The 256,609-nt window shown below is 45.9% G+C and overlaps 1 protein-coding gene across 1 annotated transcript; it reads left to right on the top strand.

The window, feature by feature from the left end:
* The first annotated feature begins 108,329 nt into the window (after positions 1-108,329).
* Positions 108,330-254,770, top strand: PPARGC1B (PPARG coactivator 1 beta). Its single transcript, XM_078652969.1, has 12 exons — positions 108,330-108,449; positions 200,844-201,017; positions 215,328-215,537; positions 223,431-223,541; positions 225,710-226,715; positions 230,138-230,168; positions 230,958-231,022; positions 231,698-232,457; positions 243,131-243,200; positions 245,813-245,934; positions 246,969-247,120; positions 248,435-254,770. Exons 1-12 carry the CDS (start codon positions 108,378-108,380, stop codon positions 248,539-248,541), a joined length of 2,880 nt encoding a protein of 959 aa, XP_078509095.1. The 5' UTR covers positions 108,330-108,377; the 3' UTR covers positions 248,542-254,770.
* Positions 254,771-256,609: the final 1,839 nt, after the last annotated feature.

Genomic DNA, 256,609 nt, shown 5'->3' with positions numbered 1-256,609 from the left:
CTATTTTTTCCTAGCGTTCCTCATTCGATTTTTTCTAAATCGTCTTTGATCTTCTTGTAGACTGTATCTAAATTCTTATCCTGCCTCTACTATGACTCCCTGTGGTATTACTAGATTATTCTTATTAGTCTGTCTGTGTAGCTAACTAAGATTGCACAGTTGGCAAAAGGCGTTAAACGAAACTCCCATTCTAGTCAGCAATAGCTCTATGCACTGAGTGCAGTCCTCTGGGATTGTCGGTAATGTCTTTTCAAGTCTTCTAAATGTTTATGCTTTGACAATTACCAACAATCAAAAGGTGAATGACCACCAAGAAAGAATAAGATACTACTTTACTTTTGGTTTGGATAGGAGGACAATCCATACTACTACTGTTGCAGGGACAAATCTGCACAAACAGAACTATGGTCACTAAATAGTGCATTGTTTATCAATTATAATAGGCGCCGGTAGACTTTCCACATACCTCAGTGATATCAGACTTTGAAGAACCCCCAATCTCCTTACTGACTAGATAGTGTGGCAGAGTCATTTAGCTCCCGAATTCATCGATGATTGATCCCCAATGATGATTATCCAACGCAGGGCAAGAGTACGGAGTCAGAGTCCAGAAGTGTCAGAGGCACGGACTCATGCTTGGAAATTGCAAAACCTTTTGACCAAAAACCACAGAGTCTAGTAAAGTTTTAAAGCTTTATTAAAAGTAAAAATATTTATTAAAATCAAGCTTGTCATAAAACATAAACGGTTGATTAAAAATGGGAAAGTGCTTAGTGATTTATTTCACACATTTATTGTGGGCGAGCCGAGCCCTCACCTGGTTTGAACTTTAATTTTTCTTTTTGGTGCTGAATCGTTGGTCACTCTGTCCTAGTGATGATGATTTGTTCTTAGAAGTGAAGCTTCTGTCTGTTATGAGAAAAATGCTGCATGTTAAAAAGCAAGCATTCATCAGTTGTGCCAAAAAGTGCAGCAAGACAACACCCTTCCCTGGAAAAAGGGACATTTTTACTTTAGAGTAGACAGTCACAAATTATTAGATTGGTTTCTGTATTCACATTTCTTCATTCCTAGACAAAATACTAGTGAGTGGTGTATGTCTATGACATCTAACATGCTTAAATGTACTTTGTAGGTGGAACATCTGGTGCTGGGCCCAGCGCGGAGGTGGAGGACAGGTCTGGTGATGAGGCGGTGCAAGTGCCGGACGAAAGTGCTGTGCGGGTTGCCACGGTAGTGGCGGACAGTGGTAAGCTCTTATATTCCTTACTTATTGAGATTGAAGACTGCATAGTGTGCTCTCTGCACGGGTGTAGTATATATGTTCTGCAGTTAAGTTACTATACTGTTACGCAGACTTTCAAATTTAGAACAAAGTTTTTTATCATCCAGGTAGTAGCCTCCTCTAAATTTACTTCAACTCAGCGGTGAATTTTTTTTCGAGAATCCAAATCTGATCTGAGATGAACTTGATGGATGGGATGAACGAAAAGCGAAAGAAGGGTGTAAGTAAGTGTGGAAGGACGAGCAAGTGAAAAGTAATGATGACTGACAAAGAAGAATGATACGTGTTTCATTGGTGCCCGAGGTGGCTGGGAAGGAATATGATGCATGGCTGGGTCAAGGATGAAGCAAGGATGGGTGGAAGGAGAACAGCCTGGGTGGGTGAAACAGAAACTGTATGTGTGCGCAATATATGCTTTGGTTGAAATTCAAATGCAAGTCAAGCACAGATGTATGGCTTGCGGTTTCCCAAATAAAATGAAAATGTTGTTTTCCCGTGAGAAAACGTACGGTTTGTCCAGATGAGAGACATGAAGAAGAATGATTGACATATAGTTTGAATGGATGGATGCCTGGATCATGGTACTATCTGACTCTTAGATAGCATATGTGTATCTAGAGAGAGTAGACGGTCACTGGATGAACTAAGTGTTGCTTTGAAGAGCATGTAATACCGCACCCGCACGTCCGTCCCAGTGTAGGAAAGGCAAGGAAAAGAAGTTGTAATTTTGTCCGAATACTACCATGAATAGTAGCAGCAGTTTGTATTGCAAGCACAGCATATATCCGGCTATTACGATGGCCACTCACTACCTCTGTTAATAAGTTTAGTAGAACTCGGTCATTCATGTGTGGATGTATCCCTGTTCACTTAATAAAAAGCAAAGCACCTAAAGTCATCCCATATGTAAGCAAATACATACCATGTGCAGTGATAGATAATCAGATTATTTATCTTCTTCATTTTCCTTTTCTAGTATTCATTGGCACTGTAGGGTGAAAGTTAAATTAATTAAGCAGTAGCCCTTGTAACAGAGTATTCTCAGTGCCACCCGTAATAGAAAAGTAAGAGCATCACCACCTGCGTGTACTGGACTGGTACAGTAACGCAAGTCTGTCTCACTCATCATGGCGGGCGTCTGTTTTTCTCGGGTGCAAGTTGACTGCGCTGGCATTATGCCGGCTTGCAGAACTTAACGTACCAATTTTGCTAAACAAGAGAGAAGAAGAAGAATAAGACTGGTGTACTGTTGTCATAGTCGACTCTAATGGAGTGAGTCCATAGTGCTCGTAGAATTGATTCCTTAAACTCCCACTAATGTTAGAGCAAGGATGAAGAAGTGGGAGGTTAGATAGATACTGGCCACAATAGTTATGTACTGCGCTTGCAAGTTGCTAGTTCTACTGTGACACAACTTTCTGCTGAATCATTTTGTGTTAATCTTAAAGAGCATTGGTTGCAGACTATGTCTTTCTTTCTTCATATAGATGCTCCTTCCAAACCCACACAGAAGGAGCTGGCTAAAAGGGCCCGGCAACGGAGGCTGGAGGCCACTGTCGCCGAATATCGGCGGCTGGTGGCCCAGGAGGAGGAGGACACGCACAGTACGTCGACAACATCCATGGCGACACGTGCTTCCTCCTCCGTGCTCCCTGGGTCAGCCAGTCAGCGCAGCAGGTCTCCAGCGGCACGTAGCCGGGGTACCGCAGCCACCCGCCACCGCCGAGCAGCAAAGAAATCATCTGCCCCTCACAGCATGTGCAAGGCACGCATGCACCGCCTTTCACTGAGGGTGTCCTACCTCGAGCAGGAGCTTCTCGACACCAAAACCCTGCTCGAGACCCTCCGCAGCAGCCAGCAGTAGGAGGAGACTGTCCTTTGCCCCTTTTTTAAAGACTTCGGGGGGGGGGGGGAATTGGCAGTTGGGTTTTCTATTTTTTGGGACTTAGTTTTCACGGACATTCGTTGGGGTTTGGGAGGGGGGGGGTTGGGTCTTGCGGGAGATTATTTATGTTAGGAATATATAAATATACTGTAAACTTTATTTTAGCATACGTGTTTTTTACTGCTTTTGAGGCTGGTAGGTGGGGGTTTAACAGTAAGTTTGTTTTCCTGAAACTTAAATGGCATCTTGATTCAAGTTGTGTAAGTGCTAGTAATTGCTCAAATGTTTTCAAAACATAAGTGCCTGTCACAGAGTAAGTGAATTCAATAGTCCTAGGACCTTCAGTCTATTGTCTCTCCTAATACTCCATTATACTACCTCCCCCCAAACGCTTATCTTACCTGTAATTTGTGTTTGGAAATAGGGCTAGGCACAGGGCTGGCTGCACGGGAAATGGCGATTAAGTTTGGCAATCCTGGGCGGATGAAATGTCATCATTGGGGTGGTACTTGTGGTGTTACACAGTGGCAGTTGCAGCATCTGAAAAAAAAGAAAATGCAACCTTGTTTGTCCTTACCGTAGCATTAGAACGGTACGATAGAGAATATAGCAGGTGACAGTACACTAGAACAGTGCCACAATGTAGCCGAACAAATGGTAAAGTATTGAAAGTACTTGCGTTGAATTTCTTTGACATTGGCTACTACTACAAGAAATAGTACTGATTGTGAAGGACACAGCAGCGTAATATTAATTTGCCACGTCTAGGAGGAGGATGTTCTTGATGACCAATCAAGTTGATGGCGCACATGAAAATCTGCTTTCATTTGCCAATAGTGACTCAGTGTCAAGCTGAGTAAGAATATATCCTCGGATTCCTTCACCAGCCTGTTGCTATGACCTTATCCTCTCCAGCAAGTGTGTGGAATTATTGCTGTCATTTAGTCACACATCAATCAAAACCACACAGCCCGGGGGAAGAGGGTTAGGGTTTGGAAAATGGATGGGAATGGGGGTTTTTGGGAAAGTTTTGTTGAGAGAAGAAAAAAAAAGCACAGCATGGACAAACAATAATTGAAGATAAACAAATCTTTGGGTACAAAGCTATCCATAAATCTTGTAAGTGACATAAAGGAAGTGCATGCACTACTGCATGCATGGTTACTGAAAAGTAAGTAGTACTTTAGACAACCGTGAATGAAAGAATGCGATGGTACAGGACTGCAGTAATAATTATGCGTTTTCACTTGCCTATCTCTGCACTCAGAGAAACACTTCTTACATTAAATTAGGTTTAAAAAATAGCAGAAGTAAAACCTATAGAATGGCTGTAGGGATGAATTTAGAAGCAGAGATCATAGAAATGCAGAGTCACACTCATAGAAGTTCACAGCAATAACATTACTTAAAAGATAATTAGAAAAGAACGGATACTGTATCTGTATGTTTTTGTAGTTGTCCTGTTGAATTTGGTAAGTTGCATGCATCCAACCATTCCTCTTATTAGCGGGACTCCTCCATTCCATCTGACGCTCCGTCCATCAATGTTGGTGACCAGAAGACACCCTGTCCACTGCCTGCCTGGCGGATGCTGAATTGCGGCTCGCTAATGTGAAGCCTGACTCATCCTTTTTTTCCCATTGCACAGGCTGAAACCCGGCCTGTAATTATTGATGGAAAAACAGGAAGTGATATTAGAACACCACTGACAAATAAATATAAGGTATGTATGCTGTGTAGTGCAAAAAGTCACACTTTGAGATTCCTAATAGACAGTACAATATTTTTGAAAGTGCCTACTCTGTCTGAGTCTCCTTTTGAAGGATAAATAAGTATGGGCAAATTAATTTAGCGGATCCTTCCCCTCAAGCTAGGTGTACTGTAAACTGTGTTTTAGAACAAAATTAGACCTTTCCAGCAGTGCTCCCAGACCCTTACTAAACCCAGTCGCAAAAATGTAGAAGACCCCCAATAAGATCTCCAAAAACGAGGCCTAGTAGAAAATGCTGACAAAACGTACTTGGAAAGTAAAGTAGGCCCAAATCCCCCCTTACCCACCATGGATTGTATTCAAACCACTTGCAAGCAAGCAAAGTATCTATACCCAGGATTGCTCCAAGACTGGCAAACCCCCCACAAACACCAGGAACCCCCACAAACAGCCCCCCGAAAACGGTAGAGTGTGCGAAATCTCAGAAAATGAAAAAACTTTTTCCCCAGGGATTGTCTCCAAAACACTTTCTTTCGGGTATTAGAACTTTCCAGCAATGGCCCCAGAACTGTCAACCTGGGCAAAAACAAGTTTAACCCCCCCAACAAGCCAAAAGGAAAAACCCGGGAAAAGCCACACTTAAAAAACTTTGGGCCAACCTGGAATTCAGTCCAAATGCGCTCTGCAGCTAGGCCCTAACTCCCCTTTTCCACCATGGATTTCCTGAAAAACAAATGCAATCAACATTATACTGTGCCTGCAGTGCTCCCAGACCCCAAAACCCACCCACAACAACCTAAAAGCCCGCCAAACAGCACCCCAAAGACAGGCAAGTGGTCAAAAGCTCAAAATCTTTTTCTGCTCCGATTTTCTCGAAACCACTTTTAGCCGGTATTAGACCTTCCCAGCAATGGCCACAGACCCGTCAACCCAGGCGGAAAGAAGTAAAAGACCCCCAAACAGCCAAAAAGCAAAACTACAAAAATGGGGACTTAGAAATTTTCATGCAAATTTCCAAAATCACTCCACGCGCGCTCTGCAGCTAGGCCCTAACTCCCCTTTGCCACCATGGATTTGCTTCAAACCTCTTGCAATCTAAACTATCCATACCCAGTAGTGCTCCCAGACCCCAAAACCCACCCACAAACACCCGGAACCCCCCAAACAGCACCTCAAAGACAAGCAAGTCAGCAAAAACGCAAAAAAAAATTCACCTCCCATTTTGATCAAACCACTTTTATCCGGTATTAGACATTCCCAGCAATGGCCCCAGACCCCGGCAGCCACCCGCAAAAAATCAGAACACCCCCAAACAGGCAAAAAGCAAAAATGGGCCTACTACCTTCAATTCTGTCCAAATGCGCTCTGCAGCTAGGCCCTAACTCCCCTTTTCCACCATGGATTTCCTGAAAAACAAATGCAATCAACATTAGACTGTGCCAGCAGTGCTCCCAGACCCCAAAACCCACCCACAACAACCTAAAAGCCCGCCAAACAGCACCCCAAAGACAGGCAAGTGGTCAAAAGCGCAAAATCTTTTTCTGCTCCGATGTTCTCGAAACCACTTTTAGCCGGTATTAGACCTTCCCAGCAATGGCCCCAGACCCGTTAACCCAGGCGGAAAGAAGTAGAAGACCCCCAAACAGCCAAAAAGCAAAACTACAAAAATGGGGACTTAAAAATGTTCATGCAAATTTCCAAAATCACTCCACACGCGCTCTGCAGCTAGGCCCTAACTCCCCTTTGCCACCATGGATTTGCTTCAAACCTCTTGCAATCAAAACTATCCATACCCAGCAGTGCTCCCAGACCCCAAAACCCACCCACAAACACCCGGAACCCCCCAAACAGCACCTCAAAGACAAGCAGGTCAGCAAAAACGCAAAAAAAATTCACCTCCCATTTTGTCCAAACCACTTTTATCCGGTATTAGACATTCCCAGCAATGGCCCCAGACCCCTGCAGCCACCCGCAAAAAAGCAGAACACCCCCAAACAGGCAAAAAGCAAAAATGGGCCTACTACCTTCAATTCTGTCCAAATGCGCTCTGCAGCTAGGCCCTAACTCCCCTTTTCCACCATGGATTTCCTGAAAAACAAATGCAATCAACATTAGACTGTGCTAGCAGTGCTCCCAGACCCCAAAACCCACCCACAACAACCTAAAAGCCCGCCAAACAGCACCCCAAAGACAGTCAAGTGGTCAAAAGCGCAAAATCTTTTTCTGCTCCGATTTTCTCGAAACCACTTTTAGCCGGTATTAGACCTTCCCAGCAATGGCCCCAGACCCGTCAACCCAGGCGGAAAGAAGTAGAAGACCCCCAAACAGCCAAAAAGCAAAACTACAAAAATGGGGACTTAGAAATTTTCATGCAAATTTCCAAAATCACTCCACGCGCGCTCTGCAGCTAGGCCCTAACTCCCCTTTGCCACCATGGATTTGCTTCAAACCTCTTGCAATCAAAACTATCCATACCCAGCAGTGCTCCCAGACCCCAAAACCCACCCACAAACACCCGGAACCCCCCGAAACAGCACCTCAAAGACAAGCAAGTCAGCAAAAACGCAAAAAAAAATTCACCTACCATTTTGTCCAAACCACTTTTATCCGGTATTAGACATTCCCAGCAATGGCCCCAGACCCCTGCAGCCACCCTCAAAAAAGCAGAACACCCCCAAACAGGCAAAAAGCAAAAATGGGCCTACTACCTTCAATTCTGTCCAAATGCGCTCTGCAGCTAGGCCCTAACTCCTCTTTTCCACCATGGATTTTCTCAAAAACAAATGCAATCAACATTAGACTGTGCCAGCAGTGCTGCCAGACCCCAAAACCCACCCACAACAACCTAAAAGCCCGCCAAACAGCACCCCAAAGACAGGCAAGTGGTCAAAAGCGCAAAATCTTTTTCTGCTCCGATTTTCTCGAAACCACTTTTAGCCGGTATTAGACCTTCCCAGCAATGGCCCCAGACCCGTCAACTCACCCGCAAAGAAGTAGAACACCCCCACAAGTGCAGAGTCTTTCTTCATTGGGCGTAATCCAGCCATCTGCTTTGAGGGAAATAGGAGTCTGGAGGAGGAGGAGGATAGAGGAGCATGTTCTTGTGAACTGGTGAACATGAGGAATGCAGACTGCTGCACCTTCAAATCAATAAGCAAATAAGTGAAGACAGTTCTGCTGATGGGCTTGTTTTTGTGATTAGGTGATTAAAGTTTTTTTATATAGATTTTGCAAAACAAAGAAAGACAGACACACAGGAATAAAAGTGAATAAGGACGAAAAAGAAAGTTAGTGATTCATTAACTCATTTTCAGGGCTTGGTGTCAGGAAAGAAGAGCTCGTCCTCAAACTCTGCGAATTCATACGGGAGTAGGTCACTTAACAGAGAAGAACTTCCCTCATCTAAGTTGGTGTCCTCCTCGTCTTCTTCCTGCGTGTATTCTCGTATTTTGTAATCTGGTGGTATGAGGTGCTGATTCATATTGATCATTGTTAACCTCTCCACATTTTTGGGCGAGAGGCGGGTCCTTTTGGAAGTTACAATGCCACCAGCAGCACTGAAAACACGTTCAGAAGACACGCTTGCGAGTGGGCAAGACAAGTAATTTATAGCCAGGTTGGTGATCTCTGGCCACACAACTGTTTTCCCATGCCAATACGCCAATGGGTCATGAGAAAGATGGACCTCTGTTGAGTCATTCAGATAGGCCAGCACCATCGACTCAAGGTTCTCCCGGGTTCCTCCACTTTGCTTACTTTTTTCTTGGACCATTTCAGAAGCAAACCCAAGCTGAGTTAGCCAATCCTCTTCATCACCCAATATTACTGTTGTGTCTGGTGCAGATGATACGGTTGCTGGTGTCGACTGAGAGGGAAAATCACTCACTTCTGCCACAGCCACAAATGCAGAAGTGGATTTTTTTAACTGCGGATGGCCTGCTGATGCTGATGTACTGCCTTTTCCTTCAATTTCCTGCCGTTCTCTTTCAAACCGAGTGGCTGACACAGCTAGCCAATGTTTGTACTTTGTAACATCTGCGTCATCAAAAGGAAAGAATACTCTGCCTGCCACTGCCTTTTTGTACCGTGGATCCAGAATAGTAGCACAAATGTAATGCTGTTCTGTCTTGATCATTTCAAAACGATCATCGTCAAGTAGGCGGTGTAATAACTTCTCCGCCAACTCAAATGCTTCTTCCTTTCCATCTTTTTCAAACTTCGAACACACCGCCTTCAGTCGGTGCTCTAGCATGCTCAACAATGGGATAGCTTTTCCCAAATTACAGTCCTTCCTGCTGACTGCACGAGTGAAGACCTCAAAAGGACGAAGCATGTCTGTCAGGCTTTTAACTAGGTACCTGTCAGGTCCTCGGTGTCCTCAGGATCGTACGATGCTATATGGGTTCCACCTCTCAACAACCCCTGGGTCTGAATGCTAACAGACACACAGAAGTGGTAAAGCGAGGGATAACAGGAAGGGCAGGAAGGGAACAGCTGGGAGAGGAAGCTGAAACGAGAACAAGACACTATAAGCCAAGCACACACAGTAGAAACAGTTCACCCTCCTATAGAGCACAATGTAATTCCCCACTCGCTCCAGGTATTCGAACACTTATTACCTGGAGGGCAGAAAAAGATTGGCTTTGCCTGGCAATCAGTTAGGAGAACAGTTATCACAGACCTACAATGCAAGAGACCATAGGTTAGCTTTCTGATCCACTGTATATTTTCTATGAACACTTCAGGGTCATATACACGTACCAATATTGTTAACAACAAGGCTTCAACAGAGGGCAGAATGGTAAATTGCCTGCCAGGCGAAGCTCATCATACCCCTGTTGTAGGAAAGGTCAAAAAAATAGAAGATAATCGTTATCATCCGACAACCACCAAGTACTTGGCTTCCAGGTTAACTTCACCCGAAGATTTTACAGATAGTGGTTCAATCAAGGTACTCCGATTTTAGTGTCACTTGACCATTCATATACATGTGTGTTTAAATAAACAGAGCACTGAATACCTCTTCAGTATAATGTGTATGGACCTGCCGTTCGACAGGGGCTCTTCCCATGCCCGTAAGGTAGATCCGATATGAACAAAAGCAAAACAAAGTATTTTCACTTCAAGTAGCAACAAAACAGTTTATACCCCACTGTTCCCTAGGGTGATTGAAATACTGTCACTGAATTGGAAGCAAGCGCTTAGCAACAAAGAAAAGCAGTCAGAGAAGTGGATCCGGGCAGCTGAACTACCCCAAGGCTAATGCGCTCCAATACTGAAATCCCACTTGGAAAACACCAGAAGAAGTCTCTGAACCGGAGCCTTAATGGAGATGCTAAAGCAAGGCTTCGCCAAGGGCTCCTCACACCTTTAAAGCAATAGCTCTGTAACCAGTGAGCAGACTGCTCTACACGGAACACTCAAAGAATCGGATGCCAACAAGGCAATGTATAACTCAAAGGATACACTGGAACTCGAGGGAAATCGTATCCTACCGTGTCTTCTACAGCAAACAGAATAAACGGCAAGCGCTGTTGTTCCCGGCTCCGTATTGAGGCTTCCGCGTGTGACGTCATCAGTCTGGTGCGTCGCGCTCAACGCAAGGATCATGGGAAGTGTAGTTTCCAACCTGCAGAAAAAACGTCTCAAGGCAGTGTTCAAGACTACCCACCTCCGTGGGTCGTGACAGTACATCCCTCCCCCGAAGAACACTGACAGAGACATGGTTTGAGGGGGAAGCGTTTGTGGAACAGTTTAACATATTTAGGTGCATGAACTCCCGAAGCCGGTTCCCAAGAATTCTCCTCATTGCCATACCCCTTCCAAGCCACCAAATACGGTATATCTTGGAATCCACAATTCCTCTCACCTCGTGTTCTTCTTCGCCATCTATTGCAACAGCTGTAGGAATGATCCGTTTGACAGAGCGTGTGGGTTTGACTAGAGACACCTGAAATGCAGGATGTATCCGCAAAGACGACGGTAGAGCCAACTTAACCACCACAGGATTGACCAGTTTAACCACCTTGTAAGGACCTATGTACTTAGGATTGAAAACACTGTAACGTCGAAAGCGTATATTCTTTGTGGATAGCCATACGTAATCCCCCTTTCTATACACCGGACCAGTTTGTCTGTGCTTGTCCACATAGGCCTTGTACCTCGTTTTGGCTTGTCCTAATTGATCCTTGACCCTCTGCCAGGTCTCATGTATAGTCTGTACTCTTTCCCGTACTTCGGGAACAGGGGAGGCTAACGCAGGATGTTGGAAGGGTGTAAAATTAGGATGAAAACCATAAGTGCTGAAAAAGGGGGCGTGTTTAGTGGACCCATGGACAGCGCTGTTATATGCTATTTCAGCTAGCCATAATCTGTCTACCCAATCCTCATTAGTGACATCCATATAGCATCGCAAATACTGTTTTAAGGTTTGATTAACCCGTTCAGTTTGCCCATCGGTTTGGGGATGGAAACTAGTGGATGTGCTAGATGTGATTCCCAAGGCCTTACACCATGTCCTCCAAAATCTAGCTGTAAATTGACTGCCCCGATCTGATACAATCACCCTAGGTAGTCCATGTAATCTCACAATGTTGGTTAAGATTAAATGAGCTAACAAACAAGCAGAAGGAACCTTCTTGCAGGCGACAAAATGTGCCATCTTTGTTAAGTAATCCACTACTACTAAGATGGCGGTATACCCCTGGTCAACTGGCATGCCCACCACAAAGTCCATGGATATGTGTTCCCAGGGTACAGTAGGAGTCGGAAGAGGCTGTAACAGACCTGATTGTTTAGTATGCAGCATTTTCATTTGGCAACAAACTGAACACTCAGCCACCCAAGTTGCCACGTCTTTCTTTATATTAGGCCACCAGAACTTTGTCTTTGTATTCTTTCTAGAGTCTTGCTGGTGCCGTTATGTCCTGCACACGGTGCGTTGGGACACCACTGGAAAGCCTGCTTCCGTAGAGCCTGGATGGGTAACAGTAACTGTTTCTGTCGCATAGGGAGACCCTGAACCATCTTCCACTCATTGTGTTCATTTAACCATTTCTTCCACTCATCCTTCTGTACATTTCTCAGGACACTACGTAAAAACATCTGTGTACATGTGACGCCTATAACCTTCTCCGGGCTGATAATGGATTCTTCCCTTACTTCGTTTGGTTCGGTCCTGGTGTGCTGTCTGGATAAAGCATCCGCCTTTCTATTATCCTTCCCTGGCCTGAAGGTTACGATGAAGTCGAATTCCGCGAAGTGCATCATCCATCTCATCTGCCTAGGTGTCAAATGGCGAGCCGCGGCCATGTATTGTAGATTGCGGTGATCTGTATAAACAGTTATGACATGTCGAGCCCCCATAAGATGATGCCTCCATTCCAGAAATGCAGTTCTTATCGCCAACAACTCCTTTTCTGCTATTACATAGTTCTGTTCAGCCTGATTCAGAGTACGAGAGAGGTAGGCCACTGGATGCAATTGTCCTGTGTCGGAGTGGCGTTGTGACAGGACTGCACCTACCGCGGAATCGGAGGCGTCAGCTTCCACTATGAAAGGCTTGTTGGGATCTGCATGCACCAACACAGGTGCTGAAACAAAAGCCTTCTTCAACTCTTCGAAGCTTCTTTGTGCCTCCTCCGTCCAGACAAAAGGCACCTTCTTTTTTAATAGTCTTGTCATCGGGCAGGTCAGTGCAGAAAAGTTCCCAATAAACCTGCGATAAAAATTCGCAAACCCAATAAAACACTGGATGTCTCTCACTGTTTTAGGTATGGGCCAGTCTTTCACCGCCAAGATCTTTCTATTGGACATTTCTTGTCCGTTTGGCGTGAGCATCACCCCTAAGAATTCCACAGAGGTAGTGTTAAACTCACACTTGCTGAGTTTGCAATACAGATGATGTTTCAATAAAGTACGCAAGACAGCCTTCACATGTTCGGCATGTTGTTCCGTGGAGGAGGAGTAAACCAGGATGTCGTCTATATATACCACGACAAAGCGCTCCAAATATTCCTTAAGCACATCATCCAAGAAAAACTGGAAGGCGGCAGGCGCGTTACATAGCCCAAAGGGCATTACTAGGTACTCGTAAAGCCCGAAACGGGTCTTGATGGCAGTTTTCCACTCATCCCCTGATCTCATTCTGACTAAGTGGTAGGCTCCCTTAAGATCCAGCCGTGTGAATATCACCGCATCTTTCACCTGCTCCAGCAATACATTGATGAGGGGGAGAGGGTATTTATTCTTTACTGTTATGGCGTTCAAAGCTCTATAGTCCGCACAAGCACGAAGTTCCACATTTGCTTTGGGAATGAAGAACAACGGGGAGACAGCAGGGGATTTAGATTCTCTGATTAATCCAAGTTCTAATAGCTTGTCTAAGTATGATCGGAGATGCAAAGTCTCAGGTTCTGTAAGTGCATAAACCCGCCCGGCTGGTATCTTAGCCCCTGGAATTAAGTCAATCTGGCAATCATAAGGTCGGTGCGGTGGTAATGCTTCCACCTTAGCTTCACTAAATACTTCTGCCAATTCCTGATACTCGGATGGGAGTTCCACATTGTGTTCTACCGCGTAGGCTATATGATGGATACATGCTAGACCAGAGGCAGGACTATGTTTTGCAGGGTAACAGTTCTTTTGACAATACTCCGAGGTGAAGTGTAGTGTCTGTCCTTCCCAATCAACTGCGGGGTTGTGTTTCCGCAACCATGGAAGTCCCAGGATTACCCCATACTGCGGTGCATGTATGATGTTGAAGAACATATTTTCCTGATGTTCCAGGCCCATGGTCATACCGAGATCCCTGGTCTGTAACCTGATAGGACCTGAATCCAGCTTTCTACCATCCACCGCAAACACTGCTTCGGGGGTTTCCTTTTCTTGCAATTCAAGACCTAAGCTGATGGCTTTGGTGTGATCCATAAAACAACCCGTGGCTCCGGAATCCAACATTGCTCTGATCCTCAACGTCTTATCGTGTATTTCCAATCCTATGTCGACATAGAAATGTAAAACCTCCTTTCTCCCATCTCCGTCCAATGAAGGGATGAATAAAGTACTTGAAGGGATCCCTTCGTCCACCTTCAAGCCTTCTCGTTTCCCGACCCCTGTTGTGAAGTCACCACAGACACTTTCTTGTGGTCGTATTTCGGTCTTGTTCTCGAAGGACATTCCCGGATGAAATGCCCCTTCCGGCCACAATATAAGCACAAACCCTTCTTTCTTCGGTATTCCCTTTCTTCCGCGGTTAGGGGAGATCTCACTGCCCCAATTTCCATGGGTTCTGGCTTAGAGGCAGCGGCCCCCTCTGTTACTCTCGGGTGCTCGTAACGTGGTGGTAACTTGTCTTTCCGCCGATTTTCTCCCCTCCTGTCGCTGAGGCGATGATCCAATCTCAAAACCAGGCTAATCATATCCTCACAAGTACTGGGCTGAGGATCAATTTGTGCCAATACGTCTTTCATCTCCTCAGTTAATCCTGTATAAAAAATGGCCTGTCGTTTCTCCTCTGGCCAATCGGTTTCCGCTATAAGCCTTCTAAAGTCATTGAGATACGCTATCAAATCTCTATTTCCCTGTTTTAATCCTAACAGCTCCCTATCCGCCGACAGAGTGGCTGATCTACGGTTGAAGGTTTTCTCAAAGTCCTAACGAAAAGCTTCCCAATCCCTTAATAGGGGGTCATCCCTTTTCACTAGTGGTACTGCCCATTGAGCTGCATCCCCCGCTAAATAAGAAATGAGAAAGGCCACCCTAGCATGGTTTGTGTTGAAAACCTTAGGTTTACATGAAAAATGTAACAACACTTGCGTGAGAAACACTTGGACCTTACTACTATCCCCATGAAATCTTTCTGGAGGGGCCAAGGGTATTGGAGCGGGTACTTCCACCACCAGGGAGGAAGCTGGCTGAGTACCTGCATTAAAAGGATTTCGATTCATCCTATCTACCTGTGCTTGCAATGTAGCAGTCTCCGCTCTGGATGCCTGCAACTCAGACTGTACCAGTGCCAGCGCTGCCATGACATCGTCAGTGCCAGCGCTGCCATGACATCGTCAATGGTGGACATTGTATCGTACGATCGGGAGGACTAAATTCTTGGGCCGTTTATTCTGTCAGGTCCTCGGTGTCCTCAGGATCGTACGATGCTATATGGGTTCCACCTCTCAACAACCCCTGGGTCTGAATGCTAACAGACACACAGAAGTGGTCAAGCGAGGGATAACAGGAAGGGCAGGAAGGGAACAGCTGGGAGAGGAAGCTGAAACGAGAACAAGACACTATGAGCCAAGCACACACAGTAGAAACAGTTCACCCTCCTATAGAGCACAATGTAATTCCCCAATCGCTCCAGGTATTCGAACACTTATTACCTGGAGGGCAGAAAAAGATTGGCTTTGCCTGGCAATCAGTTAGGAGAACAGTTATCACAGACCTACAATGCAAGAGACCATAGGTTAGCTTTCTGATCCACTGTATATTTTCTATGAACACTTCAGGGTCATATACACGTACCAATATTGTTAACAACAGGCTTCAACAGAGGGCAGAATGGTAAATTGCCTGCCAGGCGAAGCTCATCATACCCCTGTTGTAGGAAAGGTCAAAAAAATAGAAGATAATCGTTATCATCCGACAACCACCAAGTACTTGGCTTCCAGGTTAACTTCACCCGAAGATTTTACAGATAGTGGTTCAATCAAGGTACTCCGATTTTAGTGTCACTTGACCATTCATATACATGTGTGTTTAAATAAACAGAGCACTGAATACCTCTTCAGTATAATGTGTATGGACCTGCCGTTCGACAGGGGCTCTTCCCATGCCCGTAAGGTAGATCCGATATGAACAAAAGCAAAACAAAGTATTTTCACTTCAAGTAGCAACAAAACAGTTTATACCCCACTGTTCCCTAGGGTGATTGAAATACTGTCACTGAATTTGAAGCAAGCGCTTAGCAACAAAGAAAAGCAGTCAGAGAAGTGGATCCGGGCAGCTGAACTACCCCAAGGCTAATGCGCTCCAATACTGAAATCCCACTTGGAAAACACCAGAAGAAGTCTCTGAACCGGAGCCTTAATGGAGACGCTAAAGCAAGGCTTCGCCAAGGGCTCCTCACACCTTTAAAGCAATAGCTCCGTAACCAGTGAGCAGACTGCTCTACACGGAACACTCAAAGAATCGGATGCCAACAAGGCAATGTATAACTCAAAGGATACACTGGAACTCGAGGGAAATCGTATCCTACCGTGTCTTCTACAGCAAACAGAATAAACGGCAAGCGCTGTTGTTCCCGGCTCCGTATTGAGGCTTCCGCGTGTGACGTCATCAGTCTGGTGCGTCGCGCTCAACGCAAGGATCATGGGAACTGTAGTTTCCAACCTGCAGAAAAAACGTCTCAAGGCAGTGTTCAAGACTACCCACCTCCGTGGGTCGTGACAGTGCCATTGCTCCACCTGTATCCTCATGTCCATCATAGGTGTACCCAGTTTAAAGAAATACTGATCGACTACCGCATACTGCTCATACAGACGCTCAAGCATGTAGAAGGTTGAGTTCCAACGTGTTGCCACCTCCTGGATGAGTCCTTTCACTGGCAATTTACGTTCATGTTGCAGGCACCTCAGCTGCTTCCTGGCCTTAAAAGAATGGTTGAAATGTGTGCACATTCTTCGGCAGGTGGTCAGTAACTCGGAGACTGGACTTTCTTCACTCAAGAATTTTTTAACAACCAGGTTTATACAGGGCGCCAGACACGACACTCTGAAATAGTTACCCATATCCATGGCCTATACTACATTGGCGCCATTATCCATGGAAACATAACCAATCATGCGTTTTCTTGGGGACAGCCATTCAAAGACCTTTGTGTTAAACTCATGCAAAATGTTTTCTGCTGTATGACTTTTCTCCATGGCAAACATGGCTATTGTTGCATGTTTCCGAGCAGCTTTATAAACTTTGTCCTCGTCAACACCTGCGTTTATCTTTGCTTTAACCCCTGAAAAAGAGACCCAGTGTGCAGTGATGCACATGTAATCAGTGGCTGCACAACTGCTCCACATGTCTGTTGTCAGATGTAAAGTGTGAACAGCACTCTTCTGCAAAGCTGCCCCAATCACCTCCAGCACATGTTCATGTAGTGCTGGAACCGCAACTCTGGCAAAATAGAACCGGCTAGGAACCTTCCATTTAGGGCAGAGCATTGCCACCATTTCAGGAAAACCCACCCCTTCCACAAAAGAAAAAGGGAGAAGGTCCAGCGCTAGCATTTTAGCCAGTTTACTGTTATACAGACGCGCCATTGGGTGGTTGCGTTCATATGGCGCTTCTGAAAACAACATGCTTCTAATGGTGGGCTGGACCATTTTACGGGATGATGATGACTTCTGCGACCCAGTTACGCTCCGTGGTGAACTTTTTCAAGTTGGTGTCTCACTCTCTCCCACACTCTTAGTGTGGCTCATAGATCTGCTGCTGACAGGGGTACTGGGTGTAAGTGAAGAAATGTTTGACGCTTCTTCTTCCTCCTCATCATCAGCAGATGAAACATCAACGGATACAATTTGTTGACTTGCAATTCAGGCATCCTTGATCTCCCTTAGGTGCGCATGCCATTTGACAGTGTGCTGTCTCTCAAGATGACCTCTCTGGCCTCCGGTACCATAGTTGGTACCAAGCTTACCACGACTAACTCGAACCTTACAAATGGTACAAATGGCTATGTTTTCCCTTGTTGTGCTAACACTAAAGAAGTCCCAAACTGCGTTCTTCAAAAGTCTGTGGGGGGTGAAGGAGGAGATACTGGGAATGCTGCTAATGCCAGATGAATTGGAGGATGTGTGTTGCCGAAATTTAGTACGTTGTGCACTTACAGCACCACTAATTGAGGAAATGGAGGTCGAGGTGGATGGAGGTCCCTTCTGGTGAGAAAATATGGAAGCTGTAGGTGGTGGTGTACTAGTTAACTGCATTCGTGGTGGTCCCATTCCCACGTCGCCATCATCATCCTCACGCTCAGCAGGATTTCGGGATAGGGTAAAAATGTCTGTTTGCTGCATGCCCGCTGGGGCTGGAGTGACGTCTATGATGACTGCGTCGTCGTCGTGAGAGTCTTAATCAGCAGGAGTAGTATACGCCACTTCTTGTTCAGCGTCATCATCACACTCCATAACTCTGAGACTTTCGGGGACCTTCCTTTTACGCTTAGCTACCTTTGTCAGATCATGGTGTGCCTCACTCTCAGACGGCCGTGGTGGTTCCCAAGTTTCATCCAAATCATCAGAAGGAAGGGGGCTTAAAGAAGTAGACACCATCCTTGATCTTTTCCTTGCTGGGGATCTGGAAGACAATGAATCATCAGGAGGAGTGGCTTCCTCATGTGATACCTCGGCATGAATGTCGATTTCCTGATGTGCCCCTACTTCGGGAGGAACAATTATTGTGGGCACTTGTGCCGCTCCATGCACCTCTGCTTGCTCCTCTCCTTGCGCCGCCTCTCCTTCCACATGTACTTGGGCTTGTACTTGCACATGTGGTTGTTGTTGCGGCTGTGGTTGTTGAACACTCGTCAGATGAGTTACAACAACCTGTGTTGATTGAGGGATGCTGCTACTTTCTTGCGATGAGCCAACATCACTGGTCGATGGTGATTGAACAACTATACTGGCTGCCTCTGCAGCACTCAAGGGCTTGGACCTAAGTTGGCGTGGTGGTGGTGGCACTGAGCCCAATGGAGCGGATGTGCTGCTCCCAGCTTGGTCCCCAGCAGACCGCGCTGCTGCTGCAGGCGTACTTTTTTTTATCCCAAAAAATGTGGCGGTCGTCACACCAGTCTCCTTGGTAAGTGGCGCCAGTTGCTTCTTCTGCTCCTTACTGGCAACTTTCTTGCTAGAGGAGCTACGGGCAACTTTTTTTGGGGCCATCTTCTTCAGATGTCAGAACAGCAGGCCGCAGTTGCAGAAGTTGCAGAGTTGTCTGTGGCCACATGTGACATTGTGCTGCACACACCGCAGCAGGACTTCTTCCTGGCACTGATGAGGAACGATGAGGCTGATGATTCGTCTTTCTGCACCTAAAAGCAAACGAAGCCAGAGGAACATCAGTTAAATAAATGTTGCATATGTAGCGCTTCAATTAATAGTTTGCAAGTAAGCATTTTTATTATACCCACCCCCCAAAATGGAAAGACCAATAAAATGCACCACTGACAGAGTACCCCTGGGCATAATGGATGAAAGCATGGCAGACTGGGTGCAGACCTATGACACAACAAAGCACACTGCCTGGTTTCAAAATTGCCCCTAGACCCCCACCCACATGGCCAGGCCCTGCCTGGACCAGGCCTTAAAATGGCAAATGTCAACCTGAGGAGTTATTCTGATAAAAATCATAATTTTCAAGGTTTATGCTGCCTGCTGGTGGATTTCTTGTGCGAAATTGCAAACTTTACAATCTCGCAATTGCGAGATTGTCGCTGCCCGCCGCATCTACGTGTTCGCAAGTGTTTACTCCCGCGATGCGTGATCACGGGCCTTTATGACGTACTCGGGTTGCCAAACTCTCGCTGTGCAAGGTGGCAAGCCGCGATGACGTAATCGCGGTCGACAACTCCTGCGGGATCCCGCAGCAAGATCCAAAATGGCCCCCACCCACATGGCCATGCCCCATCAACACCCCCAAAAATCGAAAAACACACAAAAATCACCACAATCCAATGCCATCCATGCCCTCCATGATGTTTACATTCAAGACACCCCACAGAAAGACTAGGCCCATGCACCACTGAGCGAGTACCCCTGGGCAAAAGGCCCCAACAGCCCAAAAAATCGAAACACACACAAAAATCACCACAATCCAATGGCATCCATGCCCTCCATGGTGTTTACATTAAAGAGACCACACAGAAAGACTAGGCCCATGCACCACTGAGTGAGTGAGTACCCCTGGGCATAATGGATGAAAGCAAGGCACATTGGATGCAGGCCTATGGCACAAAGCATACTGCCTGGATTCAAAATGGCCCCTTCACCCCCACCACATGGCCCTGGACCAGGCCTCAAAATGGCCCCCACCCACATGGCCATGCCCCATCAACACCCCCAAAATCGAAAAACACACAAAAATCACCACAATCCAATGCCATCCATGCCCTCCATGATGTTTACATTCAAGACACCCCACAGAAAGACTAGGCCCATGCACCACTGAGTGAGTACCCCTGGGCAAAAGGCCCCAACAGCCAAAAAAATCCAAAAGCACACAAAAATCACCACAATCCAATGCCATCCATGCCCTCCATGATGTTTACATTAAAGTGACCACACAGAAAGACTAGGCCCATGCACCACTGAGTGAGTGAGTACCCCTGGGCAAAAGGCACCAACAACACCCCCAAAAATCGAAAAACACACAAAAATCAGCACACTCCAATGCCATCCATGCCCTAAATGATGTTGAAATTCAACAAAACAGTTGCATCATGCACCCATAACTAACCCTGGTCATACTGGATACTGTGGCTACCCACAATATATTTTATTTAATGTTCTGAAAAAGTTCCAAAATTGTAGTTGCAGCAACTGTAATGCCCCAAACAAACAACATCAACTTACTTGTGAAATTTCTAATCCAAAAGTGATCCAAAGAAAGTCAAAAAGGCCTCAAATCCAAATATCCAGCAGCATCCACAAAAAGTAATCCTTCCAGGTCAAGATCCGAATCAAAGTGACCAGCACATGAAGAAAGCACTGGGAGGAGCCTGCTGGACAGGAACAGGAAGTTGGAGACTGTGGGGCACTTCCTTCCTCCCACCCCCCCCAAAATGGACTCCTTGCAAAACAAAAGTGCAGGCAAATGTCAACCTGAGGAGTTATTCTGATAAAAATCATAATTTTCAAGGTTTATGCTGCCTGCTGGTGGATTTCTTGTGCGAAATTGCAAATTTTACAATCTCGCAATTGCGAGATTGTCGCTGCCCGCCGCATCTACGTGTTCGCAAGTGTTTACTCCCGCGATGCGTGATCACGGGCCTTTATGACGTACTCGCGTTGCCAAACACTCGCTGTGCAAGGAGGCAAGCCGCGATAACGTAATCGCGGTCGACAAACTCCTGCGGGATCCCGCAGCAAGATCCAAAATGGCGCAGCACACGCAAACATGGAGAAAAACAACTCTTCAAACGCTGAATGACGGTAAGTGAACGCTGCGCGCCGCAAAATTGTATAGTATTCTATTTGGCAAGTGCGACCAAGCAAAAAAATCCGCTTAGCGCGGATTTCCGAATTTTCGGCAAATTCGCGAGAGTTCCCGGATTGCAAATTTGCCGAAAATCCGCAAAATCCGCGAGCGGAACGGATTTTACGCCCACGCTTAGTCTCCATGTAGTTCACTTAATTTTTGTCAAATCCCTAGTTGGTATACTATAGTTATTCCTATGTGCAAGACGTTGAATTTTTTAAATAAAATCAAATGAAAATTATTAAGCCTAAAAGGTTAAAGGAAAGTAAGGATAAAGATAAAAAAAATGTTTTAAAAAAAGAGAATATAAATAATTAAAAGGGAAAGAAAGGGGAAAAAAATCACTAAGAGGTGTAGCAAGGACTTAAAAAAAAATAATTATAATAATAAGTGATTGAGGCGAAAAATAGTAGAGATTAATGCACTACATATTAAGGGTTTTCCCCTGGGATATAAACTAAGTTTCCCCTTTGCGTCCACTTCGGCAGGCAGTTGTAGCTTGGTTGTTGAGTACAGCAGTAGTGTGGGGTCGAGGGCGGAGGGCTGTTGGAGGGCGTAAATCTGGCTAGACATCAGGCCAGAGTAAGTAGGGGTGGGTTTTCCAGGGGGGGGGGGAGGGAGGGTAAAAACAGTAAAAATTCCTCATAAGTCTGCCTTTTTTTGTTTCTTAGCACGTCTTTTCTCGATTCCTCTCCAACACCAGAATCTTAAAATGTTAAGGTTAGGATCTCGCCTGTGGGTGTTAAGAGTTGTGGAGGAGCAGTGGCTAGGTGCGACATCATGACCTCTGTCCAATACATGTGTTGGAATGTCAATGGTCTGCGCATGAGAAGCAGGCGGGATCGTATCCTACAATACTTGAGAGACTCCCCCGCGCAGATCATTGTCATCCAGGTGTCGCATCTTCTTAAAGCAGAGGCCATAGCAATACTTAAAAAACAGAGATGGATTGACAAATTCTGCTGTACAGATCATAATGCTAACATCAGGGGGGTACTATTTATTTTTAAAAAATCTGCAAAAGTCCAAATTCTGGATCACAAAGAAGACCGCACAGGGAGATGGTTGATACTGAGAGTCTCGTTGGATGGTCGGATTTGTACCTTGGTGGGTTACTATTGCCCTAATTCAGATGATCCATCATATCTGGATACCATTAGGAATCATCTGGTAGCATCTCAGGATCCGGTGATCTGGATGGGGGATTTTAACATCGTGCTTAATCCCAGTCTAGATAAATCGGTAAACTCTAGAGCCTGTAGCTCTGAAAAGTCTAGGCAAACCCTCATTGCAATTATGACCCAGCTTGGGTTGGCAGATTTATGGAGGGAAAGAGTAGGTAACAAAATGGGGGTTTCCTTCCGGAACAGTCGATTTAAGCATAAATCTAGAATCGACTATGCTCTTTTTAGCTATTGCTTGAAGGACATGCTGACAGCGATAGATTATCTCCCCTCTCATCTGTCGGATCATTCAGCTCTTGTATTCACTCTAAGATCTGACAGTAAGATTAAATATCCATCTTGGTCGTTTGACCGGACAATCTTACTGGAGGACGAAGAAGTTAACTTTCTGGTAGCAGAGACTATCTCATTTTTGGAATTAAATCTTGAATCCTCTGTCCTAGCTGTCGTCTGGGAGGCATTCAAGGCCTTTTTAAGAGGTTGTATCACTAGTAGAGCCTCCTATCGGCGGAAAAAATACAGGGAAATGACAACCAGCTTGGAGCAGGAAATTAAACTAATAGAGCTAAAACTTGGCCCGTCCTTAGGATCTTTAGAGGAGCAGACGAAACTGGCGGAGTTAAAACTACAATTGGAAAACATCCTGCAAGAGAGGGTGAATAAAAGGTGGGAAGCGAGTAAGATCTCCCACTTTATGCTGATGACATTTTGGTCCTTACCTCGGACCAGGTACTGTCATTTCCCGCTGTCATCCAGAGGGCAGAGGAGTTTGGGCGTATCTCGGGGTATAACATCAACTCAAGTAAAACTGAAATTATGGTATGGAATATACCTGATTTACGGTTGGGTGTAAATATCTCCACTTCTATGCGTTACCTCGGGATACGAATCACTCAAGATGTGGGCAGCATCGGACAAACCAACCTGGATCGAATATTTAAAGAATGTAAAGGCCTACTGAAATCTTGGACTCACCTGCCACTTTCCATACTGGGTAGGGTGAATCTGATAAAAATGTGCATTCTCCCCAAGTTTACGTTTATTTTCAATGCCATTCCCTTGGCGTTTGACGCCAAAATTATAGACAAGTGCCAGCGAGAAATTAACTCCTTCATCTGGAATTATAAATCTACCAGACTCACTTGGAAGACGTTAAGGAGGAGGAGGGAAAAGGGAGGTCTTGCCCTGCCTGACTTATTATACTATGCATGGGCTTTTTAGTTGTCACATTCTAGGATGCTTTTAAAAACACCATCTAACCTTCCTAGTGCGTCGATCTATAGAGCCATGTTAACCGGGGCAAATTTACCAGCTGATGGGTTTTTGTTTAAGTTTGGGAGCCAGAAATCTTTCAAAAAAATTAAGCTTAAAAATTTACAGTCTGGGCTAATGCCTGGTTAGCCATCAGAAAAAGATTGGGGCTGTCCTATTATTCTAATTTTGCCCCAATATGGGACTCCCCGGGTCTACCACTATGTTTAAGGGATAGCCTGTCTTCTTCATTGGAGGAGGCCGGGATTATATGATGGGGTGAGTTATTGGTGGAAGGATCGGTAATAGCCTGGGATGAGTTACGTGACCATATTGGCCCAGGGCTCTCCAGATTTAAGTTCATCCAATTGAACAGCTGGGAGGGCCCAGTGTCGTATATGTGCACAACTTGGGAAGGCCAGTAACCTGGAGCAGCTGTTAGTGGAACGATCTAGGGGAGGAAAGGAGGTTGCCTTATGGTATTGGCAGCTGTTGGAGGAAATTGATGGGGAGTTTGCCCTCCCAGATGAGCTGTGGGGGGAGGCGACTGGCTTTCAGTGCTAGGAGGTAGGGTTAAAATCTTTTGCCCTCCTCTATAAAATTGTGAAACCATCATGGTTAAGACGAAACCATCTGTTCACAGTTCATCGGGCATACATTACACCGCTGAGACTTTCCAAGTTTCTCCCAGATAAGAAATGTAATAAATGCAACTTTATGGAAGCATCGGACATTCATATGTTCATGGAGTGCCCTGACATCGTCCGGTTCTGGGAGGAAGTGAAGTCTACTCTAAACTCCATCTTAAATATATCACTGTCAATTACTCTGCCACGTATTATCTTTGGCTTGGAGGACATTATCACCGGCAAGGCAAGGTCCTTTTTGTTCTATGCCATTTTGTTGGCCAGAAGCCAAATTTGTATACATTGGGTAGAGAAAACTGCCCCATCACACTCTGGTTGGCTTACGTCCCTATACGAAACATCGAAGGTGAACTTGACTAGACCATGCAGTAAGCGTAACTTGGCTTTTTGGGATCTGTTGACCCAGTGGAGATAGTATTCCGGGTTTTTTTTTTTTTGCCCGGGTCCTATGATTATGCCATCAACACTCCTTGGACCGGGTTTAGACTCGTTACGATATTGGTCCTACAGGTTGAAACATACCTTGATGGAGTCAGCGCGAGCTCCCAAAGCCCCTCTTCCCCCTGGGACCTCTCTGCCACCATTATACCATACTCGGGTTCTGGCGCTGGAGACGGGTAAAATTACTTTTGCTCCGGCTCTTAGTGAAGGACACGCAAGGTGGTTGGTATCTCCCAAATTGAGGGTAAGGCAAATGAGGACAAAAAAAAAAAGAGGAAAACTGTCCATGGGTAAGCTGCATTAAATATGCAATTTCACAGCAGAATATTGTAAGATGTTGCACTTTCCTAGCTCCTAGTTTAATTTTTGTTAACCAACTTAATGTCTTGCAGACTGATCTGATCATTTATGAAAAGGAGTGCGTTTTCTTGTTTAGTAATTTCTTGATGAAAACAGGCATTAGCACAGTGGTGCTCTGGAAAAGTCACTGAGGAAAAAAGTAATCATTCCTGCATACTAATAGTTTATTTATGTTATTGTAAAAAAGTTTCTAAAAAACACAAATCCCATTGTTAAATTTTGCATTGTGGAATAGAGTCACTGTTTTATTGAAATTTCAAATACATTGAGTAATGATTATTCAGCATCTATTAAACAGTTGTGAGTTGTCCTCCACTTGGCATTTGGTATCTGCCATTCTTTTTAGTTCAAAGAGGCGTCTACACCATTAGTAAAATGTATATGATATGATATCCATTTGTAGAGCGCACCGAATCACACCTGAAGGTGTCTCGGCGGTAACCTCTTCAGAACCATGGTCATAGATCTAGGATACAAGCATGGTAGTTTATGCTATCAAATGCCCGTGCGGGTTGGTTTATGTAGGGAAGACCACCAGAAAGGTTAAGGTTCGTGTAACAGAGCACAAGAGCTTGATAAGAACCAGCAACCCTAAATCAAATCTAGCCATGCATTGGAAAGATAGACACCACACAATCCCACAATTACGGTTTACAGTGCTAGAGAGCATCAATCAAGAGGTACATGCTGACACCAATCGCCAATTAGCACAAAGGGAGACATACTGGATTCGCCATCTGAATACGCTTGAACCCTATGGGCTTAATGACAAAATTGAATTAATTTGTTTCCTGTAAATATCAACTTGTATTGCAATTATTATCCATTAATGTTGTGGAAGTTTTTCATTCTGGCAACATTGTTAGCAACTTTGTCACAACCAGCACTCACTTAGTTTAGGGGGACAGGATTCTTTAGAAAATAGGAGGCTTTCTGGATGTGATTTTGCAAGTTTTTTAGGTTTTTTGGTTTTAGATGTGTTCATACACCAGACCCAATGACTAGTCTATAATGGCGCCCGTAGAGACACAGCGTTGCTTAGTCCGTTTTCGCTGGCTACGCGAACGAGTCAAGATTCATTTAATGCAGGCGGAAGGGCAGCGGCGTGTGAACGCAAGACGACGAGCAAAGGAGAGGAGTTCCTCATGAGCAGGTACGCGGTAGCGATAGCGTAGGACACAAGGCGGGGAGTTGTTAGAGTTCAGCAGGAATTAAGAAACGGAGGACTCATAGAGATTCTTGTGTTTCTCGTAGAGATTAACAAAGCGGAGCGGGGCCACTTGTCATTTCCTGAGAGAACACGCAGTGATTAAGGTAGGTGTCGGAGGGTCCCTATGTGTTGTGTTAGCACGTTTTTGGTAAAGTTGTTTGGTAATGGCTTGGACAGGCAGTCATTTTTTTCGTAATTTAATTTATTCAGGACCATCATCATTTCGAGAGGACAAGTCGTTCAGGGCGCAGATTAAGGTACACATGTACAGGTGACCATATTTTGCATGACCACACAAGGTTTGCAGTGTTGGCATGTTTTTGATTTGCACGCAGGTGAGGGTTGAGCTAAGCTGGTACTAGTTTTGACAAACTTGCACTGTAGTCAAAATGTACACATGGTGGAGTTTGGGGGTTCCCTTATTTCCAAGTTTGATTATCGTTATTGTATTCATTTCAATTGCAGTATTCCCCTGATGAAGGTATAGACATACCGAAATGCATTGGGAGTAAATGAACCAGAGGATGGGATATACATGAAGAAATGTATTATCTGATTGAAGAATATAAAGGAAAATGAGAACACAAGAAAATCTCAATTAAACAGTCAACGTTTCTTATTTGACTTGTTGTTACCTTTCTGTTGTATCATTTCATGGAGTATGAACCTGATATAAAGTTGTTTTAAGATATGTTTTCAAACTTTTGAACAAACAAGCATCACTATGGTATACAGAGCACCCCGCGGGGGCATGTGAATAGTGCGTCGCTTTCAAACAGGTTCTGTTTGTGCTTATGTTTTGGTACTGACGTGAGCCCGTCAGGTTAGGCGACAGCACCTTACAAACGCAGAACGTATTTAAATGTACTAGATTCTTCACAAACGGAGTGCAGAGTGTCTATTTCTTACACATAGATCTAGGATAGCCAGGTTTTCAACAGCTTCTTAAATTGACTGAAATCTGCACAGTTACGGAGATGGAAAGGAAGTTGGTTTCATGCCCTTGGAGCGGTGTAAGAGAAGAATCTACATCCATATCTAGAGCGCCGAATCATGGGGATGGAGAGGAGCTCTTTGTCACTGGATCTCAGTGTGCGTGTCGGACAGTAATGGCATAGTTAATATTTTAAGTATGAAGGGAATTTTATGGCAAGATCGGAGGCTAATATTATGCAATATTTGTTTATTGCTACCATACACAGCAGCGTATTCAAAGCTTCTAGAACTGTAGAACTTAGAACTCCAAAAACATTCCAAAAAGCATAAAACCCCCAGCAACTAGTCCGTGTCCTTCTTTATTGCTGCTGTTCACAGAGATAAGTAAAAATAATTTATATCTAATAAGTTTACAGTGAATTAATTTTGTATTGTATCCTTGGGAATGTCTGTTCTTTGTGATCTGTTTGCGGTTGATTTGAGTGGTTTTAACTAATTTAAAATCAAGATTTCGTTTATGGAGCTTCATGTTCTTTAATTAAGCTGGGCTAGTTTATGATTTGGAGAGCTTGTTCATTTAAAATAGGCAAATTTTACAGTGCTGTGTTAGGTTTATTTAATATAAAATTGATTTTTGAGGCAGTCTTGTGGTTCCATCTACGCAAGCCATAATCGTTGATTTGTTTCCTGCTTGCGGCTCCCCAGCGCGTGTGATTGTGGTGACACACATTTTAAATTGAGCCCAGTACTAGAGCTATACAAATGTAAAGCCCAATCTGCATCACTTTACGGGGCAGAATTATGGGGTCACACTGTTAAGTGTGCTTTTATAATACAGGAGAATATTTTTTTCAGAAAAATGTTAGCACTCCCAGGGCGCACACCGCTACTCCGACTTATTATGGATCTGAATGTACACCGCACTGATGATCATGCAGTCCTACGTCCGTTGTTATATTGGGTTCGTCTGTGGTCAACAGATGAATTAGTAGACTATAGAGAAGCCCTAAAAGAAATTATGAAAATAAAAAGCACGATGCGGTTTAAATGGCTGAACCACATAGAGGACTGGCTTACGAAACTTGGGCTTTACCATTATTGGACAGAACCTGAGTGTCTTACTCTGAAATGTAAAAAGCTGCTAAAAGAAAGATACTGGGAGTTTCTTCTTAACACTACTTTGCATAATCCAGAGTTAGGTGCTTTAACCCTCAAGTATCTCAACATGAAATCAGAGAGCAGATTTTAATGCTTCATGGATGAGATTCTACCATCTGTAGCAAAGTCATTGTACCTAAAATTTTGCTATGGCATATTGCAGGTTAAAGCAAACACAGCAAAATGGGTGCGTAGCGAGGTTAATGAGGGAGACGAAGCCCTGGAAAAATGCAAATTGTGCACCTTAGGCATAAGGGAGGATGAGGCGCTTATTTTATTCCTTTGCCCTGCATACACACATCAAAGAAAAAAAATGGATAAAACCTATTTGCCGACTCCTGGGATTTAGACATCTCAGTGAAGCCGAGAGAGTTTTTAGAAGTGGAACAACACAATCCATTGTTTTCAGTGTAAGCAGATATCTATTCTCTGTGGGGATAGTACGAAGGAGACGGGGTCTCAGACTCCAATGCTATAGGGATGCATTTTAGACTACTTGCTGCAATGTAGCTGCTGGAGTTAGGGGTAGGAGTTCAAAAGTTGGTGTCAGTACTGTTTACATTCTGTATAGCTAAATTAGATTTCTTGCTACGATATGGAAGTAATACCACTTATATTAAGTATGTTTTAAAAATAATTATTAACTGTAAGGTATATGAATATATTACCTTGTTTTTTTAAAAGAGTTAATAATGTAGTTATGATTTTATCATTGCAAATACCTCTGACTGACTTCTAAATAGTAATAATGAACTGTGATAAAAAGGGGGCGTAGAACTGGTTCTCTCAGTCCTTGTTATTTAAAATGTATTCAAAATATGTGTACATCTTTTATGGTTTGTTTTTAACCGAAATAAAGAAATAAAGATTAAACATCCTTTGTCGCCCAAGTGATCCCCCGCTGAGCATGTGGCTCAGTATGTTGAGTATTGGATCAGGAGAGAAATTCCCAAAGAGGTGCGAGTCAGATTAAGATCTGAATGTCCGGGACCCTCTCTTGATAATAAGGTGGTTGCTACATCGGATTTGGATGCAAAAAATATTGCTTTTATTGCCAAAGGAGGGTGCGACCCTAGGAAGGGTCTTAATAAAGGTCTCAGATCTTGTCAGGATAGACTTTTGGATGTAGTGGGTCCTTTATCTAAGGTATTTGAATTGGCTGAGGAAGCCTATGTAAATAAGAAGAATGTGGATGTTGAGGAGTTACGCCAATGGATTCAGAGGGATATTTGTCTTCTGGGTAATGCTAATACAGCTTTTTCCATTGAAAGAAGGAAAAGTATTTTATTAAAAATCGACCCTAAGTTGGCGGAATTGGTAGGAAAGGATGAAGGGCATTTGGCTAAGAGCCTTTTATTTGGTGATGCTTTTATTAAGGAACTCTTCAATCAATCAATCATATCATTTGTAAAGCGCACTACTCACCCGTGAGGGTCTCAAGACGCTGGGGTTGGGAATGCTGCTACTGCTCGAAAAGCCAGGTCTTGAGGAGTTTTCTGAAGGTCAGCAGGTCTTGGGTCTGCCGTAGGTGGATGGGGAGGGTGTTCCAGGTCTTGGCGGCGAGGTGGGAGACCGATCTGCCGCCTGAGGTCTTCAGATATGTTGGCGCTTTTATTTCAATGCAAAAGTCCCAACAATATATTAAGAGGGTTTTTCAGGAACGTGTTTTTGGTCAGGCCAGGCGAACGAGGAGTCGGTTCCCCGGCCGTGGTCAAGGCATCACTAGAGGCTGCTTTACTCGTGGATTCAAGGCTTATAAAGGACAACAATCCTTCCATAGAGGAGGATTATTTCCACAGAGGAGTTAGTTTCAAGGAAGAAACTTTTGTTGGGAAAGAAGAAGCAGAGGCTCAGTCGGTAAGTCAAGACCTTTCTGTTAGGCCCTTAAAGTTGGGCGGCAGACTTGCCCAATTTCAAGAAATTGGTAGGTGATTACAAGGGATCCTTGAGAGTTGCAAACTGTTTAGGGATTTCGAATAGAGTTTATAGGTTTATCAGTGCAGAAAACTGGCCCAAGAAATTGGTATTTCAAAAGGTTCAAGAAAGGTTGATAGATGTAGAGATTCAAGAGTTGATAACAAAGGGTGCTATTGTGAGAGAGTTCGTTTTGACAGATGGGTTTGTGAGCAATACATTTCTGGTCAAGAAGAAAGAAAAGGGTTTAGGTCCAGTCAGCTTTGAGCTTTAATAAAATCCAGATTGTCTGCCTATCAAGTCTGTGGAAAATCTACATTTTCCTAAAAGGGCTTTGTGGGTGTAATGAAGCGAGCGAGTCAAAAGTATTAAAAAATAAAGGTTTTATTTTAGTGCCATAAAATGACCCACTGGTGCATGAAAGAAATACATCCAGCAGCAGCAGACTCCAACCGCTTCTGCCCAAGTTTAACAATAACCATTACATCATTGAATTCCAAATGACATACAGGAATTCTACATTACCTCATAGCTGTCATCCAAATGAGAGCTGTTCATGGATATTAATAAATAAGAGAACAACTTACCACAGTTCCTTTTTTTCTAACCAAGAAAACAATAAATTCAATCCAAAACAAAATCTTCAAATTTCTTTAGTATCTTAGCACACACTTGTTTTTACAAAGAAATATTACCCTCATCAGACCCTTGCTAAACATTCTCCCCCAATATATCTTGAGCTGGTTCAGAGGACCCTCCAGAACTTTCCCCCTCAACAGGTCCCCCAGTAGAACATTGAGGAAGAACACACTTCTCACAATTCTCCTCAAACCCCACATCACCATCCCCCAACATTTCCTGTTCAAACAAAGTCTCCTGTCCAGGTTTGAGAACAACAATGGAACTTTTGTTCCACCTTCCCTTATCTTTTAGCAACACAGCAGTATCAGCAACTCTCTCTACTTTGAACATCAGAGAAAATGTAAAAGAACCCTTGCGTTGTAAGAAAGGTTTGATCTCACGCACCCAATCACCGACTTCAATAGCTTTACTTTTGACTCTTTTCATAAGAATCACGAAAAGATTTGCCAACGATACGAGAAGAAGTTATACTATTTCTAGCTTTAGCAATGTACGACTCCAAGGTATCACCACACACATTTTTACTAGTAAGTGTCAACAACGTCCTGGCTTGCCTACCTCTCATCAAAAAATAAGGAGTCACTCCAGGATACGCATGTGAAGTAATATGATAATTCCAAATCTTCTATTTCAAAAATTCAAAAACATCCAAATTACTTTCCAAAGCTGCCTGAATCCCTTTTTTACGAATCTATTAGCCCTCTCAACTTGACCATTGGCCCTTGGACAATACAAAAGTGCCTTTTCAGAGCGAACCCCACATTTTTTTACAAAAAACTCAACATCTTGGAGGAAACAAATTGCACACAATTATCAGACATAAGAACACAAGGTGCTCCTTCAATTTTAAAAATATGTTCCAAAAACATATAACCTCATCAGTATTGGGATGTTCCACAAACGTGTAATACATCCACTTGGAAAAATTGTCGATGACAACAATCAAAAACCTGCTTTTCCTGCCCAAGCAATCATACGGCCCCGAGAAAGCAATAGACAACTTCTCCCAAGGTCCCATAGGAGCCTCTTGAACAGTTAAAGATTCAGTAGAAACTAAACTTTCCATTGTTTGTCAGATCTGACACAAACAAACAATTATTCACAAACTGTTCAATAAGAGAGTCCATCCCAGGCCACCAATAGTGAATTTTCAACAATTCTTTAGTTCCAGAAACTCCAGGATGCCCAGAATGAGCCAACTGAACAAATGTATTCCTAACACTAGGAGGTGGTATGAATAAACCATGCCTCAACAAAAAGTCACCTTCAGTGTTAAGCTCATTAGAAACTTGTTAAAAACTCCTAAGACAGCGATCCAAATTCCTGCTAGGCAGATTCCTTCCATTATTTTTCAGAAATAACAGTATAACATGAATCAACAGCATCCAGCATCCACCATGGCAACAACACATTCATACTGATCAGTGATCTCTCCCTCTGACTCTTCATAAGGAGGGAGCCTGGACCAACAATCTGCAGCAAAATTATTTCCCCCAGGAATATGTTGAATTTCAAAATTGAATTCTTGTAATCTTGCAATAAGCCTTACAAGCCTGGAAGACGCATTACCCGATCTCACCCCATCCATCATATACACAAGAGGCTTGTGATCCGTGACTAAAACAAAAGGACGCCCACATAAAAAGTTCTTCAACTTTTCTCCGGCCCACACACAAGCCAAGGCCTCCTCCTCAATATTGCTGTAAAGTTTTTCAGCTCCGCGAATGGCTCTAGAAATGAAAGAAATGACTCTTTCTTTACCATCCACTATTAGAGTAAAAACGGCCCCCAAGCCAATGGCACTGGCATCAACCGTAACATAAGATTTTCCATCAGGATCAAAAGTATTGAATCCTGGTGCCTTTGCAATGAGTTTTTTAATTTGAGGAAAAGCCTCATCATGTTCTGTAGTCCAATTGAAAAGAGCCCCTTTTTTTAAAAGTTGTCTCAAAGGCTCCACAACAAGAGCATAGCCTCTCACAAACCTTGCATAGTACTCCCCTAAGCCTAAAAACGAAAGTAAAGAGTCCTGTCCTGTGGGTTACTAGCTTTGTCCAGAGCACTATGAGATCCGCCTTGGGAAAAATACCTTCACAAGTAATCCTATGGGCTAAGTAGTCAATTTCACGTACCACAAACTTGCACTTGTCCTTACTTACCGTCATTCCTTTACTTTCCAACACATCACACACCTTATCCAAAATGACATTATGTTGATCACATGTTTCAGCGAATATTAAAATGTCATCTTGAAAGACCTGAACTCCCCTCAGACCCTGAAATAGCTTCTCAATTAATTTTGAAAAACACTGGCCGCTGAGGCCAGCCCAAATGGCATTCTCAAAAATCTATAAAGGCCGAAAGGAGTGTTGAACGCGTGAGATCTTTAGAGGTATCGACTAAAACAACCTGATGGTAGGCGGATTTGAGATCAATGACAGAAAAAAACTTTGCCCCGTTGACAGCTGCTAACAGTTCTTGTATTTTAGGCAAAGGATAAGTATCCACGACAATGTTTTTATTCAAAGACCTAAGGTCTGCACAGAACCTCAAATCTTGATTTTTTTTTAAGAGCAATACCGATGGCAGAAACCCACTCAGAACTGTCAGTGGGCTCAATGATGCCATCATCACACAAAGCATCCAAATGAGAATTTAATTTCTGACGTACACCTACAGGAACCACGCGCACCTTGTGCTGCACAGGTACAACACTTTATTTTAGTTTAATTTTGTGAGTAAATCCTTTAATCTGACCAACTTTATCATGAAAGACAGTTTTGTGTTTAACTAGAATATCATTTCCACTTGGCTTCTCCACAATCACACTTTTAACGCCAATGTCCCTTAACTGAATAGGACAATCTGTACCTGGACACTCAATGATGCCCAACTTCCCCAGGTCTTACCACCCTACTATGTTCTTACCTTCAATGGCAACATATATCTTAGTAACCACCTTGTGCCCCTTTCAATTCCAAATTCTCTTCAAAGAATCCCAACGTCAGAATTTCAAATTTCCCAAATGCCTTTGGGTTAATATCAGTGTTTTTAAGTTCGCCACCAACCCAATTCTCTTTTTAAAAAATCTGATAAAATGGTAATGGGTGAACCCGAATCGGCTATGACTTCTAGAGAAACCAACCCAATGTGTACAACACCCAAAGGCGCTTTAAAAGGAACAGCAACAATACTGATAGTTGGATCAAATGAAGCATCATACACAGTAAGAAGTAAATGATCTAAATCATGCTCTACATTATTTATGGTATTTACAGAAGAATTTGAAATTGCTTTTGGTGCCCTGCAAACACTTTGAAAATGACCATACTGCGACACTTTACACATTTCTTCTTTAAAGCAAGACAATCTGGACTATTTGCCAAATGTAATTTAGACCCACACCTATAAGAGCTAGGTTTAGCACCTCTTCCTACTCCTGTTGTAATTGAACTTTTAACAGATTGTATAGCACATAAAGGAGACGAAGACTTATTACCATCAATTGTGAAGGCTTTCGCAAATTGAATAGATCTCTCAATACATTACGCGAGGTCCAACACCTCAGCCAATGTAGGATTATGACAGGCTAAAGGCCTCTCTTGCACTTTTTAGATGCACAGTTAAAAACAAACTGGTCTCTTATGCAAACATCAACGTTGGCTCCAAACTCACAATTGGCAGCCAACACCCTAAGGGCTGCAACATACTCCTCAATAGATTCATCTGCATGTTATTTCCTTTTATGGAATGAATGTCTTTCTATCATAACATTAGGCTCATCACCAAACTGTTTCTCCAATCTTGCTACTGCTTCCTTAAAGACATTCCAGCCATCACCTTGACCTCTTGGTGCGGTTACAGGCGCGAGGTTTTCAAACATTTCTATAGCAGCAGTGCCTAAAAAACTAAATAGAATTGTTTTTTCCTGTCAGGAGAAAAATTCTTCCCATCAATCCCTACAATCTAATTTTCAAATGTGCTAAACCATTACTTCCACCTCAACTTCGGCTTGCCAGCAATCTGTAAAACAATTGTAGGCTGATTACATAACTGAAAAGTCACCATGACTCAGAAATATAAGTAATATAAGTAAGAATGAAATATAACAATAAAGTACGGAGGTATATGTGCTGCCCAATACAGCAGCAAAACAAACTTTAAAGTCCAAATTCAAAAAGAAACAACCAGCAAAAGATAAAGCACTCAATATGCACATTACATAAATACGTGCCACAAGTGTGCATATCACTGAAGAAATTAAGCCCCTCGGAAATGCACAACCAAGTGTGTGTGTCACTGTAGCAGACACACCATCAAGGAATCAAAATGTCTAACTAAACAAGTGTGCGCACCACTGTGATGCGCAATGAATAATAGAGAACTGAATAAGCCCCTTGGGAACGCACAACGAAGTGTGTGTCGCTGTAGCAGACACACCATCAATTAATAAATTGCATTGCTTTTGCATTGCTGAACAAGTGTGCGCACCACAGTGATGCACAAAGAATAATAGAAAACTTTAAAAAATTGCCACAAATCCTCCAAAATAGAGTGCGAATCACTGAAACGCACACTCAGCTGCTCTGATGACTTAAACTGGACAGAAAGACTAGAGCGCCAACAACTCACACGAACATGAAGCTCTTCTGCCACCAGCTCGCCAGTAAGACTAATGCTTCCGTGTGCACCCAAAAAGGCCGCCAAGTAGCGTCGTTTGCGTGCGTTTTCTACAAGAGATGGGTCACATGCACATCTCCAGCACCCAAGCAGACGTCAAGTAAAACTTCTCCGTCATAGAGAGAGTGGAATAATGCTTCACGTGCAGGAATCTTCAGCGCATGCAGGCATCCACGAGGGCCGAAGGCCTCAACCGCCACAACGGTAACATTAAAATGTATTTATAGTACCTTGTAGCAAATCACACGATGAGTCCCGACAGTAGAATACCTGCTCCTTAGGTAGTTGACAGTTGTAACAAGATGAAGTAGAAAAGGCAGGAAATCCAGATGAATTGGCAAGAAATCCTCTAAACTGAGAAAAACGTCTTTTAAGTTAAAACTGTAAAATGCACAGTCTGTCAGCACTAACTAATAACTCGTCGCCATTGTAACAAAGCGAGGAAGTCAAAAGTATAAAAAAATAAAGGTTTTATATCAGTGCCATATAATGACCCACTGGTGCATGAAAAAATACATCCAGCAGCAGCAGACTCCAACCACTTCGGCCCAAGTTGAACAATAACCATTACATCATTGAATTCCAAATGACATACAAGAATTTTACATTACCTCACAGCTGTCATGCAAAGGAGAGCTGTTCATGGCTAATAATAAATAAGAGAACATCTTACCACAGTGGACAAGACAGCAAATCTTTAAAAAGATGTGATTCCTAACTGGCAGCCAGTGCAAGGACCTTAAAATAGGAGCTGAGGGCTCACCCGTTGACGGCTCTATTTTGTACGACCTGAAGTTTTGTAAGAATAGTATCATTGGCTGCCATCAACAAGGCATTGCTGTATTCCAGGTGACTGATAACCAGAGCCTGGATCAGTGTTTTCCTGGCAAGGAAGGAAGCCAAGGCAAATTCTTCTTCGGGGTGTGCATGGTGGCAAAACAAGTCCCTTTTACTGCAGCAACGTGATCTTTCATTGTCTGTTCCTGGTCGATTTTAATCCCTAAAGTTTTCACCGAATGGCTGGGGGTTAGAGTTGTGTCCAACTAAGCCTGCCACCAGTCCGGTGACGAGAGCTGATGTGCCTTGCCAAATAGCAAGACCTTCATCTTCTCACTATTGAGTTGAAGACAGTTTCCGGCCATCCAGGCAATGATATCTTTTATACAGTTTTGGAAGCGATGTCTTGAGTATTTAATGTCCTGTCCTATAATGATGATCAGCTGCGTATTATCAACATACGAGATTACTTCAAAGCCATGGTATCTCACTGGCTGTGTCAGGGGAGAAGCATAAATATTAGATAACGTTGGGCTCAGTAATGAGCTTTGAGGCACTCCATTGGTGAGAGGAACATGCCGAGATTTAAAGGAACCCGGTATAGTAATTTAGAAAGTCAGTTAACCACTGCAGGGCGATCCATCAGACAACAATCTCATGCAGTCTGCTAATTAGAACTGAATGATAAACAATGTTGAAAGCCGCCTGGAGGTCCAATAGTACCAGAATGGCAGAGGCACCACCATCCAAAGATAGTCTGATAGAATTGGTTACTGCTTAAGAGAGCAGTTTTGGTACTATGTGCTGCTCAGAATCCCGAATGGGAGGGATCTAAGATCGAGTGATCATCCAGAAATGTAATGAGCTGTTTGTTCACATGGCAGTCAAGGATTTTTCCTACTACTGTAAGTAAGGAGATTGGGCGGTAGTTGCTCAGATTAGTGGGATTAATGATTGTTTTTTTCTGTAGAGGGACAACCAGAGCTGTTTTCAAAGCCAGTGGTATTTTAGTGGATTCAAGAGACAGATGAATTGAGACTAAATTGCTGGAGAAATTTACCTGACAAAGTGGCACAATTCTAGGGGGACAAGCATCCATAGGCGAGGCAGATTTGGCAGTCCTCAAAGCAAATAGCACATGCTCTTTAGTAATTCGAGTGAATCTATTCTAACATGGGAGAGAACCATTGTAAGGCGACAATGGAGTAACATAATTGAACTATTCCTGTTTATCTGGGAATGTTCTGTAAATTGCTTCCACTTTTTCCTCAAAGAAATCTGCAAGCATGTTGCAGAGTTGCTGTGAAGCAGGTATGACAGGGCTAAGCGCTTGGGGGTGCGCTAAGTCCTTAAGTATCTTGAAGAGTTCTTTGGAAGAATTAGCAGCATTGGTTATTTGGTTACAAATGGAGCTACATCTTTTTTTCCTAATAAAGGTGTGGTGTGAGAACCAGAGGATTAGCCAAGTGTGGTTTTAAGATCAAATACCAAGCTTACAGAATTCGTTCTCAAGTAATCCTGATGCCATTGTTAATGAGAGGTTGGTGAAGGTTTTAACGCCTTTATTTATCTTAAAAGATTAGCATTGTTATGTCATCTTTATTTAGATTAGTTGGTTTACAGAAATATAAGTAAAAATTAATCAATATACAGTGTTCCATAAAGGAAAACACATCTGAACTAGTTAAGGCACATAATCAATTTTTAAGTAGAAACCATGAATAGTCCTTTTTCCGAAAGGAGTAAGAATTAGAATAAAAGAAAAACTTCCCATAAAGAGTCATTATGGAAACTCAGCCAAATTCCCTACAGCTGCATGAGCAACCATCAATGAAAGATAGAATGAACTCTGCAGTTGCATTGATCAGAAAAAGGTAATTAGATAAAAAGAAATCATTCACCTTTAGCAGTAGCTTTTGGTAAGGAAGCAAAAAATCAACTCTCCAGGAGAAGAGTCATAAGCTAGGGGCGATAGGTCTGGGTTAGGAAGCTCGCACAGACTCTCTTTCTCACCTATCTAGGAACACTCATTATTATAAAATCATACAATATTGTACTGAAACTCTATTATGTGTCAGCTCTTCCAGCTAATAGTAACAGCTCATACTATAGTGTTGTCAACTTCCAATATCTCTTCTCCTGATTCCCATGGCAAAAATATATGCTGCTATCGTGTTAGACTTTGTTTCAGGACTTTGTTACATGGGGTAAAGTTCTCATGAGAACCTTCTTACCTAAACTAAATGATGCTCTTTGAGTTTTAATGTGAAAAGACAAAGCTTGTCAGAGATGTGGAGGCAAACAAGCAACAATATTCCGATGACCCATACCTAAAATATCTAACCAATATTTATTATAACAATCACAGCAGGTCTCGTTGTATTAGGCTAAATTACCTAACATGTGGTGAGGGAAATGAATGAAGCAAAAGTCGGAAGTCAGCATCTTCTAAGCAAGTTGCTGGTGTTAGGCAAAATATACTAATAAATGTCTAATAATCTGTGAGCAAGAGTCGAAAGAAAAGACCTTTGAGGCCTAACTAAAAGTGCACATTCAAGAATGATAGCTTAGTGCAACCTTTTTTTGATTATTCTATTTCATAAACATTTCATAAGCACGTTTCTTCTATATATGAATGATTAATATATCTATTTGCAGTATTCAAAGGTTTCTATCATGTTATGAAATTGGCACATTTTATCTGCGTGTAATCTATGTGAAAACACTTCTGCAGATGTTTAAATGCATTTCAAAGTGCAATTCTAACATGGTCTGCAAGCTGAATTATTATTCCAAAACTAATTTCTTTCAACTCCTTTCCTTTTCTTTTTTTTAAAACATATTTTATTCGTCAAATAGCATATTTGTGTTAGAGCTCTATAACCCAGAGACTTCTGTATAATAAACATAATGCATTATGACTTTGACATTTTCATGAGATCAAGGAAAAATGAAGAGCAATGCAGATAAAAAAAACAATATAAAAACCCCTTCCCAACAACCCCCCATCGCACTAACAACCTACCAAGAGCAGCACAGAAATAAAACATTCCTCACAATAAGCGATTTCAGCATACAAAAACACAATAAGCTACCATTTGCACCAACAAAGTGAAACCTAAACTAGATTGAGAGGCCCCATTGCAGAAACCGGCTCCAGCACCAAGCCTCGATAGTCCGCCCATCGCTTCCAAATTTTAAAATGTTTATGCGGGCACCCTCTTACAGCAAAAATGGGAAGCTCCAAGCCCATGCAAAAGTCTAGGCCATTCTTCCATGCGGACACTAGAGATGCCACCGGAGCCTTCCAGGCCCTAGCGATGTCTCTCTTTGCCAGAACAAACCCAAGCAACATGAGATGGCATTTGTATATATTGCCCCCAATCCCATCCATAACATGTAGGAGCACCAGCTTTGGCGAGTGGGGAAGGTCCCAACCCAATACCTCAGAGAGGCAGGCCATCACTCCCCTCCAGAATTGTGTCAAGGAAGAACAGTACCAAATTTTATGCATCAGGGTACCCTCCTCCTGTTCACACCTGAGACACACTGGGGAGGCAACCAGTCTGCTGCCCACAACCAAGACCTTGTCAAGTATACCCAATGTAGATAATTAAACTGGACCAGGCGGAGTCATATCGCTATAGCCGCCCCCGCTGGGAAGCTAAGGCCTCCGTCCAGTCTTCCTCATCAAGAGGGCCGACATCTCCCTCCCAGGCCTCTCTAAGCTTCTGCAGTGTGGGAGAGCAGTGGATAACCAGGGATTTATAATTCTTAGAGGTTTTGTGATCCTGATGATCCCCCATAAACACCTTTGCTTCTATCGGGCTACACTCCGCCAGTGACTCCAGACCCTCCAGGCTAGGGGAAAAGGTATGCCAAAACTGGAGGTATTTATAGAATTGGGTTTTTAGCATGTGGAAGTTCTTCTGTAGATCCTGAAAGTACTTAAGGACCGTCCCCGCATCCCAACGACGAAACCCCAACAGGGTGGCTAATTGTGGAAGGCGCCTGTTGTTCCACAGAGAGGTCTCCCGCGTTAATTTATCCCACCACCCCATCCTCCGTAGGGCCTGCCGCCAAATTTGGAAAACGACCTTCGTCACCGATGGCAACAAATTTTGTAATGGTGCAGAGTATAGTATTGTGTGCAGGGAGTGATCCCCCATACTGCACCGCTCAATGGCATAGGCCGGGTCGTCCCTATCACCACAACACCACTGGTTTAGGACGAGGAGGTGTGAGGCCATATAGTAGGAAAGAATATCAGATGCGCCAGCCCCCCACAGGACATAGAGAAGAAACATGTCCGTAGGGCAACTCGCACCCCTTCTCCTGCCCATAGAAACTGACCCAGAGCGGCATTAACCTGTCGGAACCATCCAGGGGAAATCAGATTGAGGTGATTCTGCAGTTGATATAATAGACGGGGGAGCGAGACCATCTTGAATATGGCCAATCTACCATAAATTGACAGTGGCATATGGGACCAGGTCTTAAGATCCTCCCGCACGCGTTCCCAAACCGGAACCAGGTTCCTTTCCCAAGACACGGTGGGCGAGTCTGACAGGAACACTCCCAAATAATTCATGCCCCCTGTGACCACTCAAACCGACAAGGCCCAGGATCCGAGTCCCAACGCATCTCCAAGAACCCACAAGGTGGACTTGCGGGGGTTCATGTAGAGACCCGACGATTCACCAAAAATTTGCATGATGCGGAGTAATCTCGGCCCATCTTATCCACATCGGTAAGGAAAAACAAAATGTTGTTGGCATATAATGCTATACGATCCGATAGTCTGTGCGCCCATTCAAATCCAGACCCCAGTGCATCGATACGCACCCAAGCTGCCAGGGGTTCCATAGCCAAAGCAAACAGGTATGGAGACAGAGGGCAGCCCTGCCGGGTGACCCGTCCAATGGAAAAAGTGGAGGAGATAGAGCCCGCAACGCGCACTGACGCAGTGAGATTAGTGTAAAGCAAAGTCAGGTAGGACAAGAAGCGTGGTCCGAAATTTAGACGGTTTACCAGCGCAAATAAATACACCCAACTAAGGGAATCAAATGCCCTATCCATATATGCCAATAATAGCGCCGCCCGTTCACCCAATCCTTGAAGGTTGCGACCGCAACAAGCGCCTGTCGAATATTGTCACGGGTCGCCCTCTGGGGCATAAACCATGCCTAATCTGGATTCACTAAAGTAGTAATATGGGACAGCAGGAGATTGAAAAGCGCCTTGGCCAGAATTTTGGCTTCGACGTTCAGAAGGGAAATAGGACGGTAAGAAGCGTGTTGATCAGGGGGTCGGCCAGGTTTATGAAAAACTACCACCTCTGCATGTCCCCAATCACGAGGGAGGTATCCCCGTTTGCGGGCCTCTTCTACCACCCTGAGGCAGTGGCACCCCAGCTGCAAAAAGTATTTCTTAAAAAATTCCCAGGGGCCTTCCCTGAATTAAGGTCCCCTAGGGCGGCACCCAATTCCTCCTCCTTAAGGGGGAGGTCCAATTCCTCACTCGCCTCATCTGACTGAGCCCTAGGAGGGAGGTCGTTGAGAAACCAGCCTATCATATCATCGGGGAGACACTCTCCGGGAGCGTACAACTCCGCGTAATATGTAGTGAAACTGTTGGCTGTCTCAGAGGGGTCCGTGATGGACTCCCCGTCCGAATTTGTTATACCGGGGAGAGCCTGGGAATGAAACGTCCCTTGACATAACTGATGGAGCATCTTGCTCGACTTATCTCCCCACTGGTAAACCCAACTGCGTGTTGCCAGCCAGGCCTGGTGGGCCTCATCCAATAGGAGGGCGGCATAATTCTGTTGTGCCAGCAGCAATTGTTGATGGACCTGGGTGCCCCCGTCGCATCTGAGCTGATCCAAATCCATAATATTGTCCTCTGCTTGTACCAGCGTTTCCCTATGCCCTCTGCGAGCTGGCACACAGAAGGAGATGTTGCTACCCCGTAAAGTGGGCTTCAAGGCCTCCCATAGGGGTTCAGCCCCTGAAACAGATCCCACATGAAGTGTCAAGTATTGGTCAATAGCACCTTCAATACGTTCCCTATAATCTTTCTTTTGGAGGTTCCAAGCCGATAGGCGCCAGCGGAAAGGCAGTCTCGCCCGGCCCACCTGTAAATGTAAGGGCTATCGACGAATGATCCGAGAGGCCCCTTGGAAGAATATCAGCCCGACCACCCTGAAAGCCACCAGTCAGGGGAACAAATAGGTAATTAAGGCGGGAGTAGGAGCCGAGTGGATGACGACCAGCCGCCTGAAACTGAACTCGGACAAGACGGAGGTCCTCATCCTGGGCTCTTCACCCTCCGCCTGGGACGACTCCTGGTGGCCTCCCGCCCTGGGCACCGCACCCAAACCGACAGACCATGCACGCAACCTGGGCTTCATCCTGGACTCCTCCCTCTCCATGACCAGGCAAGTCAACAACGTCTCCTCGGCGTGCTTCAACATCCTTCGCATGCTACGGAAGATCTTCTGGTGGATCCCCACCGAGACCAGGAAGACCGTCACCCAGGCCCTCGTCACTAGCCGACTGGACTACGGCAACGCCCTCTACGCCGGTACCACCGCCAAGCTTCAAAAGAGACTCCAGCGGATCCAGAACGCCTCAGCCAGACTCATCCTTGACATCCCACGACACAGCCACATCTCCGGACATCTGAGAGACCTTCACTGGCTCCCCGTCAACAAAAGAATCACCTTCCGCCTCCTCACCCACGCACACAAAGCCCTACACGACCAAGGCCCGGGCTACCTCAACAGCCGGATCAACTTCTACGCTCCCAAACGCCACCTCCGTTCAGCCAACCACGCCCTCGCCGCCGTCCCCCGCATCCGAAGAGCAACCACAGGAGGAAGGTCCTTCTCCTACCTGGCCGCCAAGACCTGGAACTCCCTCCCGACCGACCTGCGCCTGACCCAAGACCACCTCTCCTTCAGGAAGAAGCTGAAGACCTGGCTGTTCGAGCAGTAGCGGCACCCCCCCCTCCCCTAAGCGCCATGAGACCCTACGGGTATGTAGCGCGCTCTATAAGTGTCAGTGATTGATTGATTGATTGATGATTCCTCCCAGCCAAGCCCCAACGCCAGAGAGTATAATTTCCTCGGCCTGTGAACCGCTGTATCTCCCCCAGGCCACCACTGATCCCTGATCACAGACATCACGTTGTTCCAGTCCCCCCCAATCACAGATAGGCCTTCTGGTATATCTGCCCATAGCGTCATCAGTCGTTCTACTAGACCCCATGAAAGTGGAGGGGGGGTGTAGACACAGCCCAGCACCACCGCTTCTTCCCCAATCGTGCCCTGTAGGAACAAAACCCGCCCGAGTGTCTGCCCACATCTTAACGTGTATATGGGACCCAGCGATGAATCAAGACTGCCACCTCCGGTGAACCCCTCACAGACCCCGCATAAAACACATGAACGCACCCATGGCGCTGAAAACAAGGTGCTTTTGATCCCATCAGATGTGTTTCTTGTAACAGGAGTATGTCAGTGTGGGCCCTCTTAGCCTGTTGAAGTATGGCCCCACGTTTCATTTTGTCTAGAGCCCCCCTAACATTCCAACTCATTATTCGAAGGGTACCCAAGAACCCTGGGGAACTAGCAAGCAGGACTGCCATGAAAGTTCGTGGTTGCGTGCGCCGGTGTAGAAGAAGATGTTTGCTGTGGGTATGGAGGCATAATGTTAGTGTAGAGAAGTTCGATCTGGGGATAAAAACAATAACAATAATAACCCAACAAACTCCCCCACCCTATACCTCAACAATGATGTAGGATCTGTCACGGCGGGTGTGACCCGCAGACCCCAACGGGGGTCCCAGCACACTCTGTCCAAGGGATCCCCAACTTACAGCCCATTGGAGACAGGCGCTCTCTCCGTCGGGGATGGACCAATAGAGAAACCGGCCCATGAACAGGCCTCTCCGATCAAAGCGGCAATATTCAAGACTCATGGGACTACAGTCACCTCCTCTAATCATGGGGCCATGGTAGTCTGCTGGGAGGGTGATCCGGTCCGGGAGAATTCACTGCAAGATTGAGCCCGACGTCTGGATCTGGAGCGTCTGTGGCCCTTAGATTTTGGTTGCAGCAACTTCCGAGTTGCCTCGCTAGACAAGGAGTCTGGACCCCTGTTGGGCGGCGTGTGAGGACGCAGCCGCACTGTCTCATCTGTCCAGTGAAATACTTCTTCTGGTGAGTCAAAAAAATGGGTGCGGGACCGATACACCACCCGCAATCGGGCCGGATACAGCAGTGCATATGGAAGTTTCAGTTCAAAAATACGGGCCTTGGCTGCCAGAAACTATTGCTTCCGTTGCTGAACCAGTTTTGTGTAGTCAGGAAAAATCAATTTACGAGCATTTTCAAAAAGCAGAGGTTCCTTGGCCCTGGCCTGCTTGAGAATTACATTGTGGTCATGATAATTCAGCAGCTTTGCGATGACCAGCCTCGGGCGGGCCCCAGGGGGGTCTTCTGCGTAAGCGCGCTATGGGCACGCTCCACCACAAAGCAGCGAGACAGGGACTGTGGGGGGAGCCAACTCTTCAGCCAATGAGTAAGAAACTGGTCCATATCTCCCCCCCCCCACAGCCCTGCGGAAAACCTACAAAATGGAGGTTGTTGCACCTGGCCCTTCCTTCGGCATCCTCCACTCGTGCTGCAACATAGCACTGAGTCATCTCTAATGTGGCCACCCGCTTCTGTAGGGTGGTGACCTCGTCTTCCACGCCAGAAGTCGGGGACTCGGCTTTCGTTATGCGAGCCACCGCGTTCCTCAAATCCTGCTGTAGGAGCATGACATCAGAGCCTACCGTCCCGATTTTAGCGTCCAGCATGTCCCGGGACTGCGTTATTGCAGCCATGAGTGCGGAGTTGTCCGGCATGTTCGGCACTACTGTGCCCTCCACCGGCACCGCCGCAAGGACACCAGGGCCCGCAAACTTGTCAAGTGTGCTCTGCTTGGCCGAGCCCCCTCCTGCCTTGTCTCTCGTCATGCCGGTCACCAAACCCTCCAACACCCAGGATATCATCGGGCTGACTCACTAAGCAGCTTTGTCAGAGAACTGCAGGCCTGCCTGGACCCTGTAGTGGGAGAGCACACTCCCCGTGCAAATTTAGGGGGGGCCTGGAGATGTGCAGCCCCATGGTCCGCACGGCCCTGTCTAGCCGCCGACTGCGAGACTGCCAGCAAGAGGAGGGAGAATGAAGAGATGGAGAGGGGACCTCAGGGACACCCAGTCCCGGTCAGTGGGTGCCCACAGGCATCAGCCCACTTCCACAGCGCCACTGCTCCCTGTCCAGCCTCCCCGCACTAATTCCCAGGGTGGCCACGCTCACTTGGGCATCTACTGTTGATGGGGATCTCAGGTAGGGAACCAGGGGAATCCCCCACACATTCCTCGCCGTCTCCTCAAAGGGTCCTCCTCCAGTGGCAGCCACGGCCAGAGACTGCTGAGGTCTTCAATGACCTTGCAGTTCAAGTGTAACACCGCAAGCTTGCACAACCCGTAATGGCCGCCGGCGCAAGTGTGCAGTGCCGCCTAGGAAGGTAGGGGCAGCAGGCAGCTCTCCAGAAGCCAGAGAGCCAAGGATACCTAGCGGTCCAACACTGGCCCAGTAGCAGAGAGGCAGCTTCCGGCCCCGGCACGCCACTCAGCTTCCCCCCACGTCACTCGCAGACCGATATGGCCGCGGATGAGCTGACCGCCGCCCAAGAGGGGGAGCGAGGAGGGAGACGATCACTCGCCGGGCATCTGCGGCTCAGACCCGCTAAACACTGCCTCTCAAGGTTTTCACCGCACAGTCGGCCACCGCAGGCTCACTGACACTGTTGCTGGTCCCTGCTGAGGTCCCCAGACACAGCGCTCTCCGGCAAGGGTCTAGCCTAACACATGTCCGCCATTACGATTTGCCAGGCCACGCCCCCAACTCCCTTCCTTTTGATGACTTATAATTCATCACACAACTCCATTTCGCATTTGAACTCAAGTCTAGAAAGCACATTCGTCTTCAGATGTGTCTAGTCTTTTTCGTTTTAACCCCCTTCAGTGTTGGAGTGATTTCAGGCAGTCATCATTCATTATTCCCCATATCTCATATCTTTCGCGTACCTTTTCCTCTAAACTTTTTCCTGTCTTTTATGCATGAAGTGTTTACAGCTCAGAAATAGGGCATAAAGAAATATTAACCAAAGTCCTATTATCAATAGAGGCATTAAGTACAGCTTTAAATGTACCCTTCCTGGCTGTCGAAAACCAATTGCCAATTGTGCTCAACCTTTTCCCAAAATACTTGTGCAAACTTGTCCAATCTATGTAATTCAGGTTCTATACCGAAGATGTTTCTTGCAAAGCTTTCAATCTGTTTGCCTTCATCCATTATAAACGCACAGCAGTGAATTATTTTCAGTATGTTACAGACTCCTCCCTTTTCAGCAAGCAGGATGTGAAAAGCAAGAAGCTCTTGCTAAATCATAGACCTTACAGTGATTAGCTCAATGTTAATTAAGAGTAAAACTTCTGATGGGTTTGTTGCCATTTTATCAACCACGGTAGTTAGCTTTCTGATCTTTTCATCATTTAGTATGATCCCCACTGATGGTATCACTGCCCCAAATATGTCTCCCACCAAAGCAGCTCCTGTTTCTCCACTGCGTTTTTGTCTATGTGATGGTGCTAACGTTAATGCTTATATGCTAGTTATGTGATACAGCTTTGGAATTAGTATGCCTAAATAGCAGGTTCCTGTCCAATCAACAGGCAACAGGAAGTAAGCATTCAGTCAACAAATTTAATAGACTCCTGGTATTGCATTTTCATTTTCCTGTAAAATTTGCCATGATCCTCCCATCAACTCAAATGTGTGTTCACAAGTATTGATCCTTACATGTCTAGTCCTTTTTAATGTGCGTCTTCTGTAAAACCAAACCTTTCCCTTGTGCCAGGAAAAAGGAAGAAAACAAATTCGGAAAGAAGACGGTTTATCCGTCTTCTTTCTGAATTTGTTTTCTTCCCTTTTCCTTGCATTTTCTAAAATGTCTCCCTTTCTGCCTGTTGTCTTTGTAGTGTTCATGTACCGCTCTTCTAACCAATTAAAATCGACTGCAGCCCATGCACTTATTTGAAGGCAGTGCTTGCCACTCTACACCAGAATCAACAAGTATCTGCTCCACAAACTCCAGACCATACAGAACGCCGCAGCTAGACTCATCCTCAGCATCCGTCAACAAGAACACATCACCCAACACCTGCGAGACCTCCATTGGTTCCCCGTCGAGAAGAGAGTAACATTCAAGATACTCACCCATGCCTTGAAATGCCTCCACAACACGAACCCCAATACCTCAACGAGAGAATTTCCTTCCACATACCCAAGAGAAACCTCCGATCCGCCGACCTCGCCGAAAGCCCGAGCGTCCGCAGAGCTAGAACGGGCAGAAGAGCCTTCTAGATCACACCCAAGACCTGGAATGAGCTCCCGATCGACATCAGACGTGCCCCCTCTCTGAACATCTTCAGGAAGACCCTCAAGACCTGCCTCTCTGACTGATCGGAGCTGCTAACTCCCCTCCCCCACCCACCCCCAGCACCTTGAGACCCTTACTGGTGCGTAGCGCGCTTTACAATTCCCTGAGTGATTGATTGATTGAGTACTTTGTTATTCTGCTGTTGAGGATTAGCAGACAATCTTCTTTAAAGCTGTACAATCCTCTTTTTTTCTTTTCCTCTTGTTAGTGCAGTTTCTTAACAGACAATCCTAAACTCTACTCCGTGTTCTTCTGAAATGTTATCCCTATTCCTCTGTGACTTTCTTCTATTTTAAAGGGTGTTCTAGCAGGTCAGGATTCAGGTTGCACAGATCTCCTTAAATACATTTTACAACAAGAAAGGCTAATTAAGTGTCATTCAATGCAATTAAAGGTAAATTATGCTTCCCATTCTGTGGCATTATTATCCGGCGGTTGTGAAACATAAAGGTAACTCTGTGACTTTCTTCTCAGACCTAGATTAGTCTTCTGTAAAACAAATAACTAAAACAATAAACATCTAATATGCACAGTTCATATTTGATCTTTTTGCTTTAGGTTCGCTCTTGCTTTTTTTTGGATTGATCTTTCAAGTAACAATGTTTTTATTATTTTAAAGGGTGTTCTAGCAGTTCAGGATTCAGGTTGCACAGATCTTCCAAAGTCACATTTAGTGCTGCATTTATGAAACAAGACCATTCAAATGCAGAATATCTGCGGCAAGGTACTCAAGTTCTTCTAGACCTCCTTAGAATTTGATGATTTGGATCGAGGGAGGTTTCATCCTCTGTCTCACTCTCTTAAGGTACTGATTCTGGAATTCGTGCTATTGAAGGGCCTCTCTTTAGTCTCTCATTTCCGTTATTTCTTGGCCACCTTGACAGATAACAGGTTTTTCTTGTCCCAGAGCTCGTTCCTTCGCCAAGATCTTGTTTTTCTCTTTGTTCGTTCTCACAGATCTCCTCAGCATACTGCTCAGTCTCTGCAACATCACCTTCTGAGACCTCAATGCCACTTTGCGATATTTCAGGCACTTGTACCTGTCTTTCAACTTGCTGATCTTCCCCCTTTTCTCCTCCTCTTACTCTTCTCTGCACTTCAACAAGTGCTGGTGCTGCAGGTCTAGGTGGTCACTCTGGATTACTCACTCTCTTGGTGTGTGATGCATGAATCCAATTAGTAATTCCAGTACAATTAACAGCATAATTTATTGTTCGTATTATTTGACAGGGGCTTTTCCATCTGGTTTCAAGACAGATCTTCCGAACGTGCTTCTTGATCACGACCCAGTCACCAAGACTGATGTCGTGGCAGTGTTTTTGATAAGGGTCTCCTATAGCATCAAATTATGTTCTCACCAATGTTCGACTTTTTTATATTTAATTTCTATCAGGTGTTTTCATTTGTGTTAGAAGAACATCAATGGTTTTGTAAACCTAATCCACAGTCACTGTTGATGTCTGCTCTCTGTTCTGCATTGATAAGGTTTGCTGGTTTCTGTAAGGCACTTCTTGGCCAACAAAAACATTTACCTACCTTCTATGTTACTGAGGGTGATGGCAAAGGGTTGTGCAGAGGCTTTGTTTCAAAGATTTTCCTTCATCTGAAATGTTCAGGATCTTTGGAATTATATAGCAATGCAGGACCAGGGTTTAAATACATTTTGCAACAAGAAAGGCTAATTAAGTGTCATTCAATGCAATTAAAGGTAAATTATGCTTTCCATTCTGTGGCATTATTATACGGAGGTTGTGAAACATAAAGGTAACTATTAAGGCTTTTTGCATTAGCACATTTAGTTTCCCAGTCCCATTTTGTGAGAGAGTGGACTCAGTAGGCACTGTATGAGCATGGCTGCCCTTGATTTCTACTTGACTGTGGAGATTCAGGCTCTTGAATGTAATGTCCAAAATAGTTCTACTTTGATAACTAAACCCACTCCAGCAGCACTAGCCCCCTCCATTAACTTGAAAGTAAGAGATACGTTGTGATCTCTGCTGTTGTCATCGTCAACTGTGTCTCATTTTAGATGGCCACTATTGGACCATTGGTAGCCCCATTAACTAGACACCAAGATGTTTGTGAAGTAGCCCATTGGCACTCTAAGACCTAATTTTAGACCTTCAGTGGGACATCTCTTAATCGTATTGGGTTTACGGAATTCTTGGACCATTTTGCTGGAAACTAAGAGGCAGATGTATCAAACGATTTTTTTTGTCGCAAACGCTACGATTCGCAAAATAGCAGCGTTTGCGACAAAAAAATCGGAAAATGTGATGTATTATTGAAATTGCATCGCAAAATTAAGGAATCGCAAAATTTGCGATTCCTTACCTTTGCGTCAGCATTTAAGGAATCGCAAATTGTTATTCCTTAAATGCTATGTATGAAGCACCCAAGTTGTGCGATTCCTAATTAAGAAGTCGCAAATTACCACCAACTTGAGGTTGGTGGTAATTTGCGATTTCTTTCACAAATGCACTTTTTGGCATTTATGAAGGTGCCATGTGGTGCACATACATGCCCTTAGGGCATGTATGTGCGCCATATGCGCACACATGTACATTTCAGGGGTGCATCAGGGTGTCCTTATGACACCCTTGCACCCTTGAAATTATTCTCAATTTGCGATTCTCAAATTGGGTATTGAAAATTGAGAATAACTTCACATTCATTCCTATGGGCCTCCTGGCACATAGAAATGAATGGGAAATTATTCCTTAATTGCGATTAGCAATTTGCTAATCGCAATTAAGGAATTTTAAGAAATCGCAAAAAAAAATTGATTTTTTATATACATACCATTTTGCAATTCTCAAATAGCGATTCTCAAAAAATCGCTTTTTGAGAATTGCAAATAGGTATTTCGATACATCTGCCCCTTGGTCTTCTATGCTTATACCCACTAATGTGTCTCTCTTTGCACCTGGAACTGCTAAGAAAAAAGTGCAGAGCTATTATGGCCAGATTTAACTGTCTCTTCCCCCCCAATGAATGCCTGTTTGTAAATGGAGACTATGGCAAACCCAGAGTTAATGAGGTATGCTGAAGACACCCATTATTTTCCCTTTCACTGATGGTATCCATGTTGTTTGATTGTAGAGCTTTGTCACACAAATGCAACATTTCCTGATCCTACGTTGGCTTTAGGAGACGTTCAGGCCTTTTTAAATTTTATTCTATGCACATCATTATTTTAAAAGCCCATATTTTTCTTTCATGTAAATAAGAATGTATTCAGTTTTAAGGATTTTACTCAGCATAATTAGCTGTGCAGCACATTATCTGATCTCCAAACTTTCTTGCATCCTTCACTGCTGACCTCTTATAGTGCTAGAGAGACAAAATAACTAAGAGTATAACTCACTGTAGAGCGCAATGTGTTTAGTGAAGAGCCTGTTTACAAGACTGAGTGCATGCCTCATAGTATCCCCGTGCTCCGTCAGCACCACCATGGGGCAATGGAGAGGCACCAGCAGGTGTGTGAAGAAGGGAGTGGTTGAAACAGAAACACGTCAGCATATAGGCATATTGTACAACCCAATGATCGTGGTTATGCAACTAGCGTGCAGTGGTGACTCCTGCTCTGCACACCTGTGGTAAAAAAACAGCACCCACCACCACACAGACCTATAATCGTCGACTGCCACAGGATCCAGAGAAAAAGGTGCAGGCTATCTAAGATAAGTATAGAGGGATGGGTTTAAGATCCTAGGCTGGGATCCTATTAAACAGCGCTATAATAGATAGCGAAGTGGAAAGGGCCGTTTCCGTCCAGCTGCAGAGCAGCGGGTGGAAGGAAAGGTCGCTGGTTCTGCTGGCTCAGCCGTTCATCAAGGCCTCCAGCGACGTAGGAATGCTCGAGAAGCTCGCGACTGTCCTACGCAACTAAGCGACGCTCGCGCGCGCCCAATTCCCAGCATTCGTGGTGTGAGGTATCATCGGCTCGTTTCATAACTCACAGGAAGCTGGCTGTCCGGTTCCTGCGTTTCTCCCGCGTGCCCAGCCTTCAGCATGGCAAATCAGTACTGCCAATGGCGAAGCGAGTGTATCAGGCCCCTATTGCAAGGATTGTACCGGGCAGGGTGCGTTTGAATTAGAAAACGCAGCAATAATCAGGGTTCAATTGGCCACTCTGGACCCCGGTGCCACTGCACATGCTGCATCAATGAAAGCGAAGCCTCTGAGAGCCATTAAACCGGTACTGTAGTCTGGCATATAGCGCCGAGAACAAAATAAGGGCAAGCTGTGCTGGAGAGGCGTCTAAATTGCCACGGTTGTAAAGCACCAGTGGCTTATCACACGGTATGCAAGAACAATGTCAGATTTACAGAGCTGCTGCTGCCAGTCAAACTGATGCCCGTTTAAATTTGCTCTCTATATGTCTACCTCTTGTGAATATTTCGAGAATCTCCCACAGTGCTCGTTAGACAAGAGTTGGACACCCTTCTATTAGGGCGTCACTCAAGACAAAAGGCACTAAATATAAGTACAGCTGTAGAGTGTAGTTGTAAGACTGTTCAACAAAGCCATGTTACCATGGAGCGAAGACTTCCGTGTCATGCAGTTAACACATCCCGAAGGTGGGAGGTGTGGTGTTATCGCTAAGTTGCTAGCTGTTGGGCCAGGAGGCTTCACAAGGAGATCTCATTGTGTGACCCTGGGCAAAGAAACATTAACATGCAATGCTCACAATCAGGAAGGAGTGCATACAAAAGAGCAAAACCTCCTTTGTTCATTAAAAAAATAGATTAGTCAAAGCATTGATCGATGGGATGGAAGCTATAGGGGTGCTTGAAAAGATCACAACGGGCTCCTGTTCAAACTTCAATTAAGAAAATAACTACGACACAATTGTTTAATGTTTTTCCGTTTTCTTCTAAATCCCTGATCAAGCCTCTGTAAAGCAGGCATAGTACTAGGCTAAATAATACCCCACCTAAGCAGGTGCTACCATTCTTATCTGCAATGGAAAGAAATGAGCTGGGTACCATACGCCCTATTGGACGAGTGTAGGTAAGAATGAGATAGTGCAAAAGGTGTAGAGTAGAGAAGAGGAAAACCCAGCACATAAGAATTCGGAGGCAGAGTCTAATCTGATGGTGAACACTCAAAGTTGCAAGATGGTTCAGCATCTTTCATGAACAAAGATTTCTGTGGTAGGAAATAGGGGTCCAGCAAGGCTACTTACTGAGAGTAGTAAAGACAGGGATGGATGGTAAATGTCATATCGGCAGAGAATAAAACCATGCTCCTGCAAGACCTTGTTACAGAGTGTTAGAAATTGGATTTTTAGTAAGCTAGGGCATGCGCCAAAGCCAGGCAGAAACCACCACTCTAGTCAAGATAAGGGAGTTACACTCCTAAAATAACCCTTGCTCACCCCCTTGGTAGCTTGGCACGAGCATTCAGGCTTATCTTAGAGGCAGGGTGTAAAGCATTTGCACATAACCAACAGTAATACACTGTAAGCACTACAAAAGGACACCACACCAGTTTAGAAAAATATCCAATATTTTTATTTACTTAAGACAAGACCAAAAATGATTAAAACAATCCACAATACAGTACTTAAAAATCTTCGATTATCAAAATATGCTTGAAAAACAGTTCCTTGATGTTGATAGCTCCATCCGGGCCTATCACAGCTTCGTAAGGAAATAAATCCAAACAGTTCTGGCTGACCGCAGTGTCGCGGGCCAGCTACGGTGACGGAAAGACCCGCAAACAGTACCTTTTAGAAATGCAGGGCATCGGCGACCTCTCCTTGAGCTTTTGAAAGCACGGCGTCCGCAGGCATCGGTTACGGAGGTCGGTGCAGGAGTCATCGGGGCCCTCAAAGTCACATGCATTGCAGATCGATCGCCTCTCTGTTGGAGAGGGGAGCGCCGGTGTTGGCAGACGTCGGGTGCTGTGGTGCGAAGTGCAGCGGTGCAGCGTACAGTGCCCTCATGTCGCGGTGCGAGCAGCGGCGCGGTGGTGGCTTCGTCGGTGAGACCAGGGTCGCAGTGTGAGGTGAAGGCGGTGCTCCTCACTGTGCTGGCAGGTCATGGTGCAAGCAGCGTCGTTGTGGTGTCTGAAGCGCAGTCGTCGGCTGACGAACTGAAGTCGATGGCACCGGCGTCGGTAGGCCAAGGCTGCGGTGCGCGATGAGGGCGGTGCGTCGTGTAACTTTATGAGCGGTGCCCTCAAACCACAGTGCAAGCAGTGGCGTAGATTTCGGTGTGGAGTGGCGTCCCCGGGAATACCAAGGCGTCGTCGCTAGGCGGTGCGGAGTGCGGTGCCCACAAGTCGCGGTGCAAGCAGCGGCTCGGTGGCGGCATCAGCAGACGTCATCAGTGAGACCAGGGTCATGGTGTGGCGTTCCGGCATTGCCCTCTGCAGTGCCTTCAGGACACGGAGGCGGCAGCGGCGTCGTAGACATCGTTGGGTTGCTTTTCTTCTGTTGCAGCACAAAACACACAGTCCCCAGTGCTGAGAGCAGAAGAGTTTGAAGTCTTTGCTGTTCCTGAGGCTTAGGGGGCAAGCTCCACCTCAAGCCCTTGGAGAAACTCACAACGTAGATTGCAGAATGTTCAGTCCAGTCCTTTCACTGCCCAAGACAGAAACAGCAACTGCAGGCCAACACAGCAAAGCACACAGCAAAGTGGTAGTTCCTCCTCACAGCTTCTCCAGCTCCTCTTCTTGGCTGTCTTCTCTGTCCAAAAGAGTTCTAAAGTTCAGGGGTCTTGGCCCCAATATTTATATCCCAAAATCCTTTGATCTCTTAGGCAGAGAGTGTCTATGCCCAGCCAGAACCAGTTCTGCCTTCTCTGGTGTGACTTCCTGGCAGGAGGTGCAGAGGGCATGGTCAGAGGCAGAACAGGCCCTTTGAGGTGCTAGGAAATCTCCTCTCCCTTCCCCAATTGCATCCCTGGTCTATTCAGCCCTTTCCTGACCCACCTAGATTATATGGAGCCACTCCTGCTCCTCAGCCTTCTGTCATCCAAAACCCTGACAGGCAATTCACATTCCAGCAGAGGCACAAGGGATGACTGAGCAAGAAAATACCTACTTTCTAAAAGTGGAATTTTCAAACACAGAATGTAAACATCACCTTCACTAAAAGATGAATCTCTAGATTCTGAGTTCAGGCATACTAAACGTTATTTTCCTATCTAATTACCCGGCCCAGTTATGTTTATAAGATGTTATAAACAAACTCCCCATTCAGTCCTATGGGGAACAGGAAGCCTTGCAATAAAAAAACAAAATTGGCTGTAATTCGCTATCAGGACATGCCACACACACCAGGGCATGTCTTACCTTTCACATACACTGCACCCGGCCCACAGGGGTACCTTGGGCCTACCTTAGGGGTGCCTGACATGTAAGAAAAGGGAAAGCGAGGAACTGGCAAGTGTGCGCATTGGCCAAGTCGACATAGCAGTTACAAACTGCGCGCAGACTCCACAATAGCGGGTCTGAGTTACCTTTTCAGGGCTACTCACGTGGGATGCACAATCAGTGCTGTAGGCCCACTAGTAGCATTTGATTCACAGGCCCTGGCACACTCAGTGCACTTTACTAGGGACTAATAAGTAAATCAAATATCCAATCATGGAAACACCAATCCATAACACAATTTACCACAGGAGCACTTGCACTTTACCACTGATCAGTAGTGAGAAAAGTGAGCAGAAACACTACGCCAGCAAAAACAGAGTCAAAACCGAGATGTCAGAAAGCAAAAACTCAGGGGAAATACGCCAAAAGATGCCAAGTCTAACACCGAGCATGACCTATGATTTCTGGCAATTACTGGCACAAGGGTTTCGGAGATCCACATCTCAGTAAGAAGAGCCTACCGATAAACCATACCATATCTATTAAAAACAGAGGAGTACCAGCTCTTTTGACATGGTCATGGTCATGGTATAATGTCCTTCTTGTGTTGAAAATTTTCTTGGCCCATTTAATTACAGCAATCATTTATAGGCCGCCATACCCTGATAAGACATTTTCAGAAGATGAACTCAAGACTAGCATGATAAAGACAGTGCTGCCAGTCGTGGCCTGAAAGGTAGATGGTGCTGAAGCTCCAGCCTTATCAAATCAATTAAGGGCCTTCTTAGAAGTTCTTGATTTTGCCAATCAAGTGGCTTCTCTCCCACATCATAAAGGACATCAGTTGGGCTAGGTAAGCCATCGGTAAGAACCATGGGTAAGAACGCAGGTGCTAGACTCATACTCGACCTCCCTCACCCGCCACACCCACATCACACAGCACCTAAAGAAGCTTCACTGGCTCTCCAGTCACAAGCAAAGCCAATTCAAGCTTCACAAGCACAGATACAGAGCCCTACACAACACAAGACCAGAATACCTGAACAGCCACCACCTACACTTTCAATAACGCACCAGACACCTATACTCTGCCTCACTCACACACACACTGCATCTGCAAAAGCAAAACTGGAGGTCCCTCATTCTCCTACATAACACCCAGACATGGAACAACCTCCCTCAACACATCAGAGCCTCCTCTGCCTCACTTATTGAGTTCTACAAGAGGCTGAAGATATGGCTCTTCGTGTAAGCACCTTGGGACCACATACCTACACGCCTTACAGAAGACCGTGATTGTGTGATTAATGCACTATACAAATCAACATAACATAAAACAACATAGCATAACTGCAGTTCAAGTCCGCAACACAACAATATCATAGACAGATTATCACTGCATACTCTGAAATGATCTAAAAGAGGGCCAGAGTTCAAGGCACTGAGCAACGCTTCAATAATAGGAATTCAAAGTTCCAGATCGGCTGGACTGTGTTGGCTCTTTAGAAGAAAGCTTAGGAGTGTCAAATGGTGTACTAATTAATAAGCTGAAGAATCTTGCACATTTTAGAATTGCTAAAGAATAATAAACTAAAGGTTATCAAAAGAAAGTAGCAAATTTATGGTTCGGTTCAAATATCTAAGAACATAGGCTAGAGTGCTGTCAAGAAGAACATTTACAATAAATAGAATTTGAGTGAGAAGGGGGTAGAGTCTGTAGATCCATCAGGAAAGACTGAGGAGAGAAAGTAGAAAAATATATAATCAATCAAGCAGTCTGCAGCTCTTCAGAGCAGTTGAATGATTGTAAGCAGCAAATTCAATCGAGTGTACTGATACTACAGTAGTCCCCTTGATGAAAGTCTAAGCAAGTACCTTTCCGAAAAAAAGATAGCTAAAGTAAAGGATTGTGGGTGATATTGTTTCTGGACCACGTTCAATCTCATTCCTCTTGCATTTTCAAAATTCTGATATTTATTATTTCGCAATACTGAAGATGCCGTCTTGGTTCTTTACTGAGGCTTTATAGGAACTCCATCTGATCCCTGCAACGCACCTGTGCTGAAGCCCCTAACACAAGATGTAACCCCACTAATGGTAAGGATTGTAAACCAGTCCTGTGTAGAGAAATAACCTTGTCCCTACAGAATGCAATTGTGTCCCCTTCTGAAGAAATCAGACCTCTCGCAAGACAGCATTGCACACTTCTGGACTGGTTTAAGATTATTTTCTAGGTCGCCCCGAATATTCTCTCTTCACTGATACTCACTGTTACGCTTCCCACCCTTTCCACAGGATGAAGTCAGTCAGATGTGTTCAAATGACCAAGAGGAGTCAGCATTCACACTTCTTTGGCACCAGATGGATCCATTCAACTTGTTGTTTAAAAAAGATCCGGATGTTATGTGTAAAATAAGGATTTTTGCTTTGCAAACCAGTCAAAGACTAGCCAGCCTCTTTCCTAACACCCTGCTACCAATAAACATCCTGGCTCATTTCTGTTTCTGTCACAGACTCAGAACTGTGGAGTTCCTCAAGGTTTAGTGTTATCTTATTTAGGTTGCTGGAGCCAGGCCGTACTATCAAAATTATCAGATAGGTAGCAGATGGCTGCTGATGGTGCCGCTGAAAGAGAAGAGGAAGGTTAAAATGTTTAGCATGGGTAGGAGTGACTGTGGGACATGTTCTATCGATGATAGGAAGTAAGTTGGACTTCAACATTCATAAAGTATATTTCTTCTTCATTAATCCCCGTTTACTAATCGGAAGCATTGCTCTGGCCTCCTCAGACTAGTTGGGCTGTAGAAAAGCATCTGGGCATTTACTTTTGTCACAATTTAATAATTAAGAAACAGATGCATGAGGTCGTTAAAAGCTGTAACTTGAAGTTGATACTGGTATGAAATTATGTAACCTTCTTACACACTTCAAAAATGACAGCACAGTCATGCTACCAAAACTGAAATGTGCAAATATGGCTGACCAAGAACTCCCAGCACATAAACTAGTAAGGTTTTAGAAAGTTTATAATTGATCAAAAGGGAAGGCCATATCATATCAGTGATGCCACATTTCATTAGCTGTCAGTCAAGAAGGGCATTATGCTTTAAATTATTTTTCTTGCAACACTAAGCAGTGTGGGACAAGGGTCCATAATATCTAAAATCAGCCTTTTCTAAATATCAGTTAAAGGGCTCTTGGATCTGGCATGAGTATCAGATTGGTATTACGAAGGTCAAAGCCAGGGATTAGACTGTTGCCGAACAAGACCTCAAGCATTCTTCAGCAAATGAAAGATACTAACAAGCTTAGAAGAAGCAGTTATTTTTCTTATGAGGCTATGGGAAAACCGCCAACTGTTGATATTTCAGACTTTATGATCCAATTTTCACTCTGACATCCTGAAATCAGTGGCTCTTTTGCAAAGCCCCATTTTAAGATAGAACGATTTGGTAGCCTGACCTATGGCAAATAAATATATTTATAACATAGAATTGCCCCCAAAATTTGGAACTCAGTCAATCAATCAGGGAATTGTAAGGGCGCTACTCACCCATGAGGGTCTCAAGGCTGAGAAGGGAGGAGGGTCCGCAGAACTGTTTAGGGCCCACCAGGAGGGGAGGGGGGGAGGAAGCAACAACCACAGACACATAATTATGGTGTGACAAAGGCCGCTTTATTGGAAGCAGGTGCACCTTACAAACCCCAAAACCTTTGCCTGTGCCGAAAAAAACTAATCCTCACTAAATACCAACCACCTAACAACCCCCACCCCCACCCCTAACTGGTTCCCCACAATTATCAACATAAACACAACATCCCAGCTGCAACATGCCTCACTACCTAACTAACCATAACTTGACATCTATCTTCCCCACCTCCTGCCAAGCAACCAAGGCCTCCTACAATTTCCCCCCTTTTTCCTAGGAGAAACGCCAACCTCCTGTATTGCTCACCAGCACCTGTTCCAGCGACACGAAACCCCCACAACCATCCGACCCTGATGCACCAGCTCCCAAGAATACCCCTCTGCGCCAAAAAAAATCCTAGATCAGTCAAAAAGCCCCCCTTTTACTACCCCCAAAAAACATAATCCCTCCAAGCCCGGCTCTTCCTGAACCTAAAAAACCCCCCAGAGAAGGGCCCCCCAAATACCGGGAGGGAGGGTGGGAAAAAAAACCTTGAAACCCAACCCTCTGCCGGCTGCTGTGTCACTGCCACCGAAATGGTGGTCAGTGACACAAAATGGCCGGTTATAAATCCCCCCCAGCCCAACCAGCCCAACCCCAGCCCAAGAGAAGCCCAAAAACGCCCGCCGCCAGCCCAAGCAGCCCAAAACCCCCAGCTCTGCTGTCATGCTCTCCCCCCCCCTCCAGGCCCCAAAAACCCCCGGGGGCGGCAGGCCTCTCGATGGTCGGCCGCCCCCCCCAAAGCCCCATTGGGGCCCACCAGGAGGGGAGGGGGGGAAGCAACGACCACAGACACATAATTATGGTGTGACAAAAATTGCGGCATTATTGGAAGCAGGTGCACCTTACAAACCCCAAAACCTTGGCCTGTGCCGAACAAAACTAATCCTCACTAAATACCAACCACCTAACAACCCCCCACCCCCACCCCTAAATGGTTCCCCATAAGTATCAACATAAACACAACATCCCAGCTGCAACATGCCTCACTACCTAACTAACCATAACTTGACATCTGTCTTCCCCACCTCCTGCCAAGCAACCCAGGCCTCCTACAATTTCCCCCTTTTTTCCTAGGAGAAACACCACTCGAAAGCCGCCTAGCAACTTTCGACCCCCCCATAGGAATCCTGCCCCCTCGGATACCTGCGCACCCCCAGTGCCAAATCAATTGCCTCCTTCAAATGGACAATGTACAGTTCCATTCCATACCGAGAGAGGTGGACCCCGTCTTCCCGGAAAAAATAAACCGCCCGTACCGCAGCTCAGGATGCTCCATCGTACCCACACCTTCCCTTGCACAGAACTCCTTAATTTCCCTATTGATTTTTCGCCTCGTCCTGTCTATGGCCCCAGGCCGCTCAGCCCCCCGCCAAATCCTCCTGGGAATGAACTCAGACCAGATTACGTGACACCCTGCCCACCTTCTCCGTATCTCCAACAAGTCCCTCTTCATTTGCTTAACTAGGGCCAGCCCTTTGCATAGTACCAGATCATTCTCCCCTAAGTGAATGACTACCACATCAGGACAACCCCCCCCGTACCACATTATTCAAAACCGGCATCAACTCGTGCCAACGCATTCCCCGTTTTCCCCGCCAATGACACCTCAACAATCGTTCATCCAGTTCCAAATTAAGCTTCCGATGCTTGTTCCACTCAGCCCTCTCCGCTCGTTTGACAAAGGAGTGTCCCACAATGTAAATGTCCAATGCCGACGCAGCCGGCCCCACCACAGCACCTGCAAAGACACACATGTAAGAGGCGAAAAGCTGCCATGTCAGTGCGCCCCTTCTACCCCCTGCATCCTGACATATGTCCTGTAGCAATCCGACTTCCACCTCCCCAACCGCTTGATATCCTCCTTCCCCCATCCTCTCCGTGCCGCCTCTGTCGCCGCCCCAATGCGAAAGGAATGCGTCCCGAAAGCCTTTGGGTCCTCCGCCATAAACCGCAGTGCGTGCCGTAGGACCCACAAAACCTGAGCTGCCGTCACCCTGCCACCGTCCACCCGACCAAAAACCTCCCCCACCAACACGCTCCGGCCGGCCGGCCGCCAACCGCCGAGCCCACGCCGCGGGACACACCCCTTCCCAACTCCCCGGCCCCAGACCCACCCATGTGCCCTCCCCCCATTGGTCCGTCTTGGAGCGTCGCAAGCGCACCGCCACCTCCCGAGCCCGTACATCCACGTCCTCCCACAAGACCCCCGGTCCCCCCTTCAGGCCCACCAATTCCGAAACCCAAAAAGCTCCAAAAAACAACCATGACATGAGTGCGGAAAACAAAATTGTCTCCCCCCTATCGCGACACACCGACGGCAACGTCGATAACAGACCCCCAGCATGTCCTCTGTAATGGGCTATCAGGTACCGCACAAGGCTTACCTTGTCTTGTGAAGCTTTCTCGCAGAGACGACAAGAGCTACCGCCCCTGTACCCACCTGACCCCGTGGAATACGGAATACCCAGCAGGGAGGAGATGGAACCAGGGAAGGGAGCCAGAGACGTTAGGATGGTTCTTTGGTGGTTGCAGGGAATATCTCTGGGCTGGGGTAGGACCAATGATATCAGCTGGCAGGGAGACAAAGGGACACCAAGTTAGGTAAGACCCCACACCCTTCAGACCCACTACGCCTCTACACACATACCAAAGAATAACTACCTGATGCACAACGCTGCAGGACTCTGGATGTCATCAGGTGTTTAGGGTAGTATAGGCGGTTCCAAGCAGTCTGCAACCCAAAGTCAACGTAATGTTAGGAATCTCTACAGTAAGCGCTCCAGCACGGCGTTATTTACCCCAAAGAATGCGCTCCTGCGCGGTACAAAACAAGTAGATATAAGGCGCTCCTGCGCTGGTGACCCCAAAGGAAAGCAAGCGCTCCTGCGCTAAATGCGTGACAAACAAGCAACGTTGTTAGGCTAGCAAGGAAAAGTGCTCCTGCGCTACACGCGATTAAACAAAGTAAAGTGCACAGTCTGGAAAGCAAAGCGCTCCTGCGCTGAGAACCGGGACGTTCTCGGACTGGATATACAAGGGAGATGAGGACGCTGCGGAAAGCAGAAGTCCTCCGAAATTACCTGCTGATAAAGGCTCTGCAGGCAGCTCCGACCGGAATCAGGAGTATTCGTAACGCCGATCCGACGGGAACCGTAGGGTTTATGCGGATTCCCACGGAAGCGCTGCAATGGAGGAGGCGGTCTCATGCGAGACTAGACCGCGTCTCAACTTCCGCCCGGAAGTGAGTATCGTGGTTCCGTACGTGTGTAGAGGCTCTTGCCGGGGCAGCCAATCACCGCAACATGACATGGGCCTCCTCTGACTCACCCGCGCTCCCCTCTCCCTTGCCCAACCTTCCAACAATCGTGCCCCCAACTCCCCCGCCGACGGCGGATAACCCCACCACAGCTTTCCCATGAACGCCACCGCCGACAACTTACCCGCAATCGTCACCCTCGACAAACCCCTGTCCATCCAAGCCAACATGAACCGAACCACCTGCTCCTCCCGCTGCCACCGGTCCCCTTGTCTTACCACACCAGACCGTCGAAATTCCTCCCAAGCCTGCACATACGCCTTCCAAGTGGACGCCGCCACCGGTGCCCTCACCAGTTGAACGACCAGGCATCTCCCACCGACCAAAGCTCCATCGGAACCGGCGTCTTGTTCTCCTCCGCCTCTGTGGCTAGCCCATGGAACCTCTGCCACAGTGAACGAGACAAAGCATCAGCAATGACATTATCCACCCCAGGTACGTGGCGGGCCTGAAATAGGATGTCATTCTCCAAGCAGCGTAGCACCAACACTCTTATCAGCTTCAAACCCTGCGGGTCCCTGGCCGACTGCCTGTTAACCACCTGTACCACAGACATATAGCCTACCCTGAACAGCACCCGCTTGTGTGCCAAATCTTGAGCCCACACCGTGACCGCCACCACCAGCAGAAACAACTCCAGAAATGCGATACTGCGGCATCCCGCCTGCCAATGCGGCGGCCACTGCTCCGCACACCACCGGCCCGCCCAGTACAAACCGAAGCCTCCAACCCCCGCCGCATCTGAATACAGCGTGACGTCCCACTCCCAATCCTCCGGGGGCGCCATGGGCACACCATTGAACCGCCGCAGGAAAGCCAGCCACAACCGCAAATCCTCTTTCGTCCCCGCCGACAAGCGCAAATGATGGTGCGCAAGGTCAAACCCGACAGCGCTAAACCCAGCCGCCGGCAGAACGTACGCCCAGCCAGCACCACGCGGCACGCAAAGTTCAGATGTCCCAACAGGACTTGCACCTCCTGCACCGTTACCTTATGTTTTTCCACCATGCCGCTGACCAAAGCAAACATTGCCAACCTCTTGCCCTCCGGTAGGTGTGCTTCCATTGCCGTTGAGTCGAGCTCTATACCAAGAAAGGACAGCACCGTACTGGGACCGTGCGTCTTCTCTGGCGCCAGGGGAACACCTAAGTAACCCATCAGGTCCGTAAAACCATCCAGCTGCCGCCGTCAGTCCGTCGAACAGGGCCGCCCCACCAGAAAGAAGTCATCCAGATAGTGCGTCACCGTCTCAGAGCCTGTGCGCCTGGAAAAAGCCCACTGCAGAAAGGAACTAAAACGCTCAAACAAAGCACAAGAGATAGAGCACCCCATGGGGAGCGCTTTGTCGACAAAAATGCACCCCTCAAACTGAATCCCCAACAACTGATGATCCTCCGGGTGCACGGGGAGCAGCCGGAACGCCGACTTAATGTCGCACTTTGCCATCATGGCACCCGGCCCGACCACCGACACGATCTTCCGCGCTACATCCAAAGACGAGTACGACACCGACGCGAGCTCCGCCGAAATGAAATAATTCACCGACGACCCCTCCGGCCACGACAAATGCTAAATCAACCGGAACTGCCCCAGCTCCTTCTTGGGCACCACTCCGATCGGGGAGATAATCAGGTTTGGCAAAGGCGGCTCTGTGAAGGGGCCCACCATCCGGCCCTCCTTCACCTCTTTGAACAGTTTCTCTCACACAATCCCATTGTGAGCATTGACCGACTTCAAATTGTCTGCCCAGCTCGCAATCCGCGGGCCCTCGTACCCCAACCGAAAAGCCTCTCTGAAACCCCGTCGCAAAACAGCCGCATCTTCCGCCCGCGGATAGGCCGCCAACAAAGGCTCCAGCCGATAAAGCCTAACCGGTGTACGAGCCTTTCCCCATGGCTCCCGCTCCCCTTTTTCCTCCCCCGCCCCCTGGTCTGACCACCTGCCGCCGCGGACTGCTGTCCCGGGGGGCCTCCGACTCCCCAACAGCGCACCACCGGGTGTCGCCTCCCACACTTGGAGCACTCGTGCCGAAAACGGCACACCTGTCTGCCGCATGCGCCCTTATTGAAATCCCAGCAGGCCCCCACTGTGTTCTGACCGGCGCTCTCTCCTTGCCCCCCCCCCCGGGTGGGGCAGGCCGAAAAGGTGTCGGCACGAGCGGCAAACCGCTGGCCGTGTAGATGGTACCAAAGGGGGTGGTGATGGACAGAGCATCTGAACCAATCAAACACTCACACCCAGTCAACAGATATGGGTTTAATCCATCACCGTTCTTTAGCCCACTCTGCCACCCCAGTTCAGACATGGCCATATGCAAATCAGTCTGACCCTGTGCCTCATGGGAACAGTCCTGCCCGAACTGCCAAGGTATGCCTTCCCTGGACCGGAAACAAGCTTCCTAGGACCGGTTTCCGGCATTTCAGTCGTCTTCAGCCTTTTGTACCGCTTTGTTGGCCGTGTAGATGGTGCGGCCGAACTTTACCCCGCCCATCATCTGTTGGTACAAGTTGGAGTCCAGCTCACCCAACTTCGCGTCCGGGTCCGACGCCATCCTCGCCTGAAACTCCTCGTCATAATATGACCAGACGTAACCACCGTACGTCACCTGCGCCCTCCGGACCACATCCATGTATTTGAACAACGCAATGGCCCTGTCCGGATACTTTTCGCAATATACGCTAGCGTATATTAAGAACGCCGCCGACCAATTGTCAATCGTCAGCGGAACTCCTGCTCCTCCTCCTTTGTCCCTTCTTTAGAAGTCAGCTCCATATGAAGGAGCTTCAAAATCTCGACATACTCCCCCTTCCATATTTTCTCCTTCGTAGCCAGCGACAAATGTGCCCCTAGTGGCTTAGTCACCCCCAAGTAAGGGAGCTTGTGCACCGGGACCACGCAACTCTCCTTCCCCCCGGCGGCTGTCCCGACGGTCTGCGTACCTCCCGCTACCGCCGCACCCCCGCCGGAGCCCGCCCCGGCGCTCCCCACCCCCTCTGACGCCCCCGCTCCGTCCGGGCCCACCCCCATGTCCTTCACATAGCGTCCTTTCACCAGCCACACCAGGTTCTCCCCACCAGTATCCGTACCCACTGACACCTGCGCGCAGCGCTGCTTGCCCGAACCACACCCCGCTCCGTCCCCAATCTTACCTAGTGTCAAGGTCGGCGTCTGAACTGGATCCCGCCGCCTAACCAGTGGAGCCGGGGGGGGCGTCACTCTGGGCGTGTCCTGCCGTCGGCGTACCTGCAATACACTGCCAACAACATTACTCGTCTCCTCCTCCCCCTCCCGAATCGCCCCCTCCTCCTCAGACTCCACACCACCTTGTCGGTTCCCCATCTCCCTGCCGCTCTCTAAGGACTCCAGCCGGCTCAACCCCGCCTTCTCCCTACACACCCTCTTCAACGCATTCAAATCCACACTCTCTCTCCGTCTATCTGCTGCACATGACCCTGAAGCTTGCTCCATGGCGTCAAAACATACTCCCCGTCCCCCGGCGGCCGTCTCGACCCTTCGGGGTGGGGCAGGCAGGGACCCTTCGCCCCGCCGTCCAACGTGCTCCCACGCTTGGTCCCTCATTGGAGCACGACCGCCCGTACAAGGCAGAGCCGACTCATCCCCTCGGTGGACTGGAGCCGCATGCTGCTCTCCCGTGCACCTTGCCAACATCTCCTGCCAAGGGAAAAACGCGGAGTCCAGCATGCCGGGGAAAAAACAGCCCCCCTCCTCACCAAAATCGCCCCCCACCCCCTCTGTAATCCCCTCCCCCATCCCGCGGAGTGTCTCCCCTCCTCGCCGGATGCCCCATCCCCACCCCTCCCCCCCAGACCGACCGCTGCGTACCCTTCCCCCACCCCACCCTACTTCCCTCCACACTGTGCCTCCCCCCACCACATGCCCCACCCCCCACCCCGCCTCGCTCCGCTCTCCCACGGCCGACCCCCCACTCGCCACATCCCCCAGGCACCACCCACCCCCCTCACCCTCAGCTCCCCCCGCACCCCCCACGCTCGACCCCCACCCGCTCCCCCGTCCCCTCTCCCCCAGCGCCCCCCTTGGCGACGGCGACCTGCTTGGCCCCACCATACTCTCCCCTTCCCCAGAAGACGACCCCCAGTCCAAATCACTAAAGGGGACCCCACGCCCCCATCCTTCGCCCCCCTCGCTCTTCACCTCCTGCCCCCCCCTCCAAGCCCCCGGCCGCCCAACAGCTCCTCCACCTGCCCCCCCCCCCTGTGGCACATGGCCTTCCACCTCCCCAATCCCACTCCTCTCTGCCTCCTCCCCCGCCCCCCAGCCTTGCCCACAAACTCCAGGACCGGCCGTACCTTCGCACCATTCCTCCCCCTGCCCTCCTCTTCTGAACCGTCACTTGCCTCGCCCAGCCCCGCCGCCCGCTCTCCGCCACCCTCCCGCCCCTCCCCCTTCACCATGAGCCCTCCGCGGCCACGACCACGGGAGCCCACACGCCAGCACAGCCGCCGCTCGCAGCGCGCCGCGGCGGCCTTACCTGCACGTCGGGCCGCAGCAATTCCAATCGGCCCGCTTCACCCAGCAAGCTCAAGGCCTCCTGCACCCGGGGATCCGACACCACCGCCATGTCGCCTCTGGACCTGATCGACCAGCATCACCGCCAGACACACCGCGAACAACACCAGCCACCAGCCCCAGATGCCAGGTAATCCCCGCGCTCCACTCATGCCTCCAAATGGCCTGCAAAACTCGCGAAACCCGCCACCAACAATCCAAAACGCGAGCCAAAAAACTCGAAACCCAACCCTCTGCCGGCTGTTGTGTCACTGCCCCCGAAATGGTGGTCAGTGACACAAAATGGCCGGTTATAAAACCCCCCCCCAGCCCAACCAGCCCAACCCCAGCCCAAGAGGAGCCCAAAAACGCCCGCCGCTAGCCCAACCAGCCCAAAACCCCCAGCGCTGCTGTCATTCTCTCTCCCCCCTCCCCCCTTCCAGGCCCCAAACACCCCCCGGAGGCGGCAGGCCTCCTAATGGTCGGCCGCCTCCCAAAGCCCCATTAGCCGAAGAGCCAGGTCTTGATGGTTTTCCTGAAGGTGTTCAGGGAGGGGGCGTGTTTGATGTCTGCCGGTAGCTCGTTCCAGGTCTTGGCTGCAATGTGAACTCACTTCCCCGAGACCAGATCCACCCTTTCAATGGCCCAATTCAAACGGAAAGTAAAACAACTACTAATGATCAGTTCCCTTCCCCAGTGGTACTCTATAAATCTTTTAAAAGACTACCCCGAATCAAGACTACTTATGCTGACCCTCGCCTGCACTTACTCACTTTTGTTGTTCCCGCATTTGTATACTCATATATGTTTGTTTCTCATGTTGTACCGCCCTCTGATTCCCTAAAGGATCACTTGTATATGCTTATATTCTTTCCTCCATGTTGGACAGCGCTCTGACACTGAAAGAGTCATGTTTGCGCTCAATAAAACTCAATAAATAAATAGTATAACAACGCACAAATTTTGAAAAAACTGAAAATTCGATGGAGTAACATCTTTTACACAGACCAATAAAATGGGTATAAATATAGGATTGCACATAAATGTGCCAGGTCATATGGGTGGCTTTTTCCAGCATTTGTTGAGTTAATAATATATGGTGTACCTGAAATCTGCATCGTCCTTTCTTGAACTGAGACAGCAAAAACAGCATGTTTCTAAGAAGAGAAAGAAAATATACCTGAATATGAATCAAAGAGAAATATGTCCTCATCCGAAAATCCTTATCACAATTTATTGACACGTTCTCATATGACTACACCAAATTATCTAAACTACATTCAAGCAAAACACACATCTTAGCAGCTAAATGTGCGTTTCACCGACCATCGGCAAGGCGCATTCGGAGACCTTGGAGTTTCTAGAAATCTAAGAACTTGTTTTTTTGCCTGCTCCATCTCTCCACAGCACGGATGCAGCACATTCAAAGATCTCATAAAAATGCATTAAACATTTATGTATGTATAGTCAATCAGGAGTTAGATTTAAGATGAAAGTGATACATCTTCACGTGATATGTTTAGCTTTTAAGAGAACGATGCACGCCATATTTTTGCAAAATGCAAATTAACTGTATTTGCTCTCTCCTTGTCGTGCTTTCTTGGATATTCTAAATGCCGGGGTGTAACACAGGCCCCTGCAACACGGGGGGGGGGGGGGGGGTCCCAAGCACTTTAGAGGGGCCCCCTTCCGCCATAGGCCAATAAATATCTGTGAAATATGGGACACCCAGGGGCCCCTCATATTCTGCAGGGGGGCATCCTTTTAAGTTACTCCACTGCCTAAATGTACACAATAAGATACAAAAAAGTATAAAAGAATGTCATAATTATATTGATCGGGCAAAAGATTGTCTCCCGGGATATCTACACACAAAACGGGAAAATAATAGCCCTGAGAGCAAACACATAAATGATGGGGACTCCTTTGGCTTCATGACTGGATATATTTTTGGCACAGTAAGCCGCATAAGTTACAGCACGCCTCGTTATGCACTGCTGCACCACAACCAGCGCTTGATGGCCTTAAGGAGGACCCAGAAATATATGGCCTCTTAATAATTAACAGAAAAACATTGATCCGTGTCGCCCTGGCTTTCCTCTTAATTTAATGAGTTTTTTTCGAACAGGGGGCTTTTTAAAGGTCTGAATCAGTACTTGGTTGTATCTTTTAGTTGATCTTTTCGCTCAAGCCTCTCTCACCACGAGACCGGCACTTTGCGTCTCAGCACCTCAACTTTGCTCTCACCACCCCACCAAAAAACATTATCGCAGATTTTTTTATGCCGAGAAGTCAGCTTTTTCATTTACTTAATAATACTTCCGGTTCCTTATTGGGAATAATGGTGAAATTGAACACGAATTGAGAAAATATACTTTATCACCACAAGTCATCATCTGCGGTTGACTGATTTTGGCCAGTCCAATCTTTGACATGTTGGAAAAAAAATTGTACAGTATGTGTGCCCGGTTTCATTCCCGGTTTGACCCTTTGTTGGATGGTAACTGCAAGTCCTTGTTCCTTACATTTGATAAGGAGGCCTTCCTTTTAATCCTGAGAGTAAATGTTATACTAGAGTCGTCTAATACCTCAAACCGCATACAAGACAATATCAGTCCGCTCAGACGGAGGATTGCTTTGAATGACTGCAAGACTGAAATGCAAGCTTATATTTGAAGAAAGTCACAAAAATTATATATTTGTCGTATATTCATTTTCTTCTTTAGGTACTGCGGGTTGGTGCCAGGAGATTAAAAAATGTCACCTCACTTGTGAAAAACTCCAATTACAACACCTCTAACATTTTCTCTCAGCCCTACCACTTAGTTAATGAAAATTATTGTTGTGGCTACTATCTTTTTAAACCCTTTCTGGATGCACCCTGGTGTACTTGTGCTTCCTGGGGAACTGTGATATATTTTTAAGAATTGTGTCACTTTTTTTCTCTATATTTTGGTTTTTCTACAATTTCCTACACTGACGATACTCAAATTGTAGTGGCGGTCACTGGCAGCATGGAGGAAGTGGCCCTTTGTTTCAATAATTGTATGCTGGCCATAGTGAGCTGGATGAGTAGCCACTATCGAAAATTAGGTTCAGAAAAAACAGAGGGAAGGACACCTCGTTTTGGAACCTTTCATGGTGGCCTCAGACCTTGGGCCACCTCCCAATACCGGTACCCAAAGTGAGACATTTAGGCGTAATCTTCAACTCCAAACTATCCTTTATTGACCAGACAAATAAGCTCATCTTTTCTTGTTTTTTCATGTAAAAAAGCCGGAAGAAAATCATGTCTTTTACTCATTTTAATTTACAGTAAACGGCTATCGTATCCCTGGTCTTAGCAAGATTGGATTACCGCAAACCCCTTTATTTGGCAAGGCTCTTTAACTTTGACCATGGGCGAATTCTGCCGTGGCATGGGTGAATTAATGAGTTGGGGTGTTTCGGACGGCCTCCGGCCATCCTCCGTACATGCCCACTGTGACGTTGGACGGCCCCAAATGGGCTAAGGAAACTGCAGAGGGTACAGAATGCTGCAGTGTGCCTCCTCAAGAACATTCGCAAGCCCGACTCAGGATCAAACACACTAAAGGAGCTTTATTGGCTCACTGTGGCAAAAAATGGATTTCAAAGCACTGTGTACAGCGCATAGAGCACTCTATCGTACCGGTCCAGAATATCTAATTACAAAATTCTCCTGGTATATTCCTGGGAGATGCCTTCGATCTGCATCCTCTAGAACAGTGAAGGTATCTAAAATTCGTAAGATGTCTTGAGGAGGGGTAGAAGCTTTGTCTATGCCACCTATCAGTTATGGGATCAGCTGCTCTAGTTCCTCAGAAGTCAACCAAATCTGGCGATTTTTTTAAACCATCTCAAAACATAGTTATTTTCACTCGGGCTCTTTAGATTTCGACTTTCGGACTTTTTTAGTGCAGAATTTCTCAGACTCCAGCGCCAGGACGCCTTCAGATATATGCCACGCTTTACAAATATTAAATATCAAATATTTTTGGTATGCGTTAACGGTCCAATTGTGTTTAAGAATCATTGTTACCATTTCCTTAAAACAGACATAGAGTGAGCATTGGCTCCACCCAGAGCAATACATTTCTGTTACTTCATGCCATTCACTGTTTGGTGTATCACTGGCGTAACGAAAGTTGAGGGAGCCCCCCTGCAGAGTAAATGGAGGGCCCCCCTCCGTACCTACTCAGGAGCTCTCAGGCCAGGCTAATGTGCTGAGGGGGGCCCCTGAAGCTCAGCCCACCCCCGCACTGAGGGGGCTGCGGGGGCCTTTGTTACGCCACTGACTAAGCCTCGTTTGGAGGGCATGCAGTCCAATGCGGGAGGGACTATTTTACATCAAGAAAGTACACTGAATCAGGACACCTTACATTAATTTTGCTCATGGATGCACAGTATACAGAAATAAAGCATTTTTTGTTTTTTTCAGTGCAGCAGGCTTTTGAAAAATATTTTTGTTAATAATCAAAATGCAAGCCAGACCTATTGGCTTTCCCAGTGCTTGTTTTAAAATCTTTTCATGCAGCTTTCAGATACCGTGCATTAGACAACTGCGAAATAAAATATAACGTTTAAATATGTATGCCTATGTCTACAAAAGAGTATGTAAATGTCTTGGGACAAGAGGTTTCCAGTTCAATTTGTTCGGAAAGCTCTGCATAAGGGGCCAAGTTTGCAATCTAGGCCCTGGGTACACTTGGGCCAGAAAAGGCTGAGGTGTTTACTGCGCTGTGCAATACGATCAGCGTGAGGTGTGTTATACAATGGGAACAGTAAACACCTCCAGAGCTGTGTTTTCCTATGGAAAATGAGAAATTACATGCAGAAATGAGGTTTTCTGTATGGAGGTCTGCGTGTATTGGAATTTACTGCATGTTTTATACTGGTAAACTGCGACAGCCGACAGGTTCCACCTGCTAACATTTTTCAGGGGGAAATTGTGGTGGTTCGACGTTTACTGCAAATATCGAAAGTGCAATCCCTCTGCAGTAGGAATTCACACGAGGATCCGAATTTTACCTCCCCCCCACACACCCATATCTAACATGAGGACTATAGTGTCACTATGAACAAAGAAACAAAGAAAGGGTGGGCCACTTGTGGAGCTGATAACCCGGATCTCTTAACACATGTTCCCCAAAAGACTATTTTTGGTGCAGCGTGAAGTGGCCGTCCAGTGACCTTAGCCTGGCCTTGGCCGCCTGCGCATCAGCAAATCCCTCTTAATCGGACCACAGATCTCTGGCTGCCTCTAGTCGCTGGCAGAAGGACAGGCTGGGGAGAGTTACTGTGGGATATTTTGTTCCTGTAGATATGAATCTCTGGCCCCCCGCAGAGAAGCAGGGGACATATGTATGCTGAGACAATAAGCAATAGTTCAGGTGACCGTTGGGCATCCAGGGCTGCGCCAGCAGTATTAATCATTCAGCCTTGGAGCCGCGCGGGCTACCAACCCGCACAGGAGATCTCCCACAATTCTAGGTCGATAACATAGGAGAAACTGCATTCCAGCAATTAGTGATCTATTATTACATGGAGAGATATTCATGCTAGTCAACAATGGGAAAGGGCGCGAGACAGAGAGCGGTATTATAAATGGCGCAGACTTACAACCATGAAACATTGCTATTGCTTACCACGGTGCGCACCCTGAATATTGAAACCAGAACATAGATGGCACAGAATATCGAGGACAAAATATCGAAACTGAAAAATTGACCAGTAGGTATAGACTTATGTAATAGATATACGCTAATACCGCTGTGGATAATGAGCACTATATACGACTGTAATATAAATAAATGAGTGGTAGAGAATGGAACTCAACTGGAACAGCGCCAGGGACATTCTACAGAACAGCCACTTCTAAATATGGGAGGTTTCTAGATATTTTAAGATCATTTTCAATGTATATTTAGATACATCTTGCTGGGAGGTGTGTCATGCAAGAGAATTAGAAACATATAAATCAAACTCAGCACTTTGTTGCAGTGCAAATATATATGGAAGGTTGCTTAATTCAATCATGTCCAACTTAGGGTTCAGAGGAACGTCTGCTTCCTAAGGAGCAATCTACTAATAGCAATCAAACTCTATCATGTCTTCAAGGTCACAGCTAGAGTTTTTGTACTTGTAGGTGAGTACAGGTACACTCCCTCACACCTCCTTCTTGCCAACTCTTCCCATTCTTTTCCCCACCCTTTCCTCTGTTGCTCGCCCACCCCTTGTGGTCCTTTTATTATTTATTTGTATATGTTATTTACATTTCTAGGAGGGCCCAGCAGCTCACACTTGTTGCCAGGGTGCTCCACTTGCAGAGATGCACTTTTTGCATTTAAAAATGAATGTTTTTGTTTACCAAGCCAAGTGTCATCCATCTTGGATTGGTAAATAAAGAAATTAATCAATTGCATTCGCGTCATCCAGCAGATGTACGCATGTGCGGTGGCACATGTGCACACAAATGGTATCGCGCTTGAGCATGCCTACTAAATAATGCGGGCACCACTAGCATCATGATGCGTGCACGCTATGGATCGACCATGATGCATATTTTCTTTTAAAACTTGCTTTTTACCAGTACTGAACAGCCTTCACAAAAGTGCACAGAAACAGTAAATAGGTCCCAAAGTAGAGACCTATTGGCTTTGCTAATGTTTGTTCATTTAGTAATGATATTCGTCAGTAGTCAAGTAATTCTTCAGTTTCTGCAGCAAGTGCTATGTCAAACAGAGCATCAGCAGGAGAGAGGACAGAATGAGGCAGAACGATTAATACCACATTGCAGAGTTGCACTGAATGTCTGTCACTTCATAGGGACCATGTAAAAACACATTGGAGAAGTTGTCAGTCTTGCAACTTTGCAATCCCTTCAAGGATAGATGGTAGAATTTGGGGGAATAAAGTGCCTTGATGCTTGAGGAAGGATCCTATTCTTTAACGTATCCACTCCAATAAGAGACTGGCTGAATTACAGAAGAGCCAAGAGATATTGGAGAGATTTCATAAAGGGAAGGGATGACAGTCAGTAAGTGAACCTCCTACGTCAGTAATTAGGCAGCAATGGAAGGCTAACCGAATAGCTATTTTTTCCTTGGAATAGCCTGAAGCAATGAAAGAATGACTGGAACATCTGCTGTCATCTCCAATGATCTCTGATCTGATAGTAGAGAGCTTGTCAGTACTAGGTAAACAGATCCATGCATATTTTGAGTATTATATTGAATTGCATACACCTGAATTTGTATCAAATGCTGCAGAAGTATGAATATGCAGATCGTAGAATTCAAATGAGGACAATGAGCACCGACACACGACACAAACAGGTGCACTTCAATTGGACCAGCCAGGAATGTGGGGGAGGACTGGACAATACTCTCCTCTACATCAGCATAAAATCACCGTGACCATAAGATGCCTCACATTTCATCCTAACAAGGCAACTTGCACATGCCACGAAAGTATAACCCTCACAGCAAAAGATAGGTAAACATTCCAAAAATAAAGATTCATGCAACATTCTAAAATGACTTCCAAATCTCACTCTTTTAACATTGTCCATCTTTAGTTAGGTGAGGAAATTAGTCTTGTTCTTGTTCACATTCTTTCAAGGAAAGGATTGAGTTAAGAAGTCTGAGCGGTTTACGTAGAGAGACTTCTCTGCAACAGACTCCAATATTTGTGTTGACAGTGGCCTAAAAATGTAGCATTGCCAGTTCAACTCATGCATCGCACTAGTACTAATCCCGCCCCCGCCCCGGTCATTCTCTGAGAACATTTCTTATGGGTTAGACTCCAGTGAGATTTGTAATGGTGGGCAGCGGAAAAGGCCTGTGTTGATGTTAACAACATGCCTATGATAAACAACAAATTTCTCATGAAATCCTCTCGTTCCTTTAAATGTTTCAGCTCTTCATCTTTAGAACGTTTAAATTCTATTAAAGTTTGAGAGTGGTTTTCTGGTGTCTATCAAAAATCCCTAAAATAGTATTTGTTGAGATTGGTCCTGCATCGTAAAGCTCATGTCCATTACAGGATGGCTCCATCTTTCAAAAGAGAACACTACTGTTACTGTAACTTTTAACGTTCATGTGATATTGGGCAAGAGGTAATCCAAACAAAAACAACCTCACCGTAATATCCCTCTTACACACATGTCATCCTATCAAAGGCCAATCAATACGAGGATCATCTTTGTGAGAAATTTGGCTGTTGGTTGAAGGGGGGTTCTGGATTCAAGCAACAACCACAAAACCCATCAGGGTTAACTCCTAAAGTCACTAAACTAGCCTGTGCTTAACCCTCTGGTATCTTGGCACAAAAGCAGTCAGGCTTAACTTAGAGGTAATATGTAAAGTATTTGTGCATCACACAAACAGTAATAACGTGAAAACCCAACACAAGAAAAATCCCAAACCAATTTAGAAAAACGGAGTAAAATGTAATAAATTATTTGTCATCAAAACAACAAAAATCCAATTATTAGTAGAAACAGAGACATGCAATTTTAAAGATTTAGGTAAAAATAGTGCTTAAAAGCACAAAGCGTCAACTGTGGTTATCTGGTCGCCCCGGAGTGGGAACTAGTCACAAGTTCAAGCTGACCACAATAGAGCATGGGCCCGATACAGGGACCAAGAGGGTACGTCTGAGAAATGTAACTTAAATCCTTGTTGCAAAGCATTGCGCTCCGGTGGTCCTGAGAAGTGATGTGAGGTCTGCATTGAAGATGCATCGTGCAGCGTTGGCTCCGGTGACCTGTGTGGGCTGAGGTGTGAGCTTGTGTCGAGGATGAGTTGTACAGCGGTGGTTCTGATGAGCTGCGAGGGTTGCGGTGCAGGTGTGTGTCAAGGCTGTGTCACTCTTTGTCAGTCCTGATGGGAAGTTGTGAGGTTCACACCAAGGATGCATCATGAAGCAGCTGTTCTGATGAGCTGTGCAGGCTGCTTTGGGGGTTTGTGTCAGTGCTGAGGCGCGCTGGGTGATTTCTGATGAGGTGGTGCAAAGAGCTGCGTCGGGTTTGCTTTACACTACTTCAGTTCTGATTACACAACAGCTGAGCTGGCAGAGCACCTTTAGACCCCTCTTACAAAGGTCCAGAAATTAAGGGGCACTACTTGGGGGGTGGGTAGGACTCACAGCAAGCAGAGTCCAGGTGCAGTGTTCAAGAAGGTTGAAGCCTTTTTTGTCGCTGAGGCTATGATCAGGTGGTGACCCAACAAGCCCATAGAGTCACTCAGGTGGTCCTGGCTACAAGATGCAAGTTCAGTCCTCCTCACACAGGCAGAAGGGCAGTCCTCATTGTAGCAGAGCAGCACAGCAGTCCTTCTTCTTAGTTTTCAACAGGTCTAGAGATGTACTGAAGAGTGGATCTGAGGGTCCAATATTTATACCTGGTGCCCACTCTGAAGTAGGAGAAGCTTCTGGAGTTTCCCTATACAGAGGCTTCATGAATCTCCCGCCTCCCTGCCCTGGTCCCAGTCTGTGTGGGGGCACAATAGGCTAGACTAAAGTCCTTGTCATGTGACCCAGGAACAGACTGCAGGCACAAAATGGTAAGGATAAGAAAAAGCTAGCTTTCCAAAAGATGTATTTTCAGAATTGTGACTTAAAATCTGATTTTACAATTGAAGTGGATTTTAAATTCCAAATCCTCATATACCAAATATGACTTCCCTACCTGCTCCCAATCAAAGGTTAGCACTTATTGGATGTAATAAGGTACCCCAATGTTATCCAATGGAAGAGGTAGGCCTTACAGTAATGAAATTAAAACAAATTTGTGAGTTTTTCACTACCAAAACATATAAAACTTTAAAAAACATGTCCATCTTTTTAAATTCAATGCACCCTGTTCTATGGGCAGTTTAGGGCCTACTTTAGGGGTGACTTATTTGTAATAAAAATATGTTTTAGACTTAGCAAGGTGGTTATATTACCATGTTGAATTGTCAGTTTAAAACAAACTGCTTGCAGGCTGTAATGGAAGGCCTGGGACATGTATTACAGGGCTACTTAATTGGGTGGCACATTCAGTACTGCAGGCCCACTAGTGGTGTTTAATTTACCAGCCTTGGTTATGTGGTATAGCTGTAAGTTAAATATGCTGATCTGCTGTAAGCCCATTTTACCATGTTTGAGGGAGTGAACACAAGCACTTTAGCACTGGTTATCAGTGCTAAAGTGCACAAAGTCCTAAAAGCCAACAAAAATCAGTTCAGAAAACAGAAGGGGTGAAGGCAAAACATTTGAGGTGACCCTGCAGACAGGGCCAGTCCAGCAATCTTGTTCCAATAATGGAGACAACAGTTCTGCAGAACCAGTGTTGCCTCTTGCGTCATAAACATCTACATACAGGAGGCAAGCTCAGTGGTTACCAGCCAGTTATGCACATTGCACATTTATACCAATGGTGTACGTGGGCATTATCTCTTTGGAAATTGTGAGACACAAGAGGTGTAAGAGAGGAAGCAGAGGTAGCAACAGTAGTGTTGGGGGTTAGCTTGTTTGCCTCCAACACTACCTCTTTTAGCCTCTGGTGATTAGAGGTCTCAATTTATCTATAGCTGTGTCCCCCTTCTTACCAACTCTAGCATGCAGCTATAGGTTTCGTGTCCTTTCCTGTAACTGCAACTGAATCTTCTGTAGTTTGCCTCCTCTTTAGATTTTGCCGTAATGATAGCCATATCTATTCTCTTAAATGAGAACTGTTCAGTAAAGGGCGCAAAACATGAGTTAGGACTCCTATAGAAGTGGCAAGCAATAAGGTTGTGGCAAGATTAATAGGTGACAGAGGCACCCTGCATTGGGGGAATGGACTGCTAGCCCTGTACTTTGAGGTTTCTGAGCCTATTTACAGTCCTTGACAAAGTCAATCAATTTCCACTAGACTTGTTAGCCAGAATAGTTGCCTCTATTGATCCTAACTTGTGTGCCCTTACTCCACAAACTTCTTGCGTTGCTATTGTCATAATGAGCCTCGGCGGCTCCCACACATTAGTCTCAGTGAGTATAACTTACCTCTTACCATAGATTTAGTGGACTTTATTGAGTGGTGTTCAGCGTCGTCTGAATTCTGAAATGCAGAGATCACATAACGTATTGGCCAATGTGAGGCATTTTCTTGGAATATACTATTTTGGTGTTGCCTTTTACCGGCAGGGTCCTTGAGCAACCGATACAACTGCATATAATAGAAATTAGAAGAGGCTGAAGATTATGGCAAGTTAGAAGGATGGTGACTACAGCACTGAGACTACCCAAAAGAGAGTGCAGCCTGCTGCATCTGTAGTCTCTTGGTTGCATCCTATGATGTTGCTTACAATGAGTCAATGGGACTGAGCATTCAGAATATGTCAGCATGCTAAGGAAAGCACAAGTCACCCAAGGCCTCATTAATGAAAAGCGACGCATCGCTGCATGAAAACAGCGATGCTTCACTTTTCATTGCGCCCTCCGTGCGACATGCTGGATGAGTCATATTTACAGTAGGACGCATCATGTTGCAAGGAGTTACAGATACGTCAGTATTTCTGACCTATCTGTAGGCGCAAAATGACGCATTGCTGGAGTGTGTCACAAAAGTGACGCAACTCCAGCAATGGGTCATTACACATGGCCAAGTCCCATTTCAAATGTGCCTGCGTCCGTCTTACGCCTGCTGTGAGGCCGGCGTAAGATATTGATGCATTTGCATCCTAGAAGTGACGCAGTGAAATCTTATAGATTTCACTGCATCACTTCTACGAGGCTTACTTGCATCAAAACGCCCACCCTGCATACATTATACCTGGCGCAGGTATAATGTGGTGCAGCGGTTTACAAAGTGACGCATCTATCTAGATGCGTCACTTTGTAAATATGACGCAACATGGCGCATTTTTTACTCTGCTGGTGAGTCACAAAAAGTGACGCACCGGTGGCGCAAAAGTAATGCAAGGGCTCATAAATAAGCCCCCCAGTTCCTGTCCTGTGGCCCATTTGTTCTCTATAAAGCAGAGCAAATACAGCTCATTCAAAGAGAATACTAAATCAGATGAATGTTTGAGACCGGCTCAGAGGTTTTAATGTGATCTTTCTTTAACTATCTTCTGGGATTCAGAGTACATAGTGATGAACTACCCAGTAAAAATTGCCTTGCAAACATGTTTCCAGCTAGTCCCCTATCTGCACATTGCCTGCGTCAGGGATTCTCTGGAGAGCGTCACGCCGCGTCCGATGATGACTCCTGACTCCCTCCTGGGGATGCCTTGTGAGCATTTGCTGTTGCTGCACAACTGTATTCTTCGTACAGTATCAATATAGCCTTTGAACAAGTGCATTTTATATATGTGCCTTTGTTGAGGTACATCTAAGGTAAAAGTCACATGATAGTTGTTGGTCTTTCAGAACAAGAATTGTGTACAATATATATATTCCACACATTTGTTTAATGTTTGTGTATTCTTAAAAGGAGTAATTGGACATTCTTGTCTTTCCTCTTGTAGGCAAATCTCCCAAAACACGAAGAGCGGGATATCGCAGAAGAAACGCTATAATCTAGTGGCTTGACAGCTGGTTTTAGATTCAGAACAGGGTACCTAATTCTGTCTTCCCCTGATGTTAGTTAAGAGTTGCCAGTCATACCAGCTGCTAAATCTGCCTTGTCCTTTAGTACCTTTAGTACCCCGAGTACTGTTAGAAATTAAACGCTAAGCCGTACTGGAAAACCATTTACAGTGGCGCCAGAATGGCTTCTCTTACAGGCAAAACCAAATAAAAGTCCCCAGTGCTCATCCACCGGCGGGAATAAAGTAAGAAAGAATTTTGGAATTTTAAGGCAGTAAATAAAGTTTAGTTTTCCGATGTACCTGAAGTACTATTTACTGATGCTCTGTAGGAACCAGGCCGCTTCACTTAGATTTTCGCTTGGTTTTTTTCAATAGAACACCCTTGTGCATGACACATCCCTCTGTCCTGACAATGTTTGTGAAAAGAGCATAACGGGTTTATCAAGTGAACCGCGGCTGACCTGAAAGTGGCGTAACAGGTGGGAACATGGAGCAAACAGTCTTAGGGGTGAAGATGTCATTCAGCAGCAGAAGGGGCTTCTTATTGGCTGTTTTACCTCTCTTAGAAATGCAAATGTTCTTCCTGCCTTTCCCCTAGCCCCACTCTAACTGTAATGTATTCTGCGACTTCCCTTACTGCGCTCTGTAAAATAAACATGTGCCCCCGTGGAATTAATTGATCTCTCCTCTTCTACGGTTGCCAAAGGCCGCTTGCAGGCCCTTGCCGGTAACTGTATCCGGCCTTCAAGTATCGGGCACAAGCAGCTGGCTGGCAATCCCTTAAGTCGAATGTCCTCAACTGGCAGACATTTGAAAATATTGTGTCTTGAAGCCGCCTGTCAAGAACCAATAGCGCGCACAGATCTGTCAGGGGCGGGCCCTGTGTAATTAACACAGAGGGGTTGTAAACCATGCCTGTGCAGCCTATTTCTAGTCCAGTTCCTGTGTTTATAGAGCACATTTTTAGGTCGGGCGTCGCAGCGCAGCTGTCGTACTGCCTTATGTGATCAACAGATAAAAAGCGTAAAGGTGCACTGCAGCGAGAGGGGCTTCAGCCTCCTTCAAATGTTAACTACCTTTAGTATAGGTTTTGTTTGGACAGAAGTTGTGTGCTTTCGCTGAAAAAAAGTGCTTGTAGTGCACATTTTTTGCCCTGTAGCAAAGATTATGCTCAACATAGTGTGTCTGAGTTGGTTGTTATGATAAGCCAAGGCTACAAGCCTAATCTGTTTATCAAGGAAATCTATGGCAAATATATTAACACCAATTAGTCTTTAATAGTGTTTTTTGATTTACACTAAAGTACATGTTGAAGACTGGTATTTTGTGACAGGGAATTTCTCAGTTTACAACAGGAGGCAAGCCTTTTGGCATTGGTTACTTCGCTGTTTTCCTTTGTGGCAAACCCTCTGTATAGAATATTTCACTTTCACCACTTGCCGAAAATGTGCCCAAACACCTCATCAGGGGTAGCAAGCGTATATATAAACGCAAATCTTTTTCCCTCTTCTATCCCTCCACTATCCTACTCATTCCAAATAACTGACTAACATATCCACCACTCAAATTACTTTCATATTTCACTATACTAATTCACCACTAATCCTTCATGGGTTCTGGAGTAGCGCGCCACTCACCGAAAAGTCGCTTTAAAGCCTCGTCAGAGGTAGTAACTGCTGTATAAATGCAATTACAATACAAAAAAGAATTATTGTAATGCCGTTTTAGGAAGGGCTGTATATATTTTTACCAACTGCAATTTTGTATAATATTGAAATTTCATTTTTTTTAAAAACAGCAATTGTTTCAAATAATAATTTGTCTTAGAAAACAAGAAATTGCCAAAGAACGAAATTAAGGGATAAAACAACACCTTTACTACTATATAACCACAGACAGATAATTAATGGTCTTTCAGAGGGAGGGAGTACCTTTGCCTTATGTAATTTTATGACAGTATTCCAATAGTTGCGTTGTGAGAAAGGTTATGCGGAATACAGTAGCCCTGAACTGGTTATGGTGAAAAGCCAGTAATAAGACCCTGATTGGTTCTTTGATAAAAGTTATTTCAGAACAGAAGCCATAGGTCTCAACTTATTATTATGAAAATGAATGACAAACCTAATAGGTCTGATTTATTTATTGTGAAAGTCATGCTAGAGCCAATAGTCCTTTAAGGATGGGATTGTTATTACATTGTGTTAAAGCCTGTAGATATGATTGCTTTACATAGATTCTCACAGGCGACTTTAGGAGACAGGGGTTTTAGTGTTGGTTTCCCCCTCTGACAAGCTATGCTGGTAGAAGATTTAAAGTTTGATAATCTCATATAACTTTCTAACAAAGTATTCAATACTGTTTTGCCAACTATAATTTTTGGAATATTTATAATTTTTTGACGGTGCCTCAAAGTTGCCTTGTGGGAAAGCTTATACGGTATTCAGAAGGAATGAGATCCCACTAGTGGAAACTAATGATAAAGTCTATAGACAGGCCTGATTGGTTGTTAGAGGAACATTTATGTATTATGCCACAGGTCCGATATGTTTATTGCGAAAAGTTATGTCAAAGATAGAATTGTGGAAAGTGTTTGTTAAAGCCAATAGGCCTTTAAAGAGCAATTGCTATTACACTGTTTAGAGGCTGTAGACAGATATCGTGTTACATCGAATCTCACAGAATACCATTGTAGGCATGTTTTTTGATGTTGGTTATAACCTCTCGGACAAACACTTGGGGTTGAAAATAGCAATGTATTGATCCTTCTTAGGCCCTTTTCAGAGGGGTTGTATGTTGTTTTGTGAACTCTAATTTTATGCATATTTGTAACTTTGACTGTTTGGATGATGGTTGCTAGCTGATGTGCAATCAGAAGGCCTCAGTTGGTTATGGAGACATATCATTGTTGAATTCTGTAGGCTTGATAGATTGATTTGAAACTGTAATGTCAAATTCTATAGAATAGAATATAAAAGGGGTACATCAAAGATAGTCGGTCTGGTCTTCAATGTTATGTCTGATCTGTTTATTATGACCAGCTATAATAAAAGCGGAATGCCTGACTTATTTATAGTGAAAAGCATATGCAGACACCAATGGCCCTTTATGGTTTATATCTTTTTATTCAGTGAAATCAGTAACACATACACTCGCCTCCAACCAGAGGCTGGTGAGGCGAACAAATGGGGGGAAGGAAACAGAGGGGGAGAAGGAGAAGGTCTAGGTGGGGGCCACAATACAACAGAGGAGGGGAGGGAGGGACAGGACTACATAAGGGAGGACTAAACAGGTAGGGAATTAACTTCCGTCACAGATGCCCGCATATGTGGTATTGCAGGTTGGTGCTGGTCTCTCTTTGCTTTCGTGGGTCTGTGCGGGCATGGGCCTCGTTATTCTAAGGGCCTGAAGGTACTTTGGGCCGGAGAGTTCTCAGAAGTCTCATGATCAAAATTGGAAGCACGGGCCCACATTTTATCTAATTGCAGCGGTTTACTATCATGTAAGGTGTCGAGTGTTTCAATCCCTATGCTGTTCCATAGTCTGTGGAGCCAATCAGTATATTCTGGCTGAGTGTCAGTGCCCCACTTCGAGGTTATACCCTGTTTGGCTGAAATAAAGCCACAGTGATGGCCCTCTCCTTCTTAGAATGCAATGGGTAGGGGATTGTATTTGGTAAACCAAGCAGGCTACAGCTTGTGAGGGGAGGGATAGCTGTGTCAAATATCTTGATGTTGGAGGGAGGTGCTACAATAGTGCTGAGCATTCCTGTTGGCTTTCATTTGCTGTTGGTTTGCATGCGTGGTTCTTGCAGTTGTGCCATTCCTGTTTGTCTCTCGGCTGGTGTGGGTCTATCCCCTAGGGCCGCCAGCTGTTGGACGCGTCACACCTGGAGTTGCCCAGACCTAGGATGTCGCTGGCCTCCTCCAATGTGCATATCATGTGGGTTTCATTGTTCCAGGCAAAGATCAGGCGGAACAGGTGCCCTCATTTGTAGTGACGCCCTGTTCAAAGGGGGATATTGCAGGTTTATGCAAATAACGTCGCTGTGTTTTGATGGAGGACATGTTTTGATAGAGTCATATTTGTGCTCTGTCGAATAATATGGGGCCCGATCATGCATCGCTGCCATGATGACTTCTTTCTGGCAATAATGGTGGAACAGTACCCCCTTGAAGCCGCGAGTGAGGAGCAGCCCGACTCTACCTGATCCAGCCCTTCAGGCTATGTGTCGTGGAGCAAGCGGTCGCCAACTGGGGGTCAACAAAGTGGTCTGTTAGGGTACTTAGTGAAAATATTTCTTTAAGTGTAGAGTCCTTCATGGCCCTTTGCAATGCCAAGGTGGTCACCGGATCCCACCCCGCAGGGGCAGTGATACGTCGGTGCAGGCTGAAACAGGTCATGATAGTGAAGGCTCACTGGTTGAGGAGCTATGTCAAGATCGGTACCCGCTGGGCCCTCCCAGGCAGATATACCTGTGCGGCCAGGATTTCTAACCTCTTTAGCCATCTTGGAATGGTGTTGTCCATGATGTAGCATTGTTTTACTGGTCCATGATATCTACTGTGCATTATGTTGTCCCCCTTATATCAGATATCCATACATGTGAGCATTCGAAAATGTATAATATATAATATTGCCCGGTGCTATGTTTAATCTTTTGTATTGCAAGCACATGCCCACCAGTACTAGGTGGTGGCATGTTTTTACTTCATCTGTGTTGTTGTGGATGGGTAAGTGGATGAATCTAAGAGTGAGTCAGTTGGTGGATGCATGGATGTCTAAGTGAAAGGATAAGGGACAGAGTGAATGTACGTTGACTTGTTCAACGCCTCAACTCACTAGTGACTGGAGAGGCACTTTCAGTTGTAATTCAGACCTTTTCACATTGCAAATGCTATTGTTATAATATTCTGGGTGTTTAGCCCTCTTCACTGATTTTACAGTTGTGCAAAATCTAGGATTTCAAGCCCTGCAGTTGCTCGCCCAAGTGTTAGTACAGAAACTGTCAATGTTTCTCTACAGACTTTCATGTCTATATAAAATCTTTACTTTATATTGTGATTAGTAAACAAAAGAAAAGGTTACCATTTCATTTCATGGTCTTCTGCACAACCTTCCTACCCAACTTCAGCCTAACAATCCACCCCCGGCATTTGTACTTTACGCTACTCCCAAAGAAAGTTCTTGCTATGCTTGACCTTTGTGTTTGAAATCTCTTTTCTGTTGGCGCCTTTGTATAATTTATTCCCTAATTTGATCATCTCTGCTTTACCATATACACTTCTCAGACTGCCTAATATGCTATAACGATTCTTCACCCTCACCAATGTTCATGTCGATGTTTTATCCTTCGCTTTCTTAATTCCTACTTCTCCATACATCTTCCACAGTAACAAGACTCTTCCCGCATTCTAGGGACTATTTAGGCAAACCCTCATCTCAGCCGAGCTATCAAGAGCAAGCCCCATGTGAAAGGGCCTGCATTACTCCTTACGCCTGCTGTGAGGCAGGCAAAAGGATTTGACGCAGTGGCGTCCTAGAAGTGTTTCAGTGAAATCTCAGAGATTTCACTACAACACTTCTACGAGCCTTTTCTGTGCCAGTACGCCAACCCTGCATACATTACATCTGTTGCAGGTATGATGTAGCGCAGGAGTTTACAAAGTGACGCATCTGCCTAGATGAATCACTTTGTAAATATGGTGCAGTGTTGCATATTTTTAACGCTGCAGCAGCATCACAAAAAGTGATGCAACGGCGGCGTAAGGGCATTATAAATAAGATTGGTAGAGTGGAGTGGCATAGAGTGGAATAGTGAGGGAAAGTAGAATGGCTTAGAGTGGGGTAGAGTGTTGTAGAGTTGATTGGTATAGAGTGGAGTGGCATAGAGTGTCAGAGTGGAGTGGAGTAGTGTATTGTAGAATAGAAGTAACGTGGCATGGAGTGGCATAGAGGAGTTGCATAGAGTGTTATATAGTTGAATAGTGTTGCATCGTGTCACAGAGTGGAGTGTTGTAGAGTGAAGTGTCATAGAGTCGAAGAGAGTTTAGTGGAGTAGAGCACAATAGAGTATAATGCAGTGGCGTAAATTAGAATATATAGAGTGCAGTGCAGTGTTACAGAAAAGATTAGCGGGTGGAGTGATGCAGAGTGCATTGGCATAGAGTTTAGTAGAGTGGCGTAGAGTTAAGTGGTGCAGAGTAGAGTGCAGTGGCATAGAGTGCAGTGGCAAAGAGAAGGGTGGTGTATAGTAGCTTGGTGCAGAGGAGAGTGGTGCAGAGAGCCCTGGTGGATAGTACAGTGATGAAGAGTAGAATAGAGTGACATATAGTGCAGTGATGTGGAGCACAATGGTGTAGAGTAGCCTAGCATGCAGTGGTGCAGTGTGCAGTGGCAGAGAGTGCAGTGGTGCAGAGTAGAGTGACAATGAGTTCCTTTGCAGAGAGTGCCGTCTGCAGAGTAGAGTGGCATAGAGCGTAGGTGCATACAGTGTAGTTGCATAGAGGGCAGTGGCGTTGAGTAGAGTGTCACAGAGTAGAGTGGTGCAGAGTAGAGTAGTGCAGATACCAGTGGGGTAGAGTACAGAGGTGCAGAGTAGAATAGAGTGGTGTAGAGTGCAGTGACATAGATCGCAATGGTGTAAAGTGGTATAGCATGAGGTGGAGTACAGTGCTTCAGAGTAGAGTATAGTGGCATAGAGTGCAGTGGTGCAGAGTAGTTGGCGTACAGTGCATTGGTTTTGTGTAAAGTGATATTGAGTGCAGTGGTTTAAAGTACAGTGGTTTGAAGTACAGTGGCGTAGAGTAGAGTGGCGCAGAGTAGTGTGGCGCAGTGTAGAGGAGAGTGGCATAGAGTGAAGTGGCACAGAGTGAAGTAGAGTGGCATAGAGTGCAGTTGCGCAAATTGTAGTCGAATGGCGTAGAGTGTAGTGGCATACCAGTTACATAGAGTAGATTGTTTCAGAGTAGAATAGAGTGGAGTGGAGGAGGGTAGTGTGGAGTGGTGCAGGGTAGAGTGCAATAGCATAGAGTAGTCTTGTAGAGAACAGTGGCATAGAGTAAAGTATTGTAGAGTACAGTAGAGTGGTGTAGAGTGCAGCAGCATAGGGTGGAGAGTGGCATAGAGTGTAGTGGCATAAAGCAGATTGTTTCAGAGTAGAGTGAAGTGACATAGAGTGGAGTGGTGCAGAGTAGAGTGCAGTGGCATAGAGTACAGTTGCATAAAGTGCAGTGGTTTAGAGTAGAGTGGTGCAGACAGCAGTGATGTAGAGTATAGTGATGCACAGTAGAATAGAGTGGCATAGAGTTCAGTGACATAGAGCACCATGATGTAGAGTGTAGTAGCATGCAGTGGCATTGCATACAGTGGTGCAAAGTAGAGTGGCATTGAATTCAATGGCAGAGAGTGCAGTCCTGCAGCATAGAGTAACACAGAGTACAGTGGTGTAGAGTGCAGTGGCATAGAGTGGTGCAGAGTAGAGTGATGCAGAGTAGACAGGTGCAGAGTGCAGTGGCATAGAGTACAGTGGTGCAAAATAGAACAAAGTGATGTAGAGTGCACTAACATAATATGCAATGGCATAACGTGGCATAGTCTGCAGTGACACACAGTGTTGCAGAGTAGAGTATAGTGGCGTAGGGTGCAGTGGTGCATAGAAGTTGGCATAAAGTGCAGTGGCATGTGTGTATTTGTTTGGAGAAAAGTAGTGTTGAGTGCATTGGCATAGAGTGCCTTGGTTTAAAGTAGAGTGGGTAGAGCGCAGTGGCATAGAGTACAGTGGAGCAGTGCAGAGTACAGTAGAGTAGCATAGAGAGGAGCAGCATAGAGTAACGTGGCATGGAGAACAGTGGCACAGAGTACAGTGGTACAGAGTGGAGTAAAGTGGCATAGAGTGCAGTGGGCTTGAGTGCAGTGGCATAGAGTGGATTGTTTCACAGTAGAAAGGAATTCCGTAGAGTGGAGTGGTGCAGGATAGAGCACAGTGGCTTAGAGTAGAGTGGATAATAGAATAGTACAGTGGCATAGAGTGCAGTAGTGTGAAGTGGAGTGGGGCAGAGTGTGGTATAGTGGTACATAGTGCAGTGGCATAGAGAAGATTGTTTCAGAGTAGAGTGAAATTGTGTAGGCTGGAGTAGTGAAGGGTAGAATGCAGTGGTGCAGGGTAGAGTATAGTGGAGTAGGGTGCAGAGGTGCAGAGAAGATGGCTTAGATTGTAGTGGCATAGAGTGTATTGGTTTTGAGTAAAGTGGTGTTGAGTGCATTGGCATAGAGTGCCGTGGTTCAAAGTAGAGTGGGTAAAGCGCAGTGGTATAGAGTACAGTGGAGTAGTGCAGAGTAGAGTAGCAAGAGAGGAGTAGCATAGAGTGCAGTGGCATGGAGTACAGTGACATAAAGTACTGTGACACAGAGTGGAAACAATGGAATAGAGTGCAGTGGCATAGAGTGGATAGTTTGAGAGTAGAATGAAATTGCGGAGAGTGGAGTGGTGCAGGGTAGAGCACGGTGCCTTAGAGTAGAGTGGTGCAGAGTAGAGTAGAGTGGCATAGAGTGGAGTGGGGCAGAGTGAGGTAGAGTGGCACAGAGTGCAGTGGCACAGAGTAGATTGTTTTAGGGTAGAGTGAAATTGCCTAGTGTGGAGTGGTGCAGGGTAGAGCAGAGTGGCATAGAGTAGAGTGGTGCAGATTAGACTACAGTGTAGTGGCATAGAGTAGTGGAGTACAGTGAATTAGCATAGAGTACAGTCTTGCAGAGTAGAGTGGCATAGAGTGGCTTGTTATAGAGTGGAGTGGTGCAGAGTAGAGTGGAGTGGGCTACACTGAAGTGGTGTAGAGTGCAGTGGCAAAGAGTGCAGTGATGCATCGTAGAGTGGGGAAGAGTGTTCCTGCAGAGAGTAGAGTGGTGCAGAGTAAGGTAGAGAGGCGTAGAGTGAAGTGACGTAGAGCGCAGTGGCATAAAGGGCAGTGGTGCAGAGTAGAGTGGTGCAGAGAGAAGTGGCGTAGAGTATAGTGGTGCACAGTAGAATAGAGTGGCATAGAGTGCAGTGAAATAGAGCACAATGATGTAGAGTGGAGTAGCATGCAGTGGCATAGCACACAGTGTAGTGGTGCAGAGTAGAGAGGCATTGAGTTCAATGGCAGAAAGTGCAGTCTTGCAGTGTATAGTGTCATAGAGTGCAGTGGCGTAGAGTGAAGTGGCATAGAGTCGTGCAGAGCAGAGTGGTGCAGAGTAGAGCAACGCAGAGTAGATTTATGCAGAGAGCAGTGGCATAGAGTACAGTGGTGTGGAATAAAACAGAGTGGTGTAGAGTACACTGACATAGTGCGTAATGGCATAGAGTGGCAGAGCCTGAAATTTGACCTCTGTCTTTGGAAACACAGCAAAGGTGACAAGATAAGAACAAGATTTAAAGACCTGATTACAGAAATTCAGTACTAGTGGAAGAATACAGGATATGGGCAACAGCAGGGACGAAATCAAGCTGGACAGCCTAAAACAAAAAGAGCCAGCAAATAGAAAGCAAGCAACCACAAAGCTGATGGTAAGCAATGGGCAGAATTTAAACTTAGGAAAGCTTTCTGAATGCCCCGAGATGTCATTAGCTGGTCGGCTTTGACCTAAAAATGACTCAGGAAAGGGGGTTGTGCTGTCCTTACACTGCTGTTAGATTCGGGGGTCTCTAGTTGGCAGAGGTAGGTACCTTTGACCAAATAGGGACCTTTGCGTCTAGTCAGGGTAAGGGGTACACTCCTAAAATAACCCCTGCTCACCCCCTTGGTAGTTTGGCACGAGCAGGCAGGCTTATCTCAGAGGCAGTGTGTAAAGCATTGTGAACACATACAGTAACACAGTGACAACACTACAGATGGACACCACAAAAGTTGTAGTGTAAAAATACGTATTTTCGTATAGACTTAACACAAGACAACTGTCGTGCACGTACCTTATTGTCTCAGGAGTGTCGTGGAAGCTCGACGTAAGTACCCAATTTCACCCCTATCACCGTTGGGTGTCGGAAAATTAACACTAACACTCAAGAGGTGACTAGGGGGAAAAAGGGGGACACAAAACAAGGGTAGTAGGGGAAGAAACAGCACTCCACAATCTTCACCAGGGTCAGAGTCTTGTCAATCTTCTGTAACCTGGAGCTTCAGATTGCAGGGGGTCTGCAGGTTTCTAAGTCATAAAGGTGCAGAGTAAATCAGGACTCACAAGATATATGAAACTCCTACTTCCGTATAAAATCAGGTAACAAATCCTAAACTAAACAGGCAACCAAAGTTCTATAGTCGGTAAGAAAAACCTTGTTTCAAATCACAAGGTTGAAGTTCACGCCGGAATATAGAATTTGAGAAGGAAACTTTCCGTCTTTTATTTATGTCAGAAAAAAGAACACTAAGTCATGAATGTGGGAACTCCACACTCTCTCAAAGAATGTCCGACATTATCGGTGTGCACACACAGTAAGCGATAATCAATATTCGCTCAACTAAAATAGGTTAAACAAATAGTACATTTAAAGAAACAGTCAGAAGGAAAGCGGTGGCAGTACTCACAAAGTACCACGACGCTTAGAACCGCAAAGAACGCCGAAAACAGGCTCCGACCACTAACTCCTCGGACGACACCACACCGTGACCCGGAACGTATGTTCTGAAACGGGCTAATCGCAAAGCGTATCCGGAAGCGTAAGGCGGGCCTAAATACGCTGTTATGATCAATGCGCATGCGCATGACTTAGCGCATGCGCCCTAGGGTGTCATCCCGTAATTTGCCAATCATTACTTTGCCAACCCCGTGATTTGAATCGGCGGCTTGCAAGCAGGCACGACAACAACAAACGACAAAAATTCACAATACTGTACTTTAAAAATGGTAGAAATAGCTTAGTTCTCTTTAGATGGTAAATGCGACACTTTAAGTGTCATGTACCTTTGGATGCGTAACGCTATACAACGAAAGTGTTGCAGGGAAGGTGATGCGTCGGTACCTTACATGCAAGAACGTGATGCATCGGTTCCCTACTGCTGAGCAGGGGTCGGTGATGCGTCGGTTCTTCTCTGCATGGGGAGGTGATGCATCGGTTTCTTACTGCACTTCCGCAGTGATGCGACCCGCAACGACGTGATGCGATGAAGATCCGGTGCAATGAAACAAAATGGCGTCTTCTTCTTGATGCGACAACGATGCATGCATGTCCGACGGCCGTGCTGCGACTCAGCGAATCTTCTGAGTCGCGACAGGCGTGGCGTCATGCTTCTCTGGTGATGCGACGGCATCTGCTGCGACGGTGACAATCTTCTCCGGTGATGCGAGGCGTTTCAGCGATGCGGCAGCGGCGACACCCTTCTTTAGTGATGCGACAACAGCGGTTGCGGCGGCGACACGCTTCTCCGGTGAAGCGATGGCGTCTGCTGTGACGGTGACACTCTTCTCCGGCGATGCAAGGTGCTCTGCGAGGCAGCAGCGGCGACACCCTTCTTCAGTGATGCGACGACAGCGGCTCCGGTGGCGTCACACTTCTTCTTCGAGAGTCGCGCTTCCAGCTCCTTGTGACATGCAGTCCCTCAGAAGGCCCAGCACAACAGCAGGCACTTTACAAAAGACTCAGGGGAGCTGCTTGGTGAAGTCTGTTATCCCTGAGACTTCAGCAGGAGGCAAGATCGATTTCCAAAGCCCTTGGACATCCTTTACAAGTTGATGAAAGTAGCACAAAGTTCCTTTCTCCTTTCTTTGGCAGTCAGGCAAGCTCTGCAGACCCATCCCCCAAACAGCACTCAGCTTAGGGATAGTCTCCTCCTTCAGTTTCTCTCTGGTTCCTCTCCTCAGCAAAGGTTCTTTTTAGTTCCCAAAAGTGGTCTAACTTTCTGGGGTCTGGGTCCCCCCTTTTATACACCTATTCTCTGTGTGTCTGTACCTAGTCCAAACCAGTTCTGGTCAGTCCTGGAGCATTTTGTTGACAAGACTCCTTCTTTCCTGTGACAGTGTGGGCCAGGGACATCAGATGCACCACAGAAGGTGGAGCCAGCATTGTGGAAGGTAGCCACGACCTTATTCAGGTCCCAGGTGCTCCCCTTACTCTACATGCAGATGGGTCTATTCAGCCCTGTGCTGATTCGCCCTGTCTCCTGGAATCCCCCAGCCCCTGTCACTCAAACTCCAGACAAGGAATACACAACCTAGCAGAGGCAGGCTTGGATAGAAAGACAAGAAAATACCTACTTTCTAAAAGTGGTATTTTCAAACACAGAATGTTAAAACCAACTTCACTAAAATATGTATTTTATCATTCTGCGTTCAGGCATACTAAACTCAAATTTCCACCTAGTTCCCTGAGTCAGTTAGGATTATAAGATGTTATAATCAAACTGCCCATTCTGGCCTATGGGGAACAGGTAGCCTTGCAATAGTGAAAAATGAAAATGGCTGTAATTCACTATCAGGACATGCCACACACATAAGGCATGTCCTACCCTTTTCCTACAATACACCCTGCCCTTGAGCCTACCATATGGGTGAATAATATGCAGAAAAGGGAGGATTTAGGGACTGGCAAGTGGGTGCACTTGCCCAATTTACATGGCAGTACCAGACTGCACAAAGGCTCTGCACTGGCAGGCCTGAGACACACTTTACAGGCTGCTTCTCTGGGTTGCACAACCAGTGCTGCAAGCCCACCAGCAGCATTTGGTTTGTGGGCATCATCCTCTGCACCCAAGAACTTAATATGAAAACATCTGGATTGCTGATGTGCAGTGTACTATAAACTTCAGTGAATTGTGAAAAATAATTCGAACTACAAACTGTGTGCTTCATGTCCTGGATGGCAAAGCTTCTGGAATGGCCTGTGCTGGGTTTTTACCTTAGAGATGTGGCAAACTCATGGCCACATAGAGAAAACAGTCTGTCCCCCTAACTGATGCTGTCTGTTCCCATTTAGTACCCTTTCTTTCTTTGTCTACTTCCTTTGCTGCTATCTCCTGAACCTCTCCCCTGCCTGCTACACCGCCTTGCCCCCTGTCATTTGTGCCCTTTGACTAAGCACTCCTCCTCGTCTTCCCTTGTTGGGGAAAGATCCAATAGTTATACTCTGGAGTCTCAGCAAACCTGCTGAGAATGACCACAGCACTGAGGGAGTCACTCACAGTAGAGATATGGTGTCGCACCCCTTGCCAAAGCACTACCTCTCCCCTTTTTGGGGAAAGATCCAGTATGTAGGTCTTGGAGTCTCAGAGACCCCTCTGAGAGAGTCCACTGCGCATAGGGAGCCTCTCGCAATAGAGATGGGGAAATGATACCACTTCCCCTGGGATCACAACTTACTGGACTTTGGACGCAGCTTTGACTTGTCTACCGGTTTGTGTCCCAGCCACCCCCTCCTCTCTTCATGCTGTGTCTCTCACCCTCTTCCCCCTCCTTCCTTCTCTGTCTACTTCCCCTGCCTACTACACCGCCTAGCCCCCTGTCCTTTTGTGCCCTTTGACTACGCACTCCTCCTCTTGTTGGGGAAAGATCCAATATTTATACTCAGGAGTCTCAACGAACCTGTTGAGAGAGTCCACAGCGCCAAGGGAGCCACTCACAGTAGAGGTATGGTATGGCACCCATTGCCAAAGCACTCCCTGTCCCCTTTTTAGGGAAGGATCCAGTATGTAGGCCTTGGAGTCTCAGAGACCCCTCTGAGAGAGTCCACTGCATATAGGGAGCCTCTCGCAATAGAGATGGGGAAATGATACCACTTTCCCTGGGATCATAGCTTACTGGTCTTTGAACGCAGCCTTGACTCGTCTACCGATCTGTGTCCCCGTCATCCTCCCCCTCCTCTTTCTATGCGGCGTCTCTCACCCTCCCCTCCTCTTCCTCTCCTCCATTCTCTGTCCACTTCCCCAGCTCCTATCCCGCTCCTCTGAATCTCTCCCATTGCCTGCTTTTTCCCTTACCTATATGTCCTTGTTGTTTGTCTCAACCTTACATGTACCTGTTTGCCAAGCTCTAATAATTGTGTAACCTTTGTAACGTTGTAAACTGCAACTATGGTCTGACACTCATGTAAAGCGCTCTGATACCTCCGGGTCTAGCCAGCGCTATATAAAACCTTAAAAAAAATATTAATAAATAAAACAAGCCCTGGGCGCACTCATTGCACTGTACTAGTATCTGACAAGTAAACCAACCCAGCCAATCATGGAGTCAGTAATCCATACATCAATTTACCATAGGGAGCACTTGCACTGAGGCACTGAATAGGAGTGGCACGGTGCCTAAGCATATATAACCAGCAAAAACACATGAAGCAACAGCAAAAAATGGAAGGGAGACCCACGCCAATGGTGCCAGATCTAACAACTGCAAAGAGGCCCTCTGTGTCCTATCCTTCTTACCACAACAAAAACTGAGGAATGCTCTGGCAGTCCCCTGCTACTCATATTGCTGTCTGGTTGTCTCTCTCCAACCTCCATCCGAAGCACCTTTCCTGGCAGGAAATCAAAAGGATTCCTGGGTTGCCACAGTGATGCATGGCACATACACTCTCGGCACACCCTCCTGCACATACAGACTCTAACAATACATGTGATATCAATAATTCACAGGGATGGAGAGAAGAATTCGGCTGTAGGGAACTGTCAGACCAATTCAAAACAAGAGGGGTCAGTAGGCAAATCTTCCTGGCAGGCAACAGGTAAAAAGGCCGGCTGTGCTATTACGATCTGTTCCTGCCACCACTGTCAATCCTCTAATCCTCCCTGGTGACCTGACCGTCGTTACTCTCAATAAAGAAGTATGCACGTTGTGAGAACATACTCACTATAACGCCCCACTCTGCCTCGCATTCCATGTCACGGCGGTCTTCAGCACACATACATGATGGGTATATACACTTAGGCCAACAACCATCCGTGACTCATAAGGACAAAATGAGGGCAGGGGTACACGTTCTCAATACTCTAACAGTTGTAATGAAGACTGGATGCTAGAAGACAATAGATGGCAGTCGGTTGAGAGAACAAATGGAGATGTGGTGATAAAATACAGCTGTGTTAAGTACAGATTAAGTCCAGTTCAAATCTGCTTTATGCTGATGTAACATTGCATATTTTCTGGTATACATATTACAATTATTTCGTGTTTGAGTTTATGCTACTACACTATGGGGCACATGCATCAAGGTAAATTGCATTCGCAAACGGTGCGAATCGCAAAATTCGGCCGTTTGCGAATGCAATTTCCTTTTTTGTGATGCATCATGTTTTTTTATTTTTTCGCAATTTAAGGAATCGCAATTATGTTGCGTTTTTTTTAAAATTGCGATTGCATTTAAGAAATCGCAATTTGCGATTTCTTAAATGCAATGCATCACACTTTAGAAATTGCGAATTCGCAAATAGGGAGAGGTAAATCACCATGAAGTTCACCTTCATGGTAATTTGCGAAAACTTTGAAAAATGCACAAAGTGCATTTTTCAAAGTTTCATTTTACACACACACATGCCCTTGGGGCATGTGTGTGTGACAAATGTTCCTAAAGTTAAATTTCAGGGGTGCAGGGGGGTCCTTTGGACCCCCCCCCCGCACCCTTGAAATAGCATTCTCATTTTGCGATTCCTTAATTGCGAATCGCAAAATGAGAATGGCTTCCCATTCATTCCTATGGGCCTCTAGGCACATAGGAATCCATGGGAAGGGATTCCTTAATTGCGATTCGCAAATTGTGAATCGCAATTAAGGAAATTTAAGAAACCACAAAAAAAATTGCAATTTCTTGATGCATAGCCGTTTGCGATTACTTAATTGCGATTCCTTAATTTTCGCAATTAAGAAATCGCAAACGGCAACAATGATGCATGTGGCCGATACGTCACATAAACAAGATTTTCACCATTTTAACCATTAACTGCCTCCTTGCATTCTGTTCAGACATGAGATGGAGGACCAGCATTTTGCGTAATAATGAATCAGTTTGTGTACTTTTTGGGGCATTTTAAGTAAATTATGCCAGTTTTTTCCATACTTACTAGGGACATCAAGTGTGTTACAGACAGAGAACTGGAAAAACTAAGCCCTAAATGCACCATGCGCACCAAACAAGCCCAACCTGCTACAAGGATGCTTGGGCATGCCTTCCCCATTAAAAATCTTGAAAAATTGGGACAGTGTATTCCCAGCACCATTTTCCACCTACATTGTGTAGCATCCTTCCAAGTCTGCTAGCATGTAAATTAAATGAAATGTAAATGACACCACACATGGAGGTCAGCATTTAACGTCCTTAATTCTATAGAATGCAACCATTAGCTGAAACGTACTGCCTCATGAGTTTCATTAACCCCACCCAATCACTTACTACGGACTCCGGAGTCCGTTAGGGACCATGGGGGTCCCACTCTCTATAATACACAATACACTGCGGGTCACATGCATCAAGCTATTATGCAATCGCAAACATTGCGAATCGCTAAAAAAAGGCTGTTTGCGATTGCAAAATAGCCCTAAGCAATGCATCATAAAAATGTACAGAGTTTCCATGTAAATCGCAAAAATAGAGAATCGCAAAATTGCGATTTCCAATTTACCGATTCTGTATTGTATTTGGTAATCGCAAATTGGGACTCGACAAGCTATGCATGACAAATTGCAATTTGCTATTTTGTTGGAAATCGCAATTTTGCGATTGCAAAATACCGTAATTTTCAGGCAGTGGTAACCAGGTGAAAACAACAAAAACAGGTGGGAAGCATTGGTAAAGTATTTAAACAGGCCCAGAAGGCCTAAGAATGTTTCACAATGGCTGTGCTCTACGTCATGGCGAGGAGGATGACGCTCCGAGCAGCAGCACAGAGAAGAAGGAAGATACAGGAGCGCATTTTTAGAGTGCGCAATACATTGTTTGGGCAGACAGAGGAAGAGATCTATGACAAGTATAAGTTAAATGCAGACATGATCTATGATCTGATTTCTGAATTAGATCCCCTAATGTAGAGTCAGACTTGCAGGACACATGCCATACCCACTCATGTGCAGGTCCTATGTTCCCTGCACCTCCTAGCATCACGTAGTTTCCAGGGTGTAGTAGCTTTAGCTGAACAAGTGTCACAAAGTGGCCTATCGCGCTTTTTCAAATCTTTCATTGACAACATGTTGAGCAGGATACACCACCAAATTAGCTTCCCCTCAACCCCACAAGAATTGCAGCAAACTAAATTAGACTTCTATCAGGTAGCCCGGTTTCCCCGTGTAATTGGTTGCATTGATGGAACGCATGTAGCCATTTGTCTGGGAAACAACTTTTACAATGCGGACATTACTCCGCAATACCTTCACAACGCAGTACCATTACAACGCAAGTTGTTACAACGACTTGCTCTAGATGGCGCTCTAGACTAAGAAATAGTATGATTTACTATTCCAACACCTTCCCTAATGTTGCACACACTGGAGTTGGAATAGTAAATAATACTATTCCTAAGTTCAGCGCGCCATCTAGAGCAAGTCATTGTAACAACTTGCGTTGTAATGGTACTGCGTTGTAACAATGCAGTCGTTGTAACAACCGCATTGGAAAGGCACTCGATCTAATGACTCGTGTAGTAAAGAGGCATATTCCATTTGTCCCCCATCAGTGAATGAGTACTTTTATAGGAACAGAAAATCTTACCATTCACTGAATATCCAAGTCGTCTGCAATTCCAAAAACATCATAACTGACATAGTGGCACAATTCCCTGGCAGCTGTTAGAATTGAAAATGTTATTGTCCCATTGCTTATGTTTCATTCTGTGTCAAGATAGCATTCATGGTACCATTTTATTAGTAGCTGTCATTCTGTTCTATGATCGAAGCTGAGCTCCCGCCTCATACAGCTTCCTCCAGCAGAAAACTGCCTCCATGTATCTTTCTTTGTGTTTCTCCAAGACTGAGTTTTAGCTGTAATAATGAATGTACTCTCTATTATGACATACCTTTGCTGTTAGATAGGCTCATACCCACCATCTAGAATGGGGGGCATGGGCAGAGTAACCGTGGAGCAGAGATAACATGTACCCGGTCCCAGGACCGTAGCTCATCCTTCTGTGCCTCCTTTGTTTGCAAGTGCCTGGACTGCAATTTTCCTGGGCATGATCTTAGGGATTTGGAAAAGTATAATATCTCATGTTATGTTGGGGGGAGTCAGTCCCTCGGCAGCCATCTTGTGAGGCTGGTCAGACTGGGCTCAGCTGCAGCGCAATGCTAATAAACAACTTGGGTTTATATTCTCCATTGTCCGACCGACTCTTCACTGGTTTAGAAGGCCAAGAGGTGGTCACGAGTGACCCGGGTGACCCTATTTGGGTCACTTCTATCAGTTGGCGTGCGAACAGGGACTCCATCGGCCTGCCCCATCCATGCCTGCGGACGGGCTTGGGAGGATTGGGCCACGTCGGGTTGGATGGGCGGATCGCGGATCCCTGCAAGATAGAGCCTAGTACTCGCAGCTGCCCCACCTGTCTGATCGGGCAGTGCCTCGCCCAGTGGTCCTCCCGGCTGGGGTCCTGAAAGGCAAAACCCTTGGATCTAACCGTTTTGTCCAAAGAGTCGGCAGTGAAGAATACATTTGTTCAACCTGTGTGTACCAGGGGTGTTTGTCCTGGTTCCTTGTGAATATGGCGCCATTTTAAATAATCTTAAGTATGGTCTGAGGACCATTTGATTTGAACTTGGTAGGTCTGCGGACCGATTTGAACACAGAGCGTCTATGGACACTCTGCCAGGCAGCATAATGGATTTGGCGAGTTTGACTCTTCTCTTTGGTGCAGTTTGAGGACTGAATTTTGGTTTTCTTCATTTGATCCGGTCTGAGCACTGGCCTTTTTGAAAGATATTTGCGAGCTATTTGTCTGCCACAAATAGTGAACTTGTCCCCTATTAGGATGCCCTGCTTGAGCAAGATGTGTTGTTTGGGGTGAAGTTGTTGTTCCCCTGAGGCTCGATTAGAGGAAAGGAAATCTGCGCCTCCGAAGGCACCGCGAACTTTGATATGTATGTTAAGCATGGCCTTGGCCCTATTATGTTTAGTACACTATGGCACAAATATACAAGGGACAATGACGAGTTGCAGTGGCCGCTAACAGGTACCTTTGATGAACAAAAACTGAATTTCATGCAGGATAAGTTGTTCGCAAAAGGAAGTAGGCAATCAATCTTTGATTATCTTCAGGTATCTCAATAGGAAGCAAGGCAAAGGCTAATGAAAGCAGAATAAGAGGCCTGAAGAGGAAAAATGCAAACAGTGACTCAGAAAGCAGTAGAGTACGATAGAGAGAAGGTGGAAAAAGGTATAGAGTGTGCTGACAGGAAGTTTAGGTTACAATGTGACAAATCTTATGTTGCCCGAGAGGAAGGCGATGCATTTATGGAGGAGTTGTTAGACGCTCGACCTCCACCTCCCTATGCCCCACAGAGGATATACCCTGTTGTCCCGACACCCCAGTCTTCTGCCCCTCCTGCTTCCACCTCTAGTTCTTCTGCTCTTGACCTGGCTGCCTCAGTTACAGCACCTCTTGCTCTTTCTCTAGCCTCATTTGCCGCGACTGTGATGACTGCAAGTCACGTCTGCAACGCCTATTATTTCCGCTTACACTCTTTCTCCATCCCTCTCACCCTCGACACAGCCATTAATAACTTTAGTGTCTGTTCCTTCATCTATTGTGTCTTCCTCGAATATATCTTCCTCAACATTGCTGAGTTTTGGGACGCCAGTACATGGACTGGACGAGGGGGGTTGGGAAACCGCTCTGGAGCGAATGGGGCGGGTGCTGATTCGATCTGATGTGGGAAATGTAGAGAAAAAGATGGTAGCTTATCAGGCTGCACAATGGGCTTGGATTTACAGCATGGAGGATGTGTGGGATGTGTTGAAGGAAAATGAGCCGTTTGTACAGCAGATTGCCCTCAAGCATATGTCCGCTACCTTAATAGGGTTGCGGGAGCAGTGTTTCAATGGTTTCGCACCTCAGATAATATATGACATCCGGGACCGTGTGTATGCTGCCGACATGGCCCCTAATGACGTTTTTAGTAATGTTGCAACACTGATTGGTTATCGAGGTAGGTTGCATCAGAAGAGCCCGCCGACAGTGTCTCAGTTAACGATGAGGGAAGTACATCCTATTTTTCACCCTGAAATACCGGCGTTGCGTGATCAGCATGGTGCAGTTGTCAGGCAGCGAGTAGAGGCTCGTTTTCAAGAACAATGGGTTTATGCTCCTTGGAAAAGGAGTGAGGTTTTATCTCTTAAGACTCAATGACATGACCCTAGGAAAAATCCAACTGTATATTATGAAGAGTTAACGGAGGGTGCATCGTCAACGGTGAAGACGTTAGCAGACATTGAGATGTTTTTTGGCTTATTGGTGTCCGTTGATATTTGGCTGCAGGTGCATACGCAGGACCATGTTGTGGAGTTGGGTGGCACTTGGTATGAGATCAAGGCATGGGATAAAGAGAAGAAGCCTGGTGAGAAGCCCAAGGCTGAGATATTAGCTTTCCCAGGTCAAATTATTACCTACATGCACTCTTTAATTCCACCTGGAAAAGTAGACTTGCACAAGTTAACAGCACGTTGTCTGGAGAAAGACAATAGTATAAATTATTTTTTAACTAGGTTTGAAGGTGTGTTTTTGGACTTCAGTGGGCAGGACGTGTCGATTGAGGGAGGTGTCCGACTGTTCGTAAACAGATTTGTTACAAACCTGCTTCCCGAGATTGTGACTCGGTTTCAGGCTTCAGGGAGCACTCGGACTACTTCCTCCCCATCCGTGATATTAAGTATGGCCCAGTATTAAGATCATAAAGAGATCGAAGAGAAGGAGAAGGTGGTGAAGAAAACTAAGGAGATGAAGGTGTTCATGCAGCAGGTGGCTTGAGGAACCGGGAGAGGACGCGGCATTGGTCTGGCCGGACAGCTGCCCCGAACTAGCAAAAATGCGGCACCTTTGGGGCCAAACCAGTGTGCATATAATAAGGAGGAGGGACACTGGTGCAGTGAGTGCCCGACGTTGTTGCAAAAGGTTGCGGCCCTAGAGGACGGGGTTCTCGAGGATGGGGTCATCGAGCAGGTGGTCATGACAGAGGCCAGAAAAATGAGGAACAGCAGGGTCGCTCTGATCGTAACTATTTTGATGACCCTCGGGGGCAACAGTACTATCATGATGACTATGATTTGGATGAAGTGACTGGGTTGACTCATGGTTAGGACAGCCAGGGACAGGGCAAGGAACCAGTTCAGATACCTGTAGATCAGCGCGGACCTTATGTTACTGATGACTTACAGGGCTCAACTAACTAACTAACTAACTTTTTAAGTAATTGTAAAAGGATAAGGCTGTACATAACTTTAACTTCAATGTTTAATGATTTGTCTTTTTATATTGTGAGTTTTAACAAACTATATAATAAATTCACTTGTCACTTGACTTACAGGGCTCAACAAAGCAATTCTTGGTGGATACAGGTGCAATGAATAGCTCTGTTTCTTGTTCACTGGTCCCCGGGGCAGCCCTGTCTGGTTAAAATAATGTTTTGGTAGGCTTTTCAGGTATACCAGTTGTGAGCCCCATTACCAAGCCCCTTGCTTTGACTTTTGGTCCCTTTACTGTAGACTCACAACCATTTCTTGCTCCCCGGATGGTGGGTATATGACAATAGGACCCAATGTAATGAGTTCCAAGCAGTGTTTGTCCAAAGAGGAAAGCCTTCCCGCTGAGTTTAAAGATGTGTCAACTACTTTGTGGGCTACAGGCGATACTGATGTAGGGCTGTTACGGATCCCTCCCGTTTTGATTAAGGTCAAATACAATGCTGTTTTGCCTCGTATTCCTCAGTACAAAATACCACAAGCAGGAGAGCGAGCTCTATTGCAGATTATAAAGGACTTGATCAAGATAGGGGTTGTTGAGGAGATGACTGTGAAAGTGTGCACTAGCCCTATTCTTCCCATTCTTAAGAGGGCTCCTTCTGGTTCCCCTGACGATCATCCTGATGTCTATCGTTTTGTGATTGATCTGTGTGAGGTTAAAAAAATTGTTGTCCCTCAGTTCCCAGTGGTCCCCGACATCCCTGCCCTTCTGACGATGATTCCTTCCACTACAAAATTATTTTCAATGATTGATTTAAAAAAATGCTTCCTTTAGCATTCCCATTCATCCTGATAACAGGCACCTGATGGATTCGCCCTGGCCTGCAGAAGCTTTCGATTCTGTTGTGCTCCTCAGGGCTGCACTGAAAGTCCTAGCATATAAAGTCAAGCTCTAAAAGGCCAATTGGATTCCCTCACACTTCCCCCAGGTAATGTGTTACTGCAGTACATGGACGATCTCTTGAGCGCTTCTAACACTAAAGAAGGTTGCAAAGATGCAACAATTAAATTATTGCTACATTTGGCACAGCACGGACATAAAGTGTCCCTTTTGAAGTTTCAATATTGTCGACAGGAGGTCACCTACCTAGGTCACCTACTGTCGAAGGAGGGAAGGAGACTAACACCTAAACGCATTAGTGCTATTGTACAAATGTATGTATGTATGTAAATGTATTGCGATTTATATAGCGCACGTATCACCCGTAGGCATCAAGGCGCTTGCCTTGGGAACCCGTCCTGGTATTCCCCTGTGAGATGGCCCCAGCAGGGTATCCACAAGGTGAAAGCCAGGCATCCCGCCGCGAGGGGCCGTAGTGGAGATTAAGCAAGCTATTGCCCAGAGTCGCAGAGTGTGAACCCGTGAGTCGAGTAGGCACCGGAACGAGAATTATCGAGTCCATGGAATTTTTGAGCCCAAGACCCGGCGAGGCGGGGAATTGAACCCTGGTCCAGGACCGATCTCAGCTTCCGGGTCTGCCGCCTCTAACCCCTGAGCCACACTTCTCTCACTTGCCCATCTCTAAGACTCAGAGGGATATGCGAGCTTTCACAGGCATTACTTCATATTGTTGCCATTGGATTCCTAACTTTTCCTTACTAACGAAGCCGCTGTTGCAGCTAACCACTAAAGATGTGAATGTACCCTCGCCCTGGATGCCTTATTGTCAACAATCTTTTGAGCAATTAAAGTTTCCGCTTTGCTCTTCGCCTGTGCTTGGTACGCCTGACTACCAGAAGCTGTTCGTGTTGTACGTACACGAGACGGCTGGTTGTGTGCTCTCTGTCCTGACACAAGTCTTTGGAGGTAAGCAGAGGCTGTGTGCTTATTTTTCTGCTCTGCTTGACAAAGTCGCAAGAGCCCTCCCAAGCTGTCTAAAAGTGGTTACAACTGTGGCTATCTCTAGCCGACAATCAGCAGGCTCGTCCTTGATACCGATCTCACAGTTATGGTACCTCATGCTGTGGATACACTTTTGAACAGAACAAAGACGTAGCACCTTACTAGTGCACATCTGACTATCTATGAGCTGACCCTATTCGCACCACACGTCACCATCAAAAGATGTGCCACTCTGGACCCAGCCACATTACTACCTCTCCCTTCTGAAGGCGAGAAAACAGACATGCATGGTTGTGTTTTTCAGACTGAAGAGGAGACGAAGGGACGGGTAGACCTGACTGATGTTCCCCTAGCTGAACCCCAAGGGGAGCTATATGTCGATGGCTCTTGTTTCAAATTACCAGATGGCACAACAACTGCAGCATATGCCATAACTACCCTCCACACAGTAGTCGAGACATCACGAAAAGCCCATCAATCGGCCCAAGCAGCAGAGTTAGTTGCCCTTCTGGATGAGGGACTGACTGTCAATATTTATACTGACAGTCAGTACGACTTGGGAGCTGCCCACAAATTTGGGCGGCTCTGGGTGGAGGGAGGATTCCTGACTTCACACGGTTTAAAGATCCAGAATGGCCCATTGATACACAGGCTTTTGTCAGCTCTGACACTTCCGAAGAAGTGAGCAAAAGTGAAGTGCAGCACCCACAAGGCAATTACTGATGATGTGGGAAGGGAAATTGCATTTGCAGATCTAACCGCTAAGGAGACAGCTCAAACAAAAATGAAAAGAATGTTTGTGGCAGGTCCTGCTAGATGGGTACCCGAAGTGACTATGTTTGAGGATGCACTGGATAGTGTCAAAGAAGTACAGAGTGAGGCAATGATTGAGGAGCTAGCAGTATGGCAGGAAAGCACATCATGTTTAGACGAAGATGGGTGCTGGACGGATAAGTCAGGAAAGCAAAGGTGGATGTTACCGGATTTCTATGTCCTCCCAGTAGTCACTATGGAGCACGGGCCAGCTCACATTGGTGCCAAAGGCATATGCAAACTATTAGCCCTCGTGTGGCAGAATGATAACATCCCGAAAATAGCTGGTCATTTGGTTAAATACTGTATGATATGCATGATGTACAATCCTGGGAAAGGCCCTCCTACACCCCCTGGCAATTTCCCTCCCCCTTCTTTCCCTTTTGAGGTCCTTCAGATGGACTATATTGAGATGGAGTGGGTTAACAATTTGAAATATGTGTTGGTGGATGTTTGTGCATTCAATAAATGGGTTGAGGCTTACCCCACGAAGGAGAATACAGCTTTGGTGATGGCGAAAGCCCCCCTGAAGGAGTTCTTTCCCCGCTTCGGTTTGACTTGTTTGATTTGCAGTGACAATGGCAGTCACTTCAAATCAAAAGTCATCCAGTTGGTGTGTGATTGTTTACACATTAGACAGAAGTTTCACGCTGCACACTACCCCTAATCAGCAGGTTTGGTTGAGAAGTACAATGGTACTCTCAAACTGAAACTAGCAAAATTCAGGAAAGCACAGGATTGAAGTGGCCAGGTGCTTTACCGTTATCCCTTCTGTCAACCAGGGCTAGAGCTCTCACTAGGACAGGAATGTCCCCATGTGAGGTCGTGTTCGGTCGCCCAGCAAATGTTTGGGGCGTCCCGCGACCGAAGCACTTTTCCGACATTGAGTATCCTTTGTTAGTGGATTATCTTTAGGAATTGACTAAACAGATACAAGAGATATTACCACCGCAAAAAGAGGGGCCCGGGCATACTATCCGACCTGGTGGCTTTGTCCTTGTGCGGCACTTCCAGAGACGGGGAGCCTGGAGCCCAGTCGAAAGGGGCCTCTGCAGGTACTTCTTGCCACCAGGAGTGCTGTGAAAGTGACCGGTGAGAAGAACTGAATACACACAAATCACTGCCGCATGGTACCGTTGCCTCTCCCCTATGACAAGTGGGTAATGGATGGCATAGGTGACCAGGAGACGGAGAAAGTGCCACGCTTCATCCCTTTTTCGGAAGCCTGATTGACATGGGTGCAATCCAATGAGGAGAACGATGCAGTGTTGAATGAAGCGGTCCCCCCAGAAGTAATGGCCATCCAGGCTACTCCTCCACCTGACCCACAAGTGCTTGAGTCCCAGTCTCTTGGCCCCTCTGAATTTGAGCCCTTGTTCACTGACTACTCTGTGCCTGGAGTAGCTAGGTACAATGTGTGCCCCAGATGGATGGACAGTGCACCAAAGGAAAAGTCAGATTAGTAGAGATTTACTGCATGGATTAAGAATAGGGTGTATGTACCCTGTCCGTGGTACCAACAATAGCTTAGGGAAAGGGAGGTTGGTGAATTGTCCGAGATACTGAACAGGATAAGCTGAAAGTGTCTTCCCGAAAAGGGGGGTGCCCTATCCTGGACGAAGTGGGATTCCTTCAACGGGCCGCGACCACGCAGCCCCACCGTAGATGAACAATAGGAGTCTGCCAGCAACGCTCAGAAGGACGCAGGGAACTCTTTTCCCATCCTATTTTTTCCTTGTCATTGACACCATTGCATTGTGTTTTCTCTTTTGATCACTATGTATCCCTTTGGCCGCCCGATTGTTGAGGAGGAAAAGCCTTTTGTAGCAACACTTTTGGAGGAGAATGGAGTTGGTTAGCCCGGTTGGTCAAGAAAGAGTAAAATAGTTTTAATGCTAACTGTCCTGATTTCTCTCATAGCAATGCTTGGAATAATATGGTTTCTTGAAGCAAAATATTGTGTGCATTCCTTGATTGGTACAACACCTGCTCCCCCTGAATATATGTTTGTAACTTTGGCACCTAACAAAAGGGAACACCAAACGTCTTATAAGGATAATGAGTTTATACAAATGTTGCACCAGACACATAATGTGTCTAACATGAAAAACTGTTGGGTGTGTGGACAACTTCCCTCCGTGACCCATAAAAGTGAGAACTTATTGTCCATGCCGTTGTCCTATATTAATATCTATGAGGGGTGGTTTGCCTTGCTTAGTATGGTATGTCCACCTCCCTCATTTAATACATTAGACAGAAAGAGTATTGGTTCCGGCACCATGATGCAAAACGTTTGCTCCCAGCATAGAGCACCTACTGGTGCTCCTACAGGCAGAGAGCCGTTCGGTAGATTGTTCCTAAGCTCTTGCATGCATGCATACAAAGGGGTAAGAAAAGGAACATGGTCTCGTACGGAAATAGATAATTTCCTGGGGTTCATCATGTCAGAATATTTCCAGTCCTTTCAGACTTGTAATGTCACTGAGGATAAGCCAATACCGCTGTCAGTGGTTAACACCATAGCTACTCTTTGTGTCCAGGGGAGTGGGAAGATGGAGGTAGGGGAGAGCAGGTGCATCACTACATATAAGCTGAGAGTGACAGATAGCCCACCCCTGGTACTACCACCTAATGTCTACTTCTTATCTCTTATCCCCTATATATAGCTCTGCCCAATTACCATAAAGACCATTGATTCCAATGTAAGAGCACATACCTGTCCTGAGTTGGGATGGTTATTAACACTGAAGATGTAGATCAGACAGACCCCACTCTGCAGCTGTTCACCGATGCCAGGAGAAGGTAGTGGTTCATTCTGGACATGGTGTGGGGGTTCCAGTTGAAATTGGGGAACAAGAAGGTGATGTGGTGATGTTAGAAGGAACTGTTGCACACATGGGTGTGGATGGTTTGCAACAGACACTAAGGGGCTGATTACAAGTTTGGCTGTGCGGAAGTGGGACCGTCCCATTGTCGCACCGCCAAAACCACGTGAGAACTGTGCGCTGTATTATGAATTTTTTTGTCACTGGCGGGCGGTTCTTTTGGTGTTTCCACAGCGGTACCTATAAAATAGGCACAGCAATGGCATCTTCAAAGGAAGTTTCGGCACAGCATGGACTATGAAGTTGATGCCGTGCTGGAACTGGGGGTGCATGCACACAGGGGGGCACATGTTGTGCCCCCCGTGTGCATCCACATGGTGTGAGACACAAGGGTGCCCTGTAGGGCTCCCTTTCTTCCCTCACCACCACTATTTTCATGGGGGAAAGATCTCCATGAAATCTGTGGCGGTGAGGAAAGCCGTATTATGCTTGGCGGGACCGCAGATGTCCTGCCAAGCATATTACTATGTCAAGACCGCTGCACCACCACCAAAGAACGGCGGTTCCCTGGCGGCAGTCTCAGAGCAGCACACCTGACATGGTCGTAATGTGGCGGTCAGAAGACCACCACTGTCACCCCACCACAAGCGAGTCTGACCGTAAGAGGCCCGTAGAAATCATTATTAGCCCTTAGGCCTCCCATGTGCCCCTCTATGTGCATGCACCCCCAGTTCTCGCAAGGCATGGACTTCACAGTCAATGCAGTGCTCAAACTTCCTTTGACATTCGCATTGCAGTGTCTATTTTATAGGCCCGCTGTGGGAACGCCAAGAACCGCCCGCCAGTGACTTAAAACGTCATAATGTGGTGGGTAGTTCACACGAAAGTTTGCCGGTGCAGTGGCGGGGAGGTCCCACCGCTACACCACAAAAATTCGTAATCAGCCCCTAAGACTCGAGCTACACCCAAATTGGCAGTTTCCAGTGGAAGTACCCATTTCAGGCTCATGGATTCTGTGAGATTTAATGTTCTGGTGTTGGTATTTTTTTTATAGTTTGCTAATTTTTTCCTGTGTATGTGAGTTGTTGGTGTCGTTAAGTTTCTGTGGGTTTTGGTGGTGTGGTGGGTATGTTAGGTGAAAGGTTAGAGTGGACTTATTTTAAGCAGGACGTGTGTTATGTTCTGTGTTTTCAGGTTTATCTTCTGATTCCTTGTATAGAATGTTGAGGAGTATGTGGTATTGTGAAATACTTATGCACCTTTATTATGTGGGTGTTGGTGTGCGGGAGGCGATATATAATGTTGGTTTGTAGAATGGGAATGTTGGTGTGCATGAAGTGGTACAGAATACTGGACTGAGCATGTGAGAAGGAACGTTGGGGAGAAGTTGCAAAAAAAACTACTGTGAGCTTGATCTGATCTTCGAAATTCTGGTTTGGATTCTGAAACTGTGTTGCTCCTGTGGAGACAACTAGAAGCGGTTGTCATTTGTGGACGGTGGATCTTGCTGCACCTCTATTGTCGATAAACCGGACTCATCATCCTACCGATGGAAGCTGACATCTTTCTACACTTTGAGCTAGGGGTAGATCAGTTCCGGATCGGCCCAGAATGACAAGCATAATAATCAGAGCTGTATTGCTCCAATATCTAAAGCACCATAGAAAGGCGTGTATTGCTGCATCATGTACGTACCACAGACACATCTCTTTACCTAGCCGAAAGGTGTCAACGTCCATAGCCAGGGGAGTACTATGGTGGCAGATTAAGCACCATGGACAGGTAACTTCTATATACCACCTCAGAATGCAAAACAATGTAGGTAGGCCTGACTAAATACTGTCTCGGTGTGTTAAAGAGCGCTATATTCAGGTGCAGGGGTGTTCAATAATGTCCTTGCTCATGGCGCGTCATCACGTTCGATTCTGAAGATGTTGTGGAAGAAGAGAATAAATGGAGCTGTGGTGATGCGTTTACAGCCAGTGCGCCAGGCTGCGGGCCGGTGTGCGTGCTGGAGCGAGGCAAGTACACGTACCAGGCTAGAGCCAGCATGCACTGTCAAAAGGAGCCACTGTAATGCTGCTTTACACTGCCACTCCCCTCTCCGTCTCTGGCTCCGCCTACTCGGCTCTCCTCAGCCCGCTCTCGCCACACTCCCTCACACGGGCCGCGGAGGCGCTGCTGTAAGATGGCGGAGTGCGGCGAGGAGCTGGACGAGGCACTCAGTTCATTCGTATTCAGCTACCTGGAGGAGTCTGAGGTGAGGAAGCGAAAAGAGCCGGGAGCAGCAGAGAGCAGAGCGAGGCAGGAGCGATGCCACCAACTGACAGGACTCGCCGGTGTGAGGAGCGCGCGCACACACACACGGCTGCCGGCCGGCGCGAGGCGCCCGCTGCCCAATCAGCGCCGGCCTCGCGCTCAAGCCCCTCTCGCGCGCCGCTACGCAGTGAGCAGCTCACAGTTGCTGCTGTGCTGCAGTCTCGTGCAACCTTGCTCGCTGCACGGGGGCTCTGGAAGGCAGGAGCGCAGAATGCCCTCGAGCCCTCTGTCGAGGCGAGGTGTGTCTTGCGCACTCTGCCCAGTGCCCACCTATGCCCTCGGTGTCCGCGCGTTGTCACGTGCCCTGTCGTCCGGCAACCCTAAAACCTGCTATTCAGCTAAGCACGTCCTCTTCCCGGCGTAAGTTGCAGCAAATGCCTTTTAGCAGCACCGCTTTTGGGGGCGAGAATCCAACGCATTGAATATGGGGCGTCCCAGACTACACACGGTTGCTGTAGCCCCTCGTGTGACCCTCCAAGTATTGCAGGGTTTGCTCGCCATGTGCTTAACGGGTCTTGCGTTTGCTCCCCCTCCCTGTGCATGCTTTTAAGCTCGATGGTTGCCACATGCCAGCTCCTAACCACTAAATCTGTTTCATAAGCTTGACGCCCACAATGTATTTGCAAGCGCTACTCTCTCTCGTGTATCTGGCACAGGGTCCCCTAAATCTTCCCATTTAGTTCACACACGTGCTAGAAACCCCTCCGTGTGCTGCTTATAGCATCCCCACTGCACGGTTTCCTCTCCTTCCAGCGCCAGACCTTCGCGAACTCCATTCATTCTGCACACGTGGAGCTGTCTCGTGACACCGAGGCGTGCTCATGGGAAGCTGGAGGCAGCTGTCTGCAGGGTGGGTGCCATCTGCAGCCTCCACTGCGGCTCTGGTGAACACTGGGAGGAGGAAGTGAAAATGAACCCCACGTCATAGTGCGGGTAGGTTTACCCGGCTGGACAGCACTGAGTGCTGGTAGAGAGGTTACAAGAAAGAAACACTGCATATTAGACAGAGTATGCATAGTGTGTTCCCCTGTGCGGTGATACTGATCAAGAAAAAAGTACACGTGATGTATAAACGTTTTACTTGTGCAATATGCGGTTGTTTCTCGTAGCAATTTGCTATTACGTGTATAATAGAGAATACACCTTGCCCAGTTCCTAATTAAATTCTGCACAGAAAAAAACGATATGTGCTCCCATGCAGGACAGTGGGCACTTTATACAGAATGCAAGATGCGTTGCATAAAGAGAGCATGTGGAATAAATGCAATGTCATTTAGAGTTAAATATGTATACAGTGTGAAAGAAATATACGAACCTAATCATACCTCCAAACATATAGTAAGATGAGCCTACATCCGAGTCCACTTCGATGTTAATGCAAACAGAAAACTAGTATACTACTAAAAGAAAGTAAAATGCTGGTGTACTAACTAGGGGATTGCCTATTTATCTGCGTAGACGAAAGGGGTAGGGTTGTAAGCACCAACCTGCTGCAATATTGGTAGTTTGGTAACGGGCAAACTGGCTCCTGCCTTTTGAGATTGGAGTTGCAACAATACGCGTGCGCTGTAGTGCCGCAAGCCCTGCAGCCCCAAAGTGAGATCGCAGGACTGGTTGATCTGAGTCAATATGGGTGCATTTTTGAGACACAGATGGCCTTTGACAGCGTGGGCAGAAAGAACACTTGTCTGTGCTTATGAGTTGACCTAGTCCTTACGGTGTGCCTCCCTGGGGTGGGTAGGTTGTTCTGGACTGGTAAGTGGGACGCTGGAACATGGTTGAGGAGGATCTGACCAGGTGTGACGGGTGGGTCATGTGCCAGGTGTGTGCTGGTAAGTCTAGACCTGTTCTTTCAAGGTGCTTGTGGGTGGCGGGCGGGGTGCAATGGGAGGTAGGCTGTGTAATGTTCCTTCCTGGTAGAAGGGTACCTGCATTGGCTGTACTGTTGACACAGCACATCTCTCATGCATGGCCCGTTCCGACCTGCTGTAGCCAGATTGGTGCAGTGAAAGCTGCTTGCTGTTGGTCTGTCGCTGGCATTAAAACATACACCTGTTGTGCAACGTGAAGACAGGAAAGAATGGCTCCAAGCCCTGGGGGACATTCTAGTAAAGGATCAACCTGAGTACAGTGCAAAAATATGTTATGGCACTGCAAGCAATGCCGAATTAAGTACACATGAAATCACACGGTAGGAGCATTGAGGCAGAAGGCACATCTAAAGATTTGGAGAAATACCTGATGGTCTCTTCTCTGCACGACAGTGGGTAGTGAGAACATGCTCTACATTTTGGCAACATTTGCGTAAGGGCATACACTCAATCAGAGGGTTTTACAGCTGCTAACGTACACAAATACGAATAAATACATTATTTCCAGTATGCATTAATCTACGTGGGTCTGTCTTTGGAGGGCACGGTTTCAGACGAAATCTCCATTGCTGCTCCCGTTTGTGATATGTTGCCTGCATGTGTGCGGTGCTTGCATGTTTTCTTGGGCGTATCTGGCTATTTACCTGTACCTAAGTACTCGCGGATGTTTGTCTGGTTGCCTCTGCATGTGTGATGCAATTTGAAAGTGATGCGGACAGTATCATTTGTATTTTTAACTGCATGGGGTTCTGTGCTGCTTGCACGTATCATGGAATGGTGTCTTTATGTGTACGGTTCTTTGAATATTCTGTATGCTTTTTTTCCGGAAGACGTGGTATGGCATGGTCATTTCTAAAAATATATAGCTTCTCTGTGGCTGGGTGCACACCTGGTAGATTAGATGTGTTAATTGGTTAATGAGCCGATGCACGTTATTCAGTAATTTTACTTGCTAAAAACAGGTTGGAAATCCAGAAAACCCGACGCATAGAACGTGGTGTACAGAGGTGGAGTATTTTGCTTGCTATGGCAGCTTAAAGAAACTATTCGCGTGTCAGATAAATGGGTAGCTCATATGTATATTGTATATCATGCCCACCTACTTTGACGCATTGTACGGTAAGCCGACAATACCTTTACGTTCACCCCTTTATGTGGCATCAGGAATGGACACTCTGACCTGCGGCTGCCTCTGTGCCAGGCGTCTAGGAGCACTTTCAGGGGCACCCCTTTGCCAGGAAATGTTCCCTTCTCTCCTAGTCGCCAGCCCGCCTCTACCACACGGATTCCCTATTTGACTGCAGTGCTATTAAACCAACAGCAGGAGGAGGGGGACGCTGGTTATCAAAAGTTCCCCAGCAGCTCCACGTTTGAGATGCAGCAACAGCCCCAGGGAGGACTTACGCAACATGTCCATGAACTGGAGAGCGCGTGACCTGCTTGGGCAGGCCCCGCGGCACCTGTGTAGCCGGCTCTTCACGGAGCGTCAAGTGGTGATGCAATGCTGCGGCCGCTTAAGGGTTAACGTGCCCTCCGCCGCCCCCAGGGGCTTAGGAGTCTGTGCCGGGGAGCCCAGGACACCGCCTGGCCCGCACCCAGCTGCCCCAGACCGGGCGCTGCGGGAGTTAATGACCTGCGCTCAGGGGGCGTGCAGCGAGCATGTGACTTCTCTGGACGCGCGAGCTGTTCCCGCGGCTGTCAGTGCTGACGCCAGCGCCGCGCGGGCGGCTCGCATCACATGCCCGGCACTTTCCAGGAGTGGGGGCAGTTCCCTAGGCAGCCGCTGACGTCACTGCTTTACTACAGGCAGCCCCGCCCTCCGGCTTCTTACAACCCATTCACTTGTGAATGGAGCGGCGGAGGCTGCAGAGCACGTGGTGGTGGGAGTGGACCGGCGCACGTGGCATGGAATTCCCCCCAATGCACTCCGCTATCCTTGTTTAGCAGACCCCTACCCCCAGCTTCCCTTTTTATTTACAACCAGAAATAGTCACCATATTTTCATTTTTTTGCCACTACTTTCAAATGACGCGTTAGTGGTTTTTTTCTTTAACTCTGTTCTGTGTCTGTTTTACCCTTAGTTTCGGTTTTAAAAAAGTGAAAAGTATTAGGAGTATGATGCAGAACTGATAGGCCATCCATTGCACATCCATGTTTGTTTAAGCGAGCAAATGGCAATAAACTCGGCAGATAAAAAAAGTGTCGTCTCATGTTTTAGTTAATTAAATTGAAACCGCAGAATCTGAAATCTCAGAGCTAATGTGAAGGCATTGCACTGTCCAGCTATGGTTTATTCAGTAGTCATCAAACAAGCATATTTTCGTAGGAACACTTTTGTACCACTGCTAAAAGTTTTTAGGTTGAGCCAGTGACAGCTTATGCACTCTCCCTTTCGAGATGTTATTGTTTACTATAAAAGGCTTGTCGCCAACCTTTGCTTTCTATTTGTTGGCTTCAGTGTCACTCTTCTTTGCTGCCTCTTAATTGGCCATTGCAGGCCAAGCGTCACTTCTGTTCCTTTCAGTGGAGCATGGACCAAGCACTGATTTAACTTAGTGGCTGTCCACTCATTGTGCTGTGGTTGAGGTACTATTTCTTCTGCCCCACCCCCTTACCATCTGGTGCTCCCACTTCCTTCCCAAACCTCCCTTGTTTTACTTTATACTCCCACCTGCTGTCTGTTATTGCTGCTCCCTCCACCTCTCCTCCCTTGTGTTGCTTCCCCCCACTTTTTTTGTAAACAGCAGCGTGGACTGCGCTGTCGTTATCACAGCACTCCTTTTTTCTGTAAGCAGTGTTGCACAGCCGCTTGTGCAACACGTTCGAAATATTGACTTCGCCAATAGATCTCGTATAGGCGAGACTAAATAGCTTTGCCAGTGCTTGTTTGGATGCACTTTTGAACTGTTTTACATTTGGTTGCAGCTTTGTACTGTCTCTTCCTTCTTTTGGTTTGGTTCTCTTTCAAGTGTCCTTTAAATTTGAAAACAGATTAAGCCTTTGGGGTTCATTATTGCTCTACCTCGCACTCAACTACCAATTCTTTACACAGTTTTGCATCCTGTTGCATGCTGTTTCAAAGTGTCCTATATTTTCCTAAAGTCCTGCAAGTAGAAATGACACTGACTAAAATGGTCCAAAGGTTGTCTCTCCCTTCTCCGATTACTGTCTCGCTGAGAAGACACTCCACCTAAATTGCATTCATGATTGCTATAATCGTTAATATTGCATTTCTCCAAAATAACCACACCTCATTTGATAGATCACGATCTCTCATTTGAAACCATACCCCTTCAATCTAATAATACCTAATCTGCTCTAATCTGTTCGTTAATCCCAGCAATCCTTTGCATGAATTCAAGTTGCTCCTCTAATGATCACATCTAACCGCATGAGTTTAATCTACCGGAAAGAAACTGGAGCAAAAGCAGAGGATCGTCTTCTGGAGAGTACAAGACTAATTCCAATAGCTCCTTGATTAATATTGGTTTCTGGAGCAGCGGGCTGACTGCGTAAAGTGCTTCCATACCTTGCAAGTGGTATTAAGTACGATATTAATGCAATTACAATGCATCACATTTGCTATACGAGAGTGTGTGCATTTTGATGAACAATGGCAGTCGCAGCTATCCATTGTATACTTCCATGGTTGATTAAATGCTAGGAATGCACTGAGATGAGCATTTGTGGCTTATATATTACTACAAGACGCCATTTTGTTATTTTCCCTATTTCTTATCTTTACTGTTGGTGCATTATGCTGTGCATTCTACTGGCTTACTCAACGGGTATTTTTAAGGAAGTGCATTTCTAGACACGGTCACAGAATACATGAATTATTACAGTATTGTTCAGTCTTTGTTGGCAGAAAAAAGTAAAACGGAGGCACAGGGAAGTGACCGTGTTTTAAATGGGAAAACCAAAATTGGATCTGACAGCCCCTGGATTCTCAGTCAGCAGTCTTAACCCTCCAGGCCACAATTCTGAAGTGTGTAAATGCCTCCTTACAGGCCGTGGCCCTAAATTCTATAATGACTTTCATTTTGTCACTTGCTCCTAATAAGACATTCACATCCTGATCTGTGAAGGCTATATGCGTTGTTTCTCCCCTTTAGCCAATGTGTTGTGCCATGCACTGGCCAGGTTACCACAGCACCTTTTGTTAATCAATAACCCTGCGGTTTAGAGTATCAGTTGGCACTGGCCATACAATGCCGTAATTTTAATCTGCCACCGTATTTATGCTCTGGGTTCAAATATTGTCCACACCTTCCTGCTTACTATGAAGTGTGGCGCCAACACTCCTAGACTTTGGAAATAGTTTGAATATGCATTTATTTTAGTTTCGAAACACCGCCTAATGCTTTGATTTAGTCTATTTCTAAGCTCCTATCATTTTGGTAGATAATAGAATTTATGCCCAAAGACATGCTGTGCATGGCCAGAATCACTCAATGTGGTCATGCGAAGAAGCTGGGATTAGAACTCGCATTTTATTTATCAGTGGACAATTTAAGCATGTGTCCCCTATTTTGCCTACATGTAAGAGTAAAAGTCATAATGCCCCACTTGTTGAACAGTGGGCTCATTGAGCAGGTCTCAGATTTATACTTCCTGTGGCATGATACACAGGCCCAAACTACTACCACCATCTATACGTAGCTTCTCAGACTCATTGTGGTCTTGTATGTGAAGGGTATCTCTCTCGTACACACCCTACAATGCAACAAATCAACTTTTTCTCGTCAAAACCTTGGTCGCTTTACTGTGAGCCTGATATAAAATGGGTTGGTTCTTGTTGACCTTGTGTTACTCTAACCCTATTTTAGGAGGGCCGGGCATACTCTACAATATTGTGGCTCCAAAAATGCATTGGGATATATTTGCACATTTAAACAGTTAATGAAAACAATTATTTTAACTCATCTGGTCGATCACGTAAGCATGTGGTAATAAGTGCAAGTTCTTGTTACTGTCCCCATTCTTTGCCTCCGATGCAAATTCTTAGCTGATAGCAGTTTTTGTTGAACATCTCAAAAGTTTTTTTCATCGATCCCAGCATAAAAATTTGACCTGAGTCAAAACTAGATTTGAGATTTCGACCTGTGGGTCTCTGACAGATTTCTGCTACAGTTGCGTTTGGGTCAATGGTCTTCAAACTTTTCTATTCCAATATCCCTAAAGCAAAATATTGTTTTTCAGGCCCCTCTCTCCTAACGTAATCGTGGGTGATGGGCCTTCTGCTCATAGACTACCTGAGCCTGGTAGGCATATGGTTAAAGTCAGGTGTGTCCAGAGATGACTTGTCTCTGTTCTTGAAGAGCAATTGGGCACATCCAGCACATCTTGTTGCAACCTACTTCTAGTTATGGAAGAGATAGGGAGGGTATACAACACACCAGAGGGCATCATCGCGTCAGGTCCACATCAAACCTTTGATGATAAAATTACACTGGCTTCCAGTCGCTCAGATGACACTTTTCAAACTTGGGTGCATTGTCTTAAAATCTCGACATGGCAAAAGCCCAGCATTTGTGTCCTCTGGAATTACATTTCTAAACCTAATCTTAGATCAGCCCATCATAATCTATGAGAGGTCCATACATTTAACAGGAAGAGATTGCGTGGAACCAGGTTTGCTGTGATCGCACCAAATATATGGAATTCCCTTCCCTTAAACATAAAAGCAGCAACTGTCTGTGCTGGTTTCAGGACTTATTTTAAAAACCTGGCTCTTTAGACAGGCTTACGGCTAAGCTTTGGGCCTTTTCTGGCTCTGTGCTTTCAGACCCATGAAAGCTTTTTGGTGTATGCATGCTTTATAAACACGGTATGACATAACATCTAGTCGGTGGGAGGGGAGTAGGCTGCATGTCCATGGATCACCTGTTCCTGGCTTTTACGGTGGCCCATGTTCAGGATGATGGTTGGGAGCACCAGTGGGCCCGAATGCCCATAGTCGCTTGCTGAGATATTGCATGTAGATGGGGAGGGGTGTAGATGCAGTGCCAAAAACAATGACTGTCACATTAACTCAGCTACACCCCTGTGCCCCCTGCCCCCCACCCCCCCTGAGTTTATGAATCGAGTTTTTTTTTTGGGGGGGGGGGGCTACTGGTTGGGGTTTCCTGCCCCAGAGTTCGGCTAGGTTGTTGGCTTGTTGCTCACAGGGCCTAATTTAAGAAAAACATAAATGAATGCATATTGTTGTCCCCTACACTGCTGCTGAATGGCTGGTATAGAGTAAAAGCAACCTAGAATGGGCTCAGTCCCATGCAGGAATATGGATTACTCATGTTAAAATAGCCCCTTCTTTGAGAGCCCTCCCATCTCAAAAGTATCTCTGGCCCTGAAGTGGTAGCAGGGCCTGCTGCAGGGGGCCTTCGATCTCATTAATCATGGTGAGGGTCAGGGTGCAGGCCTGGGCTTTAGTTGGGAGCTTCCTGCCCCAAATTTATGGGGAGGATGATGGTGGGGTGGATCTGTGGGCCATCATGTCCCGCTTAATTGCATTTACAGAAGCGCGAAACAGCAAGGACACAGAAAAGAAGCACTGTCTGGTTTAAAATATCCTTCATCACTTCGGACAGGAGAGTCTGCCCCAGAGCCCTGTCCAGGTCAGTTATTTCTGAGTCCTTTCTTTCTCTGCTCTCCCACTGTGGCGTGTCTCAAGGCGCTTCCATCCAACAAGACCGAAGATGGTTATCTTCTGCTCGCCCATCTCTATGTAAAATGTACACAGCACACTATATTCTAGTCTTAATCGGGCAGGGACATCAACAGGAAAGAGCCGCCCCAGACAGAGCTGGGACGATGGAATCAGGCTGATGTGGGCCAGTCTCAGTTGGTTAATGAGCCAGTTGGAAAAAAAAATGTTACTTTGGTACTCATTTTATCCACTTCTGACGCATAACGTACCAAATTGGCAGTGTCCGGAGGCTGACATCAAATCTCTAAAGCACATAGAGTTTTAGGTTGGTAACAGTGAATGATGGAGACATTTTTCACCAAGGGTGTCTCAGTGATGAGGGGCACATTCTTTGTCCGAGATGTCACTTGTAAAACCAGTTATTCACTTTTTATCCATATATAAGTTTATGTTATTTAATGCCCGAAAAAAATAATCTGTCCCTGCTCTCAACTACTGCGCAGGGGAATAGGAAGGTTCTGGAAGCCCAAAAAAGAGCACAGCATCACTTCTTGTCCCAAATGTGTTTTTAAAAAACCTGCCACCCAAAAACCTCTGTGCCTTCTTTCCCCTCTGAAGCTGTGCTCTCCCTGATCCTACGCCAACAGAATTCTCTTTTGAGCCCTGTCAGAGCTGCATGGTGTAGCAACAGTCGCAAACAAGTTTTGTTACTCACTGGTGCTGCTGTGTTGCTGTAAATAACCAGATTTAGAATCTAATATTCACAAGGGGGGCTCTCGGTGTGAGTTACCATAGGATGTACCTTTAACCTGCTGAGCTTTCATTCCGTGTTCCAGTCTGCTGGTTTCTTCGCCACACCTCCCCACCATGTGAGGGAAGACACTGTCTGGTGTACTTGAAGATGAGACCCAAGGCAGGCTTTAGGTTTGGGGGACCTCGGCCCAGGCCCAGGGCTCCCTAATTCAGAGAGGCGACCTAAGCTTGCATGGAAACCTGCATTTTGAGGTCCCAGCGCCTGTCCATTCTCTTCAGACCCTAGATAAACGTTCTTGTTACCCTGCCCTAGCCTCAGCCCCTTCGCCCTCTGCTCCCTCCCAGAGCCATTCAGTTGTAATTTAGCAGCTACATAAGCTAATCAGATGAGGGGGCAGAAGGAAGGAGAGTACTTGACCTATTTACACAAAAGGCTGACCCCTAACAATGGAGATGATGTGGCTTTATGGCCACAGATGGCGAATTTGGAACTGGGGAACCAGTTTCGAGTCATGGCGACTACTCAACATCTTGTGATTCTGGGCAAATCACCTAATCTCCTCATGCTTTAACAAGTAAATGGTATGGAGGGACACACACAACACGCCCCAAGCAGCAAGAAGGATGAGGCGGTAAATAAAATCAGTGTAGACCACAAAACTTCGTGGCTTCCTCAAGCTGTTGTAAGGTCGGGTGACTGCCCACTTGATGTGCCACACGACCAGTCTCTGCTGCATTGTTCTGATACTGTACTAGGGCACCAGAGGTAGCATGTTGGTGGCAAGAAGCGGAGAAATAAGAGGTCAACAGGAGATCTCTCTCTGCCAGGCCCAACACAGAAAGAAAACCATGCAAATAAATATTAAGTGGCCCTGACTGGCTGCTCCGTTCATCCCACCGGTTGCCACTGGTTCTATGTATCGTTTAAAAGCAAAAGTGTGCGCTGTACACAGCATCCAGTGGGCATGGTGATTCAAGTGCAGCTTTACACTTCCGAGCTAGATTCATCACACCCTCGCCCCCTTTCTACCTCTTCTGCGTTGCAGGCGCTTGGAACCCGTTCTCCACCCCCTTGAAGCAGCAGTAATCCTCATGAGAAGGGCTCTGAAATGAGAAGGCTGCTTGTGCGTACTCTCAGAAAAGACACGTATTGCAGCAAAGAGTCTGCATTTTAAATTGTTCGTTTACTCAGAGAGAGGGGGATTAGAATAGGTTAAAGGGAATAAGTTGGAGAGAGAAGAAAAAATATGGGAGGAGCAGAAAGAAGGGCTCCAAATTTAATTTCGCTTGTTTTAGCAAAGGCCGCCCCTAGCGTAACCGCATGCGCTGCTTACAGTGGAGGAAATGTCTCGAGGGCTTCCTGTAAGTCTGGAGAATATTCACTTTCACTTTAGAATGTAATCACGTTCTGCACGTACCATTGTGGGCTTCGGCACCCGCGCTCTGCTCCGCCTTGAACCACTAGTGATCTTGCTTTTTATATAATCTCATTCATGATGTACCTAATGCTAGGCTTATGTAACTAACTGCCTAGTTTTCTTTCCACAAGAGGCCATTGATTTAATGGGCAACACGTTTGGCTTTCTTCCGATCCCTGAACAGGAAGGACACAATCCAATGTCTAGCGTGAGTAGCTGGCGTTGTAAAGTTGGCAGTTGTGAGGAGCAGACACGGGTGAGGGTATTGCACAGGTGGTGTGGACGAGGGAGAACCGTACTGTTGACGGTGACGCAGCGCATGACCAATGAAGCTACGCATATTGTGCAAGGCTTCTGCCATGGCTCACTCGAAGGCCTTCTTTGGGTTAATAGGCCAACAATATGTATAACCGGTGAAATAGTTTAACGTATTAAGTATGGCGCCTGCTGCAGAGATGAGTGCGTAATTTACTAGTCACCTATCTCCATATCCCCATAATCCCAGTGAATCGGAGCGGATGGCCATTGCTGCATCCTCAGAAATCGCTGTTATGGTTTTGTGTCATCATGTTCAGTCTATTTAGTGCCAGCCTCCTCTTGGCTACTTCGGGATTGGAGCACAGGGACATAAACGCGCGTTATCCACAATTACAGTAGTAGGTCAGGTGAAATAAAAGGGGGTTTTGGGGGGCAGCCGAGCCGCGAGGTCTGCCCCCCGGGCAGATTTGGGAGGGGGAAGGGGGGAGAACAAGCGAACGGCCATTTTGCCGCGTTGGGCTGGCTGGGGTCGGACCAAAAGCAGCCCAAAAGGAGCCCAAAGCCCAAAGCTTAAATAGCGTTCCAGAGTGTTCCCAGCCACCATTTTAGATACTGAGACCTGGTGGCTGGGAACGGGTTTAGTCAGGAGCTTTTTGTCTAGTTTTGTCTTTCTTGTTAAGTTTATTGATTGTTAGTTCTTCGGCGGCTTTCGCTATTTTTAAGGGGCTTGACGAGGGGCGAGTCCTCGATGCACTACACGGCTGGGCGAGGCGGGCGGCCATCGCCTGCGCGCCGCCACAGAAGTTTGCGCTTTCCCAGGTAGGTCTGTGACAGGCGGCGCGGGAAACAAAATAATGTAGGGAGGGCGACGGGGCGCGCTGCAGCGGCGCCCCGCAGTCTTTGGGAATGGAATCGGCGGGGAGGGCGGCGTTTTGGTTCAGAGCCAAAGGACAATTTTGTAATTCTGGTTTTGGGATGGAATTGAAATGACCACACATTGTATGTAAATGGAGCATGCACAATGCGGTTGTAGGCTAATGCACGCATGCATAGTACTCCTCAGGCACTGCCGGCTGAGGCGCGTGTGTCCCGAAATAAAGCAGGGATAGCCGATCTGTCAAGAAAGAGATAACGTTTTGGGTGAGAAACAATTAGGTCTGCTCTGCGCCACTTCTATATGGAGGGCTCAAGTGCATCTTTGCACATTGTCTGCTCTGGAGGACGACGCGAGGTCGGGAGGTGGCTTGAACAGCAGCCCAGTCAGACACCCCAATCATCGTCCATTTTGATAGAAGCCCGCCTGCTTTCTCTTTTCTCCTAAGTCTGAATTTGTGTGACACCACCCATGTCACAGACACCAGTGTCAGTCACAGCCAGTGAAGCCCCCCTTCGTGTGACCACCCTGACTAGTGCAGGGATGTGGGAAACAAAATTCTATTAGGTATTTCTCTTTAGAAACACCACATAACTGTATGAAAACATTAAACACACAGCACAGGCAGGAACACCGGGGGTAAGGGGGGTTAACAGGGAGAGGGTACGAGGAGGTCGGGGGGGAAAAAAGGGGGGCGGGGAGGGAGGGGGGCGCGGTTCAGGGTCCCAGTACACCAGCAGTACTTTTCTTTGGCAGGGGGGCGGCCGGCGTGGGGCTCCAGACTTGGTATGGCTTGGGGCGGCCCGGCGGCACCAAGGAGAAGGGAGGGCTGTGCTTCCTGCAGCAGGCCCGGAGTACGCGAGGGTCTCGACGCGGCTGGTTACGAAGGCCCCAGGCGGGCTCGCCAGTCCCACCACCCACAGGGCCCCCAGCGGCTTGGGGAGTAAGAAGGCCCCAGGCGGGCTCGGCAGTCCCTCACACCCACAGGGCCCCCAGCGGCTTGGGGATCGACAGCAGCCATGGAGCAACGGCACAGAGGAATACTTGACTAGTCTTGGTATCAAAGATGAAATTGTGTTTACCAATCAAATCAGCGGGGGACTTGGTGAGGGCGTCGCCTCTTTATAAGACAATGCAGGTGACATTGGGGCTACAATGGTGGAATGCTCGCGTACAAGCTTTACATGCCTTGGGGCCAAGGATATTCAATTCATTGTCCTGTGCTTTCCTTCTACACGAGTACAATGCAGATGACATTGGGGGCTACAATTGTGGAAGGCTCGCATGCAAGCTTTACATGCCTTGAGGCCGAGGATATTCATTTCATTGTCACAGGCTTTTCCTTATACACGCTTAAGCACACTGGTACTATATCTAGCATAGGAGTTCGTCATTACCACATCAGGCTTTCTGGGAACCTCAACGTATGTCGCCAGTGGGGTAAGATGGATGGGCAACCTGCGACAATCAGTCTAACGGGAGGATTGGGTGGTCCTTACGCGGGCAGCAAGGGTAAGGCGCTCTTAGATGGAACGAGGTGGTGGTGTTAGCTGAGACAATATTTTGTATAGTTGTGGGAATAATGGAGGAGGCCTGTGGTTATGCAAAGCTATGGGTGGATGTTGAACTACATTGGACGGGAGGTTGTGGTATATTTCTTTTCCGACACATTAGTTCCAATATATACGAGAATAAGCTAGCGCGAGATTTACAGATGGAGGACGCGGCGTATGGTCAGTGTTCCTTTTTCGACAAGCGGCAGTAAGGGACAGGAAAAGGGGCTTTTTGGGGATCATGAGTACCCCTGAGTGGGTAGCAGTGGGTAGGTTGTTATACAGAGGTTGTGGCTCGCAAGGTCGGGCAGGAGTGTGTGGTAATCGCCGGTGTGAGGTTTGGTCATGCAGCCACGTAGGAGATCTCTATTGCAGGTGGGAAGGGAGACATTAGACGGGGTAAACGGCGACAGTAATGCTATGCCTTTAAAGTGGTCCAAAGTTGTCGCAGTGAAGTTGGGGATATTGGGGCTATTAGCCACGTGCCCGTTGTGTTAGAGGCAAAGTCAGACATGGGACTCCATACCATTATGGCCGACACGTTTGCCGTGCAGTTGGGTCACGTAATCGCAGGAACGACCATAGCGTAGCTGCACCGCACCAGCGAAGCACTCGACGGTTGAAGCGAGTTTCGTGAGAGGAGGACTGATTCAGGCAACCATGCGTCTGTAAGTTTTCTACCGTGGCTGGGGGTTTTTTGTGGGGTTGTACAGCGCTATGCACGGAACTCGGTCATTATGTTAGTTTATCACGTTATGTTCCCTTGCGAGGTTGCACGGGCAAAGTACAGGGGATGCACGTACAGTTGGATTCATTCATGGGGGCGCTAAGGTCTCATAACACGATAGAATATCGGTACTGTTGAGGCATGTGTGCAATTTTAGTTTCTGCTCAAAGAGAGGCGGAGGGTATAAGATACGGAGTGGTGCATGGTTACACAGCATTAGGACGCGACGTCATTTCAGGTGGTTGCGGTGGCGGTCGTTGGTTCCTTTTAGGAGCAGACGTTAGGTCTTCGTTGCCGGTCGTGTTGGTGAGTAATGAGGAGCAAACATGGATGTTAGAGGAGGGTGCATTTCGCTTAGTAGTATGGGGCGGCACCACGGATGGGACAGCCGTATGGGACCTGGGTTACGTTTGACTCCACGAAGCTGTGATGGGGTAGTGGTGTTCGGACACGTTGGGAGTGGAATAGGTGAGGGACATTATGAATATGCGCTTGGGGCATTCCGTGTGGGGTGGGCAGACGATACATATACATGTTCTTAGGAGATGGGTCGTAAATATGTTCTGGTTAGTGCATCTGTGATTTTACAATAGATTCATGGTGCAACACTTGTCCTGGCGAGGGTATCTGGGATAATGGTGTGTGAGAACAAACGTCAACGCTATGACACTCTTCCATGGATAAGACTACTGTGCAGGGTATTGGGTTTAGGTAGATAGGGGGGAATAAGGTTATATGGCGAATGGCACATCCGGGTAAGTAGTGCGCTCTATAAATGTCTGTGATTGATTGATTGATTGACCACATAGTGGGGGGGAAAGGGTCAAACACCGCTGCACTTTGTAAACCCGATTAGCTTGGATATTTGAGTCGCCGGACATGCATGAAATATGGCTTAACATTGGTGATGTACGTAAGATAGGCTCTTAGGTGGCTTATGAACACTGCAACATTTTGATTTGATAATAATCCCTGGAGCGTTATGGAAGGTTGTTCACTATGGTGACACAGTTGAAAGAGTAAAAAAAAAAAAAGTAAAAAAAAAATAAAAAAAAAAACTTAAAAAAATTCCCTGAGGACCACTTCTTTATTATAGTTTTTGACTAGGCCCAGTTCCTGGGGAATATTGTTTTGCCAAAGGTATGTTCATTAGGTAGATGGACACGGCATTGCCGATGGGCTGAGCGAGGTCATGCGCGGGGTTGAAGGTTTCGTAGGTTCCAGCAATGGCTTTATGGAACGAACGGGTCACTGGGGAGTTTCAGCCCTACCTGGATGACTCTTTTTCGTGGCGGGGCCCCGGACTCCACGAACTGCCAGGTGGCGCTGGACAGGTTTCAGGAGATCACGGAGGTCTTTGGGGTGCCATGGGCGCCGGTTGAGGCAGTGGGGCCACGCACGGCGCTGTCACCTTTGTGTAAGGAGCTGGTCTCGTTGTTGCTGGAGGCACGGTTGCCGGCAAGCGAGCAGCGACAGATGTTGAGGCGGCTCGAGGGATGGAGCCAAACCACAAAGTGGCAGTGTGGGGAAATTCAGAAAGACAAGTGGGGCCAGGCACGGCGCTGTCAATTTTGGGAAGGAGCTGGGCTTGGTGTTGCTGGACACACGTTTGCCGGTGGACAAGCAGCGGCGGATGTGGAGGCTGCTAGGGGTGAGGGAAGCAAGGAACACAGTGCCAGTGTGGAATTTCAAATGACAAGTGGGGCCAGGCACGGCGCTGTCAATTTTGGATTTGAGCTAGTCTCGGGGCTTACTGGAGGTGATGGAGGCAAGGCACAATGTGCCAGTATGGAAAGTGAAAAGACAGTGGGGACGGCATGGCATGGACAAATTTGGGTATGGAACGGGGCGTGGGTTGCTGGAGACACGGTTGCTGGCAGACAGGCGGTGGCGGATGTTGAGGCATCTAGAGGGGATGGAGGCAAGGCACGAGGTGCCAATGTTGGAACGTCAAAAGACAGTGGGGCCAGGCACGGCGCTGTCACTTCTGGGTATTGAGCTGGTATTGGTGTTTACTAGGAGCACGGTTTCCGGCAGGCAAGTAGCGGCAGGTGTTGTAGCGGCTCGAGGTGATGAGGCATGGCACAAAGTTCCAGTGTTGGAAATTCAAAGACAGTGGGGGCCGGCTTGGCGCGGTCAATATTTGGGTCGGGAACGCGGGTGTTGCTGGAGGCCTGGTTGCTGGCAGATAGGCAGCAGCGGATATCGGGGCTGCTAGAGTTCTAGTGGCATGGCACATGGGGGTAGTGTCGGAAACTCATGTGCTGGGGGGACACCGTGGTTTTGCGGGCGAGTGGTACGTGTCGGGGAGGTTAGCGGGGTGGAAGCCTCAGGTAAGGGCGGGGGGAGGATAGCAGTGGTAGGGCACGTTCCGGCTTCGGAGTGGTGGGGCGTCGGAAACGCATGGACGGTGTGGCGGCCGGGGGGACATTCACGCGTCGGTGGCGATGATCCGCAGTGGTATCGGCGTCATGTGCGCAGCGAATTTCTTTTGAACGCGCACGGGAAGTGAGGGGGTATAGTTATTGACAATGGTTGCTCGTGCAGGTCGGGAATGGTTTCTTAGCCCGGGACGTGTTGAGTTGGATGGCGGAGCTTTCGTTTGTAAAGAAGGCCAAGTGGCAAGCACGGGATAGCTTACTTGGTGGTAAGCTGAGTCTCATTCCTGAATGGTTGCAGGTTGCATGGGTCAGGGAGGCCCGTTATTGGGGGGTGCGCCGTGAGTTGGGGGCAGGCGGTTGATGTCTAAATTTTTGCATCAAAAAAGGGGGGGTGGGGGGGGGCAGGAAAAGGGGGAGGCGGTGTAAGCACCTAACCTCCGCCTTTCCCTGGGTGGCGGAGTTGTTTTTGATGTTGGTCAAGTTTGGCTGGATTTCGGTACTTTCTCGTGAAGTTGGGGAGTTGGGAAACGGGAGCGGGGAAAGCGTAACCAGTTTGGGAGTTGACATTAGAGGGTAGTTAGTTACAGTTGCAAGAAGGCAAATAGGAAGGTAGGTCTTGGGAGGTTTTGGAGTTAGGAGGTAGGGGATAAAACTGGATAGTATTATGATGTAATTGAGTTATATGTTTGTATATTGCAGGGTGGGGGATTTTATCATGTGGGGATCGTAGGGGTGGGGGGAGTAAAACAAAAAGGGGTCAGGTAACTCGATGTTTAGAGAGGTTTCAGTTTTGTAAGGCAGTTGCCAGTTTAATAAATGTGATGTGCACCTGTTTCAATAAAGCGGCCTTTTACACACACAAAATGGTAGTCGGTGTGCTTGCCCCCCTTCCTCCCTCCCAAGGGGGTTTTGGGGGGCAGCCGAGCCGCGAGGTCTGCCCCCCGGGCAGATTTGGGAGGGGGAAGGGGGGAGAACAAGCGAACGGCCATTTTGCCGCGTTGGGCTGGCTGGGGTCGGACCAAAAGCAGCCCAAAAGGAGCCCAAAGCCCAAAGCTTAAATAGCGTTCCAGAGTGTTCCCAGCCACCATTTTAGATACTGAGACCTGGTGGCTGGGAACGGGTTTAGTCAGGAGCTTTTTGTCCCCGCCCACCCTCCCCAGGTTTTGGCTTGGGATTTTGGTTGTGCTGGGAAGGTGAGGACAGGAAGGGTTTTTGTGTCAGGTGGCTGGGTTGGGACAGGTGCACAGGGGGTGTTTATATGTAAGTTGTCGCTTGGAACAGGTGCTGGCGGAGTTGTTTTTGATGTTGGTCAAGTTTGGCTGGATTTCGGTACTTTCTCGTGAAGTTGGGGAGTTGGGAAACGGGAGCGGGGAAAGCGTAACCAGTTTGGGAGTTGACATTAGAGGGTAGTTAGTTACAGTTGCAAGAAGGCAAATAGGAAGGTAGGTCTTGGGAGGTTTTGGAGTTAGGAGGTAGGGGATAAAACTGGATAGTATTATGATGTAATTGAGTTATATGTTTGTATATTGCAGGGTGGGGGATTTTATCATGTGGGGATCGTAGGGGTGGGGGGAGTAAAACAAAAAGGGGTCAGGTAACTCGATGTTTAGAGAGGTTTCAGTTTTGTAAGGCAGTTGCCAGTTTAATAAATGTGATGTGCACCTGTTTCAATAAAGCGGCCTTTTACACACACAAAATGGTAGTCGGTGTGCTTGCCCCCCTTCCTCCCTCCCAAAGTGCGTTTCTCGCCGTGCACCTTACTGTCGTCAAAGTGCACAGAAATGAGATTAACCAAGACTGCCGAAGGGGGCATGCAGGGATCTGAGTATACTGCTGTGAAGCTGTCATTGTTCGGAAGTAAGGCAAATGTTGTTTGGTGTGGTTGGTAATTTCCTCTTTGGTGGTAGGGTTGCTGGGGGCGTTAATATTGCTCCAGTTGGTAATAAATATTCTTGTACAACTTTACATCTCGGAGGATAACGTGTTCAGAAATATGCAGGAACAGTTTTTGCCCATGACCTGTGCCAGAGGGTTTACAGTTATTGGGGAATTGAGAGGACCCCTTTCGTCAAATCGTGAGGCCTGTGGAGTGAAAGGTAGATCTGGCTCAACCCGGGGCGTCTAGTGAGGTTTGCCCAGGACTGATTCCAGAGTCTGGGTGTTTGGGGAAAAATGTGGGCGCTTGAGCACAGTGACACATTTTTCATTTTATTCACTCATTTACCCAAGTCTGTACAGCCGAATGAACCTGTTAGGAGATTAGATGTTTGGCCATTGGCAACTGTTGATGAATAATGAGGTGTGGTTCTAGGCTGGAGCAAGGATGACCTGGATTCATAAAAGTTGATGCAGACATAAAAATGTATGTCAATATCAAAAGTTGCTTTTGTAAATATTCTGATTGTTGTGAAACAATTTTAGATGTATTTGTCCAAGTAATATACACGAGGGGATTAGTGAAGGTTAAAGAAAAGTTGTTTGTAAATAAATACAACCCATACTTTTATTTTAAAAAGTTTCTTTGGTTGTGTGCATTCTTCTGTAGGGGAGGAGGGAGATGGAGTTGGTTCCCCATCTCGCCAGCCCTCAGCCTTTTACCTCTGTTTCTATGCGAGGTACTACTCCACTCGGCTGCTGTTCTGTCCGGCAACACCACGCAGTGTGAGTACTGGGCCTTTGTGTAGCTTTTCCAGTGCGCATCTACCCAGACCCTCAAGACTCCAGTGTACAGGAGTACTGGCAAATTATGTAACTCTATTGAGGTACCTCCGCCCGACCTGCACCACACATACTATAGCAGTACCGGGACATATATACTGTTAGCCAGGACACACATTTCCAGGTTTGTGACACTCCGCCATCTGCTACTGGGTCATTGTACAGCTTTGCTAATATACCCCAATCTTAACCAAGAAAACTCCCCTCTATTGCAGCACTGGCCGAGTATGTAGTTTGGCGCTGCACCATAATCCTGATTTGCAGCACCCTCACAGGACCAGTATTGGGGCAGTACACAAATCTTCAGCTGTTCCCCACCCCTGAGCTGTAACACTCCTCTCTAGGCAACCATTGGTGCATTGCACTCCTGTGATTTCTGAACTTCAATACTGTTGTGCAACACTTCCCTCTATACTAGTAATGGAAATTTCACAGCTCTGCCACTGCACTTATGTTCTGGCCTACAGCAGCCCTTTCTGTCTCATTTCAGGTACATTATGCAGCACGACAGTGCACCTCAGCCCCTGAGTTTAACTTTAGTGCACTTGTATTGCACACTGTTAAGCTAAACGAGCTCTTGCGAAGTCAACCTGTGGGGTTGGCATTGTCTTTAATAAATATAGTAGGCACAGTGTGGCACCATTATTCAATGCCCTTGAAATTGTGAAGTAGAAATTCACTCATCTGCTTCACCAACAACTTAATACAAATCTGTGGGTAAGTGTACCCATCGTTATAGCACTTGGCCCTGAATAGATCTCACTAGTGTGTGCAACAAAGAGTTAAAGTTGTCGTCTTGCCGTTTGAAAATATGTGGCGAGCTATTGGATTTGCCAAAGCTTGTTTAATTTGGTAGAGGTAAAAAAGTAAAATAAAAAGTAGCGGCAATGGCGTGCACATGTGTTGTGCTGTTGTGATGCCTGCCAACGCCATGGAGGCCATTCTTCAATGGTGTTTTCACAAAGAAATCGCCATTCAAGGATGGTCATAGTGGCGAGTGCAGGCGTCTTAATGTGACCACATCTGCGCATGCCACCGCATCCCTTTTGGCAAGTGAGTTCTTTGAGTAAACAGCATTCCAAAATTTAAATGATGTTTATTTTAAAAACATTCCAAGAAGTTTTCTATTAGAAATTTTTGAAGGAACTGTAAGTTTAATTAACTTTGAAGATGGGCAGTTTCATATATTAAATTGTAAAAAAGAATGCATGTGAGCATAAAAATTGAGAGCAGTGTCCAGCTGCCCGGGCCATCTGTAAATATATATATGTATATGTGTGTATATATATATATATATATATTTTTTTTTTCCCCAATAATAAAAATAATGGATCAGGAAGGTTGAGGGCGGTAGAGCAGCGGTAGAGCTGAGGTGCAGGATGAAGAGAGACAAAGAAGTGAGCAGGGGCCAGTTAGCAGCATGCCGCTGCCTGGCCCACTCCAAAAAGGATTTGTAGATTTGTATTATAAAACGAACGGTAGGGGCGTGCTCGAACCAAGGTGGGAGCTATGCAAGGAACGAGTGGCACGGTAGCAGTGTCATACCACCAAGCCCTCCATTAAAAAAGTTCTTGAATATACGAAATAAGTGTATAAACATGGGGTGGTAAGGGGAGATGCTGGGAAGGAAAAGGGGAGAGAGTGGGTTTTATAGAAATTTTGGAAGAGAGTGGGAAAGATATGTACTCCCATGGAATGGTTAAACAAAAAAAAGCTTCCCGATGTCAGCAGTGGAAGGATACAAGTCATTCAATCCGAACATGGTAAAGAAGAAATGCTCTATAGGCGGAGCTAACAAAGAAGAGAGGAAAGCCAATGAATCAGAAGCTGGGAAACGACATAGGCAAGAAAGCCCTCCAATCAAGAGTATGGACTGTCCTAAAGCCTATTATATGAACATATTTTAATGTATTAAATGTAATAGGTCTTCGGCCTAAAGCTGTCAGTAGTTAAGAGCTTCAAAAAGGTATCACTGAAGCAAGAGTGTGGGGGAAGGAAAAAAAGGTCTAACAGCTTCCATATATCCATTAGCACTTGGGGGTTGTACAATTATGCTTATACAAATAAAGTGAAAAGAGCCTTGTTTTAAGTGCTTGACAAAATGATGAATAGTATTTAATCCTCTTAACCTGCAAGAGAAGAGTGTTCAATTTGGCTGTGACAAAAGAGCAGGAGCTGCATCTTGTCCTAGCTTTTTGACATGTGCAGCAGAAGGAAATAAAGCTTTGGCGAATCTTAAGGTTTGAGCATACTTGTTAAAACTGTGTTGCTAAAAGTGGACCCTGCTGTCGCATCGCTTTGACAGCTACTGAGGCACCTAAATAATAGCCATTTTGGAAAGGTAGCCAGTGCAGTGTTTGTCTCCTGTAAAATACATATATAAATATCATTTCCTACGGCGCTGTCGCCAGTAGGTAGTTAGAGTTACCATGTTTCCATAGGAAAAGCGTTTTTTGACTTGCCTAGATCTTTGGTGCTGGTTTAAAAATCTTCCCATTTTTTTTTTAAAACAGGCATTGGTCATTCTAGTTTTGCATGGAACTTCTTGGGAGTGATTGTCAAACGGGGGCAAAGAAAAAGGCGGATGTTAAAAAAGTGTTTCCCATGTTAATTCCCCTATGGGTTTTAAACACGACTACAGCCTGAGCCGCTGGACGGATTTAAAAACGAATTTGGCAAAAATGTAGCTTTTTGTTCACAGATCACGCTTTCAGAAATTTGGTGTAAATCCGGTCAGTTGTTTTGGAGATAGTAAAGGAAATGCAAATTTCTATATCTAGGGTAGCGAAGCCTAATAAATAATGCCGAGCTTATTTAGAGGACTGCAGAGCTCTGATTGGCTGCCAACACTTCAACCAGGAAGTGTTGGCAGCCATCTTGGGACTCAGGTTAAGCCAAGTCCTAAAACAAATGCAAAAGAAATGGGGGTAAATTACGAATACAATAGCCCGCTAACCTTGATCCTAGGGTCACAGAGGGACCGTGCCAGGGCAAAAATGGTTTACAAATTTTTCAAAATCATGAAACTTTGTGAGTTCACAGCAAAAAACGAAACAAAAAAGAAGCATGGTGTCCACACTTGTTTGAATGTTTGTCCCCGGGTGGGCCAGGTCCCAGGAGCATGCAGAGATTTATAAAGAAAATGTATGGGGATGCACGGGGATCCCCTTCAAGGGCTTATTTATGCCCTTGGGACCACCACCTCCCTGGGACTCAAGTAAATAATAACCGGTGGGGGCATCGCGGACCCCCCTCTCCTCCCCACAGGCCAACACCTTCCTAGGGCGAATTACAATATGGAAAAAGAGGAAGGGGGCACGTGGCCCCCCTCCCGGACCATATACGGCCCCAGGGACCACTCACTCCCGGGGCTAGCACTAGAATAACAGAGGAGGGGGGGCCATGTGGCCCTCCTGGAGTCATATATGGCCCTGGGGACCACCACACCACAGTGCCAGCTCCTGCTATCTCTTGAGGTGATCAACCTCGGTAGATAGCTGTTTGAGTTTGCTTTTGTTTGGCGGAAACTCTTGCCAGCTCCTGCAGAGCGAAGGCAAACACTCTGCTTCCAGCAAGTGGGAGCTGACAACCCACTCCCGCTTGCTGGAAGTGGAGTTTTCATCTCTTTCTCTGCCCGCAGACATGTGGGCAGGGAAAGATGTGAAAGTATTGCTCTTGCACGCAGGGAGCTGTATTTTCAGCAGCTCCCTGTGTGTGAGAGCAATACCGGTTCCAGCAGAAGGCGGGGAGCTGGCTGGGACTGTGGAGGGCCTTGAGGCTCCCCTTATGGCCTCCGGTTAACACACTGGGTGCCCTAAGTGGGGCCAGGGAGATGTGGCTGGGCATCCTCCAGGGCCGAAATCGGCCGGGGTCAGTGGGCGGCGCACTTCTTTCCCCCATTAAATTTTTGCCAGCCCTGGGGGATGGGGTCCCCAGTGCCAAAATTGAACAGGGCGAGGGTGGCCACTCAGCCCTCCTCACCCATTAAGTTGTGGCCAAGCCCCTGTGGATGGGGTCCCTGGGGCCTTATGGCCCTGATGCTCATTTCACAGAAATTAAACCTCAACAGGAAGCACTTACAAATATAAACATAGCAGGTGCCCCAGCTGAAGCTCCACCTCTGTAAAGGACACATTATTCTAACTCCTGTCTTGGCGAAGTCAAAGCAAGTGTGTTTTTTTTGTCAGTTCCATATTGAAAGACGATCTGAATCGCTTTGTAGAGATGAGTGCATCAATGAGCTATTGGAGGCAATCTGTAGTGATCTTGATGAGTGGGTCCTTTCTTGTCCTTACTGGTGAGATCAGAATCCATGGTTCTTCTTTTATATTGTTACCGGTATTCAAATGTACAAATCACTTGGAAGCTTCCCCATTTGGCCCACCTTAGTAGTATGCAAAGATCTTCTTGCCGTTTGCCAGTATGATGGGCAGCTTAACAAGCATCCCCCCAGCGTGTTTCCTCACGATTGTGGTGAAGCATTGTTGATTCTGAGGAATATGAGGACATCTCCACCAAAGAAAGACGCACTTGCTTCATATAGTTGAGAAGAAAGACCTTAGTTTGGTGAAGATTTACCTTGTTGTTGACTCGTTGCGTATTCTATTGGAGGATTTATGTTATCACATATTTCTGGATGGAGTCACATTACCAAAATGCACACAATGTCACCGGTGACATTTCCTCGTGCTCCACTACGCATCTGTAGTGTAGAATACGTACTGTCCATTTACTCAAGGAGGTGGCACTTAGTAATAAACCAGTAGAAAGTACTCCACTTGGGTGGATATTTTGTGCAAAACTGTGGAGTATTGCTGGATTAAGTCACAGGTGCGGTTCCTTTGTGGCCCAGTTACTCACACAGCTACTGACACACCCACGCAGACACTTAAACACCCAGTCACACACTCAGGCACTCACACACTCACTGACAGACCCACTCGGACACTGATACACCCACTCTCATATCTACTCAGACACTCACAAACCCACTCGTAGACCCACTCACACACCCACTCAGACACCGTCACATGCCCTCCTAGACCCACTCAGGCACTCACACACCCAGTCACTGAACCACTCAGACACTCATGTACCCACTCACAGACCCACAGAGACAGTCTTGCACTCTCAGACAGACAGACACTCATGGAGGCACTCGTAAACCCACTGAGACACTCTGACACCCACTCAAAGACCCACTGAGACACTTATGCACTCACTGAGACACCCATTCAGACATTCGCACACACACTCGTATACCCACTGAGACAGTCATGCACCCACTCACACACCCACTGAGACACTTATGCAGCCACTCCCAGACCCACTAAAACACCAACTGACAGACCTACTCAGATACTCTCACGCCCACTCACAGACCCACGGATACACTTATGCACTCACTCACACACACTCTCTAAGGTCACATGCTACGGTTAGAAAATGAAATTGAAAAAACTTTAGAAGTTCACTTAAACACAAAGCTTATAGGGACATTATAGTTATGAAATAACATTAAAAAAACTTACAAATTCACTAAATAACCCAATGGTTACAGGGACGTTATAGTTGGGAAATTGACTTAAAAACACCTTAGAAATTCTTGGAAAAAAACAAAGGTTACAGGGACGTTATAGTTAGGAAATAAAATGTAAAAAAACCTTAGAAATTACCTGAAAAAAAACAAGGTTGCAGGGACGTTAAAGTTAGGCTCTGATTTCACTCATACAGAACGATTGAAATTCAGCAGTTTTAGAGACCTGAGTTAACTGTAACTTACTCTCCTGCAATGCACTGCTTATGACCTCACATATCATTCATGACATGGTCACCGACAACCTTGATGTCATCTAAAATGACATGACTGATGACATTGTCCAAAGACCCGCTCACATACCCACTCACATCACTGTACAACCTCTCGTACACCCATTCACACAACCACTCACATACCCATACAACCACTCACATACCCATTTACAGACCCATGTCAGCACACACACCAGCTCAGTCCTCCATAGAGCCACTCACACACCCACTCACTCATACAACCACTCACACACCCATACAGCTACTAACATACAAACTTATCCACGTATATAGCCACCCAGCATCTCAACACAGTCACTCACTCCACCATTCAAGAACTCACACACTCAACCACTTACATATCCATTCACACATCCATACAAGCACACCCACATCCGCTCACTCGCCCTCACAGCCATTCACACGCATGCTCACTCCAAAACAGCCAGTCACATACAACTCACTTAACCAACACCCACTCAAACAGCCACTCACCCATATACCCACTTACACTCACCTAGCCGCTCACTCATTCAGCCATTCAGACACCCACTCACTCACCCATATAGTCACCCAGACACCCATACAGCCACTCACACAACCACTCACACACCCACTCACATAGCCACTTGCTCGCCTACACAGCTGCTCACACCCACTTATACACCCATACAGCCAATCACACACCAACTCACACATGGATACAGACAGGCACAGAGCCGTTCACATAATAGCTGTAAGAAGTTGTATCACTCAGTAGTACACCTAACTTTTGCAGTAGCTTAGTATATATGCTTAACAATGATAAACTCTTAGAAAATACTTACACTCACTGGATGATTTCATCATTGATGTCATTTAAGATGTCATCAGTGATGTGATTGACCACATCATGAGTGATGTTATATCTGAGGACATAAGCAATGCATTGCGGGGGCGTAAGTTCTAGTTAGCTCAGAATGTCACTGGTTTTGTACAAGTGAAATTAGAGCCTAACTATAACATTCCTGTAACCTTTGTTTTTTTTATTCAGTGAATGAATATAAGTCCCCTCTACATGTGCCCCTGCATCAGACAGGCAGCCGCATTCTGGATGATATTAAGTCAGTTAAAAAGATAGAGATATTTAGGAAACCCTTCGTAAACTTCCTTCTTATAATAAAGTCGGAGGAAGAACCATTTTGGTGCTTCAAAGTGCTATGAATGCAAGGAGGACACAGAGCAAACTGTGGCTGATAAAACAGCTTTTCTTCAAAAAAGGTTCCAAGATTCTTGCCGTGCTTCAGTGGCTGATATGACAAATCTAGCTATCTGGGCCACCGACATTCAGAATAAATAGTTGAGCCTCCTGGGATAAGAATTCTTACCTTAACCTGGTTAAGCTTCTGATGATTAATTTGCATTTAGGTATGGACGGTTTTGGAACTTCTCCAGAGTCAAAGAAAATTGCTCCTCTGTTTTGAGCATAAGTTGTGAGTAATCTACGTAGCAGACAGCAGCAAGGCAAAGATGTGATACGTTTCGCCGTGCGAGTGCGGAATAATATCTTTGGCCCCCCCCGTGGAAGATAAAAGAATGATGAACCGAAGAGTCTGTGGGGAAGCAAACGATTGTTCTGTCCACATTGAAGAAATAGTCTAGCCCGCCACATGCACGGCCTACCATTCCACCAGCTGGGATATTAAAATGGAGTGGGAGAGTGCATCCGGCTCGTGTCTATAGGACTCTCTCCAACCCTAGGACTGTCAGATTATAGTACAAGTACACCTGAACACAGGGCCACCTTTTAGCATGTACAAGCTGAGCCCCGGGCGCCGACATCCCGAGAGGGTGCTGGAGCTCCCTCCGGCAGTCTTTCTCCCACATAGGTCCAAAGAAAAGCTTGTTTAAACGCTTTTTAGGTCGAGCTTGGGCAGCACATGCTCTGCTCTGCTAGGCATGCTGTATTCGAGTATGTACTTGAATCCCCGCCCACTTCCCATCCATATTTGTCATTTTCTTGTGTCATTGTCCGTTGGTAATGCTGGCTTCTAATTCGTTATTAGGCTTGTTAGCCCCTCCTTAGCAGGGCACAAGTCCTAAAAAAAAAGTCGGGGGGGACTAACCTAGTTAATCAGTATGCAAGTGGCATCGCAGCGTGTGGCATCGCAGCATGCAACATCACGGCGCGTGACATCACAGTAACTGGCATCACAAGAAGTGATATCAGATCTTCAGCCCTCACATATAAGTTTAGCAGGTGTATCATGCGTACATTTGAGCACATTTTGAGTAGACTTGCAAACTCCTGATATAGGCAGAAAATTCATACTTATGTATGCTACATATAAAACAATGTTACCTTTTGTCAGTGTTAAGCTTTCTATAGCCATAGTGCTTTAAAAGAAATATTGATATTTAAATTATTACAACGCCTCCTCAAGGGCAATAAGCGTATATAAATGCAATTTATTTTGTGCAAATACTGGGAAAGATCAACATATCTGACGTTCTAACAGTGCTTGCAAATCTCCTAAACAGAGCCTGTACAAAGTGAAAAGCTGCCTCTCCTAAGTATGTGTGAAGTGCTAACAAGTTGCGAGGCTCTGTTTCCCCTCTGCTGCATTTGCATCAGGTGTGAGGCCAGTCTTGACTGCTGTCAACCAGAGAACTCCAAAACAAGGAGGCTTGATGAGCCCTGAGACACATCCTTTGTAATGGCCGAGTATCCCAGCAGGAGTCAGAAATAAGAGAGCCCCGTCCCCGCCTGCACGTTGTTGTGATCGAAAGCAGACAACAACGTGCAGGCGCTGCTGAACGTATCCCGTTGTTTGGAAATTACACCGGGACGAATTCAGCATCTTTTTTAGTGGGGCCCAACTTCTTGGCAGGGTGGACGGCAGCCACCCTGTAAAAGAAGTGGGGGAATCCGTCCACCTGCGTGGACCCCCGACTCGTGCTCTGCTCCTTAGTACCGCCTTGTCTTAATTTGTAACCTCCCATGAACACTGCTTCAGTTGTTGCATGGTATGTCTTATTTAATTTGTAAGCACTATTCGCTTTCATGAGTTACTCCTACTACAGACACAACATGCTTTCCTGCAACATTCAACACACCATGCGCGCTTACATTTTCCAAGCAGCCTGGGACAATGGCGGCCGCTTCTTTGAAGTTAAATAGGTTTTACAAGAGTTTGAGATATTGACATTGTAAATAACAATGCCTTTTATTTATTCGTTAATTATCAAAACAGATAAATAAAAGATGTTGTCAATTACAATGCCAGTAGCTTAAACTCTCGCAACTACGAGACCTATTGCACCGCAAATGCTTTTTCTGAAGGTTGCTGGCGGCCATGTAGCCTGCTTTTTGTGTGGTTTTCTTTTCATAGCGCTTCTTATCTTGCCCCCTCAACTTCCTTCTACTCTTTCAAATGTTCAATACATACAAAATTTAAGAGGAAGAGCGAGAAGGAACACCACATTTGGTTTTTCACAGGGCGCTCTCGGAGCAAAATCCAGCTCTGTCTGAACCCTGACCCCTGAAACACTTTGTGCTACAAATACTGGCATCAGTGCACCTCAGTTATGATGTGCATCCCCATGTCAAATCAAATGGCTCGTTACGCAGTTCTGCCAATGCATCTCGCTCCAGATCTGCAAGCAGCCATCTCCTGTGCCATTACCGGGACATTACACTGCTCTGTTAGAGCGCCTCCATCATGCAGTATCACCTTGTGTGCCGGTACCAGGGGGCAATGCACGCCGGCTTTGCCAGTGCATCTCGTGCCTGACCTCTAACATCCCCAGCTGACCCACTACTTGGTCCCACAAAAGCCGCACCGCCTGATCGTTATAGCATACATGCCAACATTTCAACTTCGATAAGAGGGAGAAATATGCGTGGGTGCAAAGACCTGAATAGCGCGTAACACGAAGCGGGTCAGGCGTAACACAAAATGGATTGCAGGAGTAACTGGGAGAGATGTTTTTTTACCATCTTCAAGAAATAACTTCTGTTTTATAGAAATAGGTCATACATACACCTGTAAGTAGAATGTAGCATGCTCTCTTCCAGGAAGAGAGTCATATGTATTAATTTCATCAATGCATGAAAAGTCTGCTGAAAGTACACTACCATCCATTACACAGGAGACAGGCACTGCAGAATGTGTGTGATCACACGTTATACAGAAGACATGCACTGCCAGAAGTGCATTACAACACATTATGCAGCAGGCAGACATTGCCAAAGGTGCACTACCACACATTATGCAGCAGACAGACATTGCCAACAGTGCACTACTACCACACATTATGCAGCAGTCAGTAATGAGGGTAGCATCAGTTCTTTGCATTGGGTTGCTGAAGAGAACCACTACGTCTCCTGGATACTCGGCATTATCTGAGGGGCCCCAGACTGATCTTGTCGGTAGGGATCAACCCACGGACTCTTCTACAAGATGGTCGGAACAGTACCAGTGTTGCGCTGAAACACCCCCAATAAAACCACCTATCCCAGCACAGTAGCATTTCTGTAGTTGATGCCCTTCCGAGCAGGTAGAGTACGCTAGCAGAAGGAAAAACAGTAAAGTCCCGAAGAACTGTTATTTTCTGTAATCAGGGCCAATGTCTTTAGTAACTTTTCTTTTACCGTGTTTTCCGTGATTGAAAGTTTCACCTGCATGCCCCAATGATTGTTTGAGAGGGAATGTTGCGACAGACTGCTTTGGGGCATGGGAAGGAAACAAATGTAGCTGCATCCTTTGTGCATAAGGAGCCCTATTTTTGTAAGGTACAAATGCGCCATTCCCAGTTTATCGCACAATCTGCATATTTAAGAAAAATCTACTCCTCGCTACTACTTTGTTTGTTTGTGCGCAGGTGTGTTCTTTTTGTGCGTTACCCAGGCTGGGGCAAAAAGCACCCACCTGAAGTGCTGTGACTCATCTCTCCGGTGTAATATTCGGAGGTGGTAGACTGGAAGAGCTACCAATGAGTCAACACAATGTTCACACGATCGTTCATTGACGTCAGAGTGACAACCACTGGTAAAATCCTACAAAAAACAGAAACAATACTAGGGCTGTGAACGTGCTACTTGTAATATTTTTCTGTTGGAAACATGGTATTTGTAATATTGTTTATAAGTTTTTTTTATTTCTCTGTTATTACTTAGCTCACATCTTATAATGTATCATTGGCACTTTATGTTAATATAAAGGTTTTTGATTGGTTATCATTATTAGTTTAACTTTGAAAGATGTAAAAAAGAGTTACAATTGTCAGGTTTGTTAACGATGCACCCTCATTTGTGAAGGAGGCCGCAGCCTGCAAGGGGTTAACCAGAGCCGGTACACAGCGGCCTGCCCTCGCCTCCCGTGCAACATCGGAAAACACAGAAACCTCCGCCGTAGCCTTCACACACTTCTCAATTAACAACATGAAGCAGGGGACGCCGCCGAGCCTTTTAGGACTCGGAGGCTGCAGGAAAATACATTTGTTTCTGGAGTTCTGAACCCTGGGCCCGCCCAAGCTCACTTCTATACCAATAGCTTTTGGCCTGGCTCAGGCAAGAATATATTCACAACTACGTGATGTGGGGAGGAAAACAAACGTGGAGAGCCAACGTAACTTTGAGCTCTCCGTTTAGCTCAACTTTGAGTTATATTAAGCACCAGAAGCAGTTCATTGTGTAATTCCTGTGGAATCGGGTTTCTGGATGCTTAAATCGGGAGGCGGGAGGCTAGCCTTGAAATCGGTAGTCTCCCTCTTGAATCGGGAGGGTTGGCATGTCTGGTTATAGTATGGTTCTGGCACACTGGAGTCACTCCGCTCATCCAGAGCACCTCAGTCTGCCCCAGCACTCTAGTTAATCTATTAGTGGGACGCACTCCTACAAGGCTTCCACAACCCTGCAATATTTTACGCACAATTTCTGCTGCCCAAACTCACAAATCGCAGTCCATAAAAGCAGTAGCATGCCCTATATTGTTCTGCGGCAATTTGTAGGACACCCACAGTGGCACCCACATCCACTAGTCTTACAGTGACACCACATTCTCCCACTCCCTTTCCTCCGTGTAACGGAATTCGCAGCACTCCTCTCCCAGTGCTGGGAGACGCACAGCGGGAGGTCTCTGGGTCCCTACTTAGGGGGTACGGCCCCCTCCCCCCGGCTCCCGAGAGGGTCCAGATTTAGAGCGCTGGCGGCAGGTCCCGGCGCGTCCCGTGACAAGTCTTGTGACTCTCGCCGGGCAGGAATGCCGGCGGATGCAGGACGGGCTCGGAGGAGAGCGCAGAAACACGCCGGTCTCCTAGCGACCGGCTCCGGAGCGCAGGATCCCATTGTTTCTTCCTTTTTTAGTCATCTCTAGCAGCGCCGCATCCTCCTGGTGTCGGAGGGGGACTTCCGAAGCGCTCTGGCCGCAGGGAAGCCTCAGACCAGGGCCAGAAGCAGAGGAATGGGCCTTTAGGGTTTGCTGTGTGACCCGCCAGTGTGTTTGGGGGCCCGGAACCTGTGCTGTGTTTTGGCGTAAGATGGTTTTGTGACAGTGTGTCTTTGGCAGCACACGATGTGGCAGTGCCAGGGTACACCTTCCCCCAGGCCCAGCAAAGTGTTGTGGGCCCTCAGTCCCTGGAACCTGCACGGAGGGGCGGTGACTGTCCACAGCCGGCAGCAACTAATGAAACATGAGTGGGAGAGGTGGTTGCAGATGTGTGTCCGATGAGACTCCGGGTGCCATCAAAACATGCAGGAGTCCAGCAGGGGGCGCCAATGATGCCCAGACGAAATCATGTCTGCATGAAAATGGTTTGCATCACAGTTAAAGGGTTGTTTAAAGGTCAGTGGGCCATTTGCCAGAGGAAACTTCCAGTGGCCGACTGGGCACCCCGCTGTGCTCGAGGGCAGTGGGAAAATGAGGGCAACGAGGAACAATTCTGATCTTCATGGTAAAGGCCCTGTTCAGGGCGATGGTGCGAGCCGGGCTGCTCAGCGCTGTGGCATACCGATTGCTTGCTGTTGTATTTTATTTTTATAGGGCCTGCCAACGTCATCATAAAAACGCGATGAAGTGCTAATAATCTGTTTTTAAAGGGAGGATCAATGATATGAGGGCTAGTGTTGGGAGGCCACGTGGAGCGACGAGGCAGGAGGTAGTCGTGTAAATCCTTTCTCCCTGGGCCTGATCTTTCATTGCTTTTTTCCGTTAAACTGCACTTGTTTCCCGAGTGCATGGGCAGCGACACTGAACTGCCGCACCCCTGGTGAACCGTAGCGCCCCCGGCTCTAGGGAGGGGAGACTCGACTATCTATGCCGACATGACTTGCAATAAGTCACACAGAGAGTGCTTTCCGAGCATCAGCATGGAGTCCTTTACCAAGCTCTAGCGGGGCGCCCGGGGCTACCATTGAGATCTTTTATTAGCCACAGCCTCAGGTTGTTGTCCTGTGATGTACTAATTCCTTTGCTGAAACTCTCGCCACTGGTGTCCACTATGTGCCTCCTTCAGGCAGGCCCAATATTACTGCCGCTCTCAAGGTCCATTGTTCCCAGTTAGATTCGGCACAACACTCAGCTTCACTGGGATGGAAACGGCTTCAGGCAAATTGGATTCAAGACGGGACCAGCCAGTGACTGGTGGTGAGCTGCGTGACACAGTAGGGCCTATGGTCGGTGTAATCTGAAACCTAAAGAAAATAATTTAAAGCAGATGGAAATAAAAAAAAATCTACTTTTGTTTTTAATTATTTAATGTAAATGAAGGATTTAAACCATAGACCTGGATTAGAACTCGCAGCCCGACCCAGTGTTCAGTGCATTGATTGTGTCTCGTCTGGACTATGGCAATGCTCTTTTATTGGACTTCCTGGAAAGCTGCTAGGCAAGCTGCAAGTAGCTATAAATGTTGCAGCTAGGCTGATCTTCAAGCTCCCAAGACGCGCATGGGCCACGCCTCTGTTGCAGCAGCTTCACTGGCTCCCCGTCAAACAGCGAGCCAGGTTCAAGGGCCTTTGCACCCCCCACAGAGCCCTTCATGGATATGTTCCAGTGTACATTAAGGAACGCCTGGGGAGATATGTCCCAGGACGTATCCACCGGTCAATCAATGCAGGCCGGCTGGTCGTGCACGGTTCAACTCAACGACTAAAGGGGGTCGAGCCTTCTCTGTTTCGATCCCGCAGTTGTGGAACAAGCTACCAAAAAGCCTACTTAAGGAAACAGCCCTTCTCCCAGTCAGAATAAAAACTGAAGACACAACACATGCTTTGACCAGGGTACTAACTGCCACTGGGTGGGGGGTCCATAGCTACTGCGGAGAAGTGTGGCTCAATGGTTAGAGCGGCAGACCCTGATGCAGAGGTCTGGCCTGGGACCAGGGTTCAATTCCTGCCTCGGCGGGTCTTGGGCCCAATTTCCCCGGACCTGATAATTCTCGCCTCGATGCCTATTCTAATCATGGGTCCCACTCTGCAACTCAGGGCAATAACTTGCTTAATCTCCACAACAGCGCTAGGATGCCTGGCTTCACCTTGGGGGTGCCCGGGAGTGGGCACTTCACAGGGAAAGGCCAGGAAGGGTTCCACAGCGGTATGTGTACAGCGCCTTGAGACCCCTTCGGGGGTGATACGTGCGCTATATAAGCACTACATTTACATTTACTCTCTCTTAGTGCTAAGAGACCTGCCGGTGATTATTGTAGTGTATTAAATTGTAATTCCATTTCTATATGCACTCTATAAATTCCAATTAACATTCACGTTTCATCACGGCTCACTAGATGGTAATTTTCAGCACATCAGAAGGTATGGCGTCCACCTTTACACTTGCTTTCCCACTGTTGCTGTTCCCATACACATCCCAGTTCTTAATGGAATTATGTGTTTGTGTCTTCAACACGTGTATTGGGACTGGGAGGGAAACTAATGCCGTCATTTGCCAGCAGGGCCTCTGAATTTAAGACTAATCGCCCGCTCTAAATAAAGCCATTCTCAGTCTGTTAATTCTTGTAGATGTGCCAGTGCTCCATCCCTCTGCCCCCAAGTTTCTGCGTTGTAAACATATTAATGTTTTACTGCTTCTCAGGACTGCCTGCAGAGCGCCTTTAGCCTTCTGGAATCTTGGCCTCCTAATTTGACACAATGCAGACATCTGACCCCCTAGAACAGGACAGCCCTCCGGATTAGGTCTGCCCAGTAAAATAAAGTGGCGAATGCAGCTGCGCTTAGTTACGCGTCTCCCTACACAAGGCCTTAATACATAGGTGACTTGCTTGAAAGTTATGCAGTGGGGTATATATGTGTCTAAGATCTTGTTTTTGAAGGGGCACTTCAACACCAGCCTCTGCTGTGCCTCGTGCGTGGTATCTGCATACTTTGCACTTGAGGGAATGTAGTCTGCGCGGCTACTTCCTTATTTAACTTTTTTTGTTGTTGTAAACTTCTAATTTTTTTCCCTACCAATAGCAAATTAATTGTATTCCAGCTTGTGCGTCTAGTTGCTTTTTCCTGTAAGATGCTCACTGGAGCTTTAGCGCCTGGTTGCCTTGTCCTATAAGATGCATGCCAGAGCTAGAGGGCCTGGTTTTCTTGTCCTTTGAGCTGCTCGCCAGGGCTCCTACACTAGGTTGCCTTGTCCTATAAGATGAGCCTTGTCGTATAAGGAGCTTGAGTGCCTGGTTGCTTTGTCCAATAAGAGCACTCTGAGGCTATTATACCCGATTGCCTTGTCCTATAAGATGCATTGTGGAGCTAGAGAACCTGGTTGCTTTGTCCTATCAGATTCACGCTGGAGCTTAAGTGTCTGGTTGTCTTTTTCGCCGGGATGCATGCTGAAGCTCTTGTACCTGGTTGCCTTGTCTGATAAAATGCATACTGGAGCTTGAGCACATGGTTGCCTTGTTGTATAAGATGCACGCCGGAGTGTGAGAGCCTGGTTGCATTGATCTAAGAGATGCACGGTTGAGCGCCTGATTGCCTTATTCTAGAAGATGCATGCCGGAGCTTGAGCGGCTGGTTGTCTTGTTAAATCGATACTTGTATAGCACACTACTCACCCACAAGGGTCTCAAGGCGCTTGTACAAATACCGCTGTGGAACCCATCCTGGCTTTCCACTCCTGGGCACCACCAAGGTGGAGGCCAGGCATCCATAGCGTTGTGGGGGCCGTTGTGGAGATTAAGCAAGCTATTGCCCAGAGTTGCAGAGTGGGACTCCATGATTGGAATAGGCGACGAGAATTATCAGGTCCGTGGAATTTTTGAGCCCAAGACCCGCCGAGGCGGGGAATTGAACCCTGGTCCCGGGCTAGACCTCTGCATCAGGGTCTGCCGCTCTAACCATTGAGCCACACTTCTCCACTTGTTCTATAAGATGCACGCTGGAGCTTGAGGGCCTGCTTGCTTTGTCTTATAAGATGCTTGCTGGAGCTTGGGTGCCTTGTTCTCTGGGCTGCATGCAGAAGCTCTTATATCTGGTTGCCTTGTCCTATAAGATGCATATTGGAGTTTGAGCACCTGGTTGCTTTGTTGTGTAAGATGCACGCTGGAGCTTGAGAGCCTTGTTGCCTTGTATAAGATGCACGTCGGAGTCTGAGTTCCTCATTGGCTTGTTCTGTAAGATGCACGCCGGAGCTTGAGCACCTGGGTATGTTGTCCATAAAAGACACACGCCAGAGCTTGAGTGCCTGGCTGCCTTGTCCTAAAAGATGCACGCTGGAGCTTGAGTGCCTGGCTGCCTTGTCCTAAAAGATGCACGCTGGAGCTTGAGCACCTGTTTGCTTTGTCCTATTAGATACACACCGAAGCTTTGAGCGCCTGGTTACTTTGTCGTTTGAGCTGCTCACCAAAGCTCTTTATACCTGGTTGCCTTGTCCAATAAGATGCACGCTGGAGCTTGAGCGCCTGGTTACCATGTTCCATTTTATGCGAGCTGGAACTCCTGTGCATGGCTGACTTGATTGCTTTGTTAAAAGCCGGATCTTCCATATAGATTGAGTTGTAGTGTGGCCATGCTTTGGTGTTCTGCCCAAGGCCCAGAGAGATGTTCTGAAGTTCTGGAGAGGCTTGACACTTGATTGCCTTTGGGTATGATATTGCTGTGTTGGCTTTGTTTGATTGTAGCTGGGGTGGCGCTAGTCATCCTGGCTGTGTGACCTTCATCCTCCTTGTACAAAGCCATGAAGCCATACCACAGTAACCAGCTCTTCTCATAGGACTCAGTTCCAGTAATTTCCTCCACCAGTGCTGTCAGCACACCGCCACCTTGTTGTCTGAAACTTCTCCCTTTCTTTATCTTTGCCCCCCCTTCTACACCTACACTACTAAATGCACACATTTAGTAGGTATGCTTCAATTTACACACAAGACCTTCTTTTCCCTCCATTCTGCGAACCCCACATCCGAGCTTTATATAAACACTTACAAAATGGATCTGGTTAAATAGTCTGGCTTTTCTCGCTATTTCAACTTGTTTTACGCTTTTCGTTTTCCCTTCATTCTCAAAATGGTGTCCACGTGCCACCTCTTTTGACTTTGATTCCTTTTCACTGGTTCTAGAGTTTGTGGGCAGTGCGGGAAAGTTTTAGAGACGGGTCTGCCTGTTTTCACTAGTCCAGAATGCTGTGCACTGTTGCCTGCAAAGCCTGGCCAAGACTTAATTAGTTTCCTTTCATTTCCAGCGATCAAAGCCTGCCTACCCTAGATGTGGTGTGAAGTTTGATGCCAGGTGCTGTTTTAATGGTATTGCAGCATTTATATAATGCGTACTACACGTATGTGTGGGGCGCTTGTCTACTTGGGTTGCACTTTACACCTTTTAGCGTGTGTAAGTGGAAGAGTGTTTTCTTTGTTTCGATCCTGTGTGGGAAGTGTTTTCATGTCGTGCATGATGATCACCAAGGTGCGGTTATCGTTTTATGGAATGAAGCGCTTATCAATGTGATAGCTGAAAACGTGTGAGAGAGAGGCGGGCAGTTTGTTTTCTTCCAGTAAACCAGAAGCTTTGAGCAGCTCTGCAATTGCATTTATGGATTTATGTTTATGATCATAGTCCACTTGGCTGGTTACTTTACTAGATGTCCATTCTGAGATAGGTTTATGGTCCTTTGTCGGCATGATTGGAGTGAGAAAAGTTAGTGAGATCTGCTAGTATACATATAATTCAATTTCTGATTTGTTATTGTGAGATGTCAAGAAGTGGTGATGGTATGTACCTTGTCGGAACCTGAGGTGGTAGACTGAATAAAAGTCCATCTTTTGGCCGACGGCATGTGATCAATCTCTTCAGTTATTCCCTGCCTGTTCAGTTGGCGATGGGTGGTTTATTGGTGTGGACTGGTGCACTACTGAGTGATGGATATGGCCATAGTAGTTTTGATGCATGCAAGTGTAAAAGTGTCCCGCATTATACAATAATTATCATGTAGCCTTTATGAACTCCATTCGACTGCCCAACCGCTGCATGTTATGCTATTATTGGGTGCCAGGAAGGTTACATATTGTATTGTAATTGCATTTATTTAGTGCATACTACCCCATATGAGGCATAAAAGTGCTATAGGCCGGGCAGCAAGCTGCTCTGGTGTCCAAGGTTAGTGGTTAATCAAGTGGTTATTGGAATTAGTCTTGTGGTCTCAAGAAAACAATTCCATGCATTTACTCCAGTTTCTTTTTGGTGGTTTAAATTAACAGAGGTTAGGTGTCATCATTAGAGGGGGAGGGTATGTGAGTTCATGCAGATGGTTGGTGGGATTAACAGGTGAGAGAGGAGGTTTGTTATTGCTGGGTTGCAGGTATGACTTTCAGTGAACTAGAGGTTGTGATTTTTGCAAATTTGGAATGAACGGAGGGCAATTGGTAGACATACAATGATAAAGATAATGTGATTTTAAAGTAAGAAAGGTTGCAAGAGATTTTCATGCAGTGTTTTAGGAATACAGAAGAGGCAATTTTGAGATTGCATGCAATCAGAAAATGCAAAACTGTAGAAATAAGATTCAAGTTAACTACCCAGAAGTGGAATATGTTTAATAAAGCATGTAAAAAACAACAACAGTGATCATGAGAATGAGTGGTGAAGACCAGCGGTGTCAAACTATTACTCAGGGCTCGAGTCGGGGTACCACGCGGGTGGACGGCGTCCCCCCACTTATTTTACCAGGTGGACGCCGCCCCCCCTGCCAAACAGCTGGACTTCACTCTTTGGCCTCTCTGGGACAAGGAGCTCGGAGCTCACAGCACGCTGCTGACTTCTCAGATGCAATCGCATCTAAGGGGGGAGCGAGGGGAGGCAATGAGCCCGATGGTGCAAGCCACCTTTTCGTGACGTCACTTCCGGTGACAGCGTCCTCCCACTTCTTTTTTTAGGACTTGTACCCTGCTATTACTGCATTAGAAATGGGATCCCACAAGACCACACATATGTTACATAGCACAGTGTAACCAAATAAAACTGTTGCCTCGACCTACGCTTGGAATGGGCCGACGTTAGTCTGCGCAGGAGGCATTTGAGGCCATGGGGATTACTGCTCTGCTTACAAACATCGAGGTGAACAGGAGAAGTTTCCAGGGCATCTGTGCCTGTCACACAGGACAGGCACAGCAGTCTCATAATGTCTAGTAAGGGTTCCAAGACAGCTCACATTCATGTCAGTTAAGTGGAAATTGAACATCCTTTGAAAACTAGGACTTTTTGAAGGTTACAGTTTACATGTTCCAGCCTTCACTAGTGCCTCAGGACTTCTTTGGCTTGTTTTCCAATTGAGTTTCTTGCTGGTCAAGAACAGTAATAGTTCGAGAGCCCTGGGAACCACATGGATAGGACTGCCCGGGGAACTTTACATTGCTGTGCATTGGGACGAACGGCTTGCATTTAGAAAATTCTTTTGTTGGTGGATCCCTACTGGTTGTGGCCACTTTCCAAGTACATAATGTGTACTCAAGGGCCAAGGTGACCATGAGTTGTAGATCACAAACTGGAGAGTCTTCAAACATTCCCACGGTGCACTGGACAGTGGTAAATAGTAGCAATGGAATGAGCCCAATGTCAGCAATGCAGAAGGTGTGTTCTCTGGCACAGAGGGTGTGTGTTTGTCTGTGTATTGGGGAGGGGTGTTGAAAGGCTTCTTGTCGGTGTTAAGTAAGTGCACCTGGTTGTTTACCGGCACGTTTTCACCATCCTCTCTCTCCGAATCTGCGTTTTCTGTGCATCTCCTGCTGATCCTCGCCAGATCTATGGTTCAGTTTCTAGGTTCAGGCAGGCATTCGTCCTAGGACTGGTCACCAACAGCTGCCGTGTATTGGGGAAGGTGTGGGTCTGGGAGTACATTTATCGAGTTCAAAGCTCTGAAGCAATTATTTCAGCGCCGGGTTGAAGTGTTAGGGTTGCAACCTCACTATATGTCATAGTGCCACCATGTTTGCAGCCCTGTCAATTTCAGTTACGTGTCATTGTCATCAGGAGGGTTACGTTGTCAAGAATGGAAACCAACCACCTTGAAGACATGGTGCATGTTGGCAACCCTAGAGTGAAGGACGTGATGACGGGGGTATATATTGGACCATCAATAAAGGCCTTTCAATTTTCAGTGTTTCAACATACGTATACATGTAACTCCTCGCCTCAGTGTGTATAAGAATTTGAAAACCTCTCCACTGTGGTATTGGCAGAGCACTTGTCATTGTGATACGTCGATCTGTTAACATTTTCCTTCGGCTATTACTTTATTCAAAACTGCATGTATGTAATGGGATTTTTAAAGTGTAAACCCAACTGTTGAACACCGGAGCACTGCACAGGGGCGTGAGCCCTAGATGCAAATCAGGATAGCTTACAATAAGGCCTCTTTGTCACGTTTTTAGAACATTTTAAACTTTCCTTGTATTTCTTTACAGCTTGCTTGTTTGAAGCTTTCTTGCTCTTTCATGTTGGTCCACCCTGCTAATTAAAAGGCTGACCGTTTAGTGGTTGAAGCCGATTGGTTTAATATGGTACATAAAACACTTGATACTTAGGACTGACTGGACACTGTTCCCCAGTTCCTCTTTTTGGAAGCATTCCGGCATCAATGAGCCTCTGACATACGCACCCATCTGTCCGCATGGTTGGAAATATGACAGATGCATTATTATATGTTGGCTAATTTGAAATGGTGCTTCTAAAACAAGATTGCATGTTAGCTCTGAAGTAGTATGTGTTGACTCGTTACTCATTTATTAAACTAAAAGATGAAAGACTGATTTGGCACCGCCGGTATTTAAACATTCGCCGTGCTGGTTACACCAGAGATGTCCCACGTAGATACAGCGAGGTCAGCTCCATGCTAGATTTTCAGGATAATCAATGACTGTGTGAATGAGTTCTAGTTAAGCTATTGCATTGATATTTATCTTCTGTGGATTACCTGGAAATCTGACCTTTTTAGACTTGCTCTGTACACCGCTGGCTGCATGCAGGACTTTGCAACTGGCCCTCAACCAACTGATAAGGTTACCAGAAGAAACCATTTTAGTATTCAGTTCTACATATAATTGTAATATTGACCTTTAATGCAACCGGTTCAGTCGAGGTGAACCTGGACCCCAACCTCCAAAATACATTTAGCTGTTAACATCTAGCCAAGGAATGGGAGGTAGTGTTCTTAGCCAGTTCCCAACTATACCCAGTAAGCTGTTATACCAGTGTTTGATGTTCTTCCTCTCACCTCTTTTGTTTCCCCTTCATGGCAGCCCCCTGTTATGTTTTTCAAAGGTTGCAATACTTGGAAACTCGCAGGCTATTGTAAACAATTTAAATGTAGCTACCTTGCTTGTAACTTTATTTTGTATACTTATTCTGAAATACTGACACTTTTTCAGGAAGATGTACACCAATCAAAATTATTTCAGTGTCCATGATGTCAGTTGGAAATCAAAGGTGGGAAACAACCAATTTATTGACAGGCCCCCATGCACAATCCTACGGTATGTGTGCCCCGGCTGCCCCCACTATAAAAATCTCCCTTCCTCTGTTCATCGGTAGAGGGATTATGAGGAAGGTATCCACAAGATGGTGCAACTTCTTCAGGCTCCCCCTACCGAACTACACAAGGTGTATGCTAAAAATAATGTAGAGCAGGTGTCCTGCCACCCACCTCCACCACCAGCCAAAGAGTAAAAGAAAAATGGTGCATTGTGCCCTGCCCCCCTTACTCACCACACTTACAAGGTTTGAAAATGCTCATTGGTGATGGCTTCGCTTATATTTTCTAGCTAAGGGGAACCATTCCAGTAGGGTCACTATGACTCCATGCCAAATGTGCACCTTGGTTGCAGGCAGGAGCGGTGGTGTTGGGTGGGTGGGGAGTCGACAGAAGACGACGATGCTAAATGAAATTGAAAAAAAAAGAAAACCACTTACTTGCACTCGTGGGCAATACGATGAGTGCAAGGTAAGTGTTTTTTTTTTTAAATGTCATTTTACATCGTCTGTTGACACCCCCCTTGAGGCCGCTCCTGGTTGCAGACCTAGACTTTCATGTTCCACAGGAGTAGATTCTGTAAGTTACAGCCTTGGTTTACTCAATTTTAACACAAAAGCATTGATGTGTAAATAGAGAGCCAGGTCTACAAACACTGTAACGTGGATTCATGCGGTAACCCAAGACACTGCTCAAGTCTTCATTTCCAGGTAGAAAACCTCCAAAGCATTTTGGTTGATTGATCATACCAGCTGGGGTTATGTCCCTGCTACATAGAGCTCAAGCTGTCAGGAGGCAGAGCTGTTGTCTCCAATATATTTTATAAACTTATCATGGGCTTTGGGTCAGCCACCTAATCATGACAGACCCCTCCTCGTGATTGTATGGATGTGTTGTCTATCAGCTGTCTGCTTTTTAATCAATGGCCTTCATAAACTTCCTGTGTATGTCCAGCCTCGAAACATGTTGGTCTCACAGTGTTCTGATTGGATGAGTCATGTCCTCCCACTGCTGACTTGAGGGGACTCTTTTGTTTTCTTACTGTCTCCTTTACTTGCTCATCTTCCCTGCCCACACTTTTTCACAAGGGCCTGGCAGCTGCAAAGTGTTCAATTGCTTTAAAAAAAATAATCATTTATCGTTCTGGCATGGCCATCTGCCCTGTTAGAATGATTAATTAAAAATGATAAAATGATCGGCATGCTTCATAATGCATGTGCATTTTTGCCAGATTGCTATCAATGCGTGCCATGATGATGGCGTGTTTGTGAAATTTCGAATAAAAAAGCATTGGAAAATCCAGGAGCTAGGCCTTTTAAAGCTGAGATCTCTTGACTTGGCCAATACTTATTTTGTAACGTGAGCTAGAATTTCTGCATATTTGCATTACATACTGATAGAAAACCAAATGGACGTGTGTTTTCAGTCTATATTGGAACAATTATGTTGATTGCAGTTCGTTCTGCTGGTGCTTGGAAATGTTTAAGTAAAGATAGAAATACATTAGTGTACCTTTTATATGTGGAGGTGGGAGGAAAGTAGCTGCACTGAAGGGAAATTGCCCTTGATCTTCAGAGCAGGGGCGAGGCATGTTGGAAAAACTTACCAGGGGGCTCATTTGCCACAGATTGGGCTTTGCTTCCCGGGAGGATTCTTGCACAGCAAGTGTCTAAGGGACTGCTCAATGGCCAGCACTATGGCTGGCCTACAAGAGCGCCACGATCAGGCCTTGTAATAAAAAATAAAAAACTCAAGTCTGTGGCTGTAACCTGTGAAGTAATAATCACTTTGGAGAAATTCACAATATCTGGGCATAAATCCAAGGAGGTGGCAACATCTATTTAGAACCTTGAGATTAAAGATACACTCCTATGGACGAATAAAGCCAAGGAAGGGAGCCCAACTCATGGAGCACTTCTACATTGGGGATTTATGCTAAAGGTGGTGCAAACCTTGATAATATATGAAATCTTCCCCAGGAAAACCCAAAGGTGTCAGACGAAGTTTGACACTAAGGAACCTGTCCTGGAGTGCTCCAGGATTGCAAGATGCCCCTGTCAGACAGACTCAGGATTTGGAACATCTGCCTGAGGACTTTTAAATCCCACAGAGTCTGGGTCCTAACCCAGTTAGTAAGGGTATATTCATGGAATATTTTGAGAGTTAGATGTTTAACCTCTACTCACAGTGGCTTTTCTCAGTTGATTTTCATCTTTTTTTTCACTGATTGTGCATTTTTTACCTCCGGCGCGAACGGAAAACTTTCACAAATCTGTGCCACTTGTAAAAAGAGCGCACAGTTGATTGAAGCCTTTGCTTTTTATATTGTTATAATGTGCTGTAAAAGGAGCGCATGAATCCGTATTTTACTGCCGAAAGCTTCATTGCTTAGCCTTTAAAATTTCTGTTGTCATGTTTATGGCCTGCAGAGAGTTGCATTCTCAGCACTTCCAGTGCGAAGGTGACATTTATTCAGTTTAGTTACCCATCCAGGCAAGGCCAGCTACTGTTTACACTTACTGCAGTTTGCTTTGGGAAAGAAAGTATTCTTGCATTGAAGTGCACAAGGCCACACTGTATGTCTGCTTGGGTCACCGCATCCTAGAAACACCAGATGATCACTGGTTCCCTAACTCCAGTAATGTCTGGTGCTTTTTGGACAGCTATGAGACCTGCACCAATGTTGCTCTTGGTGTGCTCTCCCTACCTTTGTCGTGAGCGGTGTCAAGTGTTGGTAAAGGGTGCAATGTGGATTTGGAACATAGAGTTTGGAAAGAGAAGTATCAATTGTTGTTGAATATTATTATTTGACCAAAAAAAGTCTCCGGGAGTCGGTGAGGGTTCCAGGGTGTTGCTCTCGTCTTAAAACTGACCCCTTTTCTCTGGATTATTGGGGGGGGGGAGGGGGGAGGGAGGATCATCACATGATCAGCAGAAGGGATCTCGGGCATTTGCCCAGGTAGACTAGTCCTCTTTTCAGAGGCACTTGGCAGAAAGTTTGCCCCAGCCTTTCACAGGTACAAGGGAAGTTTCGACATTTGCACTCTAGGGCTGGTCACTCCAGCATCCGGCCGTGTCAAGTTTTTCTTTTTTCCTCTAACCTTCAGCAATTTTAGTTCCAATCAAAAATTCTACTGGCTTTTCAGTGGAAGAAGTTTGTGATGCGGGGAACGGTTGTTAGCGCCAGTAAATATGACAGAATATACCAATAAGTAGAGTTAGCATATGACCCAGAATATACCAATAAGTAGAGGGTTACAGGAAGTGACATTATGTTTTGAAAGTAGGACCTCGGTTCAGTTTTTCAAACTAACAACGATATAGAAACAGAACACACTTTAGGAATTTGGATTTGAAACTTTATTTGGGGAGCAGCTCTTCTGCTTTTTAGTCCTCAAGTTCTTACAATGGTTATCAGACACATTTTTCAGCTTGCGGCCTAAAACGATTTATGGGGTCTGGAGCCGACCTGGAATGATGAAAGGACGGTGGTGGTTTTTAAGTGGGCAAGACTACGCAGAGGTGTACTCTAAGATAGGTCTGAAGGGTAGCCAGTGCCAAGGCCTGCTTTTCGATAGCTGCAATGAAACCCTCTCTAGTCTGCCTCTGCCTCCTCCTTGTTTGGGTGGGTAGGGTATATAATGATTCTGAAGCTGCCACACTATCTTAGAGCTTCATGTCTTTCTGGATTCTGCTTTCATCTGTCATCTGTTTATTCTCGACAGACCTTTTGTGGGCTTCTGAAAAAGTTAAAGTGGGTTTACAGCACAGCCAGGGCCACTTGAATTATGCAACAGGGTTGACTAAATTATGTGGCAGGGTTGACTAAATAATGTGGCAAGAAAAAGCAAATTATGTGGCGCAATGCAGCAAAATTTGTGATAGTATTACCTCATTATTTTGTCATTGTTACACTTGTTAGCACTGTCTAGGCATGGGCTGCACCTCCTTATTACCAGTCTAACACCGAAGTACAGCAATAAACAACAGAAAAGTGACCAGTCCACCTTTACAAGGGCCTTCCACTGCACTGCAACATGCGTTGCTGCGTATTCAGAAACTTTAGAACCGTTTGAGCTAGAAACCATTTTTTTGTTTAAATCTGCAGATTATGCAGCAGATGGTGGATTATGTGGCAAATGAGGCAAATCTATAATTATGAGAAAAACGCTGCGGCTGCACAGTTGCATAATTCCAGTCTGCCATCCCATTACTTATCATTGTTTGGCTTTATTGTCACTCATTTTCTTGCTTCTTATTGGATGGCTTGTCTTTCTCTTCCCGTTTTGTCCTTGCTGTATAGCATAGCCTTCTTACCAACCTGTTGACCGGCTGCCTTGTATCATTCTAATGCTCACTTTAAGACTACTTTTTTCCCCTTTCAATTAGCACTCCATGAGAGTGCATGTGTTTTCCAACTTGTTCACTCGTGCTAAATACCCTACCTCCCAAATACCCCCGGCACTGCAGATTGCTGCTTGCTGTCATTCATGTGCTTCCCTCCACCCCATACTCACCGACCCCTGGCCTCAGTACTGTTTTCTTCCTTGTGTGCTACTTCTCGGGCTCTTCCCTTCACCCAGCTTTGATTTTATTGTCCCCACTCCCTCCCTGCTCTTTCCCCACCCCCTCTCCCCTTCCCCAGTACCCCGTCAATCCTTATGAAATGGTCCAGCCACCAGCAGCGGCCACGTCACCATGCCTTTTATTTATTTATAATATGGTCGAAGCAGCACAGCATTGGCAAAAACGCTTTTTGCTGATGCTGCTAATGAATGAATGAATTAATATTCTTTTATAAAGGCTACCAGAAGGCCTCCCAGCGCTGGAAGCAGAGTCAGATGCATTGGTGAGACCACTAGGTCCCGACGGTCATAGCTGTAAGCTTTGCCAAAGCTTGTTTGTGATCGTACTAGCTTGTGTGATTGTCTAAATTAATGGGAATGGCTGACTGACTGAAGAGCCTTTGGGAATGTCGCCATTTAGTAAGATATTCGTAGAAATGCTTGCTTCCCATGAGATGTCCATATATATGTTTATATTCTTTGAAAAGTATATGGGAGTGTTGCTGTGTCTTGGAGTACTGCAGGAATGGTGATATCCTCAGATACTGAACCACTGAAATGTTTGTTAGCAGTCCACACGAGCATGTGCGATGGTGGTGCAGGTAGAAATCTGATCCAGAGAGGGGGGCAGACAAAGGGTGTTTTCATGGGCCAGGGGAATTTTGCAGTGTGGGTCACCCTAAGGGCAAATGGAGAAACTGACCCAGCCCCATGGGTACATCAGAAAGCTGCATGAGACAGTGGTGTCTTTGAAAGTCCTGAGGGACAGGGTCATTCAGAGGCTGTGTTCCACCAGTGTTTTCGGGCACTGGCTTTGTAGGGGCTCTCTGGCTTTCTCAGTGTGCTTGAAAATCTAATGCATCGGGTCTCTCTTCCCTCTGTTTGCTACAACCCTTCCCTAGTGTCGAGCTGCTTGCTGAAAAGCACTACAATCAGTGGCGTCATGAACACCCCGCTTTAGCAGATACGGTGGGGGTTAACACTGGGTAACTACAAGATTAATTCGTTCTTTTTAAGACTTGTCTTATCTGCTTGTCTACAGACAACAGATCAAAAATAACTTGTAGCAAAGGGTGTGAACAAAGGAGTTCCAAGTGATAAATTATAAAAGTGAAGGGATAGCGAGAGAGAAAAAGAAGAGTAGATAACAAATGGTGAAGTTGAATAGGAGGAATGCTGCAAGTTAGGTGAAAGGAAGGAAGGAGGATTTAAAGAAGGTTGAAAGGATAGATAAAAAGGTTGAAAGCATGGATGGATGGATGACTAGATGGAATGATGAAAGCATGGATGGATGCGTGGATGGATCTCTTCTGGGGAGGCAGGACCAGTTTGCTCTCTTGCTGCTATTGGAGGTATTGTTCAAAGTAGGCCGAGGGGGGGGGTTATATTTCTCTCTTCTCCCTTGACTTATAGTGCTTAGTGGCACCAGTGGGAGTTGGGTCTAATGTATATATATCTGTAAATTAAACATCTGAGACCTCACTCCCTTTAGTGGGCAAGTGCGTGAGAGCTGTATTTCCCAAGCCTGACCCTAGGTTTGGGCGGGGTTAGTATTTGGGGAAGAAAGAATGCATTATGGCTTATTTGGTTTACTTGGACTCACACTGGTGAGTTAGCAAAGGCGTGGTGTAGATTACAGGTTTAAAAGAATATGTGTAAACTAGACATGATTTATCCTGCTGACTGATGTCCACTGTGCACCTCTAGTATGACAATTTGAATCAATGAACCAATTAGTTAACATTTACTAATTACATTAGTACATTATATTTACAATCTAGTACGCTTATTGGCTGCCTAGTTGACAAACCTACTGTCCGTCCTCCATGATTGCTGGGGGAAGGGTAGTTGCGTTGCCTGCTCCGTAGTTTCTGCATGTGCAGCTCAGTGTCTGGTGATTGGGTCATGTAGATGATCAAAGGGTCAGTGTTGAACGCTGGTGGGGGCCACATACAGCTGGGATAAAAAGGGGGAAAAAATGTTTGTGTAGGGAATGGGTTTTTAGACTCTTCAAAGCAAGTTTCCTTATTCAATGTGAACTCGGGTCAGAGGAAGGCAGCTGTGTCTACAGAGCACGCTGGTTGGACTCCTGCCAGAAATTGTCTGTAAAATACAACCGAGGGCGTGTGTAAAATACATACTGTGTGGATTTGGGCACAGTGTATTTGTAAAGTAGATGACCTGCCTACAATGTGCATGCAATCCATGTGCCTAGGTGTAGTATACATGTTCTTTCGAGAGAGTGTGCATACTAGACGTAGTACTCACCCTATGAACAGCCCTGACAGGTTTCCAAGGCTCGTGTATGATCTGCTGCTACAGTCCAGGTAGTTTTCCTATGTTCTCCGAATTCTGGGACTTGTAAGTCTTGTTTATTCCAGTTTAAAACAGGACAGCTAGTCCCAGAATTCAAAGAATAAAAGATGAACTGGAGTAGCATATCACGCTTGGAGCTGGGAAACTTGGCAGGTATGAGTGCACATTGCATTTAGTGCATGCATGTTTTCTGTACTCGGTGTACATACTAAATATTTTGTTTTTACATTCCCTGTTTTCTGTCATTTAGTGTATGCATGTTTTGCTTTGCTTTTCTGTTTACAGGAGAGCGAGGTGAATATAGAGGATTAAGGAATTATGTGTACATGTTCTGCTGCGAGCATGGATGTATGCACGTCCCGTTTGGGCGATATTTATTACACATACAACATATTTGCTATGTAGAGAAGCCTAATATTTGAAGTTGAATATTTTCAGTGCTAAGTGTCTTGCAAGAATACCAACAGAGGAACAATCCTGTGGACATGACGATGGTGTATTTAAAATTGAAGGGTGGGTCTGCCCCAGCCGCACACATGCACCCATTTAGAAGATCCCCGTTGGAAAATATAGAAACTTAAGGGTCTGTAGCACCTACCTGGGAGTTTCTGGCAGTTTGTAGAGAGGACAAGAACCTCCCAACCAAAACAAGAGAAATTGCAAATTGATCATTTTTAATGTCCACAAATTGCACTGTTGAGAGGTACTCAATGTTCAGGGAAACTTCCCCCGGCCACAATCGACCAGGGCCTTCTGGCGTTTCTCCTCTCCAATCCAGCCGGGAGAGATTTTGGGAAAGTGAAGGATCTGAAGACCTGCCTCTGACTTGGTCAGACACATCACCCCATATGATCGTACTTCAAGACCTGATGCAGCTGTTCTTCAAAACGGCTCTTGTTCCTAGGAAAGAAAGTATGCTTTTTGGAGCACTGCAGATATTGGTCAAGAGTGTAATCCTCAGCCCCAGCATGTGAAATCGGGCCTATACCTTTTCCTTGGGCTTTACAAGTTAGAGCAACCGACCAATGGCCAAAGGAATATCCGACAGCCTCCACATGCCTGGGCATTATTGCCATGCACGAATCCGATGCATTGAAATAAAAGTTCAGGTAATGTACCAGATACAATGTACTCCATAGTAAAATCATTGTGAAGGCAGTGTGTCCGAGTGGGATTTGCAACAGATAGCCTTCTCAACTGACATGAGGTAACTGCACCTGTCTTAAAGTAATAATTCTGGTTGCCTTAAGTTCCATATTTGGGAACCTAGCAAATTGAAAGCACATTAGAGTACTAATTACTAACTAGTTCCAAGTTCCTATGGAAGCAGTGTGATATTGTAACATGGCTTCTGCTCAGCAGTATTAGTTTGAGGTGCTCAGTTTGAGTGACCAAGGCCTTAAATTAACCACAAGGACCAGCTTAGGTGCTCCATCTTAATCCTGGACACCTTGATGACTTCTATTGCTTCCTCCTCCTGAGTTCAGCCAATCTAATCCTCCCGCAAGGGCACATAAGGATTCAAATATTACTCCATGCCATCAAGACACCCCATTTCTAGTATTAGTTTACATTTCCCACATTGGTGCGTTCTGGGACTCGTGATCTTGGTGTGGTTCAACTGAAACCACTTGACTGTGATACAAGGAGGAAGCGACATATGGAAGGAAAGACGAGGATTGGAAAAAAATGTGTTCTTGTGACATTGAGTCATATAGTGTTTTTTTAGATTTCTCTTCTCACATACTGTGGTGAAAAGCACTGTAAACGGCAGAGAAAGATATCCTGAACGCCACGGTCTCAAGTTGCTTAATAGACAAAATAGGGAGCATTGCCAGAACCATAGTAAAGCTGTAAAGGTTCCGGCTCCTCCGTATATAAGGCCAGGCACCCTCTAAATTGACCCAGCACATAACCCTTTCTTGAACGACACTACCTCCATGGAACAAAAATGAATCTTCTATCTGTACAGCAAGGCCTTTGCAGGAAAAGCCTAAAGACAAGCATTGTTAAGCCAGTCGGTCTAGTGCTGACTTCCTGCCTTTTGGCTTTGTCAATGCTCATTCTAATTTGTCATTGTTTTTTTACAGCTTTATTGTTTGGGAGCTGATGGGCCCTCACCAATATAAAACAAAAAGGCAAAAAGCAATTTAAAAAATGTGTAGCAAAACACTCATATTGCCATAGTAGCCCCCAACATTTAGGAAGCTACTTTGTAAATGTGATTCTACAGAAATGGCAGAATGCTGTCACTCACAGCGAATTTAGCCAATGACTGAAGTGGGATGATCCATTACCCTAGGCTCAGTGGGCTAAAGAAAATGTGAATGATACAGCAACAGACCAGCGTGCGAATAAGGCTGGCAGAAAGCCCCAATAAGTAAGAATACATTATAATGTAAATGTAGTAAGATCATAAGGTCTTGGCTAAAGCTTGACCTAAAAATGACTCCCCAGTGAGGCGTAGAATTAATGATTCGGTGAATAAGCTTATACTGGAGCAGCTGTCCGAAATAAAAAGAAAAGCACAAATTCTTAATTCATCAGAGCAAATCAGTACCAGTGCCCACCTCGGGTCCTTGAATAACTTACCACCTTCAAAAAGTCTGTGAATAAATTCCCTAGCAGTGGTGCTTCACCAGACTGGGTTTGGGTTAAGTCAAGGAATGAGAGGAAAGGCTCAACCATCCTCTCCAACTAGGGTCTAGGCACCACTGACTGCCTTCTCAGCCAGGAATTCTGCCTTTTTTTTAGTACCTATCACCCAACCAGGACTAGTGTCTGCCATTTCCAGCATCTCCGCTGCTATCCACTAGCAGCTAGGCAACACCTTGGTGTGTTAGAAACACGGTTCCAAGCTTGGTTTCTAAAGGGGAAGGTTTGGTTACGTGCTTGCAGGTAGATTAATATGGCCGCCAGACTGTGAAATCGTTTCTTGTCTGCCGATCCGCACCCAGTGGAAGACACACCTTGAATTCTTCGGCACTCCTGTGAGGATTGCCATGCTTTAGCGCTGGTGGAGGAGAGCCTTAGCTATGGGATGTGGGACTTTTGTTAATACAATAATATGAAAGGAGGAAATCGAATGCATTTCACTTCTATTCGAGTTGCCATTTAGCACAATGTGTCTTTTATGCTGTAGAAGAAAAGGTACAATTTTGTGGGCGGAGGTGAGGGCAGAGTGGAACAGATATTGCAAGTCTGCATGTGCTGTGAAGTTTGACACACCTTGTCTGAAGCTCAGGGGGCCTATCTAGTCTGCTCGTTCCCAGGCTGTTTGTTGCAAAAGAGCTTATGCATTCTCCAGCTCTGTTTATGCGTTTCTTCTATACAGTTTGTAAGCCAAAGTGCCCTTTTGGGGTTTTTCGATTATGCGATTGGTTCTGCACACTCTTGGATACTGTTCTCGATAAATTGCAGCTTGTCTTCAGAAACATTTTACGGGTGCCTGCACACATTCCTCGCTTGAGCTAAGATAAGTCTTTTTCATTTGAAGCATCACTGGATGTAAGGGCTCGGGCAGTACCAGATGACCCCGCCAAGATTGTCACCCAGTTTTGGGGCAATCATTTTTTGGACGCATGTAGGTGCCGCTAGCCCAGAGGTCTTCATATCAGGGATGCATCCCCCTGGGAGGCGTCTGAAATTGTTTTATATTTGGGGACATGACAATGGCCAAGAGGAGCATCATGCTGAAAACAGCGCTGTACTTTAATGAAAATAAAGTGGCAGTAAGCCATTCTGGAATGGGCCATCATAAAATATTTTGCAACTCCTGTCTTGGCTGGGAGTAGGTATCAAAGGGGCGGGGTGGCCCAAATGACCTTCAAAATCTCCCTGCCCCACCACGTTTTCCCCTACACACAATTTTTGAGAAAAATGGATCACTCCGAAGAAACTTCTACACTTTATAGAGTCCAGGCTGCCCACAGCATGTCCTCAATCTTGCATTTGATTCCATATTTAAAAGGGATAACTGGGCATAACTGCAGTGTTCTAACCATTAAATATGTTTTGAACTGCCAATGTTATCAATATCTTTGAAAACAATGTGTTTGTCATTCTTGAGCCCCCCCATAACTTTTTTTTCTTTTACATGAAACGGATGTGCAGCAGTAAAAATTTGAAGAGAACTGCACTAGACAGTAGAATATGTGTTGGAAACAGACACCCTCTAGTGGTGTTTTGTGGGACGTCTGAGAACGTGGTGGGTAACTCACCACTAGCCAGGCCATCTTTTTGAGATGAGGTGGGATGTCGCTGGTAACCTGTGGAGTAGTCCAAGTATCAGGAAGGAGGATCACCTTGAGAAGCTGCTAAGCGAGCAGTGCTTTCTGCTAAACACTGAGGGCTGTGCTTACCATGGTAATGTGCTGTTCACAGCTCATTCAGTTGCCCCATCACCATTTGCTCTGGATCACCGAAATCTTAGGGTACAATTTATTTGCTTCAGGATCTCTGTGAAGTAGAGTAGATCCTTAAAATGTGCCATTACGCCTTCTCAGAATGTTTGTTTAAAACCCAAGTTCTGCTTTTCCAATACCTTCTTGTCGGCAGGGACTTTGTCAAATATATCCTGCAGCACCTACATGAAGAAGGAACATGGAAGGCCGCATGCAGAGTTACGTGTCTTGTGATGCAGGAAAAAAATATCTAGTGAAGGCACAAGTTAAACTATATAGAGGAAATATTGGCATAAAGCTACATCTTGTGGCTGCCAAGTGTGGTGCCTGTCTGTACGATGCACATCACCCAGCCCACCACGCCTGCAAGCCCTCTTGATTCTACTGCTCAATTGAAATGTGATAGGGTGCTGACAGCCAGCCCTGTTTCTTCATTGGTATACTTTGTGTTCCACTGCGTCTGATCCAGTTGGGTACTGAAATGAATTGGGCCAACATGGAACATACTCACCAATTAAATGTTTTATGGCTCAGTGAGGCCTGCATCATCTCTTTTGAAATGGACTGACACTTTGAACCATCTGCACTTCTTCTAGTGTTGATACCTTTATGACGCATCCAAATGTCACATTGAAAGGGGTGCATTGTCCCTGTTTTGGGGGGGAGATGGGGTTATCTACTCACTAGTAGACCTTCATTCTAGGACGGTTTTGAGCCACTTATCGTAAGTGCTTATTTTAAAGCCCACTTTTTCCAAATCTGTAAGAGTGTACTACTGTCAGCATGTGTGTGGTACTGTAAAATTACATTTGTCCTCCCATCCTCCAAGGGCTTAGAGCTGGCAATACTGTGTCACAGTCACTGTTCTGCCAGCCTGTTCGGATGTGATGAGGGCCTCCACACGTTGGCACTGTCTGGCCTTAAACAGGCACTCCGAAAACTACCTGGACCCAGACACCCCATTGGTGGCCGGGTAGCAGGGCATGCCCTGCACGGGCTTTCAGGGCCCGGTGCCTACCTATGTAAGTGGTCTCAGGGCGTGCCATGCTCCTTTTCCTGCTTGGACAGTCTGAACACCTTGTACAGAAAGGACCGAGCGCCGACCATCACTCCAGCCTTCCTTCTTAATGAGATTCTTTGACTGAAATCCCCGTGGTAGAAAAAATGCCATTGCGCCCTTTATCCTCGCGTCGATATTACAGAAGTAGCATTACAGGACTTTTGGCCTTTCACTGGCCAGTTTATACTTTAAAACCCCACTGGGAGATGAAGTACGAATATAATGCATTTTCTGAATAGGTTGTTATACGTGCAGTCCTCACTTACAACAGAGTGAAGTAAATACTGTTTCCGCCCTTATTACCTATTCCCTTGTGGCCCCAATTTAATTTACTTCCTGGTCTTCTCATCTGCACTGGCCTCTCCTGCTTGGCCCAGAGCAGGACTTGCACAGGTGCCTGGGCCCAGGACTTCCTGCCCATGCTGAAGTCCGCTGTTACAGGATCAGGGATAGCAGGTGGCTTAATGTGGGCAGGGCACCGTGTTTCCAGTTCTACTCTTTCTTTTTTTTTTTAAACAGCGAATTCTGGCCGTTTTAGTCTTTGTTTGCTTATATTGAACTGATAGAGGCAACCCACATAGACCCAGAAAGCTGATGCACCAGATAACCTTGTTTTCTAAAAAGAAAGCCGGATCTGTACACTTTGCAGCATGCCAGCGTGGAACGATCTGGTAATCTCACAGCCCGGACAAGGTCCAACTTGCACCGTCTGGCCTGTGCCCAAGTCCCCTTGTCGGAAGCAGCATTGAACCACAAATCAGAGGTGTAGCGTGAATAACTTTACAAGCTCTTTCAACTCGGGCGACATCTTGGGTAGGGCGCAACTATTGACGCAGATGACGTCTTCTTGCTCTTTTTTTAGTAGGGAAAAGCACGTTTTTTACCTGATAGATATTGTAACTAGTACAAACAGTTGTGCACAACATCTGGCAAAAACTGTCCTACTTCCTTTTAAGCGATTAAGATATAGATTATTTAAATAAAAAAATAGATATATGGGGTAAACAAAAGGATTGAAAAGGAATCTAGTGCAGGCAGGGCCTGTCCGGGGCCCTTCTTGCGCAGCCTGGGCCCGATGCTCCTTGCACATGTTGGGCCTGGTCCAGCTGTTGTGGCTCCCTGATCTTTGCCTTGTTTGGTGGTCCTTTCGTCTTCCTCATTCCGCGCGGGCCTGCGCAGGCCGCCGGGAGGGCGACAGCCAGTATCCCAGCCCGGCTGAGAGGGAATGCGCGGTTCAATCTCCGCCTGGCCGTGGCCGAGCACCCTCCTGCCTCATCAGACGCCCCCCTCGGGGAGCGGCTGCGGTGCCTGGGAACAGCATGACACTCCGCCACCCCCTTCCTCCTCTGAGGCGACCCTCCCCACTCTCATGTGTCCATTTGTAACAACCACCCATCGAGTTGCTTCGGTTTCTGGGCATCCCAGAGTGCAGGTGTGAGAGAACCTGTGAGCACTCACTCACACACCGCAGCAGCAGTGCCCGGGTCTGCAGGCCGCTGTTCACCTGCTGTCAGTCACAGTCGCCCACACCTACGGTATCGTCTTTGCAGGCCTCATCTGGAGCTCTGTGCCCCGTTGTGCAGGCCTGGGCCTTCCGGAAGCTCTCACGCCAGTATTATATCCAGGTTTCGGGGGCTTATCTGCAGTGGCATCGGCCCCAGTGTCTCCAGCTTGGAGTCACCACTTTATTTGTTTGTTTATTTATTTATTTATAGATTTCCCACAGCTGGAATGGGGTATCACCGCGCTTCACACGAGTACATTTACCGACAGTCACTGGGGGACTCTGTGATATAAAGGACAGGAATGTTTTAAAACTGCCGGGAATCATGGGAGGGAGGGCATAGACCCAGCCCAAGTGTCTTTCTAAGAGAAGAATCTTCATTCCTTTTAGAGGGGGTACTTCTTGGGGTCATGGGAGGCAGGGGTCGACGGGAGGGGCTTCTAGGTGTTTGCAGCACCTCTCTAGAACGGTTCTCGTTTGAAGGTCGGAGGCTAAAGGACAAGGGACTGTGCAGCGAAGCCACCCGGAGTCCGGGAAGGCGGCGGCTGGTATGCTTGTGAGGGGAACGGATCCGGCTCCTATGGCTTGTACCTTCTCCAACAATGCTTGAACCCGAGCTGCGTGAATTGGAGAAACCCTTTCATCCCAGGCCCGAGCCGCGGATACAGTGACAGCCCGGGGTCGGATTTTGTTTCAGAAGTGTCCAATGTAAACCGGATCTGTTGCAGAGAGCCCAGGACCCGCTGCTTACAAGGCAGAAGAGCGGGAGGCCGCGGAAACCCGAACGATGTAACTGTAAGCAGCAGGCGCGCGGCCTGTGCACCCCCACCCCTCGCCTCCTCAGATTCGGGTAATCCTATCCCGAGATCCACGGAGGACAGGCCCGGGTCGCGGAGTGCCAGCCCAGTTTACAGGTGTGCACAGGAAGTCTTCCAGGGAAGTCACTCGGTTTTTCATTGGACACCAATGTGACCTTGCACAATCCCACATACTGACTCTACCTGGCCTCCAGCCCAGCCTTGGCATAACCGAGGTGGCAAGGGTGTGGTGATGCTGTGAAGAAAGGAAAATGGGCCCCCTGGCCACTGGTTGACTAGTAAAAAACAGCAATAAGCCGTTTAATGGCTACAATGCGTTGGTGCCACTGCACCTGCTGCACCCCCTGCTAGCTACACCCCTGCGTGCCCCTTTCAACCCGTGGCCCTGGTTTCCTGCAGAGTGGGGCTGGCTTGAGCATTTTTGCCAGGGCTGATTTTGGTTTCCACCCCGCCTTGTTAATCCCGTGCTCCTGTCCCACGCCGTCTTAATTCCCTGTTTCTAGTCTCCACCTCTTCTGGAAGGAGATTCGCGTTTTCTGAATTTTACGCACAAGTTGTGCTTCCAGTGCTGACCCAAATCCAGACATGACGTTCTTACAGTGAACAATTGCACCTCTGCACTTGATGGCCCTTGTAGAAAGTCATATGTTTATATCTTTTCTTCCTCCCTTCTCAACCATTCTAGCGCCGAGACACCATTTTGGTATTTGTGCACTTTATAAAAATCATTATCATTATCATCATCCCCATATAGGCCTTAAATGAGAATAGCGCTTCGCAGCCCTGATAATGTGCCGAAGTGCGTTATGGGATGGATAGCATTCTGTACTATGAGGGAGTTCTTAATGTGTTTAAAGTGATGTCTGTGTTGTGAACCCTTTTGGGGCACGTGTGAGTGGCCAGAGTGATGCTATCATCCTGTCTTGTGTCATAGTGATTAACCATGTTGTGGTGAGAAGAGGGACAAACCGGACATAGACAGTTCACATTGGTCAGTTGCTGTGAGTTACTCTGCAGGTCCCTTATGGAATTTTAGGATGAATGCAGAACCGCCAACCCACATCGGTGCTGGATACAACGTTCTAGGTAGAAGATCTGTATACTTTTGGAGGAGCTCTTGAGGCAGGGATGGTCCGTATTAAAGACATGTCTGTTGTAAACTGTTCCAACAACATAATTATATGTATTAATATTTCAGGAGGCTTGCAGTGCTTAATCTGGGGCGGTGGTTTCCGGTGCTTGGCACAGGCACTTAGTTGTTAACAACAGCACTTATGACAGCTGCCTCATGGTGGCGCTGTTTGTGTAATTTAAAGATGAGCAGAAAAACAGTGGATTATTATTCCAAAATGCATTAAAAACAACTAATACCTGCCACCAAGCCATTTTATAGCTTTGGGGGCCTCAAAAAGTCTGAATTGTCACACGTGTAGCAGTGTGATGGTTAGTGTTAGACCCAGTAGTTTCTGGCTGTCTGGGACACATCGAAGCCAGACAGAATCCACCATCCTAGATAGGAGGAGTATGATACATTTTCCGATAACCTCTGCTCACCCTTGGGTATCTTAAAAAAGAGCAGTTAGGCTTATCCTCAGGGTCAAAGTATAATGTATTGGCACAACACCACCCTAGAAACACACTGAGTACATTACAAAAATACTCCACACCGTATATATAAAATACTGGTTTTTGTATTACTTACAAATTGAAATCAAAAGAACATACACATTGGATATATACTTTACAGTTATATGCATTTGTCAAACTCTCCCATTAGCAGCAGTACTAGTCCTATGCAGTCACTTGCCTCTTTATCCCCTCAGCCTTGTAAACAACATAAACCCATGTGCGTACTTCCCCGAGGTGTTCACGATCCAAGCAATCCCTCCTACAGCAATAGCGACAGAACCATATATGCAGGCTGTTCAGAGGTATTCCGCTTTCCTGCTAACACATTAGCCTAAAACACAACATTCCCAATATTGCATACCCTATACAGTTGTAATGGCCAAGAAATCACAGGTTTGTACTACACCTCGTGACCCAGCCTCTCACCCATTCAAACTACACCAGCCAACGATACACATTGCACCAGTTAGCAACACTTTGATTAGATTGTCAGGACCACCTATAGAAGAGGGAAACAGTTACTTGATTTTGTCCCTTCAGATTAGGCCTTCAGGCACCTTCGGTACCTTCACGATGAGGGTATCACTATCCCACCCATAGGGAAAAGACTATGACACCGGAAGCTGGCACGCTTACAAATTGGAGAAATGATTCCCCTCAGGCAGAGGTGTGAGCTGCAGTTGCTCCAGGCAGCCAGCCATGTTGCAACAAGACACAACAAGCCCCTCGGGTCCAGTCACAATATTCTCAACAGAGTACCTTGTGACGTGGGTCTGGTGGAGGGAGCCAGCGACCTTGGATGCAGGTCGCGATGTCAGGCACTGTCGTCCTCCCGATCTGGAGGTCATAGACAGTCTAGGCTTCCAGCTCGGGTCCCACGGACTCTGCAAACGTCCCCAAACACCCCTCGGACAATAGATGCTACAGAGTGCACACTAGCACAGGTTTTCGGTTGCCCGCATAGGTCCCTCAAACTCGGCAAACTTCTCAACACTCCTCAAACTTCTCATGTTCCGGCACCCCAGGTGGGCGCTGAGCTTTCTGAGCACACTCCTATGCACAGTGTGATTATGGCGTAGGTCAGGATGGTCCTTGTCCCAACCAACGATCACTTTCACCCGTTTCCGCCGAACCCTGCGCAGTCCTTACGATCTCGTGGAAACGGGGAGATCCTTTCTGTCCCTGGGATCTCGTGGACAAGAGTCCAGCCAACCAGCCCTTGGAAAGTGCTTAGGGACCCAGGCCACAACAGTTGGCAATTAGCTGCAGGTGATCAAGAACCAGGTAAAATCCACCAAGTGATAGTCCCCTTCCTGGAGCACAACAAGCCCCTAGCCACCACAAGTCTGTATAATCCAGTTGTAATCCCTCCTGCCCCAGTGGTTCCTCTTGTTGATGTCCGAGCGTCGATCCAGCATAGTGTGGTTTGAGTCCCAAAAGCATCTCTAACTCCTGAGGGCAAAGCCCCGGTAGTTTTTACCCACAATGGCCTTTGAAGTTGAAATCAGATTAAAAGGGCACCTTTGAAATGCACAGGTCCTCTCTAAATGTTTTCCTGTCTGCCATCCCCCCCCGGGAGGCTTGATCAATATCTTTAACGGGGCCAATACTCTGTCCCTTTGAGTGCAGGTGCCAATTTCACCCCCTCTACCATCCCAGGAAGGCCCCTCAGGGTCAGAGATCTGCAGTTTCCCTCAAGCCCCTAGATTATGGTCTTCTATCAGGAATGCACAGCTGTAGTTGTCCCCCCTCCCCAGCACCCGAATGTGGACTGGAGACAGGCTGACAGGCACACAGAGCAACAAGCACTGAAATTCCGACTTACCCAAAGTGGCATTCTCACATTAGTAATGTTAAATACACTTGCACGATCGGAGAGGTTTTGCCATTACTAACTCATTGATATCAAACACTATACTGCTACCCTTCTGCATGTAGGAAATACTGCTCAATAAATAGCCTTACCACTAGTCCCTGTTTTAATCAATTCAAGAAGCCGGCCCCACCGTACCGAACACACCATTGCCCATGCCTCTTCCCAACACCACACCCTGCCCCCAGGGAGTACTACGATATAGCGAGAGACATGCAGAACCTTGGCAAATAGCGTTTTCAATGCCAAGTCTAGCAGCAGTAACATGTACACACAGGCCCCCGCCAGGGCAAACCTGTAGCACGTTTGAAGAGCTACCTCTGTGGGTGGCACAAGCAGTGCTGCAGGCGTATGGAAAAGCATTTGAGTTACATGCCCTAGGTAGATGTCTTACCCCTAGAAAAGGGGCTTACAGCTAAATCAAGTCAGACAATCATGTATACACCAATCACCAGTATGTATATGACAAGCATAGCGCTTTGGCAATGAATGGCAGTGTCAAAAGTGCTCAAAGTCCTAAGGCTAACACATAGATCAGCAGAAAACCAGGACAGACAAAAGCCAAAAGTTGAAGGAAATCACCTTAGAAAGGGCCATTTCAAGCAGTCAGTAGTTGTGTAGCCACTGTCATTGGCAGCGCTGGCAGTGGCAATGGGTGGTGCAAGTTGTGGTGGCCTCCTGAGGAGAGCCTTGGCACTTAATTATTGTTTTGCATATAAAGCACTGGAGGCTTGTGAGGGAACAGAGGGGCCAGCAGGGATAGATACTTTAAAGTCATTCGGGATACCAACCATTATTATATAACAAGAGTTTATAATGTCCTCACTGTTTCTAGTTAATAGTAATGAATGGTAGGCCCTCTTAGTATTAAGTGAATTGGTATACAAGGGTTTTTGATGGCACTCTAAATATATATGTGTCTCACGTGGCTTTTACTGATTGTTGAATGGCTTGGAGCCAGGAGCGTATCTACAGGGGGTGTTGCAACTCCTAATAAATATATTATGTAATAAATAGTTGGGTTTAAGAGCTTTCAGTTGGTATGATAAGGTGTCTGTCGCATTTCACCCGGGATTTTTAAATGCTCAGACAAAGCATGGTTATTTTACAAAATACTGTTATAAGTACCCCCTACAATCCGCACTCCTTTCCCCTTCCACTGACCAATAAGCCACACTCATGTGCTGCTTCTCAAATGATTAACATAACATGCCAGCGTGATTATCTGAAAATCTGAAGCTCAAACCCCTCGCACAACAAGTCTTACTTACCAAGATATGCCTCTGCCTGGAGAGAGTTGTCTACTGGTCCAATCTGGGATTTGAGAAGCTGTCCCCATTCTCTCTGCTACAATTAGCTGGCAGAGACTTTTCTTGAAACTAATCTTGCTCCTTTGTTTGGAGCGCTCTTGAGTGAAGTGTTTTGTTCTGACCATATCTGTTTGGCAGTAAGGTGCCCAGGCGCCAGTCTGGTCGTTTACCTTTCTTTCCGGAAGAGTCAAGTCTTGACTTGGGTCTGTAGCCTTATTTCTATAAGAGCTGAATCGTGATTGGTTATGCATCCTTATTTTGTGAAGACCCATGTCTATACTTCGTTCCTATACCTCAGATGGTCTTGTATGCTTCGTAGCGTGGCTGGTAAGGAGTTCAGAGTTGTGCCGCTTTAACTGACTGGCAGTTCACTAATAGTCCTTTTCTTATAGGAGCAATGGTTATATGAGGTGTTAGCAGAAATGTGTAATCTTAGACTCTTTGGAATTTATCTCCTAGGAACCATAGTCCTTTCATGCAGAAAGATCTGTGTACCAAATAAAGTGCCATGAAGGCGGAACGTCTCTGTCGGTAGCCAGTGGAGTGCATGCAGCACCCATGTCAGGAGTTCTCCTTGAATGCAGGTATATTAGCAACCTTGATGGGTTGTTGTGAATCACCTGCAGTTTGCAAAGTAGAAGAAGAGAGCGCTTATCTACAAGCCATTTGCAAATGGTATGTGCAAAGTCAGGAGGTGAGAATCGGCTGTAGTGTGTCGGTATACCAACTGATGGAAGATGTGTCTGCATTGTGCGGGATTAGGGACACGTTTGAGCACTCCAGTGTTTCTACTTCCTTTGATGTTGCTGGTGGTGTCTTGCGTTTTTGGGCCAGATGGTTGTGGGTTGGTACTTGGCCATTTTGGCATCACTGAGTTTAAGCTGGTTGATCTTAATCAACTGTGCCCATTTTGATCGCCCTTCACTCCCTGGTTTGTGGGTGTGGGGGCCTTCGTCTGCACTGATTACCCCAGCTCTACTGGCCTACGTTCCCCAGTATCCCTCCCCTTCCCGATTTTGAGACACTTTTAAACCTTCTTGACCATACTTCCCCCTCCTCCCCCCGCACTGGGCTTCTGTTTTTTCTGTCTGAAAACCCTCATATTTCACAATCCAGGCAGTTTATGTATTGCAAAACCTATAGGTTCGGCGCTACGGCTCTGATGTCTACTCTGAGATCGGTTATGTGAGCTCAGTGGATCCATACCCCTGCTGCAGGACCAGGGCCGGCATCAACGCGCACAGGTTTGCCTACCCACCTGCCTGCCTCCTACATCTCGCCGCGCCTTATTATAGGCCTACTCTGCCCAGAAAAAACGTCTGCACCTGACCTTTGGCCCTAATCCTCTTCTACGCCCATTGCACAACTTTGCCACCCATCCTCTTACTTGTGTTAGGCTAGGCACAGACAGCTCAGGTGGCACAAACTGTACAGGAAAGCTGGCACAGCGTGACTCTGTCTAGGGGCTAAGGCGTGTAGTAGGAGGTGGAGTGTTATTTTCGGATTAAAAGTTTATCGAACTGTGTAAAATGCGTCAGTGTCAGGATGATTGCTGTGCTTCAAGCTTGTGCATAATATGTTAACTTTTTTATACTGAATGGAGAGAAGGACCATGTGCAAATGTGGCACTAAAGCTAAACAAACCAGACTCTCTTGACCATACGTCACTCTCCTCCCCTAAAATTGAGGTGGGGGCTTTACATCCCAGTGGGACATTACTAAATATGAACAACTCATTGTATAGCGAGCATTTGTGGGCACTTGTTCGAACAGCATTTCCTACCATGGAAGGTCGAAGTTGAGCGGCTTTCAGGCGGGTGACCAGGCCTCAGAGCGCTATTGTACCACTGATGCCTCTGTTTTGTTAGCTAGATTTCTTTCCTATTTACCCCTTATCTGTTCCTCTTTTCGGTAAATGTTGTCGGGCTGGAGGGACAGATTGCCTGGAGCTGTTTGCCAAATTTTTGCCGGATACCGTTCCTAAACCTGTTTTTAATGAATAATCAGAGCAGTCTGTTAGTGTGAAATGAGAGTATTTTACCTTCTGTCGCGTCCTAGTGTCTGTGTTGGGAGGGGTGAGGGGCCTATCCTTGTTCTCAAGGAGCTGGCCTCTCACATAAGTGCTGGGCACCGGTCGGTGGTCTCAGTTAAGGGGCCTGAAATGTATGTTTAGAATCTGAAAATAAGTTTCTTTCTTTTTCTTTCAGCCCAAGTGCCGCGAAAACAGAACTCGCAGCTCTTCCAATTAACTGAGTACATAACTCACCCACAATAGGGTGTATTCTTCCGTCTGTTGTCCCAAGAATCCAGTTATAAAACCGTGACGATAACTCCCAGGAATTAAAGAGTTAACTTAGATTGCACGCACTACTCATGCCTGCACCTGGGGAATGGCGTCGTTTTGGCGGGGTCTCGCGCTGGTGCGCGCGCAGCAGCTCGGCGGCCTGGGCTCCTGCTGGCACGTGACGCCCGCGCGCCGCCCTGCGCTGCTGAAGCCAGCCAAGGACCCGAGGGCTGTTCCCGCTTCTTGCGGCGGGGCCCCGGCAGGTTCTTCCAGTTCCCGTCAATGTGCAGGTATAACCGGCTCCCTTGTCTGGCCCTGGCGTCTGTGGGGTTCTTCGGTGTTGCAATATCCTGCAAATGTCGGATTCATTCGACATAGTATATAACCGTGACCTGTCAATCACAAGCAGTGACGTAGCAACGGTACCTTATGCAAGCAAGGAAAAAGAATCGGTCGTTTCCCCCATATTCTGTATTTAAAAAGTCCCAATTCAGGGGCATTGCCCCCTCATATCAGTCCCGCAAGCCCATATAACCTGGTGTCTAGGGCTGTCGACCCTGCTCACTTTTATGAACACATGTAAGACCTTGTATAGCGCTACATAATCTCAAATGCCAGTAGGCGCTCTACTGTGATCTTTACTATCGCTGTCCAGCATCGCACATAGACTCGAGTCCCCGCAGAAAGGGATCGAGCCCACGTAGAGTGAGCAAGAACGTGGAATAGCTAATGATGCCCTTGGTGACCTGTTACTCATCCAAACAGCTAGCAGGCTTAGTAAGAGGGTAAAGACTATGCCCAAGGGGGGATTTAATTTGCTGAGGTAAGTACCAGGGAGGGGCCTCTGTTGAAGGCACGAGCCACTTAGAGATGTTAACCCCAGTCTGCGGTCAGCACTGGCAGTGTCCTCCCTGCACTCGCATCTGTCCCCGCACACAGGAAAGCTCACATCGGCCGTTCTGCTTGCACGTGCCTTGCCCAAGTGAAAATTGTTGCCCTTGGCCTGCCCCACGATGTTTGATAAAATGCTGTTGCGGAGGGGTTCAAGCTTGCCGGCTCCACGAAGGCTGCCTAGGCATTCGCTCTCTCTGTGTACTGTAAACAGCTGTGCCCTCTTTTGCATGCTATGTGTGTATACAACGAAGAGGCTATAGCAGACTACCCACACAAATATATAATTAATCATTACAGTCCGTCCACAACCATACAGCATAAGGAGCCATTTTGTGGGTTGGCAACCTGGCCGCCAAGACATGGAACTCCCTCCCCCCACACCTACGACTGACCCAGGACCATCTCACCTTAAGGAAACACCTCAAGACCTGGCTATTCGAGCAGTAGCGTCTCCCCCCCCTCCCTTCAGCGCCTTGAGACCCTCGCGGGTGAGTAGTGCGCTCTATAAACGCATTGATACCCCCTAACACCACAGTCCACGTGCAATTGACAATCATTCATGTTTGCATAACCACAAACCACGTTTGAACTTTGTGGTTCCCTCACTCAGACACAAAACGCATACACAAAGACTGTGGACGATTCACGCTCAGTAAGGCCACTAAGAAGCGCTCCACAAACCGTGTTTCTATGCGTCAATACTAGTGCTGATTAAATGGGCGCCATTTCATCGGAAAGAAAATGTGCATATTAACTTAAAGAAACTAATTTGAGTTTGCCGGCCTTCTGGTCAAACATAAGTTTTTCTTTTTTGGACAAAGGGCACTCCACATTCCTGACTTAGGATTTGTTCCAGCCTTTCTGAGAGGCAGCATGCCCATTCTCCTGAAACATCACCCACTGTCTTCTCTTTCAATAAAGTGGTTCACAAACAGGGAATTGCTGCGTGAGCTGACTGACAGAGCCAGCCAGATTCTGACTCATGTACCCTTTCATTCAATTAGGTTTTATTTGGTTTTTCAAATTAAACCGACTAAATTGGATTAAAGGCCTTCTTTTATGGCAAATGTAGTGTTATATCAAACACTCCGTCATTTGACAAGCGTGCACAAAGCTGTTTGGGAACCATCTCTGAGGCATGTATTTTACTTTTTTTTTTATGGATGGAAAGATTTGTCAAATGCGGTAAATGTTACTAGTAAGCAGTAGAAAACATTTCATGTGGGTCATTTGAACTGTACCTACAGTCACGGTCGCCAATTCTAAAATATGACAGCTGGACAATATAGATCTCAGTTTTTCAGAAATATAGTACCATCCACCGCTTTGCTTACTCCACTAGCCCTACTTAATATCATTGTCATTTGTGCTGCTTATAATTTTTTAATTTTTTCTACTTGTGGTTTAGTATGTCTTCACATATTTTTTGTATTTGAATATGTTTGTCATTGATCTTTTAATGCAATATGTGTATATATATATATATAAGGAATGTCTAACAAATATGAAGAAAATAATTTGAATAAAACAAAAAAAATCCAATGTATATACAAACAGCAAGTCTAGTCTCGATTAGTTCTAGCCACATGTCATAATATTTATTTGTATGGTCTCCTTGGGTTTGTTGGCTCATTAATTTAGCTCACTATTGTCTGCTTTACAAAAAACAAAGCTGTTTGGGAACCATCTCTGAGGCATGTATTTTACTTTTTTTTATGGATGGAAAGATTTGTCAAATGAGGTAAATGGTACTAGTAATCAGTAGAAAACATTTCATGTGGGTCATTTGAACTGTGCCTACAGTCACGGTCGCCAATTCTAAAATATGACAGCTGGACAATATAGATCTCAGTTTTTCAGAAATATAGGGCCAGATGTAGGTAATTTTAATTTACCACCTCTTAAATACCGATTCATACCGAATAGGTATTTAAGAGGTGGTAAAATAGAGGGGGGGAGATGTAGGTATTTCAGGGTCGGTAAATACCGAATCGTTAAGATTCGGTATTTACCGATTCTGTAAATACCGAATCGGTATTGCCCATTGATTCCTATGGGCCTTGCAGCCCATAGGAATCTATGGGCAATACCGATTCTGTAATTACAGAATCGGTAAATACCGATTTTTGCAAGGGTGCAGGGGGTGTCACTGTGACACCCTCTGGCACCCCAAAAATAGGCATGTGCGCCATGTGGCACACAGACTGTCTGTGTGTCACATGGCACAGGTGTGCATGCACACCTGTGCATGCACACCTGGATTCGGTATTTTACCACCCAATTGGATTGGGTGGTAAAATACCGAATCTGAAAGGCCTGCGGCACTCAAAGATGTGCTACCTACATATGCTTTTACAGACTCGGTATTTTTACCGAGCCTGTATTTACCGATTCGGTAATTTTACCAAATCTGTAAATACAGAATCGGTAAAATACCGATTCTGTAAAGCATGCTCCTACATCTCAAAATCCAATTACCGGTCGGTAACGGCCGAATTCGGCCGTTACCGACCGGTAATTGGCCACCTACATCTGGCCCATAGTACTTAGGTCTTGCCTACCAGACAGCTTCTAGATATCCATAGCCGGAAGCTTCTGGTGGTCTATACCAAAAACTTGCAATGGGCTTAGTCCACCAGTTTATGACACTTGTTTGCTTGCATATTCGTTGGATTGCCTTCCTGTTCTTGTCATTTTTCCTCCCTTGGAGTGCAGCCTCTTTACAATCCATCCTTTTGATTGTATCCTTCCACTGCTTGCATCTAGGAAGTTACTTTTTTCTATTCCATTAAGCACATCTTCAGAGGGCCTGTGTTTCATTAATTTGTCTCATTTTGTGCTGCTTCCCCCTCATTTAATACCCCCCTCCTTCCCCCACCTGCTTCTCGTTTGCTCCACTAGCAGTGTAGTAGTTGTATTTCTTTTGGGAGGGCTTGGCAGCATCCGTTTGCGCTGGCAGGTCAGCAGTACTTAAACCACTTTTCTGCATCTCCATTGCTCCCATGTGAACAACTACTCCCATGCCTTCCCATTTACGAATGGGTCACCACCACTTTTAAAATTGTGGTAAAGTATTACTGTTTTGCAATCGGAATTCATTCACAAAACAGTAATACATACAATACAGATTCAGTATTTGGAAGGGATGCCCAAAGCACGCCTTTTCCAAATACTGAATCGCAAATGCAAATTGCTAGTTGGTAACAAGTTACAGAATTACAGAATAGCATTTTGTACATTAGAAAAGGCCTGATTCTGCGAATTAGGCTTTTGGGATCAGAAAACTACTTTATACATCAGGCCCCAAGTGATGTGCACCATCTTAGATCGTAAATAAAAAAGAAAACTGCACCCGCATTGTTCCATAAGCACACATGTATGATGGGGTATACATCATCATGCTTGCGCACGTCTATTGAATGACACAACAGACAGGAGTGGCTACCTTGGGGCCTTTCTCTATATTATTATTGGTTAAAAGCAGTGGCAAAGCCAATAGGTTAGCAAGATAAAATTAATCAGCTTTGCCAATGTTTGTCTGTTTTTGCTAATAACCTAACTACCCTTTGATCAGTCTGCACCAAATGTTCCAGGTCTTATACTATCTGTTTCATTATGAATTTGCCTCAAAGTGTTCTTACTGTACTGTGTGTGTATGTGCATACCTTCACAATGGCCTATATAGATGGCGTCGTAGGTTAGAAAATGACAGGCAATATTGTGATTTCAGAAGTGGGGTGATGTTTTTGTGGCTGTAGGTGGCCTGGAGGCTGCATCCCGCACTGCTTGTACTAACGCTAGGATGGCTTTTATTGCATACACCAGAAGAGCACTGTGCATTATAAGTGTCAGCCTCACGCAGCAGGGGAGGAGAACCTCGCAGCTTGCAATCCTTGTGCCCGACCCCCATTCCATCCCACTTTGCCAGCTTTTGACACTTGCGCTGGGTTCTGTCAGTCGCCCTAGTAACAACAACCCATCGATTAGATGAGTGTGTTATCGCCTCCTCGTGAAGTCTGCAGAGCAGGGAGCGCTATATATAGCCACACGTTTTGTAGTGCTGTCACGATGCTGTGCGGCCTTTGCATTGCACACTTCAGGCACTTCCAAAGCCCTCTTTCTCACACTCCATCGGGTATTCCAGAAATAAGTGCGGTGTAGATCTGACGATGAGGCCCATATGCTTTCTTCTGTAGTCAATTTTGAAACATTGCCTGGGATGGTAGACTGCTGTCCCTTGCAGGCCAACATGTGTGTGACTGCAGCCAATAACAGTTGGTCGCAAATTGTGACCTGCCTAATACTGGAATATTCGAGCAGAAGATCTGTAACAGCCATTATTAGCCCTCGGAAAATCCACTGTCTTCAGTGGTGCTCCCAACCTTCCAGTGGTGTAATATGTGGACTGTTATGACAGCATGTGGCACGTTACTTTGGTTGATGATTTTTTTATAATCTTCTACTCTCATAGAAGCTCAGTTGTACCGCATGACATGGTTTTGTGCTTTTTTTCATGACGTGGGGGAATTCTGCAGGACTGCTATTCTGCGACGCTGTTTTTCCACATAACATGACATTCTGCAGCAGGTTATGTAAGCATGTTTTGGGGCTGTCTTTTATCATGGGCAGGACAATATTTGGGGTGCTGCTTTTGATACTGCGCAGCTTTGTTGGGACACTTTTTAACATGCACAGCAGTTTGAGTGGGGAGGTATGCTGTTCCATGGGATTTCTCACTAGTTTCTGCTTTGCTGGATTCGGCTGCGCCTTGCCCTCTATAACTATTTCTGTGCTCTTGTCCTTGGGGATCCTCTGATATAGATACTATTGCAGACTTCCTTCAAGTTAAAACACCCACCGCATCCACTGTATCATCTCTTCTGTCTTTTTCTAGTCCCCCCCCCCCCATCTCTGCCTTTGCATCTTGGATTATCACTGGAGCCCTTCAATCCCTTTTCTAGTTCCAGGAATAGGATATTCTGCATCCTCTGAGAGTGTAAAACTGCTGACCGCAGCGTCGGAAGCACAAGAGGAGAGGATGGAGCTGCACACACAGAAAGATAACCCACAGTGATCCCTGTTGGGTATCTGCACAGCAGAACCGTCAGTTCTAAAAAGAAGGTGCTGAGACGGTCCCGATCGGGCTCTCCACTTTTGCCCTCACCCCCAGGGTGAAAGAAAAACACCTTAAATCTGCAGCAGTGCCACCCTTCACCGCCTTTGAGTTAACTTCATAGAGACTCGTCTTTTTCAGTTCTATGTAGCGCAAACTCGGCTGAAGGTATTGGAGCGCTTTACATGAGCACCAGTTACATTACACAAGGACATATTCATGTTAGGATTTTGAGCAGACATCAGGCTCGAACCTGCTTTTTCACCTCAAAAGTCAGCAGCTGTAGCCTTATGCCACAACCTTGCACGCAAGACATGAAGCATTTTCAAAATGATATACAACGAAGTCATAGTTGTTGCTTGTTTTTTATGTTATGCAACTTACAACTATTGACAAAGCCAATAGCCCTGGCTTGTTGTAGGTGAAATTTCTTATTGTATTTTATATCTAGATGCAGTGACCCAAGCAGCAAAATACCAGTCAGACGGCACACAATGCTAAGTACAGATTTTTAGATTAAGTGTTTTAAGCCACACCCTTAATTTCATCGGCAACACCCCTATGAGAGGCCCCCCAGTTTTTTCATCCTACTTAAAGCCCTGCTGCACAGATTTCCCTACCTGGATACACCAGATCCCGTAGTTTTCCTTTGCTTGTGGAGTTCTATAGCTGCCCCTTGTGGGGTGACCGGCCTGCTTCTCTACTGGGGATGCTAACACGTAAACATTTTACCCGTATGCATTATTTTTACTATTCTGTAGGCATAGGAAAAGGTTTAACAAATTGCTATTAAAAATAATTTTTTTAATGTGCCTGTGAGCTCGGAGGGCGTTTTCGTCCGATTCAGATGGGAAAACATCAGTTCACGCTGTCTTGCTGAGGGGCAGGTTCTTGTGCACCGGCCTCCTCCACTCTCACTAGCAGATAGATCTATTCTGTGTCTGCTCGAGGGGACGCTGTTCTTTTGTTTTCAGACGCCTGTGGCAGCGGGTTGTGGCTCCTGTGGCTGTGTCTATGATGCAGAGGTGATACAGAAAAGGGTTGCAGATAAAGTATCCGCGTTGTGAAAGAATGTTTTATTACCATAGGAGTCACACTCATTTACATAAAAACTTTCAGCACAAAATGTTCATTTGGAAAGACTACTCTACATTTATTTTCCTCAAGTAAACTTGTTGCCCGTCCTTAATACAAAATTATATTTATTAGTGTCATGAAAGGATCAAATTGAGTTTTCTTTGGCCTTAGGGCCTCCACAAAAGATAGGCTCCTCATACTTATTATCTGTGCCAGCGCCTCAGGCTTCTCACCAATCAAAGCGCTTCACACACCCTGCCAATTGCTGCAGTTAATGCCAACACCTTACGCTGCTTGTCTGTGGCAGCAATTGTTTGGCACTCCCCAAAAGCAGTACCTAGACACGTACTCACAAAAGCCAACCTCTTCCTGCACACCACTGTCTGCTTGTACCACTGCCCACCGGAGTGCATCAAACCGACTCTGGGGGCAATAATTCAGATTCCATGCCCATTAGATGTACAACCTCTCTTTTGAGATTTTCAATAAGGGTGCTAGATTTTATGGAGTTTGTGTTCCAAACCTCTCTATGTATTGGGAGACCGCAAGGTTGGACCACGTCCCCCCACCCCCAACTCAGTCGAGTCCATGGCAAGACACTACTCTATGAATGAGTGCCAAGACACTACATCCACTTGCAACACTGTAACTCAAGACCTAGTCACCAGCCAACTGGACTATGGTAACATTCTCCACCAAGGAATCACCATACACCTTCTGCAGAGACTCCAGGCCACCTGTACAGAACTCCCCTGCTATCCTCATCTTCACCTTAGATTTATTGTATTTAATATAGCGCCACTTACTACCCCTGACGAGGTGTCGAAGCGCTTTTCTGCCACGTTGGACCTCGAACCACCAACTCGTAAAATGAAGGCCTTAAAGCAGACTTTGGTTTTGTAGCCTGCAGCCTCATGGGCAGTGCTTTCTCTGGGTTTCACTGAGTGATAAGGAAGCAGCTGAAGGGAAGGCCGGCGTCGTTCAGATGTGCTGACGCTGTCTCTCACCCAGGGCCTGCCGGCTCTCACCAGAGTACCCGTGCGCAGGCAAGGGCTCCCATCAATGCTGGGATCCATCCATCACCCGCCATTTGACGACGGGTGTTCCCATCGTCCTCTTCGGCTCCCGCTTATGTGCGCAGTGACTGGCCTTGGCACGTGCGCAGCTACGTCGGCGTTCTGCAAGGTGCGCGTCGTTAAGTGCGTACAGTCTGCTGACGTGTCCCTGACGCGCGCGGAACTCCCACGCTTCTTAGGGACCGGATCCCCCAGCATGCTCCACGCCCTCCCATCACCCACCCAATAAATAAACTTGAGATTTAGGTGGGTGTCAAACGGCCATGTTTAATATTCACACAACATAAACATGACGAAGTATCATTATTAGAATTATTAAAACTTGTAAATCAGAACACCAAATTAAAAACTGTACATTATCATTTCAATAATCACACAGAATGACATTATCCCCCCAGCACCAAGGGGCCCTCTGGCTAGGCTCTCCCCAGGAAGCGATGCCCACGCGAGGTGCAACCCACCTGCGACATAGAGTGATGGTCCCCAGCCCTCGTAACCTTGTCCGCCATTTCCAGGGCACCACCACTCCTCCACCAGGTTGACCAGGGACCCAGGAGGCTCGTATCTGTCGCCCTAGCCTCCCCAACCGGTGGTCTCCATCCCCCTGTGAAGAGCTTACCCTCTCCCCCCTCAGTGCTGGCCTAAGGGAGTGCTCAAAGGTGGACTCCCGTCTATGCCATCTATCAAGATCAGTGTTCCAATGTCTCTTTTCCGCCACACCCCTTCGAACTGCCTAGCTAAGGGACGGGTGGGTGGGAGATTAAATAAAACAGGCTACCGAGCCCGAGAGTAAAAGAGAGGTGGGGGGGGGGGCAGAAGATGCGAGCAGGTCCGTGCGCAGGCGAGGAAAGAGGCCGACCGAATTGCGAGGGTGACCTACATAGGTCACGGCCTCTGACCCCGCCCGCGCCGGAAATGCGTCACCGCCCCCACCCGGAAGGACTTCCTCTACCCGGTCGCCTCCCATAGGGTGGACGACCGGCTACACTCTACGAATGGGGGTGCGTGGGCCGGGGGGCCGGCCCCTAAAGGCGGGCTCGTCTAGCCTCGCCCTTGGTATAGGGACCGGATCCCCCAGCATGCTCCACGCCCTCCCATCACCCACCCAATAATTAAACTTGAGATTTAGGTGGGTGTCAAACGGCCATGTTTAATATTCACACAACATAAACATGACGAAGTATCATTATTAGAATTATTAAAACTTGTAAATCAGAACACCAAATTAAAAACTGTACATTATCATTTCAATAATCACACAGAATGACATTATCCCCCCAGCACCAAGGGGCCCTCTGGCTAGGCTCTCCCCAGGAAGCGATGCCCACGCGAGGTGCAACCCACCTGCGACATAGAGTGATGGTCCCCAGCCCTCGTAACCTTGTCCGCCATTTCCAGGGCACCACCACTCCTCCACCAGGTTGACCAGGGACCCAGGAGGCTCGTATCTGTCGCCCTAGCCTCCCCAACCGGTGGTCTCCATCCCCCTGTGAAGAGCTTACCCTCTCTCCCCTCAGTGCTGGCCTAAGGGAGTGCTCAAAGGTGGACTCCCGTCTATGCCATCTATCAAGATCAGTGTTCCAATGTCTCTTTTCCGCCACAAGGGCGACTAGGGGCCATAGGTCCGGCGCCCTTCCCCCCTTCCAGTAAATGCAGCACAAAAGACCAGATGCCATTAATCCATGTGTCGATGCCAATGTCCGACAAGTGTACTCCATCCTGGTGAAACATCGCTGGGCCAGAAATCATCTTATGGGGTAAGTGCAGCAAGCGGCCCCTCGCTGAGCACAACTTCGCCAACTCACCATTCAGACGTCTTACCGATACGTTCAAAACTCTAGCCCTGATGTCCTTGCCCCACCATTTCCTCGGAATCATACATGACCATGCAATCCTGGCCTGTGGGAATGTGTGACCCAGCCAAGAAAATTCTGCGAGGAGCGCCTCTTTGACTGCCAAGCGTCCGCGGTCCACCATGTCGTTGCCGCCCAGATGGATTATGATTAGGTCCGGGGACTTCTGTCCCTCGCGTTCTTTAATCTCCTCCACCAGCCGCCGCAGATGCCGAATGCACATTCCTCCCACACCATGCCATAGAAATTCAGCCCCGACCAAACTCGATGGCTTCCTCAGACGGCACCGTCGCAGATGTTCAGCCGCCCGTCGCACAAATGAGTGACCCAACACCCACACCACCATTCCCGGCATACTAATCAGAAAGGAAATAGAAAAAGTTAGCAAAATCGTGGACAAAACTGCTTGTCAAAGTAATTCAGGGCGAATGTAACGCTTGAAACAATCGGACGACCAGCGGCCCACCTTCTTAACAGCCACAGATGACAACCCCGCTCCTGCCGCCAAAGTTGCTGCCCCTATTCTGAAGGAGTGGGAAGAGTAACCCGCGCCCCCCAAACCCAGACGTGTTAAGGCCCTCTGCAACACTGCCTTGAATTGAAACTGCGATACGCACTCCCCATTCTCATGGATGAACAAGGCTGTCTCCCCCCCACTATGGCGCAGGGCTAGGTACTCCTGCATGCAGGCCACTGGGCATACCGGGGCTCCCAGAGCGGGGTGCAGGTGAATCACCGCCCCCTTACCCGCCTGGTCAGTCTTGGATTTCGTAAGGATCACTACCAGGTCACCGTGCTCAATTCTTGTGTCCCTAAACTGGATCCCACCATCCTGATTGCTACGAGAAGACCCCACAATCTCTCCCAGGCGGAAGGCGCCATAAAATGCCAGGGAAAACACCGCTGCAAAGAGCCTGCCCTCATATGCTGAGGTGCAGAGCAAAGGTAATACCCCCAGGATATCCCCCAAAGTCCTCACATCTAAAGGGCGTCTGCAATCCCGCTTGGGCCCCTCCAGCCTAGCCCAACCTGATAAAGCCTTCTTAACTACAAAGGATGACCCAGGATCGTGTGAACCCGCCAATCTAGCAAAGAACCCCACTGCTGAAATATGAGCCCTAGCATAAGAGAGAGACCTGCCCTGATCCCTGATTTGCTGCAAGAAAGAATACATGGCCTGATCAGAGAACCAGTTTGTATTGCCCGCCTCCTGAACCAGGCACCTGTAAGTCAAAAAACACTGTTGATACCCAACCCGAGTGCGGTCACTCAGTGAGGCACCTACCAGCCCCGGTAGAGCGGGGCTCCAATCCTCCACAGTGATGGGGAAACACTGTCATCTCGTCCTCCGCTCCCGGGTGGAACTTCCTGAACACCTGTAACTTGGAACGAGACAAAGCATCAGCAGCGTGATTATCAACGCTCGGAATGTGTGCAGCCCTGAACGTCAAATTCAATTTCAGACACTCCAACACCAGCCGCTTCAACAATCTCAACACGTGTGCACACGTAGCCCCCTGCCTGTTAATAGCTTCCACCACAGCCATGTTATCAGACCAAAAGATCACCCATCTGTTCCTGAAGTGCTCTGCCCAAATGCTCACTGCTACCAAGATCGGGAACAATTCTAAAAATGCAACGTTCCTAGTCAGACCACTCTCATGCCACTCACGTGGCTATTCGGCCCCACACCAACGCGAGCCCAAGATTGCCCCAAAACCAATGCTCCCAGCCGCATCCGTGAACAATCCCAACTCCTTGCTAGACGCCGCCGGTGCCGGCCAGATAACAGAACCGTTAAAGTCTGCCAGGAAACTCAGCCACACTTTCAAGTCATTTTTCACCTCCGCCCTGAGGCGCACCCTGTGGTGCTTCTGGGACAGGCCTACCATAGCTCTTGCAATTGACCTCGAGAAAGGGCGCCCCATAGGAATGATTCTCAGGGCGAAATTCAGCTGGCCAACCAGTACCTGTAACTGATGTAAAGTCACCTTAGTAGAAGACAATGCCGCCTCAATGGCCCTAGAAAAAGCCTGAACCTTATCAAGGGGCAACCTACACTCGCCTGCCACAGAGTCAATCTCTGTGCCCAAGAATGACATACATGTCGCCGAGCCAACCGTCTTACCAGGGGCCAGGGGTATCTTGAATTCATGAAACATGGCCACCAACTGTCCAAGGCATGATCACAATCTGCGGAAGCCGCTGGCCCCATCACCATAAAGTCATCCAAGTAATGCACGACCCCTTTGTAGCCAGACCTATAAGAAAATAGCCAGTGAAGCATTGAGCTAAAAGTCTCAAAATATCGGCAAGATACTGCACACCCCATAGGCATACACCGGTCATAATAGAACTTGCCATTCAACTGGAAACCTAACAGGTGATAGTCCTCCGGGTGCACTGGCAAAAGGCGAAAGGCAGATTCTATGTCTGTTTTTGCCATGATGGCTCCTGGGCCCAGGTCCCTCAATTTCTGTAGAGCGGCATCAAATGAGGCATAATTCACTGAACACAAGGCAGGGTCAATTGCATCGTTCACTGAGGCCCCTCTGGGCGCCGACAGATTATGTATCATCCTAAACTGACCAGGGTCCTTCTTGGGGACCACCCCTAAAGGAGAACACACATAACCAGGCAGGGGAGGAGTCAAAAAAAGGGCCCGCTACCCGCCCCAACCCCAGTTCCTTGTCAATTTTGGATTTGACCACTGCTGGCTGGGCCCGTGCTGAAAGTAGATTATTGCAATAGTCAACAGGTGGAACGTCCTGCGCTGGGATGCGAAAACCCTCAGAAAAACCTAGGTACAATAACTCGGCTGCTGACCGGTCAGGATACTGATTCAGCCAATAAATCAGTCTCCCAATGTCCACGGGAGTGGGCAATTCAAGGCTGCGGGGGCTTGATGTCCTTACCCCCTCCTCCCTTTTCTTTGGATTTTTTAATGCACTTGAACTCTGGGTGGGAGGGATGCCCACAATAGGAGCACACATGCTTGAACTTGCACTTATCTGAGGGCCAAGTGCATGTCTTCCTGTTAAAGGCCCAACAGTTTCCTCTTTTCTCACCGGCCCCCCCCTGCGAAGTCCGAAAGGGCTGCCTAGCTGGTTGAAACCCCCCAGACTTGCCCCCATTCACGCTTTCCAGCCAAACATTGACCTCAACCTGGTCCCACCCCATATCAGGATCCTGTACCTTTTCCCATCTAAAGTCCCTATCATAGTCTAACCAAGCAGAACCACCATGAGTTGCGTGCGCCTTCAAAATCTTATGCTGATAATAGACCAGGGATGCCGCCAGCTCTGGCTTCTTTTCGATCAACACTGTCATGAAAACCTGAAAACCAAAAAGCCAGTTGGTAATGGACTCCTCTACCCTCGGCCTCCTATCCTTAGAAGCGCTGTCCTTACCATCTTTATCTTTGTACTCTACCTCCCACCTTTTGGGCCGAATGAGGGAAAACAGATCTACATATTCCCCTTTCCAGATCTTCTCTTTAGTTTCGAGTGGCACATGGGTAGCCAAGCGGCCAGGTTTAGATAACACATAACCCTGCCCACCCCCGGCTTTCTGCTCACTGGCAGACAAAACACTCGGGCCGTCAGGCTTACCTCCTGAAGACGCGGGACCGACCGTCCCTGATGCGGTGGACTGTTGACCTAACTGCCCAATGACACCCCGCTCCTTGACTAGGGACGCTAGCTGGGCCCTAATCTCGCTAAGGGTGGGATCCTCAGATGCACTTGGTGCCCATGGCGCGACTGCTGCAGCGGCCCCCAGTGTCCCCGACGTGGAGGGGGGGGCTACCGCCACCGGCGCCGTCCCCACCCCCCCACCTCTCTGCTCCTTAGGACCCGTAGACAATGCTCTAAGTGCCCCCAATATTTCAATAAGTGGGCCCGAAGCTGCACCCCCGGGAGAGGAGTCACCGGTGCTGCAGGTTGGGGGGCCGATGGGACCACAGGTGTGGGCGCTACTGGTGCTACTGTCTCAGGTGGATGCACACCCCCCCCAGTGACCGGGACCGGCGCAAGGGCCGCTAATGCTCCACGAATCTCTTCCAAAATCGCCCCCGTCCTGTCCTCTGGTGGGGCGACAGGGGCGGGCGTCCCAGGATTGCCCTGGGGGTTGCCAGGTGCTGCCGGCGGCAATTCCGGCTGCCTAGGGGGCGGTACAATTAAAACATCAGGTTCGAGCGGGACCACTTTAGGCTGCGTCTTAGCCCGACCTCCCGCTTTCTTGCTCTTGCCCCGCCCGCCCTGCTTCTGAACTCTAGGCTTCTTATTCAGGGGGGGGAAAGCGGCCCTAGGGGGGACACCCGGCCTACGCGGGCGCTCAACGATCACCTCGGGCTCGGACTCCGGCTCAGGAAGCTCCCCGTCACCCTCCTCCTCACTACTGTCCCCGCCTCCATCGAACTTGGCTAGCAGCGCTTTAAGCAGCTGCGCTACTTCTGGGTCTTTACCCTTTCGTTTCTGGTGCACGCCTTTAGGTGGCATGGCGCCCTCAGAGTCTGCGCGCGGGAAAATTTAAAATTGCGCCCCCGCTCGCGAAAACACCACGCAGCGCCACTCCAGCCAACCCCTTCCCGCCTTTGCAGCTCGCGCCCAGGCGGCAGGCAAGAGGAGTCGGAGCTCAGCGAGTACCTAAAACACAAAAAACGCCGCAGCCTGAGCAGGCCCCAGGGACACCCACCGAAAGACAAAGAAACAAGGGCGAGCCCCGAAGCCCACCCAAGCCCGCAGCCTCGTGAGCCACAACCCCCTCACCTGTCGCACTGGTCGCTGCTGCCCGACTCTGTTTCACCGCGATCCCGCACAGTCCAGCTCGCAATCCTCCACGCCTTCACGACCAGCCGCCGTAACTTCACGGAACCACAAGGAAGTGAGGGGCGACTACGGGGCAGGGTACTCTACCAGCACAGGGACCGGGCAATACTTAAGATTAAATAAAACAGGCTACCGAGCCTGAGAGTAAAAGAGAGGTGGGGGGGGCAGAAGATGCGAGCAGGTCCGTGCGCAGGCGAGGAAAGAGGCCGACCGAATTGCGAGGGTGACCTATATAGGTCACGGCCTCTGACCCCACCCGCGCCGGAAATGCGTCACCGCCCCCACCCGGAAGGACTTCCTCTACCCGGTCGCCTCCCATAGGGTGGACGACCGGCTACACTCTACGAATGGGGGTGCGTGGGCCGGGGGGCCGGCCCCTAAAGGCGGGCTCGTCTAGCCTCGCCCTTGGTATTTGAGACCACTGAACTGAAGAGTGACGCATGGATAGTGGGGCAGATTGTGGTTTGTGTCTGTGTGAGTAAACGCATGGATTAGTGGGGCAGTGTGGTTTGTGCCGGTGTGTGAGTAAACGCTTGGATAGTGGGGCAGATTGTGGTTTGTGTCTGTGTGTGAGTAAACGCATGGATAGTGGGGCAGTGTGTTGTTGTTTGTGTGAGTAAACACATGGCTAGTGGGGCTGAGTGGTTTGTGCCGGTGTGTGAGTAAACGCATGGATAGTGGGGCAGAGTGGTTTGTGTCAGTGTGTGAGTAAACGCATGGATAGTGGGGCAGTGTTGTTTATGTCAGTGTGTGAGTAAACGCATGGATAGTGGGGCAGTGTGTTGTTTGTGTGAGTAAACACATGGCTAGTGGGGCAGAGTGTTTTTTGACGGTGTGTGAGTAAACGCATGGATAGTGGGGCAGAGTGGTTTGTGTCAGTGTGTGAGTGAACGCATGGATAGTGGGGCAGATTGTGGTTTGTGTCAGTGTGTGAGTAAACCCATGGATAGTGGGGCAGATTGTGGTTTGTGTCAGTGTGTGAGTGAGCTAATGGATAGTGTGGCAGTGTGGTTTGTGCCGGTGTGTGAGTAAACGCATGGATATTGGGGCAGTGTTGTTTGTGTCAGTGTGTGAGTAAACTCATGGATAGTGGGGCAGAGTTGTTTGTGTCAGTGTGTTTGTGAACGAATGCATAGTGGGGCAGAGTGGTTTGTGTCTGTGTGTTTGTGAACGCATGCATAGTGGGGCAGAGTGGTTTGTGTCAGTGTGTGAGTAAACGCATGGATAATGGGGCAGTGTGGTTTGTGTGAGTGAACGCATGGATAGTGGGGCAATGTGGTTTGTCAGTGTGTGAGTGAACGCATGGATAGTGGCGCAGAGTGGTTTGTGTCAGTGTGTGAGTAAACACATGGATAGTGGGGCAGTGTGGTTTGTGTCAGTGTGTGAGTGAGCGCATGGATAGTGGGGCAGAGTGGTTTGTGTCAGTGTGTGAGTAAACACATGGATAGTGGGGCAGTGTGGTTTGTATGAGTGTGTGAGTGAGCGCATGGATAGTGGGGCAGTGTGGTTTGTGCCGGTGTGTGAGTGAGCGCATGGATAGTGGGGCAGAGTGGTTTGTGTCAGTGTGTGAGTAAACGCATGGATAGTGGGGCAGTGTGGTTTGTATCAGTGTGTGAGTAAACGCTTGGATAGTGGGGCAGATTGTGGTTTGTGTCAGTGTGAGAGTAAACACATGGATAGTGGGAGTAAACACATGGATTTATTTATTTTTAAAATTTCTAAAGCGCACAAATACCTTACGGTGTCTCGGCGCTAGAGTACGCAGATTACAGGGGTTCCACTGACAACTTACTGATTAAAGAGCCAAGTCTTAAGATGTTTTCGAAATAAGAGTAGTGAGGATTGATGTTTGACATGGGGAGGGACTTGGTTCCATAATTTTGAGGCGGCCACGACAAAACGTCTATCTCCCCATGTAACCTTTTTTGTACATGGAATTTGAAGCTGATGGGCCGAGGATGAACGTAGTGTTCGACTGGGTTCATAGACTTTGATTGCTCTTTTGAAAAATTCAGGTCCATCATTGTGCAAGGCCTTGTGAATAATGCACATGGCTTCAAACTTTATCCGGCTTCTTATTGGTAACCAGTGAAGCTCGCGAATTATGGGAGAAATAGATGCGTACTTAGGTATACCCATAAGAATCCTAGCAGCCGCGTTTTGAACAAGCTGTAATTTGCTCAAAACTTGCTCCTGTGCATTAAGCAGTAGACCATTGCAATAATCCACCTTAGATAGCACCAGGGAGGACTTAGTTTTACCTGGATAGTGGGGCAGTGTGGTTTTGGCCGGTGTGTGAGTGACCGCAAGGAGCTTGTGCCTCAGGTGGTGTCTATAGACTGCAAGGAGGCTACCTCCTGTCTTTCTGAGAAATGTTCTGATCCTTTAGTGGAAGTATTTGTGGGACAGGCAGAAGAACCGTTGAAGGGCACGCATTAAAGTTTTGTGATCAAAGTGACAGCTTCTTGGTGGAATAGTAGCTTCCAGGGTGCACAAGGGCAGAAAAGAAGACCGGTTTGAGGAGGCTAAATACGTTGCTTTACTGGATGGTATGTCATTGAGCATGACAGACCACACAATTTCCCAACTCCAAGGACCCAGAATGCACTGATCACTTGAGCAGCAGGCCTTAGGAAAGCAAGTCGAGTTTTCAAAGCTGGGTGTGTGAAATGTTGGCTCCCTGTGAAATCTAGGTTTCCCATTAAGCCCCTTTGGATACTACATATGTGACTGCATGGTTCGACCCCAGATATCTGTAGGCTAAAATATCAACTTATGAGCAGATAAATAGCTGTGATCAGCTAACAGTAACTAGCTAGCCTTTGTCCCCTTTAAAATTTCAACCTTTGTTGGGTAATGGCTTAGTGCCACCGGTAGAGTGCGCTCCCAGATTGTGTGGTCCAAAACTACTTTACTCACTTCCTGTTCTGCTTTAGACCCCCAGGCAGCACTCACAGACCAAAGCATTGGTAGTGGTGCTGCACAAATGTCTTAGCATATTATGGGTCAGTGTGCTAACCACACATACATCGATGATGGTGTGCAAGTTTCTTTTTTGCTTCATGTTGATTACTGTGCTTTATGTCTGGTGCTATGGTGGTTGCCTCACTTGGAGGAGTGTTTAGTAATCCTGAAAAGTAGTTCAGTATTAGAACCATTAAGTACCAAGAAACAATCAGCCACCCATGGCCCTAAACCAGTCTGGTTTCTTAGGCTTTTGAATTGGTTTTACTTGTTGGTGTTGTGTAGCTTCCGTTTAGTGTAATCTGTGTTAGAACATTGGAGGACCCTGTAGTTGGAGATTATTTGTAAGTGTGGCAAGGGTGATAAGTGCCAGTGAAAGCAGTGATCATTGGAGTAATATGGGACAATTTCTGGATCCAGACAACAAACGACTAGACTTTGTTTTTAATTTTATGTACTACCATTACCCAAGTCAGTGAGTCAATAACACACTTTTTATTGATCTTGAAGGGATGGAAGGCGCCACCTACAAAGGAGTTTAACCTTTGACAGGCAGATTACACACATTTCCTTGCAGCAGGCCCTCTGCCACGGATCTTTCTTACAAGAGTATCTATCTTATCAGGTAGCTTTGCCCTCGTGCAGAGCCTTTTCCAGGAAAGGTTTATGCAAATCTGATGCACCCATCCCCCGCTCCCAGGAAGGCCGTGGTTGTGAAAGGGCACCCCGCCAAAAGGCGACTGGCATACCGACGAGGAGACCAAGGCGGAGCCCAGGCCAATTTTGAAAGGTAGACATGTCTCACCTAGTTCCCCTGCGGACCAGTGTGTAGAAGCTGAAAAGTCGAATATGACGATTTTGGAAATTTTGAAAAGAAAGAATGCTTGTGCGAGCACATTTTACCGTTCAGTGTAAAGGGTGAGCAATGGCAGGTGGTTATGAGAGGGACTGTGATGAATCTAGAGCAGGGAAGAAGGGAGGAGAGAAAGGGTGCCTCGGATGATTGGATGGAAGGGGAAAAGCCACCACAGGCTGGGTGCCTTGATGAACTTGGTGTGTGTGTGTGTGTGTGTGTGTAGTGGGGTTGGCAAAGAGCCAGGGATGAACAGGGAACATGGAAAAGAGAAAAGGCATCTACCTGAAAACTGGCATGAATGGAAGGATTGCGGAGTAGATAGATGACCCGGCATCAGGTAACAGGATGGATAAAAGAAAGTGTGGTCTTTTGTGCAAAAGAGAACGAAAACAAATACAGCGGCCTTCCACCAACGCACCCCCCTGTAGACACAGCGCTATCCTTCAGAAAACATTCTGCTCCCCACAATGGAGCGTTAAACGCCACATAAATGCTACAGTATAATACAATGCAGCGTGGTGAGAAGGAAGGGTCAAGTGTGTGATGAATTATGGAGCAAGGTCACCCCGACATGTGTCGGACTCCGTCCCAGCCCACTAGACCCTTTGGACACCAACACTTTGTCCGTCGGAATCACGCCTCTGCGTACTGCCTTGCTTCCTCATGCCCAAGGGGTGATTTTTCAGTGGCAATGCTCTGTGTGCTCCCTTTCTCAGAGTGTGGGCCCTAGGTGGCGGGGCAAGGTAGGGGGTTTAATTAGGCAGTGTTTGCCCGGGGGTGGGCCTCTCCTGGGGCTAAACAGACGACGGCAAACAATGGAGGTATCGAATATTAAGAGACGAGATGTATGCACGCCTTCCTCCATTTGGGGTGGTGTAGGGACAAGAGGAAATGTTTAGCCCTTCCTGGATATGAAACATTGATGCTTCGGGGAGCTTCCCGTAGGGAGCTAACAATGCCGGAGACGGTGACCTTTCCAGCAACGCGTACTTTTGTGTAACACGCTTATTATTATCCAAACCGGTGGTGTGATTGTGTCCACTCGGCAAGATAAAAAGCTGAGATTCTCTCGCCTAGATTGTATCTTGTAAACCGCGCTTTACACACACACCCCTCTAGAGGGCGCTCATCCCACTGGATGGGGATGAGCTAGCATGGCACCCAGCCACCTGGCTGCGCTCTTCCAGTCTTCTATCAGGTTATGTTAGACATGCTCATATAGCCAGCATCCTGCCATTTGTGCTGCTTCCCAGCGCTATAGCGCGAAGGGTCGCGCGGTATAAAGGAGACCATGCCCAGCCCACCCCGCAGCCTTCGGCTGCTTTTTCGTGCCCCCTCACCCCCCCTCTGTACTCTGAATGTGCAGGGGCTTTACCAAATACAGATACAGCCATCTTCGGCCTATAAATTGTACCGTCTCCATGGAGCCGTGGGAAACTCGTTGAAGGCCGCCTTTTTTTTAATGTGATTGCATTATACAGCTGTGTCTGCCAAAAACGGGATCATTGTGTACTATTTCACTCCACTTCCTCCTACCGAGCTTGTTAATGTGGCAGCAGCCCCTGTCTCGTCACAGCACTTCCCGGTGCAACAACCCGCAGTTGGTAGATGCAACTGAAACCATTCCAGCAGGGGGGCACCATGATGGGGTAACTAAGGTTGTGGCAAATGACAGAGCCATGCTGCTTGCAGCTTCTTAACTCACTTAAGCCAACACCACCTGTGTATCGTTCAATTCAGAGTTCTTGGTTACTGTTGGTGGTTCTGTGGTCTAGTGCTTGTTGGTGGTTCTATGGCCTTGTGCTTGTTGGTGCAGTAACCTGAAGATTATATTGTGCTGCTTGGTGGTCTCTCTGGGCTTCAGTGCTTGGTAGCCTCGAAAGCTTGATGGTGGGGATGTTAGTCTGGGTTTTTGACTATCTGTGTCTTAGTGAGGCCCATTGGCTGGAGTGTGGGTCTGAGTGGTCTGTAGTTTGATGTTGGTGCTATTGGCATGTGTGATTGGTGGAACCTTGGCCCTTTGGTGGAGCTGTGTGAATTGGTGCTCGTGAACCCAGCAGTTCCTGATGGCACTGTTGGTTGAGGTGTTTGTAGTTTGACTGCGGTATTCAAATGCTGGATCATTTTTCCCCTGTTAGTCGGATGTGGGCTCTGGGTAATTTGTTTTCCAGTGTACTGCAAATCTTAACATTTGGTGACTGCATAGCTCAATTTTGGTGATTTGAACGAGAATGCTGGGTTCCATGTGACTCTTTTGTGTTTTCTTGAGCCCAAGTGATGGTTTTTCCTCCTGGCTCGATAGCAGTGCTGTCCACCTCTGTTACTGATGGCCTTGTGGTTCAATCACCGAACTGTTGTCTGGATGCCTGTTGACTACATGTCACATTCTTGATTCTGTGGGTCTGTGTGCATGGTGAATTATGGTTCGCTGGTACTGCACTTGTGTGTATATCAACATATTTGTCTGTGGACACTGGAGAGTTTTTAAGAGTAGCCGTCCCTGGCTGTCTTCCTCCTCAGTGGATGCCCTTGGGCATGCCCTGCTTTTGCTGCGTGTACTCGCATTTGTATCTATGATGAAATGGTGCCTGCAGCAGTGGCTGTTCCTGACCCCCCTCCAGATGGTGTCTCTTGGCAGAGCCCCAGCTGCCCAGAGCAGTTATGCAATGTAGATCAGTTGGAACTGGGATAAAGTTCACTGGTCTCATGACTGAACAGGGAGGGCTGAGTAAGGGAGTGTCACCTTCTCTAGTGGAGCATGCAGTTCACAGTGGTAGTTGAATGCTTTGAGCAGTCTAGGTTTATGTGTGGGCGCGCACTTGCATAGCCCCACTGTCCCAAAGCTCAACCGCTTGCTGAACTGAAAGGCTGTAAGGGCAGGCAGAAACCGTAGGCACACAACCAGGGACAGACAACTAACAACACATAGAGTGTGGGCCCTAGCAAGCATTTTACGTGTGTAAGTTAACAAAACCGCAAAAGTGACAACTAAGATGTGCACACACGCAGCCCAGTCCTGATAGTGAATTGTTGCCAAGTGATACGGGGTGCTGAATCTTACACATCTGTTGTTGCCAGCGGTTAAAGTGTGGTCCACACACTCAATCTGAAATGAAGAAGGTAGCACACAAAACATACATGGATATAGGTCATCTGCAGAAACATGCTAGTTGTGATTTTGTTGTTACAATGAATGTCATAAGTAGATTTTTCCATATCGAATTTAAGTGTGGAGTTATGCACAGTGCTTCGCATTTTGTGTTATGTACTCGTCCCGCAGCTGTTTCCACCAATGCCTTTGCTTTGGACCATCCCTTCGGCCATCCATCCTCAAACCTAGCCACCGTAGCCTGCCTTCTAAGCTGGGTGAGCACTTCAAGCGTTCCTCCTGGGGTGTCTCAAAAATGGCCTCCTTCTTGGGTGGTGTCTACACTTTTCTCATCCAGGTTGGTCTCCACTTTGAGCTGTCACTTTCAAACAGTAGAAGGACTATGCATGCAGCGACCACTGGGGGCTTAATGCAGGGCCACTTACACCAGTCAGGGTCTCCATGCAGGATATGGAGCTCTCCATTTTGCAGAAGCTCCTCCACCTCTTCCCACATTTGAAAGGGCAGCGGACTTCCCTCCTCCCATAGGAAAACCTGCAGAGTTTTAACAATAGGTTACAAGTAGGAGGCATTGGATTTTCATTTCACAGCTGTTCCCTTGTTGAGTTGGCGAGGTCTTTTCAAGCTCAGAGCCTGCCACATACCAAACACTGCACTGCAGAATCCTGGGACAGTCTGCCGTCAGTACTTCCATCAGCTGGAGGATAAGAGGGGCGCTGGTGTTCCAGCACAAGCGCAGATGGCAGTAAGTCCATTGGGCAATGACGTCTACAGGACGCACATGCAATGTGCTTCATAAGACTTCATCACAGAGTCAGCACTGCAATGAGAAGTGCAAGGTGACCCTGCCCTTGAAGGTGGCCAGCCAGAAGCAAAGTAGCTTTATGAAAGTTCCATGACAATACAGCAAGAATGCACACAGCCCAGGAATATGCAATGGTATAGCTCTCGGAAGCAGTAAAATAGTTTTGATGTATATGCATTTTTGACATATGGTGACTTATAATTCACTTTATTATATAATGCTTGCTGCCACAATCTTACAGTTATATACATCTATAAAAAATACTGCTGTTACCCTAGTCAGTGGGATTAATTTAATAGACCCTGGAAGCAGCAAGGACTGCTTTCCTGCTGGGAGTCCATCTAACTCGAAGATTCCTCTTTAGCTGCTGCACCAGGAGCTATGATTTGCAGCCTGTAAAAACACAACTACACTGTAAAAAATATATCAAAAGGCATAGTGAGAGACTGGTGACTATTTGAACTTTCTCCAATGGGAAAGTCTGACAATTGCATATAACTGTAAAGTGTAAATACAATGTGTTTCAATTTGATTTCAACAGAGAAGTCTGACAATTGCATATAACAGTAAATTGAATATACAATGTGTTTTTCGTTTTGATTTCAGTTTGTGTGTGTGTGTAATACAAAGACAAGTGTGTTTATAAATACGGTGTGAGTCTTTATGTGGCGTATGCAGTGTGTTACGATGGAGGGTGTTGTGCCAACACTTTAGCCCTGAGGATAAGCCTGACTGCTCGTTACAAAGCTACCAGAGGGTGAGCACAGGTTATGGGACAAGTGCATCATACTCATCCTATTTGGAGTGGTGGATTCTGACTGGCTATGATCCGTCTCGGATATATCACAAGAAAGAAGTAGTTCCTCTACCGGGCAGATGCACTAATAGGTGCTATCAAGGCAGAGTGATTGTTGCTGGGAGATCTGAATTTCAGATCATGATGCCCTCACACACCTGTTAGGGTGTCATGCTTCATCATAGGGCGCTCCTCATCAGATCGGCGCTGCAATGTCTGACGGCATGGTGGCTACTTTGGCGGAGTTCTTTAGACCTGAGGACGCTGTATGTGGTGAGTGCTCGTGGGCAGTATGAATAGTGGTTTTCATCCATCTCAGCCAGCCTGAAACCGCTTGGTCTAACAGTTAGTATTTTGTGTTCATTTGTAAATGGGCTAAGCTGTATGTTCTTTTGGATAAAATGGGGGACTCGAAACAAACCTACACTCCCCATTTCCACAACTCGCATTCGGTTGTAAGCTGCAATGAATCCAATGCTTGCCTTTGTTTGCACCACTCACAGACTCCATGCTTGGCTGTTTGCAGGAGGTTATTCAAGCAGCACCAGCCGGGGACTCCATCCTAGACTTTGCTTCTCACAAAGTCAGAAAGCATAGTACAGCCATTTGAGACTTTTTTTTCGCACCAGTTGCCCTCACCACACTCCTCCGGCTGATGCCCTGTAATGGCACCTCTAACTGATTAGCATTTTCCCTGGACCATTTAAGGTCTCTCATAGACCTCATAAATGATAATTATAACCAAGTTGATCACTAGTAGGGTGACCCCACTCCATGCCATCACGGACAGTGTTTCTAGTAGCGGACCTTTCACCAACAAATCATTAGTAGATGTTTTAGCTTAATTTGTTCCATGTAAGCACAGCTTGGACTACAAGGACCAGAATGCATTTGCTGACATGCACAGATCAAGGACTAGAAACTGTATAATGGCCTGGAGTGGGGCGGTCATCCAATCGCTGGTGTGTTAAGAGAACCCAGCCCATTACTCTGTGTTCAGAAGCAAACCGGGCCCACATTAAATGCGAAACCGTCAGTGATTTGGGACTTTCGAACTCCCAGTGACCCAAGTTGCTGACCCATTCACACTGTGATCGTGGGGGCAAGGCTGTCTTCTAGCTCTATGGTAACTTGTGAACGCCATATCTGCCTGTTGGGCTAACGTTTGACAATATTACCCGACCTCGGTTGCTACACAGAACCAGTTGGACAGCCACGCCCGAGGATAAAGATTCCCAATAGCGAAGCCCAGGGCTGGAAAGGCGGCGTCTGGGCGGCATGAAGCAAGGTGGCACCTCGAGTGCAGCAAGACCCCGGTGCGCGCGCAGTGGAAATGCGGAGTGCGCTGCAGGGCCGCAGCTGCTCGCCGTAATTAGATGGGATATTTTTAGCAATGTTCCCAGAGCCTTCATGCTGCACGGGGTAGCCATCGATCTTGAAAGGCGAAGGGGGGGGGGGGAATGCAAGAGGCATAGGAGGAGGCAAGGAGGCCCAGGGATGCTGCAGTTCTAGCGGGTGGAGAAGATATTGCAGGTGTCCTGAAGGATGGGGGAGGGGCACAGCGAGAGTGCTCGAGCAACCAGAAACTTTGCTGTCACTGGTGCAAAAGGTGCAGTGGCACCGGGCCCAGTGTTTCATGGGGCGGGGCGCGTGGCACCCAAATTATGGTAGCCTTTATTAAAGAAGAAGTGTGCACGGCCCTATTACCCTGGTTGCATTAGGATCTATGGCTCCTTTGCTCTACCATTGGGGTTAATAGTGACCCCATGCTGCATTCAGATGACATAACACACTCTTGGGATGAAGAGGGGTGCCCACTTTTTGGGCGTCTCTCCAGGCCTTCATAGCAGAAGTTTTGTGCACGGATTCCTCCCACAGTGGGTGAAAAGGTGCCCTTTTGGCTCCCGTGGTGTCAGAAGACGGCAGAATCTCTGAATTGGCGGGCTGGGTTACCCTGCCTACATGCTGCCTGACACTCGCTGTCGGTCATGGCTAAGGTTCAAGGCTACGAGCTTAACTCTTGCCATATCGTGAGAGGCAGCTGCCATTGAATCTGAGATGTGACAGCAGCCCCAGCCCTTACCCGGAACCACCAGGCCCGTCTGGCCATTTCCTGTCCACTGTTGACACCAGACTACCAGGTCTACAGTTTTAGAATGGCTTCCTATGGCATTTGGTTCGTTCCTGAATTTCCAAATTCAGTTTTTGTTTGGCTGCCGGTGAGGGCTTGCCTGTGCCTGTAGGTCCCCGCGCTATAGCAGTGTGACACTTTATTAAGTGTCCTGCAGGTCTGTTTGTACCTTATGCGTGTTAAAAGCCTCCTGTTTCCACTGTAATTACAGACAACCACGGGATAATCCACGGTTGACCTGGCTGTGGTACCCCGGGTAGAGATCTCTTAAGACCTTTGAACAGCTGGTGTGGGGGCACCCCGGCTTATCCTTCTTACAGCAGGCCGCCTGGGCCTGGTGCCTCTCTGGGGCAGGTAGATTGAAGTGGACGCCACGGCCTGACTTTATGCCGAGGGTACATAGAGCTCATTTTGCTCGACTGTGGCATGGTGCGAGCACAAACCGTGTAGCAGTGTCACAGACTAAAGACAGGGTTATCGCATCGCGCACCGTGTCCAGTTTTATAGGTTATTGGGTGGAGTTCAAAGGAGGTGGAGTCAGATCTTGGAAATGTCGCAATTAAAAATATATTTTTTTTATGTTAGTCGCATTTTTGCAGAATTTAGTGTTTGGTTTGTTCTTCTGTTCCATTATGAAACTAAACCCAGTTTAAAGGTTTGTGTAACAAAAAGAAAAAGAGAAGTTGGAGCAATTGGAAAAAATAGGCAGAACTAGTAGTATAATGGCTAGAAATGCTGCAAGGCAAAGCGAAATGTGATATGTTGTAACCAACCAAATCTGACAATAGATGCTTTTGTAAGGGATACACCCGGGTCCGGCATATCAAGAGTAAGAAGTTCATCAGTTTTATTGTAAGTATTGGTACCACACAGTCAGTCTCACATGTTTCTGCTGCACATCCATCATACCATGTTTAGAGGATGCATCCTGACCTCAGGGGTCTCTTGCAACATCTCGCATGTAGGGCACGCCACAGCCAACACCCTGTTAAATAATGCTCTTTTGATAAGGAACCCTGGAACCAGATGCAAATTGGATCACTTTGTGACCTGCGGCAGGGATCTGATGCGCTGTCTAAATGATGCAGCACAATTATACGGCTGCACCCTTGGAGGCTGGATATATCTCTGAGACTGCAGCTGGAGTCCTTGACTTTCAGAGGGAGGTGGAGAGCAGAAAGGAGTGGGTTGCGAAGGTGGCAGGAGTGCAAATGCAGCACCTGGCATAGCTAGATGAGGTTGAGTGTATAAGACTACAAGCGCAGCTCAACTCCCATTCGATCAACCTTTTCCCTATTTCAGTGAATATGTGACCTCATCAGCCGCAGTCTGTGCAGGTAACAGCGGTGGGGCTGGGTAAGGAGGGATTTCGAGGGACGATGCAGAGGGGAAATTAAATAAATACAAAATGTCCTCTCTGCATCGTCACTTGAAATGCCCCTTATCCGCCCCACTGCTGTTACCTGAACGTACCGCGGCTGGACCTCCTGTAGTACGTGCGTCCTTTTAAGCCATTTGATTCGCCGCTTATATCCCCTCCTTGCCTCTATTTTCAGTTATGTACTTTGAATTATGTACTAAAACTAGTATTACTTTAATAGGCTGACTTGGTCTTCCCTGTCTGAAATTGAGTCCTCAAAAATCCATCAAAGTATTTGGACATGGCCTTGAGAAATGCAGCAAATACTCAACACGAGGAGTCTTCAGGTGGACACGTTTATTCTAGATGGTAGAGGCTAATTGACACCTAAATAGCTCATAATTTGCTTTCCATGTGGCATGACGATGCTTTTCATAGCCCAAGGAATGACCTTCCAATAGGTTGCATAGTTTCCTTCGCAGACCAGACAGAGTCTGAATACGTTTGTGTTGGAGTGCTGTCAGTAGGGCACGGAATGTGCCTTTGTTAGATGATTTTCTCCGACATCGTGAGATGTAGGTTACAAGGTGGCAGAGGACTGTACCTGGTCGTTTAAATATCCTGTATTTTTATGCCTGGACATAACACTGAAGCTGAGACTTGAACAGTGGAACCTTTGCTCTTACATCTTCCTATGTACCATAAATTGCATATAAGATATATAGATCTAATACGGTTACTACTATTCCCTGTGGGCCAGTGGTCTGACTTCACAGAAAGACCTTCTTGAGGAGGTTGGTTGTTTGATGCGGTTCCAGCCACAAATGGGCTAATGTTCAATATGTACCTTCCAGTTTGAGTCTTCAGACTGGCTCTCGAAGCCTAGTGCTGGTTGAAGAGACCTTTGTGGCTGAGGACGCTCTTCCGATGCTCCTTCTCAAGAGTGGAGGGGGGTCTTTGAATCTGCCACGCCAGACTGAAGCCAGGTGTTAGCGGGGGTATTGGAAGGGGATCTCCACATTATTAAAAATGTCACTGCAGGCGCAAGCAAGCTAGGCAGGACCTCCATTTCTGGAAGTGGGCTCATCTGCACTTGACCATTGCTGCAGCCGCGACTGCTGTCTGAAGACTGGCCTCTAGGGAACTTCAATGGGCTCTTCGCAGATTCTTTACTCTCCTTGGAAATCATGGGAGCTGTTCTCAGACAGATATCGGTCAAATGGTGGCAGAAAGTAGCTAGTTGCAGTTGACTAGCATCTTTCTAAAAATCAGATGGCTTGTGATATTTAAAGATTTTAGTGGGTGAAGTTGAAATGCATGTTTGCAGGCTTTCTACCTCACTTGTTTTTTTTTTGTTGTTCCGATCCAATGTGTATTCCATCCCCAAGCCATACAGGTGAAAAACACATCTTCGTAGGTAGTTTTATACCTGCTTTCCCGGCTATTTTGGAGGAGGGTTTGTGTATACCCCTAGACTTGAGAGCTAGAAATGGGGTGCATATGAGTTTCACAATGGGTTCTCCCTCAGTTTGTGTAACCTGACACTCAGTAGAAACCTAGAGGGGAAAGGAGCTCCAGCAGAGTGAGGAAACTACCAATTCTTTTGCATGCATCCACTATCTTATCAGATGCACCAGCATCTTGCTTGGCGTCCACTTAAACCCACATTGTGCTATCCCACACATTTAGAGTGAGTGTGAAAGGGCTTGTAACATGGCTTAACTAGACTTTACATGCAGTTAGCTGGGCATATATACCTCTGTGGTACTGCAGTGCTTTCAGCCTCCGCCCTTCAAAAAACCCCCACTAATTTCACAGCAGCCAGTGCACCTACTGTAAGAGTTGAGGGGAGTGCCCCTTCAAGAAAAAATGTATGGTGGTCATTTTGCCCACCAAACCCACTCTCAGCCTTAGCCTAGTTCTCTCCAGGGCACACAAGGGTTGAAGTATAGGTGGTCCCTTTTTATTAAAGGTTATTTGGACATACACAAAAAATATAGAAGAACGATAAAAACTGAAAAAACAGCTGGATGGAACAACTATGTCCTTTGATTCTACACACTCAGAAAGACCCTTGTCAGACCCCTCTCTCACCTACAGTGGAGGCTGCGTGTGCTTTGGTGTTGGTTCTCTACTGCTCGCACTGTGAGGACCAGAGGTTGCCCGCCTTCTCTGCATGTTCTGGTTGCATCTCTGTCCCTCTTTTTCTTTTAAGGTATTCAACAACATAACATTGACTTAGGTCCGTTGTGGACCAGAAGCCATTTGCCTGCCACCTTGTCAGAGTCGAACTGGCCATTTAGGGCAGTTGGGCAGTGCCAAGCGGCAAGTCTGACAGGTTAGTGTGTGAGGCGCTGGTATTTTGTAGTTTGTGTGCTGATCTATGGTCTGCTGTGTAGTTTTACTGTTGTTTTCCGTAACATTATTGCAAACATGGCCAACAGCATGCACAAATGCATGCTGTCAGCCTTGATTTGCAAAAGGCCTTTACAATGTGTGCTTGAAAGTTCAGAGCTGTCGATTTGCGGAACGTGGTCCTTTTTTTGAGCTATCTGATTTGCTAATGGGAGCCACTTTTATTGTGTTGCCTGGGCCTATGTTCTGTGCCAGCCCAACCATGCTCCTGTTTATCACATGCATAGCTGTGACATTATCCACTTTGAATGTGTCTTGTTCTGTTGTTGCACTGTTGAAATTTTCGCGCTGATTTAACCTACCCCATTGCCTTTCATAATGCCCTGCCGTTTGCTTTTTTGCAGAATCAGGTGCCCGGCGAGGAGGCCCTCTCATTGGATTTCTCCGAGTTAGACCTCTCGCAGCTAGATGCAGGCGACTTCGACTCCTCCAGCTACTTTGACGAGCTTCCGTGGGGCAGCGCACCGCCGAGCAACAAGTCCAGCCTGTACAGCACCGACGAGTCTGATCTCTTCAAGGTACGGGCAGTTGTGACGCAGCCGCATTGTGAGTTCAGAAGGCCCCAGCCCCGCCAACCGTGGTCACTTCTCTCAAATGCTGCCTAAAAATTGAGTTCATTCACCGATTTCAAACGATAGGCCACAAAGGAAAACATATATCAACAATAGGAGAGGTAGGGAGTACTTTGAGACACTCTTATTCCCCGGTTATGTTAAATAAGCAAAAAAAGAGGTGTCATATGGTTTCAAAAAACACATGAGGGAGCGACACAAAAAATTGAAAAAACTGCCACATTTAGGACGTTTTTTAGGAAGGCCCTCACTCACCACCTGGTGATGACATGCTTCATCATTGGGCCCCACTGAAGAGGCCGAATGCCTCTTCAGTGTGCTTCGACGCCAGATCTACTGCGGAGCAGGATATGTGAGTTTAAGGCGTGCAGTGAAAGGAATAAACTAAATAGTGGTGAGGGGATTAAAAAATGTCTTTAGTGTATCAGGAAATGATTTATTAAGAGATCACTTAGGACATATTATTAAAATTAAGTGTAGGAAGGTAGTACACAAATTAATTGTGTGGTTATTTCCTTAGTCAGTCAACATGTTTCTGCCTCTGAAACGGTGTAAATTTACCAGGCATTCGTCAGGACTATATATCGGTGTACTAAACCCTGGCGGTATGGGCAGGCTAAGGCCCACCCTTACCACGGGACGTGTACGTGTGAAAAAAATAAGTGAAAAATGTGCGAAAAATAGGAGGATAAAATGTCTTCCTATTAACTCCTGGTTTAGGAGGCTTCCTTCATTAAGGTTTCTGCACTTTTATGGTGTAATAGGGGTACACCATGGGTCACAGGAGGGGGATGGTAGCGTTTTTTCACACGTACACGTATGACGAATGCCTGGTAAATTTACACCGTTTCAGAGGCAGAAACATGTTGACTGACTAAGGAAATAACCACACAATTAATTTGTGGACTACCTTCCTACACTTAATTTTAATAATATGTCCTAAGTGATCTCTTAATAAATCATTTCCTGATACAGTAAAGACATTTTTTAATCCCCTCACCACTATTTAGTTTATTCCTTTCACTGCACGCCTTAAACTCACATATCCTGCTCCGCAGTAGATCTGGTGTCGAAGCACACTGAAGAGGCATTCGGCCTCTTCAGTGGGGCCCAATGGTGAAGCATGTCATCACCAGGTGGTGAGTGAGGGCCTTTCTAAAAAATGTCCTAAATGTGTCCGTTTTTCAATTTTTTGTGTCGTTCCCTCATGTGTTTTTTGAAACCATATGACACCTCTTTTTTTGCTTATTTCACAAAGGAAAACAAGCATTTGCAATGCAATAGGTCTGGCATTAGTTAAATTTAGAGCTATTGTAATTGCAAATGACAATGTTTGATTCTTTTTCTCAAAAAATATCCTAACAGGGCTTGCAAAAGCTGGACAGCATGTTGTGCCTGCTTCAGCAAGACATTAATTAACGAAATAGTGCTAACTAACTATTAATGAAACCTAGCGAGTACGGACACATGTAAGAAGGGGCTGTCTTCATGGGAGGTAACAACAGAAGAGGGGAGGTAATAAGGAGGGACTACTAAGCCTATTCACAAATCAAAAGCCATCATTTACAAAAGACAGTAATAGGAGCCCATTAAAAAGATGGGCGAAATGGGCGGAGCTTAAAGTCCATACCTGAATACAGCATGTCTCAAAGAGACCGTACAAGCGCTGCCTAGGCAAGACCTAAAAAATGACCGGGCTCTGGATGCAGTGAGGGTGTGAGCAGGGCAAATAAATAAGGGTCCAGTGATCAGCAGGTTGGGTGGGCTCAAATGCATTGTGTTCAGTTTATAACTTCGTAACTCATGTAATGCAGATTTCACTGCCTTGGCGCTCATCAAAGATGTGTTGAAGCCAGAGACGGCCGGGTCACACAGAGATCTCTTAACCAATTGCATTAACTACTGAGGGGTTTCTCTAAGTCTTCTGAAGTAGAAATTAGTCCATCGACCTTTTCTATTAGAACTGGCCCCAGGGCCTTACAGAATAGTCTAGATCTTAGTAGCAGGTCCATTTATCTGCAGGGCTCACAGGCTCATTACTTGTTCCAGCATCCCTGGGAGACAAGTCTCTCCACAGTGCTTTCTGTCCATGCTACACAAAAGTAGCTCAGATGTGGATTTGTTTCCTTTGAGGCCCCTGCCACTTTTTCTTTAAATTGGCCTGGCTAGAGATAGCCAATGTCTTTTAGGGCTCATATCAACACAATTCACAGAAGAGGGTTTTAGGGCTGCCCCTTCCAGCCACTGCTAGTTGGAGGTGACTTTCACACTGTTTTAATTTGCAACTTTTTTATCAGATGATTTACATAAAAAATGGTATGGAAGTGATGCCAAGACTGATTGTTCAGTGTTGAAAGATAGTGTCTGGCCACCTTTTATTAGCCCACTTTCCTCTCCATCCCCCATATACCCGGTTTGGAAACAAGTGAGCCACACACTTGAAGCAAACATTCTTGAAAGGCAGATAATTTGATGGGTTGGGTGGTACAGTCCCTGTTTAAGTTCCAGCAGGCTGTGCCTCCCACCGTCCCTTCAACAGACCACGACTTGGCCCTGCAACTGAGACCTGCTGACTTTGGAGCTGAGGAACCAGGTTTGAGTCTGGTGTCTGCTCACCATCCTGTGATTGTGGGCAAATCACGTAATCTCCCCGTGCATACCAAAAATGCATGTGTCCTTGTGTAATGTACCTGGTGCTCATGTAAAGCGCTCCGATACCTTCGGGTCGAGATTGCACTATATAAAAACTGCAACAAAAAAAGGGGGTGGGGGTGTCTGGGGGAAGGGGGAATGAGATGGACAAAGCTAAATCCTGGATGCTAGTTTACCTTCCCCCACCTCGTCTGGTGGTAGATCTACCACAAGTTGAGCTGGTGGAGATCAGAGAGTAGCTGTGTCCAGAGTCAGCAAAGAACAAACCATACTCTCTCTTCTCGGCTGCAGGTTCTGGAGTAGATGCTTCCTGGTTTTATCTTCCTGTCATGGTAATGCTTTGCTTTCGATCATTTAGAGCAGAAGTAGATTGACCGCAAGAGGAAGGGGGACATTTCGTAACAGATTAAGAGGGCAATTAGGCCGTGTAAGACACATGTCCAGCAGGCTGTACTCTTTCTAACATCTGAAAGCCCAGAGAGTACCACTTTTTCTAGAAACCTCCAAACAGATCCTCAGGTTTTTATTTTGAAACTAAAGAGTTCAGAGTGTATGTTGGCCAGAGTTGGCACACAGACCGGAGAGTTTTGGCCTAGAGCCTGTGTAGCCACAGTGAGAAGGGAGGTGCTCACAGAGAGGCCAGTCTCCACGGCCAGAGTGCCCCAGCCGAGGAGCTTTACTCTGCAGTCAGCGTAAGGGGGAGCAAATGGACGGGCTCTGCAGTCAGTCAATCGCCGGGGCCATGTTCTGCATGATTGTAACGGGAGAAGAGCGCCAAGGCCAGCCTGTAGGATGTTAAACAGACAAGAATACAACATCCACAGTTAGTGCGACGTGGGAGAGGCATGCAGAGGCCTGGATCTTCACATGTGCATCAAGGGAAAGCCCAGCAGGCCTGGCCGCAGCCTCTGCGTGAAGCAATGGCTGCAGCGCCTGGACTAGGAATGGCCGCTCTGATTCCAGGCTGTGCGCGAGTCACTGAGACGAGAGGCCAGGCTATGCAGTTCCCCTGACCCAATTATTAAGAGATGGGAAGAGATCCGCTGGGAGAATGAGTGCCCCATTTCCTTAGATTATCAGCACCTGTAATTCATATCCAGTCACGAACAGGTTTTTCATCTCCAAATGTATGTTGTGCCACCCCCCCCCTCTTTTCCTTTCAAAGAAAGAGGGCCCCTTTCTTGTGCACCCGTCTGAAGCTTACATACATGTGCACGTATGAAAGATTGAAAGAAAAGGTGCTTGCTGCAACACTTTGCAGAATCAAGTTATACATTCACAGCCACTTCTTGCAGTGAAACGCGGGTTGAGTCACCCCTAATTACTCCCTTAATGGTACTTACTGTGCAGAACGTCTCCGCGTCACCTTTCTTCTACTGACCTTTGTCACTGGATATCGCGCTGCTTTTGTCGCTGCTGGTGGAATGTTCCTACAGTTAACCTTGCTCACGAGCTGTGTTGCGCGTTACCAGTGACCCCTGGTGGCCACATGTGCGCACTGCACCTGACCGAAAGCCCAAAGTATACAAAAAAGTTGTGGATGGAATGCTTGAATTAAATTCAGCTACTGGTAATTACTCCCTGGTCCATCGTTATTTTACACACCATGCTCCCTTAGTTTGGACCCAGATACACGCAAATCAGTCTTGACCCTGTCTCAGTGGGAGCAGTCCAGCACAAACTGGCAAGCCAGGTCGTCCCTGACCCGAAACGCAGACAACCCAGGACCAGTTTTGCCCTTGTTATGGGCTCATCACTTGAGTTTAGCTGCGTTCCAGTGAAACAGTGTTTACGGAACTCATGTCTGGGCATACCAAGTGGGGCAACATACAAAAGTATACTAAAAGTGATTGATGGGATGCTTGAATTAATCTTAAGCACTGGTAATTACTCTGGGCCACATGCCAGTCCTTTATTGTGCACAACATGCCACCTCAGTTTGGACCCAGCCACATGCAAATCAGCCTTGATAAAAATAATAATAAGGGTGAAACCAGTCCTGGGTTGCTAGTATTCTAGTTACGGGAGGACCTGGCATGGCAGTTCAGGCTGGACTGTTCCCATAAGGGCAAGGTTACGGCTCATTTCTATATAGCTTAGTCCAAACTCAGGTGGCATGGTGGGCGACAATTGATGGATTGGGATGCGGCCTGAGCAATTGCCATTGGCTGAGATTAATTCAAACGTTCCACCCATCACTTTGTTTTTTGATGCTCTAACAGAACAACCAGCAGCACTATGCACAGTGGCAGTGCTGGTGGCTGTGCGGGCAGGTGGCCTAGACGGGCTTGCTAATGATCAATAGACATCATACCAAAATTCTACTGTTGGCTGACCACTTGACTGTGCTGGCCTGTTACATAGGGGAAACATCCTTTACGATGGAACTTTTACCACTCAGTGCCTTTACAACGCAGGTTTTTCAACGCAAGTCATTACAACGAATTGCGCTGGGGGGCGCTCTAGGATAGGTAATAGTTTAATTTACTATCCAACACCTTCCCTACTATCCACGGGGACTGGAGTTGGAATAGTAAATTAAACTATTCACTATCCAGCACCCCCCAATGCAAGTCGTTGTAACGACTTGCGTTGTAAATCCTGCCTTGTATAGGCATGCGTAGTAAAAGCATGCATTGTAACAACATACATCCGTTACATAGCGACTGCGTGACAGTGGTACCTTGGTTCTGGTTCCCACATACGCGTCCTTAAATCTGTTTACCCTACTATGACTTTGCATTCAGTCACTCAGTGTCTTTAACCACTGTTTACTGCTTCTCTAGACTGACAAGGGCCCTGCGAGCCTGCCGTGTTTGCACAAGGGACTATTTATTACAGAGCATCTACTTAAAGGATGCAAAGCAAAAGAATGTGTTACGAACATTGAAAAGTGTAATGGATGAGATAATTTACTTAAACGTGTATGATGTAATCTGCACACGGTTTACTGGCAGTGAAGCTGAGATTAGAAATCTGACCTCATAGAGCTTAGACACCATGCCTCAATTTTTTTCATGTGGAACTGCCACAAGAAGTTTGTGGTAGATCAGTCTAAGCAGTTTTCAATCACGCATGGCTAAATGTTGGCACAGATCAGCATCTGCTTCAAGCTTTAGTAGGTCTTCCATGTGTATTCCTTCTTGGTTTATAGTGGCTAGCATTGACTTCCACTTTTGTAGACACGACTGCTTGTCATGGTCTCAAGCTTTGCTACGTCAGAACTTTTGATCACGCAAATGTAATTGTGTTTACACTGTATGCTATGTTAGTCTCAGTGGATCAGGCCCCATAGATCTTACTCACAAAAAAGGTAGTCTTGTGATGTAACTTTTGTATGTTTGGCAGCTGAAAATCAAACCATTGTCTTAAAAAAGGCCAGTCTCCTAATGGAAGCCTTGCCAATGGGTGGCACACTGTCCAGTTCTTTTGCCCTATCTGTGGATGATAGATGTTTGTGTTAGGGCACATCTCAGCTCAAGTTTTCCTTGGTGAGAAGGCAGGGGCCTTCTATGGCACAGGCCGGCCGGGTATTCCATTGAAGTACCTGTGAAGCACCATTTGAATGTAATCCAGTACCAGCAAAAACATAGCCATAAGTCTAGTGTGGAATTCTTCTCAAGATTTTAAATCCAAGAAGGCGCAGGATAATCCAAGATCCCGATATATTTCCATGATGTGAATGAGGCCATATGACCCCTAAGGGATTACCCCAGTTTTGGGGACAGATTAGTAAATTACAGTGATCCTAGAACAGCCAACAGGCAGTGTATGCCGAGCCAACTCTACGCATGCCTCCATGGGCTAGGTTCTGTTCTTCTGCCTCTCCGGTCCTCCCTTCTGAAAGCAGGAATACATTCACTTGGTGCTAAAGTGTGTTGTTTCAGAAGGTCCAGCATTCCTCTGTTGGAACACCTGCAATATTTTGACTACAACTGCTAAGTGCTTCGGAAGCCTTGGAGTTAGTCTGGTCAAGGATTTATTAACGCTCTTCCTCCAAATATAAAAAGTTACAAAAAGGTAAATTCCAAAGAGTGAAAATACAACAGCATTGTTACAAGCAGTATAAGGAAGAAGTCGTTTAGCTTAACTTAATATTTAAAATTCAGGAGGTTTTTTTTTATTTGGGGTTTCAATAGTGCAACTCTAAAAAAAGAGGAGGGGTGACTGGGAGTAAAAAAATGTCCAGTGCCCGTGCTCCAACGTAAAGTATTCTCCAAAACGAGGGTTCACTGTTCCTAAAAAATAAAAGAGGAGGAGAGAAGTGGTCTAGGTTTTAGATAGGAGAGTCGGTGAGACTTTTACTTGTTGCCCTCACACATCTTAAGGGATGTGATGCTTCATCATAGGTCGGTTGCTCCTCGTCGGGCCGGAGCTTCAGTGTCCTACGGTCCCCCGAAGGGTCACTTTTGCGGAGATCTTTTGGAGAATTTTCACCGTACGATGCGTGTGAGGAAGTGCTCAAAAGAAAGTGAGTGAGTATAAAATTGACTAGAGGATATTGATGCTGTGTCAATTTAATAGCTGGATTGAATAGTGCAACATGTTGTGAAGCAGTCGAAGGCACAGCATGTTATTTCTGTAAAGGCCAGTCCTCACTATTCGAAATATAGCATTATAACCCTAGCATCCTGATGACTTCTTTCAACAAGGGGTCGATGCCATGAATCCTGATTTGGTGAGTTTTGTGGGGAATGGGCAGTGGGGTCCTTCTAGGGAAGCTTGGGTAACCACTGGCCCTTTGAAAGGCAAGTACAATCTCCAAACAGAACAAATATCTTGTGGGGTCCCCTTTGTCAGCTGTCCATTTTTCCTGGTGGCTGGTGCGGGGTTGGTATTTTGTTGAACAGACCCCCCTAAGTTGCTTTAGAGCATGATATGTCTGACTTTGTCTGTATCCACTCACAATAGCCTCTTCATCTTGGTGTAATGTGTTTTTTATGGTAGCAATCTACATTTGTTTGATGAAGGACTTTCATTTAAAGTGTAGTAATTTGATGCCTTTTCTGAGCTAAAACTGTTGTTCCTTGGAGAGCTTTACGGAGTAGAGGTTCCTGAACTATTACGGCTTTACCTCCATATCGCAACAAAACAATTATTATTCTGATATATAATATATATATATATATATATATATATATATATATATATATATATATATATATATATATTACCTACTGGCGGTCGCCAGTAGGTAGTTATAGTTAGGATTGATTTCCATAGGAAATCCGCAACATTCTATTTGGAATCTTCGCAAATTTCTCAAAGAAGATGGCCCGCTCCGCTCTGCTCCTTCCCTGAAAGTTTGGGGGGGATTCGTCAAGCGGGGGCCGAGATAAAAGGGGGGTCCCAAAACGTGTTTTCCCCATGTTAATTTCCATAGGGCGATTGGACTCACTTTTAGCCCGAACGGCTGAATGGATTTCCACAAAACTTGGCAAAATTGTAGGGACTGGTAGCCCGATGTGCCTTTGCTATGTCTCAAGATATGTGCTCCAGTGGATTTTGAGTAATTTAGGTTAAAAAAAATATATATATCTGGGCGGAGCCTAACCACACATCTGATCTGATTGGCTGTCAGCACGTTATCCAAGAAGTGTTGGCAGCCACCTTGGGACCAATATACATGATAGCACCTCATTAAAAAGCATTGTAGTTAATAGAGGGTTTTAGGACTTTAGTTACATTATAAATCATTTGTTGATGGTACCATACTCATTTTAGGAATTGTGGTGTGTTCTAAGGTGATTTTACCATGTGAAAAAGCCTTCTGCTGTGATAGCATGAATCCTGTTTGAAAGAAAACTAATATCTCATGATTTTCCCACAGTGGTTTGGAAGGGGATCTATAAGCTAAACTGAAAGCATATTTTCTGTAAATTCACATTATCTTTCTCAGTCATGTGAGAATGAAGTCTGACATTCTCAGTAAAACATGTACATCCAACAAGGACAGAGACTGTCAGTTGATTCCTTTGTGTTCTACTGCAGCCTCCTAGAGTGTTCTAAAGAACAACTAGAGCTCTAACAGTCCTACTTATTACAAAGGTATAGCACACCTGAAGCCATCGTGATGGGAATAAAGTGGTAACTCTTAAAACATTTAATTTAAAAAGGAACAAAATGAGGGGGTATATTATGCCATAGAAAGTATTATTAGTGCTGCAAAAAGAAAAATTAGGGCACATTTTGAGTGACTTCTCAAATCCTCTTCTATTTCATTAAAAAATTCTGACGTGCAGTCTCCCAAGATGGCCACCAGAGACAAACGAGCCCAAATGTAGCCCAAATATCACCCAGATGTAGCCCAAGTATAGCCCAATGACAGAATGTCCCAGAGTGTTCTAAAGAACAACTAGAGCGCTAACAGTCCTACTTATTACAAAGGTATGGCACACCTGAAGCCATCTTGATTGGAATAAAGTGGTAACTCTTAAAACATTTAATTTAAAAAGGAACAAAATGAGGGGGTATATTTTGCCATAGAAAGTATGATTAGTGCTGCAGAAAGAAAAATTAGGGCACATTTTGAGTGACTTCTCAAATCCTCTTTAATTTCATTAAAGAAATTCTGACATGCACTTAGAATACCAGCAGCAGACTTCCCTGGTGAGCAGTAGCTTTACTAAAGTGATCTAATGAGCAACTAGAGTGCTAACATTCAGAATTTATGGCAAATGTGTGACACATCTGAATGCCTTCTTGATGGAACCAAAGTAAACAAGCATTGAAAATGCAATAGATCTCGCCCTCGTTTAAGTTAAAGCCATTCTGTTTGTAATGAGGTGGCTTTTTAGCTTTGCTTTTATTAGTGTTTTTTAAACTTTCATGTAAATAACATGCATCTGTATGCATATATGTATATGTATGCATGCATTTATATTTGTATTTATATAGATATACAGATTATATATGTTTATATATGTATGTATATACATACACATACATATATATAAATGCCTATATATATGCATATATATATATGTGTATATGTATGCGTGTAGAGAGAGGTAGAGGTGTAGAGGTAGAGAGGTAGAGGTAGCAGTAGAGAGGTAGAGACTAGTAGAGAGAGAAGTAGAGAGAGGTAGAGAGTAGAGAGTGAGTAATAGAGAGTAGAGAGTGAGTAGTAGAGAGTAGTAGAGAGAGTAGCAGAGAGTGAGTAGTAGAGAGTAGTAGAGTGAATAGTAGAGTGAGTAGTAGAGAGTGAGTAGTAGAGAGTGAGTAGTAGAGTGAGTAGTAGAGAGCAGTAGAGAGTGAGTAGTAGAGAGTAGTAAAGAGTGAGTAGTAGAGTAGTAGAGAGTGAGTAGTAGAGAGTAGTAGAGAGTGAGAGAGAGAATAGTAGAGAGTAGTAGAGAGTAAGTAGTAGAGACTAGTAGAGAGTGAGTAGTAGAGAGTGAGTAGTAGAGAGAGAGTAGTAGAGAGTGAGTAGTAGAGAGTGAGAAGTAGAGAGTGAGAAGTAGAGAGTGAGTAGTAGAGAGTAGTAGAGAGTGAGTAGTAGAGAGTAGTAGAGAGTGAGAGAGAGAATAGTAGAGAGTAGTAGAGAGTGAGTAGTAGAGACTAGTAGAGAGTGAGTAGTAGAGAGTGAGTAGTAGAGAGTGAGTAGTAGAGAGAGAGTAGTAGAGAGTGAGTAGTAGAGAGTAGTAGATAGTGAGTAGTAGGGAGTGAGTAGTAGAGAGAGAGTAGTAGAGAGTAGTAGAGAATGAGTAGTAGACAGTGAGTATTTGAGAGTTGTGGAGTAGGAGAGAGTAAGTAGTAGAGAGTAGTGGAGAATATTCCAAAGTTTGGCACAGCACCACTTGCACAATAAGTCCAATCAAATCATATCACTTGGAGTCCTTATTGAAGCGCTGAATCTTGGTGTATATTCAAATGCTTTTATTTTCCTTAAGTTTATGTACCACAGCCAGCCGAAACGTTTCGTTCTGTACAACAGAACTTCTTCAGGGCGTTCTTATTTCCTTCAAGTTATGTCGGTATCCTGTTGTCATATAACTAGATATTTCTTCCAAATGTTAGACGAGACGTAAGTACATTCTTATTCAAAGTGACTAGGTATCAATTTTACCCACACAATTCGGGCAGACTTGAGTAATTTATAGCATCCTCAAAGTCAGTCTTTCAAAAATTCCAAAGTATAAGACATGATAATCCAAATCCAAATGTTTCTCAAGAATAGTCATTTTCAATCGTTCGGAATATCGGTGTTTGGGCAGATATGACCCAGGGACCCCCAGTATGCAAGGGGAATTAGTCCCCCCTCTGCAAACGCGCCAGTGGCCTGCGTTGCAGAGAGGTGTAAAAAGGGGCATAGCCTCATTACACCTCTGTGCAATGCAGCCCCCTGGCGCATACTGGAGGTTCCAGGTGGGCTAGTTGGCCCCCAGGGACCCCTAGTATGCAAGGGGAATTAGTTCCCCCTCTTCAAACATGCACGGGGGCTGCGTTGCAGAGAGGTGTAAAACAGGGTGTGGCCTCATTACACCTCTCTGCAATGCAGCCCCCTGGCGCATACTGGAGATTCCTGGTGGGCTTTCAGGTCTTATATAGTTAGGAATTAGCATTAAAAAAACCTTTGAAATTCACAGAAAAAAACATAGGTTTCAGGCCTTATATAGTTAGGAATTAGCATTTAAAAAACCTATGAAATTCACTGAAAAAACCATAGGTTTCACACCAGTTATAGTTAGGAATTAGCATTTAAAAAAACCTATTAAATTCACTGAAAAAACCATAGGTTTGACACCAGTTATAGTTAGCTGGAAATTTTACTGACATAAAACCATTGAAATTCCCACGTTATAGTTAGTTGGACTCACTATAACTTGCGCGCCTGCAATGCACTGCTGATGACGTCACATATTACATCACTCATGACATGGTCAGTGACATCACTCATGACATCACTGGTGACACCATCATTGTGACAGAGTGACAGACCTCCTTTCAGTGTAATGTAACCCTTGAAACACATATTCAAAAATAGAAACTAAAATTTTCAAAAAAATAGAGATACCCATACCAGTTACAACAACCAATTCAGTAATACCACCATCTATATACACATCCACTCATTCACCAACAGTTCTATATAGTCACTCATACATATATTCACTCATCATATGTAGTGAAACACCTGTACATCCTGTTACACACCGACAGTCATCCAAAAGTTACTGACACACATAATCACACATGCAAATAAACTATTGAACATCCATTTATTTGCATATACAGCTATACACACACTACCACCTTACTTCTAAGGAAACTTACACATACTTACTCTCTTAAACAATCACTTATAGAAACACATACTTATTTGAACAAGAACTCTTTCAATCTCTCACTCTCACATATACTCACTTATATACATCAATACTCACATATACTAGATTAAAACATATGTAGTTACTGATAAAGACACTAGTGAGACAGTCATTCACTCACTAACACACACATATACACACTCATCCACCCATACAGTCCTGCACACATTCTGTCTTCAAAACACATACAAACAGTGAGTCGGTCCTTGATGCATCTATGTGCTAAGTAACACCCCCACCAAACCATACAGACACTCATACTGATACTAAAAAAAATCTAATAACCCATATACACACACATGTAGCTACTCACCAACCCATGCAGCCACTTATACACAAAGTGAAACACTGATACAAACATTTAAATATTTAAACAATACTCGCTAATATATGTATTCACTAAGATACACTTAATAAGCCAGTTAACCAATCACATTTTTTTTTTTAAAACATCCATTAAGACACTTATTTAAACATTTATTCTTCCATCGACCTTTACATATACATATATAAAACATATTTATTTTTCAGAAAGACACACATTCACTGGATGGTGTCATCAGTGATGTCATGAGTGATGTCACTGACCATGCCATGAGTGATGTAATATGTGACGTCATCAGCAGTGCATTGCAGGCGTGCAAGTTATAGTGAGTCCAACTAACTATAACGTGGGAATTTCAATGGTTTTATGTCAGTAAAATTTCCAGCTAACTATAACTGGTGTCAAACGGTAAACAACCTTTACAACGAAACTTTTACAACGCACTACCATTACAACGCGGTCATTACAACGCAAACTATTACAACGCATTGCGCTGTGGGGCGCTCTAGGATAGGGAATAGGTTAATTTACTATCCAATAACCTTCCCTAGTGTCCACGGGGACTGGAGTTGGAATAGTAAATTAAACTGTTCACTATCCAACACCCAAAAGCGCTATGCGTTGTAATGGTATGCGATGTAAAAACCGCGTTGTAAAGGTATGCGGGGTAAAAGTATGCGTTGTAACGTCATACATCCGTGTCAAACCTATGGTTTTTTCAGTGAATATATATATATATATATGTATCACATATTACACACATCATGCTTCTCTTCGTACGAGGCACGGAATGATAATTAAAAAAACAATTCTTTACACCCTGCCTACGAAACCTCTGAGCAAGCTTGCTGTATTTCAGATGTCTTGCAGGGTTGCATCAATAGTTTGGGAAAAGCCAGGGAGAACCTCCAGATCATGTTGATTGTTCAACACCAAGCAAAACATGAGAATACCTAGCAGTCAGTCGCAGTGGCCCGGGTCTCTCTGCATCTATTTCCAAGAGGCGTCGCACTGACAGGTATAGCTTCTCTGTTGGGCGGTACTTCAAATATTTTCCCAATCCCACGACATCAAAGGCTTTTGTGCTTTCGATTGATAGTTTGAAATCCATGTTTCTTTACACAGTGCAGGAGGAATCCTGTTTAAACCAGACCGTGGCTCTGATAAAGTCTATCTCGCCAAACAAAGGATCAGAGGTTCATTTACTCGAAAGAGGAAAGTAAGGATGGTGGATGTGTAAATGTAGGGTGTTATTACAGGACTGTCAGCGAAGACTTGTGTTGATAGCACATACCTGGACTGGATAGACTGGAATCGCAGTGCAGATAAACGCTGGTTGTCCTATTGCCCTATATAATGATTGGACTGTTGGACAGGGATCAATTAGAAACACTGTGCTGTCCTGAAGAAGGTGCTCCAGAATCACATGTGAAGGTACAAACACGTGTGTCAACATTTTATAGCTTGAGTTCACTATATGTGGATCTAACACTGGACAAGTAGATTCGTCAATATATTGTTAGGGTCCTGTAGAAAGAGGAACTCGTTTTTATGTGTGAGTGGGTGTGAGGAATGTACTTATGAGAGGTGGTCTTGTATCGATTGTATTTAATATGTGTACGTGTTACATTTATATTCTGTAAACAATTTATCTACATGTTTGAAATATATGTTGATAAATGTATTAGTCTGCATACACCTTTTTGTGAAATGGTTAACAAGTTTAAGAAAAATTCTTGCAAAAATAGTTATTCTGTGGTCACCAGAGGTTCCATTGTATTCTGGCTGTCACCAATCCCTGTCACACTTAATTTTCTGCTTCCCCACTTTTTATTTATTTGCAGTTATGTACCAGTAAAAATGTTGTGAAATTAAAGCTTATGCCAGGAGCCAAATGGCACACCATGAAGCAGCCCTTTCCACCCTCACTGTTTTCTCTTTTTCTCCTCGCAGATCATAGACAGTGAAAATGAGGCCTTGCTGGCCGCCCTCACCCAAACGCTGGACGACATACCAGACGACGATCTCGGCCTGCCTGTCTTTGCCGCCACACACGACGGAGGCTTCCTCGCCCCGCCGGCCTCCCCGGCCAGCCCCGCCTCCTACGCGGCGGTGGCAGAGTCGCCACCGCCCTCCGAGGCCGATGAAGATGAGCTGTCTATAGTAAGAACCACTTCCTACTGTTTAAAGTGGCAATGGATGCCTACCCTGACTAGCCGGCTGCATGGGTATGATAGCCGACAAAGGTCTGAATTTTTTCCATTTAAGGCTTTAACCTAAATTTGTAGTAGTAATGATGTAGAAACTTTGCTGATGTTTTGTTCCTAAGCAGTTGTGGTTTTCTAACCTGATGATTTAAGGGTCTTGGTGCTGGCCTTCCTTCCCATGAAACCCGGTACTCTAGCGTGTCAGCTCTTAGCATCTGCTGGGGTGGACGAAAGAGCTGTGGACCATTGGATCCCAGTGTGAATAGTTAGTTCCTGGAATATGCACCCCAGTGGCTGCTCTGAGCACCGCAGGTGCCTGAAATCTGGCGCTGTTATGGACTCGGACTTGGAGGGTGGACCACTGTGGGAATTATCCAAGTGAGGACTAGAGACGTACTGGCCTGTGGAGAGATTGTCAGGCTTCATGATAGGCCAGAAATTATGAAAGGCCACTAGGGTGGATTAGATGCAGTCACAACGGAGGAGCATCGCCCTTCTGCTTCAAGAGCAATGCAGAGGAAAAATAACGGAACGTTATTATCATTTTATTTTTAGTATTGCGCTTACAGTTGCAGGTTAGGTTTGGGCAGGACCGGGCTCCTGTGGCCCAGAGGGAGAAGGAGTGGTTGCTACTGCACAGTCTTGGGCCAACCAAACCGTCATGCGCACTTTGCATGTTCTCCACTGGCTGTATTGTACAGCCTGGGTGGAGAACGTGCACGGCCTGCAAGTCCATCTATTAGCACCAGACCACGGCTCTCAGACCATTCACAACGCTGCTGTAACGCATCTGTGATTGGCTAGGGGAGCCTGTGTTCTTCCTTTTCTTGGTTCCTGCGTTGGAGGAGAGGCGGCGGCCGGTGTCACCCACATGCTCGTTTTGCCAATGTGATTTTATCCTCCAAATGGCTTTTCCGTTGGCTGCATTTATTCAGGGTTTTCTTGAAGGTATAATCACTCGTGTTCAGTTGCCATAAATCTGAAATATCAAGATTCTCCTTGCTGCTCTGTAGGTACTTGGTACTTAGCAAATTGACATTTCCCTATTTGCAAGTTGATTTCCACTCAAGCAAGACGTGCCAATTAATCTTCAGGGGCACTCCGTAATCGATGACAACATTTAACAAAAACACCTTGCCTAGCTAGTGATGGTTTTATGAAAAAAAATGATAATCTTACTTGGGCTTGGGATGCAGACTTCAGTCGCTGAAACACTCGTTCATACGTTCCTATTATAAGCTTCTCCAAGATATCAGCATCTTCACCCAGCATTATCTCGCCTCCGTATGATATCTTAGGAATGAGTTTTGATTTTATCGCAGTTATCAATGCTTTTAAATTGTGCCCTCACAGGCTTTTCCTTAAATTAGAAAAGGCAAAGTTTTGCGCGGCGAAGGAGCTCCTCGAGTCCAGTTTAAACCCTAAGTACATATAGGTTGCTGTTTCATCAATATTGGCCCTATTGAGGTACCATTTCCCGGCGATTTAAAGGTATGACTTTTGTCTTTTTGAGACTGATTTCCAATTGATTGTTAACCGAGTACTCAGCAAGCCTGTTGATCAGTCGTTGCAGGCCTACTCAAGTATTAACAGGAGCAGGTCATCTGCATATAAAACATTGCACTACTGTTGGCCTCCAAGACTTGGTGCATGCAGCATCACTTCAGCAAGGGATGGCAAAAGACCTGAAAGGAACAGGTTAAACTGAAGTGTTACTAATACACACCCCTGCTTCAGTCCAAGGGGATTGTTGGCTTCTCTAGTCAGGTCTGCCCGCCCCCACCTTGATCTTCACCCAGGTTGTTGTATAAAGCAGCCGAATCACCCTCTAAAGCTTTGGTGGGATACCCCAACGTTTTAACTTCTCCCAAAGCATAACTCGAGGAACACGTTCAAAAGCTGTTTTAAAGTCGACAGAACACATGAATAATGGTGTGGGGGTATCATTCACCCTTTTCATTATGAGACCCACTTCTATCAGGTTAGAAGTGGTCCCTAGGCTTTTTCGTAATCCGTGTTAGATTCATTGGTATCCTTCTTGCCTCGGTCTTCCACTCCAAGAAGTTTTGCAGGAGTAGTGTTGATTTTTTTTTTAGATCTACATCGAGCAGGGATATCAACTGATAATTACTAGGGGACGCAGCTACCCCACCTTCTCCAGCTTTCCAGAATACTTTTAATTAGCTATATATGATTGAATACCGAGATCAGAAAACCTGCCCAAATCATAACATTTTGTTTCAAGAGGGTTGGCTGTATTCCATTGGGCCAGGCGCACTGTTAGTATGTGAGTTCTTGATAACTTTCTCCATACGCAGTTGGATATTCTAAGATGCTTAGGTTGTCATCGCTATTGGTTTTATTAAGTGCTATATCGGCTGGGTCCATACCATGTTCCATTTCATATCGACCAAGACTAGGACCAGGGGCAGAAGAGGCATCTGTACATCCTTATAGTGTGCTTTAAAAAAGTTCACTCATTCTTCTTCGCTTACATTAGCGTTGTTTGCTGCCCTGGGGACCTTGTTGAGCTCATAAATTATCTTCCAGAAAGTCCTCTGATCAGTTCGTTAGGAGCAGTGGAGGAGCTTGGCACACAGTGCTTCAGATCTTCCTTTCTTGTGCAACCAAACCTCTTTCTATTTTAACCTCCTGCGATCAGCTCGTAGGCACTTTAGCAATGCTGAATACTGCGGTGTGCACCACAGTTGTTGGATAGTTTTGCTGATCCGGGATCTTATAAGGCGAATCCGCTTTGGCCAGTTGATGATTTTATCATGCTTGAAGCTTGCGCTATTGTGTGTTATTATTTTCCGGATACCTTGCTGCTAGTTTCTCCAAAAGACATTTCCATGCCTTTACTGGATTCTGCATGTTAACTGATATTCCTTTCAGAATTCTCATTGCTTCACTTGCCCGGTCTTAAATCTTATCCATTTAAGGCATTTTAGATTTTCAGAGCCGTTGTAGTGGCACTGATCCCGAGGTTTTGTGGGTTATAATCATTCTCAGGTCTCTGATCAAATTTGAAATCAACTATCCTACTATATAAACTGGCACTCACTATCGTATTATCAAGGTAGGAGTTTGGCTTGCTGGAGGACCTTGTCCAGGCTGGTGGGATTTCCCCGGGGAGACGGCCATTTAACGTTACCAATCCGGCTAAATCACAAGCCCTCAAAAGGTTTTTCCAAAGGATATCTTGTCTTCTACGTAAAGGATAACTTTGAGCGGGCAGGTTGAGGTATGAATTCTGCTCCCCCTTGCAGGTTTATCTGGTACTGAAAGCAGGTGGGCGCTTAGCAATCCTCCTGGAAGTGCACTATTTTTATGCCCCAACTCTGCAATAACTCCTTACAAGCTCTAACTTTAACTTGAATGTGTGGCAAATTAAAAGTGACCAGTGTAGGTTCTAATACTTGCATTAACAGTTACCTTTGGCGCCTTTTTTTAATAGACTTGCCCTATGATGGTTCTCGCTGGCTATGCCCTATTTCTGTCTTTCCTTGTACATTTTCTCTCCCTCTTCCTCATGCGATAAGGTGCTAGAGTGTTGGGTGGTGTGAATCCAGTGGAGACCAGGTCTTGCCTGTGCTCCTGGTTGCTTAAGACCTTAGTGGGCTCAGTGCCTCCGTGCTTATTTATGCTGGCTTGGGGAACCTTTTTTATTTTCTCATGATTGGCTGGGTCGGTCGATTCCAAATTTTGCGCCGTCTCGCATTCATATCCCTCCCAGACGCTGGATGATTTCCTTATATCCCCAATCGCTGTTGCTACTGCTGGGCTGCTGCTATGGCAGGGAGCAACGTGGCTAAGCGGTGTACCAAATTGCAGGGCGGCGGTGTGGGGTGTCTGAGACTTAACCAGCCTTACTTACTCCGCCACAATCCACCTGCGCCCTCCTGCAACATAGCAGGCGCCAGGCGCTAACCGTTGCCGCACCAAACCAAGCAGCCACACATCGTGCCGGCAGGACCAAAGGTGCAGGGGCACATTGAAACTAAGCCCCCCCCCATGCCGTCCTCCAAACCACCCTCTGAACGTTTTTGTTAACAGCGGCTTGTCGCTGAAGCCTGCCAGCACCCGCGCTCTGCTATGCTCGTCTTGAACCCGAAGTCCGATTAACAGAAGCCTAGGATGTGGCGCACACTGCATTGCGTTCACTATGGGCCCTAGCAGCACCTAGACGTCCCTGATCTGAGGTATTAAATGAGTCAGATGTTTCCCGCTTGTTTATTCGGGCCAGCTCCTCCCCCAAGTGGACTCCTAGGGAGAGATCTCAGCTCACCGCTGTCTAAAGATGCAAAGCCAGTAGGCAGTGAGAGAGGACCTCCCCATTGCTCTCCGTGGGCTCCTGGATTAGATATGCAGGCTCAGACTCCCTGAAGGTAAGGCCATCCTTGTATGCCAGGCTGTGTGCTAGGTGGGGATACCTTCATTCCAGTGGGTGATGGCTTGGAGTTATTCTCTCTGCCTTTCAACCATGAGCTGGGAGCCCTGGTGGGGATCCGGGCTGCTGCTGGGTCATGATTCCTTTCACCATCTGGCTGCCTCCAGGGCTAGCTCTCTGCAAGAATTTCGAGAACAACCTGATCCCAGGGGATCCTGCCTCAGGACAGCCTAGTGCTGACCTTTCCAGGACTGGGACCTTCCATCAGAACTTTTCAATGCCCCTCTAGCCTTTCTGTGGCGAGTTAGCATGCGCCCAGCTTCATTGAGCAGCCCAACTGGCAGTGCTATCAGTATTCCTATAAGGGGCTCTAGTCTGACCTAACACCAACCAAACTCAACTGAACTGAACTGAACTCGACACAGACTCGACCCTGCAGACGCTCAGCCACTAGGGTGCCTACACACTCCCTCCCTCACCAGACTCACTCAAGCTCCGTCAGTGGACCTGGCCTCCCCAACACACGTCGTATGCCTATACTCTTTGCTTTAATGGTAGGATCCCTCCATGGGGAATAGATATGCTTACCTTTATGTCAGCCGTTTAGCGCACTAGTGAATTCGCCTGTTTTCAGCATGCAGGGATCGATTATCAGAAGGGACACTGGAAATATGTGGCATTTGCACTCAAATTGTGCAATAGTTTTGACTAATCTATGCAGCAAGTAAACCCATGCTAATCATAAATCTTATAATTCGGTGCCACATTTATTTTGCTAATCTGTCATTTTAACAAATATTACTGCTGGGTTAAAACTTTAACCTCGTTAGTATCAAGTCAATACCTGGAAACGGAAACTGAAAGTTGTCCAGTTAATCTTCATTTTATACATAGTTGCACAGTATATGACACTTTGAGTACTAATTCATGATCCATTTCAGCTAGAAACGATTGTGGAAATCTGCAAATTGTGCAGTGTATGATGGATTATGTGGCAAATGTGATGAATCCATAATTATGCAAAATACTCCGAAGATGCGGAATCGTGGTCCCAGGGAGACTCTATGGCAAGGATTTGTATTTGCTGTTCTCTCCATGCTCACTAAATAAAAGCTTTACATATTTAAAGTATTGATAATAATATTGGGATTCTATTAAACATAGTTGAAAAAGAATGAACACGTCGTCTTGAAAATTGTTTATATATACTTATGTGGTTTGAAAAATCTATATTGTGCATTTTGTGGAATTTCATTTAATTTTCAATTATGTTGCTACGCTCTAGAAATGTGTTTGTTATTCTAATATTAATTTTAGTTGAATTTTTTTCATATTGTGTATAATGAACTGTTGCATTTTCTGCATTGGTACAGTCATGAAAATATTCTAAAAAGTAGTTCAGATAAAATGTGTGTATTACTCGTTTTATCTCCGCTCTGCACAGAATGCCAGCATCTGAATCTCTGAGGAGCAACACTGGCCTTTGGGGATTAAGGGAAGGGTGCAGTGCACTACATACACCCTGTCCAGTTTGTGTGATGTAACTAACCAACCACAGGCTTTTATTTTTCGAGATGCATGTTCCAAGTGCAAAAAACCACATTTAAGGGGAAAAGAAACCTCTTTTGCCACACCGCGGACATCTGGTGACAATTTCCCTTTGCTTGGCAATCCTCCTGGCCACCACCGTGGTGGTTACATTGAATCTATTGCATTTTTTAGGAGCTTTGCAAAGCATACTGCTCTTCGTTGCACCAGGCACACAGCTTTTCCACTCTCAATCTTCTCGCTCCCTTCTTTTCTTACCACTGAAGGTTTGGTTCTTTCCCTTTCGCTTGTTTAACCCTCCCAATGCTGAATTAAAATACTCGAGCAAAATAGTTACATTGCAGATTGTTTCCTTTACCTGTATTTCAAGGAAAGAAATAAATTAAAACAAACAAAAAAATAAATAAAATTAACTAAACTTTTTGGAAAGCAAAATTTTCACTTGCCGGTGTGCGATTCCAATGAGCTGCCTAGTACGGCTAGCTAGGGTGAGCACCTAACGGTCTCCAATCCAGCCAGGTGTTACTGGAAGCAAAACAAGATTACTGCACCCAGAACGCATTAGGATGTCACACAGAAGTCAAGGAATGAACATTCTCTCCATAATGACCTGGAGGGTGCAGTTTACCACAAGTACAATGTGATGCCTCTAAGCTTCTGGCGGTGTGTCCTTTTCATTAAGTGGCTTCCTTCTCTGCTGATTTTCAGTACTTCTGTAATCTGCCTTGCTCCTTGTAAAAAATGATACCTTGCTCTCCAGGCTCGTGCTCTCTCACCTGCCCCTTCCTACACTCGTACACAGTTTACCAAAGTTAAGTGCGTCCGCCTTATATACTCCCCATCGAATCCGGATAGTAGTGTTTTCATTTATTTCATTTGTTAATGCTCTGTTGCACAGACTTGAAGTACCTCTGAGGAGCTGACTGCACATGTAATTGTATACGCTGGCAGTGTTTCCTTATACGTGCTTGATTTTGGCTTAACTTGACGCTGTATTTGGCATAGTTTGTCAAGTTTTACTTTATCAAAGAATCATGCTAGGTACCCATAGAGGCAGCGTTGTGAAAAATTTGTCCCAAAGAATAGTTTATTGATTTTACCATATCTTACAACTACAGTAGAACCATAATTTGAAGAACTTAGCTCTCACCCAAAAATTCCATCAGACTTTCAGCCCTCAAATGGTCATACAATAAGAAACTTTATGACCTCACTTTTTAGTCTACCTGGGGTATTACACTGCATCACCTTACCCTTGGACTAGACACGGGTAGCGTAACTCGCATGTATTCTCTCAAAGTGATCGACAGTCGAAGGGATCCCAGGGGCCTGGGTCCGCCATACTGCAGCCCTTTGGTCGGTAAAATAATCTTAACAATGCTTGCTATTGGCTATCAAATATATGGTTAGGTCCTCTGACGGTCCCTAGACAGCTTCTCAATGGCCAATAACGCCCTTTGCTTTTCCGCCCATTCTTGCATCGTTAGTACGGTTGGGGATTTCCATTTCAGTGGCACAAGTATCTCTGTACCTAGGAGCAAATTCACTGCCCATACCCTGCTGATTGTAAGAGGGCCTGATCACCGTTTTCTGAGCGTTGTCTGCTGTTGTCTCCTGTATTCCTTTCCCTTTAAGTCACTTGGGGTACACCCCTGACTTGTTCAGTAGGTTGGTGCAGTGTTTTTGTGTGCAATAAGTGTTCCTGTCCAGAAGGTTCCTCGGGGCGCCAGTGTTGCTGGAAGAATTCAGATGGTGGTAGTTGGTGTAGAGACTGAGCTATGAAGAAAGCTTATTAATGTCTTGTTTACTTCTGATCTGCTGTAATTTCATTAAGTAATGTGGCTGAGTTATGTGGATTAAGCTTGGACAGTGTTAGATGGCTGATTTCTTCTCCCCGGGTTGTCTCCACAGCTCAAGAAGCTGCTGCTTACCGCGGCACCCTCAGGGGGCGAGTTGCCCAAGGAGGAGAGCTTCCAGCGAAAGGTGGGGCTTAAGCCCAGGCTGCAGAGACCTTGTCTTAAGGTAAGTTCTGACATTGTTGGTAAGTGTCAAGGGAAGGTTATGTCAGGCACAGTATTAGTGTACTCGCAAACTTGGAGATGATACCTTTGCCTGCTGGGATCCTTAAGGCGCCTTTACACCCTTCGTTCCACAACTATGTGTTTAAGTAGCCAATGGACTGTTCTAGTCCTGGTGACACAGTGCAGGCACTGGAGATCCGGTTGAAGATGCTCACTGTAGAGTCATTGTTTCAAGACATAGGGGGGCATTGAAGTTGGTGGAATGGGGGGACCCACTGTGAGTCAGCTTGTTCACCCTCCCACCAAGCTTGCTTCTCTCCTCCCTCATGTAAAGGTGGAGTAATGCGCCCATCTCGCACTGTAGAGCCTCAGCGCGCTTTACCAGTGAAAACCTTTTTCTGATGGGCCTTCTGCAGCAGGGCCACCTCTATGCTTTCAGATGTTTTTCCAGCCTGGCACTGCCTTATGAGCAAGACAGATCAACAATATGTGTGACTAAACGGGGCTATTTCCACGCTCTCTGCATTTCATAGTAAGCATTTCACAAGCAAACAATACATCCCAGTACAAAACAACAATTCCATTTGTAACATGTGGTGGCAGCTATCTGCAATCTAAATCACGCACGCCTTTCCACCTCTTCAGATGAAAATTCTTATTCAGGATCGCCAGCAATGTACATAAACGTGTGAACTTTTCATTCTGTTGCTCTTGGCCTGTCAGATCCAAATACTTTTAAACACGTATTCTCTGTCCTCAGTCACCTAGTCAAAAATGTCTCTCTACTGTCTGTACCAAGCCTTGAATGTTCCCTGCTGATGACTTTGAAACCACTATCCTCCTGAAGTATCCACCCCACCTCTTTACTCCCCTTCCAAAGACTCTTGTCATTACCACTTACTTCAGGACATCCAACCCAATATCCATCATCTAAAGCATTCCCACTAGGACCACCTATCTCACTATCTCTGCTTCTTTCACCTGTCTAGCACTTGCCATATTACAGACCAGGACCGTCTTGTAGTAACTGCAGTCGTTCACAGCCTTACTGAAATCTCACATGCCACATTCTTCTCATTCTTCACCAATGGAACTTTCTCTTCTAATCTTAACTAACTGAGCCCCCCCCTCCCCAAATACCATGCTCCTCCTCCCTCCTGTCAGGCTCTGTTCTGCCAAAATGATTCCACTGCCTCTAAGCCACTGGCATATACGCTTTTTGCTTTGCATACATCCTAATTGCGTGCGACCCCCCTAATATTGGTCTCTTTTCTCTCTTCTAACGGTCACTTACTCCAATTGTACCTGCGACTGTTTCTCTGGAGGTCTGCCCTTTACTTGAATCCTACCCAAGGATTGGCATAATTTCCTTATCTCTGCATGTAATGCCCTTCAGACCATGACTCCATCCTCTCCATACCTGGAAACTAAGCAGCCATTTTGATCTTGAAAAAACACTAAATGGTCCTCACCTCCACTGCCTCTCATTGCAACTTCCTAAATGTTCACAAGATCCATCCACCCCAACGTTTACTAGCTAAAACTTTCATCAGTCTGCTTCACTCAAGGTTCAGAAATATTTTAACCTGTTTTGAATGTATTCTATCCAGGTTCTTTGAAAGAAAAACCTGAAATTGATTCAAGTTTGGTCTGTGAGATAAACACATCGCCACCTACATCACGCTCCAGCCCCTTAGAGAATAGGCAGACTCTCTTATCACTGATTCATTGATTGGTCCCTGATCCCGCTCTTCAAATCTAATCATGACTTTCTTTTCCCGCCCCTTCTCTAGGACCAATTAGAATCCCCGCTACTCTATCCTTAACCCCTCTGCTGACTTGCTGTCCCCCACCTGCACCCCTTCAGATTGCGATCATTTTTAACCCTTTCCTTTCCCACACTGGAATAACCCCCTCCAGAGCAGCAGGTCGGATATTTGTACAAGTCTTCTCTTAAGGTTCCCTTTGAGCATGATTCCGCCTACGCAATTCCTAAGGGAGGCTGTGGATGGGAGAATGTGGTTGCAAGTGTCTCTCTGTTCAGTGCCTTTACACATGCCCTTGACACTGTTGTTTTCATGTATGCACTACAATCGCCATGCTGAAATGTTCACTCGTACCCACTAGAAACAATTTGCCTGACTGTGCCATTGTTTCCATTGCTCCTAGGCTGAGGTCTCGCGAGAGAGGAAGTCCACATCAAGGCGTGCGCAGGGACGTAGCTGCACCGAACTCCACAAGCACTTAGTGTCTCCTCAACATGTTCCACAATCTGTGACCGAGGAGAGTCAGAGCACTAGCGCGAGCGTGTCCCAGGCCTGCGACAATGACTCTGGGGATGGAGGGAGCAGCGATGGCGAGGCCAAGCTCCCTCAGGGTGCCAGCGACGCCCAGCAGAGCCCTCAGTGTGAGGTGAAACCTCAGTTTATCTGCGAAAAGGAGCAACAGGCTATGGTGGGACTTATCCAGTACATGCATACCTACTGCCTCCCACTCAGGAAGCTGAGTGCCCAGGACTCGCATGGCAAGCATCGGCATGATGGCAGTGTCTTCAAGAAAGCCAAGATGACGTCCCTGCCACAGAAGCCCATTATCTCTGGCAAGACCACTTTCAACGTAGCCGGCTCAACGAAATGTCGTCCGAAAAAACTGTGCTCAGAAAATTCTATACTGAGGAAGCTGCTGGCTCAAGATGTCGGCAGCGACGTGAGTAAGCCATATCGACTGGTGCAGCCAAACTATGCCTCATTAATTAGCCCTTCCAGGTGCAAGTCACCTACAGCAATCAAGCAAGAAGTGGAGAACAACACAATGTATGCAGCTAAGGGCAAAATGCAACTCCCGGTGAAAGCAGCTCTCAAACCTTGTCCTTGGGCACAAAGCAAGGCGGGCGGCACAGGGCGGGACATGAGACGGCCATCCCTAGTAAGACATGAGAGTGCACCTGCAAAGGTTGCCCCAAAACCAGAGAGCACGATCCACGCCGTGCGGCGCTCTGGCCGGTTGAATCCAGAGTTGGGCCCGTGGCTGTCCTTCACAGAGGACGACCTCAACGAAGCCTTGTGCGAGGTGGAGAGCGGGCTTGGTGCAGTGGAGGAGGCTGTGAGCTTAAAGAGTGAAGTGGACAACCTGGAAGCTTCTGAGCAACTGCTCCAGCCACACAGAACAAAAACAGGTAATGATGTGCACTGCTGGAAGCTCCCCCATTTGAATGTCACTCCCAAAATTAGGCAGTGAAAATCAGACTGGCACCTCACATCTGGGTCCAATATTCAAGACATATTATAGCCCACTTAATAATCCTTTAATAAATTGTAAGCGCTTTACTGCACAAAACCGACAAATCAATGAAAGTCCTTTGTAGAGAGGGGATCATTAAAAATTAGAACGTGAGTTGCGCACTAAAATCGCTTCTAAATTGGACATTTATTAAGTTATTAAGTATTAGTTACTGCCACAAGTGTCTGAAACCCATATATTTGAAATAGGTCATAGGCAATCGTTGTCGCCTTTTGTGGTCCTTGGTTAATCCATTAAATCTCCCATCTTGTGTCAGGTAGGGGTCCAGCATCTGGGTTCTTGGTCCCTTCTATAACTTGGAAGTATTTTAGACTTGTGTGTGTTTTTGTATTCTCATGTACCTGACTTTAAGTTAATCGTGTTCCACCAAGTTGGCTTAGTGTCCAAGGATTCGTAAAAATACTGCACTCCTTTAAACCGGTAAATGGGGATCCTCTGAGTTTAGCCCTTCAGATTACATGTCAGATTTTTGTGGACCTCTAAGGGACTCTATGGGAACCAAGTCCTAGACACCTTCTGCCTCTGAAGAAGGGACAGTGTTTGCCCATCCACTTAGAATAAATAGAGAAGGTTTGTCCAGGGCACTTTTCCCCAATCCCTGGAAGCGATTTATAGGTCACAGACACTTTAAAATTCTCCTCTCACTTCCTGAGCCTCTTGTTCAGGAACAGATCTGATTTGAAGGAGGAGGAGATCGACACATTTACTGTCTCTTCCTGCACGCTTTAGATTGCCTTCCATACCCCATACCCCATGCCTGAGGTCGGTAGATGCTTGGAGAGCAATTTTCAAAACACAGTAACCAAAGCATCCCTTGAGGGCTGTAGGCATAGGCTTTGTGTGTCCGTCTGTCAGGGGCTCGATTTATAGAAGGCCCCCAGATTCAGAAAACATTGACATTGGGTCTACCTTTTTCAGGTGTAGTTAGATGGATGGGATTGCAGAGACTTCATTATCTAAACAAGCTCCAGTTTATTGGTTTGGACAAGTGTAAGGGCAACCTTTATATGTGGGTGGGATGACAGCATCAGTCATCATTAATTGATAGTGGGTTGATCTGTGTGCAGCCAATAGTATAGGTGATTTCCGAAATGGCGGACATTTTTTAACCTATATCCGAAGCATACGTTGGCAGTCAGAGCACCAGAGCATGGCAACCAAATATCTAAACCATCACAGCCTGGTGACCAAACATCTACAGCATGGTGGTACAAAGCACCAATGCAATGGTATCCACAGTTTACCAAACAAATAACCAGGCTCCCTTGTCATAATAGTCAATCCATAGGCCGTGGTAGCCAGAGAGAAAAATCGCCATGAACAAATTAATCACTTGGCAGGATTTCAATCGTAACTTTTTAAAGTTATTAAAGTGCTGCATCCACCCAGAGTTTGACACAGTCCTCTTGTTGCCGCTTAATATGAACAGGAAGTGTTGTATTCCTGCAAAACATGCTTATTCTGTGGTTTTTTTTAAAATCAGGGTTGAATTTCATTGTTTTGTGTACAAATTCACAGTCTCCACTGTTCTTTGTGTATATATCTAAACTTTGATAAAAAACTAGCAAATATCGCAAAACGTGTCCCAAAATGGTGTGTCGTTTGGTGACTTTGTTTAGTATCGCTGTTTGGTAACCATATTTACCTATATGCTATATTTATTTGGGCATGAGGAAGATACAGTCTAAATGTGTTTGACCTGTTTTGTAAGAGACCGATTTGAGAGTTACAAAGCAGAGAAACACATGTTTACTCTGGTCACATCTGTAGATTCCCCAGAAGTCCTCAATTAAAGAATTCATACAACCGAGGATCGGAAAAATGCAAGCTCTTTTCAGCCCTAGGAGAGTATATACGTGTTGTGACGTCTAGAGGTTGAACATTAGCCTAGAAATGGGGCAGGAGCTAAAAAAATGTACATCCCCTCTCTGTGGCCAGTATCTGATCTCTGGTATCCAATGTGAGATGAATCATTCCTCTCTCTCTGCTGAACACACAGATCCGCAAACTATCAAATTCCAGTTTGTGAAGGAAACTTTGGGACTGTTTTAGAATGTCACTGTCCCTCTGAAAAAATCAGTGTGGGGTCATACTAATGGTAGTTAAACCCATGCTAAATATTATTCTTAATAAGGATGTCTCAGATGGTCACTGGCCATTTACTGATCAGCGGGAGCCCTATGTCCTCTCACATAAAGGCCATCTTTGCACTTCCACTCAGATTGCTCAGTAAACTCTACGCTGAAAGGTCAGAACTTTGAGTGCGAGGACTAAACATTCCCCCTTTCTAGGGTTCCCCCGATAATGGGCTAAAGATGCATACGGCACAAAGTGTGCATCTGTCAGCTTGCTCTTCCAATACCTGTGAACTTCTGATTGAACTTTTATATGTATGGACTTTCACCATTGACCTTGCTGTAGCCTGCAAACTGATACAAAGATGTTAACCCTGGCTGCAGGTGTGCGTAGTGTCTTCTCGAAGCATGTCACACGTTTAGGAGATTTAGTCCTACATCATGATTGTTTGGGACAGAGTAGCATTGTATTGTCCATATTCTTGTACAGATTATTTCGTCTGGGTCAAAGAATAGGCATCTGAAGAAGATATCTCTAAAATGGGCCTACTCCTTCAAAGGGATACATTGGGAGTTTATGTTTTATTTCACTTGATGAAAGCTAGATGTATGCAGCAAAAGCCCACGGCTCAACCCTTTCCTTTCAAAAAGAGTGGGGAAATGGACACTGAATGGCAATAATCATATTCTAGAGTGTTCACCATAGGGGAACGAAAAGGTTCAAGTGATTAGATACTGGAGAGTAACACCTCTGCAGTTCCACCATACTCTTCTAACATGAAGATATTTTAGTGGGTATTTGAATATATTTGGGTGTAAAGTATTGGGTTCAGATGGTATTAAACTCCACCACTGAGGTTGTGACTAGGTCCAGGTGTTTTATCTTAAGCCTTATCTCTGCATGGCCGCGAGTTCTGAAATCCCTGCTTGGCGCTGGTTATCCTCTGTGAGATATCTGTGGGTCCATGCCGGTGGCTTGAGCCATCCTAAGTCTCACACTCCCTATGAACCTAACCCACAACACACTTCTCTCTCGCAGGAACGCTGATCGTGCGCACATGGTGGGTTACTTTGTCACATCCTTCCTCTCACCAAAGCCCCAAAAAAGCAGTCTGGGTCACTGGCATAATTTCCCTTACCTCTGCCTTCTGTACTGAATGTGTATACTTTTTAAAACTATCTGAGTAATGCATTCTCTTTCTTTTTTTTTTTCTTTTTTCAGACCTTGGCTTCACGCTGCCCTCGCCTGAAAGGTAAGTTTTCACTCAATTTAACAGCCCCCCAATGAAGGTTGGCATAGGTGCCCACACTTGTCCATGGCACATGGTGTACAACAGCTGTTGCCTCCTTGGAAAAACATAATAGTTGAGTTTTGGAACTTTGTCCATCGTCTCACACAAATGTCCACATGCATGTTCCCTCGATGGTGTCTGGGATCCTCGTTTATTCCGTCTCTCCAGGAGAACTGTTGTTTTAACTCCCAACAAGACTGAATGTCTTGCTCTGGGTAGATGGCCTTCACTTCAGCTGGGCTGATACCCAGCATGCACCGTCGGTGGGTGACCCTGTGTCATATGCTCATGCCTCAGACTTGCAGTGAACTATGTGACTGGGTCATGCTGGAGACCCTGTGGTCACAGTTTCATGTGACATACATTTACTGCGAACCAGAGCATCTGTTCCTCTTAGGACACACATGCACCGGAAACAAGACACACATGCATTGGGTACTACATCATCTTTCTCTCATAAAGTACTCACACCAGGAACCAGAGACCGGAGTGGCTTGTTCTCAAAGCTCAAGCACACTCCCAGAACCAGAGCACCCCATTTCCACAGAGAGAGGCACCCAGGAAAGTTGGAGTCTGATTGTCAGAGGAGGCCTGATCTGGAGTCCTGGGTCTGTTCTTCCCCTTCTAGAGAGAAGGGGCCTGTATGAAGTTAGGACATTCTTTAAAGGGACGCTTTGTTATTAGGGTTCCGACTGCCTTTTGTGCTGCTAACCCCATCCCTAACCCTATCTTGTTCTTGCTTTCCCACAGTGATTCTGTATATCCGAAGAAGGGTTTTGACCAGAGTGTCTCGGTGGAGTTGTGCGGGACAGCAGGTAAGCACACGGGTGAACTTCGGAGGTCTTGGTGTTGGCTGGGCGGCTCCCAGTGCTCCTTAAGACAATCTGAGGCAAAAGGAAGAGGTGGAGCTGGGGGGAAAGAGTATGCAGATGAATGGTGGCTGCTGTTTTCATTATGATCAAGTTTTGCTGTGCAGCAGTGAGAACATAGTAGTGTCCACTCCACCCGAGAGAGGACTGAACTGTAGGGGAGAGCACACCAGTTCTGACAGAAGGCTCTGGGAGAAATACACCAGCACCACTGCATGTGCTTCTCCTGCAGTTCTCTACTGGGTGCAATGGAGGGTCAAGTGGGTTCCTCTTCTGTGCTAATGGAGCCCAGCAGCACCCACAACCCACTGGCAGTCCATGATTAGAAGAAACTACCTCTGTTCCTCCGCTGTTACTGATTTGGTTTCTTCCGCCTTCTGATCTCTGCCTCAAGAGATAGGCCTCTTTGTCATGAAGACAATTTCAATCCATTAGAACAGTTTGTGTAGCATTATGGAGATCCAGTGGACAATTAAGGAAGATACAATGTGATATTCTTTGAACCAAAATTGGGTTGTGTCTTCCATGAGTTGTTTTTTGCACCCTGCTTTCTTGACCCCTTTATTTGTACATGGCAGATTCTGCTTTTGTTTACCTTAATATTGTTATTTTTCCCTAAAGGTCTAACACCACCAACAACGCCACCCTACAAGTCAGCTGATGACGACTTGTTCAAGCCCGACATAGAGTGCAAACTTGTGAAGGACCAGGCTCCCAACTTCCCCTCACCTACCGGCGATGGCGCCGAAAGCTCCGTGGCGATTTCTGGCAAGTCCTGCAGGAGGCAGCCGGCGAGGACAGAGTTGTTTGCACACCTGAGTCGTGCAGCAGGGCGGCCGTGCTGGAAGGAGCAACAGAGCACCAAGAGGCCTCTGTCCCGCTCCTTTGGTGACCACGACTACTGTCAGGTTGTGCGGTCGGAGGCCTGGACACAGAGAAAAGTGTTGAAGTCGTGGGAACCCCCAAGCAAGTTGGCAAACAAGCACCTGTCATTAGCGTCAGTGCCACCAAAGCATAGACTTTCAGGGAGCAGCACGGATGGCATAAAGCTGCAGGAGTCTCCCACAGAGGATGAACATCAGCTCAGAGACTTTGAGATTCGTGCCAGCCTCACCAAGCACTTTGGCTTCCTTGACCAGGCTCTGGAGGACGTGGACATTACGCCTAGCCTGAGTCCTAGTGAGGATACAGTCTTTGAGGACAGTGGCAGTGAGAGTGACGGCTCACAGGCAGAGGATGTACACAGCCCCCCTTTCAAGTCCAAGCAGTGCCCACACAGGAGCCCTACAAACCGCACCAGCAGCCATCCACGTTACCGCAGTTTGTCCGGCTCCAGGTCGACCTGCAGGTCCAGATCCCCAGGAATTGGCAGAAATTTAAGGTATGTTTTGAGGAATACAACAAAAGTATCTTAGGGAGGCTAACCGTGGTAATAAGAGGGTCTGGGATTCACAAAATGTAGGCAAGAGCAGGTTTATAATTGAGGCTTCTCTTCCAGGGTTTACTCAGTAATAGTCATTAGCACTGAATAGCCTTGCCCACTTTTGGGGACCCCGGAGCATACAAAAATAGATATATATGTCGTATGTTTAAGGAATTAAAAATACAAAGTATCCTCAAATATACATGTCTATCTATATATATCTATATCTATCTATCTATCTATATATATATATATATATATATATATATATATACATATATATATATATATATATATATATATATATATATATATATATACTGCATTTAATTTTTCATTTAAAATAGATATATATAACTAATAGCATTTCTGTTACATAGAAAATACACACTTTAACTGTTTAAACATAGCATTTATTTTCAAAGCAAAGGCAAAGTAATGGTATGTTAGCCCATAGCCTGCATAAACAACAACAAAGAATATAACTGGCACCCTACCTGGCTCAGGGGTTAGAGGCGGCAGACCCGGAATCTGAGATCGGTCCTGGACCAGGGTTCAATTCCCCGCCCCGGCGGGTCTTGGGCTAAAAATTCCACGGACTCGATAATTCTCGCCCCGGTGCCTCCTCAACTCACGGGTTCACACTCTGCGACTCTGGGCAACAGCTTGCTTAATCTCCACAACGGCCCCTCGCGGCGGGATGCCTGACTTTCACCTTGTGGATACCCTGCTATCTCACAGGGGAATATCAGGAAGGGTTCCCTAAGCAAGCGCCGGGAAACCCACTGCGGGTAGCTGTGCGCTATATAAGCTCAACTACATTTACATTTACATTTACCTTTAAGACCTCCAAGACCTCCATGCTCCCATCATGACCCAAAGGCGACAGTTAGGTCAAGTCTTTTTTACAGAGTATCACCATGTAGAGTAATAATAAGAAATAAGAGTGCTACTGTAAATGGTATTCGTCCAGGGAGGAGGAGGGTGAGTTTCTTATGGCTTTGATGAGTTTACTCCTAGAAGAGAACTAGGTTTACAGGTAAGTAACTTATCCTTCTCTTCCACGGGATACTCCTCAATTGTCATAAGTACTGAATGGAATAGCAAGCCTATCCACAGAATCCTGCGGACGAACACCAGAACCGTTAACACACCCTAAAGGTAATTTACTGAAACAAGTTCCTGAAGGAACTTGCTCAAACTGAGCATCCGCCTGAGTGTCACAATCTAAGCAATAGTGGCGAACAAATGTGTGTAATGATCGCCACAGCTTTACAGATTTCTGCAATGGGTATATTTCTGAGAAGGGCCATAGTGTAGGCCTTTCCTCTCGTGAAATGAGACTTCGGCCTACGAATGAGCTATTTGTTAGCTAACTGGTAAGAAAAGAAGATTCAGAGACTATCCATCTAGAGATGGTTTGTTTAGAGGAAGGGAAACCAGTGCTCATGGGACCATAATTTATAAATAAACGGTCTGATTTCCTTTGTCCTAGGTTTTATCCAGATCACATTTAAGAACCTTTTTGAGATCAAGAGAATGTAACACCTTCTCTAGAGGTGTGGATTGGTTCGTGAAAAAAGTAAGGGTAATTGACTGATTAATATGAAAATCAGAAATAACCTTTGCCAAAATTTAATAACATTTTGGCATTTTATCTATTGGTGTTCTAGGCTGCATACATGTGTATGTGTATATGCATATATATATTTATATGTATGTTTGAGGGTACTTCGTGTTTTTTATTCCTTAAATATACATGTATATATACATATGTATTTTTTGTATGCTCCGTGGTCCCCACACATGGGTGGGACTATATAGTGCTTATAACCTTGATGAGTATTCCCCTGGAAGAGAACTTGGATTACAGGTAAGCAATTAATCCTACTCAGGGGTCTCCAGATAACGGTCACCTTTGAGTCCGTTTGTAAAGAGGGAAATGTGCCTTTAGATACATGGCCCGGGTGTCTGAAGTGGTGTTCCGCTTGTAACATTGGTACATGATTGTTTGAGGTTTTTACACAAAATGTTTGTAACTTCCCCCAAATCATTGCTGTGCAGGGGTATGTATTTTCAAATGCACATCCAAGCACTGCCAGTGAATTGTCCAAACGGTGTCAGTTAAAAGTATTTGTGCTTGAGGAAGTGCCCCTCTTTCAAATTCACTTTTATAACAGTGTTCTTAAAAAAATAATTTTTAAACTTTAGTGTCATCAGCACTTTGCCTGGGTTGACATTTTCACTTTCTCATTAATGAGAGTGCTCATCCCTTAAACTTCCACCGGCTTTCAGAGGTGCCCTCTATTGCATGTGCAGGGATGGTTGCAGTCATTGGAGGTGGAGGTGATCAGGCTAGTCCATGCAAGGCCTGCTGTGTAGTTGCCCCCCTGGTGAGGTGCCTTCTCCCATCCATCAGTGAAGAGGACCTTTAGCATTTCAGCAAGACATAGCTGTACACCGTACTTCCAGAGGGTTAAATCCATACCAAACATACAGAATAACTAATGTACATGTAAAATAAATAAATAAAGAAAGAAATGTATAAAGCGCATGGTTACGCCATCTCGGCGTGTCCCCGCGCTGAGTGAGAGGGAGGAGCAGTTTATAGACACAGTACGCCCATTTATTTCTTTTGGCTACTTCTAACTGCAGATGTTTCACATGTTGGTTACTCACCTTTTGAATTCCAGACTGGATCCAGAAAGTTTTTAGCAGTTACTCCTGGGTGCAGACAGGTGGTGCCTTAAGACCCAGCTCTGAATTGCACCTCCTCAGGAATTGAGTATATAGACGGCATCTCTTTTGCTTATGTTGGTTCCCATTCTTTTTGTGTCCTCTAATGCAGTTCTAGAGCTCCGCTTTCCACCTTTACTCTGTGTCTTATTCACTACGAAATGTGCTTGTCTGAAAGTGTGTTAAGGAAAGGTCTCCCTCGTAGTTTAAAGGCTTCAAACGATGTCACAACTGCAGGAAACAAATGTTGATCGTGAACTGGCACGACGTCTGTCTTCAGTGTATGCGCTCTCTGCATGATTTAAAGTACTGTGACAAATACTCCGTGATGCACCAGAAATTACTTGGCAAAGCTGTACTTTGCCAAGCACAAACTTGTGTGCCAAGTCTTGGGGCGGTTCCCATGCTAAGTCTTGGTATGAGTCAAAGTCACCATCCTTGTGTAAGTTGAAGACTAAGTTGAAAGATAGTCCTTGTCATAAACACAAGAAATCTAAATAGAAGTTGTCTCTCTCCCATCACTCACACTCTTGGGAGAGGTCTCTTCGTCTGCATTAGAAGGACCCAACTTCACCTCAATCATCCAACTTCGAGCCTACCCCATATGTGGTCCCAACACGGTCAGGTTCCAAGGCCATCATCGACAAGTGAAGGCCATTAACGAGATAATATTGCAGTGGTTTGGGATGATTCTGTGCCCATCTGGAAGGCCTTTGGGCCCCATGGATCTGCTGGATCTCACATTTGGACTTCTACCAGCCGGGCCTGCCCTGTCACCGACTGACCCTATTAGAGCCCACCCAGCCAGCGCCATACTTCAGTGCTGCAACAACAAATGATGGACAGAATGCTGAATGAATCAAACGTTCACCCCCAGTAAAAGATCTGGGTTAAATCCATCATTCGTTTGCTCGCTACCCCCCAGTTTGGACCAAGCCATATTCAAATCAGTCTTGACCCTGTTCCTCATGGGAACAGTCCAGCCTGAACTGCCAAGCCGGGTCCTCCCTGGACCGGAAACAAGCATCCTGGGTCCAGTTTCGTGGCAACACCCGATATCATCCAGGCTAGCTTGAATCCAGTGGCACAGCGAGCAAGAGACCCATGTCTGGTCATACCCATCCCACTTAGGGCAAAAAGTACTGCGACAATAAATGATGGATGGAATGCTGAATCAATCAAACATTCATTACCAGTCAAAAGATCTGGGTTACATCCATTGTTCTTTTGCTCAGTACGCCACCCCAGTTTGGACCCATCCATATGGAAATCAGTCTTGACCCTGTACTTCAGTAGCTGTGCTATAGGCTATGTCTGTCCCAACTGCGCTGGCACCACTCTGTGCACCAGAGGTCTTGCATTAAAGACCAGTTTTGGATGGACTGCCACCTTCTGTGTTATCTCAGTCTGTGTCTCAATACAAGATAACAAAAGCACCACCTTTGTTTTGGGAGGAATCCCAGACAGTGGTAGTGCCTTAACCTCTGAAGTACCGAAGCCTTGAGATCTTGTTTGGATCGGATTCAGACGTTGACCAGGGCCTCCAAAATGATTATGATAAGGAGGTAGCAGATAACTTACTTCCTCCCCATTATATTAATTACCGCTTGTAAGTTGATTCGCAGAATAATAGTGACCTAAATGCAAATCACCTAATACAGAATTGGATTCTGCAGACGGTCCCTCTGCAAAGGAGAGTGTCCTGTTCACTCTGGTAGGCCCGCAGAGCCCAGCAGTGCTAGACCTCCAGGAGCCCATGGTTGGAACCAAGGCAAATCTGTTCACTGAGATTTTGCAGCCCGGGCTTGCATCTTCGGAGCCTTTGCTGCTTTTTTGTGATAAACTCTCAGAAACATTAATAATGTAGTGTTTCCTCAAATAGTACTCAGAACCCTGATTAACTAATGGGATTATATGAATTCTAGTATATCCATCCATAGGCAAGTCTAGATACAGTTGTCGTACGAAAAAGAACAGTGTTATTACAGAAAACCTGCTCATCTAGCTGTATCAATGTGGATGGTGGGCGACCCTAAGGCATTATGTCACATACGGCTCCCAGATTGCTTCAGAGGTTTGCAGCTCATCATTTGCTTTATAAATCAAGGGTTCATGCGTTGGATGCCAAGGCCTCTGTCGCTCTCCCAGCGTAGGAGGCATTGTTGTTTTTCAATACCTCAAGATACACAAGGTAATTACTGCCAACGCTAGGTCCAGCCATTTTTTTTTTGAGATTCCAGGAATTCCACATACATCCTGGAGTACAGCAAGTCTAGAGGGGGTTTCAGATTTAAGACACTTGTGTCTTTAATTTGTTGCCAGACTGAATTACAGAAATACAGATAAAAACCGGACAATGCCATAAAATAAGCACAATATCTCCTCCGACCTCCAGCATCTCAAATCCAGAGCCAGCTTGTGTAGCTTATTTGGAGACAAGTGGCAATCAGGAATTACCTTTAAAATAACTGTGTCAGTCTGGCCTTCCGAAGGCTGCAATCATGATTGGCCGGAAGAGTAAACCACGCTGGATCAGTAAAGGGGACTTGAACATGTAGCTGTCATTTGGTTTGGATATCTTTCACAATGACTTTAGAATATGCCTCTTCAATCAATGTTTCGGAGATACGGGAGGTTGCCCCAATGTTCTAGGTACATGTGGTCGGAAGAGTTTTCTTGTACTATCGCTATTTTCGTCAGTTTGCATTCACACAGTTCTTAAATTGGAAATAATATATGAAATGGATGGATTCCAGTTGGAATTCCGCACATAGATCGTGAAAAGTTTTAAAGGTTAATGTACAAGATGGCTTTCTGTGTCCATGGTACCCAGTTCAGCATTTTGATATCAGTACGAATATCAGAATTGTTCCATATAGATGCCTGCAGATTGAGAAACTCTTTGCTGTAAGGTTTGTGTCCAGCCATCCACATTTGCCTGAATCCTATCAGTATAGGATTATCTTTGCTGTCTGTCTTAGGGTGACTGGCATACATCATCTGCAGGCCCTTGACACAGCCTTGTAAATGGTTTTCCAGTTCAACTCAGTCTTGCATTTCCAAGTCAGAGGTGAAGTGGTGCACTAATTATAGGTGCTTGAAAGTGTGATAAAGTTCTATTTTTGGCAGAAGAAGGCCCTCTCCAGTTTTTGCGATATGTAACTTCACCACTGCCAGGCTCAGCAAATAATGTTGCCAAATATAATTCTTGATCAGGTTCTCAATTTGTTTAAGCTACATATGACACACAGTAAGTGGCAGCATACCAAAAACCATACTTAAAATGGAGGGGGGGGGGGGATTGCCACCATCTTAATTGTTTGTTAGCCCAGTTATTTATATATCCGGAAAACAAAAATCTGAACCAAATCCATCCGAGCTGGAGTGGATATCTCCGGGTAAATCAGCATCACCTGGATGTCATTAGCATAAACATTATTTTTAGATTGCAGATTGGACTGTCAATACCCACCATCTCCTGCAAACAGTGAATGACAATTGCTAATGGGTATAGTGCTATTAGAAAGAGGAAGCAGGAGACAGCCCTGCCTGGTTCCTCTATTGAAGGATCTTGTCTGGTGGGAAGCTGTTGCAATTTATTATGGCTGTTGGACTACAGTATAACCAGTTTATCATAATAAGCCATTGCTGCCTTTTAATGATGCTCTCATGGAAACGTTGGTTGCGATCTGGTCTAAGCCATGCTCAGCTCTGCTGTTGAGTTGCCTCGTTGTGAGGTGTGATAGGTGTGCTCAGGTGTACCTAGTTTTTCTGAACCAGCATCAGACTCCTGAAAGCTTAGAGGTTCAAACCTCCACCAGCAAGGGCAACCCTAATGCGTATACCATGGCCTTGTCTCACAAGAGTTGAAACTCATTGACTTGTATGAGAAGAGGGATCTTCTTGGTATTGAGGTCCTTGAACGCAATGTCTGCCATACTGCAATACACGTCTCCTTGTGTATGGCCAGGGAGATCATGCAAGCCATTCCATAAGAATTCAGGAATGCTTTCGCACAGGCAATCCATAATGGTCAGGATGTGGCTAAGTATATTTTGTGCGCCTGTCTGGACACATCTGGACACAGCAGATTGCGTTAACCATGCCATGAGCACTAGTGTTCTGACGTCATGCATGGATGCGCCGCAAAGGGGTTTCTGAGGGCTCGTAGGCATCCTTTATGATTATGCCTTTTGAAGGCTCCAGGTTTTGTGGAGATGAGATAGATCTGCTTGAAGCCATGTCATGGCCCTTTCCTTTGGGCCTACTGTTGCTGGATTCCTCCAACAGTACTGCACAGTCCTAGTTTCTGGAGGCAATATGTGCAGCACGCATAGCAGTCCTTTCAAGGTACCAGAGGACTTGGTGGTGGCACAGTTCATAGCCATTAGTAGGGACAGCATTCATCGTTTTCTTCGCCCCCCTGCCACAACTAAATCTGAACCACTATGAATCATGCTCCTTCGCTTGTTTGCAGCTGGTAGGGCAGGTTACAATTTGTTCTCCTGCCCGTATTGCTTGCAGTTACCACATACCTGTGGTTTCTACAGGATGTTCAGCAAGGTTACACACTCTTACTTTTATCTTCCCCCTCATACACCTCCCACTCTTGCTTAGACTTGAGTTCATCATGCCTCCATCCTCGTACTGAAAGTTCAATCACTGTTGGCCAATGGAGCTAGCGAGAGCGTACCTGAGGGAAGACACAGGATGGTACTCCCGCTTTGATGCCAGGAAAACTCTGCCTAATCGGACTGATTCTAGATCTGGCATTCCTTCGGTTCTCTGTCAATGAGCCCAATCTGCAACCAATGCAGAAGATTTAATTCACTGGGGCAAGCCTGGATACAATGGCTTTAAAGGCCTTTTCATCACAATAGCTAGTTTGGGACATTCATGTTAGGACTGTACCTGAAACATCTGGATCATCTGTTACGGTGCAGACAGTTCTGAGGCTTCTTGGTCTCATTGCTTCCTCCATTCTCTTGGCTTCCTGCGCCCTTTGGCACACGTTGCAGCTGCAAGTGAACCTATGCCTGGCCAGGGCTCAGCCTTAAAGGCAGCCCGTGATCTTCAATGCTGCTTAGCGGATGCCAGCCTGACCTATGGAAGACTGTTATTCCACCCTCACCCAGAAGTCTCTGTGATGACCGATGCATCATTTCTGGGCTGGAATGGTCACCTGGACGAGATGGAAATCCAGGGTCTTTTAGCACCGAGTGAACGAACAACTGTTTGTCGGTTTTGCTGGGGTTAAGAAAGGAAGGGCAGTTCAGGTGGACCGTCTGTGCATGGAATGGGTTATACCCTGGTCAAGAAGAAGCTTCCTTTGTGTTCATCCCGTCAAGGCTGCCACAGTGGCGTTGGCTAGGGGTGTCCTGGTGTTGAGCATTTGTCAAGATGCTGCTTGAGCTTTGATGTACCTCTTCACAAGGCAGTACTGTCTCCGCTCTCAAGTCTGCAGAGAGGGCACCTTTAGGGCGGTACTACTTTGATGTTTAACCAGAAGCTGAGGAGTCTGTGGTTATAAATGTACACCTGAATAACAAGTTACTTAACTTTGATGATACCTCGCTCCGGTGGATACTCTCGCTAGCGCACTTTTGTCTGTCTTACTTCCTCCTCATTCTGTGAAGTGGAATTTTAGGGTTCGGTTTGACACCCTTTCATGTTTGCAGTCTGTCAGGGTTGATCCATGTCCAAAGGCGTGGGAGAAAACTAACGTCAGTGCTCAGAGGTAGTCCCTAAATATGGCTGTATGCCATCACTTCTGAAGGCAGTGCGATTCAGCCACAAAGTCCTCTGGCAAGGCGTATCAGCACTAAAGTGAGCAATCAAAAGGTTAGAAATCAGCAGTTAAGAGTATCCATCAGGAAGAGTGTTACAGAAGGTGAGTAACTTGTTCTTTACGTGGATGGCCTGAAATTCTTGCTTCTCAGATAGACGTTGGACATCCTTACTGCTAGGCATTTAGTCTGCTGTTGTCAGGACAAGATAACCATTTATTCATCACTGAAGTTTTGTGTCATGCTACCATCTGACCTTCTAGGTATTTAGTAGCACTGGTTAAATGAAAGCACAGGTGCACCATAAATTAGAAAAGTGCTCAAACACAATTATCTCGGAATCACAAATAGGATTGTCCAGAAGTCCGTTTTGTTTGGATGGTTTATTAATCAACAGAAAGAAAATGAACAGCCGACGCGTTTCGTCCCAGACGGGACTTCTTCAGGGCAAGAATCGAATGACAAATCCCTGGCGGTGTGTAAAGGCCAGTAGGTTGCAGTCCGCTCTGTCAATTTCTGTTCTGAATTGTCCGTATGCGTATGATATAATAATCCTTAAGTGAATTCAATCCTATGAAATCGTATATGCTGCTGGGCTTGGAAAAGTACTAGAATGAACTATCAATACTGCGAGGAGAGTAAAATTAACTCCAGTAGCAAATAGAAATGAGTATGAATATGAGGTGCACCAACCATGTGATGTGCACCTCAATCTGAGAGAATCCAAATGAACCTAACGACTAATAATCGTGAAGTCAAAGGCAGTCTCTCATGATTCCTCTTCCAGGTTTCATAATCAAAGTAATAGAAACAGAAAATATGAGCCCAGACGTGGTGTCCCCTCAGTCCGTATAGCGCCTGACGGTCAAGTAGCACTAGTTACAGATTGAAATGTATCAAAATAGTTTGTACGAATCTTTCATTGCTAGAAGAAGATGAAATGCCAGGGTAACACTGCAGAGACATAAGTACTGATTATTGGCAGTATCTCTGGGATCTATCCTGACTTCTACAGTCAATTACCCGGGCAAGTGCACAAGAGAGTGGTGAGAAGTTCCAGTGAGAAATTACAAACTGTAGCGCAAAAAACTCAGAAGTAAAATAAGACACATCTTTGTAAAGAATACTACATCACCATGAAGAAACTGCCCCCCTTTCCTTGCAGAGCCCTGCTTTTCTCGCAAGGACCTCTCTGACTTTATTGCTGCTTCCTGTACATCGCCCTGCTGACTTTTGACTCGGTTTTTGCTATGCAAATACCAAATACATGCATTCGTCGCTGTAAACCAAACATTGTGACATAAAGTGAACTCAAAATGTAATATTGACAGAGAGAATGCCTTAAGGTCATGGAGTGACCTTAAATTACTGAATACTACATCCAAGAAGGGCTTTGTTGTCACTGACGAGCAAGTCACATGGATTGGAAAAAAGCAAGACTTGGCATTCTACAACAAAGGAACGGGGAACACATTAAGGTGTGGCGTGGGACATGGGCAAGCTACTCCTAAAATCATAAGTGTGTCTGCGATATGTGTTGAGAAATAAGTCAACAGCCACAGGTGCACGAGCACTCGAGTATAGAGTGTCTAGATTAAGATATCAAATGCACCTTCTTTGCCAAAGGCTAGCAGAGCGCAACTCTCATAATTTGCTGCTTGTCTTTTGCATGCTGTACTAGATTGCTGTACCTGACGTTGCCATGTCCAAACACCTATTGAATTTTACGTATGGATCGGCAAAAGCTACAGTTCTTGCTGCCCTCAGCTACTGCATGTCTATGGTCGATATTTGATTCGGGGGCTTTCTTAGAAGGATACATACCACCATGGTTTGCTCGCACAAAGGTCATACCTCTCAGGCCCTTTCCAGTGTCCCCACATTCCTATGGCAGAGCTCTGTTTACATGCTGATTTGCATTTAGTCCACTTCACATGATCAGTATTAGGTGACTTTCATTTTGTTATTCCACATAACCTTTTGCCTTTTTACATCATCTGTTAGAGTAGAACTTCTATACCGTCTCTTTCTGAATTTTTTGCTATAAGTGCATTGGTTTGCTTGAATCGCTGGTCAGATAAGTAAACCACATCCTTCTTTATCTACCAGGTGTGAAACCAGTGAGCAGGGCCAGAAGCAGAGCCAATGGCATGTCCAGCGAAGTCGTCAACTTGCAATTGTAAGTACCATATTATATTGTTTACCTGATTTGTGTCCTAAACCTGCAGGATTTAATCAAAAAAATATATACACCAGGTGCTTGCAGATGGGCAGCTGTCATAGGGGCCCCATTCCCAAGCTGAAAAGTGCAACTAATTGGCAAAATGGCAGCATGGATAGTAAGGACGGAGTAATTTCGCCTACATTGACACTAGAGTAAATATTATGTCCTCCTGCCTTCTGAGCACTGGTAGCCTTGCTCCCTTAAGTGGTCTTGCTGACAAGACCAAGCAAGGCACTAATATACTGTGTTCTGACTCCATTCGAGATCTTCTGAGAATTTACCGGGTTCTCAGGAGCAGCCAGCAGATTTTTCTTTTCTTCTGGTAAAATTGGGACTACCTAAAAACCTAATCTTTTGCTTCCTTTCTCTTTTGTTGAATTTACTCTAATACAAATGGAGCTCTGCCAAAATGTCCTACAAAATTAGAATGGTGGGATTTTTTTCTACATAAGAAAATGTTTAGATAAACTGGAACATTTTAAAAACTCTCCATAGTTTTTCGTAAGTGTAATATAGTAGATTTCAGTATTGAGGCCAAAAAGTAAGTAGATTCGTTTTTTTTTTTTTAGAAAAAAGACCAATGATTCAGATTTTCTGCACATTTGTGGGATTAAATATTATGCATCTATGTGAAGTTTTTTATGCTTCGGTGAAGCCAAGCCTGCAACGCAGCACTTAACTGGAAACGACGGAATAGAGGGTACCCGCTGACCGCAACACCCACTCTGTTGTGTGTCAAAATGAAGGTTCTGTTTAAGACAATGCTATGGTTGGAACTGACTCCTGATAGTTTATGTACATAGGCACTCATTGCAAACAGTCGTCATTTTTGAGGGCTAGTCCCTACTTTTTAAAAGTCTATCAATATTTTTTATCATGTCCCTAAAGATATTCACATCTCATTTTACACTTAGTTCTAGATGTACCAATTAAATATGCAAAACGTGATGGATGTAATGCTTGAAATAATGTCAGCGACTGCGACTTTTCTTGCATACCAAGTTGCCTCAATTTGGACCCTGCCACATGCTTATCAGTCTTGACCCTGCTCGAACCAGATCAGTCCTGCCCTAACTGCCAGGCCATGTGCTTCTTCAACTAGAACACAAGCAACCACAGATCGGTTTCATCCTTATTAGGGCTCAGCAGTCAAGCATAGCTTAGTTGTAGTGGCACAGTGTGCACAGGACCCATATCTGGACCTACTGATCCCACTTGCAACGTTGCTCTAAAGTATACAAAAAGCAATGGATGGAATGGGGGAACATCGTTTACAACGCAACTTTTACAACGCACTACCATTACGACATAACTTTTACAACGCAAGTTATTACAACTCATTGCGCTGGGGGGGCGCTCCAGGATAGGGATTCGTTTAATTACTATCCAACACCTTCCCTACTATCCACGGGGACTGGAGTTGGAATAGTACATTAAACTATTCACTATCCAGCACCCCCCAACGCAAGTCGTTGTAACGTATTGCGTTGTAAAACCTGCATCGTAATGGCATGTGTTGTAAAAGCATGCGTTGAAACGTCATACATCCGATGGAATGCGTGCCTGCTTTAATGTGTAGTTGCAGTGATTTGCATATAGATGGGTCTATTCCGAGGTGGCATTCTGGGAAAGAAAATGATGGAACGGAATGTGGGCCAAGTAATTACTAGTGGCTGAGCTTAATTCAAGCATGCCACCTATCACTTTATTGTAATCCTCATTGCGACGCTCTAAATGTCCCAAGGGCATTTTCTTGAAAGCTTGCTACCCCACCATAAGCTTAAGCTTGAAGGGGCTCTACAACCACACCAGGACTCCATTCCCAAGGCAGAGGGAGTGCAGATTGAGCATGGGAGGAATCCATGTGACTTTGAGTGATGGGGAAACACTGGCACCCTCCCAGGAGAAAATGAACGAAACTCACCAGACCTAGCAGGATTGCTCAGAAACAGAGTGAAATTTATTTATTGGTACCAAAAGCATGTATCATTGCTTATTAGCAAGGAAGAAATCAGATCTGCCACCTTAGGGGCTCTCAGACTGCTTCTACCCAGAGTGACAGGTTTCTAGGTGTTATATACATTGAGTAATGCCATGTCAACGGAACTAGAATAAGGCACCAAGCCAAATATGGCTAACATGTATGTGCAATGTCTGCACCATGGAAATTATAAACAGCCATGTATGGGCAGACCAGAAAGGCTGGCTCTGCACTGTGTAATCAACTTGCACAACCAGATTAAGAAATATCATGTAATCAGGACAAGCAAGATGACCTCTAAGGGGGTACATAATAGCTTGTTGAAGCTTGTCCAGACAAGGTCAGATAAGAAGCCCTTTTGAGCTCCAGGCCTCAAGTTAATGTGATCTATCTAAGCATGATATCTTTTGATGTGAATACACATGAATTTGTATGGCTATTCATTTATATTTTGCAACATGGAGAACGAAGGGTTAATAGAAGAATGAAACGTGACTAAGGTGTAGAATGACCTAATCCGGTGTATCCTCCAAGACTGTTTTGGTGTGGGTGGTTTTAACTACTCTCTCTCTTTCTTTCTGTGCAGGACGAGGGTCGTATGGTCTATATCCGAAATCTTTCCAGCAGCATGAGCTCTGGTGAGCTAAAGAAGCGTTTTGAAGTCTTTGGGGAGATCACAGAGTGCAGGGTGCTCACTAGAAACAATACGTAAGATGATCTACTATTCTGTACATATTTGGGGGGGGAAATCCATGTGCCATTATTTGAAAAATAAACTTGTACACTTGTAAAAACTGATTATGTGCACTTTTAACGTGTGCAAAATGCTTAATGTATATGCAGTACAGCAAGTCAGAATTCATAACCTTCAATTGTTCACAGCTTTAATGGCCCTTTGCTCTTAATGGTTCTAAGGTTAATTTTCTTCGTCATCAGTCGAAATCAGTCCTTGGGTTGTTATCCCAAAATCTCATATTGAAGCACATTGTGGTCAGTGTTTTTATTTGTGTGGTAATACATTTCCTCACATTTTTGCTTCCGTGCAACTCCTAGTGAACATGTCACTTCTTGGAAGTTCATTAGAGGGGTGTAGCTGTAGCAGTTTGGAAGCACTTACATTTCACTGTGCCTTTTAACAGTTTGTGGAGTTCCCCCCACTATTTTATACATTTTGGGTTCTTGAAGTTTCTGAGTGCATGCATTAGTTTGTTTTAGATGGTAACTTAGAGTTAACTGAAGCAGCAAAGAGTTGTAGTAACAATTTAGTGGAGTGGTGGTAGTTAAAATGTTTGTAGTTCCAAAATCTGGCTAAATTTGGGGAAATGAGAAAAGCAGTCAGAAGTCTTTCAAGCCCACGATTACACAATGTTGAGGAAAAGCTTGTCGCTGGATAGAACATGGCTGCTGGGTCTGTCCTGAATCCCTGACAGACCTATACTGCTGGCATCAGGGCTTTAAAGGTACTGTCAGCAGTGATGTGTAGAGGTTTTTAAGTAAATTGAAGTAATGGGTGATCATCCTCTACCCATATCGTCTCTGTGCATGCAGTTGAGATATGCTTGTGTAGGGTTATGTTTGCAGAGATCAGGTTGGTGTTTTTTGTGTAGATGGTTTGCATTGAATTGGTAATACCTAATAATAATGTTTGCACAATGTCGTGAAATGATAAGGTCGTGTTGAAATGTGAAAGTTACAAACCATAACCAGAAGGTAATGATGTGTTTCTTTTCTCAATGCACAAGAGGGGGCAAGTATGGCTTCGTCACCTTCAGATGCTCGGAGAATGCCGCTCTGTCCTTGAAGAATGGCGCCTCCCTGCGGAGGAGGCAGGAGCCGGCCTTCCAGCTGAGCTACGGGGGCCTGAGGCCCTTCTGGACCAGATACACTGACCTGGGTAAGACCCCTGACCACACGGAATCGAATGCGCCTGTTGGGAGATCAAACTCTTCCTAAATATAATAGGGAAGTTAAGGCGGCAGATATAAGGGAGACAGTCTTAGCAATTTTGTAAAGATGACTATGATAAGCCTCATTCCAGACGTTTTTGGGGTCTCTTTCTTATCAGTTACATTAAACGATAAACATGGATGCCATAGTTCATGCTTGGTCTTGGAGGTCAATTTCTAGATAGGTCTTTTTTCACTGAAAGTCTAGCATACCGTGCAACTTCCTCCTAAATTTCCTTGAACTTGATAAAACCTGGAGTTGATATACCAGCAGCAGAACACCCCTCCATTACCTAAGGGCGAGGAACAAATGCTGTATTGTGCGCATCTTACAGCCAACAGTTTCATTTTTTGTTTTTAATCACTTGTAAATCATATTAAATGTGTTAAAGCATAACTGACTAGAATGGAGAGCAAAAAGGGTCTGGAGGGGATTTCTGGGAAGAATGAAGTATGTGAATCTGTTGCATTTAATAGGCCCAGATGCCTCCTGGTGGGTAAATCTCACACAGCCTACATCCTCCATATGTTTGGTGAGTCTATGACTGCAAATGATTATGGCTAACTCTCTACACTCTCTCAACAGTAGAGTGTTATCCTCTAAACTACTGGAAAAACCATTAAGTTTAAGGAACTCAAGAAGTAAAAGAAAAGAGACTATTGAAAGTGGAATGTGGTAGGGAACAGCTTTTCATGATGTCCGAATAACCATCAACCATTCGCGATGATCAGTATACTCATTTGGTCAAACGGCTCAACGGGTTAGTGTATCTCTTGATCAATAGAGTACACCAGCCCCGCAGGTACTCAGCCGAATACCACCCACATTCACTCTAGATAGTCCAGCGGGCAACTGACACTGACATTTGGTCAAACTGAGCCGTTTGACCAAATGATTATACTGATCATCATGAATGGTTGATGGTTATTCAGACATCATGAAAAGCTGTTCCCTACCACATTTCACTCTCAATAGTTTCTCTTCTTTCACTTCTTGAGTTCCTTAAACTTCATGGTTTTTCCAGTAGTTTAGAGGATAACACTCTACTGTAGAGAGAGTGTAGAGAGTTAGCCATAATCATTTGCTGGCTTTTTAGACCCCCGGTTCTGTTATGTTGTGCATAGTCTGTCTGGGGAAGTGAACCTGGGCCGGTCTTAAAAATTTCCGTTTGACCCTCCACCTCTCCGTGTGTATTGTGAGTCTATGACTGTCCATGGCACTTACTGTCTCTCACGCACCCGTTTCAATTTCCCGCCCTCAGATTCAAACATGGAGGACATGTCCCCGTCGGCATCCATGAAGAGCAAGTATGAGACCATGGACTTCGACAGCCTGTTGAAGGAGGCCCAGCGGAGCCTGCAGCGGTAATGGCCTTACCCCTCCAGAAGCACCTCAATACCTCAGTCAAGGCACTTCGGAAATGTTTACGTTCTAAAAAAAAAACTGAGTCTATTGGGGGTAGGGAGACCAGAAAGAGAAAGGAACAAAGACTTGTATCCCTTTAAATTGATGTTTACATTGAGCAAAGCTGCTTCTGTTTGTGAGTCTCACCGGTGTTTGATGTCCCACTGCCACACTATAGCATCGTCGCTTCAGACTGGTTATCCTTGGTGTGCTTGTAGACATTGACCCCTCCTGCGGTCCTCCTTCGCCCTTGACCTGTCCCCGTCATGGAGTTCCAAGTGTATTTTCCACTTGCCATTGCCATCTGTTGTGTGTGACAACAAAGATGTCAATTGTGTATAGAGTTGGACCTCTAAACTACTTTTTAATATAAAAAAGAGAAGATCTATCCTAAAGATGTATTTATTGTAAGCCCTGTACTGTATGTTCCTGGTTCAATGTGTGTTTCCTTGGTTTAAAACTATGCATTGTAATGAGGTGTTTGCCAAAGAATAAATGACGTTCAATCAGCAATACCACAAGAGTGCAAAAGCCACTTTGACTAGGCTCTACCCTGGCACTAACTCCCAAAAGTCTTGATCAGAGACATAATAGATTGTAGTATTCCTAATAATGTGAGCTGCCTCACAGTGCATTCATTAACTATCCAATGATAAGGTGTTTTTCTGGCACACAACGAAGTTCTCAATGTAAACGGTGTGCGCAACCTTCTGAAGTTGTATTTTGTTGCTTCAAAAATGTATGTTATTGTCACCCTGCTTGGTAGAAGCTAGTGTAGTGACCTCGGACAGATAACTGACTGGTTTGCTTTGGCAGAGGGTCAACCACCGCTGGCTTTCCTTCTGGAAAGTGACTTATTCCGAATCTGCCTAAAACAATAATCTCTATTAAAGTATAATTAGCAAATTGATAACCCGGGATCTTGCAGATTATAGATACTTTCAGGGGTGATCAATACTCTGGATTATTTATTCTGTCTGTGGGACACTGAGAGATCCAGTAAGACATACCAAGAGACACCTCTAGACTCGTTGCCGGTGGGTTTTGCCAAAGCTTTGTTGAAGGCCAGAATTTTGCTTGAGATGGGGGGCCACTCCAACCCTTATGTGCCCTATAAATATTGATTGCAATATTCAATGGACATAACAGGCTCTGGATAGTTAGCAGAGTCCTAGGTGACAGGCATGAATGTACAGGATAAGCAACTAATGTTACAAATGTATAGCTTGTCTTCAGTGCTGAATTTGTGCTGGTGTTTTCCCGTGCTTAGCACCGGCACTTATTATCAACACCGGCATTTATTAATGACGGCCCACCACATGGTTGGCGCTGTCTGTCTATTTTTTTGTATGACGCACATCAGGTTAACAATAATTTTAACCATTTAAAAAAAAAAAATAATCTTCAGCTTCCAGGCAATTATTGCTGCTTTAAGTGACCTGGAATCTTCCAAACACTTATATTTTTAGGAGTGTTATGTTTAGTAGGCAGTGTTTATACTGGCATGTGGCAGTGACGTTGGCTCCAGTCCGTAGTGCACCCTACAGTGGCTTCTTGCACAAAACCATGGGCCCCAGCACTTCTTTATTTACAAAATAAGCACTGCTTGTCTTCTGTGTGCAAACGGAGCACCTTCCAAATTCCCAGATGGTTGGGAGTGGGTTAGGAAGTGAGGGGGAAAATGAGGGACTGACAAAGGTGAACAAGCTTGCCGTCAAATGGAATATATTTCCAAATTTGCTGCTGGCATTGCTAGTGCAGATTATTAGTAGAATGTCAGATCTTTCCGCATAGGCCTTTCCACCTGTCTTTGTGAAAGCAGGGAAGTTGGTGTGGTTGCATTAGCCCCGCACATGGAATCCCACTTATTGGAAATTAAGTCTTGCAATAAATGCCACAGAAGATGTTTGATTTGCTTAGTGTAATATGCCTTAATTGTGTCGCTATAGGGTCTCTGCTGTGGCTGAACGCCTGAAACCATTCACAAGAAGGCAAATAAAGGTGCTCGAAGGCTGCTGAACTTGTGAGATGGTGTTCTCTTCTCCTTAGCGGATGGTTGTTGTACAACACATGACTTTTGTTGACAAGGATGGTCCGAAGAACCATATTCTGTCCAAACTGAAGCTGCGAATATCTGGCAATTGAACTACTGTCCATTAAGCAGGTTGAAATAAATAGCACCAATTGGATATTGACTTGGAGTTTTAAATAACAAGTTCCCATGGCCTGTCCCAATATGCTAATCGTCTATTTGTTCAACACATCAATTCCTCAACTCCATATTATTTTTCCCTTGGTTGAGTTATATCAAGGACCACTATAATTATGCAGCAGGTGAGGGACAAATTATGCAACAGGGGTGACTAAATTATGTGGCCAGAAGAGGTAAATTATGCAGCATAATTGAACACATCTTTTGATGTTAGTATTTTATTATTTTCTCACTTTTCCTCGTGCTAAAAGTGTCTGGGAAAAGATTTCACCTCATTACTACCTGCTTAATAATAGAACTCAGCAATCAGCAACTGAAAGATGACTAGTCAACTTTTGCGAAGGGCCTTCCACTGCACGGGTACCTGTTATCACATTTTTAGTAACTTTTAATCAGTTTGAGATATAGTAATTTTTTTGTTAAAATCTGCAGATTATGCAACAGATTAATTATGTGGTAGGAGCGGCAAATCTATAATTATATGGAAAACTCAGCGGCTGCAGAATCACATAATTCCATTGGCCCTGGTTATGTCCAATCTGAGGTTACTGCTGAGCTCCTGCATACGGATGCATAGGGAACCTTAAAATTGGCGAACTCTATTAAAGTAGCTCTCATTTCCAACACTGTATTATGCCTGCCTCTTACTGTCTTCTGGGGTTTAGAGAATATATTTGCCTTCTTTGCCTCCTCCCCTTCAACCCTGAGGAAAATATTTTTTTAGCAATAAGCCAAGAAATATTCCAAGGCCTTTTGTGCCTCGTTTCTTGTTTTTATGTGCAACATGTCCAAGAACTAGAAGCCATGCAGAATAGAATTCCATGATGCATTTGGCCACCATGGTATCATAAAAGCCATATTCTCCATTGACTTGGCCAATGGAAAGATTTGGAATATCAGGATATTGCATAAAGATCCTGACGTCCAAATAGGAGGGAGGATAAAAGGATTCCAGACATGCTTCGTCATGGACAAACTTTTTCCCATTACATAGACCTTTACATGTTGCAGATCTTCGACAATGGCGGGCCTGTGGGATTTAGCCATACTGTATAGACAGGCAATAATAGCCTCAAAAGCCTTAGAATAAATTGGAGGTATATGTAGTTTTCCCAAAGAAGTAGTGTTTCTGACCCACCCTTAGTTCTTAAAAAGGATTGAGCGTCTGTCTTTGGCCAGGGCCTCATTGTAGCTCTGCCTTTGTTTCTTCTAAACAATGATGTTTACATGTGATTGCAATAGAGCTTTACTGTAGAATGTATAAACAATGACACCCTTAGGGTGGAAATGTACTATTCTGTGCCGTGCTTATGTCTCCGAAAAAAATATGCTTGAGGCAGCAACAAAATGCTTTATTGCATCTCCCTGTAAAATCCATTGGCTAATTTGCTGTGGTTTTAGACAAAAATAAGAAATTTTTATGGTGGGCACGCTGCTGTTGTACTAAACTGCTTCCCTCCATCAACTTGTGGTGAGCAACAACCATTGACAGCAACATGTTTCGGCTCACTCTTCTTTCTGTTCCATGGAACCTAAGCTGAATGCCACTTGCTGCAACAATGGGCAATATCCTACAAATGTATCCAACATGAGCTGCACCACGCCATAATGCAAGCCAGGACTACTGGGATAGGATGCAATACGAGCTTATTTTGTTTTTTTTAATGCATTTCCTGAGGCCTTTAGATTATCATTTTGAAAGAACATTCACTGGTACTTATGCACACGTGAGAACACGCATTTGAAACGCACAGCTATCTAGAGCAGTGGGGTAACCAGCCCCTCTGCTTCCAGCCAACCACCAGGCAGGGGCCCGGTCTGGACCTTTGAATCGTAGAGCAGGACACCTTCGGCCTGGGAAAAGTGAATGCACAGCGAATGCTTGTTTTTAGTAACTGGTTATTCTCATGAGTTGGCTGCAAAGGCATTTTAAAATTGGAAATCCAAGCCTACCATGTGCAGAACATACAAATGATAAAATGTTGGGGTTTATAAAGAATCCACAGGGTGATAGTGGGATGGAAAAATCAGTTACAAGCACTTAAGACGTTCTCGTAAGACACATAGAGGTACAAAAACTAAAGAAGCCATTACGTATAGGGGTGTGGGTTCGAGTGAGAGTGGGGGTTGTGGGTGAAGGAAAACCTATTTTTGGATCAACACAATGTTCGTGTCCTAAGGGTGTTAAATAGTGATCCATTGAATCAACACCTTCCTCTATGCCAGTGCGGTTCCTTGCAGAGGAAAAAACCCAAAATGGTTTTAATGTCCTGAATGTTCTGTATTAAAAGTTAAAGTAAAATGAAATGTCCCTGTGGTCGACGGAGATGAGACTAGAGCATGGGGGCATTTGCCCTTTAGATTGTTGGGCAGGAGGCGCTCCTGCACATACTTTTTACCTTCCATGGACGCTGCTACAGCTCAGTCCCTCTCACGAACAATAGCAGTCCATTCTTATGGTGCAGAGATATCCTTCCCTCTATCTATATATAGTTTTTTCAATTCTATTGTAGTGCTTGTTCTCCTCCGATCATATGGAGTTTTGTTCTTATCCTGTAACTAAGCACAGACCCAATTTAGTTTTTGTAATTCCAGATACTACCCAGAGATTTTCATATTATCCTCTGGACATCACACCACTCCGCCTCCATTTTGAAGGAAGTATCTAATAAATTGTTAATAGGACAGGATGTCTTGGAAATTGCAATCTAAGATGAGAAAGAAGAGATGCCACTCATATACATTCCAACAGAGGTGCTGCTCTGGAAAATGGAGCCAGAAGAAAGCAAAGGTTGTTGGCGGAGTTTCACTTTACCAGAAGGATGTGTTTTTACAGTGCGGTGGTTAATGCACCGATTTATTTGCGCCACAGATGTTAAGTGCAAAAGCCTGCGGTACATTCTGGGGACTGTATTTATTGTGAGAGCATTGCCCGATCTTAAAATAATGTAAAATCTATAGTTTTACCTGACATCCCCATCGATAGCTCTATGTACTTCACAATATAGGAATATGAAGTCTCTTCGGATTACTTCCTGTGCCCCCCCCCCCCATCTCCAAGATGCTTACTGTAGCTTAGCAGCGCATACACTTCCCTGCTCAGTTGCTTCTAGGGAAATGCACTGGCCACCTCCCTTTGTTGCTGTCCAGCAAATTTCAGACCCACTGCACCCACATGGGTTTCTCCAAACTATCTCCAGAGCAAGAGTTGAACATATTGCCTTGTTTTTGTTTTGGATGTAGATAACGGCTATAACAGGTCGTATTTTCATATTCTAAGAGGGGCTTTATGGGGCATTACGATATCAGAAAATATCTGAAAATAGTGGTGTGGGAGGGTTGTCTGCACATAGTGTGTGTGTCTGTGTGTGAGCCGATGTACTTCTGGGGGAAAAAGGTGTGGAAATTTCACAAGGATGGGAGGAGTACTTCCTCCATTTTATTTATAAGTAGGCTAATTTCTACTTGTTTTTTTTTAAGAAACACTGCTTATAGTTGATTTTAGTGATTAATTGAAAACATTATTTTTTTAATTGGTAGAGGTTTTTTTACAGACCTAATATTTCACTTTTACATTTTGTTCCCTTATTTATGTAAAGTACTTTTAACCAACGCCGGCACAAATTTCTATGCCTTTATCCATATGTTAAATTTTTACATCCTATGTGTGATTTCACAAACTACCTTATAAAGGAAATTGTTTTTTTTTCTTTTTTTATTTCTACATGATTGATTTTTGTAGCTTTGTAGGTAATTTAACCAAAATGATGTTTTGTCCAGAAAGTTATAAAGTTTGTATTTTAAATTCTGTATTTTATTGTCATGGATTGTTTTTCCTTGCCCCCACAATATCTTCCTTCTCCTGCGCCTCAGGAGGTTCTTGTTTACATCTCAAAGACTGTATGTAGAATCTCTCTACTCATGTTCTGTAAATAGTTACTGTGATCTTGCAAACAAATAAAACTATTACATCTATGCGAACATGTTTACAGTAAATGAAAGAATCTTTTTGCCCATTTGAGGAACTTCATGTCACGCCAGATTCTACATTAAATGTAATCAACTGTACATCTGAACATTAGAAAAACAAATAACAAAATAACTTTTTTTTTTTAATTCACAAATTTGGTTATTTCAGTTACAGCTACTCTCCGTCTATTATTGCTAAATATAATTGCATTCTGACCAATTAAAAGAAAACCACACCAGCTCAAAAAACCTTGCACCTGTTCCGGACGTCCGTTTTAGTAAGTGTTTAGCATTGAGAGTACACTGTTTGAGATGTTCTTTTACAGATTTTCAATTGTAATTTCAATATACATACAGCAAACATTGACCAAGCCAATAGGTTAGCTTGGTCTCCCAGCATTTTCACTTTGTCAGCGCTTCTTTTGTTTTTTTCATGTTTTTTGCTAGCCGTTATTGTTTGGGAAGTAACTGGGACCTCTTTAATCTAAATTTAAAAAATGATGGCAAAAGGAAAAATATTTTTGTTTTCAAAATGCACACATTGCCATAGTAGTTTCTGGCACTGAATGGAGAAGGATTCCATCTCTCACAGTGAAGTTATCCAATGGCTGAAGAGGACTCAGTAGTGTAGCAAGCACTTTTACCCTCGTCGTGTCTATCTCCCTGCCACCCCCAACTCTTCGCTCTTATCTGTGTCCTTCGTGGGGCAGCAAACGCAGGGACCGTCACTGGCGGCAAAAGGTCTAGCTACACCACTGAGAGGGCTGACCCAGCTGCTTGCTGTAGAGGCTGGAAGAAAATGTGAATTACGCAATGAGATACAGATGGATGAAGAGGCCTATTATAGATGAGTACAGTATGCATATAATTATAATAAAATCATAGGGTCTTGGCTAACTCTAGAACTAAAAAGTCACAACATACTATTTCAGACAGAAAATCTATAAAGGTTCAAAAATAGCATTCAAGTAAATTTCACAGTGAAGTGGCTGGCCCAGCTGTATGCTGTAGTAGCTGGATGAAAATTTGAATTATGCAGTGGGATACCTATTGATGAAGAGGGCTGGCTGAAACCAACTATAGATGAGTAGAGTATACATATAACTTTAATAAAATCAAAACCTTTTGGCTAACCCTGGAACGAAAAAGTCACAACATACTATTTCAGAAAGAAAATCTATAAATGTTCCAAAACAGCATTTGAGTATATCTTCATGCTAGAGAAAGATATTACTCCAAATAGTTCTGGCTTTAATTTGCTAACGTTTGCAAACTGTTTTGTGCATGTCTGCTTCAATGCAGTACCACATAAAGCCAGAACTTTTGTGTTTGCCAGTGTTTCATGTGTTGAAAGCGGCTGGAGTGAGTGAAAGAGTGTGTGTGTGTGTGTCACTTGCATACACATATCTGAAAGAAACAGGTTAGTATTAGATTCCTTACCTTAGAATATCCCCAGGCGTCAGTCTGGATCCGGAAATTTCTGCGTAGCAGTACCCCTGCACGTCGGTAGGCGTCGTCTGCGGCTCCGCGTCCGTCGTCGGCATCGGGATGATATCGCGGAAGTACTTTGACCGCTGCCCTCGCGCGCTGACGTCAGTTCTTTTTTTTCCGCGCCAGCAAGCGCAGGTCCGGAGAAAGTGGTACCCTTTAGTCACTTTTTGACTAAGCTTTTTCAATCGTTTTTGGTTCCGTTTCGAGTCAAACGACTTCATCGATGCCAGTAGGGATGCCTGGGTTTAAACCCTGTGCCGACTGTAGCCGACTGATGTCGGTTACCGACCCCCATCGCCGGTGCCTGTATTGCCTGGGGCCCGACCATGATGACAAGTCATGCCCCGACTGCCGGGCCTT

Source organism: Lissotriton helveticus, chromosome 7 (genome assembly GCF_964261635.1).
Source record: "Lissotriton helveticus chromosome 7, aLisHel1.1, whole genome shotgun sequence".
Classification (NCBI taxonomy): Eukaryota; Metazoa; Chordata; class Amphibia; order Caudata; family Salamandridae; genus Lissotriton; species Lissotriton helveticus.
This window is presented reverse-complemented; position numbering and strand designations above follow the sequence as displayed.

Excerpts from the sequence above, each read along its gene's own strand:
- PPARGC1B (XM_078652969.1), top strand. The coding sequence starts at position 108,378 with ATGGCGGAGTGCGGCGAGGAGCTGGACGAGGCACTCAGTTCATTCGTA. Across the intron at positions 201,018-215,327 it reads ACGAGTCTGATCTCTTCAAG|ATCATAGACAGTGAAAATGA; the intron begins GTACGGGCAGTT and ends TTCTCCTCGCAG. Across the intron at positions 245,935-246,968 it reads GTGCTCACTAGAAACAATAC|AGGGGGCAAGTATGGCTTCG; the intron begins GTAAGATGATCT and ends TCAATGCACAAG.